At 39.1% G+C, this 227,875-nt stretch overlaps 24 protein-coding genes, 4 long non-coding RNA genes and 1 pseudogene across 48 annotated transcripts; 7 read left to right on the top strand and 22 right to left on the bottom strand.

Annotated features, from left to right (window-relative positions):
* Positions 1–5,172: 5,172 nt before the first annotated feature.
* Positions 5,173–10,348, top strand: LOC127362493 (extracellular calcium-sensing receptor-like). Of its 2 annotated transcripts, none has more exons than XM_051398270.1 (8): positions 5,173–5,478; positions 5,626–5,944; positions 6,510–6,797; positions 7,454–8,005; positions 8,117–8,254; positions 9,022–9,145; positions 9,256–9,728; positions 9,810–10,348. In XM_051398270.1, exons 1-8 carry the CDS (start codon positions 5,255–5,257, stop codon positions 10,230–10,232), a joined length of 2,541 nt encoding a protein of 846 aa, XP_051254230.1. In that variant the 5' UTR covers positions 5,173–5,254; the 3' UTR covers positions 10,233–10,348. The 2 variants fall into 2 exon arrangements, with proteins under 2 accessions (XP_051254230.1, XP_051254229.1); XM_051398269.1 differs by having other exon boundaries at positions 8,117–8,338.
* Positions 10,098–22,381, bottom strand: LOC127362499 (extracellular calcium-sensing receptor-like). 6 transcript variants are annotated; one of them, XM_051398280.1, is made up of 7 exons: positions 20,935–22,381; positions 20,537–20,822; positions 20,225–20,419; positions 19,595–19,729; positions 19,269–19,490; positions 18,168–18,291; positions 16,453–17,939 (listed from the first exon to the last, which is right to left on the bottom strand). In XM_051398280.1, exons 1-7 carry the CDS (start codon positions 21,141–21,143, stop codon positions 16,999–17,001), a joined length of 2,112 nt encoding a protein of 703 aa, XP_051254240.1. In that variant the 5' UTR covers positions 21,144–22,381; the 3' UTR covers positions 16,453–16,998. The 6 variants fall into 6 exon arrangements, with proteins under 6 accessions (XP_051254243.1, XP_051254242.1, XP_051254240.1 ...); XM_051398283.1 differs by lacking the exon at positions 16,453–17,939 and adding an exon at positions 10,098–10,187 and having other exon boundaries at positions 19,595–20,419; XM_051398282.1 differs by lacking the exon at positions 16,453–17,939 and adding an exon at positions 15,713–15,810 and having other exon boundaries at positions 19,595–20,419.
* On the top strand, positions 10,807–15,961 carry LOC127362494 (extracellular calcium-sensing receptor-like). Its single transcript, XM_051398271.1, has 8 exons — positions 10,807–11,123; positions 11,268–11,586; positions 12,118–12,405; positions 13,135–13,686; positions 13,797–14,018; positions 14,644–14,767; positions 14,878–15,350; positions 15,433–15,961. Exons 1-8 carry the CDS (start codon positions 10,900–10,902, stop codon positions 15,853–15,855), a joined length of 2,625 nt encoding a protein of 874 aa, XP_051254231.1. The 5' UTR covers positions 10,807–10,899; the 3' UTR covers positions 15,856–15,961.
* A 349-nt stretch (positions 22,382–22,730) lies between the features above and the next one.
* LOC127362515 (extracellular calcium-sensing receptor-like) lies at positions 22,731–27,366 on the bottom strand. The gene is made up of 6 exons (XM_051398301.1): positions 26,115–27,366; positions 25,717–25,987; positions 24,777–25,586; positions 24,361–24,591; positions 24,125–24,248; positions 22,731–23,982 (listed from the first exon to the last, which is right to left on the bottom strand). Exons 1-6 carry the CDS (start codon positions 26,318–26,320, stop codon positions 23,069–23,071), a joined length of 2,556 nt encoding a protein of 851 aa, XP_051254261.1. The 5' UTR covers positions 26,321–27,366; the 3' UTR covers positions 22,731–23,068.
* On the top strand, positions 23,244–110,749 carry LOC127362522 (uncharacterized). The gene is made up of 3 exons (XR_007884472.1): positions 23,244–23,255; positions 86,729–86,764; positions 110,671–110,749. It is a non-coding gene; the product is annotated as an uncharacterized LOC127362522 (long non-coding RNA).
* LOC127362496 (extracellular calcium-sensing receptor-like) lies at positions 27,454–33,563 on the bottom strand. 2 transcript variants are annotated; one of them, XM_051398272.1, is made up of 8 exons: positions 33,298–33,563; positions 31,986–32,274; positions 31,799–31,885; positions 31,408–31,599; positions 29,781–30,314; positions 29,455–29,679; positions 28,807–28,930; positions 27,454–28,679 (listed from the first exon to the last, which is right to left on the bottom strand). In XM_051398272.1, the coding sequence occupies exons 1-8, from the start codon at positions 33,555–33,557 to the stop codon at positions 27,778–27,780; spliced, it is 2,613 nt and encodes an 870-aa protein (XP_051254232.1). In that variant the 5' UTR covers positions 33,558–33,563; the 3' UTR covers positions 27,454–27,777. The 2 variants fall into 2 exon arrangements, with proteins under 2 accessions (XP_051254232.1, XP_051254233.1); XM_051398273.1 differs by having other exon boundaries at positions 28,581–28,679; positions 29,384–29,679.
* Positions 37,446–43,612, bottom strand: LOC127362497 (extracellular calcium-sensing receptor-like). The gene is made up of 8 exons (XM_051398274.1): positions 43,320–43,612; positions 42,031–42,319; positions 41,844–41,930; positions 41,453–41,644; positions 39,825–40,358; positions 39,499–39,723; positions 38,907–39,030; positions 37,446–38,779 (listed from the first exon to the last, which is right to left on the bottom strand). Exons 1-8 carry the CDS (start codon positions 43,577–43,579, stop codon positions 37,878–37,880), a joined length of 2,613 nt encoding a protein of 870 aa, XP_051254234.1. The 5' UTR covers positions 43,580–43,612; the 3' UTR covers positions 37,446–37,877.
* LOC127362516 (extracellular calcium-sensing receptor-like) lies at positions 45,094–48,556 on the bottom strand. Its single transcript, XM_051398302.1, has 6 exons — positions 48,319–48,556; positions 47,905–48,175; positions 46,967–47,770; positions 46,551–46,781; positions 46,281–46,404; positions 45,094–46,144 (listed from the first exon to the last, which is right to left on the bottom strand). The coding sequence occupies exons 1-6, from the start codon at positions 48,522–48,524 to the stop codon at positions 45,231–45,233; spliced, it is 2,550 nt and encodes an 849-aa protein (XP_051254262.1). The 5' UTR covers positions 48,525–48,556; the 3' UTR covers positions 45,094–45,230.
* LOC127362509 (extracellular calcium-sensing receptor-like) lies at positions 52,668–58,796 on the bottom strand. Its single transcript, XM_051398294.1, has 8 exons — positions 58,501–58,796; positions 57,624–57,912; positions 57,456–57,542; positions 57,018–57,209; positions 56,003–56,536; positions 55,693–55,917; positions 54,587–54,710; positions 52,668–54,459 (listed from the first exon to the last, which is right to left on the bottom strand). The coding sequence occupies exons 1-8, from the start codon at positions 58,746–58,748 to the stop codon at positions 53,567–53,569; spliced, it is 2,592 nt and encodes an 863-aa protein (XP_051254254.1). The 5' UTR covers positions 58,749–58,796; the 3' UTR covers positions 52,668–53,566.
* Positions 60,027–65,431, top strand: LOC127362492 (extracellular calcium-sensing receptor-like). Of its 2 annotated transcripts, XM_051398266.1 has the most exons (8): positions 60,027–60,331; positions 60,466–60,790; positions 61,398–61,685; positions 62,520–63,071; positions 63,163–63,384; positions 64,141–64,264; positions 64,375–64,847; positions 64,937–65,431. In XM_051398266.1, the coding sequence occupies exons 1-8, from the start codon at positions 60,108–60,110 to the stop codon at positions 65,357–65,359; spliced, it is 2,631 nt and encodes an 876-aa protein (XP_051254226.1). In that variant the 5' UTR covers positions 60,027–60,107; the 3' UTR covers positions 65,360–65,431. The 2 variants fall into 2 exon arrangements, with proteins under 2 accessions (XP_051254226.1, XP_051254227.1); XM_051398267.1 differs by lacking the exons at positions 64,141–64,264; positions 64,937–65,431 and having other exon boundaries at positions 64,375–64,467.
* LOC127362513 (extracellular calcium-sensing receptor-like) lies at positions 67,151–72,515 on the bottom strand. Of its 2 annotated transcripts, XM_051398297.1 has the most exons (6): positions 72,169–72,443; positions 71,744–72,029; positions 70,820–71,644; positions 68,928–69,149; positions 68,691–68,814; positions 67,151–68,479 (listed from the first exon to the last, which is right to left on the bottom strand). In XM_051398297.1, exons 1-6 carry the CDS (start codon positions 72,375–72,377, stop codon positions 67,566–67,568), a joined length of 2,580 nt encoding a protein of 859 aa, XP_051254257.1. In that variant the 5' UTR covers positions 72,378–72,443; the 3' UTR covers positions 67,151–67,565. The 2 variants fall into 2 exon arrangements, with proteins under 2 accessions (XP_051254257.1, XP_051254258.1); XM_051398298.1 differs by lacking the exon at positions 67,151–68,479 and having other exon boundaries at positions 68,692–68,780; positions 72,169–72,515.
* On the bottom strand, positions 74,916–79,087 carry LOC127362519 (uncharacterized). The gene is made up of 5 exons (XM_051398304.1): positions 78,886–79,087; positions 78,108–78,351; positions 77,647–77,931; positions 77,183–77,240; positions 74,916–77,064 (listed from the first exon to the last, which is right to left on the bottom strand). The coding sequence occupies exons 1-5, from the start codon at positions 79,077–79,079 to the stop codon at positions 76,400–76,402; spliced, it is 1,446 nt and encodes a 481-aa protein (XP_051254264.1). The 5' UTR covers positions 79,080–79,087; the 3' UTR covers positions 74,916–76,399.
* On the bottom strand, positions 80,185–83,954 carry LOC127362514 (extracellular calcium-sensing receptor-like). Its single transcript, XM_051398299.1, has 6 exons — positions 83,735–83,954; positions 83,336–83,624; positions 82,317–83,129; positions 81,978–82,205; positions 81,654–81,777; positions 80,185–81,561 (listed from the first exon to the last, which is right to left on the bottom strand). Exons 1-6 carry the CDS (start codon positions 83,932–83,934, stop codon positions 80,648–80,650), a joined length of 2,568 nt encoding a protein of 855 aa, XP_051254259.1. The 5' UTR covers positions 83,935–83,954; the 3' UTR covers positions 80,185–80,647.
* On the bottom strand, positions 85,221–89,691 carry LOC127362517 (extracellular calcium-sensing receptor-like). The gene is made up of 5 exons (XM_051398303.1): positions 89,203–89,691; positions 88,179–88,991; positions 87,865–88,092; positions 87,595–87,721; positions 85,221–87,455 (listed from the first exon to the last, which is right to left on the bottom strand). The coding sequence occupies exons 1-5, from the start codon at positions 89,455–89,457 to the stop codon at positions 86,536–86,538; spliced, it is 2,343 nt and encodes a 780-aa protein (XP_051254263.1). The 5' UTR covers positions 89,458–89,691; the 3' UTR covers positions 85,221–86,535.
* Positions 90,046–109,121, bottom strand: LOC127362506 (extracellular calcium-sensing receptor-like). Of its 3 annotated transcripts, none has more exons than XM_051398290.1 (6): positions 108,514–109,121; positions 95,566–95,863; positions 94,601–95,395; positions 94,256–94,483; positions 93,962–94,085; positions 90,046–91,095 (listed from the first exon to the last, which is right to left on the bottom strand). In XM_051398290.1, the coding sequence occupies exons 1-6, from the start codon at positions 108,744–108,746 to the stop codon at positions 90,182–90,184; spliced, it is 2,592 nt and encodes an 863-aa protein (XP_051254250.1). In that variant the 5' UTR covers positions 108,747–109,121; the 3' UTR covers positions 90,046–90,181. The 3 variants fall into 3 exon arrangements, with proteins under 3 accessions (XP_051254250.1, XP_051254249.1, XP_051254251.1); XM_051398289.1 differs by lacking the exon at positions 108,514–109,121 and adding an exon at positions 96,037–96,380; XM_051398291.1 differs by lacking the exon at positions 108,514–109,121 and adding an exon at positions 96,037–96,390 and having other exon boundaries at positions 91,019–91,095; positions 93,962–94,072.
* Positions 97,656–102,496, bottom strand: LOC127362508 (extracellular calcium-sensing receptor-like). The gene is made up of 6 exons (XM_051398293.1): positions 102,146–102,496; positions 101,628–101,925; positions 100,656–101,450; positions 100,283–100,510; positions 100,021–100,144; positions 97,656–99,343 (listed from the first exon to the last, which is right to left on the bottom strand). The coding sequence occupies exons 1-6, from the start codon at positions 102,376–102,378 to the stop codon at positions 98,430–98,432; spliced, it is 2,592 nt and encodes an 863-aa protein (XP_051254253.1). The 5' UTR covers positions 102,379–102,496; the 3' UTR covers positions 97,656–98,429.
* LOC127362489 (extracellular calcium-sensing receptor-like) lies at positions 104,379–183,695 on the bottom strand. Of its 5 annotated transcripts, none has more exons than XM_051398261.1 (7): positions 183,419–183,695; positions 161,211–161,246; positions 120,255–120,552; positions 119,299–120,093; positions 118,900–119,127; positions 106,460–106,583; positions 104,379–105,481 (listed from the first exon to the last, which is right to left on the bottom strand). In XM_051398261.1, the coding sequence occupies exons 1-7, from the start codon at positions 183,661–183,663 to the stop codon at positions 104,568–104,570; spliced, it is 2,640 nt and encodes an 879-aa protein (XP_051254221.1). In that variant the 5' UTR covers positions 183,664–183,695; the 3' UTR covers positions 104,379–104,567. The 5 variants fall into 5 exon arrangements, with proteins under 5 accessions (XP_051254221.1, XP_051254222.1, XP_051254223.1 ...); XM_051398262.1 differs by lacking the exons at positions 104,379–105,481; positions 106,460–106,583 and adding exons at positions 115,742–116,967; positions 118,631–118,754; XM_051398263.1 differs by lacking the exons at positions 104,379–105,481; positions 106,460–106,583; positions 161,211–161,246; positions 183,419–183,695 and adding exons at positions 115,742–116,967; positions 118,631–118,754; positions 121,729–121,992.
* LOC127362511 (extracellular calcium-sensing receptor-like) lies at positions 110,260–114,511 on the bottom strand. The gene is made up of 6 exons (XM_051398296.1): positions 114,238–114,511; positions 113,724–114,021; positions 112,779–113,573; positions 112,435–112,662; positions 112,136–112,259; positions 110,260–111,361 (listed from the first exon to the last, which is right to left on the bottom strand). The coding sequence occupies exons 1-6, from the start codon at positions 114,468–114,470 to the stop codon at positions 110,448–110,450; spliced, it is 2,592 nt and encodes an 863-aa protein (XP_051254256.1). The 5' UTR covers positions 114,471–114,511; the 3' UTR covers positions 110,260–110,447.
* Positions 110,934–223,457, top strand: LOC127362521 (uncharacterized). Of its 5 annotated transcripts, none has more exons than XR_007884471.1 (4): positions 110,934–111,033; positions 116,640–116,699; positions 173,501–173,579; positions 223,430–223,457. It is a non-coding gene; the product is annotated as an uncharacterized LOC127362521 (long non-coding RNA). The 5 variants fall into 5 exon arrangements; XR_007884467.1 differs by lacking the exon at positions 223,430–223,457 and adding an exon at positions 200,803–200,898; XR_007884470.1 differs by lacking the exon at positions 223,430–223,457 and adding an exon at positions 190,411–190,495.
* Positions 123,864–126,248, top strand: LOC127362523 (uncharacterized). The gene is made up of 2 exons (XR_007884473.1): positions 123,864–124,842; positions 125,476–126,248. It is a non-coding gene; the product is annotated as an uncharacterized LOC127362523 (long non-coding RNA).
* Positions 127,382–132,541, bottom strand: LOC127362510 (extracellular calcium-sensing receptor-like). The gene is made up of 6 exons (XM_051398295.1): positions 132,214–132,541; positions 131,702–131,999; positions 130,750–131,544; positions 130,433–130,660; positions 130,137–130,260; positions 127,382–129,376 (listed from the first exon to the last, which is right to left on the bottom strand). Exons 1-6 carry the CDS (start codon positions 132,444–132,446, stop codon positions 128,463–128,465), a joined length of 2,592 nt encoding a protein of 863 aa, XP_051254255.1. The 5' UTR covers positions 132,447–132,541; the 3' UTR covers positions 127,382–128,462.
* Positions 128,994–142,885, top strand: LOC127362524 (uncharacterized). The gene is made up of 2 exons (XR_007884474.1): positions 128,994–129,048; positions 142,817–142,885. It is a non-coding gene; the product is annotated as an uncharacterized LOC127362524 (long non-coding RNA).
* LOC127362505 (extracellular calcium-sensing receptor-like) lies at positions 134,059–138,815 on the bottom strand. Its single transcript, XM_051398287.1, has 6 exons — positions 138,534–138,815; positions 138,092–138,389; positions 136,923–137,717; positions 136,517–136,744; positions 136,205–136,328; positions 134,059–135,292 (listed from the first exon to the last, which is right to left on the bottom strand). The coding sequence occupies exons 1-6, from the start codon at positions 138,764–138,766 to the stop codon at positions 134,379–134,381; spliced, it is 2,592 nt and encodes an 863-aa protein (XP_051254247.1). The 5' UTR covers positions 138,767–138,815; the 3' UTR covers positions 134,059–134,378.
* On the bottom strand, positions 140,146–147,441 carry LOC127362518 (extracellular calcium-sensing receptor-like; annotated as a pseudogene).
* On the bottom strand, positions 164,828–169,971 carry LOC127362490 (extracellular calcium-sensing receptor-like). Its single transcript, XM_051398264.1, has 6 exons — positions 169,674–169,971; positions 169,164–169,461; positions 168,280–169,074; positions 167,879–168,106; positions 167,476–167,599; positions 164,828–166,838 (listed from the first exon to the last, which is right to left on the bottom strand). Exons 1-6 carry the CDS (start codon positions 169,952–169,954, stop codon positions 165,925–165,927), a joined length of 2,640 nt encoding a protein of 879 aa, XP_051254224.1. The 5' UTR covers positions 169,955–169,971; the 3' UTR covers positions 164,828–165,924.
* On the bottom strand, positions 172,592–176,972 carry LOC127362491 (extracellular calcium-sensing receptor-like). Its single transcript, XM_051398265.1, has 6 exons — positions 176,660–176,972; positions 176,161–176,458; positions 175,199–175,993; positions 174,801–175,028; positions 174,398–174,521; positions 172,592–173,768 (listed from the first exon to the last, which is right to left on the bottom strand). Exons 1-6 carry the CDS (start codon positions 176,938–176,940, stop codon positions 172,855–172,857), a joined length of 2,640 nt encoding a protein of 879 aa, XP_051254225.1. The 5' UTR covers positions 176,941–176,972; the 3' UTR covers positions 172,592–172,854.
* Positions 189,443–196,969, bottom strand: LOC127362507 (extracellular calcium-sensing receptor-like). Its single transcript, XM_051398292.1, has 6 exons — positions 196,601–196,969; positions 196,149–196,446; positions 195,201–195,995; positions 194,853–195,080; positions 194,618–194,741; positions 189,443–190,599 (listed from the first exon to the last, which is right to left on the bottom strand). The coding sequence occupies exons 1-6, from the start codon at positions 196,831–196,833 to the stop codon at positions 189,686–189,688; spliced, it is 2,592 nt and encodes an 863-aa protein (XP_051254252.1). The 5' UTR covers positions 196,834–196,969; the 3' UTR covers positions 189,443–189,685.
* On the bottom strand, positions 199,354–216,477 carry LOC127362488 (extracellular calcium-sensing receptor-like). 2 transcript variants are annotated; one of them, XM_051398257.1, is made up of 6 exons: positions 216,215–216,477; positions 215,689–215,986; positions 214,543–215,337; positions 213,759–213,986; positions 201,922–202,045; positions 199,354–200,991 (listed from the first exon to the last, which is right to left on the bottom strand). In XM_051398257.1, exons 1-6 carry the CDS (start codon positions 216,469–216,471, stop codon positions 200,078–200,080), a joined length of 2,616 nt encoding a protein of 871 aa, XP_051254217.1. In that variant the 5' UTR covers positions 216,472–216,477; the 3' UTR covers positions 199,354–200,077. The 2 variants fall into 2 exon arrangements, with proteins under 2 accessions (XP_051254217.1, XP_051254216.1); XM_051398256.1 differs by lacking the exons at positions 213,759–213,986; positions 214,543–215,337; positions 215,689–215,986; positions 216,215–216,477 and adding exons at positions 202,166–202,393; positions 202,539–203,330; positions 203,493–203,790; positions 204,038–204,341.
* On the bottom strand, positions 222,397–226,874 carry LOC127362500 (extracellular calcium-sensing receptor-like). Its single transcript, XM_051398284.1, has 6 exons — positions 226,591–226,874; positions 226,063–226,360; positions 224,962–225,756; positions 224,143–224,361; positions 223,855–223,978; positions 222,397–223,618 (listed from the first exon to the last, which is right to left on the bottom strand). Exons 1-6 carry the CDS (start codon positions 226,845–226,847, stop codon positions 222,705–222,707), a joined length of 2,607 nt encoding a protein of 868 aa, XP_051254244.1. The 5' UTR covers positions 226,848–226,874; the 3' UTR covers positions 222,397–222,704.
* Between the last annotated feature and the right edge of the window lie 1,001 nt (positions 226,875–227,875).

The raw sequence follows: 227,875 nt of genomic DNA, 5'->3' as shown, positions 1-227,875 counted from the left end.
ATGAGGTTGTGTTTGAAGGTGGGACGTCAGGGACATTTAGGACATATTATTTAGTCCTGTAATATAGGCCAGCATACATCAGAGAGAGAGAGAGAGAGAGATTCGGGGATCCAGCGCCAATTCTCCGCACCCTCCTCTGTGTGAAAGACTCAGATGTGGCGAGGGGGGAAATGTCGCTCCGTCCCTGATCCTCTGGAGGAAGTATCAGGGACGCATTATTTTTGAACCGCCTACAGTGTAAACGGATAAGCTGACCGCGCGGAGCGAGGGCGTGTCGGTCAGACAGTCTGATAACTGCACAGGTCTCTCACTCAACTTAATAATGAGAGATGTCCCACAAAGCAACGTTACAGGACCAAACAACAGTAACGTAGCAACTGTAACTGTCTTTGGAAACTTATATGAGGAAGAAAAATACCACAGCTGTACGTGGAGAAGCGTCTGTCCTCCTGTCTGTCCTCCCACCTGTCCTACCGACTCTTCCGTCACATTTCTGCCCGAAAAACAGCGTCTGTCACCGGTGAAAAACCTGCGGAGTGTTAAAACATTCTCTGTCTTGCGAGTGAGGGAGTCAGTTTACTGCTGTAGATTATTATGTAATAATTGTGTAATTTAGACTGAAAAACTTAACTTTGTCACTTTCCAGGATGTTTGGTGGGTCAGGATCTCAATCACTACACATTATAACAGCATCCATATGATTATAAAGTGTCCCAGGTTTAGACTGACAGGGGGAGACAACTGGGAAACACCTTCAACACGGGCTCTGCAGTGATTGGCTCTGGTGCGCACGTGGCTATGGTGGCTATCGTTGGCAATGCTAGCGGGATTCGGAAATAATTTATGAAATAATTTATTAACGGTTGTTACGCCCCTGTCTAGGGGGAAGGAGCGCCACATAAATGTGTGATGAAAAATGAACCAATAATCCTACCCCGATCCCCAAACGAACAACTAACACAATGTTAACAATCAAGTGATGTGATTTATTTACAACCAGGTGAAACAAAGTGCAACAAAGACTAAACAACAAACTTCAGGGTGAACCAAGGCCAAAACAACAAACAAAACAGGGCTAACTTCCTTGAACAAAAATCCTTACTAATCCCTATGCAATAGAAATAAAATACAGTTACTAAACCTAACTCCCTATCCTAATGAAAAACAGGAGAAAAGTAGTACAAAGAAAATGGCAGCTCACCCTTACGATACTCACTAAACACAATCATACAAAAACACTATCTACTAAGATCGTAACAATTCACTCTATCGCAAAAACACACACTCTACAACCGAGGACAGAAGGATGCTGCTGCTGAAGGTTATGTCGGAGAGCTTCGGTGTGGTGCGGCGTTTTGAATCCCCGGCAGATGTTGCGGCTCCCTGGGAGAACCAACCAGCAGGAGACACTCCACCAGCCGAGCATGGACCAGTCAGCGCTGACCTACGGGTTGCCGTCAAAGATCTACAATCGACAGGCTGCACACTCCTGCAGAGGAACAGGGACAAAAAACACCAACACACACCACAGACGGAACCAATACCATAACATAATACTAATAATACGGCCAGGGCCGTAACACCCCCCTTCCTAAAAAATCAAACATTTCCCCTAAAATGTTTGACCCTTAAGGTTAGGAAGAGACACGGGAGAGTGCATCCGCCAACACGCGTTTCGGAGACCGAAATGCATAACGGTATAGGCTACTGAAGGAACGAAAATGAAGATTTCAAATGCACGGGGAGTTAAAGGGACATCATGACCGAAATATGGCTTCAACATTTAATGTGGCACACACAGGACTTTCTCCTCCGAACAACGTAGTCAGTTTCACTTAATATATTTTCCATAACATACGGACCACAGAACTTTGCCTGGAGGGCAGAAACAGAGATTGTGAGCAGAACTTTTTCACCAACTTGGAAACGGATTTCTTGTCGAATTTCTTTTTCATTTTTTTCTGGGAGGCAGCAAGAGCGCTGCGCTCGGTCTCACAGGCTGAGTGCAGACGTTCTCTGAAAGAGCTCACATAATCTAACACATTTTGAACGGGACTAGTAGTGGCAGACAGGTATCTCTCTCTCAGCAACCGCAGAGGACCACGCACGGTGTGACCAAACACCAGCTCTGCAGGACTGAAACCTGTAGATTCCTGCACACTTTCTCTAACCTGACAAGTGTGGCATGAATGGCAGTATTTTGTCACATCGGCTTTCAAACCTGGCCAAAAGAAGTACCGCAGGATGCGATGGTAAGTCTTTTTTTTTCTGAATGGCCAGCAATGTTATCATGGGCTAGATTCAATACCTGAGGGCAAAATTTCTGTGGGACTACCACTTGTTGAAATGAATTCCAACCTAGATCGTCTTGTTTTTTGGTCTTCACGTTCAGAAGACGTAGGATTAGGTCTATGTGGATTTTTTGGTAAGATTTTATGGTTATTTCCAGTGTTTGCAATCGCAGTTTGTTCACAGCGCCCTGCCGTAAAAACAACACGGTGCGTTAAAACGAACTCATCGGCGAGCACAGCAGCTTTGGACACAGAATCTGATTTTTGTTAATTTAAGTAAATGACGATTTTCTCTGGGAGACATGTTTTAAACTCTTCTAGCAAAAATAGTTCACGGAGTTGAACAAAATTTGTCACTTTACTCGCAGTGCACCATTTATCAAGGAGAACAGTTTTCTCCCTGGCAAACTCCACATATGTTTGGTTGGGCGATTTTCCACATGTGCGAAATTTTTGGCGATATGCCTCAGGAACCAACTCATAAGCACGCAACACAGTAGCTTTCACAATTTCATAATCCAGACTTTCGTTAATAGATAAACTTGCACACACCTCCTGGGCCTTGCCCACCAGTTTGTATTGCAACAGCAAACTCCACACATCTCTGGGCCATCTCAATGTCGCAGCATTGCGCTCAAAAGCATTGAAATATGAATCTACTTCCCTTTCCCTAAATTGTGGTACTAAGGCAATATGCCTGCTTACATCAAATTGCTCAGAGGCAGCGGTGGGAAGACGCATACTTACAGGAGTGGACGTAGTCGGAGACTGACGATCCAGCTCCAGAGCCCTTATGCGGAGGTGCATAACCTCTTTGGACTTGGTTTCGAGTTCCACCTCTTTCATGCGGAGGGCCAGCTTCAGATCCTCCGTATCTACTCCAGCCTGTAGTAGAGCTACCAGATCCATGCTATAGGCCTGGGTGACAACCGGAGCCTCCGCCCCCGCACTCACCTGGCCGCCGAAGGTTTGTGTGGCTGTGGCAGCCTCCGCTCCCACTTCCTCCTCTAAAACCTCCGGTGCATGAACCCTCTCTGGCTTTGTCTGCGTAACTATGCCACTCTCCACCAGCTGTTCTGATAACCTGTGTTTAATCTCTGCCTTGCGTGCGTTCAAAGGAACAGAGATGCCAAAAAATTTAGCAATTAATCCTAATTGTGCTTTTGTGCATCGATCTAATTTTTCTAAAGTGGGATTTTGTGCAAACTCATCTATTTGAAAATCCATTTTCCCTCCACACACAAGAAGAATCACCAATCAAACATCAGATAGAAAAAAAAATTGGGGAGTTTTTTTTTTTTTTAGTTTTTTTTTCTTTCTCACTAACAAGCACAAGACAACAAAATAATTAATGAAGGACGGACGAGCCCCCAATTTATGTTACGCCCCTGTCTAGGGGGAAGGAGCGCCACATAAATGTGTGATGAAAAATGAACCAATAATCCTACCCCGATCCCCAAACGAACAACTAACACAGTGTTAACAATCAAGTGATGTGATTTATTTACAACCAGGTGAAACAAAGTGCAACAAAGACTAAACAAACTTCAGGGTGAACCAAGGCCAAAACAACAAACAAAACGGGGCTAACTTCCTTAAACAAAAATCCTTACTAATCCCTATGCGATAGAAATAAAATACAGTTACTAAACCTAACTCCCTATCCTAATGAAAAACATGAGAAAAGTAGTACAAAGAAAATGGCAGCTCACCCTTACGATACTCACTAAATACAATCATACAAAAACACTATCTACTAAGATCGTAACAATTCACTCTATCGCAAAAACACACACTCTACAACCGAGGACAGAAGGATGCTGCTGCTGAAGGTTCTGTCGGAGAGCTTTGGTGTGGTGCGGCGTTTTGAATCCCTGGCAGATGTTGCGGCTCCCTGGGAGAACCAACCAGCAGGAGACACTCCACCAGCCGAGCATGGACCAGTCAGCACTGACCTACGGGTTGCCGTCAAAGATCTACAATCGACAGGCTGCACACTCCTGCAGAGGAACAGGGACAAAAAACACCAACACACACCACAGACGGAACCAATACCATAACATAATACTAATAATACGGCCAGGGCCGTAACAACGGTATATTTGTAGTCCAAACAAACCGACGTTGCACACCCTTAAACCACACAGCAGCCATGTTGAAACTCTCAGGTCAGTCTGATCCTGATCTGCAGAGATATTTGAGCCCACACACACACACACACACACACACAAACAGACAGAGATTTCTTGCTTTATAGATAGATAGATGGATAGATAACACATGTGAACTCCCACAACCCTGTGGAAATTGTCTAATGAGAAAAAGGAAATGCAAAAAAAGGTCACTGCACAGTGTTTCAATCATAGGTTTGATGGAACAATTATGCTTTTGTTGTAATATATACAGCTGTCTAGGCATAGGTAACTGCAACCTGAAAGATCTGTTTTAGGCTTTTGATTACTGCCAAAATACAGGTGACCATGGGTGCTGCTTTTGCTACATGGCTAATGTAGACAAGGTGTAAGACTAAAGCCATGTGACTTGGATTGAAAAAATATTACAGTATAAACAAAACATGTAATACATATACAATCAATGTCATAATCTCAAAACAGCCCCCTGTGACTTAGTGTGTGTCTTAATTTTCTCATCTCATTTCAATATTACAACGATATACTGTATGTAAGTTGAATACTGACAGACAAATAAATGATAAGTCAGTAAGAAAACAATATATTTAAATATATTCAGATATTCAGCCTGGATCACAAGGTGATGTCATGACTACTGCATCTGGGCAGGCCCTCAGTTCTATGTGTGCCCACTAGAGTATATAAATTAGCTATTTCCTGAAATATCATAATCATTTGTATGTGGCCAGAAAGGGCAGCTGCTCTCGTATATTCAGCTGTTAAAACATTTACCATCATTGAGCAGGGGATTTACTAAAACCTGGGCCAGCCATGGCAATGCCGGCTGCAAAGCTTCTTGTGTTTCTGTCTCTCATTTGGGGGAAATCTGGCTCAGCTGCTGCTCTGAATAACTGTGTTTTCTTGGGGGAAGAGGAGAAAAACAGTCTGTATGAAGATGGAGATGTAGTTATAGGGGGTTTATTCCCTCTACACTACAGCCCTGTGTCTTCTCTTCCAACATACAAAACTAAACCAACACCTAATATGTATAAATAGTAAGTGATTCGAATAGAAAAATACGACTGTAATTGGCTGAGTCGGTACAAAGTAAATTTAATTTGATTGGATTTGTGTTTAGGGTATTTTAATATGTACTATATATATTTTTGGTGTATAATGAACTGCTTTTTATTCCTTTACAGTTTCAATTCTCGTGCCTTGCGCTGGATGCAGACCATGACTTTTGCAATCGGAGAGATCAACCAGCGCAGTGACCTCCTGCCACAGCTCAAGCTGGGTTTCCACATTCGTGACAGCTGTGATGACATACCGGTATCTCTGAGAGCATCTTTGCTGCTGGTGAACGGCCAGCCAGAGAGAGACTCCAGAGGTCCAGAAAGTGATTCAAATTTAGGTTGTGCTGCTGTACAAAGGACTGTCTCCCCAGTAATCATAGGAGGTGCTGCCTCTGGGGTGTCTATGGCTCTGCAAAGAAGCCTGGGTTCCTTCCATATGCCCCTGGTGAGACTAGTTGACTAAGAGCTAAATAATCTTAACTGTAGTAATGTTTTGCCATGTAAAACCAGCTTCATATCAATGAGGTGCCAAACAGTTGAAAATCATTGGTGTCCTGAGGAAACAACGTTTCTCCAAAAAGTCAAAGGCTTTCTGATCATTAATTTTTCAGATTGTAAAAATAGTTTATTTGGCTTTAGAAGAAGGAATGTTCTTAATCCATCAAGAAACACTTTATCCTTTGATCTATTTGAAAAATTCAAAATCACCAAATTTTCTGCAACATGGTTTTCACTAGACAGAGATTAAATATTTGTTGTTGTTAGTTGGGCTTTAAACTATAGAGTGATTGGTTTGTAAATGTACCAGTGCTTATAGTATAAAAAGAATGAAATCATCTTCCATTTTTGCAACTGAGTATTTAAGTCACAAGACTCCATACTCCCTTTTTGTTTCAAGTGCAAAACTCTGCTCCCCTGAATGCTTGCAAAGACGACAGTATGGTCTGGTGAAATATTATAATTATAATACTAATGATAATTAGGTTAACTATTGTTTGCTATTATACCAGGTGAGCTATTTCGCATCCTGCAGCTGTCTGAGTAACCAAAGGGAGTTCCCCACATTCATGCGCACCATGCCTAGTGATGCCTTCCAGGTCAGAGCCCTGGCCCAGCTGGTTAGCTATTTTGGCTGGACCTGGGTGGGAGTCATTGGTCTGGAATCTGATTATGCTCGCTTTGCCATCCAACTCTTCCTGGAGGAGTCAGTGCAGTATGGTGTGTGTGCTGCCTACATTCATTTCTACCCTGTAGTCCTGAGTCAACAGGCTCTAGATGAGCTTCTGGATGTAATTCAGGTACCTAATGGTCAATATGACATTTTCATACATACTGCAGGTAGACAACAAACTGCAATAAATAAAGGAGGTTGTTTAAACCCCACAGTCATTTGAGGTCAGTATTTGAAGTGTTCCATTGTGATACTGAACAGAAAGGCAAAGGACGTAGTTTCCATTAACACATTTGAATTAAATTGGTCTTTTGGTCTCTTTCATAAGTCTAAAAAAATAATCAGAAATGGGAAATTATTTGTTTTGCTCATTGCATTGTATTAATTCTGTATTTACATATCTAATCACAGACACCCCAAAATAATTCAAGGTATAAAGAAAATGCATGCAAATACTTACTAGAGGGTTTACATTTTTAGAATAATACAATTTAAAATTGTTTTGTTATTAATACAGAATTTAAGCTCAGAAGGTTTAGTATTGCAACACTATAAATTATGTCCTGAAAAATTACCAATCCCTGTAAATTTGTCTTAATATAGATTTACTTAGTACGCACTATGCAGTATTTCAAAGTTAATAATATATATTATTATAGATGCCTGAATGTGAATAAAATTTCATATAAAGTAGAGGAGGCCCAACACACCATCACTTCATCAAAGTTTTTAAAACTGTTTTAAGTCAATTAAATATTAACTATTCTACATGTTTATGTTTAGATGGCATCCTCAAAGGTTATCATCAACTTCTGCAGTGACTCAGAGATGAAAGGTATTCTGAAAGAGATCCGACACCGGAATATAACCGGTCTGCAGTGGATCGCCAGTGAGGCTTGGGCCACTGCCAAATCACTTTGGGAAAAGTTTGGAGATCTCCTGACAGGAACACTGGGATTTGCCATCCAAAGAGCTGATGTGATTCCAGGTCTTCAACAACACCTCACTAGTCTCAGGCCAAACAATATTTATGAATCAGCTTTCTTGGCAGAATTTTGGGAAGAGACATTTAAATGTCGATTGAATGGGTCAGTGAACAGCCACTCTCATGGAGATAACAACTACATTGACAGATTGCCATGTAAAGGGACAGAGGACTTAAGTGATGTTTACTCTCCTTATTCTGATGTGACACAGCTAAGAGTGTCTTATAATGTCTACAAAGCAGTGTATCTGGTGGCCCATGCATTGCATGATATGGCTAACTGCAGTGTCAGAAAGGGGCCTTTCCTTAATGGCACCTGTGCAGACCCAAAGAATTTTAAACCTTGGCAGGTGAGACTAATTGTAGGTTTAATATAATTTTTTAAGAAAAACCTAAACAGTGAGAAAAAAGTCAAGTCCACCATAGTTTTTAAAAACCACCTGTTTTTCTCCCTCCCTCAGCTAATTTATTACATGAAACGTGCAAATTTTTCTGCACTCGGGGAGAAAGTCAGCTTCGATCAGAACGGTGACCCCATTGCTTATTATGATCTCTTGAACTGGCAAAGGAGGCCTGACGGCTCACTACATTTGGAAAAAGTAGGTTTCTATGATGCCTCATCGCCTGCTGGAAGCAGCCTGGTCATAAATGACTCAGTGATTCAGTGGCCTGTTGGGAAGCAGGTGTGTTTTCTGCAAACAGGCTTGAGATCATTTTCACCTCTCACACTGTTCTATGTACTGTTGATCAACACATCAGCTAAGTTGTTTCCATTCGTGCGAAATATACTTTAATTTGTTTGTGTTGTTAAATAAGCGAAATAAAATGTCATCTTCAAATATAACCTACTCAATCTGAAATCAACTACATATGAATGTTGCCAACATAAACCCCATTAACTACCCAAAACTGGGAACAGATTACAGCTCTAAAAATGCAGGACTTATGTTTACAAGAAAAAGAAAAAAAAAAAAAAAAAAAAAAAAATATATATATATATATATATACACACACATCTTAACAATGATGGCATAACTTACACAGGCATGTGCATCAGTTATCTGTTGATCCTCTAGTGTCAAAATAATTAATTCTTTATCTAATCATTATTACAAAACTGTTACACTAGTACTCTCTTAAAATTGTATTTGTATTTTAATTAATCATCACAATAATTGGTAGTCAACAGAATCCTGTTGTAGTTGTAACACAGGATTCACTGATCATGCTGAGTTTGGTTTGCAAACTTTTAGTCTAATTCTGAAGCATAGTCTGTAGAAACCAGAGATAGAAAAAAAACACAGAGTGGTTTGGTGAATATTGATGAAATAAGTGTGTTTCTGAGTGGCTGAACTTTGCCTCTCAGGCTTCCCGGTCTGTATGCAGCGAAAGTTGTCCTCCAGGTTTTCGCATCGCCAGGAGAAAAGGGGAACCCATCTGCTGTTTCGACTGTGTCCCCTGTGCTGAGGGAGAAGTTAGTAATAAGACTGGTGTGTTATGTTATGTCTTTTATCACCCTTTCTTCTGTTAGCCAAATATAAACTGAGCTGCTTGTATGGCCTCTCTAAACTAAACAATTATCTTCTCTGTCCATCTCCAGATTCTTTAGAATGCTCCCGCTGCTCGAAGGACACATGGCCCAATAAAGCCAGAGATCTCTGCATCCCAAAGACTATTGAGTTCCTGTCTTACCATGAGTTAATGGGTATTGTGCTGTGTGTTGTATCCATCCTTGGAGCTTGTATTTCCCTCTCCATTCTCGCCATATTCTTTACATGCAAAGACACTCCACTGGTTCGGGCCAACAACATGGAATTGAGCTTCCTTCTCTTGGTTTTTCTTGCTGTCTGTTTTCTTGTCGGCCTGTTGTTCATTGGTGAGCCTTCAGACTGGCTTTGCCGCATCAGGTACCCAGCATTTGGCATCAGTTTTTCCCTTTGCATTTCATGCCTCCTGGCCAAGACAGCTGTGGTCCTGATGGCCTTTAGGTCCACACTGCCAGGGAGTAATGCCATGAAGTGGTTTGGACCCAACCAGCAGAGAGCTAGTGCACTTTTAGGAACAGCTGTCCAGGTAGAATCACTTTCCATAAGGCAACTTTTAAATATTTAATGAATATGTTTAAATGAACAACCTGTTTTTCCTTCTACTCAGGTAATAATCTGTCTTGTCTGGCTGCTCACCAGTCCACCTCATGCCAACAACAACACAGATTACCACAGTGCTACCATCATCATTGAGTGTGCTACTGGTTCAGCGGTTGGCTTCTGGTGTGTTCTTGGATACATCGGCATCCTGGCTTGCATGTGCTTCCTAATGGCATTTTTGGCTCGGAAGTTGCCAGATAATTTCAACGAGGCAAAGTTCATCACATTCAGCATGCTGATATTCTTTGCAGTGTGGATTACTTTTATCCCAGTTTATGTGAGCTCAGCTGGGAAATACACAGTGGCTGTCCATATTTTTGCTATTTTAGCATCAGCTTTTGGTCTCCTTTTTTGCATTTTTGCTCCAAAGTGCTATATCATAATTCTGAAACCAGAAAAAAACAGCAAGAAAAACATGATCAGAAGATGAAAATGACAGTACATTACATGTGTTGATAAAGAATTTACATGAAAGATGAAAGCCATTGTAATTGAATATCTTGTTGAGTTGTCATATTAAAGATTCATGCTGAAAGTCAAACATTATTGAAATACTGTTGCCCCATTGCTAGCCAACACATTTATCACTTCACATGCTGCAACTATTAATAGTATTTTACAACGAAATACTTAAAACTGTACACAGTCGATTCCAAACAATATATTTAACACACAAGGACTACCTACTGGGGTCCCTGGGGACCCGAAGAATGAACTATTGTAAGAAACAACCATTATAGCAGTATTTAGTTATGTCAACAGAGCACATAAGGAAATCTGCCTGTCTTCATCAATACCATTAGGAACACATTGACAAAGTTGTGAAAAACTGATAATAATAATAAAAAAGCACCTGTGAGATGTGACAAAAAGTATAATTCCAGGGATCACAAGGTGATATTTTCAATGATGTCATGACTACTGGATCTGGGCAGGCCCTCAGTTCTATGTGTGCTAACTAGAGTATATAAATCAGCTGTTTCCTGAAATATCATAATCCTTTGTGTGTGGCCAGAAAGGAAATCTACTCTCGTATATTCAACTATTAAAATATTTAACATTTCTGAGCTGGGGCTTTACTAAAACCTGGGCCAGCCATGGCAATACCGTCTACAAAGCTTCTTGTGTTTCTGTCTCTCATTTGGAGCAAACCTGGCTCAGCTGCTGCTCTGAATAACTGTGTTTTCTTGGTTGAAGAGGAGAAAAACAGTCTGTATGAAGATGGAGATGTAGTTATAGGGGGTTTATTCCCTCTACACTACAGCCTTGTGTCTTCTCTTCCAACATACAAAACTAAACCAACACCTTATATCTATAAATAGTAAGTGATTCAAATAGTAAAATATGATTGTAATTGGCTGAGGTGGTACAGAGTAAATTTCATTTTATTGGATTTGTGTTTAGGGTATTTTAATATATGTATATATTTGTGGTATATAATGAACTGCTTTTCACTTCTGCATAGTTTCAGCTCTCGTGCCTTGCGCTGGATGCAGACCATGACTTTTGCAATCGGAGAGATCAACCAGCGCAGTGACCTCCTGCCACAGCTCAAGCTGGGTTTCCACATTCGTGACAGCTGTGATGACATACCGGTATCTCTGAGAGCATCTTTGCTGTTGGTGAACGGCCAGCCAGAGAGAGACTCCAGAGGTCCAGAAAGTGATTCAAATTTAGGTTGTGCTGCTGTACAAAGGACTGTCTCCCCAGTAATCATAGGAGGTGCTGCCTCTGGGGTGTCTATGGCTCTGCAAAGAAGCCTGGGTTCTTTCCATATCCCCCTGGTGAGACTAGATGACTAAGAGTTAAATAATCTTAAATGTGATAATGTTTTGCCATGTTAAATCAGCTTCATATCAATGAGGTGCCATACAGTTGAAAATCATTGGTGTCCTGTGAAAACGACATTTCTCCAAAAAGTCAGAAGCTTTGTGATCGTTCATTTTTTCGATTGTTAAATTTGTTAATGTCTTTTAAGTTTATTTGGCTTCAGAAGAAGGATTGTTCTAAATCCATCAAGAAACACTTTATCCTTTGATCTATTTGAAAAATTCTAAATCACCAAATCACCAGATGAAATATTTGTTGTTGTTGGTTGGGCTTTAAACTATAGAGTGATTTGTTTGTAAATGTACCAGTATTGTGCTTATAGTGTAAAAAGAATGAACTCATCTTCCATTTTTGCAACTGAGTATTTAAGTCACAAGACTCCATACTCCCTTTTTGTTTCAAGTGCAGGGAAAATGTTGCTACACTGAATTCTTGCAAAGACAACAGTATTGCAGAAGGTTAACTATTGTTTGCTATTATACCAGGTGAGCTATTTCGCATCCTGCAGCTGTCTGAGTAACCAAAGGGAGTTCCCCACATTCATGCGCACCATGCCCAGTGATGCCTTCCAGATAAAAGCCCTGGCCCAGCTGGTTAGCTATTTTGGCTGGACCTGGGTGGGAGTCATTGGGGTGGAATCTGATTATGCTCGCTTTGCCATCCAACTCTTCCTGGAGGAGTCAGTGCAGTATGGTGTGTGTGCTGCCTACATTCATGTCTACCCTGTACTTCTGAGTCAACAGGCTCTAGATGAGCTTCTGGATGTAATTCAGGTACCTAATGGTCAATATGACATTTTCATACATACTGCAGGTAGACAACAAACACCTGCAATAAATAAAATAGGTTGTTTAAACTCCACAGTCATTTAAGGTCAGTATTTGAAGTGTTGCATTGTGATACTGAACAGAAGGGAATAAGACATTATTTTTATTTGTACATTTATGTTAGCCTCGCAGTTAATACATTTTCATTAAAGTGGTCTTTGTGTCTTCCATAAGTCTAACAAAAGAATGAGAAATGGTACCAACAATTCTGAATATTTACAGCACAATCATTAAAATAGTTAATTGTTTTGTTTATTGCATTGTATTAATTCTGTACATACATCTCAAATCACAGACATCCCAGAATACTTCAATTTATAAAGAAAATGCATGCAAATATTTTACATTAAAAAAGGGCAAAATTTTTACAATACGATTAAAATTTGTTATGTCTTTAATACAGAATTTATGCTCACAAAGCTTAGTATTGCACCACTACAAATTCTGTCCTGAAAAATTAACATACCCCGTACATGTGTCTTGTTAATATACATTTCATTAGTATGCACTATGCTGTATTTCAAGGTATTATTATATATATTATTATAGGTGCCTGAATGAGAATCAAATTTCATATAAAGTAGAGGAGGCCCAACACACTATCCCTTCATTAAAGTTTTTAAAACCTTTTTTACCTCAATTAAATATTAACTATTCTACATTTTTACTGTTTAGATGGCATCCTCAAAGGTTATCATTAACTTCTGTCTTGAGTCAGAGATGAATGTTATTCTGAGAGAGATCCAACGTCGGAATATAACCGGTCTTCAGTGGATCGCCAGTGAGGCTTGGGCCACTGCCAAATCACTCTGGGAAAAGTTTGGAGATCTCCTGACAGGAACACTGGGATTTGCCATCCAAAGAGCTGATGTGATTCCAGGCCTTCAACAACACCTCACTAATCTCAGACCATCCAATATTCATGAATCAGCTTTCTTGGCAGAATTTTGGGAAGAGACGTTTAACTGTCGACTGAATGGGTCAGTGAACAGCCTGTCTCACGGAGATAACAACTACATCGACAGATTGCCATGCAAAGGGACAGAGGACTTAAGTGATATTTACTCTCCTTATTCTGATGTGACACAGCTAAGAGTGTCTTATAATGTCTACAAAGCAGTGTATCTGGTGGCCCATGCATTGCATGATATGGCTAACTGCAGTGTCAGAAAGGGGCCTTTCCTTAATGGCACCTGTGCAGACCTAAAGAATTTTAAATCTTGGCAGGTGAGACTAATTGTAGGTTTAATATATTTTTTAAGAAAAACCTAAACAGTGAGAAAAAAGTCAAGTCCACCATAGTTTTTAAAAACCACCTGTTTTTCTCCCTCCCTCAGCTAATGTATTACATGAAACGTGCTAATTTTTCTGCACTCGGGGAGAAAGTCAGCTTCGATCAAAACGGTGACCCCATTGCTTATTATGATCTCTTGAACTGGCAAAGGAGGCCTGACGGCTCACTACATTTGGAAAAAGTAGGTTTCTATGATGCCTCATCGCCTGCTGGACGCAGCCTGGTCATAAATGACTCAGTGATTCAGTGGCCTGTTGGGAAGCAGGTGTGTTTTCTGCAAACAGGCTTGAGATCATGTTCACCTCTCACACTGTTCTATGTACTGTTGATCAACACATCAGCTAAGTTTTTTCCATTCGTGTGAAACATACTTTATTGTTATAAAAGCAAAATAAAATGTCATATTCAAATATCTTACATCAACTACATATGAATGTTGCCAACATAAACCCCATTAACTACCCAAAACTGGGAACAGATTACAGCTCTAAAAATGCAGGACTTATGTTTACAAGAAAATATATATATATATACACACATGTTAACAATGATGGCATAACTTACACAGGCATATGCATCAGTTATCTGTTGATCCTCTGAGGTCAAAATAATTAATTCTTAATCTAATCATGATTACAAAACTGTTACACTATTACTCCCTCAAAATTTTATTTTTATTTTATTTAATCATCACAATAATTGGTAGTCAACAGAATTCTGTTTTAGTTGTAACACAGGTTTCACTGATCATGCTGAGTTTGGTTTGCATACTTTTAGTCTAATTCTGAAGCATAGTCTGTAGAAACCAGAGATAGAAAAAAAACCCAGAGTGGTTTGGTGAATATTGATGAAATCAGTGTGTTTCTGAGTGGCTGAACTGTGCCTCTCAGGCTTCCCGGTCTGTATGCAGCGAAAGTTGTCCTCCAGGTTTTCGCATCGCCAGGAGAAAAGGGGAACCCATCTGCTGTTTCGACTGTGTCCCCTGTGCTGAGGGAGAAGTTAGTAATAAGACTGGTGTGTTATGTTATGTCTTTTATCACCCTTTCTTCTGTTAGCCAAATATAAACTGAGCTGCTTGTACAGCCTCTCTAAACTAAACAATTATCTTCTCTGTCCATCTCCAGATTCTTTAGAATGCTCCCGCTGCTCGAAGGACACATGGCCCAATAAAGCCAGAGATCTCTGCACCCCAAAGACTATTGAGTTCCTGTCTTACCATGAGTTAATGGGTATTGTGCTGTGTGTTGTATCCATCCTTGGAGCTTGTATTTCCCTCTCCATTCTCGCCATATTCTTTACATGCAAAGACACTCCACTGGTTCGGGCCAACAACATGGAATTGAGCTTCCTTCTCTTGGTTTTTCTTGCTGTCTGTTTTCTTGTCGGCCTGTTGTTCATTGGTGAGCCTTCAGACTGGCTTTGCCGCATCAGGTACCCAGCATTTGGCATCAGTTTTTCCCTTTGCATTTCATGCCTCCTGGCCAAGACAGCTGTGGTCCTGATGGCCTTTAGGTCCACACTGCCAGGAAGTAATGTCATGAAGTGGTTTGGACCCAACCAGCAGAGAGCTAGTGCACTTTTAGGAACAGCTGTCCAGGTAGGAACACTTTCCATAAGTCAACTTAAATTTTTTTTAATGAATATGTTTAAATGAGCAAGCTGTTTTTCCCTCTCCTCAGGTAATAATCTGTCTTGTCTGGCTGCTCACCAGTCCACCTCATGCCAACAACAACACAGATTACCACAGTGCTACCATCATCATTGAGTGTGCTACTGGTTCAGCGGTTGGCTTCTGGTGTGTTCTTGGATACATCGGCATCCTGGCTTGCACATGCTTCCTAATGGCATTTTTGGCTCGGAAGTTGCCAGATAATTTCAACGAGGCAAAGTTCATCACATTCAGCATGCTGATATTCTTTGCAGTATGGATTACTTTTATCCCAGTTTATGTGAGCTCAGCTGGGAAATACACAGTGGCTGTCCATATTTTTGCTATTTTAGCATCAGCTTTTGGTCTCCTTTTTTGCATTTTTGCTCCAAAGTGCTATATCATAATTCTGAAACCAGAAAAAAACAGTAAAAAAAACATGATGCAAAAATGAAAATGACAGTACATTACATGTCTTGATAAAGAATGTACATGGAAGCCATTTAATTAAATATCTTGTTGAGTTGTCATATTAAAGATTCATGCTGAAAATGCAACAAGTCAAACATTATTGAAATACTTTTGCCCCAATGCTAGCTTACACATTTCTCACTTGAAAATGCTGCAACTATTAATAGTATGTTACAACAAAATAGTTGAAACTGTACACAGTCAATTCCTAATAATATAGTTAACATACAAGGACTACCCACTGGGGTCCCTGGGGACCTGAAGAATAAACTATTGTAAGAAACAAAAGTTGTGAAAAATTTATTATAATAATCTGCTGCTATTGTATATAGCTTTCTTCAGTATATCATATCGCCAACTGTAGAATATTAAGTGAAGTGAAACAGATATTATCCATGAAGGAGAAAGTTAAGCACGCTGCAACCCACTCATAAGGAATAAGGCCTGTCTAATCTCGAAAAAAACTCTGCTGATGTAGCCCATCCATGGTTAAAACGCTGTATGTATTATTCTAAGTTTAAAGTGGATTAAATACAGTAAATAATAAAAACAAAATAGTAAAGATCCAGAGACAGAGACATATATTTTTATTTTTTATTTTTTATTTTTTTATGATAAATGTTATTTACAGGGTCTTTTGGTTGATTGGGAAATTGTTGATATAGAATTATTTTTTTTCCCAAAATGTATTCAAGTGAAGAGAGAACAGTTTTATTAATTAGCTATGTTGGGAAATAAAACACAAACATTATAAGATCACCAAATGGAATAATGTTGTATCTGTACTACTAAATAGTACTAAATGGTAAATTATTAATGATTTGTATAGAGGTTAAATGCATTATATATTTTACAACTTAGTTTTTCACAGCACGAAAATCATGTTATGAGGCATGTTAATTAAAATATATCAAGAAATAATTTTCATCCATGGGTTTCTCCTACACAACATGTGTATCTTTAATGTAATATCATGAATAGAAGATTTATAAATCAAATAACTGACTTGTAGATGTAACTCTATATTATATAAATGCTACAACATCTTGCTTTATTACTGTTTCTACAGTAAATTATATAGAAAATTAAAGTCACAGCAGCATTATCTTTTAAAATAAAGGAAATATCATGATTTGTTTACAGTTTTTCCCATTACATGTTTCTTAGTATTTTTCTCTGGCTTGATCAATATTATATAACACTTAGGTGCAAAAATGCTAAGTAATAGGCCAAATGCTGAAGACAATATTGCAAATATTTCCACAGCTACAGTGAACTTCCCAGGAGAGCTGACATATGCTGGAATGAAAGTAATCCAGACAGCACAGAATATCAGCATGCTGAATGTGATAAACTTGGCTTCATTAAAGTTATCAGGCAACTTTCTTGCTAGAAAGGCCAGGACCAAACATATTATAGCAAGGAGCCCTATGTACCCCAGTACTGCATAGAAAGCAGCCTCAGAGCCTGTGTTACATTCCAACACTATCTTCATATTGCTGTATTTGAAAACCATGTCTGGGAACGGTGGGTTTAATTTAAGCCACAACACACATATTATTATCTGAATCAATGTGCAGGAGCATACTATGATCCTTTGCTGTGCAGGACCAAACTTTCCTGCAACTTTGCTTCCAGGAAGTGTGGCTTTAAAAGCTGTAACAACAACAATAGTTTTTCCCAGGACACAGGAAATACAAAGTGCAAATGTCACACCAAAAGCTGTGTGGCGCAGCATGCATGTCCAGACAGTGGGTTTGCCGATGAACGTGAGGGGACAGAGAAAACACAAAAAAAGAGAAAATAACAGGAAACAGCTCAGCTCAGAGTTGCTGGCCTTTATTACAGGAGTTTCTCTGTAGTGGATGAAAATCATCATTGTGGCTAACGACAGGGAAGCCCCTAGCAGGGATACAACTGTGAGAGCTATTCCCATCGGCTCATGATATGTCAGGAACTCGGTGGTTCTAGGAATGCACTCGTCTTTCCTTTCATTGGACCAGTATTCCTGTGGACAGGGTGTGCAGTCGGCTGCACCTGTTGAGAGAATCAGTTCAGTGCCTGCCCCTTGAGGCAAATTTGTGATAAAACTGACTGGACTTGAGTTGACATGTATGTTACATTTGCAGAAAGTTCAACGATATGTAAGCAAAAAAATGCAATGCATTTAAAGCGAGAAAACGGAACAGTAACAATAACAATAACAATAATATTTTGAAATATATTATGCAAAGACTAAATACGTACTATGATATATGATGTATATTTGCTTACAAGTTTGTTTATAATGGATACCTGTTGAGTTGGCTATAGTTCCATCAGTACATGGGATACAGTCAAAACAGCAGGTGGGTCTTCCCTTTATTTGAGCTTTTCTGGTTCCTATTGGACAAACATTGGAGCACACCGATGTCGGAACCTGAGAAAACAATGTAATATTAGTATTGCTATATTCAGTTGATATGTTTCAGCAAAAGACAAAAACATGTTAAAAATTAGGGATGCACAATAATATCAGAAAGACACTGGTAACGGCCGATAAGAGAGGGCTTAAATTATGCCATTAACTAGGCTATATGCGAGCCATAGATGACGTGTGTGAGTGTAAGAAGTGGGGGTATTTTAAAGTTTCCGAAAGGAATGATAAAGTTTCTATTTGCAATCATTGCTCAGTGTTGGTCATTCCTTTAGGTACTACATATTTAATCAAGCATCTTAAGGTCTGTCATCCTGATCATTACACTGAATCTGTGACGAACAAAGAAAAACAGCCACCAGCAAAAAACATATGTCAGCAGAGTGTATTGCTCTGGACAGTCAGCTGTTTTCCTTTGTTGAAGATGTCAAGACTGGTGGACTTTATTGAGCTACACAACATGTTGCATGTATTTTTCAGATTTGACCTTTCCTGAGTAGCAAGCTATTGTCCTTTTTTGAATTAATTTGTTCAGTTGATATATCATTGAGCTTAAGCAGCAGTCTGTAAAGCATATAGCCTACTAATTTAGACCCACTTATTAAACTGTGTGAAAAAGATTACAATATGTCTATATTCTTTCAGTTGGCTTTAATTGCAGAAGAGCTGTAAAATACACTAACAGGATCCCTGTACACAGACATGTATCTACTTCTATTGCAATCTGTGAAATCAAATCAAATATGCCCTGGTTGTTGTCATGATTGTCTCAGGGAGAGCATCATCCAAGCCAACCCTACTCATGATAAGATTAGGGATAATATTATGTCAATTCTACTCCAGGAAAGACTTGATGTTCTCTTTAATCAGGTTGAAAAAATATGTGCCAAAATGAGCTGGAAAATATCGGCATATTGAATATTGTGCATCCCTATTCAAATACTATAAGTTTATTGTATCTAAAAAGTCTTCATGATTACCATTTTCCCTGTCCTCCATACAATGTCTTCCTCCTTGATGCTGAGCTTATGATCACCGTTAGCAGCAGAGGCAAAATGACCCAGTGTGACATGCTGTACCTGCCCATCTATCAGCTGCCAGTTTATAATATCATAAGAAGCCGGAGGATCACCATTGACATCAAAAAACACATCATCCCCAAACTGATTCCTAAAATTCACCCTTTGTAGATGATCAGTGACCTGCAAAATGAATGATTATTTGTTAGATAGGAATTTATATTGCCATGATAACTTTACAGATACATTCATTGTTTCATTGGGGATTTTCTTTTACTATTTCTCACCTGTTTGGGCTGAATTTCAGATATATTCAAACATGGCCTCACTGTTTTTTCTCCAACTGGTTGGCAGTATACCAGCTGATGCAGGGCATGTGCTATAGCATAAACTGCTTTATACACATTATAGGACACTCTGAGCTGTGTGACATTGAAGAACACATCCTGGGAATTCATTAATGTCTCATTGCCTGTGCATATTTCATTTATTGCCTCAGTACCTGTGTCTTCCCCAGGTGAAACCGGTCTACAGCCCACTATAATTTCCCAGAAATCCCTCACAAAGGCTGCATTTGGATCTGCATATGGGCTAATACTTGTAAGAAATTGTTTTAGATTTGGAATTGCCATCTTCTGCACCACAAAGCCTAAGGCTCCACCAAAAGCTTGGTAGATTTCAGGGGTGGAAGGTTGACTTGCTGTTATCCAGGCCTCACTGGCAATCCACTGAATTCCTGTAATATTCTGTTTCACAACCTCTTTCATCAAAGGGTAAAAGTCACCCTCTGGAACAAAAGCAAGAATGACTTTGGCAGTTGAATACTTAATCATTTCCACAACATCCAGAATTTTATCCATAGTGTACGTACGTAAAACTGTCCCGACAAATTCAATACAAACCCCAAGCTTTCTAACCTCTTCAGTAAAAGCCAGGATCCCATTCCGACCGTAGTCATTGTCTGACTGTATGGCCCCAATCCACTGCCAGCCAAAATGTTTGACTAATGCTGCCAAAGCTTTTGCCTGGAAATAGTCGCTGGGGATTGTTCGAAAAAATGTGGGATATTTAGCTCTGTCACTCAGGCAGGCACATGTTGAGAAGTAACTTACCTATAAAAAGAACACCAAACAAAGTCTAAAAAAAACCATGCCTCAAAACAAGCACTATAAGCTTTACATATCACAGAACAATAAAAGAGCAATAAAATGTCTCATTTGATTTCTTACTATTGGCACTTGAAATGGTCCAAGAGTTCCAGCCACAGCTAAAGACTGAGATGATCCTGCCTCTGCTATGAGGGCAGATATAGCTGGAGGACAAGGGGAAGTCAACTCTATCTCCTCTGGTCTACTAGCCAGTGTTAGTGCAGCACGTAAAGTATTTGTTGGAGATGAACAAGAGTTAAGGATCCTATAGCCAAGAGATATGTTTGGCAGGAGAGCAAGATCATTGTTGATTTCTTTAATTGCAAATAACATCACTTGGGCCCACCGAAAAGCTCGCAGGTCAAATCTAAAAAGGTTTTAATGATTGAAATAGGTTGAAAGATTACAAAGCTGCTATTATACATGTACATACAATGACAAGTTGTATAAAAGCATGAAGTATGGAAAAGATATATTACCGTGCACATTTCACTCCAGGTGGGTTGCTCTCGAATGTAGAAGTGACACTTACATCTTTGTTAAAAACTGGGAAAATCCCCCCAATCATTATGTCTCCCTGCTTGAACAAACTTGGCATGTTAAACCTACCAAACAGTTCACAGCCAGAAACTGTGTTCAGGTACAGAATAAACAGTGATAAGGTAGTAGCTCTCTGCAGCTCAGGCATGATTGCTTGGAATTTTTTTTGAAGAGATGAGAGAGATCTCTTATAACAACTGCGTCAGATGCAGGTAGATGTGGGTGGGTGGGAGTTGGTTATGGATTAGGTAATGTGCTTCCCTGTTTGAACAAACTCTTTGCTGTAAACCATTTTCAAACCTGAGATTCTGTGGCTTTTGTCCTTCTGTCAGTTAGTATATTTAAACTACACGCCTCAAGAGTTTTCTGCAGCTAATAAAAAGGTGCTTCATGACTGAAACACAACAATGCTCAAACATCCACACCGAATCCAAAAAAGAAACTGATGTCTCCATAAGGCTACTTTTTGCAGAAAAGACACACAAACCTGAAAGCTCTGCATAGACTGTATAGTCGTAACATTATGAGGGTTTAAAGGTCCAGTAAGAGTAACCCAGAACATAAAAAAACAAACACTGGCTCTAGATGGGGCCTTTCAGAAGTTTTGTGGCCACTATGGTTTGTCCTACACACTGAGCTACTTCGATGGTTGCAGTCTGCAACTGCACCTCTAGAGGTCCTCCTACTGGTACTTTAAAATGACAATGTACTTGTATTTAGGGACAATTCAACACCACCTGAAAATGAGTTGAGACATGCCCCAACCATAGCCAAATCTAAACTTGTATGTATTGTGTTCTATGTTTTGACCCATAGGTCATAAGCAATCTCAGGACTGGGAAAGGATATTGTGTGAATAGTGAATTTTAGGTTAACTGGTTGAGATTGAGATGTCTTTGTGGTAACAGATGAGGTGACAGGTGGTCTTTAGTATCCCCCAGAGGAATCTTTAGTCAGTTCAGTATGGGAACAGGCAGGGTTGAGTGTTAATTCCAGCAAAACAATGGCCATATGTGCCCCTCCCATGATCATAAAGTATGATTAGCTATCTACTTGGTCAGAGGTCAGTGTTTGACAAATATTTTCTGAATGTGCATTGTTTTCTTTTGTGTCTTTTGTGTCTACTTTTGCATGCAGTATCGAAGCTTTATATTACATTTGTATGGTGTCACTCTCTTGTGTTGTGATTGTTATATCTTCTAAATAAAAAACAACAACACAGGAATTTAAGACACTGTAATTAAAGTGGATATGAGAAATGGTAAATTAATACTGTTCAGTAAATAAAAGTCAATAATGTCTGCACATGAAGAGTTGAACACAGAACTACCGTAACATATTCCTTGAGCTGCCTGTATGTGTGCACAGCAGTGATGGCAAAACAGAGCTTTCCAGATCACTGAATCAATTTGAAGGAACTGTACTGAAACAGGTGCATTGCTTTACAGTCCTAGATACAGTCACTGTGACACCTGCAACTTGAATCTACTTTTATTTTTATTTAATATAATAAAAAATGTCATGACGTCAATGCGTATATGTTGACAAAAAAACAAAAAACTTGGTTTTGTTGACTGTGGTCTTATAACCATTTAAGTCTTCAAATGTTTGACATTAAGGGCAATTTTAGATTATACAGCAAACCATGAGTTTTCACATTTTCTTAAGTTATCTTCATTTTTTTCAACATTTTGGTTAAATGTCATCGATAATACATAAACTCTAAATCTAATAATGAAATAAAATGAAATAATTTATTCAACAAATCACAACAAGTTCAAGGGTCATTAGTTACAACAGCTGTAGCGTTTCTGCATTATCTGTCAAACTGTGTCAAGTCAAGTTTTATTTATATAGCCCAAATCACAATTTGCCTCAGGGGGCTTTCCAATTTATACAACATTCAACACCCTCTGTCCTTAGACACTTGATCTGGGTAAGAAAAAAAAAAAAAACTATTACCAGGGAAAAAATGCAACTTTGCAATAAAGTTGGTTTATTTGTTGTCACATGTGACAACAAAACAAAACGAGTGGTCTTAATTTGTTTTGGAGGACAGTTCTGAATTAGAGATCACAAAGTTCTTACTGGTATTTTCCCCATCAAATGTTTTTTTGAGTTCTGCTCTGGCCTGAAGATAATAATATAGCATTTTGGGAAAAAAATACAGACCAGCAAACCAAAACTGGAGGCCAGAATAGCAAATATCTCCACAGCCACAGTGAACTTCCCAGGAGAGCTGACATATGCTGGGATAAAAGTGATCCAGACTGCACAGAATATCAGCATGCTGAACGTGATCAGTTTGGCTTCATTAAAGCTGTCTGGCAGCTTCCTAGCAAGAAAAGCGAGTATAAAACATAATACAGCAAGAAGTCCAATATAACTCAACACAGCCCAAAATCCAATAGCTGAACCCAGGGCACACTCTAAGATTATCTTTTCTTTATAGTATGACATGTTCATCTTTGGGAATGGAGGGTTGATTGTCAGCCAAAGTATACAAATCAAAACTTGAATGAGGGTGAAAGTCAAAACACTGAGCCTCTGCTGAGTAGGACCAAACCATTTCATGACATTACTGCCGGGGAGTGTGGCTCTGAAGGCCATTAAAACCACTATAGTTTTTCCGAGAACACAAGAGATACAGAGGACAAAGGTGATCCCAAATGCTGTGTGACGCAGCATGCAGGACCACTCAGAGGGGCGGCCGATGAAGGTCAAAGAACACAGGAAACACAGTTTTAATGAGAATAGCAGCAAGAAGCTCAACTCAGAGTTGTTGGCTTTTACAATGGGAGTCTCTCTATGAGTCAAAAAAATGATTGATGTCAAAAGAGATAAAAACACACCAACACAACCAAATCCAGTTAAAAGTGCCCCCATGATCTCTTTGTAGGAAAGGTATTCAACAGGTTTTGGAAGACACTGATCTTTCTTTTCATTTGGCCAGAATTCAGGTGGACAGATCCAACAGTCTGGAGAATCTGTAAAAAAAAAAAAGTAAAGTAATACAGAAATACAACTTAATGCAAAAAAAACTTTTTGATTCATATATCATATATCAATTTATTATTTATTTTTACTACAATGCACATGCATACATTTAATTTTGAAATCTTTACTCACTTGTCTGATTACTTATTGTCCCCTCAGGGCACTTAATGCAGTCAAAACAGCACACAGGCTTTAACTTGTTAATGGCCTTACGAGTCCCCGGTGAACAAGGTTCTCTGCAGACAGACCTTGGCACCTGATTACAAAATGTAAAAAATTCAAAAAGTTTAGGAAGTTCCTATGGAGTAAAGTCATTCAGCTCCTCTAGTCTCGTCATGGTTACACATGCAATCTTCCATTTACTTTACCTTATTACTGTTTCCTCCCCAAACTATGTTGGTGTTGTCTTTTAGTTTGAATTTTTTCCCCTCTGGAAAAGAGGTATCATATTGACCGATATTTACAATCTGAACAGAGCCATCTTCTTTCATCTGCCAGTTAACTAAGTCATACTGGGCCACTGAGTCTCCATTTTCATCAAAGAAAACCTTGGCGCCATTCTGTGTTGTGAAGTTCACATACTTTATATGTTCCAACACCTACAGAGAGACCATAACCACATTTCAGCATACATACAACTTCAGCAAAAGAGAAACCATTAAAACATTTAGTATTCAAACCCTAAATAAATATGTAACATTTTATTTTTTGCATTAACCGCAAACAATAGAAACACTGACTACTAAATAAGTATATAATGGCGAATAAATTTACCAGAACTTACTAACTTAGGCTGAACTTCATTCTTGTTCACACAGGGCTTTCCAGTGGTGGGATTTGAGCCATTTTTACATTGCAATAGTGCATGAAGGGCATATGCCACCAAGTACACAGCTTTGTACACATTATTCTCAGCCCTGAAATGTGTCACATCTGTGTAGTCACTAGAGACTGTCGTGAGATCCTCTGTGCCAGTGCACATAGCAGAGGTATTTGATGGAGAGAAGCTGCAGTCAAAGAACTTCTCCCAGATAGCTTTAACTATTTCACTCTGTGGTTCATCGGAAGGTTTCAAACTGAGTAAGAATTCACCAAGACCTGGTATGGATGCCTGAGGAAGAGCAAATCCCATTGCCCCCTGTAAAATGCCCTTTCTCTCAACAGAAGCCAGGTCTGATTGTGTGATCCAAGACTCACTGCCAACCCACTGCTTTCCAGTTATATTATAATTCTCCATATCTGACAGGAATGATTTAATGTAAGACAAAGACGTAAACAACAGGACCACCTTTGACGAGGATTCCCTTATTGTCTCTACAATAGCATCAAATTTTGAGAGCATTTGAGATGTCTCAGAAAAAGATAATTTGTATTCAATACAGATGCCCTCTTTCATTGCTTCCTTAGTGAATTCAGCTGTTCCTTCCTCTGAGTACAGTTCTTCAGAGTAAATAATCCCCACCCAGCGCCAGTCAAAGAATTTCATAAGCTGCACCAGACCGAGGATTTGGAAGTAGTCACTTGGCACAGTTCTGAAGAACGTGGGATATAGTCTTTTGTCACTCAAACAAGCACAGGTTGAAAAATGGCTAACCTTGAAAGAAAAAAAAAAAAAACAGGTAAATATGATATGTGTATATATTTCATAAAGATGGAAATAAATACACAGCTAGGACAATGAAAATTGGACAGTTTGCAGTTATTTCCCTATCATTTATTCTTACCTGTGGAATGGATAGTGGGCTTAGTATGATGTTTATATCTTTACTCAGACCAGAAGATGAATGGCCTAAAAGAGCCTGGACCTGACCACTGCAGCCCTTTGAATCCTCTCCATTTATAGCTTCTACGGCTGCTCGTATGACATTTTCTTCCCCACAGCCATTGTACAGCCTATAGCCCAGACTCGCTCCGGGAAGGAGCTTAGTATCTCTGTTGATCTCATCCACAGTAAAAATCACTGTCCGGGCAAACTTCAATTCCCTGTCATTCCACCTGCATACAAAGTGTTGACACATTACTGACAAACTTACACATTATCATTTTGCAATGCATATAAAACATGCAATTTTACTTTAACATTGCATAAATTTTTTTACATATTTTAAGCACAGTCACTTACATTTTGCAGTATGAATATGGAAATGCCTGGTAACCATTATCTATCAGTATCCGTGTACGACTCAAAGAGAATACTCCTCCTATAATAAGATCACCTTCTTTTGAAAATTCCCTAAACCCTGTTTGCCCGATCACTTTGCACGTTTGGTTTTCTGACTTTGACATTGCCAGCAGAGTGAATAAGATAATAGTGATCCAACCCATCATGAGCCACCCTCTCCTTCACTGAGGTAATTCTGACCTGGGAGCTGACCTTTATAGCTTTTCTAGCGTAAGAGAAACATCAATCAGCCAATGTGAGCTGGAAATCTCAAATTCACACATCACTGCACTTTAAAGAAAAAAAGATGACGGTGAAAGGTGATGATTGACTTCAAGGTAGGTTGTGGGGTGACTCTTTTTTTAATTTGATATAACCAGTTTGGTTAATACATGTCTTCATGCTTGAAGAATAATGAATTAATTCATGGACTACTTCAGGAATGTACAAGAATGAACAATACAGCATTCATGATTTAAAGGACCAGTGTAGAAAAAATGAGAGGTCACAAAAAACGTGAAGGTCTTATCTAGAGTCAGTGTTTAGTTTTTCCGTTCCGGGCTACTGTAGAAACATGGTGGTTCAACATGGCAGTTTCCATAGAAGAGGACCTCTGTAGATAAAAATGACTCATTATGAGACAACAAAAACACATTTTCAGGTTATAAATGCATTAAAAAACATATCTATGAAAATTATATTCCATTTCTGCTAATCAATCCTCCTTAATGTTACACACTGGACCTTTAATGAAAGAACAATATGTTAATTGATGCAACAACATAGGTATTTTAATCATCATGATTTATAAGTTATGGAGAGAATGCACACCACCAGAAACTCAACTTCAATAAGGCCGAGCTTTTCCTTTCTTCCAGATAAGGCATATCAGGTCAGGACTTCTCCATTCCTACTGAAAACTCTGTGGTGTTCCTAGCCTCAACTGCAGATAACCTGGATGTGACACTAGCTGACCAACACTCCTTTCCCACCAACACTGCTATGACAGCCCACTCCTGCAAGTTAATTCTGCTCAACATCAGGACCATGTGTCCATTACTCACCCAGGAGTCAGTGCAGGTTTTCAACCAGTTCTTGCAATTTTTGGGTTGTATCCACATGGTTGAATGCACTTATACTATGTAACAGCTGAAACTTCTATTTCAGGAAATCCAACCTTTACTCATTGTCTTCTTTTTATTATTTCTATTATTCATATTTTCTTCTCTAATGCATGTATCCCCGTGTCATGCTCCATGCCCCCCTTGTGCATTTCATCCCCATATCATGATCAAAAATGTTGTTTATTTATTTATTTATTTATTGGAATACATTTTTATCTACAAGATACTTATAATAACTGAACATACTTGTCTAGCTGGTTCCCAAAGTAAAATCATTGTTTCTTCAAAATATAGATTAAGCTTCTTCTAATTAAACTTATTTAATGCTTTCTTCACTGTACTTCACTTGCAAAGCTGCAATATCAGTTGCATACAATTGCCGCTGCCCAGTCAATACGAATTGTGAAATAAGTCATAAATTGTTAAGACTACCTTTAAATGACATTGAACAGTAAATGTAAATCTCACATCTCGAAGAAAATGTCAACTTATCACTTATGCTACTTATTGTCTTTTCCCATTAGGTGCTGTTTTTTATTCTTTTCTGGCTTTACCAAAATAATGTAACACTTTGGAGTAAACAAGCAGAACAACAAGCCAAAACTGGAAGCCAGAATGGCAAATGACTCCACGGCATCTGCATATTTTCCAGGGGAGCTGATATAAGCAGGGATGAATGCTAGCCACACAGCACAGAAGATTAACATGGTAAAAGTGATGAACTTGGCCTCGTTGAAGTTACCAGGCAACTTACGGGCCAAAAAAGCTAATACAAAGCACAGACAGGCCTGTAGACCAATATATCCCAGAACACACCAGAATGCGAGGCTGGAGCCAACGCTACACTCCAGTATGATCTTTGAGCGTTCATATTGTGTATTTCGGGATGGAAAAGGAGGAGCATCAATGAGCCAGGCAGCACAGATAGCCACCTGAACCAGAGTGCAACTGAAAATAATGAACCTCTGCTGCTTGGGCCCCAGCCACTTCATGATGTTGTTCCCTGGCCTGGTGGCAGTGAAAGCCGCCAACACCACCAGAGTCTTCCCCAGAATGCACGAGAGACACAGTGAAAATGTAATGCTAAAGGCAGTGTGGCGCAGCATGCAGGACCAAGGTGTTGGCTCTCCAATGAACACCAGGGAACACAGGAAACACAGAGTCAGTGGAAAAAGGATGAAGAAGCTGAGTTCAGAGTTATTCACACGGACAATGGCTGTGTGTCTATGATAGAAAAAGACTGCAAAGACAGCCACAGTGAGGCAGGCACCCACCACAGAGGTCACTGTCAGGGCTATACCCAAGGAATCATAAGCCAAGAACTCCACCTCCTTGGGGATGCAGGCTGTTCTGTCTTTGTTTGACCAGAAGTCGTCGGGACAAAATCTGCAGTCTATTGAGTCTAAAGGGAAAAGGGTTAAAAAAAGAGTGGCTCATTTCAAATATTCAGTATTCAAATATTACCTGATTACCCGACCTAATAAAATACATTTAATTGTGTGATATTTATTGCTTGGCTTCAAGCTCACTTGTCTGGTTGTTAATTTTGCCACTGTCACATGGTACACAGTCAAAACAGCAAACAGGCTCTCCACGACGGACAGCCTTCCGTGACCCTGGAGGACAGCTGGCACTGCATACAGACACTGGAACCTAGGGAGCAGATAATGGCTTTCAGCTCTGCAGTGAGTGTGACGAAATTATTAGTCAATTTAGTGCTTTTTTGCATTTTGTACCATTGGTTGAACAGCAATTTGCAGAGCTATTTCACAATATGTAGTTCAATTCAACATGTATGAATATAAATATAAAATGGAAACAATTGATTACCTATGTTGTTTAAAAAAGTAGCCTTAGATTCAGTGTCAGTATTGAAATGAAAAAATAAATGACTAAAGCTCTAATTTTGAAAGAATTCCACCACAATAAATGCGAAAGAAAATTATTACATTAACTATAGGTCATACTGTATGGTGGGCTTTGAAGAAAAATAGAGCGTGTTTTTTTATGTTTACAAATGCAATGTTTCATTTTATTGAAGCTCTTGACTCGCAACTGTTTACTGTACTAATATCAGATCCTTCTTGCCCTGCCCACCTGACTTACCTCCCTCTCAACCTACAGAACTTCAACAGTTGGCATCTGATGAAGGTAAAAACACAGTGTGAGCAGCTTGCCTCACTCTGATGCCCTGCCCAAATGATCCCGTCTTCCTGGATCACCAGCTCCTCTCCAGCAGGCTTGGTTCCATCAAACAACCCCACGTTGACAAACTCAGTGTTTCCGCCTGTGCCTCTCTGCCAGTTGATGATATCATAATAGGGTATGGAGTCGCCCTTCAGGTCAAAGTTCACCTCCTCCCCGGCAATTTCAAATTTCACTTCCTGGAGGTAGTATTGGAGCTTGAAAACCAATAGATAATACAGATAATATGAATTACTTTAAAATAATTTTAACAAGATTTTCAATGTAATACTGTATCAGTAAGAATGCTGGATTATACCTGCCAGGGGTGAATGTTGTTGCTTTGAGCACATGAGTTGTTTTGGAAAGGCCCACTGCCTGGTTGACAGAGAAGAAGGTTGTGGAGGGAATGAGCAATTGCATATACAGCCTTATAGACATTGTATGCTACTCTAGGGCTGGATGTATTCATGTAGGCCGAATGCTGCTCCAACAGGGACTCCTGCCCTGTGCAGGGAGGCAACTTGGAGTCGGAGGACACAGAAGAACTGCAACCATACAGAGCCTGCCAGAGCTCCTTAACCAAAAGATTATTTGGATACATCTGAGGGTTTACTGTCTGGAGGTAGTCACTGAGTCTGGATATATGACCTTTCCTGATGCCAAACCCAATGGTGCCCCCCATGTAGGGGTAAAACTTGCTCCATGTGAAGACAGATGCTGTAACCCAGGCCTCACTGGCCACCCATTGGATTCCAGTGATGTTCTGTATCATGTAATCTCTCAAGAAAGGCGTCATCTCTCCCACGGATAAAAATGCCACCACCACTTTTGCTGAAGAGCTACGGATCACCTTTACAGGGAGCCAGATGATGGAGGAGGAAAGAGTTTCAAAAGGAAGAGGGAAGGAAAAAAAGAAAGCACAAATAAGTGACATTGAGCGCTACTGCCAGTTACTAGTTGTGTCTGTCCAGTGTGTCAACACATGATTGACCAGTAGCACACAGAGCTGTGCCTCTTCACCGTCAAACCCTGCTGCAGGCTGAGACAGCGCTGCTGGCTGCTCTCCCACAGCCACTCTGTCAGTGTCTGTGACAACTTAAAATTGAATATACCCATAAGTTTAAAAAATATTATTAATATTAAAATCATGGTGTGTAATGGTGTTAAAATCTGTGAAGTTAAAAAAAACAGAACATTAAGCTGTTGAAAATCTGTCACGTTTAAAAAGATTGGTTAAAAGGCTAAAAGACAGTTTGTTACTTTTTTCTTTAGCAGTAATAGTTTTACATGTCATCTAGAGGGGTCTTGATCTGATAGTCTGAGATTGATTGCTTCCGTCTCCACCCACGTGAAATTGCGTTACTTTCCCCATTACAGTAAAGTTCTCACTGCAGAAACAACACTCCATCACTCTCATAATTATTTCTCCCCATTTTTCAGGTATGTTATGAATATATAATATGTGTCTGTAAGAACTTGCTAACATGTTAAGACGTTTTGTAATATTTGAGTAAGTTAGAGTCAAGTTTTGTTAGTGTTAGTAGTAAAGGTGTGTGTCTCTGTGTGTATTTCCATGTTGACCAACAAGACCTGTGTCTGTTTGCATAAATCACCAAATGTCCAGAGTAATGATCTAACAGCCCAGTTTACAGTTTAAGCCCTGCCCATTCCAAGTACATTACAGATAATTTAATTGGTTGAACAGATACAGATACAGATAATTGTGTACGTGCTTATTTGTCAAACATGCAGAATAACAAGTGGAAAGCCTAACAAGGATAGGTCTGGTGGCCTATAGCACTCATTTGTTTCAGTGCTGTTGCTCTACTTCAACATCTAGTGGCAGTGAATGTCATTGATGTGTAATTAGCACCAACTATAAAAGGGTACTGAAGTAAAATAAAAACTGATATAAAACTGAATTTAATGTGCTGTGTATCTACCTGGATGATTTCCAGTGTCTTCTGGCGATTATAGAGCAGAGGTAAAATTTCTTGGTACGCTACACATACTTTGGTGCCTTGTAATTCTCTCAGTAGACCTTGCACAGCAAAGCGCCCATATTCACGGTCCCCTCGCACCAGTCCCACCCAAGTCCAGTTGAAGCGTACCAGCAGCTGAGCAATGGCTTTCACCTGGGTTCAACAGAAATTTTACAAAAAGAAAGACAATTCACTGACATCATTAAAATATGATGTATTTACTGCACTGTAGATTTCAGTTGAATTTTAGAGGGACAACGTGTTGACCAGAAATATGAATATATCAAATAAAAAGTTTTTGCTACAGCACTGAAAAATTATTAAGCCCTTTTAAATCTGAGGCCAAACTCACCTGATAGTCATCATTAGGGATCACTCTGAAGAAATTAGGATATTTGATTTTATCAGAGAGACATGCACACGTAGAAAAGTAACTGATCTGTGTAAAGAAGAAAAAGCACAGTAGAGTTACAGTACAATAAAAACAGTACAGTGCAGATTCATTTGGGGTGATAATAGAAGAGAAGAGTCATCATTACCATTGGGATTCTAAATGGCTGCAGAATTCTTGACAACACAATGGACTGAGAAGCACCAGATTCCCCAATTACAGCGAGGAGCGAAGAGGCACCGCTACACATAGGAGAGTCATCCTCACTCAGCCCATTCAGCAACGCAAGAGCAGCCCTCTGGCCGGTCAGTGGATATGAACATGAATCAAAGATTTTGTAACCAAGGGTGTAATTGGGCAATAGCTCTGTACTCTGGTTTATCTCCTCTACTGCCAGCCTCATAGTCTGAGCATAGCGGAAAGCCCTGGGATCAAAACTGTAGCCAAGAAGACACAAATACACACAAATTGAACAGCAAGTATGGAGAAAAGGTCAAATTAAATTCAGTTTGGGGCTGCAGTGGTTCAGTCTGTTGGGACTTGACCTGCGAACTAGTGGGTGGCTGGTTCAAGTCCAGAAAAGGCCACAGAGTGTTGACTGGTACATGGAAAGGTTCATCTTCTGAGCACTACCCCTGACCCAGGCATCAAATCCCTAACTGCTGGGGGGTTGCATTTCTGCACACACACACACTGAGCTTTGTTCATTCTCATGCTTTTTTTTAATCAGTTACCAAGAGCGTTGTAGCGTGATTACCTTCCTTTGAGTGGATCTAACATTATAATCTGCTGTGTGGATATTCTACCTAGTTATGTAACTATCAACATGCCCTTTATATACAAGTGGTTTTATTTATTCATACTGTATTTTTATTTTATTTTTGTTTTTTTTGTTTTTTTTATGCCACTAATGGTCCATGTAGTATGTATAACAAGACATGTCTCACAATGTAAAATGTTGTACTGTCAAACACCAAAGAGAAAATAAATAAAAACTTGAATTATAAAAAAATATATATGTTACCAAGATATGTCTTTGGTAATGCTTTATTTTACAGGTCTGTAATTACCTTCCAAGATGTTATGTTGAAAGACCCATGTAATAGATACATACACTTCCAAGTGTTTATTCCAATTTGTTGCTTGTGTAACCCTATTCCTATCCAAACATGAAACTTCTTGGAAATAGCCTTCAAATACATGAGGAATTACAAACCCATAAAATAAACCATTACCGTTTTGACATCAATGTTTTACTCAAACTGCATTTCAGTTCAAGACATCACTGTGTATAAGATTGTTTTCTTACATATAGGCTTAATATGTTAAAAGTATGTATTCCAAAATCAGACCTGGTACATATAAAATATGCTGTGTAAATTTGTTCTACAAAATTAGATGTGTTTAGCTGGAAGCAATTAAATCCTCTAGGATTTCCAACACACATGTAGGAAACTCACCCATTACACCTCACTGGCGGTGGTCTGTAGGTGCAGTTGAGGTCTGGCATCTCCTGGTTATAGTGAATGGGGAAGATCCCCCCAATAACATAGTCACCCTTGGCCACAAAGGCTGGCTGAAAGCTGTTTTGAAGTGTGCACACTTTGGCTGCAGATGGAGTTGGGGAGGTAAAGCTAGAAATTGGATTATGCGTTATAGTGAGGACAGAGACAGAGTAAAGCAAGGGAAATAAGACAAGTAGAGTCATATTGTTAAACATCCCCAAGAAGAGACAGAGAGAGAGAGAGGGCAAGGAATTAGGCATGTTATATACAGTATGTGACCTTCTCATTCTTGCGTCATCAAGACATTGAGATATTGGAGCTCAGCAGCCCCGCCTAACTGGGCAAATGTGGACTGAATGATGAATAGTAAATAATGTAATGTTATTTTACGAGCCAGCCGTAAATCGCTAAACATATATGTGTGAGACAAATGTGTGTGTGAATAAAAGTCACCAGCATGTCATACACCTCATCAGACTACATCCAGAACAAGGTCAAACTTAAAAAAGTAAAAAATCAATAACACTGTGAATAAAATTGATTATGGAAGTATAGTGAGCCATCTTACTTCCTTCTCATCTCTGTTAAATGTTGCCTAAAAAAATAATCAAATAAAGGATGTGAATTTTTTGAGGCAAACCAGCCTATGCTACAGTGTTTCAGTGGGTGCCCTCATTACATCTTAAGCCGACAGAAGTCAAAGCAACATGCACCCAGTGGTTGAACCGGAGGACAACAAGAACGTACGGGAGGACTTCGTCAGGAAACATCCAGGCTATGTGGAGTGTGTGAGGTGATGATGATCCTTTAAGAAAGTAAAACTAAAGGCCAAATAAATGTATTGACCTCTGGTCTCAGTGATTTTTCTCACTAATATAAAGGCTATAACCGGTATTTATACACTCATCTAATTACAGCCTGTCATGTCTAATTAAGTTCTCATAGGCAAAGTGTGTGTGAATAGTAAATTATAGGTTAGTTGGTTGATTAGAGTGACAGGTGTGGTAACAGATGAGGTGACAGGTGGTCTGGTATCACACAGGAGAACGTTTAGTTTGTTCAGTATGGACGGCCGTTGTTTTCAGTAATGATCTTACTTGTGTGTGTGTAAAAAACAGCACCACAGTTATATATGCCGGCGATACCACCACACTGTAAAAAAGGATTTTTGAGGGTTGTAAATATAAACCATGCAAATTGTCTAAAATTTACCAGATTATTCTAGTTATCAAAGAAACTATAAAATAATGGGTAAATTATACCTGCACGACCCATTTTTTAACAGTAACAAGTGTTACATGGAAAAATAGGGTAACATTTACCCAAAGCAACCGGTTCTACGCTGCGATGTGCGCATGCATCAGACCTGGATGAGCGGGATTAGAATTTTTGAAGGATGCGTGCTGCTTCCCGCTGCCGTCTGAACTGAAGGTAAACTCACTTTAATCTTTTATATGTTGCTGTGTACAATATCGCGAATGCATAGGACAGTTTAGGAATTGTCGAGTTGTTTCACAAGAGTTGTAGTCGGAGTGTTTCTGTGTTACGTGCCATGCATGCTTGAACCGAAAGTTTGAATCGGCGACAGCGCCGGTTGTTCACTGTCTAACGTGGGGATAAAACGCGGGAAATAACATAACCGTATAGGGACTTCAACAATCTTTAACAGTCGGTAAGTAGGGTTTGCGGTGAAATTTGTTCGCGTTCTGTATTTTACAATATTAGCAATCATACCGTTATGTGTGTTTGCTGTGCAGAGCCTCCACAGTGTGTTGATGGAGAGCAGTGTAGGCCTACTTTCCGCGCATCTTGTTAACATTCATTTCTCTTTAGTCATCCGCTAAATATATTTTCTAAATATATATTTTCACTCTCAAGTGGCTGTCGATGTTCTAAAAGACAGCATTAAAATGTCATTTGCAGTGAAGTTCTCCTCTTCCTCTCCTCTCCTCTCCTCTCCTCTCTGATCTCCTCTTCTCGCCTCTCCTCTTCCTCTTCTCCTTTCCACATTGCATCATGGAAAATGTAGATGTACCAATTGTGGAATGTTGAGCCTTTTAATGACACCTACTTTTATTGAATTGCTGATTAATACAAAATAAACTGCTTGAGTTGAAATAAATTCCTTTGACAAGATGATAAGAGTCAAATGTATTGGAACATCACCTCATATCATATATTTCAATTAAAATGTATATGTTTTTTGTTTTTTTCTTTTTAACATGGAGGACTGTGAGGACTACACAATCCAAACCATTAAGGTCATTGTGATCCATGATGTCATGGCTGAGGAAGATCCAGCAGAAGTGGCCATTGTCATTGAGGGAGACCAAGTGCTGACTGGGTGTGGAAATCGAACCAAGGCATGTGTGCTGCTCATGGGATTGATCTATGCCCTCAACCTTGAGTATCCCAAGATACTGAAAAATACCTTGGAAGTATTCCAGAAACTTTTTCTGGAGCTTGACGGAACAACACTTCTTAAGAAGGTCCACAGCCTCAAAAGCAAGCTCATGGAATGAACTGTTTATGTGAAAGTTCTGGCATACCTGACGTTTCTGATCTCCTCCTCTCCTCTCCTCTTCTCTCCTCTCCTCTTCCTCTTCCCCTCTTCTCCTCCCTGACCACAGCCTCAAAAGCAAGCTCATGGAATTAACTGTTTATATGAAAGATCTGGCATATCTGACGTTTCCCCTCTTGTTCTAATGAGGTTTTTCATTCATATAATTTCAGGAACTTGCTTCATATACATAGCATTCTGCAGAGCATAGCACTTAGTTTTTGTAGATGGACACAGTTGGATGGGGTTGTGTAATTTTTAATTTATTTTATTTTATTTTATTTTAGCAATCCTAAATACTTCAAACAAGTAAACATGATTTGTCTAGTTGTTCAGGAACAACATGGATTATATATTATTACATGTTATTATAAAACAGGTGTTTGAAATGTTTTGTGATCCTGTTGTGCAGAACGTTGCATATTATTTTAAACCTTTTGAACACTTTTGAACACTTTTGAAGGTGCTTCATCTCTCCCTTGCTCTACTCTTGTTCCCTGTAGCGATAATTTATCCTCAGGTGGAAATATTTTGTGATACAGTTGTTCCTTTGCACATTTGAAGCAGTTGTTCTCATGGTCCACGTGTTTTTTATGTGGTTGAATAAAAAACATTGACATCATCACTGTCTGACAGTAAGTTTTTGGGTAAATCTTACCTTCCTTGAATAAGTAACAGTTAATTACTCATATTAATAAATTATGAATAGTAATTATTAAGTAAATACCTATTAAGAATCAAGGGTTAATATTACCCATTTTTAATGAGTAATTAGTTGTGGAATGTACTGAGAAATATGAGGTAAACTTTACTTAATTTATTTGAGTATTTCATAGCTTTTGATTTAAGGTAATCTTTACTCAAAATATGGAGTCAAATATATCCAAACAAAGTGAGTGCAAATTGTTACCTCAGTTTTATTGGGTAAATTCTATAGGTTGTTTTTTACAGTGCAGGGTGCGAATTACAGTGGAGCCAAAAAAAAAACGTGGTTAAAAAAAATGTCTTGGTTTTGTTTGCTTTGAAGTTATAGCCATTTAACTCTTCAAAACAATGTAAAGTGGTATGATGAGATTACACAGCAAACCACATGTGCCATAACCCTCTCCTTCAATGTTTTCTTGCTGTTACCAAGTTATATTACTTCTGATAACGCACTGTAAACATTTGTTTTCACAATTGTGGATGTCCAAGGTAACCAAGGGGTGCTACTGTAAAGCCTTACACATATGCAGAGAATCAATATTCAGTCTATTTAGATTTCAAGTTTGGTACCCTGTAGTAATGATCCTTTCTTATGTTGCTCCTCTTGCACATCTTCTTTACTGGCACACTGATGACTGACTGGCTACTACAAATTTTATTAACTGCCTTGCTAATGGACACTTTGATATAATTTGTTGACAGAAGGGAGGATAAGCATAAGCTGATTTAATTGCATGATTCTTGCAATTTTTGGGTTGTATCGACATGGTTGAATGCACTTATACTATGTAACAGCTGAAACTTCTATTTCAGGAAATCCAACCTTTACTCATTGTCGTCTTTTTAATATTTCTTTTATTCATATTTTCTTCTCTAATGCATGTTTCCCCGTGTCATGCTCCATGCCCCCCTTGTGCATTTCATCCCCATATCATGATCAAAAATGTTGTTTATTTATTTATTTATTTATTGGAATACATTTTTATCTACAAGATACTTATAATAACTGAACATACTTGTCTAGCTGGTTCTCAAAGTAAAATCATTGTTTCTTCAAAATATAGATTAAGCTTCTTCTAATTAAACTTATTTAATGCTTTCTTCACTGTACTTCACTTGCAAAGCTGCAATATCAGTTGCATACAATTGCCGCTGCCCAGTCAATACGAATTGTGAAATAAGTCATAAATTGTTAAGACTACCTTTAAATGACATTGAACAGTAAATGTAAATCTCACATCTCGAAGAAAATGTCAACTTATCACTTATGCTACTTATTGTCTTTTCCCATTAGGTGCTGTTTTGTATTCTTTTCTGGCTTTACCAAAATAATGTAACACTTTGGAGTAAACAAGCAGAACAGCAAGCCAAAACTGGAAGCCAGAATGGCAAATGACTCCACTGCATCTGCATATTTTCCAGGGGAGCTGATATAAGCAGGGATGAATGCTAGCCACACAGCACAGAAGATTAACATGGTAAAAGTGATGAACTTGGCCTCGTTGAAGTTACCAGGCAACTTACGGGCCAAAAAAGCTAATACAAAGCACAGACAGGCCTGTAGACCAATATATCCCAGAACACACCAGAATGCGAGGCTGGAGCCAACGCTACACTCCAGTATGATCTTTGAGCGTTCATATTTTGTATTTCGGGATGGAAAAGGAGGAGCATCAATGAGCCAGGCAGCACAGATAACCACCTGAACCAGAGTGCAACTGAAAATAATGAACCTCTGCTGCTTGGGCCCCAGCCACTTCATGATGTTGTCCCCTGGCCTGGTGGCAGTGAAAGCCGCCAACACCACCAGAGTCTTCCCCAGAATGCACGAGAGACACAGTGAAAATGTAATGCTAAAGGCAGTGTGGCGCAGCATGCAGGACCAAGGTGTTGGCTCTCCAATGAACACCAGGGAACACAGGAAACACAGAGTCAGTGCAAAAAGGATGAAGAAGCTGAGTTCAGAGTTATTCACACGGACAATGGCTGTGTGTCTATGATAGAAAAAGACTGCAAAGACAGCCACAGTGAGACAGGCACCCACCACAGAGGTCACTGTCAGGGCTATACCCAAGGAATCATAAGCCAAGAACTCCACCTCCTTGGGGATGCAGGCTGTTCTGTCTTTGTTTGACCAGAAGTCGTCGGGACAAAATCTGCAGTCTATTGAGTCTAAAGGGAAAAGGGTTAAAAAAAGAGTGGCTCATTTCAAATATTTAGTATTCAAATATTACCTGATTACCCGACCTAATAAAATACATTTAATTGTGTGAAATTTATTGCTTGGCTTCAAGCTCACTTGTCTGGTTGTTAATTTTGCCACTGTCACATGGTACACAGTCAAAACAGCAAACAGGCTCTCCAAGACGGACAGCCTTCCGTGACCCTGGAGGACAGCTGGCACTGCATACAGACACTGGAACCTAGGGAGCAGATAATGGCTTTCAGCTCTGCAGTGAGTGTGACGAAATTATTAGTCAATTTAGTGCTTTTTTGCATTTTGTACCATTGGTTGAACATAACAAGCAATATGCAGAGCTATTTAACAATATGTAGTTCAATTCAACATGTATGAATATAAATATAAAATGGAAACAATTGACTACCTATGTTGTTTAAAAAAGTAGCCTTAGATTCAGTGTCAGTATTGAAATGAAAAAATAAATGACTAAAGCTCTAATTTTGAAAGAATTCCACCACAATAAATGCAACAGAAAATTATTACATTAACTATAGGTCATACTGTATGGTGGGCTTTGAATTTCTATTGTAAGAATGCAAATTAACTCATGTTAGATCCAGCTTGTCCTGACCACCTGACTCCACCTCAACCTACAGAACTTCAACAGTTGGCATCTGATGAAGGTAAAAACACAGTGTGAGCAGCTTGCCTCACTCTGATGCCCTGTCCAAATGATCCTGTCTTCCTGGATCACCAGCTCCTCTCCAGCAGGCTTGGTTCCATCAAACAACCCCACGTTGACAAACTCAATGTTTCCGCCTGTGCCTCTCTGCCAGTTGATGATATCATAATAGGGTATGGAGTCGCCCTTCAGGTCAAAGTTCACCTCCTCCCCGGCAATTTCAAATTTCATTTCCTGGAGATAGTATTGGAGCTTGAAAACCAGTAGATAATACAGATAATATGAATTACTTTAAAATAATTTTAACAAGATTTTCAATGTAATACTGTATCAGTAAGAATGCTGGATTATACCTGCCAGGGGTGTATGTTGTTGCTTTGAGCACATGAGTTGTTTTGGAAAGGCCCACTGCCTGGTTGACAGAGAAGAAGGTTGTGGAGGGAATGAGCAATTGCATATACAGCCTTATAGACGTTATATGCTACTCTAGGGCTGGATGTATTCATGTAGGCCGAATGCTGCTCCAACAGGGACTCCTGCCCTGTGCAGGGAGGCAACTTGGAGTCTGAGGACACAGAAGAACTGCAACCATACAGAGCCTGCCACAGCTCCTTAACCAAAAGATTATTTGGATACATCTGAGGGTTTACTGTCTGGAGGTAGTCACTGAGTCTGGATATATGACCTTTCCTGATGCCAAACCCAATGGTGCCCCCCATGTAGGGGTAATACTTGCTCCATGTGAAGACAGATGCTGTAACCCAGGCCTCACTGGCCACCCATTGGATTCCAGTGATGTTCTGTATCATGTAATCTCTCAAGAAAGGCGTCATCTCTCCCACGGATAAAAATGCCACCACCACTTTTGCTGAAGAGCTACGCATCACCTTTACAGGGAGCCAGATGATGGAGGAGGAAAGAGTTTCAAAAGGAAGAGGGAAGGAAAAAAAGAAAGCACAAATAAGTGACATTGAGCGCTACTGCCAGTTACTAGTTGTGCCTGTCCAGTGTGTCAACACATGATTGACCAGTAGCACACAGAGCTGTGCCTCTTCACCGTCAAACCCTGCTGCAGGCTGAGACAGCGCTGCTGGCTGCTCTCCCACAGCCACTCTGTCAGTGTCTGTGACAACTTAAAATTGAATATACCCATAAGTTTAAAAAATATTATTAATATTAAAATCATGGTGTGTAATGGTGTTAAAATCTGTGAAGTTAAAAAAAAACAGAACATAAAGCTGTTGAAAATCTGTCACGTTTAAAAAGATTGGTTAAAAGGCTAAAAGACAGTTTGTTACTTTATTCTTTAGCAGTAATAGTTTTACATGTCATCTAGAGGGGTCTTGATCTGATAGTCTGAGATTAATTGCTTCCGTCTCCACCCACGTGAAATTGCGTTACTTTCCCCATTACAGTAAAGTTCTCACTGCAGAAACAACACTCCATCACTCTCATAATTATTTCTCCCCATTTTTCAGGTATGTTATGAATATATAATATGTGTCTGTAAGAACTTGCTAACATGTTAAGACGTTTTGTAATATTTGAGTAAGTTAGAGTCAAGTTTTGTTAGTGTTAGTAGTAAAGGTGTGTGTCTCTGTGTGTATTTCCATGTTGACCAACAAGACCTGTGTCTGTTTGCATAAATCACCAAATGTCCAGAGTAATGATCTAACAGCCCAATTTACAGTTTAAGCCCTGCCCATTCCAAGTACATTACAGATAATTTAATTGGTTGAACAGATACAGATACAGATAATTGTGTACGTGCTTATTTGTCAGACATGCAGAATAACAAGTGGAAAGCCTAACAAGGATAGGTCTGGTGGCCTATAGCACTCATTTGTTTCAGTGCTGTTGCTCTACTTCAACATCTAGTGGCAGTGAATGTCATTGATGTGTAATTAGCACCAACTATAAAAGGGTACTGAAGTAAAATAAAAACTGATATAAAACTGAATTTAATGTGCTGTGTATCTACCTGGATGATTTCCAGTGTCTTCTGGCGATTATAGAGCAGAGGTAAAATTTCTTGGTACGCTACACATACTTTGGTGCCTTGTAATTCTCTCAGTAGACCTTGCACAGCAAAGCGCCCATATTCACGGTCCCCTCGCACCAGTCCCACCCAAGTCCAGTTGAAGCGTACCAGCAGCTGAGCAATGGCTTTCACCTGGGTTCAACAGAAATTTTACAAAAAGAAAGACAATTCACTGACATCATTAAAATATGATGTATTTACTGCACTGTAGATTTCAGTTGAATTTTAGAGGGACAACGTGTTGACCAGAAATATGAATATATCAAATAAAAAGTTTTTGCTACAGCACTGAAAAATTATTAAGCCCTTTTAAATCTGAGGCCAAACTCACCTGATAGTCATCATTAGGGATCACTCTGAAGAAAGTAGGATATTTGATTTTATCAGAGAGACATGCACACGTAGAAAAGTAACTGATCTGTGTAAAGAGGAAAAAGCACAGTAGAGTTACAGTACAATAAAAACAGTGCAGTGCAGATTCATTTGGGGTGATAATAGAAGAGAAGAGTCATCATTACCATTGGGATTCTAAATGGCTGCAGAATTCTTGACAACACAATGGACTGAGAAGAACCAGATTCCCCAATTACAGCGAGGAGCGAAGAGGCACTGCTACACATAGGAGAGTCATCCTCACTCAGCCCATTCAGCAACGCCAGAGCAGCCCTCTGGCCGGTCAGTGGATATGAACATGAATCAAAGATTTTGTAACCAAGGGTGTAATTGGGCAATAGCTCTGTACTCTGGTTTATCTCCTCTACTGCCAGCCTCATAGTCTGAGCATAGCGGAAAGCCCTGGGATCAAAACTGTAGCCAAGAAGACACAAATACACACAAATTGAACAGCAAGTATGGAGAAAAGGTCAAATTAAATTCAGTTTGGGGCTGCAGTGGTTCAGTCTGTTGGGACTTGACCTGCGAACTAGTGGGTGGCTGGTTCAAGTCCAGAAAAGGCCACAGAGTGTTGACTGGTAAATGGAAAGGTTCATCTTCTGAGCACTACCCCTGACCCAGGCATCAAATCCCTAACTGCTGGGGGGTTGCATTTCTGCACACACACACACTGAGCTTTGTTCATTCTCATGCTTTTTTTTAATCAGTTACCAAGAGCGTTGTAGCGTGATTACCTTCCTTTGAGTGGATCTAACATTATAATCTGCTGTGTGGATATTTTTTTATGTGTGTGTTTTATTTATTCATACTGTATTTTTATTTTCATTTTTGTTTTTTTGTTTTTTTGTTTTTTTTATGCCACTAATGGTCCATGTAGTATGTATAACAAGACATGTCTCACAATGTAAAATGTTGTACTGTCAAACACCAAAGAGAAAATAAATAAAAACTTGAATTATAAAAAAATATATATGTTACCAAGATATGTCTTTGGTAATGCTTTATTTTACAGGTCTGTAATTACCTTCCAAGATGTTATGTTGAAAGACCCATGTAATAGATACATACACTTCCAAGTGTTTATTCCAATTTGTTGCTTGTGTAACCCTATTCCTATCCAAACATGAAACTTCTTGGAAATAGCCTTCAAATACATGAGGAATTACAAACCCATAAAATAAACCATTACCGTTTTGACATCAATGTTTTACTCAAACTGCATTTCAGTTCAAGACATCACTGTGTATAAGATTGTTTTCTTACATATAGGCTAAATATGTTAAAAGTATGTATTCTAAAATCAGACCTGGTACATATAAAATATGCTGTGTAAATTTGTTCTACAAAATTAGATGTGTTTAGCTGGAAACAATTAAATCCTCTAGGATTTCCAACACACATGTAGGAAACTCACCCATTACACCTCACTGGCGGTGGTCTGTAGGTGCAGTTGAGGTCTGGCATCTCCTGGTTATAGTGAATGGGGAAGATCCCCCCAATAACATAGTCACCCTTGGCCACAAAGGCTGGCTGAAAGCTGTTTTGAAGTGTGCACACTTTGGCTGCAGATGGAGTTGGGGAGGTAAAGCTAGAAATTGGATTATGCGTTATAGTGAGGACAGAGACAGAGTAAAGCAAGGGAAATAAGACAAGTAGAGTCATATTGTTAAACATCCCCAAAAAGAGACAGAGAGAGAGAGAGAGGGCAAGGAATTAGGCATGTTATATACAGTATGTGACCTTCTCATTCTTGCGTCATCAAGACATTGAGATATTGGAGCTCAGCAGCCCCGCCTAACTGGGCAAATGTGGACTGAATGATGAATAGTAAATAATGTAATGTTATTTTACGAGCCAGCCGTAAATCGCTAATCATATATGTGTGAGACAAATGTGTGTGTGAATAAAAGTCACCAGCATGTCATACACCTCATCAGACTACATCCAGAACAAGGTCAAACTTAAAAAAGTAAAAAATCAATAACACTGTGAATAAAATTGATTATGGAAGTATAGTGAGCCATCTTACTTCCTTCTCATCTCTGTTAAATGTTGCCTAAAAAAATAATCAAATAAATGATGTGAATTTTTTGAGGCAAACCAGCCTATGCTACAGTGTTTCAGTGGGTGCCCTCATTACATCTTGAGCCGACAGAAGTCAAAGCAACGTGCACCCAGTGGTTGAACCGGAGGACAACAAGAACGTACGGGAGGACTTCCACAGGAAACATCCAGGCTACGTGGAGTGTGTGAGGTGATGATGATCCTTTAAAAAAGTAAAACTAAAGGCCAAATAAATGTATTGACCTCTGGTCTCAGTGATTTTTCTCACTAATATAAAGGCTATAACCGGTATTTATACACTCATCTAATTACAGCCTGTCATGTCTAATTAAGTTATCATAGGCTAAGTGTGTGTGAATAGTAAATTATAGGTTAGTTGGTTGATTAGAGTGACAGGTGTGGTAACAGATGAGGTGACAGGTGGTCTGGTATCACACAGGAGAACGTTTAGTTTGTTCAGTATGGACGGCTGTTGTTTTCAATAATGATCTTACTTGTGTGTGTGTAAAAAACAGCACCACAGTTATATATGCCGGCGATACCACCAGGGTGCGAACTACAGGGGAGCCAAAAAAAAAACGTGGTTAAAAAAAATGTCTTGGTTTTGTTTGCTTTGAAATTATAGCCATTTAACTCTTCAAAACAATGTAAAGTGGTATGATGAGATTACACAGCAAACCACATGTGCCATAACCCTCTCCTTCAATGTTTTCTTGCTGTTACCAAGTTATATTACTTCTGATAACGCACTGTAAACATTTGTTTTCACAATTGTGGATGTCCAAGGTAACCAAGGGGTGCTACTGTAAAGCCTTACACATATGCAGAGAATCAATATTCAGTCTATTTAGATTTCAAGTTTGGTACCCTGTAGTAATGATCCTTTCTTATGTTGCTCCTCTTGCACATCTTCTTTACTGGCACACTGATGACTGACTGGCTACTACAAATTTTATTAACTGCCTTGCTAATGGACACTTTGATATCATTTGTTGACAGAAGGGAGGATCTTCTCTATCTTGTTCACGTTAACAATATATATTAGTCTGTCCTACACTAAAGTTACCTCACTGAAATATTGCAAGTTAAAATAACTGACCATAAAGTCCATTGACCAACATGCATAAATGTAGTATATTTAATTTATTCAACACGTCACAACATTACAACATTGTCTTGTTTTTTCTACATTCTATCAAACTATGCAGTAAAGTTTATTTGATGTCACACTTTCGTTTGAAGAAGACTTTTGAATTACCGATTATAGAGTTCTTGGTGGTATTTTTCCCATCAAATATTTTTTTGAGTTTTGCTCTGGCCGGAAGATAATAATATAGCATTTTGGAACAAAAATGCAGACCAGCAAACCAAAACTGGAGGCCAGAATAGCAAATATCTCCACAGCCACAGTGAACTTCCCAGGAGAGCTGACATATGCTGGGATAAAGGTGATCCAGACTGCACAGAATATCAGCATGCTGAACGTGATCAGTTTGGCTTCATTAAAGCTGTCTGGCAGCTTCCTAGCAAGAAAAGCGAGAATAAAACATAATATAGCAAGAAGTCCAATATAACTCAACACAGCCCAAAATCCAATAGCTGAACCCAGGGCACACTCTAAGATTATCTTTTCTTTATAGTACGACATGTTCATCTTTGGGAATGGAGGGTTGATTGTCAGCCAAAGTATACAAATCAAAACTTGAATGAGGGTGAAAGTCAAAACACTGAGTCTCTGCTGAGTAGGACCAAACCATTTCATGACATTACTGCCTGGAAGTGTGGCTCTGAAGGCCATTAAAACCACTATAGTTTTTCCGAGAACACAAGAGATACAGAGGACAAAGGTGATCCCAAATGCTGTGTGACGCAGCATGCAGGACCACTCAGAGGGGCGACCGATGAAGGTCAGAGAACACAGGAAACACAGTTTTAATGAGAATAGCAGCAAGAAGCTCAACTCAGAGTTGTTGGCTTTTACAATGGGAGTCTCTCTATGAGTCAAAAAAATGATAGATGCCAAAAGAGATAAAAATACACCAACACAACCAAATCCAGTTAAAAGTGCCCCCATGATCTCTTTGTAGGAAAGGTATTCAGTAGGTTTTGGAAGACACTGATCTTTCTTTTCATTTGGCCAAAATTCAGGTGGACAGATCCAACAGTCTGGAGAATCTGTAACAGAAGTAAAGTAATATAGAAATACAATCAGTACGCTAAAATAATTTACTTTTTTTTTATCATTTTATCAACCTTTCATGTATCCTTTGTACAGTGCATGAAATAATTTCATTTTGAAATCTTTACTCACTTGTCTGATTACTTATTGTCCCCTCAGGGCAAGTAATGCAGTCGAAACAGCACACAGGCTTAAACTTGTTTACGGCCTTACGAGTCCCAGGTGAACACGGTTCTCTGCACACAGACCTTGGCACCTGATTAGGCAAAACACACCATGTAAAAACAAAATAATTCAACAAAATGTTCTGCATGTCACTGACATTGCAATGTTTACAAAGTTCCTATAAATTAAAGATCATTGTCATTCTTGGTTACACATGCAATTTTACATTTACTTTACCTCTTTACTGTTTCCTCCCCAAACTATATTGGTGTTGTCTTTTAGTTTGAATTTTTTCCCCTCTGGAAAAGAGGTATCATATTGACCGATATTTACAATCTGAACAGAGCCATCTTCTTTCATCTGCCAGTTAACTAAGTCATACTGGGCCACTGAGTCTCCATTTTCATCAAAGAAAACCTTGGCACCATTCTGTGTTGTGAAGTTCACATACTTTATATGTTCCAACACCTACAGAGAGACCATAACCACATTTCAGCATACATACAACTTCAGCAACAGAGAAACCATTAAAACATTTAGTATTCAAACCCTAAATAAATATGTAACATTTTATTTTTTGCATTAACCACAAACAATAGAAACACTGACTACTAAATAAGTATATAATGGCGAATAAATTTACCAGAACTTACTAGCTTAGGCTGAACTTCGTTCTTGTTCACACAGGGCTTTCCAGTGGTGGGATTCGAGCCATTTTTACATTGCAATAGTGCATGAAGGGCATATGCCACCAAGTACACAGCTTTGTACACATTATTCTCAGCCCTGAAATGTGTCACATCTGTGTAGTCACTAGAGACTGTCGTGAGATCCTCTGTGCCAGTGCACATAGCAGAGGTATTTGATGGAGAGAAGCTGCAGTCAAAGAACTTCTCCCAGATAGCTTTAACTATTTCACTCTGTGGTTCATCGGAAGGTTTCAAACTGAGTAAGAATTCACCAAGACCTGGTATGGATGCCTGAGGAAGAGCAAATCCCATTGCCCCCTGTAAAATGCCCTTTCTCTCAACAGAAGCCAGGTCTGATTGTGTGATCCAAGACTCACTGCCAACCCACTGCTTTCCAGTTATATTATAATTCTCCATATCTGACAGGAATGATTTAATGTAAGACAAAGACGTAAACAACAGGACCACCTTTGACGAGGATTCCCTTAGTGTCTCTACAATAGCATCAAATTTTTTTCCAGATGTGATAGAGAAAGGTAATCTGTATTCAACACATATGCCTTCTTTCTTTGCTTCCTTAGTGAATTCTGCCGTACCTTCCTCTGAGTACAAACCTGCAGTGTAAATAATCCCTACCCAGCGCCAGTCAAAGTATTTCATAAGCTTCACCAGACCGAGGATTTGGAAGTAGTCACTTGGCACAGTTCTGAAGAACGTGGGATATAGTCTTTTGTCACTCAAACAAGCACAGGTTGAAAGATGGCTGACCTTGAAAGAAAAGAAAAAACACAAAATATAATAAATAAATATATATATATTTATTAAACAATGTAAATATAAATTAACAGCTAGACGATGAAAATTATAAAGTTTGCACTTATTTCTCAATCATTTCTTGTCACCTGTGGAACATATAGTGGACTCAGGATGATGTTTATGTCTTCACTAACTCCAGAAGATGAATGGCCTAAAAGAGCCTGGATCTGATCACTGCAGCCCTTTGAATCCTCTCCATTTACAGCTTCTACAGCTGCTCGTATGAGGTTTTCACTACCACAGCCATTGTACAGCCTATAGCCCAGACTCACTCCAGGGAGGAGCTTAGGATCTCTGTTGATCTCCTCTACAGTAAAAATCACTGTCCGGGCAAACTTCAATTCTCTGTCATTCAACCTGCATACACAGTGTTAAGTGTTGACACATTACTGACAAACAAGTTAGATTAGGACAGACATATATATATATATATATATATATATATATATATATATACATATACATACATACATTTACATATTCTAAGCACAGCCACTTACCTTTTGCAGTATGCAGATGGAAAGGCCTGGTAGCCATTATCTATCAGTCTGCGTGAACTACTTATAGAGAAAACTCCCCCTATAATAAGATCACCTTCTTTTGAAAATTCCACAAACCCTGTCTGCCCAATAATTTTGCATGTTTGGTTTTCTGAGTTAGTTCTTGCCAGCAGAGTAAATAAGAAAATAGTGATCCAACCCATCATGAGCCACCCTCCCTGACACTGTAGCAACTCTGACAAGGTTACCGAAATTTATAGCTTTTTACTATGAGGGAAACATCCCCAGCCAATAAGAGATCACTGCACTTTAAAGAAACTGATCATGCTTAATGGTCTAACTTACGTTTTAGTACTTTTAAGATAGTGAAGTATTAAAAACATTGTGGGGAGATTCTGTACTGTATAGTATTTTGCACAGTACAAATGTTTGGATATTATATAAAATGTTACATTACAATTACATTACAATATGTTTCATTACTTCAATGTACTGAATCAATTTATATTTTCTACCCATCTGAGACCTGGCCATAAAATCCTACAAAAGATAATATTTTTTTATAGTAAGTATTCATTATGAATAACAAAATACTTAACTCATATCTGAGGTAAAGTGATATATTTAGTTTAATTTCAATTTCACTCCTGAAAAAAAAAAATTGACTGGACATTTATATATAGCTCATTCAAAAGTGCTCAATATTTGCCTCTCGTTCACACATTCACACACACTCACAGACTAATCTGATGTGTAGCAGATGGCTACAATGCACTGCCCTAATCTGCGGGGGGGGAATGGAGTTCAGTTAGGGTCCAGTGTCTTCTTCAAGCACAATGGGGACAAGAGGAGCCAGGGACTGATCCACTAACTCTTCAACCAATGGATGACTTGAGTCACAGCAGCCCCTAGTTCATATTTAGTATGTGAATGTGTCAAACTGGTATCCGTTGTTTTACATCTCTTGCATTTGTTTTATTTAAATCACAAGACCTACCTACTCCTACCTGGAGGGCCCCTTTGCATGTAAACCATTTGCCATTGCCACACAGTCACAGCTGACACCCTTGTGCCCCCACTACAATCCTCCCTCCAGTTTCCTCCATCTATTAGTCTAATAATAAGTAGACATACAGATCAGCTGCATTCACTGGCTCCCACAGATTACCTGTTTAATAATTTTTTTAAATGTAAAATGCTATTTATACAATGGCTTGGCTGAATACTTGATGGTTCATATTTACTGAGAGATGTGCATCTGTATTGCCCTCTATGCCCAGCTAATCAAATTTTTAAATGCAATATTTACTCAATAGTCAGTAAATCCATTGCTTTCCATCTTGCATGTGTCCCATGTTTGTGTGTTGGTAGGTAGTTCTTATCATGCTGATGTATGTTCAAGTGTTTTTATTTTTATATGTTTTCACTTTTCTGTCAAGACTATGGACACAGCTGTTACTCTGATTTAATTATAATGAGATGGCTCGTTGCTAATTGAGCAATTGGGAAGACCAAAAATTTGCATCACAGAATTTATGTACGATTCTGGTGATTTCACTGTAGTTTTGTTTATATTTTATTTTTAATTTGCATGACTGGACCTTTTTATAGGTTAATAGTGGCTTCTTCTACTGTCTAGAGTGCATAAAAATACAAAAACATTTTAAAGTCATCATGTATATCTCATGCCCTTAAACAAGGAGAAGAGTAACAGGAGAAGGATGAAGAAACAACACACAGATCTTGCCTTCGATCATCTGATTGCAATTACATTTCACCAATCCATACAAAACCCATAAATTTGTTCACATATGCACACACTCACGCTCAGGACCCCAGTTAACAAGAATCTTTTTAACATGTTCTAAATGACTGAAATTATATTTTTAACTATACTAAAACGTGACATTTAAATAACATTTTAACTAAGTTGTCAAATTACATTAAAATGATGAAATGTATTCTTAAATTGTTAACTTATTTATTTTCACTGCCATGACATGAACTAGGCTCTTACAGTGACTTGAACCGTACAGCAAAAATACAGTTGAAACCTTTGCATATACCACAATGTGCAAATGCTTGTTATTTTCTTTTTTTCAATTTCTGATATAAAATGTAAATGGATGAATATAAAAAAATATCATATTTTATGCTCCAACTGAGTTAGCAAGAAACTTTAAACAATGTCTCTTTAATTCATTTGAAACTACAGTGACATAAAGACAAGTATTATCAACCTATGTTCATGAGTTTACATTTCTTCATGGACAATAATTACTCTAAACAAGGGGAATAGGGTTAGAGTTAGGGGTTAGCACTGGGGTTAACACTAGCTGTAGATAGTGGCTTTAACATTTTTACATTGAAGTAGCAGCTGCCATAGGTTCTCCTATGCAAAAGGGAGGGGTGCGGGGAGGGTATTTTGTTGGTGGCAATCTTCACTGCTAGTCCTTTAAAGGACCAGTGTGTAGGATTTAGTAGCATCTAGACTTGAGATTGCGGATTGCAAGCAACTGAACCCGGTAATACTTTATAATGAGTACACACTATTAAGCATTAGTTAAGCATGAATAAATACTGAATTCATCATTTATAACGCATGAATACACATTAGTATGTAGTTTATAAACACAGTTAAAAATGTTTTATTCATCATTGATAAGCACATTAGTTATGGATTAGTAAATACTGAATTCATCATTTATAAAGCATGTTTCTGCTGTAAATAGTCATTACTATGTGGTTTATAATCACAGTTATAAATGTTTTACTCTTCATTGTACTGTACATTTCTGCATGCACTTGCACATCCACTATTCAGACATGTATTAATGATTAGTGACTGTGTTAGCAGATGTTCTATAAAACTCACAACAAATTAATTTTCTAATGATGGCCTATAAACAGTGATTAATGCAGGAATTCACAGTTACAAAGCACTTACTACTCGTTAATTAAGTATTTTGCACGAGCTTATCTAAAGTGAGCACTATCTATGGTTTATTAAGGATTTACAAATGAGATATAAAGGCTGACAATGCCTCGAGACTCACAAAATGTTCAGTTATCTTAACAGACGAAGGAGAGACACAACACAAAGGGATATAGAACATATTGTATTGATATTTACTGCAACTTCCCAACATATTGTATGGAGACGAACAAGGGTGGTTTATGAAGACATGCTATTGTTGTGATCTTATCTGTTTGGGACGTGTACGTTGAGCTCCCGCTCTCAGCACGTCATCAACGTGATGACGTGCTGAGAGCGGGATGTTACGTCATATTTACGTTAACTCTCAGAAGTTTCTGACAGTGCAGCCAAGGGGAGCATGGAGAAGCACATTGGAGTCGTCGGCCGTCAGCGGCTCTAGTGGTGAGTATGTGTCTTTGTTTGGTAGCACACATTATGGTTGAAAGACAACGTTAGCTTGTCACTTGACACTGACGTTACTCACGTTACCAACGTTACCGACCCGCCCGCGGTGGCTAAGCCGACCTGCCGCTGCTAGGCACTCACCTCGCCCGGCTAGACGAGACTAGGCTAGGTCGGCTTAGCCACCGCGGGCGGGTCGGTAACGTTAGTAACGTTAGTAACGTTAGTCGGGGAGCGAGGGCAAACACCTGCAGCTGCTGACAAGCTAACGTTAGCTTTCAACCATAATGTGTGCTACCAAACAAAGACACATACTCTCCTCTAGAGCCGCTGACGGCCGACGACTCCAATGTGCTTCTCCATGCTCCCCTTGGCTGCACTGTCAGAAACTTCTGAGAGTTAACGTAAATATGACGTAACATCCCGCTCTCAGCACGTCATCACGTTGATGACGTGCTGAGAGCGGGAGCTCAACGTACACGTCCCAAACAGATAAGATCACAACAATAGCATGTCTTCATAAACCACCCTTGTTCGTCTTCATACAATATGTTGGGAAGTTGCAGTAAATATCAATACAATATGTTCTATATCCCTTTGTGTTGTGTCTCTCCTTCGTCTGTTAAGATAACTGAACATTTTGTGAGTCTTGAGGCATTGTCAGCCTTTATATCTCATTTGTAAATCCTTAATAAGCCATAGATAGTGCTCACTTTAGATAAGCTCGTGCAAAATACTTAATTAACGAGTAGTAAGTGCTTTGTAACTGTGAATTCCTGCATTAATCACTGTTTATAGGCCATCATTAGAAAATTAATTTGTTGTGAGTTTTTATAGAACATCTGCTAACACAGTCACTAATCATTAATACATGTCTGAATAGTGGATGTGCAAGTGCATGCAGAAATGTACAGTACAATGAAGAGTAAAACATTTATAACTGTGATTATAAACCACACAGTAATGACTATTTACAGCAGAAACATGCTTTATAAATGATGAATTCAGTATTTACTAATCCATAACTAATGTGCTTATCAATGATGAATAAAACATTTTTAACTGTGTTTATAAACTACATACTAATGTGTATTCATGTGTTATAAATGATGAATTCAGTATTTATTCATGCTTAACTAATGCTTAATAGTGTGTACTCATTATAAAGTGTTACCCTGAACCCTTTGACTAAATCAAGCAGGAAAGAGAGACTATGGTGCCTGCCAAACTCGTGTAAAATGCTAAAGGCTCGATTTAGAGCCAGTGTTTGGTTTGTCCATTCTGAGCTACCATAGAAACATGGTGTTTCAACATGGTGGACTTTATAGAGGAGGACCCACTCCCTCTGTAAATAAAAACAAAAACGATTCTTATTTTCAGATGATTATACACTAATGAAAACATACCCCCTAATATTATATTACATTTTTGCCAATAGACCCTAAATGTTACACACTGGACCTTTAAGTAATAACTGAAAATCACCACTTACTTACCTCAAGAGCCTGCTTAGCATACAGTATTTTGCAAATGTCACAGTCATTGGGCATGGTTTAATCAATAATAGCTTAATTATTATAGATTTGTCTTCTCTAGTTTGTACACTTCTAAACCCATTAACCTGGGATCAGTTCAAAATGAAAATTCACCGGTGTAGCAGTGTAGAGGATTAGCAGAAATCCTTTTCCCAACAAAATGAGCCTCAGAAACTCCTCAGCCTCAGAAAAGAACAGTTGCAATGCTGCAATACCACTTGCCTACAACTCGTCATTGCAAATATGAAATAAACCATAAATTGTGAGGACTATGTTTAAATAACTTTAAATATAATATTTCTAAAATATTTTAAGTTATGTGATGTTACTTGTTTTATTTTCCCATCAGGTGCTGTTTTGTATTCTTCTCTGGTTTCAGTAAAATAATGTAACACTTTGGAGCAAAGAGGCAGAACAACAAGCCAAAGCTGGACGCCAAAATGGCAAATGACTCCACTGCGTCTGCATAATTTCCAGGTGAGCTGATATAAGCAGGGATGAATGCTAGCCACACAGCAGAGAAGATCAGCATGCTAAAAGTGATGAACTTGGCCTCATTGAAGTTTCCTGGTAACTTACGGGCCAGAAAAGCCAGGACGAAGGACAGACAGGCCTGTAGACCAATATATCCTAGAACACACCAGAATGCGAGGCTGGAGCCAACGCTACACTCCAGTATGATCTTTGAGCGTTCATATTGTGTATTTCGGGATGGAAAAGGAGGAGCATCAATGAGCCAGGCAGCACAGATAACCACCTGAACCAGAGTGCAACTGAAAATAATGAACCTCTGCTGCTTGGGCCCCAGCCACTTCATGATGTTGTCCCCTGGCCTGGTGGCAGTAAAAGCAGCCAACACCACCAGAGTCTTCCCCAGAATGCACGAGATGCAAAGTGAAAATGTAATGCTAAAGGCAGTGTGGCGCAGCATGCAGGACCAAGGTGTTGGCTCTCCAATGAACATCAGGGAACACAGGAAACACAGAGTCAGTGCAAAAAGGATGAAGAAGCTGAGTTCAGAGTTATTCACACGAACAATGGCTGTGTTTCTATGATGGAAAAAGACTGCAAAGACAGCCATAGTGAGGCAGGCACCCACCACAGAGATCACTGTCAGGGCTATACCCAAGGAATCATAAGCCAAGAACTCCACCTCCTTGGGGATGCAGGCTGTTCTGTCTTTGTTTGACCAGAAGTCCTCCGGACAAAATGTGCACTCTATTGAGTCTAAAGGGAAAAGGGTTAAAAAAAGAGTAACTCATTTGAAATATTCAGTATTTAAATATTACATGATTGTAATAGAATATATTAGATATGAATTGTTGTGACTATTATGATTTGGTTTTAAGCTCACTTGTCTGATTGCTAATTTTGCCACTGTCACATGGTACACAGTCAAAGCAGCAAACAGGCTCCCCACGACGGACAGCCTTCCGGGACCCTGGAAGACAGCTGGCACTGCATACAGACACTGGCACCTAGGGAGCAGATAATGGCTTTCAGCTCTGTAGTGTGAAATGAGAGTGCTGAAATCACTAGTCACTTACTTAATTAGTCCATTGCTTAAAAGACCTTTTTAATCATTGCTTATTTATGTTCTGAATTATTAAGAACCACCAATATTTGCTGGTTCCAGCTCCTCAAATGTGAAGATGTTGTGCTGGTCTTTTCACATTACTGTGAATTGAATGTGTTTGCCAGAATCAGTTCCTCAGTCTCTCTCCAGCCACACTCTACATTGCTCTCTATTCTAATCTCCAGCCCCTGCTTTTCCCAGGCCATTCACTTTCCTACAACCCATTAGACTGACACACCCAACTACACACCTGTTCTTACTTCCCACATCTGCTGTGCAGTTAGCTGGTCTACTCCACCTAATCGTTCACTTGTTTCATTCTCATCAGCCCTGCACACACTTAACTGGACCATTCCCACTCACTTGCCAGATTGTTTGTGAGTTGCCATGTGCTTCTTTTTCTTGCTTTTAGCCTGTTTTGTGTTTATACACATTCCTAAGACCTGAGGGGTGTACTACGACTTGAGTTCAACATATTCACATGGGACCCATATAACTAGGGGATCACATAAGAAATAACTTCACTATTTGGTCAGAAAATGCAATCGGGAAGGGCTATAATTTGCACTGAGGAGTTACTGTCAATAAGCTCTTTAGGAATGTGTACTTCTATTCAGTATGTATAAATATAAATAATAAATGGAAACATCTGACTACTTCTCAGTTCAGTTTCAGGATTTAATCTGATTAAAGAAAAATAGACCGTGTTTTTTTATGTTTACAAATGCAATGTTTCATTTTAATGAAGCTCTTGACTCGCAACTGTTTACTGTACTAATATCAGATCCTTCTTGCCCTGCCCACCTGACTTACCTCCACCTCAACCTACAGAACTTCAACAGTTGGCATCTGATGAAGGTAAAAACACAGTGTGAGCAGCTTGCCTCACTCTGATGCCCTGCCCAAATGATCCTGTCTTCCTGGATCACCAGTTCCTCTCCAGCAGGCTTGGTTCCATCAAACAACCCCACGTTGACAAACTCAATGTTTCCGCCTGTGCCTCTCTGCCAGTTGATGATATCATAATAGGGTATGGAGTCGCCCTTCAGGTCAAAGTTCACCTCCTCCCCGGCAATGTTAAATGTCACTTCTTGGAGGTAGTATTGGAGCTTGAAAACCAGTAGATGATATGAAATACTCTTTTAAACAAGATTTTCAATGTAATACTGTATCAGTAAGAATGCTGGATTATACCTGCCAGGGGTGTATGTTGTTGCTTTGAGCACATGAGTTGTTTTGAAAAGGCCCACTGCCTGGTTGACAGAGAAGAAGGTTGTGGAGGGAATGAGCAATTGCATATACAGCCTTATAGACATTGTATGCCACTCTAGGGCTGGATGTATTCATGTAGGCCGAATGCTGCTCCAACAGGGACTCCTGCCCTGTGCAGAGAGGTAATTGGGTGCTAGAGGACAAAGAAGGCTTGCAACCATACAGAGCCTCCCACAGTTCCTTAACCAAAAGATTATTTGGATACATCTGAGGGTTTACTGTCTGGAGGTAGTCACTGAGTCTGGATATATGACCTTTCCTGATGCCAAACCCAATGGTGCCCCCCATGTAGGGGTAATACTCGCTCCCTGTAAAGACAGATGCTGTGACCCAGGCCTCACTGGCCACCCATTGGATTCCAGTGATGTTCTGTATCATGTAATCTCTCAAGAAAGGTGTCATCTCCCCCTCGGCTGAAAATACCACCACCACTTTTGCCAAAGAACTACGCATCACCTTTAGAAAGAGGCAGATAATGGAGGAAAGATTTTCACAAGGAATAGAGAGAGTATTAATAATGGCTTAATGCCATTTTAGACTGAAAATATACCGTATATACTAAATATGTAAAGGTCCAGTGTGCAACATTTAAGAGGATATATTGGCAGAAATGCTATGTAATAATTTTAGATATGTTTTTATGAGTGTATAATCACCTGAAAATTATAATTTACCCGTGTTCCTGTAATGTCGAATAAAGAGCATACTATTTCTCTATTTTTATTTTGGTCTGAATTGATACAAATTATGGCCTATTAAATTATATTACCCTAAAAGTGTGACCAGTTTTTGGTTTTTATGACAAAATAACTTAAAAATTCCACACAAAACTCTTTGATGACACTTATTTGTTGTCAGCACCTACAATAAAATGGTGTTAAGGTCAAATAAAAACTCTAATGCTATAAAACTCAATGTAACATGTCTTTGCATTTACCTCAATTATCTCCAGAGCCCTCTGGCGATTGTAGAGCAGAGGGATCATTTCTTGGTATGCTACACATACTTTGGTATCCTGTAATTCTCTTAGTAGACCTTGCACAGCAAAGCGCCCATATTCATGGTCCCCTCGCACCAGTCCCACCCATGTCCAGTTAAAGCGTACCAGCAGCTGAGCAATGGCTGTCACCTGGGTTCAACAAAAAATAATGCCAACTCACTTTGACTGAAAACAGACATTTAAAAAAAAAAAAAAGGTTAACTGACATTTAAATATTGTGTTGATGAAATTCTCTGCTATTGATTTTACATTGCACCGCAAGTGCATGTGAACTGGATACAGACAACACAGAAATGTATGATTTTAAAGGATGTCTTTTTATTGCTGAGAGCTGAAATTGTATTAAAGCCTTTTGATCCGAGGACAAACTCTAACCTGATAGTCATCATTAGGGATCACCCTGAAGAATGTAGGATATTTTCTTCTGTCAGAGAAACATGCACATGAAGAAAAGTAACTGATCTGTGTACAGAAGAAAAACAGATTATAAGGTAACAAGTTGATGTGTTTTAGGGGATTACAGAGGAAAAGTGTTATCATTACCATTGGGATTCTGAAAGGCTGCAGGATTCTTGACACTACAATTGACTGAGCAGAACCAGATTCCCCAATCACAGCGAGAAGCGGAGAGGCACCGCTGCACAGGGGAGTGTCATCCTCGTTCAGCCCGTTCAACACAGCCATAGCAGCCCTCTGTCCCGTCAGTGGATATGCGCATGAATCAAAGATTTTGTATCCAAGGGTGTAATTGGGCAATAGCTCTGTACTCTGGTTTATCTCCTCCACTGCCAGCCTCATAGTCTGAACCCAGCGGAAAGCCCTGGGATCAAAGCTGTAGTCCCACAGACACAGATGCACACACCACACACAGCAACACACATGAACACAGCAAGTATGTAGAAAAGGTCAAATTAAAGGCATAGATGATATTTTAATATGCAGTTGGTCTGAATTGCATATTTGCATCTATTTTTAATGCATTTTTTCCTAAAAAATAACCAGGATATATCTTTGGTAATCCCTTTCTTTACAGGTCTAAATAACTGCTAAATAATTTGATGTTATCTTGAAAAACCCAGAATTTGGAAAGTAGATATATTACCAACATTACCTAACTCTTACACATACAAGTATTCAATTCAGTTTATATATTTGTGTAACAAAAAGTATTTGAAAATTATTTGGGAATCTTGTAACATAAAGCATCTTGTTTTGACTTTCTCAAATCTAAATAGATAACTTAAACTCTAAGTGAAAGTCAGTTCAAGCCATCACTACATATACAATTGTGTTCCTACATGTACAAATACATCCTGCATAAGCCAATAATTTAAAGAAGAGTTTCACAACATGTTTGTTGTACAACATCTGACACCAGTTGCTTCAACTATGATTTCCAGTCCACATGTATTAAACTCACCCATTGCAGTTCACTGGCGGGGGTCTGTAGGTGCAGTTGAGGTCTGGCATCTCTTGGTTATAGTGAAGGGGGAAGATCCCCCCAATAACATAGTCACCCCTGGCCACAAAGGCTGGCTGAAAGCTGTTTTGAAGTGTGCACACTTTGGCTGGAGATGGGGTTGGAGAGGTAAAGCTGGTAACTGGGTTATAAGTTATAGTGAGGACAAAGACACAGTAAAGCAAGGGAAATAAGGTGAGTAGAGTCATATTGTTGGACACACCAAAGAGAAAGAAAGAGAGAGAGAGAGAGAGAGCAAGGACTTAGGCAGGTTATATACAGTATGTGACCTTCTTATTCTAGCATCTTATTAATGACAGACTGACACTGGATTGGACATCAGCAGCCCCACCTTATTTACTTAAGTTGTTGAATGTAGCTTGAATGAAAAAATAAGCGATGTAACAGGATAATGATACTGATATAGAAAGCCCTATGAAAAATATATTGACATATTTTTGTAACTGCCAGTTTATTAGGTACACCTAGTTAAAACTAATGCAGTCTAATGTGATATATTCTACCGTCATGGTTTGATTGATTGATTGATTGATTGATTGATTGATTGATTTAAATATTGGCTGGGCATCATATGTTGCACCTTCTCTTTCCGGTATGCCTCGAGCGTGATGAAAAGAGAACACTTTAATCTCATTCCTAGTGGTGGTTTTGTGTGCAACAATGTAACCCCTTGGGTGTGTTTGCTTATCACCGCAGTGGGCATGTCTCAGTATATTACATCCCACCCTTTATATTAGTAATGATAAATTAAATCAAATCTAAAACACACATTTACACATACACACACAGAATCACACACATACATAAATACATACAAATACTAACATATGGTTGAATAAAACAACATTTTGGTCTAACTGTAACAATTTAAGGAAGCTGGACATCATCAAAGACCCCTATCCGCCTCGCAGACAGTACTGCTATTTCCGGTCCCGCCCCACCAGGCTCAGTGGCAGCTTCATCCCGCAGGCCATAAGAATGTTGAACTCTCCAGCATGAAGTTTACTAGCAGCGCACTGATGGCTGATGAGTAATTGACGTTACTTTACCTATATACCTACTACTTTTACTTACTGTATATACATATATACATATATACTGTATATTTATTATGTATGTATATTATTATTATTATTATTATGTCTTGGATTCTCATTTCAAATTCAAATTCTTTAATTTCTCCTACGGGGGATTAATAAAGGTATATCTTATCTTATCTTATTTTTACAATGTTTTAATAATTTGAGCTGACAATGACCTATAATAATCTATAATATCTATAATATAGATATTTTTCTTTTTCACTTAAAGTACTGTATATTCACACTCCCCCAAACACATAAGGTGTTACTTTTAATGATGTCACATCTATTGTATTTGGGCGGTCCCTTCAGCTTTATGTGTCTTAACTACAGTATATAAAAGGCTGTGTCCTAAACTACCATTATTCTTTGTATGTGGCCAGAAAGGACAACTACTGTCATATATTTAGCCGTTAAAATATTTAACATTACTGATCTGGGGCTTTACTAAAACCTGGGCCAGCAATGGCAATGCCGGCTGCAAAGCTTCTTGTGTTTCTGTCTCTCATTTGGGGCAAACCTGGTTCAACTGCTGCTCTGAATAACTGTGTTTTCTTAGGGGAAAAGGAGAAAAACAGTCTGTATGAAGATGGAGATGTAGTTATAGGTGGTTTATTCCCTCTACACTACAGCCCTGTGTCTTCTCTTCCAACATACAAAACTAAACCAACAGCTAATATGTATAAATAGTAAGCGACTGCTATAATACTGCAATAATGTTTGATTGTAGTACAATGTTTTCCTTTTATTGAATTTGTGTTCATGGTAATTTAATATGTATATATTTGTGGTGTATGATGAACTGCTTTTCACTTCTGCATAGTTTCAGCTCTCGTGCCTTGCGCTGGATGCAGACCATGACTTTTGCAATCGGAGAGATCAACCAGCGCAGTGACCTCCTGCCACAGCTCAAGCTGGGTTTCCACATTCGTGACAGCTGTAATGACATACCGGTATCTCTGAGAGCATCTTTGCTGTTGGTGAACGGCCAGCCAGAGAGAGACTCCAGAGGTCCAGAAAGTAAAAATTATTTAAATTTAAGTTGTGCTGCTGTACAAAGTACTGTCTCCCCAGTAATCATAGGAGATGCTGCCTCTGGGGTGTCTATGGCTCTGCTGAGAAGCTTGGGTTCTTTCCATATCCCCCTGGTGAGATTGGTTTATTGTCTGACCACTTTTGTTGTGATAATCTTAATATGTGTTTGGCACGTTAAATTAATAAAATAATGTATTTTACAATTTGTTCATATTATTGAAACAGAGTTACAAATTGTTTCTTGAAAAGGACACCCCCATTTCAGCTTTCTGATAATGCATTTTTCAGATTATCCAATTTTTTTATTTTAAGACTCAACCCCAATTTATCCTTTAATTCATTTGAAAAATGTACTGGTACATGGTTTTCACTGGATAGAGATTCAAGACTAAATATTAAATTGATGCTGTTGATTGGACTCAAGTATACAGGGATTTGTTTGAAAATGTACCAGGTTTATACTTATGGGGTAAAAATGACAAAATTATATTTTCAGAACTTTGAACATAAAATATTATAGTACACATAGAAAAATCAGTATTAAATCAACTTCCATTTTTACAATTTGGTTAGCTTTTTATGTCATGTACATGGAAAATTCTGCTCCATTGAATGTTTGTAAAGACGACAGTATTGTCTGGTGAAATTTGATGCTCGTTCACAGCCTTTTCAATGAACCAAATTGTGCAGAAGGTTAACTATTGTTTGCTATTATACCAGGTGAGCTATTTCGCATCCTGCAGCTGTCTGAGTAACCAAAGGGAGTTCCCCACATTCATGCGCACCATGCCCAGTGACGCCTTCCAGATAAAAGCCCTGGCCCACCTGGTTAGTTATTTTGGCTGGACCTGGGTGGGAGTCATTGGGGTGGAATCTGATTATGCTCGCTTTGCCATCCAGCTCTTCCTGGAGGAGTCAGTGAAGTATGGCGTGTGTGCTGCCTACACTCACTTCTACCCTGTAGTCCTGAGTAAGCAGGCTCTAGATGAGCTTCTGGATGTAATTCAGGTACCTAATGGTCAATATGACATTTTCCATACACACTGCAGGTAGACAAAAAAAAAAAAGAAAACATGAACACCTGCAATAAATACTACCTTTGTAGTACCAATACCACATTTTGATCCGATTGGTCTGCTTACCCATAAGTAACAAACAAGAAAAAGAAAATGTGACCTAAATTTCTTAATATGAAATGAATTAAATCTGAAAAATTATAGTTCAGTGATTGACATATTAGGAGCATTGAATGAGTAATAATTCAATACAACTCAACAGACAACAAAAATAAACCAATTTGCATTAACATTATGTAAATTAAACATGCAAATGGTTTAAACTGAAATATGGTTTTAGTCACTAAAAATATATTCTTATCTCAGAAACACTGTCCTTTGCTGCTTTAGCTTTGATTGATGTTCAGTTGCAGTTTTTGTATCAGAATACAATTAAAGATTATCATATCATCAATAAGACGTTTAAGTTCACAAAGTAGTACTATTGCAACACTATGTCCATAAAAATTACATTGTTAAATTAAAGTTAATTTAACACCTCTCTGACACAATTTCTTAACTTAATTTTAAGCATTTTAAACTGATACATTGACAATGCATTATCATTTAACACATATAGGTTATTTGCTTTTTTTATTTATTTTTGCACAATCATATATATGTGGCTTGCTCATATACAGTATAGTCATTTGTGCATTATCATAGGTACTTGAACGTGAATCATATTTCATATAGAGGAGGCCCAACAGCCCATCACTTTATTAAAGTTTTAAAACTGTTCAAAATTTCATCAAATATTAACTTTATCTACATTTCTGCTGTTTAGATGGCATCCTCAAAAGTCATCATTAATTTTTCTAGTGAGTCAGAGATGCAGGGCATTTTGAGAGAGGTCCGGCGTCGGAATATAATTGGTCTTCAGTGGATCGCCAGTGAGGCTTGGGCCACTGCCAAATCACTCTGGGAAAAGTTTGGAGATCTCCTGACAGGAACACTGGGATTTGCCATCCGAAGAGCTGATGTGATTCCAGGCCTGCAACAACACCTCACTAGTCTCAGACCAACCAATATTTATGAATCAGCTTTCTTGGCAGAATTTTGGGAAGAGACGTTTAACTGTCGATTGAATGGGTCAGTGAACAGCCACTCTCATGGAGATAACAACTACATCGACAGATTGCCATGTAAAGGGACGGAGGATTTAAGTGATGTTTACTCTCCTTATTCTGATGTGACACAGCTAAGAGTGTCTTATAATGTCTACAAGGCAGTATATCTGGTGGCCCATGCATTGCAAGATATGAATAACTGCATAGTTGGCCAGGGGCCTTTCCTTAAAGGCACCTGCGCAGACCCAAAGCATTTTAAACCTTGGCAGGTGAGACTAAAAGATTAAAATATTATTTGTAAGTAAAAACAACATTCACCGCAGTTAGTGTTTCGATAACTTGTTCTCCTTCTTCCCTTAGCTTGTTCACTACATGAAGCACACAAATTTTTCTGCACTGGGGGAGAAAGTCAACTTTGATCAAAACGGTGACCCCATTGCTTATTATGATCTCTTGAACTGGCAAAGGAGGCCTGACGGCTCACTACATTTGGAAAAAGTAGGTTTCTATGATGCCTCATCGCCTGCTGGACGCAGCCTGGTCATAAATGACTCAGTGATTCAGTGGCCTGTTGGGAAGCAGGTGTGTTCTCTTCAAACAGGCTTACGACCATGTTCACCTCTTAGACTGTTATATGTATTGTTGATCAACACATCAGCTAATTTGTTCTTATTAGTTTGCAATATACTTTATTGTTAAACAAGCGGAACAAAAGACCATCCTTTAAGTGTAACCTACTCAAACTGAAATCAATTACGTATGAATGTGGCAACCATAAACCCCATTAACACTTACAATTAAGTGCAGTTACCAAATTTGTATAATATCTGTGGTCATGATAGAGTTTTTACATTACATTACAAATTTTCTTTACAAATGTAATTAATGAATGTATTAATTCAATTCTTATTTAATTTGTAATACAGCTCCTAAGTTCATAAGAATCTCCAAAATATAGTTCAGATTACATCTTAAAAAGGCCATAATTATGTTTACAAGAATACATATGTTTTTACTATTATGTATTTGGGGATTGTTGAATGTTACAGTGGTACATCTGACACAGACATGGGCATGAGTTCTCTTTTGATCATCTGGTGATTCAAATCAATTATTAATAATTAATTATTAATTATTACAAGATAACATATCACAATAATGAGAAGTTCACAGAACTGCAACTTTTAGTTGCTTTTGCTGAATTTGGTTTGCATACTTTCACCTTTTAGTCTGTATGTAGAATAGAGGCTGCAGTGACCAGAAAAAGAAAAGCACAGAAAAGCTGGTGAATATTGATGAAATCAGTGTGTTTCTGAGTGGCTGAACTGTGCCTCTCAGGCTTCCCGGTCTGTATGCAGTGACAGTTGTCCTCCAGGTTTTCGCATCGCCAGGAGAAAAGGGGAACCCATCTGCTGTTTCGACTGTATCCCCTGTGCTGAGGGAGAAGTTAGTAATAAGACTGGTGTGTTATGTTATGTCTTTTATCACACTTTCTCCTGTTAGCCAAATATAAACTGAGCTGCTTGTATGGCCTCTCTAAACTATGAAAATATCTTCTCTGTCCATCTCCAGATTCTTTAGAATGCTCCCGCTGCTCGAAGGACACATGGCCCAATAAAGTCAGAGATCTCTGCACCCCAAAGACTATTGAGTTCCTGTCTTACCATGAGTTAATTGGTATTGTGCTGTGTGTTGTATCCATCCTTGGAGCTTGTATTTCCCTCTCCATTCTCGCCATATTCTTTACATGCAAAGACACTCCACTGGTTCGAGCCAACAACATGGAATTGAGCTTCCTTCTCTTGGTTTTTCTTGCTGTCTGTTTTCTTGTTGGCCTGTTGTTCATTGGTGAGCCTTCAGACTGGCTTTGCCGCATCAGGTACCCAGCATTTGGGATCAGTTTTGCCCTTTGCATTTCATGCCTCCTGGCCAAGACAGCTGTGGTCCTGATGGCCTTTAGGTCCACACTGCCAGGAAGTAATGTTATGAAGTGGTTTGGACCCAACCAGCAGAGAGCTAGTGTTCTTTTAGGAACAGCTGTCCAGGTAGGAACACTTTCCATAAGTCAACTTTAAAAATAAGTTTTTCAACTGTGTCAATTAAAAATGAACAAGCTGTTTTTCCCTCTCTTCAGGTAATAATCTGTCTTGTCTGGCTGCTCACCAGTCCACCTCATGCCAACAACAACACAGATTACCACAGTGCTATCATCATCATTGAGTGTGCTACTGGTTCAGTGGTTGGCTTCTGGTGTGTTCTTGGATACATCGGCATCCTGGCTTGCACGTGCCTTCTTATGGCATTTTTGGCTCGGAAGTTGCCAGATAATTTTAACGAGGCAAAGTTCATCACATTCAGCATGCTGATATTCTTTGCAGTATGGATTACTTTTATTCCAGTTTATGTGAGCACAGCTGGGAAATACACAGTGGCTGTCCATATTTTTGCTATTTTAGCATCAGCTTTTGGTCTCCTTTTTTGCATTTTTGCTCCAAAGTGCTATATCATAATTCTGAAACCAGAAAAAAACAGCAAGAAAAACATGATGCAAAGATGAAAATGAATTATATCTGTTGATAAATTCACTAAACTATTAATTGAAATACAATAAAGCAGATCTTTTTGAGTTTCCTTTATACAATTTTTTCTAGTGATGCAACTATTGATTGTTGGTCTATGTTACAAATAAAAAGGTAGTATATTTATATAAATATAATTTGAGGGATTCTAAGAATCGCTACCTGAGCGTGATTGAGGGGTTTGCGTGTCCCTGTGACCCTGAGAGCTATGTTAACAGAGACCACAGCTCCTGGTAAGGTCCCCCTAGGCAAAGTCCCAGGGGAGTGGCTAGAATAGGAGTGATTTACAGACCCCATATGAATCGGCCCCTTCAAGAATCACTACCTCACCATGGTGGAGGGGTTGGCGTGTCTCTGGGACCCTGGGAGCTGTGTTCCTACTAAATCCTGGTAGGATCTCCCAAGACAAATTGGTCACTGGGAAGACAAAAAAATGCATAGACCATGATTATATGAATAAAAAACAACAACAAAAAACAAGTTGCTGCGACACCTTGCCTAGAACAGAGAAACTGGGGCCTCTTTCTGGAACCAGTCCGGGGACGTAGCCCCACCAGCCCATGGGGCTTAGTCGTGCATAGCCCAAAAGAACTACATGCCGCAGCCCTGTGGGCCCACCACACCTCTGCAAAGCCCTAGGTCTGGAAACAAACTCCCAGAGAGGGGCTTGTCTCTCTCCTTTTCTGGAGTTTCCAAGTTCAGAGAGGTGCATGGAATGGAACGGAGCTTTCAGTGGATCACCACTGTTTGTGAGTTGGATCAGATGACAGGACCTCAGGACCTGGTAAACCCAAATGTGTAATGAGGGAGAACTAGAAATTTCTGACTGAGGCCCCCGTCTGTGAGTTCTTCAATGGATTGTTCACATAGGAAGCTTGAGCAGCATGCGGCATCTACGTCGTGTACCAGCTGCATCTGACCTACCTGCAGTGTTCACACCAAGAGTGTGCTGTGGTGCTGCTGCTGCTAGCCCTATGTTTCCACATACATGGAAAATAAAAACTTTCAGGTCACTTAATTTAAATTCCCATAAATATATGTAGTTTAAATGTAAATGTTAAGAGTGATAACCAGAAAGCATGTGTGGTTTGTTTACCGAGGAGTATACTAGTGTACACCAGTACGCACATTCTCACCACCTGTGGATTCTTATACCTGCATGGAAAGTGGCGTAAGTGGCCAAATTTATAAACCATACGTACACTTTTCATGGACATTGTTGGGCTATCTTGGCTGACATGCCTCTTCCGTGTTGCATGGAGGTCGAGGACAGTGCCGATGGTATGACAGCAATGGTGGTTCCCATTTTTAAGAAATGGGACCGCAGGGTGCTCCAGTTACTGAAGTATCACAGTGCTCACCCTCTCTGGCGAAGTTCCAGGGTGCTGAAAAGGAGGCTCCAACCAAGTGTTGCAGTTGAGTATGAAGTAGTCGAGATGAGAGTCAGCAAGTGGTTGAATGTTTGCAATCTGAAATCTCACCACTAGATGCCACAAAATCACACACTTGTCCTAAAAAAATATATTAAGGATGAGAAGAGGGGGAGAAGAGAAAATACCATCAAAAATGTTCAACAGTGAACAGAAGTCAGTTTCTAAACTATGTTCGGAAATATAACACATTATGTAGAAATGTAAGGCACACCAAGAGTTGGAAGTAGACTTGGGAGTTGGAAAAATATGTTGTAAGCTCTATATGCATTTTTCTTTTTTCAAAATAAAACACAAACAAACACTTTTTTAAACTTTTTTTTATTGGTGAATGTATTCTGTACAAAACAATTGTTTGTTGTTGCATGTAGCATGTTTGTGCTACTGAATAGTACTACATTATTATATTTAAGTCTGTTAAATGCATACATTTAATTCAAAAAGTGTGTCCCCAAGCAATTATGATTTATGAACAAAACATGTTCTCATCAAAACACACACACACACACACATATAAATGGTCAAATTATAATAATAAATAATATCAAATAATAATTTCCAGCCATGGATTTTGCACACCAAAACAGTTCTTGTAATCTTTAATGTAATATTATGTATAGAACATTTATTAATTCAATATTAGCCATGCAGGCTCTGTATAATATAAAAAGCTACAAAATCTTGCAATACTCGCACACTACTACTTCAAAAGTATATTATAGAATAGATAACATCATATTTAAAAATGAAGAAATCATATTTTTTTATTGAAATTATTTCCCATTACATGTTTTTTGGTATTTTTTTCTGGCTTGATCAATATTATATAACATTTAGGTGCAAAAATGCTAAGTAATAAGCCAAATGCTGAAGACAATATTGCAAATATTTCCACAGCTACAGTGAACTTTCCAGGAGAGCTGACATATGCTGGAATGAAAGTAATCCAGACAGCACAGAATATCAGCATGCTGAATGTGATAAACTTGGCTTCATTAAAGTTATCAGGCAACTTTCTTGCTAGAAATGCCAGGACCAAACATATTATAGCAAGGAGCCCTATGTACCCCAGTACTGCATAGAAAGCAGCCTCAGAGCCTGTGTTACATTCCAACACTATCTTCATATTGCTGTATTTGAAAACCATGTTTGGGAACGGTGGGTTTAACTTAAGCCACAACACACATATCATTATCTGAACCAAAGTGCAGGAGCATACTATGATCCTCTGCTGTGCAGGACCAAACTTTCCTGCAAGTTTGTTGCCAGGAAATGTGGCTTTAAAAGCTGTAACAACAACGATAGTTTTTCCCAGGACACAGGAAATACAAAGTGCAAATGTCACACCAAAAGCTGTGTGGCGCAGCATGCATGTCCAGACAGTGGGTTTGCCGATGAACGTGAGGGGACAGAGAAAACACAAAAAAAGAGAAAATAACAGGAAACAGCTCAGCTCAGAGTTGCTGGCCTTTATCACAGGAGTTTCTCTGTAGTGGATAAAAATCATCATTGTGGCAAGCGACAGGGAAGCCCCTAGCAGGGATACAACTGTGAGAGCTATTCCCATCGGCTCGTGATATGCCAGGAACTCGGTTGTTCTAGGAATGCACTCGTCTTTCCTTTCATTGGACCAGTATTCCTGTGGACAGGGTGTGCAGTCGGCTGCACCTTTTGAACATGGATGGGGAGAATCAGTTGATCAATCTCTGGATGTTTAATTTGCAGGACATTTAATAATACTTAAGTAAAACAATACAAAGCAAGAAAGTCAAATATGTAACACACAATATTTTAAACATTAAATATATATTGCAAAGACTAAATATATCATGTATGATCATGTATGCTTGTTTACTATGGCATTACATGCTTTTGATACCTGTTGAGTTGGCTATAGTTCCATCAGCACATGGGATACAGTCAAAACAGCAGGTGGGTCTTCCCTTTATTTGAGCTTTCCTGGTTCCTACTGGACAAACATTAGAGCACACCGATATCGGAACCTGAGAAAACAATGTAACAAAGCGCAGCTAAATTCAGTTGATCTAATGTTCCAGCAGAAGACATCGCTCAAAATCTATGAGATGATTGTGTGAAAAAACATCTTTATAATTACCATTTTCCCTGTCCTCCACACAATGTCTTCCTCCTTGATGCTAAGCTTATGATCACCGTTAGCAGCAGAGGAAAATTGACCCAGTGTGACATGCTGTACCTGCCCATCTATCAGCTGCCAGTTTATAATATCATAAGAAGCAGGAGGATCACCATTGACATCAAAAAACACATCATCCCCAAACTGATTCCGAAAATTCACACTTTGTAGATGATCAGTGACCTGAAAAATGGAACAGATTATTTGTTAGATATTTCGGTAACACTTTATAATGAGTACACACTATTAAGCATTAGTTAAGCATGAATAAGTACTGAATTCATCATTTATAACGCATGAATACACATTAGTATGTAGTTTATAAACACAGTTAAAAATGTTTTGTTCATCATTGATAAGCACATTAGTTATGGATTAGTAAATACTGAATTCATCATTTATAAAGCATGATTCTGCTGTAAATAGTCATTACTATGTGGTTTATAATCACAGGTATAAATGTTTTACTCTCCATTGTACTGTACATTTCTGCATGCACTTGCACATCCAATATTCAGACATGTATTAATGATTAGTGACTGTGTTAGCAGATGTTCTATAAAACCCACAACAAATTCATTTTCTAATGATGGCCTATAAACAGTGATTAATGCAGGAATTCACAGTTACAAAGCACTTACTACTCGTTAATTAAGTATTTTACGCGAGCTTATCTAAAGTGAGCACTATCTATGGCTTATTAAGCATTTACAAATGAGATATAAAGGCTGACAATGCCTCGAGACTCACAAAATGTTCAGTTATCTTAACAGACGAAGGACAGACACAACACAAAGGGACATAGAACATATTGTATTGATATTTACTGCAACTTCCCAACATATTGTATGAAGACGAACAAGGGTGGTTTATGAAGACATGCTATTGTTGTGATCTTCTCTGTTTGGGACGTGTACGTTGAGCTCCCGCTCTCAGCACGTCATCAACGTGATGACGTGCTGAGAGCGGGATGTTACGTCATATTTACGTTAACTCTCAGAAGTTTCTGACAGTGCAGCCAAGGGGAGCATGGAGAAGCACATTGGAGTCTGTGGCCGTCAGCGGCTCTAGTGGAGAGTATGTGTCTTTGTTTGGTAGCACACATTATGGTTGAAAGATAACGTTAGCTTGTCACTTGACACTAACGTTACTAACGTTACTACCGTTACCGACCCGCCCGCGGTGGCTAAGCCGACCCGCCGCTGCTAGGCACTCACCTCTCCCGGCTAGACGAGACTAGGCTAGGTCGGCTTAGCCACCGCGGGCGGGTCGGTAACGTTGGTAACGTTACTAACATAATGTTAGTAACGTGAGTAACGTGAGTCAGGGAGCGCGGGCAAACACCTGCAGCTGCTGACAAGCTAACGTTATCTTTCAACCATAATGTGTGCTGAATTTGTTGTGGGTTTTATAGAACATCTGCTAACACAGTCACTAATCATTAATACATGTCTGAATAGTGGATGTGCAAGTGCATGCAGAAATGTACAGTACAATGGAGAGTAAAACATTTAACTGTGATTATAAACCACATAGTAATGACTATTTACAGCAGAATCATGCTTTATAAATGATGAATTCAGTATTTACTAATCCATAACTAATGTGCTTATCAATGATGAACAAAACATTTTTAACTGTGTTTATAAACTACATACTAATGTGTATTCATGCGTTATAAATGATGAATTCAGTATTTATTCATGCTTAACTAATGCTTAATAGTGTGTACTCATTATAAAGTGTTACCGATATTTCTAAGAGTTCATATTAACATTATAACTTCTATGCAGATACATTCATTGTTTACAGACAGTTGGAGGTGTTGGGGATTTTATGTTAATATTTCTCACCTGTTTGGGCTGCATTTCAGATATATCCAAACATGGCCTCAAAGTGTTTTCTCCAACTGGTTGGCAGAATACCAGCTGATGCAGGGCATGTGCTATAGCATAAACTGCTTTATACACATTATAGGACACTCTGAGCTGTGTGATATTGAAGAAGACATCCTGGGAATTCATTAATGTCTCATTGCCTGTGCATATTTCATTCATTGCCTCAGTACTTGTGTCTTCCCCAGGTGAAACTGGTTTGCAACCCACCATGATCTCCCAGAAATCCCTCACAAAGGCTGCATTTGGCTCTGCATATGGGCTAATACTTGTAAGAAATGCTTTTAGATTTGGAATTGCCATCTTCTGCACCACAAAGCCTAAGGCTCCACCAAAAGCTTGGTAGATTTCAGGGGTGGAAGGTCGAGTTGCTGTTATCCAGGCCTCGCTGGCAATCCACTGAATTCCTGTAATATTCTGTTTCACAATCTCTTTCATCAAAGGGTAAAAGTCACCCTCTGGAACAAAAGCAAGAATGACTTTGGCAGTTGAATACTTAATCATTTCCACAACATCCAGAATTTTATCCGTAGTGTACGTACGCAAAACTGTCCCGACAAATTCAATACAAACCCCAAGCTTTCTAACCTCTTCAGTAAAAGCCAGGATCCCATTCCGCCCGTAGTCATTGTCTGACTGTATGGCCCCAATCCACTGCCAGCCAAAATGTTTGACTAATGCTGCCAAAGCTTTTGCCTGGAAATAGTCGCTGGGGATTGTTCGAAAAAATGTAGGATATTTAGCTCTGTCACTCAGGCAGGCACATGTTGAGAAGTAACTAACCTATAAAACAAACATCAACACAAAGGTAAAAAACACTTTAAAACAAGCACTACAAAAGCATCACTTATCACAGAAAACTATAATGCAATTAATTCTTACTATTGGCACTTGAAATGGTCCAAGAGTTCCAGCCACAGCTAAAGACTGAGATGATCCTGACTCTGCTATGAGAGCAGATATAGCTGGAGGACAAGGGGAAGTCAACTCTATCTCCTCTGGTCTACTAGCCAGTGTTAGTGCAGCACGTAAAGTATTTGTTGGAGATGCACAAGAGTTAAGGATCCTATAGCCAAGGGATATGTTTGGCAGGAGAGCAGGATCTTTGTTGATTTCTTCAATTGCAAATATCATCACTTGGGTCCACCGAAAAGCTCGCAGGTCAAATCTAAAATGGCAATTGTTTGTAATTGAAATATGATTTAAGATTACAAAGCTGCTGCTATACATGTACATACAATGGCAAATGTGTAAGAGAAGAGCAGAAGAACATGTATGAAGTATGGAAAAGTCAGATTAAAACTTACCCTGCACACTTCACTCCAGGTGGCTCACTCTCGAACGTAAAAGTGCCACTTATCTCCTTGTTTAAAACTGGGAAAATCCCCCCGATCATTATGTCTCCCTGCTTGAACAAACTTGGCATGTTAAACCTACCAAACAGTTCACAGCCAGAAACTGTGTTCAGATACAGAACAAATAGTGATAAGGTAACAGCTCTCTCCAGTTTAGTCATGATTGCTTGGCATTTTCAAAGGAAATAAGGACACAGCTCTTATAACAACAGCCTCAGATGCAGGTACTGTAGATGTGCTGTCTTCATAAAAGGTTGATTTATTTCCCACAGGGCAGAGCAATCCGAGATTGGTAGGAGTAGTGCAACAGGGAAGGGTGATTGCTATATTCAGGACATACAATACCTAGGGGAGACTGGGGTAAGATGAGCCATTTTTCATATTTAGGATCACTACATTAAGGCAATCATAGTTTTGTCGCTAACTAATATATCTGCATATATTTCAGGATGTTGTGCATCCCTTCAAACAAACAGAATGAGTGTAAACATAACTGTTTCGATGATATAGCATGTCCAAAAAAAGTGGCTCAACTTACCCCGTGTATGGGGTAAGTTGAGCATAGGAGCGGGGTAAGTTGAGCCGTATCCCGTTTTTGGATACACTTATTAAGTGTATTTTGGCTGTAGCCACCGGCTCAACTTACCCCTGGCCAAATGGCACCAGAGCTACCATTTTGACTTTATTAGTCCCCACAGCTAAAATGGTGCACTTTTATGCAAAGTTTATGACCTCATGTTGTAGCTAATAGATACCATAATTGATGTATAAAACAAATTCAAAATTATCTATTTTGGTCTAAACACAATTCTCTTGAAACTTATGATAGACTAAATTCCCTTTCAAGAGTGAAAAATGTTTTTTTTAGAAATAAATATCTAACCACTTTACCCATGTGGTTCTTACATTCACAGACTCCGTGAAATGATGCCTTCCTCCTAAATATTTGGTCACATGATCAATGTTTTTTACCATTTCCTAGCAACAAGGGGTGGCTCAACTTGCCCTTTGGCTCAACTCACCCCAGTCTCCCCTACACTAATGTGCACTCACACTCACAATATAGAGTCAGGTCCACACAAAATGTAAATTTGGTTTGCTTACTGACATACCACACATTAGTTAAATGGCAGCAATCCACTGTGCATAGTTACGTTTCTAAAATACTTTGGTAATGTGCTTTGGTCTTCATAATGAAGAAAAGAAGTACCTTAGGAGAGACATTTCTGAAGGCTATTAAATTAATGCAGGGCTGAGAAAGCTTTCAGAAGGAGGTAAATACTGCAGCATTAGTAAAAACAGAGCATAGGGATATTTTTTGTGTGTTTCAAGGATAAAACTTCATACGCTACTTTAAAAAAGAAAGTTGGAAAAGAGGCTATAATAAGCACAAGTGAACAGGAATGGTTTAGTGACATAAACAACAGGACCACCTTAAACGAGTATTCCTGTGTGAGCTTAATTTGATGTTTGTGTGTTTTCTAACTCCAGAGAATGAATGGCCCTAAAAAAGCCTGGATGTGACCTCTGCAGCTCTTTGAATCCTCTCCATGTACAGCTTCTACAGCTGCTCACATCATGTTTTCATTTCCACAGCCATTGTACAGCCTATAGCCCACACTCCCTTCTGGTCATTCAACCTGCATACACAGTGTAACGTGTTGCCACATCACTGATAAATAATTACAGGTGAAGTTTTTGCAACATAACACTAATAAAACATTATATTTCCTATAACATTGCATACATATTTTAGGCACAGTCACACTCCTATAACAGGGTCACCTTCTTTTGAAAATTCCAGGAACCCTGTCTGCCCGATCCCTTTGCATGTTTGGTTCTCTGACTTTGTCCTTGCCAGAAGAATAAATAAGGTAATAGTGATCCAACCCATCATTAGCCAAGCATTCGCTGAATTAATTCTGACCTTGCTTTTTCAACCATAAGTGAAACGTCACCAGTGAGCAGTCAATAATTATTTTGTTTGACACTCGTCACTACACTTGTGAGAAATGTATACTGCTTTTTGGCATGTAGAACAAAGAAGGCCTGATTTAAGAGAATCAACTCAAGTATTTTTAAGGTAGTGAAGTACTAAATGCATTTTGAGGAAATGCTGTACTAGTCATTAGACTTAGTCACTCAGAAAAGGCTGGCTCAAGATCTCTACACTCTTAACCTTAAACATTTCATTTCTGGAGTCGAAGTTGTATAAGATCACTTTTTTAATTTAAACATACATTAAATAACAAATATAAGTATTTGTCACTAGTATAACTACTATCTCTATTAGTAATGTAATTGTTTCTAATGTATTTAACTATATTATTTTGAGATTGTATTAAATACATTGTTTAAAAAAAATTGTCCAACTTGTTTGGAAGAGGAATATAAACACTTAACAATATCTGCTATATCCTTGTAAACAACTGGACACATTCAGACATGCATTACTGGATGCAAGCCTCCAAAACCTAAACTTGACTGGAGGAGGACAGATGAACTGTATCAAACTATACTACTATTTGTTCACTGTGGCCCAATATGAGAAGTAACTGAAAATGCAGAATGCACATCATTTCCAAAAAAATTAAAGTAATGCTGAGGCTCAAAATAAGTGTGGACAGGCTACCATATGTCTTCACTAGTGAGTACATTTTGCTTTTTTGTCAGATGATTCTGAATGAAAAGCATTTCAATTTATCTATTGGTCTTTATTCACATTATTGTAAAATCAGTCAGCAGGGCTCTCCTCAAGACTTTTTATGACTCTGTGGTTGTTTCAGCCATCTTCTATGCTGTGGTCTGCTGGAGAGGGGGCAGTACGGACAGGGACAGGAAGAGACTCAATAAACTGATCAGGAGAGCGAGCTCTGTCCTGGACTGTCCTCTGGACTCCATTGAGAAAGTGACATCCATCATGGACAACACCTCTCACCCCCTACATGACACTGTGGGGTCCCTGAGTAGCTCCTTCAGCAGGAGACTGTTACACCCACAGTGTAAGAAGGAGAGGTTCCGAAGGTCTTTCATCCCTGCCGCTGTCAGACCCAACACAACACAACACCTGATCAATGTTGTAGTTTCTGTTTTTCAAATTACCACCATACCATAGCTTTACCACTTAACCATAGTTTTTTTTTTTTATATCTGTATTTATTTATTTCACGTAATTGCTGCTGTGACAATGGAATTTCCCCGTTGTGGGATTAATAAAGTAATACAAACAAACAAATTGTTATTAAAACATTTTCTCATTTGATTTATTTAATTTGCCTATTGCCACTGAAATTAATCAGTATGTATGGAGTCTGGAATGTGTCAAAATTATGATTTTATTGTGTGCATTACAATTTATGTTTTGTGATTGCATTTAATCTAAATATGGTTCCCTTTTATCTTACAACATGCAGCTTCATTAACGTTTAGGGACAACTGGTTATATATATTTCTGTTTTTTTTTATTAAACCAGTTGCTAAACAGAAACTTTAAATGTTTAACATTTAAACTTTTAAACATTTGCAACAAATAAAACTTATCAAGTCAAATTTCCTGCAACCCTATATATGAAATGCTTAACAAAGCAACACTGTGAGCTGCTGTTCATTGTTCATTCTTCTTCATTGTTAAGAGGCCATCCTTTGTAGAACAAAGCATAATCTTAGCACACTATAGAGGGTAGCTCAGTATTGATTAATTTATTTGATTCTTTCTTTCTATGTGTATATATTTATTTAAAATTATTAGTGGGATATGACCATTTTATAAGACATTAATACAAATAAAAACAAGTGTCCATACAAGTGTTCCTTGCTGTCAGAAATTGTGTAAAATGGTGGTAGGGCTAATAAAGATTTAGCCTTATTACATTCAACTGTCATTGACTTCAATAACTAGAATGTTTATTATGGTAGTGTCAGGTAAGTGTAATTATGCCCAAAGTTAAATATTCACAAAGAGCACCATCTCCTCAGCCATGGGGGGGGGGGATGCAACTGTTTGAATGAGACCACAAAGTTAAAATGCTTTTGTTGGATAAACTGGGTTGGTAAAGCTGCATGTTTAGAGGGTGGGAATGAAGGAAAAACAGAACATTATAGGTTCAATGATCTTTGTATCTACATTTTTCACAATTTTCGCATCATATTGAACATTTCATACAGTATGGCAGGTTTAGGAAGTCTAAATTAACCTGCTGATCTTAATAATAAGTACATACTTTGTTGGTACCCTTGAATTGTGTAGACAGGTTATGAGTTGCAAATTTAAAAGGACATTCAAAAAATTCAGTTTCATCAGGATGGATTGTAACAAACTGGGAAGTGAGATAAACACACAGAATAAAGTAGCCAGTAGCTCTATCTTCCCTAGCACAGCCCAGTACCTTAGTGTTGATCCTACAGTATCATTAGCAAGTATGACGTCAAACCAGTGTTTTACATTGTTATTTGGAAAAGGAGGATTGAAAGTCAACCAGATAAACAACACAGTAACAGGCAGAGCCCTAAATTGCTGCTGTGTTGTACAAAACAATTTCATGACAGTATGAGCAGCCCTGCAGGCAATTAACACATGTACAGTACTTTCCAGAGTGTAAGAGAGGCAGATGACAAAAGAGATCCCGACAGCTATCCGGGACAACTCAGTGGGCTCATGGATGGATGAAAAACATCGTAGTGTCATGGTAAAAAGCATTACCATTGTGGAATTACTGCCATGAGCAGGATGGACTCTGTTTGGGGATATTTTTATTCTTGTCATGTAGATTCCAAGCAGTAACGCAGCTGCCAGAAAAAATCTTGCAACCCATCTGCTGGTGTCCATAGGCTGCACACTCTTCATCCTGCCTGTGTAATCCATAAATTGAATGCCATCATAAAATAATGTTTTAGATTATTATGTAACTTTTTCAGGATATTAAAGCATGTTTTTCTTTAAGTATACAATCTTTGTTTTTACTATTACCTGTTTGTGTTAGAAAGGCTTCTTTTGGACAGTGTGGTAGATAAAACTTAGATGGCATCTGTCAACAAAATAAATTAGTTACTACAGACACATTACAAATTCATGCAAATACATTTGGGTGACAGTATAATATATATGTGATATACATCTTCTATACCATTTTTACTGTGGTAACTGCTTCATGGTGATATTGTATTTACAGAATAAAGTATTTGCATATTTGCACTGCATATACATTTACAAAAAAGGAAAGATATCTACAGCTATGTCTATGGATAATTTCTCATTTAAGCTTCTAATAAATTACTATATCACAGTATATTCCTGTATCACAATATAGGCTACAATTTTACATACTTTGATATCAGGGACGAGCCCTGCTGACACTGTGAAACACACTACTGTTAAGAGACTGAGGCAGAATTGAGACACTGCACATATATAGTGTAGGTATACATACAAACCTGCACATAGTAGATCCTGACAAAAGCCCTGTTTGATTCTTCTGAAGACATCGGCCTAACTTTGCTCTCAGACAGGTTAAAGATGAATTCTGGAAATGCAGGTGCAAAGTTTCTGCACAAAAAGCCTTGCAGGATTTTCATCTCAAGGTGGAATGCCTTGCAGATACAGATACAATCCACTGTTTTCCAGTGGTCCACTAGAACATGGGTAATGATGTGGGAGCTCTGATCCATAGACCTCAGAACAGCTGAAGGACGGATACTTCTATGATTATCAGTTTTTATCTACATGAAGGAAAATGACACATAATGTAATTAATACATTTCATAATAAATTAGCATGAGCAGAAAAACACTTTCCAAACAAGAATCGCAATCAGTGTCAAGTACACTGCTCTAAATAGAAATTTAATTTAATTTGATGAATACGATTGCTCTTAACCTCTACATCTGGTGCTCACCTCTATTATGAGTAGGAGACGTCCGGTCCTAGATAGGAAATACACCAAATACTGCCAGAATTGACACTTGCAGACAGGAATGCTTTGCTTCTCTCTATTCACAGTCTCCTTCACTCTTTGCAAGAGATTCACAGAGCCATTATAGAGGATGCAATTTAAAGTCAAACCAGCAAATAGGGTATAGTCTTTTATGATCCTGTCCTGTGTGAACTTCCTCTCTAAGGCAACTTTCATTCCAGGAGCTCTAAACAGACAAATAGAAAAAAGAACAACTTGCAAACATCAGTTCTTGATCACATTAAGTAGCAAAGTATCACATATCCATAACCCTTAACTTCTGTCATACATTGCATTAATCATCCAACTGCTTGTCATTTGTTGCCAAACAAAAACTAAACTGGCATTTAAAAGGCCACAACATTGTGAACTATGGGTAAAGCAACATCTTCAGATCCAACAGTGCAACCTGGAAACCATAAAACCCAACTGGGAGACTGTTACTTTGTAATTTCACAGTAAATTGACTTCAAATTGTAAATGACTCATAAAAGCTCCTCTAGAGATTGTCTAATTGTCTTTTGAGGGGTCTCTCAATGTGGTGTTTAGGCCCCCATAATTCAAGCTGGTTCCCCACTGAGGAAATCATTAAATTACAGGCTAATTGCTGATGAATCTGTGGGAAAACACACAGGTCCTTGACAAAAAAGCAAGTAATGAGCAAGAAGTAGAGGAAAGGGAGAAAACATTAAACATTGTAATGTATCAACAATTTACTCACCTCTCACATGTCACTGTCACTTTTGTTTTGTCATGTATAACACCGTTTTTATATGATGCATTTGAGCTGATGCCCTTTTTTTCTTCATCGTGCCCATACTGACTGATCTCAGCACACTGGTCTAGTCTGACCCATGTGCCAGATGACACCATCCAAGTGAACAGTGTTAAGAAGACAAATGTGACTGTTGTCATCTCAGAGTCTCGCCTTTGGCACCATCAGGTTTCTTGCATCGATGTGTTTTATAGCTTCCTCTCTGCTACTCAGGTGTAGGAGGCAACTCAGTTGGCTATCCTCAGAGGTACATGGAAATATTTGTTTTTTGCATAAGACCTGAAGGATGTCAGGCATGAAGAATAAATGTGACAAGAATACACATGGGCCCTGTTTCCAAGGTAATAACAGTCAATCTTCTAGGTTCCGAGTGTTTGCTGAGGCTGATTTGGATAAAGCCATTATGTTGTTGCTGTTGATTCTGTGAACCAGCACTAAATTGCGAGTGCATGTGTATGACTGTTAAGTGCACATAAACACTGAATACATTTTAATCACTTAATTGTCATGTAAGCTTAACATGTGTGTCATAATTTATGAGACTGTGGTAACTCAAGTTAATTGGTTAACTATCAGGTAATGATTACATGTATGAAAAGGACAATATTAATGAATCGTTCTGTCTGTCACTACCACATGGCCGAGTAGACAGCTAGCCATTTGGAGCTAGGTCAGGGGTGTTGTCTTGCTAATACACACAAACACTGGGAGCAGATTAATTACATTTCCAGTTTCTGCTCATATGAGCTGGATGATAAAATTATTAGAATATAATTTTACATTTAGGAACAATTTCATGGGCTACCTGAGTAAAATCAGATTATTGAAAAACCACTATGACTAGTTAAATCTTTGCTTATAATCACAAGCATAACATATCACTTTAATTTTAATTGTAATACAATCCACAAACATGCATGAATTAAGTGCTTGAATAGTTGGACATGTTAAGACATTTGTAGTTGGGCCATATGCAACAAAACGTTTTGGGCTACACTTTGGTGTGGCAAAAACTCCTGCACCCTTGAGGACATAGGCACATGAAACATCATACAGACCTGATGTCTGTTTATATATAAATATATTATATCATATCAGAATTATAGCTTGTGTTTTTTCAGATTTGTGGAGAAAAATAAATTAACATTAAAATAAATTTACCATAGTCTTGAAGAAAATGTCTTTCCCTTTTACCTAATAATAATAAGTCAATAAAAAGATGCAGAACGCATAGCATGTTTGGTTTCAGTGAATTTTTATTAAAGCTTAGATTGAAAACCAACAAAATGGTGAGGTCAAATTTTCCATTTCAGAATTTATTTTGAGAATAATATTCAGAATAATATTTTGTTTATTTTCCTGAAAAGTTATATCATTTATTATTTAAATTTAACTTTTTTGATAAGGAGGGAACTGGTTCAGGATTTATTATAATGATATACATGTAGTTACATACATTACCTTACACGTGCACTAGTGTGAAACAGAAATAAGAAATATATGTTGGTGAGTGGGGATGCTCAAATAGTTATGCAATTAAAATCAGTAATGTATTAATTATGTATTATTACTTTCAAAAATTATGTAAAACATTTCAGGAAGATGGTATATTCCTTTACTATGTTAGAACTTTAATAGGCACTGAATAATTCATTAACAACACAATTCGGAGAAAAAGAAAAAAAAAAGGAATTCCAACAATGTAAAATTAACAATGAATATCTTTTGTTTTGCCCATCATATGCTTTTTGGTATTTTGTTCTGGCCTCAGTAAAATAATAAAGCATTTGGGGATGAAAATGCAGAAAAGAAGTCCATAACTGGAGGCCAGAATGGCAAATATCTCTACAGCTACAGTGAACTTCCCAGGAGAGCTGACGTATGCTGGTATAAATGTGATCCAGACTGCACAGAATATCAGCATGCTGAAGGTGATAAATTTGGCTTCATTAAAATTATCAGGTAACCTTCGAGCCAGAAAAGCGAGAACAAAACACAAGACAGCAAGGAGTCCTATGTATCCCAACACGGCCCAGAACCCTACAGGTGATCCCAGGGCGCACTCAAGAATAATCTTCTCCATGTAATGGTTCATATTTTTGAAGGGAAAGGGTGGGTTGATTGTCAGCCAAAGTATGCAAATCAAAACCTGTATGAGAGTGAAAGCCAGGACACTGAGCCTCTGCTGTACAGGCCCAAACCATTTCATCATATTAGTGCCTGGAAGTGTTGCTTTAAAGGCCATTAAGACTACTATTGTTTTCCCCAGAACACAAGAGATACAGAGGACAAAGGTGATGCCGAATGCGGTGTGTCGCAGCATGCAGGACCACTCAGAGGGCCGGCCGATGAAGGTCAGAGAACACAGGAAACACAGAGTCAACGAGAAGAGCAGCAGGAAGCTCAGCTCAGAGTTGTTGGCCCTGACAATAGGAGTTTCCCGGAAATGAAAGAACACTAATGCTATCATAGTTGTCAAAATTACCCCCATCAAACAAAAAAATGTTAAAATGATCCCCATGATCTCTTCATAAGACAGAAATTCAATCTCCTTTAAGATGCATGTGTCTCCTCTGGTATTCGGCCAATAATCAATGGGACATTTGAGGCACTCCAAAGAGTCTGTTTTTGAAAGAGACAAACACATTAATCAGGTCCAATGCAAGTTAAGAGGGTAAAGCACATTCTAGATACATTTAAAATCTGATTAAAACCTGTAATGTTGCTGATTTCTCCTTCTGCACATGGGATACAGTCATAACAGCAAACAGGTTTTCTTTTTTGCAGGACTTTGCGTTTTCCTGAGGGACATCTCTCACTGCACACTGACACAGGCACCTGGTGCATGAATATGTGGATGAGCTGTATGTGATCTACAATGTGTTCACTTCTTAGTATTGATGTTCACATGAATTTCATGAAGAAACAAATAAAGATGTTAACCAGAACGTTATTGTCTGGGATTATGACATGTTATGCAGTATGGAATTGTGACTAACAACCCAGAAATGTGAGAACAAAGTAATATGAATATATACCGAATGACTTCCTCCTCCCCACATTATCTTCATGCCATTCATTATAAATGGACGCTCACCAGGCAAAGTGGCATCAAAAAAACCAACTGTGGCAACAAGCATGGTCTCTGAGGTTAAATGTTGTAAATTTACAAGTTCATATCTTGCAGGTGAATCTCCATTCTGGTCAAAAGTCACTCTTTCACCCTGACTTGTTGTGAAGTTGATATTCTGCAAATAATGTAGTACCTGTAGAGAAGAGGATGGACATTTCCTTTGTTATCTCATGTTATTTGGTATGGTATATGAACAAATTATTATGATTATAAAAACAATAACCATTTTCTTTTCGTTTCTCACCTGCCATGGTTGAATGTATTTAGTGTCAGCACAGCTCCCATTGTAGAAGGGACTCTTCCCCTCTTCACATGTGACCAGGTTGTGGAGAGCATGGGCCACTGCATAAACCGACTTGTAAACATTATTAGTGAATCTCAGATCAGAAACATCTGTAAAATATGATTCAATGTTCTGCAAGCTCTCAGAGCCGCTGCATGGCTTTCTTTGTGTGTTTGCGGTTTCATTCAGAGCACAGTCAAACATGTCTTCCCAGAAATCTCTGACAAACTGACTGTCAGGAAACTGTGAGGGATGGAGCTGCCTCAAGTGCTTCTCCAATCCGGGGATCTTAGTTTGGCTGACAGCGAAGCCCAGGGAGCCCACAAGGAGGCTACGTCCCTCACTGTCAGTCAGTGAGTGATCTGTGATCCAGGCATCACTGCCAACCCACTGCAGTCCTGTAATGTTCTGTTTGTAGAACTCAGTAGCCAGCACTTTAACTTCTCTGTGGGACATGAAGGCCACAATGACTTTAGAGGTGGAGTGCTTCACAATTTCAACTAATTCTGTTAACTCATGACGAGGACCTGATTGTTCAAATGACTGGTAATACTCAATGCACACTCCCTCTTCTTGTGCAGCTTGTATAAATGTGGTGATCCCGTTGATACCATAGCTGTTTTTGTTACTTATTGCCCCCACCCAGGACCAGCCGAAATGCTTGATTAGCTTTGCCAGGGCTCTGCTCTGGTGGAGGTCACTAGGAATAGTTCGGAAGAAGGATGGAAACTCCTCTCTGTTGCTGAGACAAGCACAAGTTGCAAAGTGGCTGAGCTGTGCAAAAGAAATTTAAAGAGAATTCTGTTCATTACACGTTAATCATCTTGAAAACATCACATATATTACAACATCACATATAACTTATAATAAGTGAATCAAGAGGAATCTTGACTCAAAAGACATGATTTACAAAACTGCTTTTACATGGCCTCTTTAATATTTATTTTTTTATGTACACACAAGTAAAGTAACATATTTACCACTGGTATCTGGAACCTTCCTATAATCCGAGAAAATCCCACTGTGGGAGCAGAGCCAGAGTGGCCTAGTACAGCCTGTGCAGTGTCAGTGGTTGTACAGTTCCTCTCATCTATGATTTCCCTCTGCCCACTGGCTAAGACTATAGCAGACTTAATAATGTTTGTCATTCCACAGGAATTGTATATCTTGTAGCCCAATGTGTGGTTGGGGAGAATAGCAGGATTTAGATTTATTTCCTCAATTGCAAAGATCATGGTCTGGGCAAATTTGAATTCTCTTACATTGATGCTGGGAAAAAGATGACATTTTTTAAATTACTGGTCATTTGATTTGCAATATAATTAGTTTTTTTAAACAGGAAAGCACATAACAGGACAAAATCAAAAACACATACTTACAGCAGGCACTTTGGAGGTTCAGGTAAGGTTTGAAAGGTGGGCTTGCTGCCTCTGTACCCAGTACGAAAGGTGAAAATGCCACCTAAGTTGAAATCTCTAGACTTGGTCATTTCCGGTGGTTGTGCCCTGCCCTGCAGCCAACACACAGACTCTCCCCTCTTGATCAGAAGAGCCAGGAGGACCAGCTTGAGCAGTGGCATTGTTTCGCTCTGCAAGCTGGTCTTTTTAACTCTACCCCATGTGGCGGTCTTTATACCCTGCCCAGGCCTTTTCAGCCTAGTTCATATCCTTTCTCATGTCTGCGGATCTGCTGCTTTAGGCAAATGAGGCATGTGCCCCCAGGGGAAAGAGAAAAGGGGTGTCCACTATGCACAAAATGTTGTTTATTTGCCTTATTATTTCATTAGTGTGTTGAAATCAGATATGGAGCAGCTTCTGTGGATGGATTCTTTTGGGTCATAATTTTTCAGTAAATCGCAGCCATATGGTGTTAGAAAACTTTAAAGATTTGTCATATTTTACACATTAAAGATGATCTCTCTGAGCAGTATGTAATTAAATTCTGTACTGCTAATTAAAGTTTTATTTTAATAAAAAATCCTATCAGTCAAAACATATGAGTGATGAGTGAGTGCAGACCTCATACCACAAATGTTTTTTAAATACAGATCTTTTAAAATGTCTTTTTCTTTGACACAGCGGTCATGTTTCTGTGCTGTTTGTGTGTTTGTTACTTAGAAGGATGTCTCAATTTGAGCAGAATCTTATAGGCAATGAATCCCAAGTCATATATGTGCTGTTTTTCCATGATTGACTATCAGTGTTTGAATTTTGATGCCCACCCAGATCCAGATGCAGATTAAACATTTTTCTTCTCTGAATTTAGTGGATTGTGAAGTCTTTTGCAGGTATTACATTTTTATTTGTATAGCGCCAATTGTTGTTGAGGTATGCTCTCTTTAAGTTTTTGATCACATTTCCACTACATACTGTAAATAATGAAATAAAACAAATGTATAAATGTCAGACCACATAAGCATTAGTTTGTGGCCAAACAGTGTTGTATGCTCCTTGCTCCAACAAGAGAAGTGGAGAGCCAAAATGATCTAAAATCAATTAATGATTAATACGATTGTACTGCTTCGGTCAGCCAACCTGTTCACAAAAAACAACAACCTGTAACTGTAAAATGATGTGTAACACTAAGCTGTGTAATTGTTTTGCTTATTATCTAAAGTAATGTTATGTAGGAAAAGGGGAAAACTCCAATTTGAATTTAAAACAATCAGAATATACAGGTCATATGCTGTGGTGCATTTGTTGGGCCTATAACTTCTCTAAAGTTTGAGAGTAATAACTCATAATGTTGCATAATGTTAGAAACCTAAGCCCTTGTGGACAGTGGCTGCTGTTGGATAGGAGATTTAGGGCCCTCATGGTGTCCCAGGGCTCTCTAACTAAAGTGTGAGTAATCTGAAACTTCATCGATAGCTACATATAATTTTATTACAAAGTTTGAAATTTAAAAAATAAAAACAACATTAAATTTAGATCATTGAATGGCAGAGTACAGCAAACATGATGTAAGAGAGAGAAAAAAGAGAGATACAAAAAAACAATAACAAGTTAGGAAGTGACAGAGAGATCAAAACAAACCCCTAATTGATTTGAATGTAACATTTACATGTTGTGACAAAGGTGTTAATTAATATTGAAGCAATATGCCACCTGTTGTTCTTCTTGTTGTGTTAAAGGATGAAGAAATCACCAATGTTTAATCCCTTGTGTTTGTGTTTTGGGGCCCTGGTGCAGCTTCCCACCCTAGAGGCAAGCCACTGGGTAATGAAGTGATGCTCACAACAGATGGGGACTTATTTTTCTTCAGCTGTTTTTCTTCTGTGTTGTTTTTGTCTATGCACTTGTGTAACCTTTACTTCTGTTGCATTGCATCATTGTATTGAACTTTGAGTATCAGTTTCAGTGCATTGTTTTGTAATAAACGTCAGGGGGATTCTGGGGCTTTGTTGCAGGCCTCATTGAACCTATCATAAAGTTTCTGAATTACACAGTTGTTACATAATACTTCAGAAACATTTGTTCTAAACTGTGGTCATATGCTTTGACACATTTGTAGCCAGTCTTGGCTACAATTAAGTGGCATTGGATTATGGTCAATTTTGCACTCAAACCAATAGCTATCCCCATTCTAACCACATTTCAATACCTTAGGGCAACATGTTCTGTACAGTGCCCACCTTTTCATCTGTCTATACAGTACCAGCCACTCAGAATGCAGCCCCCATATATCCATTAACTTCATTCAGATAATCACGGGCCTGTCATGGACCAGTCGGCAGTTGTAGGCCGCTACCTCTGTACCTGACCTGGAATGGAATAACCAAAAAAATCCTATTGAGACTGCAGTCATTTTTTTCTTCTTTCTTTTAGTGTATCACACCTTGCCAAGTTAGTGCAACTATTACTAAATGCAATGACAATATGATTATATAGTGTTGCTGTTGGTGCCAGTAGTTTACCAATGTTGGAGGCTTATTTCATGAGGTGGGGAAATATTTTTTACATTGCTTATTTATTATATCAGAAGTGGTGTATATGGACAATGTTCTGTGTGCTTAGTTGTGGAGGGGTGTGGATAATGTGTAAAAACAACAAGAACAAGAACAGGCTTGAATATAATTATAAGATTCTTTCACTGAAACAAATTAGAATGCATTAAGGAATGCTATCACTACAGCAAAAGAGACAAAATAGTGTGATTGTCAAAGTGATTTAAACAATGGTTAATGATGTATTTCATAACTAGATGTCTTCCCCATTATGTGTTTCTTAGTATTCTGCTCTGGCCTAAACAAAATTATATAACATTTTGGTAGAAAAATGCAGAAAAGTAGCCCATAACTGGATGCCAGAATAGCAAATATCTCCACAGCTACAGTGAACTTCCCAGGAGAGCTGATGTACGCTGGGATGAAGGTGATCCATACTGCACAGAATATCAGCATGCTAAAGGTGATAAATTTGGCTTCATTAAAATTATCAGGCAGTTTCCGAGCCAGAAAAGCAATAATAAAAGATAATATGGCCAGAATTCCTATGTATCCAAGTATACTCCAAAAGCCTACAGTTGAGCCCAGATTACACTCATAGATAATTCTGTCCTTATAGTGCAAAAAATTCATGGAAGGAAAAGGAGGGTTGATTGTGAGCCAAAGAATGCAAATTACAACCTGTATAAGAGTGAAACCCAGAACACTGAGTCTCTGCTGTGCAGGCCCAAACCATTTCATCATATTACTGCCTGGGAGTGTGGCTCTGAAGGCCATTAACACCACTATTGTTTTCCCCAGTACACAGGAGATACAGAGGACAAAGGTGATGCCAAATGCGGTGTGTCGCAGCATGCAGGACCACTCAGAGGGCCGGCCGATGAAGGTCAGAGAACACAGGAAACACAGAGTCAATGAGAAGAGCAGGAGGAAGCTCAGCTCAGAGTTGTTGGCTCGTACTAGTGGGGTTTCTTTGTGGCAGTAGAAGATTAATGTTGTGATCATAGTTAGAAAAACTCCCAGCAGAGAAAATAAGACTAACAATGTTCCCAAGATTTCATCATATGCCAAGAATTCTATTGCTTTGGGGACACAGGCATCTTTCTGTTCATTGGACCAGTATGCAGATGGGCACTTCATACAGTGTATTGAATCTGAAAAAATGAAAAAGAATTAGTTAAATGTTTTGGTTTCAACAGCATATTACATTTCTGATTTTCTGCTTTGTTTTACCTCATGTCATTATGCGTAATATATTGTATTGAATAAAATGCTGGTAAATAGTTTATTTGCCTGTTAAATTACTGATCTCGCCTGCTGGACAGGGTATGCAATCATAACAGCAGACTGGCTTTCCTTTCTGGAGGACCTTACGAGTTCCTGGGATACAGCTGTCACTGCACACTGACACAGATACTCCCTACACATAACCAGAGTTCAGATCAACACAATTTATATGCAATCCATACAATATGTACAGATAGCACAAACATCCATATCAAGGTTCTTATAACATTAAATCAGTCAACAGTTAAGAAGTCCAAACCTCGGTCTGTGCTTTACCTCTGTCAGCCATCTTCCCCAGACAACTGGGATGTTATTCATGATAAACTGATGACTCTCTGGAAGAGAAGCATCATAAATGCCAACTGTTGCTCCTTCCATGGTTCCTTTGTTTGTTATTTGTAAATTAACAAGTTCATATCTTGCTGGTGAGTCGCCATTACTGTCAAAATAAACTTTTTCCCCTTCCTTGGTGGTAAAATTCACAGTGTTAAGATAGCGCAAGACCTAAAGGAATTATACCAGGATTAAATTACATTAAATTATAATTGTTATTGCAGTTATCACTGTGTCACACTTAACTGGCTCCTCACCTGCCATGGTTGAATGTGTTTGGTATCAGCACAGCTCCCATTTGAAAAGAGCCCTTTACCCTCCTCACATTTAATCAGGTTGTCAAGAGCATGAGCCACTGCGTAAACCGACTTGTAAACGTTATTAGTGAATCTCAGCTCAGCCACATCAGTAAACTGTGATTTATCATTCTGCAAGCTCTCAGAGGCGCTGCATGGCTTTCTTTGTGTGTTTGCAGTGTCATTCAGAGAGCAGTCAAACATGTCTTCCCAGAAATCTCTTACAAACCGACTGTCAGGAAATTGTGAGGGATGGAGCTGCCTCAGGTGCTCCTCCAGCCCTGGCATTTTGGCTTTGCTGACAGTGAAGCCCAGGGAGCCCACCAGGATGATGTGTCCCTCACTGTCAGTCAGAGAGTGATCTGTGATCCAGGCATCACTGCCAACCCACTGCAGTCCTGTAATGTTCTGTTTGTACAGCTCATTTGCCAGCAATTTGATTTCTCTGTGAGACATAAAAGCCATAATCACTTTGGAAGTGCCACGTTTAATAATCTCTATTATTCTCTGCAGGCTATGAGGTGGATCCGATGATGAAAATGCTTCAAAATACTCAATGCAGACTCCATATTCTTGTGCTGCTTGGATAAACGCAGCTATGCCATTGAGGCCATATTCGTTATCCACAGCTAAAGCCCCAATCCAGGTCCAACCGAAGTGCTTGACCAGCTTTGCCAGTGCTCTGCTCTGGTAGTAGTCACTGGGAATAGTTCTGAAAAAAGTGGGATACTCTTTCCTGTCGCTCAGACAGGCACATGTGGCAAAATGGCTGATCTGCAGTGTAAGATGCAAACATTTTAGTGGCAGTGAAAGAACACATAATAACATTCTTGCATAATCACTATTTACATTTATACTACAGTTATACATTTGTTGCAACTGTTACTGCTCATTTGTATTGTTTTTAACTGTGACTGTCAAGTATAAATATGTCAGCACACTTTACACAATGTTTAAATTAAATGACCTTTCTTCTCTAACTTACCACAGGTATCTGAAACCTTCCAACAACTTGTGCAAATGCGATAGTTGGTCTTGATCCTGAATGTCCCAAGATAGCTTGCACTGTCCCAGTTTTAGTGCAGTTGTTGTCACTGACGTGTCCCTTTAGTCCACTTACCATTGCCAATGCAGCTCTCAGTATGTCCATTGTTCCACAGTTATCATAGATCTTGTAGCCAAGTTTAACATTAGGGAGCATATCAGGATTTTTGTTGATCTCATTTATAGCAAATATCATTGCTTGAGCAAATTTAAATTCTCTATAATTGAAGCTGTGGTGGTGAAAGACAGAATGAAATAATATTATATTTATGTTACTGTCTCAAATGCAGTACAAACACATAAGCCATTTAAAATATATAGACCTATCACTACATACTTGTTGCATTTTCGTACTTCTGGAATTGTCTGAAATGTATTAGCTACATAATCCTGCCCTGTGCGAAAAGAAAAGATGCCTCCAATAAGAAGGTCACCATCTTGGGCCAGTTCAGCTGGTTGTGGTGAGCCTTGCAGACGACATACAGAGTCTCCCTTCCCCATTAGCAGAACCAACAGGAGCAGCCTCAACAATGACATAGCTCTGCTCTACAGGCCAGGCCAAACAGCTCTACATTTCATGGCGAGGCTTTATACACGTTCAACAACAAGGGGGGAGATGTCATGGTTAAACTCAAGTCTCAAGAGACCAGACAAAACCAAACAAGTTCAATAGCAGATGTTTTCGTCTTTGAAACTGTGGATTTTATTCTTTCTTCTTTCTGTCTATATATATATATATATATGTATATATATATATATATATATATATATATATATATATATATATATATATATATATAGATAGATAGATAGATAGATAGCAACAAATGAAATATTATATGGTTGAAAAATACTACCATAATACAAGGCAAATTATTGTGTAAAAATTAAAACAGCATGTCTTTGCCACCCTGAAGTTTTCAGGATGATTTTGGTACCCCCTTCCCCATCATATTCTTTTTTGTGTTCTTCTCTGGTTTCAGTAAGATAATATAACATTTTGGAATAAAAATACAAATGAGCAGACCAAAACTTGAAGCCAGAATAGCAAATATCTCCACAGCAACACTGAACTTCCCAGGAGAGCTGACATATGCTGGGATAAAAGTGATCCACACTGCACAGAATATCAGCATGCTGAAGGTGATAAATTTGGCCTCATTGAAATTATCAGGCAGTTTCCGAGCCAGAAAAGCAAGAATAAAACATAACATAGCCAGAAGTCCTATGTAGCCAAGTACAGCCCAAAAGCCTACAGGTGAGCCCAGAGCACACTCTAAGATGATTTTGTCCTTAAACTCCTTAAAATTCTTAAAGGGAAAAGGAGGAGAAATTGATAACCAGAGAATACATATGATAACTTGTATGAGAGTGAAACCCAGAACGCTGAGTTTCTGCTGCACAGGCCCAAACCATTTCATCATATTACTACCTGGAAGTGTGGCCCTGAAGGCCATTAACACCACTATTGTTTTCCCCAGAACACAAGAGATACAGAGGACAAAGGTGATGCCGAATGCGGTGTGTCGCAGCATGCAGGACCACTCAGAGGGCCGACCGATGAAGGTCAGAGAACACAGGAAACACAGAGTCAATGAGAAGAGCAGCAGGAAGCTTAGCTCAGAGTTGTTGGCTCTGACAATAGGAGTCTGTCTGTATCTGAAGAAAATGAATGCCACAGCAGCTGTCATGCATGTTCCAAATAAAGAGGCTGCAGTAAGCAGTGCTCCCATAATCTCTTCATATGATAGAAACTCTGCCTCCTTCTTCACACAGGCATCTCTTCTCTCATTTGACCAGAACTCAGGTTCGCATCTCACACAGGTGATAGAATCTGAAAAATAATATTAAAGCAGGTGTTAGACTTGTACATTATATTTGTCTTTTTTTGTCTGTTGCATCTAACTACATGATTACCTGATATCAAATGCATAACCGCATGACATGGTTAGATATTATGGAAACGTATTGCATTCACTTGAAAAAAAAAAAAAATAAAAAAAACTCATTTTTTTCTGAGTAATTTATTTTTTTGTTTGTTTTTTTTTTATTATATTTTCCTGTTTTTAGTAATTTTTTTCCTGAATTATCGAGATACTTTGAACTCCCGCGAGAACCTCCAACCTGCAAGTGACTCCCATGGACCTATGTTGACTCCTGCCCGCACATATATGCTCTATCTTCAACTATCTACTGTACCGGGTCAATTTTGCTATGTATATATTGCTATGTCTAGCAGATCTGAATGGACTTTCCTTCTGACAACCGCAAGTCCTCAGGTGCCTGCGTAGAGTCGACAAACTAATGATAATACCATTTATATGACTTAAAGACAGGACTAGCTCCCAGTGTCTTAAACCCAGATCAAAGTATAACTTGATTGAACTAAACAAGACGGTTATGTTTGTTTCAGTTAAATTGAGCTCTCAATAAAGAAAAAAAAAAGTCAGAAAAACATAAAAAAATAAATTACTCAGAAAAACAAACCAAAAAATAAATTTTCAAGTGAATGCAATACGCTTCCGTAAGATATATATAAAGATATTTATTATTTTGTTAAATGACAGTCTGTAGGATTTAGTGGCATCTAGTAGTGAAGTCTGAGATTGCAACCACCTGACTGAGTGTTTGTTTTGTCCATTCTAAGGTACAGTAGAATCATGGGGGGTTAAACACTTGTAAATGTTACACACTGAATGAATTTGTTTTATTTCTTAACACTCATCCTACCAACATATATACTAGGACTACCAACTGGGGGCCCTGAGGATCACAAGGTTAACCTACTGTAATAAACAACCATCATAGCAAAAAAGCAGTAGCATTAGTTATGTGAGAAATGTCATATGGGGAAAATAATTTTATTTTAACTAAAATAAAAAGAGCACATGAAGAAATCTGTCTACAACATTTGTGTCGGTCTCCTTCAAAATTACTGCCCCTACACCCTGATAGTGTGTGATACTTTACATTAAGACCCAAACTCAAATATGACCTCAATTATCAGTTACATCTATTAAAACTGCATAAGTGGAAGTGGGTGCTTTTCACACTCTCAGTTTCAGGAGTCACATGTTGCAGATATGACCAAAAGTATGTGCACTCTCATACACCACTGGGAGGAGGTAAGAAAATAGTGTAGGTCTTCCTTTAATTTGAGTGAGCTGATAGATAGCTATAAAATGGCAATTAAAGATAGATATCATTGATTTAAACAGGTACTTCACTTTTTTTTGGAACTGGAAACTACATTTTAGGACTGTAATGTGATGAAACACAAAAATGCTGGTATTTATATTGAAATTTCTTACCAGATTTATAAAAAATGGAATTTAATTGGTTGACAGTGGCTCAACACTCCATCTAATGTTTTAAATGATCCTGAACATTGCAAGGCCAATGCTGACATAAAGTCAACCATCATCTAATCAGAGACCCCGTCTTTAATTCCTATAGTACTTTTGACTGAATGATATACCTTTGACTGGCCATAACTCCTATAGTTGTCACCACTGACAGTGGCAGACCGATGTGAAATCGTTTTTCTCCTTTGTTGCCAGAGCTACCAGGTTTTAGCCTGGTCGCGATATCTGGGCAGTTCACAATGTCCCCCGATAGCTAACTAGATTATCTAACTACACATTACCAGCTACTGTGTAGGTATTTACTGAGCTAATCACTGTGAACACACCCTGCTTTTTAGTGGTCTGCAGTCTCAACACAGTCAATTGTTGATGGTCTTGTTGGCATTTTGAATTTGGATTTAATTTGGAACCATATTGGATTTGGATTTTTGGTTCCCAACTCACAATTTGTTTCAAGTCTGTTCACTGAGAAGTCTTACTTACATATCATAAGAGGATACCAAACCAGCTCATATGGTGACAACATAAACAAAGGGGGAAGAGATGAGGGCTAAGGGTTAAGCTAAAACTAACTTCTTATCAACAATCTCTACCTATCAGTTTCTTTGCCAATGTATGGTCTCTGGAGAACAGAATGGTATAGCTGCTGATGTGGATTATCGCTTAAAAGTATTATGGACTACAATATCATGACTTTTATAGGCCAACAGATGTTCCCAATAGTGCCATTGAGCTAATGGGGCGCTACATCATCCAGGTGAATAGAACAGCAGGTGACTGCGGTAGGCTAAGACCAGAGGTCACTGTTCTGTCCACCTAGAATATCACATGGTAAAGTTGTGGTTAATTGCTGTTACTGCAGCATACTGCAAATACTAAGCTTGCAGTAAAAGCCTGGTGGTTAATGTCTGAAGTGCATTTCTCCACATCAACAAGTGATCCTGCTCCTCTGCTCTACTCACATGGACAGCTGATCTTTAAGACAGGGGTATAATAGGGGTTTGTCAAATTTTTATATAGACAATGACATTGGAATAATTTTAAATGAACCTGAGTTATATACATGTTTATACATTTGGCCTTTGACCTCAGTATGCAATTCCAGTATTGTGCATGCATTCATAAGCTGATTTCAGACGTATGAATCAGAATTTGTTTAGGATCATTTGGTTCTTAATAGACTACATAACTACTTGATAATCTCTGCAGAAATTTCCCCATGGGTTTTGAACTGATTATAAAACGCCATTTCTTAAAACTGGCATTTGAACTTTTTTACTTCTTTTTAAAACTGCTTTCACATTTTTGTTTCGTCTTGCATTAAATATACTACACCTGTGATGTTGCTTATTTCTCCCTCTGCACATCTTAAACAGTCATAGCAGCAGACAGGCTTTCCTTTCTGGAGAACTTTGCGAGTTCCTGGAGGACATTTCTCACTGCAAACTGACAAAGGCACCTGCATGAACAAAATTACTATGAGGAAAATGTAAGGGCATTCAGTTTGACAAGATCTTGTCTTTACAAAGATCTATTATTATCTTTGATGTATTAACACAAACCATTTTGATTCAGTAACAATAACTAATAACAACAACCCATAGACTTTCATTGACATTAATAGCTTACCTGTTGTGAGTTCTGTGCCCAAATTAAAGACTTATTTTGGAGATTAAGCTGTTTGTCTACAGGTAAAGATGCATCATGAAGACCAACTGTAACAAAGTCCACAATGCCATTTTCTGTTGGCTGCCAGTTTATAATTTCATACTTTGCTGCTGGGTCTCCATACTCATTAAAGTAAACCTCATCTCCTTCCTTCGTTTTGAATTGAATCTTTTTTATGTGCTCTAGAATCTAAGAAGATATATATCAATGTGGATCATTATCGACAAGTTTGTATCTCCATTGTCTCAACATCTGAACAATTTGTTTTTCAAAATTAAAAAAAAAAGTATTTGGTGTTCAACTCACCGTAAATGGATCTAGCTGCACTGTGTTGTTACATGTTTCATTACAGTTGAGAATATTATGAAGTGCGTGAGCCACAGCATACACTCCTTTATAGACATTGTTAAATATAGGCATGAGCGACATATCAGTGTAGCTGTTTTGCACTCCACTCACATCTTCATGTCCAGTACATTTTCTCTGATTCCCTGTTGATGACTTTGACTGCTTGAACTTACAGCTAAATAATGTCTCCCAAAACTCTGTAAACAATTCCTTACTTGTTGAATTGAGTGGCTTCACATTCAACATGAACTCTCTCATTCCACTGACATGTGCTTTGGGGATGGACAGGCCTATGGCACCATCCAGAATGTGATGCCTATCCATTTCTGCAGTTTGGGAATCAAAGATCCAGCCCTCACTGCCTACCCACTGATATCCAGTCAGGTTGTGTTGTGACAGCTCGTGTATTAGCACATCCATATCCATGTGTGACAGGAAAGCAACAATCACCTTTGAAGTGGAAGCCTTGATAATGTCAACCATCTTTTGTATTTTATCTGGTGGATCTGTTCTAAAGAAAGATATGGAGTACTCCAGACAGATGCCCAGCTGCTGAGCAGTTTCCGTGAATGTGGCCATGCCATTATTGCCATAATCATCATTTGTTCTAATAGCTCCAACCCAAGTCCAACCAAAGTGCTTTACCAAATGGGCCAGGGCTCTGCTCTGGTATAAGTCACTGGGTATTGTTCTGAGGAAGGATGGGTACTTGGTTTTATCACTGAGACAAGCACAAGTTGCAAAGTGGCTGACCTAAAAGAAAAAATAAATAATTTCCAAAAAATATAATAATGCAAAATATAAAACATTAACACAGCACATTAAAATTTTTTAAATCCCCCTCTGGTATGACCCACTGGAAGAATTACAGAAGAATTGAATCATTCATTTTTCATTCATTCATTTTCACAAATCTTACCCACCAGTGGGATATGAAAGGGTCCGATGACAGTAGCTATAGCCATGCAAGGAGAGGAAGAGGTCTCTCCCATAATGGCTTGCACTTGTGCAGGTCTGGTACATGGAGCCTCAGAGGGTCCAGATACCACTTCATTACCATTAGCCAAGGCCAGTGCGACCCTCACACCTGTGGCAATAGAGCCACAGGCATCATACATCTTATAACCCAGAGTGATGCCAGGCAGTAGGTCTGTGCTGTTATTAATCTCCTCTATGGCAAAGAGCATAGCCTGGGCAAACTGGAAACCTCTGAAATTCAAACTTGATGCAGAGAGTTATAAATAGTTGTAATTTTAAACAATTTGTCCTTGAAACAGAAACATAGTGAATGAAAGCATTTGATGGAATTCATAGACACAACAACCTGTTTTGTATATATCTTAACTTCCTCTTAAATATTTGTAATTCATTTAGATTTCTACAGTATAATTTACCTGGTGCACTGTAGTAGCAATGGTTTGTGCATATAGGTATCTTCTCTGTCTTTCCAGCTGCTGTGGAAAGAGAAGATCCCCCCCAGCATAATGTCTCCATCCTTAAAGAGCTGAGGGTTCTCAGGATCCCCTCTCCGCCTGCACACCGGCTCCTCAGCCTGAGAGAAAGATACCACCAACAAAATCTGTAAGAGTGCCCAACCCTGCTCTGGCCACCTCTGTGTGGATGTCATATCAAAAAAGATCTAAACCACTGGGTGGCATCCCATGTACCTTAATGTAAATTAAACTTTTGCACTGCTCTTTATACATTTTGCAGAAGCATGAAAAAAAATGCAACAGTGATGTTTCATCTCTGTGGGCCAACAAGGCAGGGCAAGAGGATGGAGGTGTCAAAACAAAAAAAAAAGTTTGGGGTGGCCAAAAAGAAAACAAGTTCTGCACTATAACTTTTTTTAGATCTAAATATTATATCTTATCTTAACTGCATATGCTTTCCGATGGTATTCATTTGTGCTGCACAAAATGTTTCTGTTTCCCATGTTAATACTGAACATCACAGATGCTGAATGTATACTTTAATTCATAATACTAGAAAAATGGAGATGATAAAGTTGAGAATATTAGACTGATTTGGCTCTATTTGGCCCCAAAATCTTGTTAAAAAGCTGTTTTTATTTGATTTGATTTGATTTTTTTCTTGTGCAGTTTAGCAAGCTGTGCACTTGATATTGCTATCATGTTATCAATTACATGTTAGAATATGTACACATATAACAGACGGAGCAAAAACAGTATTCATTTGGAGTCTCTCTTTTCCCCCCTTTCCTGTCAGTCTTCAGCTGTGATGCATAGCAGCAGTATGACACGCTTAATATTGCCATTTCTTTCAACTCATGAAGTTATAGAAGTTAACTATCCATTCGTAGTGTTGGAAAATCAGCTAAAATATTTTTTTGGGTGGGACAACAAGCGTGTCCCAGTTGTGTCAGATTGTGCATCACTTTCTTTTTTCCTTGTTTACATGATTGACTGTATTTCTGTACTTCTGTATTTTCTTATATTTTCTGTATTGGCCTTTGTTTCCATTTTAAGTTGTAGCATTGAGCTCTCAGGGCCACAGTGGTATAGAGCATGTTGCAGCTGAGAGTGGTGAAACTGAACCAGAACATGTAAATTGGGGGCTGTAAAACCACAACTGGACAACAGAAACTAGCTGGGTTGGTGACAGACTTAAATAAACAATATCTCTTTATGTTAATTTCTAAAATACAGTACAAAATACAAACGGACCGTTTATACTGTGCATTTTCATACTTCTGAAATTTCCCTCTTGAAGTGTCTGAAGTGGGCTAATTACATATTCCTGGCCCATGTAAAATGCTAAGATCCCTCCAATAACAAGGTTGCCACCTTGGGCCAGTTCGGCTGATTGTGCTGACACTTGGTTTCACACGACCTACCTGAGCAGCGCATGACGGCTGCTGCGCTGAATGCAATTGGTGTTTACACTGACAGCGTGTGAGCTGCATGGCTGCTGCAGAGCTGCTGTTGCCAGCCTTATCTTTCTATACAGAGTTTGCCTTTTATATATAATAAAAGCCTTTTAAACATATGAATGGATTCTGTCCACAGAAATGCCAGAAAGCTTTTAATCTGAAACAGATACAGGAGGTGTTGAGTTTAGAAAATACATTTATATTTTTTCCATGTCTGTGACATATTTAACAGACACAGACATTGAAATAACAGTGAAAGGCGTATGGAGCTGCTGTAAGGTTGATATGACTATGAACAGACCATTTTCACTGTTTATTTCTGCTGGGAACCGTGTGGCTTGCAGAAAACATTGGCAAAACCTCGACTCTCTTGTGAAGCATTGTGACTTGTGAGCATTGCACTCAGCACACAGTTTCCCTTCACCATAAGCAGAACCAAGACGAGAAGAGTCAACATATGGCACACCTGTGCTCTGCTCTATAATCCAGTACAAGGGGAAGTTGTCATGGTTGAACTCCAGCATCAGCAAATCAAATGATGTTTATTGTGGGTAAAACCTACAGATTGTATTCTTTGATCACAATTTTATAAATTGTATTAAATGTTGTGACATTAATAAGAAATTATCTATTGGGCTTGTGCATGTATTTGTACTTAATTATATATATATACAGTGTATTGGTTTATATGGTTGTATATAACATTGTATTAAAAGATGTCATCGCAATATCACAAAAGACATGATATACAGTGGAAAAATACTACGGTAGTACAATGTTCAATCTTCAATAAAATGAAGACTGATGTCTACTTCACAGTCAGGTTAAAACAATTAGTCTGTAAAATGTATGATGGCACAAGAATGCTTTAGCCATCATATCATTTTAGGTTTTTCAGAATGATTTTGGTGTGCCCTTTGCCATCATATTCTTTTTTGTGTTCTTCTCTGGTTTTAGTAAGATAATGTAACATTTTGGAATAAAAATACAAACGAGCAGTCCAAAACTTGAAGCCAGAATAGCAAATATCTCTACAGCAACACTGAACTTCCCAGGAGAGCTGACATACGCTGGGATAAAAGTGATCCACACTGCACAGAATATCAACATGCTGAAGGTGATAAATTTGGCTTCATTGAAATTATCAGGCAGTTTCCGAGCCAGAAAAGCAAGAATAAAACATAACATGGCCAGAAGTCCTATGTAGCCAAGTACAGCCCAAAAGCCTACAGCTGACCCCAGAGCACACTCTAAGATGATTTTGTCCTTAGACTCCTTAAAATTCTTAAATGGAAAAGGAGGAGAAATTGTTAACCAGAGGATACATATGATAACTTGTATAAGAGTGAAACCCAGGACACTGAGTTTCTGCTGTGCAGGCCCAAACCATTTCATCATATTATTATCTGGAAGTGTGGCCCTGAAGGCCATTAACACCACTATTGTTTTCCCCAGAACACAAGAGATACAGAGGACAAAGGTGATGCCGAATGCGGTGTGTCGCAGCATGCAGGACCATTCAGAGGGCCGGCCGATGAAGGTCAGAGAGCACAGGAAACACAGAGTCAATGAGAAGAGCAGCAGGAAGCTCAGCTCAGAGTTGTTGGCTCTGACAATAGGAGTCTGTCTGTATCTGAAGAAAATGAATGCCACAACAACAGTCATGCATGTTCCAAATAGAGATGCTGCAGTAAGCAGTGCTCCCATAATCTCTTCATATGATAGAAACTCTGCCACCTTCTTTACACAGGCATCTCTTCTCTCATTTGACCAGAACTCAGGGTCACATCTCACACAGGTGATAGAATCTGAAATACAATGTTGAAGCAGGTGTTAGACTTGTCAACTACATTTATCTTTTTTTGTCTAAATGTTGTATTGTTTCTTTGCCTATAACACATTCACAACATGATTAACACATGTTATGTACCATGTTATGTGTATGTTAACACAATTTTATTCACTCTCTTAACTTAATTTAATGACCATTTTAAATCTTTCTTGCCATATTTAATTTAAAGAAAGTACTTCATGATTAGTTATTTCTGGCCATGTGACTCATAGTGGTTGTACCAAATAATAAACTGTTGGTGAAAATATATGCTGAATGGGTTGAAAACAACACAAACTGCCTACATCTTCCCAGAAAGATTTCCTTGTTGTTTTAAATACACTTGACTTACGTATTTCATATTGAGATTTTAAACTTGATATACAATTCCAAGGATGTGTGCATACATTTAAGCAGCTGACTTGAGATGTCAATATCAGCATATGCTTAGAATATTTGAATGCATTGATTTTTTATTTATGTTGGTTTTGGGGTTGCTTAAAAAACAACATAAATACTATAAAGCAACACCCCGATGCTTATAGAATCAGATTACAAAGCCATGGCATTTTTTTTTTTAAAAAGGGAACAAAATAAATTTAATTATAACAACTTTTAGAATTTTGTTTTGTACTGCATTAAATATTACTACACCTGTAATGTTGCTGATTTCTCCCTCTGCACATCTTAAACAGTCGTAGCAGCAGATAGGCTTTCCTTTCTGGAGAACTTTGCGAGTTCCTGGAGGACATTTCTCACTGCAAACTGACACTGGCACCTGCATGAACAAAATATACAGACAATGTCTTTGCAAGCATCTGTTAATTATGATTTATCGAAACATGATGCAGTATGAACTAATAACATATATAACAAAAACAATTCAAATAGACTATCCTTAACAATTATATCTTACCTTTTGTGAGTTTTGTGCCCAAACTAAAGACTTATTTTCCAGATTAAGTTGTTTGTCTGCAGGTAAAGATGCATCATGAAAACCAACAGTGACAAAGTCCACAATACCATTTTCTGTTGGCTGCCAGTTTATAATTTCATACTTTGCTGATGGGTCTCCAAACTCATTAAAGTAAACCTCATCCCCATCCTTCGTTTTGAACTGAACCTTTTTTATGTGCTGTAAAATCTAAGAAGATATACATTAATGTAGATCATTATCTGACAAACATGTTGTAGATCTGATCATGTACTTTTAAAAATGTAATACATTTTCTTCGTTGCTGTGACTTAATGTAAACAACTGTAATATAAGTTGTTGGTGTTCAACTCACCGTGAAGGGATCTAGCTGCACTGTGTTGTTACATGTTTCATTACAGTTGAGAATATTATGAAGTGCGTGAGCCACAGCATACACTCCTTTATAGACATTGTTAAAGATAGGCATGAGCGACATATCAGTAAAGCTGTTTTGCACTCCAGTCAGATCTTCATCTCCAGTACATTCTCTCTGATTCCCTGTTGATGACTTTGACTGCTTGAACTTGCAGTTAAATAATGTCTCCCAAAACTCTGTGAATAATTCATTACTTGATGAATTGAGCGGCTTCACATCCAACATGAACTCTCTCATGCCACTGACATGTGCTTTAGGGATGGACAGGCCTATGGCGCCATCCATAATGTGATGCCTATCCATGGCTGCAGTTTGGGAATCAAAAATCCAGCTCTCACTGCCTACCCACTGATACCCAGTCATGTTGTGTTGAGACAACTCATGTATTACCATGTCCATATCCAAGTGGGAGAGGAAAGCGACAATCACCTTCGAAGTGGAGGCTTTGATAATGTCAATTACCTTTTGTATTTTGTCTGGTGGATCTGTTCTAAAGACAGATACAGAGTATTCTAGACAAATGCCCAGCTGCTGGGCAGTTTCTATGAATATGGCCATGCCGTTATTGCCATAATCATCATTTGTTCTTATAGCTCCAACCCAAGTCCAACCGAAGTGCTGGACCAACTGAGCCAGGGCTCTGCTCTGGTATAAGTCACTGGGTATTGTTCTGAGGAAGGATGGGTACTTGGTTTTATCACTGAGACAAGCACAAGTAGCAAAGTGGCTGATCTAAAAGAAAAAAGAAATGATATCCCAAGATAAAGATGTAAAATTTAAAACATTTAAACAACACACTACTAATTTTTCAAATGCCATTTTGCTATTATAACAAGGTGGAAAAATTACAGAACAACAATTATATTTTTCACAAATATTATTTTTTTCATTTTCACCAATCTTACCTACCATTGGAATATGAAAGGGTCCAATAACAGTAGATATAGCCATGGAAGGAGAAGAAGAGGTTTCTCCCATAATTGCCTGCACATGGGCAGGTCCATTACATGGTGCCTCGGAGGGTGCAAATACCACTTCATTACCAGAAGCCAAGGCCAGTGTGACCCTCACACCTCTGGCAATGGAGCCACAGACATCATAGATCTTGTAGCCCAGAGAGATGCCAGGCAGTAGGTCTGTGTTGTTATTAATCTCCTCTATGGCAAAGAGCATAGCCTGGGCAAACTGGAACTCTCTGAAATGCAAACTTTATGTGGATATTTTTAAATAGTTAGAGATGCAACCAATTTTAACCTTGAAATAGGAAAAATTACATTGTAAATAAAATCATTTTATGGTATTAATACACACAACTGAGTATTTCTTATTTTAATATTCTGTTTGATAACCTTTTTTGGACCTGTTTTTATCTCTACTCATTTCTCTTTAGATATTTTAATAGAAATAGATGTTACTGTATAATTTACCTGGTGCATTCCAGTGGAGGTGGTTTGTGCATGTAGTTATCCTGTCTGTTTATCCACGTGCTATGGAAAGAGAAGAGCCCCCCCAAGATAATGTCCCCATCCTTGGATAGCTGGGGGTTCTCAGGATCCCCTCTCCACCTACACACCGGCTCCTCAGCCTGAGAGAACGACGCCACCAACAATAGTTGTAAGAGTACCCAACCCTGCTCTGGCCACCTCTGTGTGGACGTCATACTGTCTGAGAGAACTAACCACCAACCAAACCCCTAACTCTACCCTGATGTAAATCAACAGCTTGCACCAGGATATATACATTTTGGAAAAGCATACACAATGATAAAACAGTGATGTTTGATCTCTGTGGACCTACAAGGTGGGGCGAGGGGAGGCAGGTACTGTACCCTATTTGAAAAAATAGGAAGAAAAGCCAACCCCCAGCTTTTATTGATACAGGTGACTCATTTCTAATAAGACTACAAGAAATAGCACATTTTGATCAATATCGGAAATGCCATCTTTGAATCATTTCCCATGAGTACAGAATCACAACAACATTATTACAAAAACTCATGACAGACAGTTCTTCATTGAAATTTAAATTAAATGAAATATGAAATAGTAGTGGAAGTGGAACAACAATTATTGAATATAAATATTAATAAATCAAGGGGGATGGATCATTTAGATGGAACTCTTTTGAAATTGGTGGCAAGCTGTTTAGCCGGATGTGTTGCCACATCTTTAACACCAGTGTAGAAAATAGTGGGTTCCTATCTTAAGCTTAATCCTCTTCATCATTCTTATTGCCAAGGACAATCAACTGGAACAGCATTGATATGCAATAAGATGACAGATGAATGCCTAGATTACACTGATCAGCCATAAGATTATGACCACTGACTGGTGAAGTGAATGACACTGATTATCTTGTTATCACAACACCTGTGGGTGGGATATATTAGGCAGCAACTGTACATTTTGTCCTCAAAGGTGATGAAATGGACAGTGTGAGGATTTGGGCAACTTTGACAAGAGCCAAATTGTGATGGCTAGACAACTAGGTGAGAGGATCTCCAATACTGTAGCTTTTGTGTGGTGTTCCCGGTCTGCAGTGGTCAGTACCTATCAAAAGTGGTCCAAGGAAGGAAAAGCTGTGAACCAGCAACATGGTCATGGGCAGCTAAGGCTCACTGACTGTGTGGTCCAATCCAACAGACAACCTACTGTGACTCAAATTGCTGAAAAAGTTAATGCTGGATCTGATAGAAAGGTGTCAGAACACAAAGTGCATCACAGTTTGCTGCATATGGGGCTGCATAACATTATGACCACCAGGAGGCCCATAATGGTCATAATGTTATGGCTGATCGGTGTATATGGACAATAATAACTCAGTGGGAGCAGTTATATTAGTTCAGCTTTTGATATATTGAACCATAAATTGTTGTTAAAAATAAACTGAAATGTGACACATTTGCACTTCATTATAAACAGACATTATATGAGTCTGGACAGACATGGATGTAAACTGCAACTTAACTGATTGGTGGACGAAGACAACTGTGGGGCAGTAATCCTACTTTACTTTTTGACAGGGGTTTGATGCTAGTGCTTGCAGTTTCACACTGAGTTTGTCTCTCCATGCCACAACTGGTCAAAAGTGTTAAGTTATGTTTTCATGTATGTGCTTCCTGTTTTATTTTGTTACTTATCTCTCCTCTTCTTTCAGATCTTTACTTCCTGCCCTTGTGTGTTTCCCGCCAATTTTGATTGTTTGCCCCGCCACAATTGCTGTCACCTGTGTCTCATTAGGTTTCCCTCACTAGAGTATACACTAGGGATGCTCGCTATTGACTTTTCTGCCGATTTCCGATACCGATATATGCAGGCTTTTTACACCAAAACTGTTAGGTAACAACATAACATATCTCCTATTGTGGAATTAACACATTATGCCTAATTTTATTGTGATGCCTCGGAAATGCTGAAGCCTACAGAACAAACATCGGTTATAAAAACCCGATACCGATAATTCCGGATATTAAATTTTTTAGAGAATATCGGCCAATAATATTGGAGGGCCGATATTATTGGACATCCCTAGTATACACTGATCTACCATAACATAATGACCACTGAAAGGTTAAATGAATACACACTGATTATCTTTTCAATGACTTCCGCGTAGGACGCGCCATTGTTAAATGTTATAAAAAGCTATTAGGCTTCTGCATTTGTTCATCTCAATTAGTTGCTTTTATTGTACATTACACTGCCATCTCAATATGCAACGTCACAAATTAAACAATATACTGTGGAAAAATACAACAATAGTAGAAAGCAAGTATTCAATAAAATTAAAATACATGTCTGCTTGACAGTCTGGTTAACAATCCCTTTGCCACCAAGTTATTTTAGGTTTTCAGAATGATTTAGGTGCCCCTTTCCCCATCATATTCCTTTTTGTATTATTCTCTGGTTTTACTAAGATAACATAACATTTTGGAATAAAAATACAAATGAGCAGTCCAAAACTTGAAGCCAGAATAGCAAATATTTCTACAGCAACACTGAACTTCCCAGGAGAGCTGACATACGCTGGGATAAAAGTGAGCCACACTGCACAGAATATCAGCATGCTAAAGGTGATGAATTTGGCTTCATTAAAATTATCAGGCAGTTTCCGAGCCAGAAAGGCGAGTATAAAACATAATATGGCCAGAACTCCGATGTACCCAAGTACAGCCCAAAAGCCTACAGCTGAGCCCAGAGCACACTCTAAGATGATTTTGTCCTTGGACTGCGTAAAATTCTTAAATGGAAAAGGAGGAGAAATTGATAACCAGAGGATACATATGACAACTTGTATAAGAGTGAAACCCAGGACACTGAGTCTCTGCTGTGCAGGCCCAAACCATTTCATCATATTACTACCTGGAAGTGTGGCTCTAAAGGCCATCAACACTACTATTGTTTTCCCCAAAACACAAGAGATACAGAGGACAAAGGTGATGCCAAATGCGGTGTGTCGCAGCATGCAGGACCACTCAGAGGGCCGGCTGATGAAGGTCAGAGAGCACAGGAAACACAGAGTCAATGAGAATAGCAGCAGGAAGCTCAGCTCAGAGTTATTGGCTCTGACAATAGGAGTCTGTCTGTATCTGAAGAAAATGAATGCCACAACAACAGTCATGCATGTTCCAAATAGAGAGGCTGCAGTGAGCAGTGCTCCCATAATCTCTTCATATGATAGAAACTCTTCCTCTTTCTTTACACAGGCATCTCTTCTCTCATTTGACCAGAACTCAGGGTCACATCGCAAGCAGGTGATAGAATCTAAAAATAACAGAAAAATTATATTTTGTCTTTTTTTGTCTCTATAATGCATGTTTTCTCTGCCTACAAGAGAGATCATATCAAGAACAGTTATAGAAAACGTTATCAACTGTGGTGGCCCGCCAAAATTCCATAATGAACAGAAAATATTTTTATACTTCTTTCTAACATTGTGTTTTGCGCTATTGCTTCAATTCAATTGAAAGTGGACAATCCCCCCTCACTCTGCCCCTCCTGTACGGTCTAGTGACAAAGTGTAAGCTCTGTAGAGAAACAAACAGTGAGAGGTTCTCTGGTGCAGATACGGTGGATATTTTACCACCCTGGATCAGTTAAAGCAAGAGTGAACAGCAGTGAACACACCAGTTGTTGCCGATGTGATTCTGTACTACGTTTCAAGTGTGTAGATATGCTATGCCTTCAAGTTGATTTACGAATCAAACAAGCAAGCTGTAGTTGTTTTGTTTTACTCGAAGGCTACATTCTGCTGGTTTTACTTTTTTGTAATGTTTTTAGTAAAGGAGCATATGTTGAAGTACATGGAATTTATGACCGTGGGATTGAATTGTGTATCGAGAATCATGTAATTTCATTGGTATTGGTATCAACTACTAAATTTATGGAATTGTAACATCCCTACCATTGACTTTTTAGAATTTAACCTTGATTTGGATTTCTAGGATATAATGTTTATATAGCTGATTTCAGACTTATATATTAGTATTTATTTAGGATAATTAATGTAGGCCTGTTCTTTTTTTGTTTTGATGATATTTATTTTGGTGCCTAAAACACTACATAAATACTATATTATAATCCATGCGTTTTTGAAATCAGATACAAAACTAGGCCGTTTCATAAAGGTTAAATGAAGTTCACTTTCCACTAGATGTTGCACTAGAGCACCAGCATCTCCAACTACTATGTCAACATCACTTGACACCTTTAGAGTTGTTATTGTCTTGATTTTCATATCACCTGTGACGTTGCTTATTTCTCCCTCTGCACATCTTAAACAGTCATAGCAGCAGATAGGCGTTCCTTTCTGGAGAACTTTGCGAGTTCCTGGAGGACATTTCTCATTGCAAAGTGACACTGGCACCTGCATTAACAAAATCATACGGGCATTCATTTTGTCAGTGATCTTTGCAAAAACTTATAAAATATATAAGCTTTCATTAACAAATACAGTGATCACATGTACGCTTACCTGTTGTGAGTTCTGTGCCCAAATTACAGACTTATTCTGCAGATTAAGCTGTTTGTCTGCAGGTAAAGATGCATCATGAAAACCAACTGTGACAAAGTCCACAATGCCATTTTCTGTTGGCTGCCAGTTTATAATTTCATACTTTGCTGCTGGGTCTCCATACTCATTAAAGTAAACCTCATCTCCTTCCTTCGTTTTGAATTTAATCTTTCTGATGTGCTGTAAAATCTAATTAGATATGCATCAATGTAGATCATTATGTGACAAAGACGTTGTCTGGCTCAACAATTTGACAGATAAAAAGTATGTTTTAAGTATAAACCATTTTCTTTGTTAATGGGACTATTTACATCTTTGGTGTTCAACTCACCGTGAATGGATCTAGTCGCACTTTGTTGTTACATGTTTCATTACAGCTGAGCATGTTATGAAGTGCATGAGCCACAGCATACACTCCTTTATAAATATTGTAAAAGACAGGCATGAGCGACATATCCGTGAAGCTGTTTTGCACTCCAATCAGATCTTCATATCCAGTACATTTACTCTGATTCCCTGTTGATGACTTTGACTGCTTAAACTTGCAGCTAAATAATGTCTCCCAAAACTCTGTAAACAATTCATTACCAGTTGAAATCAGTGGCTTCATGTCCAACATGAACTCTGACATGCCACTGACTTGTGCTTTAGGGATGGACAGGCCTATGGCACCATCTAGATTGTGACGTCTATCCATTGCTGCAGTTTGGGAATCAGAGATCCAGCCCTCACTGCCTACCCACTGGTACCCAGTCAAGTTGTGTTTGGACAACTCATGTATTAGTACATCCATATCCATGTGGTTGAGGAAAGCGACAATCACCTTAGAAGTGGAAGCTTTGATTATATCAATTATCTTTTGTATTTTATCTGGTGGATCCGTCCTGAAGACAGATACAGAGTACTCTAAACAGATGCCCAGATGCTTTGCGGTTTCTGTGAATGTGGCCATACCATTATTGCCATAATCATCATTTGTTCTAATAGCTCCAACCCAAGTCCAACCAAAGTGCCTGACCAACTGGGCCAGGGCTCTGCTCTGGTAGTAGTCACTGGGTATTGTTCTGAGGAAGGATGGGTACTTGGTTTTATCACTGAGACAAGCACAAGTAGCAAAGTGGCTGATCTAAAAGAGAAAATAAATGAGATCCCAAGATAAAGATGTAAAACATAAAACACTCACACAGCACACTACAACACTTTTAAATATAAAACATATTAAATAATAATATATTTTGTTCACTAATATGATTTTTTATTTTTACCAGTCTTACCCACCAGTGGGATATGAAAGGGTCCAATGATAGTAGCTATAGCCATGGAAGGAGAAGAAGAACTCTCTCCCATAATGGCCTGCACTTTGGAAAGTTTGGTACATGTTGCCTCAGTGGGTGCAGATGCAATTTCATTACCGTTAGCCAAAGCCATTGCGACCCTCACACCTCTGGCAATGGAGCCACAGACATCATAGATCTCATAGCCCAGAGAAATATCAGGCAGTAGGTCTGTGCTGTTATTAATCTCTTCTATGGCAAAGAGCATAGCCTGGGCAAACTGGAAACCTCTGAAATTCAAACTTGATACAGACAGTTATAGATTTTGTTTTTAATTGCAACCAATTTGCTCTTAAAATAGAAACATAAATATAGATAAAAGAAAGCATATTATTAAGACACACAACAAATAGTTCTTATTTTAATACTCAGTTTAGTAAACTCTTTTAACTGTTTTGTATGTTTCCACTTCCTCTTGGATATTACAAGATTTCTTTGCCATAATTTACCTGGTGCATTGCAGTGGCAGTGGTCTGTGCGTGTAGGTATCCTCATTCTCTTTCCAGCTGCTATGGAAAGCAAAAATTCCCCCCAACATAATGTCGCCATCTTTAAATACCGGGGCGTTCTCAGGTCGTCCTCTCTGCCTACACACCGACTTCTCATCCTGAGAGAAAGACACCACCAAGAAAAGCTGTAAGAGAGCCCATCCCTGCTCTGGCCACCTCTGTATGGTCGTCATATTGTCTCAGAGAACTAAACCACTATCCCCAACTCTACCGCCATGTAAATTGAAAGCTTGCACTGATATTTATATATTTGGGCAGCAAAAAAACAATAAGATCTCTGTGGATCTACAAGTTGGGCTGGAATGAGGGCGGTGGCCAAACAGAACAAGAGATTTGGGCCTTAGTCTCTTTTTAATGTTTTAACTGTACAGATAATATTCATTGTACTGTACAAAATGTTTCCCTTTTTTAAATTAATATTTTGTCAATACGGAGACACTTAAATAGAATAGGAGGAGAAATTGTTAACCAGAGGATGACAACTTGTATAAGAGTGAAACCCAGAACACTGAGTGTCTGCTGCACCGGCCCAAACCATTTCATCATATTATTACCTGGAAGTGTAGCTGAACTGAAGGCCATTAACACTACTGTTGATTTCCCCAGAACACAAGAGATAAAGAGGACAAAGGTGATGCCAAATGTGGTGTGTGCAGGACCACTCAGAGGGCTGGCAGATGAAGGTCAAAGAGCACAGGAAACACAGAGTCAAGGAGAAGAGCAGCAGGAAGCTCAGCTCAGAGTTGTTGGCCCTGACAATAGGTGTTTTCCTGTATCTGAAGAAAATGAATGCCACAAAAGCAGTCATGCATGTTCCAAATAGAGAGGCTGCAGTGAGCAGTGCTCCCATAATCTCTTCATATAATAGAAACTCTTCCTCTTTCTTTACATAGGCATTTCTTCTCTCATTTGACCAAAAGTCAGGATGGCACCGCACACAGGTGATAGAATCTGCAAAAATAATATTGAAGCTAGTGTTAGATTTGCTCAGTATAGTTGTCAGTTTGGTCTCTATGTTGCATCTTTTCTTTGCCTACAAGACAGACACAACATGATTAACAGATCATTTATGGATAATATTAACATGATGGTGTCATCACAGTGTTTCCAATGAATTACCTAGACTGAGGCAGTCTGTCACAGTCAAGGTGGGTCCTGACTCACTGTGGCCCTGAGCAAAGTTCTGCTAAGGGCCCTCCTACCTCATCCATATGCCATGTAAACTATTTGTCTCATATATACTCATTCATACCCAGTTTTAAACTACATTCAAACCTTGTGAAATGTACTTTACTTTGCCCAACTAGAATACATCTTTAGCTACTTCTTACAAAGTGAAGCCAACAAATCAGTTCAGCTCCCAGTCATTTTTCATACTCATCCAGCTACCTTTAAATATTCCACCTCAACCAATAGGAACAGCCTCAAGAATGGCATTGCTCTGATCTTCAGGTTGGGCCAATCAGCTCTGCAGGTCAAGGCAGGGCTTTATATATGTTCATCAACAAGGGAGAAGTTATGATTGTTAAACTCCAGCCATAAGAGGCCAGAGGAATCCAAAAAACTTAAACCACATTTATTTATTATTATTATTATTATTATTTGTCTTAGAAACTAGATTTTATTCTTTGATCACAATCTTGTATTATGTATTAATTGTTATTAAAAAGTTATTAGGGTTGTGCATTTTTTCTACTCAATTATTTGCTTTTATTGTAAATTACATGGTATTAAATAGTGTCATCCCAATATGCTATGTCACAAAATAAACAAAATACTACAGTATTAAAATGCAAGTATTCAGTAAAATGAAGATAGATGTCCACTTGACAGTCTGGTTAACGATCCCTTTGCCACCAAGTTATTTTAAGTTTTCAGAATGTTTTAGGTGCCCCCTTCCCCATCATATTCCTTTTTGTATTATTCTCTGGTTTCACTAAGATAACATAACATTTTGGAATAAAAATACAAATGAGCAGTCCAAAACTTGAAGCCAGAATGGCAAATATCTCTACAGCAACACTGAACTTCCCAGGAGAGCTGACATACGCTGGGATAAAAGTGATCCACACTGCACAGAATATCAGCATGCTGAAGGTGATAAATTTGGCTTCATTGAAATTATCAGGCAGTTTCCGAGCCAGAAAAGCAAGAATAAAACATAACATGGCCAGAAGTCCTATGTACCCAAGTACAGCCCAAAAGCCTACAGCTGAGCCCAGAGCACACTCTAAGATGATTTTGTCCTTGGACTGCATAAAATTATTAAATGGAAAAGGAGGAGAAATTGATAACCAGAGGATACATATGACAACTTGTATAAGAGTGAAACCCAGGACACTGAGTCTCTGCTGTGCAGGCCCAAACCATTTCATCCAATTACTGCCTGGAAGTGTGGCCCTGAAGGCCATTAACACCACTATTGTTTTCCCCAGAACACAAGAGATACAGAGGACAAAGGTGATGCCAAATGCGGTGTGTCGCAGCATGCAGGACCACTCAGAGGGCCGGCCGATGAAGGTCAGAGAACACAGGAAACACAGAGTCAATGAGAAGAGTAGCAGGAAGCTCAGCTCAGAGTTATTGGCTCTGACAATAGGAGTCTGTCTATATCTGAAGAAAATGAATGCCACAACAGCTGTCATGCATGTTCCAAAAAGGGAGGCTGCCGTGAGCAGTGCTCCCATAATCTCCTCATATGATAGAAACTCTTCCTCTTTCTTTACACAGGCATCTCTTCTCTCATTTGACCAGAACTCAAGGTCACATCGCAAGCAGCTGATAGAATCTAAAAACAAAAGAAAAAGCAGGTCTTAGACATGCTCATTATATTTGTCTTTTTTGTCTCTATGTTGCATCTTTTCTTTGTTTACAAGACAGATCATATCTGTAACAGGTATAGACAACCTTAGAGACTATGGTCCCCCACCACGTTTCCGTAATGAACCAGAAGTATTTTTACACTTGTCTCTAAAATTGTGTTATGTGCTATTGCTTCAGCAAAGCATCTTTCACTCCCAGTACAAGTATCCACGATCAATTAACTGGTGGAGAATCTCCCCTCGCTCTGCCCCTCTTGTTTGGTCTAGTGATGTCATGCTAGTTCTGCAGAGAAAAAAACAGAGAAAAGTTCTCTGGCGAAGATACAATATTTTACAAGAAGAGATCAAGTAAAGCAAGAGTGTACAGCAGTGAACACACCAGTTGGTGCCGATGTCATTCTGTACCATGTTGATTTCAGTTTAGATATGCTGTGTGTTTAAGCTGATTTAAGTTGGTGTTTATATAGCTGATTTCAGACTTATGTATAAGTATTTATTTAGGACTTTTGATGTAGGCCTGTTTATTTTGATTTGATTATATGTGTTTTGGTTTGCTTAAAATATTACATAATTACTGTACTATAATCCCGCTTTTTTAAAATTAGATACAAAACTATGCCATTTCGTAAAGGTTAAATGAAGTTTACTTTCCACTAGATGTTGCACTAGAGCACCAGCATCTCTGACTACTATGTCAACATCACAATTTAGAATTGCTTTTGTCCTGATTTTCATATCACCTGTAATGTTGCTTATTTCTCCCTCTGCACATCTTAAACAGTCATAGCAGCAGATAGGTTTTCCTTTCTGGAGAACCTTGCGAGTTCCTGGAGGACATTTCTCATTGCAAACTGATGAAGGCACCTGCATGAACAAAAATGTATGACTGTTCACTTTGTCAGTGACATTTGCAAGTATCTATTTTTAATTGTGATGCAATAAAACCAACCATTACACTAACAAAAGAAAAAAAATTATACAAGTATAACAGTTCAAATGAAATTCTATTAACAAATACGGTGATCACATAGTATCTAACCTGTTGTGAGTTCTGTGCCCAAATTAAAGACTTATTTTGCAGATTCAGCTGTTTGTCTGCAGGTAAAGATGCATCATAAAGACCAACTGTGACAAAGTCCACAATGCCATTTTCTGTTGGCTGCCAGTTTATAATTTCATACTTTGCTGCTGGGTCTCCATTTTCATTAAAGTAAACCTCATCTCCTTCCTTTGTTTTGAATTTAATCTTTCTGATGTGCTGTAAAATCTAAGAAGATATGCATCAATCAACAACAACATCAACAATGTGACAGATTTTAAAAAATGTCTGTAAATGGGACTTAATGTAAAAACTGTGATTAAAGTCTTAGGTGTTCAACTCACCATAAATGGATCTAGCTGCCCCTTGGTGTTACATGTTTTATTACAGCTGAGCATACTATGAAGTGCATGAGCCACAGCATACACTCCTTTATAAATATTGTAAAAAATTGGCATGAGCGACATATCAGTGAAGCTGTTTTGCACTCCAGTCAGATCTTCATGTCCAGTACATTCACTCTGATTTTCTGCTGATGACTTTGACTGCTTGAACTTGCAGCTAAATAATGTCTCCCAAAACTCTGTGAACATTTCATTACTAGTTGAATTCAGTGGTTTCATGTCCAACATGAACTCTGACATGCCACTGACTTGTGCTTTTGGGATGGACAGGCCTATGGCGCCATCCAGAATGTGATGCCTATCCACTGCTGCTGTTTGGGAATCAGAGATCCAACTCTCACTGCCTACCCACTGGTACCCAGTCAAGTTGTGGTGAGACAACTCATGTATTACCATGTCCATATCCAAGTGGGAGAGGAATGCAATAAGCACCTTGGAAGTGGAAACCTTGATAATGTCAATTATCTTTTGTATTTTATCTGGTGGATCCGTCCTGAAGACAGATACAGAGTACTCTAAACAGATGCCCAGCTGCTTTGCGGTTTCTGTGAATGTGGCCATACCATTATTGCCATAATCATCATTTGTTCTAATAGCTCCAACCCAAGTCCAACCAAAGTGCTTGACCAACTGGGCCAGGGCTCTGCTCTGGTAGTAGTCACTGGGTATTGTTCTGAGGAAGGATGGGTACTTGGTTTTATCACTGAGACAAGCACAAGTAGCAAAGTGGCTGATCTAAAAGAAATAAGAAATTATTTACAAAGCTAAAGCTGTAGAACACAAAACATTCACTAAGCAAACTACAATACTTTCAATTATAAAACATAGAAAATAATAATATATTTTGTTCACTAATATGATTTCAGTTTTAACAATCTTACCCACCATCGGGATATGAAAGGGTCCAATGACAGTCGCTATAGCCATGGAGGGAGAAGAAGAACTCTCTCCCATAATGGACTGTACTTGGGCAGGTCTGGTACATGGAGCCTCAGAGGGTGCAGATACAACTTCATTACCATTAGCCAAGGCCAGTGCGACCCTCACACCTCTGGCAATAGAGCCACAGACATCATAGATCTTGTAGCCCAGAGTGATGCCAGGCAGTAGGTCTGTGCTGTTATTAATCTCCTCTATGGCAAAGAGCATAGCCTGGGCATACTGGAAACCTCTGAAATTCAAACTTTATGCAGAAAGTTTTAGATTTTGTTTTTAATTGCAACCAATTTGCTCTTAAAATAGAAACATAAATATAGATAAAAGAAAGCATTTGATGTTATTAATACACACAACAAATAGTTCTTGTTGTAGTACTCAGTTTAGTAAACTTTTTGTAACATTTTTGTATCTGTTTCCACTGCCTCTAGGATATTGCAAATATTACAATGCCATAATTTACCTGGTGCACTGCAGTGGCAGTGGTCTGTGCATGTAGGTATCCTGTCTGGGTTTCCAGCTGCTGTGAAAAGCAAAAATTCCCCCCAACATTATGTCCCCATCTTTAAATAGCGGGGCGTTCTCAGGTTGTCCTCTCTGCCTGCACACCAGTTCTTCAGCCTTAGTGAAAGACACCACCAAGAAAAGCTGTAAGAGTGCCCAACCCTTCTCTGGCCACCTCTGTATGGTCGTCATATTGTCTCAGAGAACTAAGCCACTATCCCCAACTCTACCTCCATGCAAATTGAAAGCTTGCACTGATATTTATATATTAGGGCAGTGATAAAAAAACAAAACAATAAGATCAACTGAGTGATATTGTATCTTTGTGGATTTACAAGGTGGGGTGGAATGAAAGCGGGGGCCAAACAGACCAAGAGATTTAAATGTTTTAACTGTACAGATAATATTCATTATACAATACAAATGGTTTCTATTTTTTAAATTCATATTTTATCAATACAGACACACAAATGACTTTTGATTTCATGATAAGGAAGAATGAACGTGCTATAATTTTTAGAAAATTCTAGCACCTACCTTATTAAATATTAACGTTTTTTTATGCAATAAGTGATTTTGTTTTATTTTTGAGGCCATGTAGGGGCAGTGCAACAAGTTTCAAACATATTATTTGTTTATATAGTTAATATAGCTATTATGTTAGCAATTACATGTGTTAGCTAATTTACATATCAAGCAGACACAGAGCAAAACTCTCATTTATTTGGAGTCTTGTTTGTGTCCACCTGATTAAATTCCAGTATTCAGTCCAGTATTCCAGTATTCACTCTCCTTTTAGCTTTGTTTGGGTCCCAACGAACTCTTTAGCTGTTACATGCAACACACAACATATACTATGTACATACACCAAGTAGTTGCTAACTTTGTCTGTCAGTTGTTGCTGTTCAGGTAGTATACAGCGGCTTTGCTCAATACTACAGTGGCCCAGAGAGTCCAATGCAATCCAAATCAAGAAATGGCAAAACGACAAAACATAAGCAAATTAAGAAAATCTTTCAGTTTGACATCTGCATAGCATTTAGAACCAAATATAGAAAAATTGCAAATAGCACAGATAACAATAGAAACTGTTTTGTGACTCATGACTTTTTTTAAGTGGGCTACCTGTAAATGGTGTTGGAATTTTTTTTTTTTTCTTCTAGATTATTCCCATGTGTTTTCAAATTGGTGAAAATGTTTTCTTAATTTGTTTGTGTTTTTGTTTTCTATTTGCATTTGTTTCCTTAAGTTGTGGTGAGTTCAGTTCTCAAGGCCACTGTAAAATCCAGCCTGTTGCGGCCGAGAGTGGTTAAAGTGAATCAAAACAGTAAAGTTGTTGGCTGGAACAGCAACATACAAATGTATGCTTTGCTGTTGAACGATATAATGAAATAACTGTGACAAGTGGCAAGTTTCCATTGTTGAACTCAAGCTACAGGAAACCAAACAGGTTAAGCCAAACATGTTGTCTATAAAATTGTGGAATTTATTCGTCGCTCACACACATCTCAACTGTATATTAAATGTTGTGACATCAATAAGGAATAAGTTATTAGACTTGCACATGTTTATACTTCAATATATTGGTGATCAAATTGTATCAAATAATGTCATCTCAGTATGCTAAATCACAAATGAAACAATACACACTGGAAAAATACTACAGTAGTACAATGAGAGTCTTCAATAAAATAAGATGGAAGTCTTCTTAACAGGCTGGCTAAAAATCATTCTGTAAAATTTATAAAAGTACTACACCATATTATTTTTAGTTTTCAGGATCATTTTGGTGCCCCCTTCCCCATCATATTCCTTTTCGTATTCTTCTCTGGTTTCAATAAGATAACATAGCATTTTGGAATAAAAATACAAATGAGCAGTCCATAACTTGAAGCCAGAATAGCAAATATCTCCACAGCAACACTGAACTTCCCAGGAGAGCTGACATACGCTGGGATAAAAGTGATCCACACTGCACAGAATATCAGCATGCTGAATGTGATAAATTTGGCTTCATTGAAATTATCTGGCAGTTTCCGAGCGAGAAAAGCAAGAATAAAACATAATATGGCCAGAAGTCCTATGTACCCAAGTACAGCCCAAAAGCCTACAGCTGAGCCCAGAGCACACTCTAAGATGATTTTGTTCTTGGACTGCTTAAAATTCTTAAATGGAAAAGGAGGAGAAATTGTTAACCAGAGGATACATATGATAACTTGTATAAGAGTGAAACCCAGAACACTTAGTTTCTGCTGTGCAGGCCCAAACCATTTCATCCAATTACTACCTGGAAGTGTGGCCCTGAAGGCCATTAAGACTACTATTGTTTTCCCCAGAACACAAGAGATACAGAGGACAAAGGTGATGCCGAATGCGGTGTGTCGCAGCATGCAGGACCACTCAGAGGGCCGGCCGATGAAGGTCAGAGAACACAGGAAACACAGAGTCAAGGAGAAGAGCAGCAGGAAGCTCAGCTCAGAGTTGTTGGCTCTGACAATAGGAGTCTGTCTGTATCTGAAGAAAATGAACGCCACAACAGCAGTCATACATGTTCCAAATAGAGAGGCTGCGGTAAGCAGTGCTCCCATAATCTCTTCATATGATAGAAACTCTTCCTCCTTCTTTACACAGGCATCTCTTCTCTCATTTGACCAGAAGTCGGAAGGGCACCACACACAGGTAATAGAATCTGAAAAAATAATATTGAAGCTGATGTTAGATTTGCTCAGTATAGTTGTTGTTTTGATCTCTATGTTGTATCCTATCTTTGCCTATATGACAGACACGACATGATTAACAGATTATTTATGGATAACATTAACATGATGGTGTCATCACAGTGTTTCCAATTCATTACCTAGACAGTGGCAGTCTCTCGCAGTCAAAGTTGGTCCTGACCTCCCTGTGGCCCTGAGCAAAATTCTGCTAAGGTCCCTCTTACCTGACTTGTAAGCCATGTAACCTATTGTTTACATGTAAACCACGGCAATTAGTTTGGCTGTTTCCTTTTCTACTTTTTCAAATATAAAGTATTATTTATACTGTGGCTTGACTGAATACTTGTTACGTATTTACTGAGAGATGTGGACCCATTACCCATTATGCCTAGTTATCAACATTTTAAATTAATTATTTAATCAATAGTCAATGTCATTCCATTGTTTTCCATCTTACATTAGTTCAGAGCTCTAACTAAACATTGATTGAAAGGCTAGTTAGTTATTGTCTTTTTTTCAAATTATGTGTACCTGTGAGTGCCATCATGCCCATAGTGTCTGGACTGGTCCACACACAGGTTGCTGCTGCTGGAAAGTGCAAGTTTTGTTTCTGTTTCAGCATATGAGCGTGTGACTCAGATCTTTTCTGAGCTGCTGTTTATAAACACTGCTGTCTGTTGGCGTTTATCAAACTGAGTAAATAGCTGTATTTCACAGTAGCAGTAACTCACTCCCAACCCAAAAGAAGCAATTCATTGCAAAGAACCTTGGTGCAAGAGGTCACAGTCTGACAAAGCCAATAGAATCACATCATCCACAAAAAGGTGCAACCTCTGCCAAGAATATGGAGGTGAGGCTTCCCCTGAGTTCAGGAGCTCCTCAAATTGCTCTTTCCATTACTCAACAATAGCCCAGCAGTTCTCCTCCTCAGCAGAACACAGCCAGGGCCAAGCTGTGCTTTTTAAACAGTTTGGCAGAACTTCCTTGAGGACAACTTAAAGTCCTTCTCTATGTCCTCCCAGAACTCCTCCCACACCCAGGCTTTTGCTTTTATAACTGTGGCAACTGCAACCCTTCTGGCTTCCTGGTACCTTTCTGCAGATTCAGGAGACCCCTGGATCAACCAATCCCAAAAGGCCCCCTTCTCCTGCTCAATGTTTTTTTTCACTTCTTAGGTAGCCGCCACAGCAAGCATCAATGACACATAGCTCCGACCAGCTGCCTCTACAATAGAGGTGTTAAAAATGGCCCACTCAGAATACATGTCCCCAACCTCCCCCAGGATGCACAAGAAACTCATCTGGAGGTGCAGTTAAATACCTCATGGACAGGGGCCTCGACAAGCTGCAACCCCTGCCATCTGATCCAATTCAGCACCAGGCGGTGATCAGATTACATATGTCATATGTGACGACACAGCTCCCAGGATAACAGAGAAACACAAAACCCACCACCACATTAAGGTGGTGATATTTGATGTATTTATTCATAATTTTGTTTTTTGTTTGCTGAAAAGACTATATAATTGTGGTATCCAGTCCATGTTCCAGACTATAAAACTATGCCATTTCTTAAAATTGGTATGTGAACAAAACTTTTATTGATTTTTGTTTTGTGTTGCATTAATTACTACACCTGTGATGTTGCTGATTCCTCCCTCTGCACACCTTAAACAGTCATAGCAGCAGACAGGCTTTCCTTTCTGGAGAACCTTTCGAGTTCCTGGAGGACATTTCTCACTGCAAACTGACACTGGCACCTGCAATAACAAAGAGGTGCCAAAAGTGTTCTACTATTAATATTGCACTGACGATGCATTGAGAAAGAAAAATATGATATAGTCAGAATGATAACAATTGAAATAGACAGTATTTGACAGTTACAGTGATCAGGTGGTATCTTACCTGTTGTGAGTTCTGTGCCCAAATTAAAGACTTATTTTGCAGATTGAGCTGTTTGTCTGCAGGTAAAGACGCATCATGAATACCAACTGTAACAAAGTCCACAATGCCATTTTCTGTTGGCTGCCAGTTTATAATTTCATACTTTGCTGCTGGGTCTCCATACTCATTAAAGTAAACCTCATCTCCTTCCTTTGTTTCGAACTGAATCTTTCTTATGTGCTGTAAAATCTAAAAAGATATGCATCAGTGTAGATCATTAACTGACAAACATTTTATGGGCATATTGCCTCGACAGTATGATAGAAATACTGACTGCAACAAATTACTTTTCAAAATTCAAACCATTTTCTCTGTTAATGTGATTTTGTGTAAAATGTATTTAGTTTCAACTAAACTCACCATGAATGGATCTAGCTGCACATTGTTGTTACATGTTTTATTACAGTTGAGAATATTATGAAGTGCGTGGGCCACAGCATACACTCCTTTGTAGATGTTGTTAAAGATAGGCATGAGTGACATATAAGTGAAACTATTTTGCACTCCAGTCAGATCTTCATCTCCAGTACATTCACTTTGATTCCCTGTTGATGACTTTGACTGCTTGAACTTGCAGTTAAATAATGTCTCCCAAAACTCTGTAAAAATTCCATTACTTGATGAATTGAGCGGCTTCACATTCAACATGAACTCTCTCATGCCACTAACATGTGCTTTAGGGATTGCCATGCCAACGGCACCATCCAGAATGTGATGCCTATCCATTGTTGCAATTTGGGAATCAGAGATCCAGCTCTCACTGCCTACCCACTGGTACCCAGTCAGCTTGTGTGGAGACAACTCATGTAATAGCACATCCATATCCTTGTGGGAGAGGAAAGCGACAATCACCTTGGAAGTGGAGGCCTTGATAATGTCAATTACCTTCTGTATTTTTTCTGGTGGATCTGTTCTAAAGACAGATACAGAGTACTCCAGACAGATGCCCAGCTGCTGGGCAGTTTCTATAAATGTGGCCATGCCGTTGTTGCCGTAATCATCATTTGTTCTAATAGCTCCAACCCAAGTCCAACCAAAGTGCTTGACCAACTGGGCCAGGGCTCTGCTCTGGTAGTAGTCACTGGGTATTGTTCTGAGGAAGGTTGGGTACTTGGTTTTATCACTGAGACAAGCACAAGTAGCAAAGTGGCTGATCTAAAAGAAAAAAGAAATGATGTCCCAAGATAAAGAAATAAAACATTTACATAGAACAATACAATTCTCATATAACCTCTTTTGCTATGATCAGCTGGAAGAATTACAGAATCTTAATTATGTTTCACTAATATAATTAAATTTTTGCTAATCTTACCCACCATTGGGATATGAAAGGGTCCGATGACAGTAGCTATAGCCATGCAAGGAGAGGAAGATGTCTCTCCCATAATGGCCTGCACTTGGGCAGGTCTGGTACATGGTGTATTGGGGGATGCCGATACAACTTCATTACCATTAGCCAAGGCCAGTGCGACCCTCACACCTCTGGCAATGGAGGAACAGGCATTGTAGATCTTATAGCCCAGAGAGATGCCAGGCAGTAGGTCTGTACTGTTATTAATCTCCTCTATGGCAAAGAGCATAGCCTGGGCAAACTGGAAACCTCTGAAATTCAAACTTGATGCAGAAAGCATGGTTGGAAATTGGCACCTTCAAATGCAGGTTGTTTTGTGTATTTGCAGGTGAATTTGCTGAACCGACCAGCCATAGGGACATGTAAATAAAATTAGCGGACTAGAGCAATTTTTTAACATTCCACAACGCAGATTGAATCACGAGTGTGCTTTTTTCCACTGGACACTTTAACGAGGAGACACAGACATTTTTTTTGCAGGGGTCATAATCGGACAGGACACGTGCACAAGTGCATCATATGGATTTGTAGAAAGAATAGTAATGAGACATTCCTGTAGGCTTGTTGCTCTGTGACCCACTTGAGCAGATTGTACAAAAAGAAGAAGCCGTAAGACAGAAGAAACTAGGGATAAGATAGGGAACAACCTGTTTCAATTTTTGCTCGACCGACTAAGAAATCACAGCCATTATGCATAAAAAAAAGGTTGATGTGCTCAACTTTTGAATGAATTGTTATGATTATTGACATGTCAGTACATACAGTAAAAAAAAGTAGAGTAGCCACCAGTGTAGGTTTAAATAAAGGAACTATAGTGTACTATTATATGCAAATGTAATGTACTACTACTAGTATCATATCATTAGGAATATTATGCTAACATTATTCTATGATTTTAACATTATACTTTTTATTTATTTCAAAAAAATATATATCAGAGCCAGGATGCCAGTGTCATTGTGTCAATATGTGCTCCATCTAGCCAAATTCCCCCTTAGAGCAACACATTCCCTTTATTTGATTTGACAGCTATTTTACAAAACTTATTGTTATAAATATTGTTCAGTAATGATCTTTAATGATTGAAGTTTGGTAACATAAAGTCTGAGTCAAAAAGTAAAGATAGCCTATGCCTTGATTATTGTGGATTGTTTTATTATTTTTCACACACAATTTCTGGTTGAAACAATAAAGTGTCCGGTAAAAAAATTGAGTGGCTGGTAGTTTATGGAACTCAGTAACAGGTGGACAAAACGTTTCAAACCCCATAAAATAATTGAAAATGCAAACAATTTGTACTTGAAATAGAAACAATAACATAGTAAATAAAAACATTTGATGGTATCAATAGACGCAACAAATTATATTTCTTATTTTGATTCTGATTACTGTACTCACTTAGAGTTTTGACATTTTTAGATTTCTACAATATAATTTACCTGGTGCACTGCAGTGGCAGTGGTTTGTGCATATAGGTATCCTGTCTGTCTCTCCAGCTGCTGTGGAAAGAGAAGATCCCACCTAGCATAATGTCTCCATCCTTAGATAGCTGGGGGTTCTCAGGATCCCCTCTGTGCCTGCACACCGGCTCCTCAGCCTGAGAGAAAGATGCCAGCAAAAAAATCTGTAAGAGTGCCCAACCCTGCTCTGGCCACCTCTCTATGGACATCATAATGTCTAAGAAAACTAAACCACTGGGTGGCATCACATGTATCTTAATGTAAATCAAAAGCTTGCACTGGTATTTATACATGTTGGAGCAGCATACAAATAATGATAGATGTTTTATCTCTGGACCTTCAAGGTGGGGCAAAAGGAGGGAGGTAACCAAACAGAGCTCTGGGCCTTAGCATTTTCCTAACTGTATATGGTATCCGAATATTAGTAGTATTATATTATATTAATAGTGTAATATTTAACATTATGGACACAATTTATACACTCACTATAATAATGAAGAATGAAAGTGATGTAGCTGAATGTACAGCCGATGGCATAGTCAAAACCTCCTGATTCAGTTGATTTGAACAATTTTGGGCTAGCCTTTTGAAATCATACAATCAGACGTCATTCAATGATGTTTCAGCAATAAAGCCACTGCATGAACTTGTTTGATCATTGCGATAGCAACACGTTATGATATTAAGCTCTTATTTAGCATTCTTGCGAACAAGGACAAATTGCTCGGCATAGTTTGCAAGTTACTTCGTTAGCAGCTGACAAAGTCTGTCTTGTGTTGGCTGATTGGGTAATTTAGAAACAAAAAAACATATATATATATATATATATATATATATATATATACCAGTCAACCACAACCAAATACCTCCAGAGAGTAAGGCAGGTCCTGATAAGTCAGCTGAATGGCAGGAACAAGATCCAAGCCATCAACATGTATGCACTGCCAGTCATCAGATACCCTGCTGGGATCATAAGCTGGCCAAAGGAGGAGATAGAAGCCACAGATATCAAGACAAGAAAGCTCCTCACCATGCACGGAAGGTTTCACCCCAAATCCAGCACCCTGAGACTGTACGCTAAGCGGAAAGAGGGAGGCTGAGGACTAGTGAGCATCAAGGCCACTATCCAGGATTCAGCGTACATGGAGAGACACAACCAAGTGGCTGGAATAGTGTACAGGAACATCTGTACCCAGTATGGAATAGAAGTACCCAAATCCCAATGGGCTGCACCACAGAAGGTGGCTGAGAACAACAGGGCCAAGGTGCTATGGGACTTCAGATTACAGACTGACAAACAGGTCCTGGCCAACCAACCGGACATAGTGGTGGTACAAGTGGACAAGGAGCAGAAGAAAGCGGTGGTGATAGATGTGGCCATACCAGCAGACGCCAACATCAGAAAGAGAGAACACGAGAAGGTTGAAATGTACCAAGGGTTAAAAGAACAGCTGGAGCAGATGTGGAAGGTCAAGGCGAGCGTGATCCCCGTGGTAGTAGGAGCACTTGGGGCAGTGACCCCCAAACTGGGGCAGTGGCTCCAACAGATCCCAGGAACAACATCAGAAACCTCAGTCCAGAAGAGCGCAGTCCTAGGAACAGCTAAGATACTGCGCAGAACCCTCAAACTCCCAGGCCTCTGGTAGAGGACCCGAGCTTGCGGATGACACACAGATACCACCCCAAGAGGGTGAGAGGGAAGTTTTTTTTTTTTTTTTTTTATATATAATGTAACATTACAAATATTAAAATTATTCTAAATATTATTGTAATTTATTTTTAAGCATTCAGTGATATGTTTGTGTGTCACTTTTGGCCCATGCCCAGGATGATGCTTCTCATGCCTGTTTAGGGAGTGTGAGCATGTGTAAGATGATGCTGACTGCAGTTCACTTAATGGCCACCGGTGTTTTCTGAAAGTTAAGCTATCACTGTGCCCACACCCATGTATGACGGAGACTCTGGTTGGTGTATTTGGCCTGGGCATCTGAGGTTGTTATGAGCAGAAAACTTCAAACCAAGTCATAAACAGAGTTCAGAGCTTCAGGCTGTGTGTGTAGCTGTGTGTGTGTGTGTGTGTGTGTGTGTGTGTGTGTGTGTGTGTGCATGCGTGCTGCAACACAGACACTCCTCCCTCAACAGGTATAAATTACAGATAAAAAATATTCTGCTGCATTATTCAACATATTGTAGGGAACCATCGAAGGAAACATATTTTGCATTTCTTAATGCTAGGCTGTCAATTGAATTGAAACTGCTTTGTGGATTTAAATGAAGGTTTACTGTAGGCTGTACACTCGGCAGCTTTATTTTGTAAGGGAAGATAATTGCAAATATAATTGAAAAAACTGCATTCAGTCTGTAATAACATATTAGTATCTGTACGGTTGGCTCTGTGGTGGAACTTATACTGTCTCTTGATCTTTTCAATCAGGTGGAGTTTTGCATATTTTCTGCTCTCATACTGTACTTGTACTTGTAAGTGAAGGGTTACATAATCATGACGGCCTTCATATTTTAGGGTGTTTAATTGTAATACTTTTTCAATGTTGAAGGTTTGTGTTTTAGTCCATTGACTTTGATTTAGTTCTTTTTTTGATAGCTGAAGTGCAACAGGAAAGGGAAGAGAGAAAGGTGGCAGCACACAGCAAAGAGAAACCCATGGCTGCTGCAGCCTTGGTACATGGGGTGCCAGGTCTACCAGCTCCACCTAATTCATTAACTTTCAAAAGATAGATAGATAGATAGATAGATAGATAGATAGATAGATAGATAGATAGATAGATAGATAGATAGATAGATAGATAGATATTATTGTTCTCCATATTGTGGATGTTTCAGTCTTAGTGCACCTATCTAATGAAAACCATGAGACACTGAACATAAACATATACACGATGGGTTGCTTCTTAAATTCATTAAGTGTGACAACGTAGAGAAATATTGATTGCAGAATTATTGTCCTGCTCGAGACTGGTTCTCTTGCAGTGACTTTCTTCATTATGCTCCATTCTTAGTTTTTCACAACATGTCATAGCCCAGCTGAATGAAAAGTGCCTCCACATCATGAGGCTTCAAACCTCATATTTGACAGTAAGTTTTCCTCAGGAAGTGTTATATTTTTCAAAAAACACTACTTTTGATTTTGACTTATGATTTCAAAACCATGTCCACACTCCCATAGGCCAGTCTGCAGAGCTCTTGATGTGGCTGACTGATGCACTGTATCAGCAGCTCAAGTCTGTGGCTCTTTCAGTGTGTTTTGTCTCTTTTTCCTTTACTAGTCTCACAATGAATATGTCAGAATGCTTAATGTGATATCCAAACACTTTGATTTAACTTGTTACCATTTTACATATAAATGCATCTGTATTACTTCTTACTTCTATTATAACTCTTTTCATGATGCTGTCAAAGGGGCAGTTCTCCTTAAAATCAAAAGTACATATTTTTCCTCTTACCTGTACTGCCAATAGCTACAAAACTCAGCAACTCACAGCAAAACAAACTAGATGGATAAATAGTACTACAGGTAAGAAAAGAAAAAAGGTTATTTTTGTTGTTTTTTCGGGGTGAACTTCTCCTTTACTTAAATGTGTGAATTTGTGAAACATTTGTGAATGTAAGATTTCCAGAACATGCGTTAGAAAATAATGTGTATCTTTTAAACTTTTTTAAACATTATTTTATTTGACCATGGGCATTTTTTGTATTTTTACCCAACAGAACACAGGCACTGTGGCCAGCAGTTCCATAGAGCTGTGTGTGATGTGGAGTATGTCATGCAGAGAGATGGTGTAAAACCTGACCCAGAGAACGCGATTGTCCTAAAGGGTTATTTAGAAATGTGGAGCATTGTGCTTGCTTTCTTTGGACTCTTGACTGATGCTTCTCATCAGAACTCAAATGCACATATATAGGTCTGCAGAAGTTTTTCCTCTATCTAGATGGACAAAGGATGTCACCAAAGGGACAATTCCTAAAAAACAGGCTGCTGGTGTGAGTGCGTTTAAAAAATAATTCATGCATATATCCTGAAGTCTGTGTCCCAGACTTGTGTTTTTCACTACATAAAATTAAAAGCTTTGAAACAGCTAGGAAAAGTTGTAAGGGTATCCCAAAGTACTATTTATTAATTTATTGTAAGCAATTTCTGTCCTATGCATTTGTGTGGATGGATTAGTCACACCTTTAACCCAGTAATATGCATACAGTGTTGTCACAATGGACATTTGCAGACAATACCACACACAAATAATGTTATTCCTGCTTGTTGAAGAAAATATTTCTCCACTGATAGTAAGATTATTGCTTGACTTTTGGGGATTTACGATGTACTTTGATATATTTTTATTGATATATTGATTGTATTTTCTTCAATCTTGAAAGCATGGAAAAATCTTTGTGTCATCCTGCAGAATTATTTAGGCTCAGTTTCCTTTGGAGTCTAACATTTTTAAAATTGTAATACATTTCTAATAAAGATTTTGTGCATTATGCCTCTCTGTCATATTTCATATATAAACTATTGAAAAAAAGTTCTGTGTAAATTTTACCTGTTTACAGTTCTAGTGTTAAATAAACTGCTACCGTCATTACTATGTAGCCTATAAAAACAATATGTACTAGAACAGCGTGCCAATGGGTGGTGTATATGGCGCATGGCGCAGCGTTCACACCCAGAGTGTGACTGCTGTGGAGCTGCTGCTGCCAGCCCTGTGTTTCCTCATACCCTTTTCTTTTTATAATCTCCATGAAAAATTCAATTCTTCATATGATTTAATTTACATTTCCATACATATGGAATATAAATGTAAATGTGAAGAGTGACAACCAGAAAGCAAGTGTGGTTTGTGCGGCTTATGGTAAAAATACAAAAAAATAGTCGACTCCTCGAATCAGCTGCAGCTGAGACGTCTCACATGGGCAGTGCGACCACTCTAATCTGTTAATATGGGTGCCAAAAAAAAAACAAGACTGCAGAAGCAGGCTGTGTGAACCAGGTTTAAGTGTCAAACCCTGCTTGATAGCACATCAGACCATAGTAGCTTCACTCACTCCTTCCTAATTATAGGTGTGTACAAATGTACATACTTCACAAATTAGGTCAGATAGGTTGAGCTTTCAGTTTGCTGTATCAACAATGACAGTTACTAGTTAGCGAGACTTGACAGTCAGAGCTCAGGTCAAGCACTGAAGCACTGATTTGTTGAATTAATCTTTTGAATTAATATTTGGAATGGTATGTCTATCACTACTGCCTTTCTTCTGACATAACCTAAAATAAATATGTAAAAAAAAAAAAGAAATGTTCCATGTGCCCTGGGCACATGCCTTACAATACTATTCAAATGCACAAAAGAGAATGGACAACTGATTTAGGACATTTACGCTATTCTGCTTATTATTTCTGGTGCTGCCCTAACAGTATTGTATATTCCTATGTTATATGTATGTTATTCCATTACACAATGTGTTTCAGATCAGAGATGCCACACACATGCCTAGTTAGAAACACAGCCTCTGATAGACTCAACCAAAGGCTAATGGAATTGATGGTAGAAGGCAAACAACAACAATAACTCTTTTAAATTCAGAAACATTGATAAATAATCAAAGAAGACATTCAGTGTTGGAATCATCATTATGTATTTATTTTACAAATTCCCCAAAAACGCTGCTCTGCTCTTTAGGCTGGAACAATCAACTCAACAGTTCAACAAGGGGGAAGTTATCATGGTTGAACTCAAACGTCAAGAGATAAAAGGAAGCAAAATTAAACTGGTGATTTTATTCTTTGATTACAATTTTACAAAACAACAAACTAAACTGTAACATCAAGGAATTAGGTATTAGGGATGTGTAGAGCTGGTGGCTTGATCCTCCCGTCCACATGTCAAACTGTCAAAACTTGCCATTATTGTGTGAGCACCATTTAATATATGTATTGCATTTTACATTATATTAAATGCTATAATCTCAATATGATACATCACAGAAAATAATCTACAGTGAAGACATAATGCACTAGGATAGGGCTGCACGATTATGGCCAAAATAATAATCACAATTATTTTTTTGGAGTTGTGCTGTATCGCCTGCAGCTCTTCATCAAACATCTCTCTGTGGCTGCTCCTTCTTGTTCCATTACTCCCTGACATATTTAAAACTGATATGAAAACTTCAGAGTATGACCGTTGACAAAAACTTTAAACTTCCAGTGACTAGCTTACTGCAAAATAAAAGTCAATTTGTGTTTTAAATGGTTTTAATGTTAAGCTGGAGCAGTAGGAAATGTTCGGTTTTCATGAACAGTAACTTTATACAGTATTTTTTCCATTAATTAAAGTACCCAGGCTGCAGTAGCAGGGTGTGTGTGTGTGTGTGTGTGTGTGTGTGTGTGTGTTCGACAGAAGAGCTCACCAAAAGTAAACCATAACTTGATTAAACGTGGTGGATGGCTGTTAGTTTAGGAAGCATTTGATTTGATATGCAGTGGAGTTTTCAATGAACCAACCATGTATTCTAAATGGCAATATCATAGACCATCAAGTTCGTATGAGTGTGGGAAGCCAAACTTGTGATCGCAATCACTATTCGATTAAGTGTGCAGCCCTATACTAGGTCAATGAAATGACGATCTGGTGAACAAATTCTTTTGTAAAAATTAAAGTGGCATTAGAATTCTTTCGTCCACTTATCATTTGACGTTTTCAGGAAGGTTTTGGTGCCCCCTTCCCCATCATATTCTTTTTTGTATTCTTCTCTGGTTTCAGTAAGATAATGTAACATTTTGGAATAAAAATACAAATGAGCAGTCCAAAACTTGAAGCCAGAATAGCAAATATCTCCACAGCAACACTGAACTTCCCAGGAGAGCTGACATACGCTGGAATAAAAGTGATCCACACTGCACAGAATATCAACATGCTGAAGGTGATAAATTTGGCCTCATTGAAATTATCAGGCAGCTTCCGAGCCAGAAAAGCAAGAATAAAACATAATATGGCCAGAAGTCCTATGTACCCAAGTACAGCCCAAAAGCCTACAGGTGAGCCCAGATGACACTCTAAAATGATTTTGTCCTTAAACTCCTTAAAATTCTTAAAAGGAAAAGGAGGAGAAATTGATAACCAGAGGATACATATGATAACTTGTATAAAAGTGAAACCCAGAACACTGAGTTTCTGCTGTGCAGGCCCAAACCATTTCATCAAATTACTCCCTGGAAGTGTGGCTCTGAAGGCCATTAACACCACTATTGTTTTCCCCAGAACACAAGAGATACAGAGGACAAAGGTGATGCCGAATGCGGTGTGTCGCAGCATGCAGGACCACTCAGAGGGCCGGCCGATGAAGGTCAGAGAACACAGGAAACACAGAGTCAATGAGAAGAGCAGCAGGAAGCTCAGCTCAGAGTTGTTGGCTCTGACAATAGGAGTCTGTCTGTGTCTGAAGAAAATGAACGCCACAAAAGCAGTCAGACATGTTCCAAATAGAGAGGCTGCAGTAAGCAGTGCTCCCATAATCTCTTCATATGATAGAAACTCTGCCTCCTTCTTTACACAGGCATCTCTTCTCTCATTTGACCAGAATTCAGAGTCGCATCGTAAACATGTGATAGAATCTGAAATACAATATTGACACAGGTGTTAGAATTGCTTATTACATTTACCTTTTGCTGTCTCTATGTCGAATAGTTTTTTGTGCCATCAAAACAGTCAATACATGATTACAAGATAATAAATTAATACCCTTATTACGTGGTATCATCCTGAATGATTTGTGTCTTGGAAGTGCAAGATACAGTATAAAGAGGTATTAACTTAATTTTTGTTGATTTGATTTATTTCTGAATCATGCTGTGTATGTTTAAATGTCAATTTTAAGCGCTGTAGCACAAACACAATTGCATTCAATCTAAATGAATGTATTGCAAGACATCAGCAGATAAGACCAAATACTTGTATACAAAGATATGAGGAGGACATGAGAATGTAATGTAGGTGTTTTTGTAATTTGTGATGAGCTGAAAGTTTATTGAACATTTTACAGTTATTTTTGTAATAGTATCATTGCACTATTTTGTTATTTTAAGAAAATACTTTGAAATTAATAATTTCTGTTACTGCTGCTAAAAAAAGACATAATCCCTCACCCTATGGATGTGACCAAGGGTGTATTGTACTGATTTCAGACATGTATTTGTTTAGATATGTTATGTCTTCATTTTTGATCATTATATTGTTTTGTTAGTTTTTTTGCTCAAAGGACAACATATACTTTATATTCCATGCAAGAATTATTCTAGTACTTTTGAAATCAGATTACAAAACTATGCAATTTCTTAAAATTGTCATTTTGCCTTGCATGAAATATCACTACACCTGTGATGTTGCTGATTTCTCCCTCTGCACATCTTAAACAGTCATAGCAGCAGATAGGCTTTCCTTTCTGGAGAACCTTTCGAGTTCCTGGGAGACATTTCTCACTGCACACTGACACTGGCACCTGCATGAACAAATCTACTATGAGAAATATGTATGGGCATTCACACTGACAAGGTGTTATCTTTGCAAGCATCAAATAATAGTTTTAAATACATTAAGATGAACAACTATTATACGATAATAATAATAATTCAAATAGTCTGTCATTAACAGTTACAGCGATCACATCTTACCTGTTGTGAGTTCTGTGCCCAAATTAAAGACTTATTTTGCAGAGTCAGCTGTTTGTCTGCAGGTAAAGATGCATCATAAAGACCAACTGTAACAAAGTCCACAATGCCATTTTCTGTTGGCTGCCAGTTTATAATTTCATACTTTGCTGCTGGATCTCCATACTCATTAAAGTAAACCTCATCTCCTTCCTTTGTTTTGAAATGAATCTTTCTGATGTGCTGTAAAATCTATGATGATATTCAAAATTTAAACCATTTTCATTGTTAGTATGACTTGACATAAAAACTATAACGTAAGTCTATAATGTATAACTCACCATGGATGGATCTAGCTGCACTGTGTTGTTACATGTTTTATTACAGCTGAGAATATTATGAAGAGCGTGGGCCACAGCATACACTCCTTTATAGACATTGTAAAATATAGGCATGAGCGACATATCAGTGAAGCTGTTTTGCACTTCACTCAGATCTTCATCTCCAGTACATTCTCTCTGATTCCCTGTTGATGACTTTGACTGCTTGAACTTGCAGCTAAATAATGTCTCCCAAAACTCTATAAACAATTCATTACTTGATGAACTGAGTGGCTTCACATCCAAAATGAACTCTCTCATGCCACTGACATGTACTTTTGGGATTGCCAGGCCTATGGCACCATCCATAATGTGATGCCTATCCATGGCTGCAATTTGGGAATCAGAGATCCAGCCCTCACTGCCTACCCACTGGTACCCAGTCAGGTTGTGTTTGGACAACTCATGTATTAGTACATCCATATCCATGTGGTTGAGGAAAGCGACAATCACCTTAGAAGTGGAAGCTTTGATTATATCAATTATCTTTTGTATTTTATCTGGTGGATCTGTCCTAAAGAAAGATACAGAATATTCCTGACAAATGCCCAGCTGCTTTGCGGTTTCTGTGAAAGTGGCCATTCCATTATTGCCGTAATCATCATTTGTTCTTATAGATCCAACCCAAGTCCAACCAAAGTGCTTGACTAACTGAGCCAGGGCTCTGCTCTGGTAGTAGTCACTGGGTATTGTTCTGAGGAAGGATGGGTACTTGGTTTTATCACTGAGACAAGCGCAAGTAGCAAAGTGGCTGATCTAAAAGAGGAATAAATGATATCCCAAGATAAAGATAAAACATTTACACAGCACACCACAATTGTTTTAAAAACTAATGTTGCCATGACCAACTGGATTTTTATTTTTTTTTATATTTTTTTCAGAAATATATTTAATTTCTTGCAATTTTACCCACCAGTGGGATATGAAAGGGTCCGATGACAGTAGATATAGCCATGCAAGGAGAGGAAGAGGTCTCTCCCACAATAGCCTGCACTTGGACAGGTCTGGTACATGGAGCCTCGGAGAGTGCAGATACTATTTCATTACCATTAGCCAAGGTCAATGTAACCGTCACACCTCTGGCAATGGAGCCACAGTCATCATAGATCTTGTAGCCCAGAGAGATGCCAGGCAGTAGGTCTGTGCTGTTATTAATCTCCTCTATGGCAAAGAGCATAGCCTGGGCATACTGGAACCCTCTGAAATTCAAACTTCATGCGAACAGTTATAAATAGTTGAAACTGCAGTTTCTCCTTGAAATAGAAACAATAGCAGAGTAAATTAAAGTATTTGGTGATATACATAACAAGGAATATTTCTTTTTTTCGTACTCCGTATGATAACCTTTTTTATAACTGTTTTGCATCTGTTACCAATTCCACTTAAATATTTCAAATCAAAATAAATTACTATAGTATAATTTACCTGGTGCACTGCAATGGCAGCGGTTTGTGCATGTAGGTGTCCTTTCTTTCTTTCCAGCTGCTGTGGAAAGCAAATATTCCCCCCACAATAACGTCCCCATCCTTCAATAGCTGAGGTTTCTCTGGATCCCCTAGCCGCCTGCATACAATCTCCTCAGCCTGAGAGAAAGACACAACCAACAACAGCTGTAAGAGTGCCCAACCCTTCTCTGGACAACTCTGTGTGGACGTCATACTGAGACTGTGTTGCAGCACATGTGCCTTAATGTAAATCAAAAGCTTTCACCAATATATATTTTACAGCTTTGTTTTATCTCTGTGGACCTACAAGGTGGGGCGAGTGGAGGGAGGTGCTGAAACAGAAAAGGGTTTTGGGCCTTCGTCTGTTTTAAGTATCCTAACTGTGTATGCCATAATGTAAGAATATTCAATTGGGCTGTACAAAAGCAATTTATACTTTGATATATAATTTCAATTTAAAAGCAAATTGAAACTCACTCATTTCACCCTCTCTTTCCAAGTACGAGGAAGAAACTATGCTAGGCCTCAAAATGCACATAATATAAAAATGGCCATACCTAGAGCCAGTTTTGGTTTATCCATTCGGCTACTGTAGAAGCACAGTGGTGTTCCATGACGTCTGTAGATATTCTTGTGTCATGAAAACATAACGATTTCTTTATTCAGGTGATTATACACTAATGAAAACATACCTATGCATATTATATTACGTTTTTGACAATAGATCCTCATAAATGTTACTCACTGGATGTTTAAGTGGGTTTTTTTGTGGCTCAGTGCAACAGGGTATGCCTATGGTTTATGCAAAACTTGCAAGCTTATTTAAACATTAGGCAGACACAGAGCAATGTTAGCATTCATTAAAAGTTGTGTTTGTCCATGGTGGTGATAAGTCCAACATTCACTCTCCTTTTACCTCTGCTTTGGTCTCTGCTCCAATTCCAGATTTGACTGTGATTCTTCATACACACAAACCATGTACTCAGCTTCATAAATGAAAGGGTTTTTAAACTACTAACTATATAAATGACTAATACAAATGACAGAATACATGGTGCCATGACTAAATGCAGTGAATAGAGTGATGAACAATTAATGAATGAAAGAGGAGCATGGTATTACAGATCATGCAGTAAAGAAGAGACCTAATAAAATGTTTTGGTTTTTTTTAGGGGGCTTTTATTGCCTTTAATTGAAAGTGACTGCTTAAGAGTGACAGGAAAGGGGGAGATAGAGGGGATAACACGCAGCAAAGGGCTACAAGTCAGATTCGAACCCTTAGCCGCTGCAGCAAAGACTTAACCTTGGTACATGGGACAATTTAATATGGTTCCTATATTAATCAGAGATTCTACTTCTGAGCTATTGGTCCTCAATCACGCTTAATTAATCTATGGCATTGACTCTCAATCACAGCAAAAGTAAAAATTTCACCTGGTGGTTCAAATTGCCAGGGGAGAAGTTGCTCAGGAGGGGGAGGGAGACATAGTATTGATTCTTTACATTCATAGCATACAGCAACCATCAAATACAAAGCAAAAAATGACTAAAAAGGATAGCTACCATGACTTTTGCCCTGTCGGCTGATGAAGTTTGCTTTTTCAGCTGACTATTAACATCACATGGTTGCATTGTTTGAATTGTTGTTCACAAAATAGAATTATCAGGGGGAAGAAAAATATATATAATAATATATAGGTTACTTATACATAGGCAGAAGAGAGCAAAGGAAAGGTTAGCTGGCTGAGTAGCCAGCCAATGATAGTAACTTTAGTTAGTGCATGAGAAGTCATGCTCCACAGTAAGTAGGACTTCAAAACGAGAGCACTTTCAGGATTGCATTTTTATTGGTCATGCCACATGTGTTGATTATGTTACCTTTACAATCAAGTACATGTAACATTACTAACATTCTGTTGCCAGGGCGGACTTGACAGGAGTGGGCATAGAGGCAGGATGGGGTAGGAAAAAAATACAACAGGCAGAGAGCGGAGCACGAAGGCCACAGTGGCAAGTGGACCATATGAGGAGGGCATCAAGGCCATAGACATATATACCTAAATACCGCACAGGCCAGAGAGATGGTACATCAACGTCACCACCATATTGGACCAAATGCCTTTCCCAAAATATTATTTTAACTTTTCAGGATAATTTTGGTGCCCCCTTCCCCATCATATTCCTTTTTGTGTTCTTCTCTGGTTGGAGTAAAATGATGTAACATTTTGGAATAAAAATACAAATGAGCAGTCCAAAACTTGAAGCCAGAATAGCAAATATCTCCACAGCAACACTGAACTTCCCAGGAGAGCTGACATACGCTGGGATAAAAGTGATCCACACTGCACAGAATATCAACATGCTAAAGGTGATTAATTTGGCTTCATTGAAATTATCAGGCAGTTTCCGTGCCAGAAAAGCAAGACTAAAACATAACATAGCCAGAACTCCGATGTACCCAAGTACAGCCCAAAAGCCTACAGCTGAGCCCAGAGCACACTCTAAGATGATTTTGTCCTTAAACTCTTTAAAATTCTTAAAGGGAAAAGGAGGAGAAATTGATAACCAGAGGATACATATGACAACTTGTATAAGAGTGAAACCCAGGACGCTGAGTTTCTGTTGTGCAGGCCCAAACCATTTCATCGTATTACTACCTGGACGTGCAGCCCTAAAGGCCATTAACACCACTATTGTTTTCCCCAGAACACAAGAGATACAGAGGACAAATGTGATGCCGAATGCGGTGTGTCGCAGCATGCAGGACCACTCAGAGGGCCGGCCGATGAAGGTCAGAGAGCACAGGAAACACAGAGTCAATGAGAAGAGCAGCAGGAAGCTCAGCTCAGAGTTGTTGGCTCTGACAATAGGAGTCTGTCTGTATCTGAAGAAAATGAAGGCCACAACTGCTGTCATACATGTTCCAAATAGAGAGGCTGCCGTAAGCAGTGCTCCCATAATCTCTTCATATGATAGAAACTCTGCCTCCTTCTTTACACAGGCATCTCTTCTCTCATTTGACCAGAACTCAGGATGGCACCGCACACAGGTTATAGAATCTGAAAAAATAATAATATTGAAGCTAGTGTTAGATTTGCTCAGTATGTTGTCATTTTGGTCTCTAAGTCGCATCCTTTCTTTTCCTATATAACAACTAAATGGATAACACTGTGAAAGCTACATGGTGTCATCATGAAGGATTTGGACAAGATACAATACAGTTTAAAGAGGTATTATTAATAATTTTTTTTTTTGAAACTTTTGAATAACTAAGCTAAACTATTTCATGGTATCATGCTGCTGCATCTTTCAGATATCAATTTTCAAGGCTGTAGCAAAATTGCTATTTATTGCATTTATATTAAGTGCTATTAACTAAGTTCAGATATCAATAGGAGCAGTTGAGAATAAAACTGTACATCTTTTTGTAATTTGAATGAGCTGACCCAGCCTTCATTTATTTATGGTTCCAATTACCTTAAGCACCTCATAATCAACTTCATGATTAATCATTTCTGACCTTGTGGCTCATTGCACAGTTGTACCAAATAATACACTGCTGCTGACCACATCTGCCACAACCCCTCCTTTCTCCTCCCATGGATGTGACCCAAGAAGTCTGTGAATGAATGGCCTGGAAAAACACAGGCTGCCCCAATATTCCCAGGGATTTTCTCATTTTCTATGATAAATGCAGCTGAAGTCATGTTAAACACACTTTGCAAACATTTTTCACCATTTTTTAAGATTGTCCATAAGTTTATGTAGCTGATTTCATACTCATCTGTCAATATATGTTAAGGATATTTGATGTTTGAATTACATTTTTGATATAATGTAGCCCTAACATCATGCCTTTGGAATTAGATTACAAAACTATGCCATTATTTAAAATTTCTATGTGAAAGTGACAACTTGTAGACATGTGTCTTGTAATAATTGTAATAATATTACTCTTAATATTACTACACCTGTAATGTTGCTGATTTCTCCCTCTGCACATCTTAAACAATCATAGCAGCAGATAGGCTTTCCTTTCTGGAGAACCTTTTGAGTTCCTGGTGGACATTTCTCACTGCAAACTGACACTGGCACCTGCATGAACAAAATTAATGGCTGTTCACTCTGTCAATGTGTTATCTTTGCCAGTATCTATTATTAATTTTGGTGCAACAAAACCAAAACTTATTTATTATTATACACAAAGTAATGACTAACTAATTGACTAATAACAATTTAAATATACTTTCATTAACAATTACAGTGATCACATGATAGCTTACCTGTTGTGAGTTCTGTGTCCATATTAAAGACTTATTTTGCAGATTCAGCTGTTTGTCTGCAGGTAAAGATGTATCATAAAGACCAACTGTGACAAAGTCCACAATGCCATTTTCTGTTGGCTGCCAGTTTATTATTTCATACTTTGCTGCTGGGTCTCCATTTTCATTAAAGTAAACCTCATCTCCTTCCTTTGTTTTGAAATGAATCTTTCTTATGTGCTGTAAAATCTAAGGAGAACATCAATGTGGATCATTATCTGGCATTTTGTCCAACAGTTTGTTGGTCTGCTGTCTTATAACTATGATATACAGACTGTAACAATTTGTTTTTCAAAATTTAAACAATTTTTATTGTTAAATGATTTGATATAAAAAATATAATTGAAGTCTTTGGTGTGCAACTCACCATGAATGGATCTAGCTGCACCTTGTTGTTACATGTTTTATTACAGCTGAGCATACTATGAAGTGCGTAGGCCACAGCATACACACCTTTATAGACATTGTTAAAGAGAGGCATGAGCGACATATCAGTGAAGATGTTTTGCACTCCACTCAGATCTTCATCTCCAGTACATTCTCTTTGATTTTCTGCTGATGACTTTGACTGCTTGAACTTACAGCTAAATAATGTCTCCCAAAACTCTGTAAACAATTCATTACTAGATGAATTGAGCGGCTTCACATTCAACATGAACTCTTTCATGCCACTGACATGTGCTTTTGGAATGGACAGACCTATGGCACCATCCAGAATGTGATGCCTATCCATGGCTGCAGTTTGGAAATCAAAGATCCAGCCCTCAACGCCTACCCACTGATACCCAGTCAGGTTGTGTTGAGACAATTCATGTATGAGCACATCCAAATCCCTGTGGGAGAGGAAAGCGACAATAACCTTAGAAGTGGAAGTTTTGATAATGTTAATTATGTGTTGTACTTTTTCTGGTGGATCTGTCCTGAAGAAAGATACAGAGTATTCCAGACAAATGCCCAGCTTCTGGGCAGTTTCTGTGAATATGGCCATGCCATTATTGCCGTAATCATCATTTGTTCTAATAGCTCCAACCCAAGTCCAACCAAAGTGCTTGACTAACTGGGCCAAGGCTCTGCTCTGGTAGTAGTCACTGGGTATTGTTCTGAGGAAGGATGGGTACTTGGTTTTATCACTGAGACAAGCACAAGTAGCATAGTGGCTGATCTAAAAGAAAAAAGAAATGATATCCCAAGATAAAGATGTAAAATACAATGACAATACTTGTAACACTTCATTTGGATAGTCCACCTGCACATAGTTTATATACATATGTATTTTTAACATTTCAACAGTTTTGCATTGTAGATGTTTAACACATTATCTTTACAGTATGGGTGGCAATTAATGAACGAACGCAACCTAAAAGTACAGTGGTGTAGCATCAGAAAATGGTTGTTAAATCTCAGCTACCAAGCTGTTGAAATGTTACAAATACTTATAATATAAAATACCCATGGGTGGACTTTGGAGTTTAGAAATTAGACTTTTTTTTTTTTTTTCACAAATAATAATAACATTTATTTTCCAATTTTACCCACCAGTGGGATATGAAAGGGTCCGATGACAGTAGCTATAGCCATGCAAGGAGAGGAAGAGCTCTCTCCCATAATGGCTTGCACTTGGACAGGTTTAGTACATTGTTCTTTGGAGGGTGCAAATACCACTTCATTACCATTAGCCAAGGCCAGTGCAACCCTCACACTTCTGGCAATGGAGCCACAGACGTCATAGATCTTATAGCCCAGAGAGATTCCAGGCAGTAGGTCTGTGCTGTTATTAATCTCTTCTATTGCAAATAGCATAGCCTGGGCAAACTGGAAATCTCTGAAATTCAAACTTTATGCAGACAGTTACAAATAGTTAGTTTGCAAACTTAGTTTGTGTAGAAACAATAACACAATAAAAGAAAGCATTTGATGGCATTAAATAAGCAATATTATTATATTTGAAACCGAAATAGATTGCTATGTTACAATTTACCTGGTGCATTGTAGTGGCAGTGGTTTGTGCATGTAGGTGTCCTGTCTGTCTTTCCAGCTGCTGTGCAAAGAGAATATTCCCCCAAACATAATGTCCCCATCCTTGGATAGCTGGGGTTTCTCAAGATCCCCTCTCCGCCTGCACACCGGCTCCTCAGCCTGAGAGAAAGACACAACCAACAACACCTGTAAGAGTGCCCAACCAATCCCTGGACACCTCTGTGTGAATGTCATGCTGTCTAAGAGTGTGAAACCATGATACACATGGCATTACATGAAAATTGAAAGCTTGCACCGACCTTTATACATGTTGGAGCAGCATAAAAAATAATAATTGAACAGTTTTATCTCTGTGGACGTATCAGGTGGTGAAAATAATTTTGTGCCACAGCGTATTTTAAACATCTTACAGTGTGTAGGATTTATTGCCATCTAGCGGTGTAGTTGCTGATTGCAACTCAGTCACTTCATCCACCCTTTTCAAGTGCAAATGCAAGAGAGAAACTACAGTGTTTACGGTGTACATGTAAATGACTCTTTCTAAGATAACAAAAACTTGATTCTAATGTTCAGGTGACTATATGCTAATGAAAACATACCTATACATATTATATTCCAGTTCTGGCAAAATATCCTCCTAAATGTTTAACACTGGACCTGTATCTGCATATCAGATAGGATAGATATCTTTCTTGGGCCAAATTAATTGCATTTTTGCTGGCTTCAACATGCTCCATAACTCATGGAACGGTGCACGTCAGCTGTGGCGAAAATATACTTGTCATATGAGTCATGGAGTGGCAAAATGGCTTGATAGTGCCCCCTAAACAGCAGCCGTTGTGGCACGTTTCATAATTTTTCATACATATTGGTACACATTTATCACATCCTAACTTACAAAAAAGCCTTTTGGGGCCATACTCCACACCCAACAGTAAGTCATTAATTTAGTGGTCTTTTTTTTTTTTTTACATGAACGTGTTGTAATTTAACAATCTCCTTCTAGGGAATTGATCTAATCAACTTAAATTTGTGTTTGTGGAATCTAAAGACCTTCAGAATGAAAAGTTTTGCAGGAGTTTTCGTTGAACAGATTTCTCATGGCGTGGCGTCCAATGTCAACATTTTGCCATAAAACAGTTAGTTGTCGTAACTTCAGCATACTTTGTCCAATTTGGCCCAAATTTCACGTATGATAACAGTCTTGCCCTGAACACATCTACATGCCAACATTCAGTTAAAGCGCCCCCTACTGGCAACAGGAAGTGTCTGTGTGTCCAATGTTTTATACTCTCGTGTACTACTCCAAGCAGGTTGACCAGGTCCAGCAGCAATTCAGTCAGAAGACCCTTAAGACATAAATGATATGTTAGAAATCTTGTGAGTTTTTCTTGAACCCTGTTGTTGTCACACTGCCCTTTGTTAACTGAAAGGATGCCTCAAGTAACAATGTCACCATCTTAGGCCAATTCAGCTGGTTGTGCTGAGCCTTGCACACAGAGTTTCCCCTCCTTAGTAGCAGAACCAAGAATTGCAGCTTCAGTAATGGCATAGCAATGAACCTCATAGACCGGAGGAAACAAGCTTGTCAAGTTAAAATAAATTGAACAAGGTTTTTTGTCTGTGAAACGCATTGCATTTATTGTCGATTGTCAATTACAATTTTATAAACTCATTCTCTGTATATATGTATATATAGCACTTTCCAAAAAAGCAATTCTGAAGTGCTTCACAGTTAACAAAATCAGATAATCAGCAATAAAAGCAATAGAAAAACAATGCATAATGGTACTCATAGATGCATAGTATAAGCGAGTAAGAATGCATTTTAAAACGAAAGCAGATACTAATTTAAAAGTAGTGTAAACAACAAAACAAAACCTCAACAAAGGGGGTTTTTAAAATATAGACTCAGCTTACTTGACAATGAGGGGGAGGCAATTACATAGTGTTGGAGCAAACAGTAAAAGCATAGTCCCCCTTTGTTGTGAGCTTAGACAATGGGACATTTAAGATTGGCCTATAGATCTGAGTAAGTGTTGTGTTATAAAATCAGAAATAATAGAAGTGGAAGGCTTTGAATGTGATGAGGAGGATCTTGAACTGAATTCTGAAGCATACAGGAGGCCAGTGTAAGTGTGCCAGAATGTGCTCTCTTCGTTTAGTATTAGTCAAAAAGCCTGCCGCATTCTGAACCAGAAAATTTGGAGTTACAGTAATTCAGGCAGGAGGAAAAAAGCATGAATGAATTGCTTTATGATATTATTAGGCAAGACTGAGCTGATTTTGCAATATTTCTGAGCTGCACAAAACAGGACTGAACTAATTTCTTAATGTGGCCATCAAAATTCAGCTTCATGGTTCAACACCATGATTTCAAGATGGTTTTATATTCTTTGCCTGAGATGAGGACGAATAGTCTTTGGAACATGGTCTGGTCCAATGACCAAGATTTCTGTTTTGTCTGTATTCAGCTGTAAAATATTCAGTGACGTCCAATCTTTGCAGCACGGCAGTGTATAGTATCAAGACTATTAAAGTTGTCAGAATTAAATGATAAATGAATCTAGGAGTAATTGGCATAACAATAATATAACTAAGAGGGAGCATATACAAGCTGAACAAGATGGGTACCAGGATTGACCCCTGTAAAACCCCGAACAACAAATGTGCCAACGATGAAGCAGATTCAAAAGGAAATTTAAAGATTGGTCTGTAAAGGAGTGTTGGAACAAGACCAGGTTTTTTTAAAAGTGGATGGATACAGGCTTGTTTAAAATTGTCTGTGAACAAACCAGAGGACAGAGACTCATACAATGGAAAGAAGACAAGGGGCAGTGACTTGTAATACCTCTTTGAAAAATGTGGGTGGTAAAATGTCAAGGCCACTGGAAGACAAGTGAAAGTGTGACACAATATCGAGCAGATTTTTCAGGGAGATTGGGGTAAATTCACAGAGCAATTTGGAGGAGGCATCTGGAGGGGGGCATATGGAGGCCTTCATAACCTGAACCTTTTCAACAAAATAAGCTAAAAACTTTAAACAGTAAAAGGAGTATGGTTTACAAGTCAATCAATGGCGTTGAACAGAACTCATGAGTTGTGCTTTTTTGTGCTTTTGAGGTTTGTACCTTATTCTCCTTTTCTGACTGATAAATTATAAGCAGATAATTATCTGTCTTTGCGTGTGTCATCATGGCTTTGACTGGTGCCTTGGCCTTGTCCTAATGGAAGCAACATGATAAAAAACTGATAAAGATCAAACTGATCAACCAGGTCGTTCACATCATAAAAGAGAAAACAAAGTAGAACTCATCAGCAGAGCTCTTATTAAAGGTCCAAGAGTTTAGTGTATGTTTGGGGAAGGACTAGCTACTTAAAGGGTAATATCAACCATGACAACTGTGTGGTCAAAGCTGAACTCTTTTGGGTTAAGAATTAATAAATAAACCCATAATAAAAACTAAATCTAGAGCGTGTTCTATATTGCGGTAAATGTTGCAATCTCAATATGCTATTTCACAAATCAAATAATATACAGTGAAAAAATATTACAGTAGCACTATGTAAGTCTTCAATAAAATGAAGATACAATAGATGTCTACTTAAAAGTCTGGTCAACAAATTAACATGTCAAATTATGAAAGCGGTTGAATGCTTTTGCCAACATATTATTGGCAAAATCCATATTGTAGTTTTCACAATGATTTAGGTGTCCCCTTCCCCATCATATTCCTTTTTGTATTCTTCTCTGGTTTCACTAAAATAATATAACATTTTGGAATAAAAATACAAATGAGCAGTCCAAAACTTGAAGCCAAAATAGCAAATATCTCCACAGCAACACTGAACTTCCCAGGAGAGCTGACATACGCTGGGATAAAAGTGATCCATACTGCACAGAATATCAGCATGCTGAAGGTGATAAATTTGGCTTCATTGAAATTATCAGGCAGTTTCCGAGCCAGAAAAGCAAGAATAAAACATAACATGGCCAGAACTCCGATGTACCCAAGTACAGCCCAAAAGCCTACAGCTGAGCCCAGAGCACACTCTAAGATGATTTTGTCATTGAACTTCTTAAAATTCTTAAATGGAATAGGAGGAGAAATTGATAACCAGAGGATACATATGATAACTTGTATAAGAGTGAAACCCAGAACACTGAGTTTCTGCTGTGCAGGCCCAAACCATTTCATCCAATTACTACCTGGAAGTGTGGCTCTGAAGGCCATTAACACCACTATTGTTTTCCCCAGAACACAAGAAATACAGAGGACAAAGGTGATGCCGAATGCGGTGTGTCGCAGCATGCAGGACCACTCAGAGGGCCGACCAATGAAGGTCAGAGAACACAGGAAACACAGACTCAAGGAGAAGAGCAGCAGGAAGCTCAGCTCAGAGTTGTTGGCTCTGACAATAGGAGTCTGTCTGTATCTGAAGAAAATGAATGCCACAACACCTGTCATGCATGTTCCAAACAGGGCAGCTGCAGTGAGCAGTGCTCCCATGATCTCTTCATATGATAGAAACTCTGCCTCTTTCTTTACACAGGCATCTCTTCTCTTATTTGACCAGAACTCAAGCTCGCATCTCATACAGGTGATAGAATCTGGAAGATAATATTGAAGCAGATGTTAGATTTGCTACGTACATTTCTCTCGATTTTGCATCTATGTAGCATCTTTTCATACTTGGAAGACATTATACCTACATTATCATTACCAGATAATAAATGGTTAACTGTACAATAATAAACTTTTTACATGACATCACTTTCCAAAACAAAGTTGTAAGTGCAAGATTGGTAGAAAAAAAATAACAATCACATAAAACAACACCTTTTGAGGTAGTGTTTGGCTCATATCAAAGCAATTCACAAATATAAGTTTGAGCTGAGAATTAGACTTTGATGGTATTCAGTAAAAATCTGTCAATTTCCAACTGATTTGTAACCAGTGAAGACAAGTGTATTACTGATTAGGGATGACTTACAATAATCTCTCTGAAATTAAATAAAAGCATGGATGACCTTCTCGAGATAAGGCCAAGAGAGAAAATACCTGATTTTATGGTTTCTCCTCAATTGATAAAAATATCATAACTGACTTTTGTAATTTGTTTTTCAAATTTAAGTTCACTGTCAAATATTATACCCATAGGGATAGACTTTGGATGACCAGAAAGAATAATCTCAGATTTGTTTTCATTTTGCTGGAGAAAGTTTTGGGACATCCAGCAATTTGTTTCTGACAGACAAGATAGTAACTGACAAAAACGCCTGCTTCGCTGGTTGTTAATGGGACTTAAATTTGAGTGTCATCCACATAACAAGGATACTGAATTTTGTATAGCACATTTCCTTGTGGCAGGATCTATACACAGAACAACATGAAACCAAGGATGGAGCCTTGGGAGACACCTCAGATCAGAGGGACCACAGAAGAGGAGGCATCAACGACCACTTGCAGTATCCCTAATGCCAATCTACTATTGGAACGTTTTTAGTCCACCAATAGATAGTTAATATTTTTTATTAGTTGAGATTAAACAACCGTTTTCTGATATTACACCAGTGTCATTAAAGTTTGGTTAGGTTTAGGCACAAAATGATCTTGGTCAGGAAAGAACAAAGCCAAACAGGTCAAATGTTACAATTCTCTATTAACTAGGTAGACAATCTAAATAAACTTATTTTTAAATTAAAAAAAAATTAAAAAAATTAAAAAATTAATTTAGAGAGTCCAGACTAGAGTTTAGATGGTGTTTTATGACGGCTACATGGTATCACAGTATCAGGATTTAGATCTCACAGGTGCAAGTACAAGATACAGTCCAGTTTCAATATGTATTATTGATTCATTTTTTCATTTCTTTTGCTCATTTTTCAGATATCAAAAACACCTTTATTTCCCCTCAATGCATTTAGTAGTAAGTAGGATGGGGTAGGAAAATATTGTCTGTTTTGTAATTTCAGTGTGCTGACCATTTAATGACATTGTTTTAGATATATATATATATATATATATATATATATATATATATATATAGTTTTTAAATAGTAATATTAATTTAATTAAGGAATTCATAATTAAAAATGCCTGACCTTATTACTTTTACTGGCTCTAGCTAATAATACCCTGCTGATGATAATGCATGCTAGAATCCCACCTTTGTCCTACCATGGATGTGAATAGGAATTGGCTCAAAACAATTCAGACTGCTCCAATCTTCCCAGAGATTTTCTCATATTAACATGACAATGAAACTGGAGTAATTTGAAATACCTTTGTGCATACATATCCAAGACTGTGCACAGGAATTTATGGAACCAATTTCATACATATCAGTATTTGTTGAGGACTTTTGGTGTAATAATATTTTGTTTTGGTTTGCTTAAAACCTTTTCAATAATGGCGTGTGAACATGACAACTTGTAGATTTCCGTTCTGTCCTGCACTAAATGTCACTACACCTGTAATGTTGCTGATTTCTCCCTCTGCACATTTCAAACAATCATAGCAGCAGATAGGCTTTCCTTTCTGTAGAACTTTGCGAGTTCCTGGGGGACATTTATCACTGCAAACTGACACTGGCACCTGCATGGACAAAATGACAATGAGAAAGAAATTATGGGCATTCACTTTGACAAGGTGTTTTTGCAAGTATATATTAATAATGTTGATCCATCAAACAAACAAAACATTCATGCAGTAACAATAGCTAATAACATACAGTTAAATTCAGATATACTTTCAATAACAATTACAGTGATCACATAGTATTTTACCTGTTGTGAGTTCTGTGCCCATATTAAAGACTTATTTTGCAGATTCAGCTGTTTGTCTGCAGGTAAAGATGTATCATAAAGACCAACTGTGACAAAGTCCACAATGCCATTTTCTGTTGGCTGCCAGTTTATAATTTCATACTTTGCGGCTGGGTCTCCATTTTCATTAAAGTAAACCTCATCTCCTTCCTTTGTTTTGAACTCAATCTTTTTTATGTGTTGTAAAATCTAAGATAAGAAATGCATCAATGTAGATCATCATCTTACAAACAAGTTGTAGTTCTATTGTCTCAACAGCATGATAGACAGACTACAATACATTTTCAAAATATATGCTTGGTTAATGTGACTTGTACAAAAACTATAATTTGCACTCACCGTAAAGGGATCTAGCTGCACCTTCTGGTTACATGTTTTATTACAGCTGAGCATACTATGAAGTCCATGGGCCACAGCATACACTCCTTTGTAAACATTGTAAAAGAGAGGCATGAGCGACATATCAGTGAAGATGTTTTGCACTCCACTCAGATCTTCATCTCCAGTACATTTACTCTGATTTTCTGCTGATGACTTTGACTGCTTGAACTTACAGCTGAATAATGTCTCCCAAAACTCTGTAAACAATTCATTACTTGATGAATTGAGTGGCTTCACATCTAAAATGAACTCTCTCATGCCACTGACATGTGCTTTGGGGATGGACAGGCCTATGGCACCATCCAGAATGTGATGCTTATCCATGGCTGCAGTTTGGAAATCAAAGATCCAGGCCTCTGTACCTACCCACTGATACCCAGTCAAGTTCTGGTTAGACATCTCCTGTATTATCACATACAACTCCGTGGGGGAGAGGAAAGTGACAATCACCTTTGAAGTGGAAGCCTTGATAATATTAACTATCTTTTTTGTTTTGTCTGGTGGATCCGACCTAAAGACAGATACAGAGTATTCCAGACAAATGCCCAGCTGCTGGGCAATTTCTGTGAAAGTGGCCATACCATTATTGCCATAATCATCATTTGTTCTTATAGCTCCAACCCAAGTCCAACCAAAGTGCTTGACCAACTGGGCCAGGGCTCTGCTCTGGTAGTAGTCACTGGGTATTGTTCTGAGGAAGGATGGGTACTTGGTTTTATCACTGAGACAAGCACAAGTAGCAAGGTGGCTGACCTAAAAAAAAAAAATAAACCTTCAGATAAGCATATCAAATATTAACATTTTCCCAGCACACAACAATTCTTGTAAAACCTGTATCAATATGACAAACAGGAAGACCTACAGAATAATTATTATTTTTTACAAAAATAATTTCATTTTTACCAATCTCACCCACCAGCGGGATATGAAAGGGTCCGATGACAGTAGCTATAGCCATGCAAGGAGAAGAAAAGGTTCCCCCCATAATGGCCTGCACTTGGGCAGGTCTGGTACATGGTGCTTCGGAGGGTGCAAATACCATCTCATTACCATTTGCCAAGGCCAGTGCGACAGTTACACCTCTGGCAATAAAGAGACAGTCATCATAGATCTGATAGCCCAGAGTGATGCCAGGCAGTAGGTCTGTGCTGTTATTAATCTCCTCTATGGCAAAGAGCATAGCCTGGGCATACTGAAACCCTCTGAAATTCAAACTTGAAACAGACAGTTATAAATAGTTAGAATTGTAAAAGAATTTGTCTTTGAAATATAAAGAATAGCATGTCAAATAAACACATTTTGATATAAACTTTAAATATTTCTTGTTTCAATACTTTGTTGAATATCCTTTTTAATAATTAGTTTTGTATCTCTACTCACTTCCTCTTTAGATGTTTGAAATGTAAATACATTTTTACAGAATAATTTACCTGGTGCATTCTAATGGCAGTGGTTTGTGCAGGTAGGTATCCTGTCTGGCTTTCCACCTGTTGTGGAGAGAGAAGATTCCCCCCACAATAATGTCCCCATCCTTAGATAGCTGGGGGTCCTCAAGATGCCCTATCCGCCTGCACACCGACTTCTCAGCCTGAGAGAAAGACACCACCACCAATAGTTGTAAAAGTGCCCAACCAATCCCTGGCCACCTCTGCGTGGACGTCATACTGTCTGAGAGAGCTACATTGAGTGGAATCACATGTACCTCAATGTAAATGAAAAGCTTGCACTGATATTTATTCATTTTGAAGCAGCATAAAAAATAATAATTAAACAGTGATGTTTTATCTCTGTGGACATACCACGTGTGTTGAGAGGAGGGAGATGGTGAATTTTAGGCCATTGCCTATTTTAAATATCTTATCTGATACAAAACATGTAAAAAAAAAAAATCCCTTTTATAAATTAACATTGGTCATTATGGTGGCACAATTTATGCATGTAAATCATCATCTTATGGCTATCGTGTGTAATTATTAATTAACTATTGTTTAGGTATACTGTATGTTGTAGTAGACCTGTCCACCTGTTTTGTTGTTGCAACACAGACCTCTTTTATGACTTCACGTAAAGGGAACAGGATAAACAAATGCAATTTAAACGTGTGCCAAATCTCAATAAAAGTAATTACCCAGGTTCTAAGAAATAAAGAATTTAGCAGTTTATAAAAGAACAGAATCCAACGTGGTGTACTTCATGACTTCATCTTTTTTTTTGCCTGTGTATTTTGCGTTTTTTAACTGTTTTCTTACTTTCTTACCACTTTGTTCACGTCGCCTAAATACTTTTTTGCCGTTTTTGAGCACTTTTTATTTTTTGTTTGCACAGGTCTCCATGGCGATGGCGAGTCGCATTGTTTACACCCACGACCAGATGATCACCCTGAGGTACCCTAGCATCCTGACTGGAGAGAGACCCTCCATACCGGAGGAGCTGAGGAGACAGCAAGCTGCAGAGCAGGGGTTAAATGGAGGATGAAGAAGAACCCTACAAACGTGGCTACACGAGCGGATACCGGACTCCAACGTCACCATTCCCGGCTTCAAGCTGACAGGGACACCACCGCCAGCGGCATGAAGAAAGGAGGGGGACTTGCCGTGCTCATAAACAACAGGTGGTGTAACGCTGGGCACGTCTGCGTGAAAGAGCGTGTCTGCAGCCCGGACATCGAGCTCGTCGCCACCGGACTTCGTCCGTGTTGTCTGCCACGGGAACTTTCCAGTGTTGTCGCCATCACTTTACATTTATGATGTCTTATTTATTCTCCTGTACAGCACTTTGGTCAACTTTGGTTGTTTTTAAAGTGCTTAACAAATAAAGTTGGATTGGATTGGATTGGATTCCGCCAGAAGGGGGAGATGGCTAAGAAGCTATGTAGCCAAGCTGTATGAAGAGATTAAAACCACTTGGCCTGGACTCCAGTAATCTTTTGAGGTTGTGAAAGACCTGGCAGGACAAGATTGAGGATGAAATAAACAAAGATCGGGATCATTTTCATGATGTGTTAGTATGAACGCAGAACTTTTTTAAAATGCAAACGCAAAAACCGTTGTTGTGTAAACAAGGCCTAAATCTAGGGTGTGGCCACAATTATGGGTTGGCCCAACAATATGCTCGGTAAAGTCAAAAGAGTGCAAAAGTTGCATAAAAAAACTTGTTACTTGCTTTAATTTTCATCATAAATCAGTAGTTTAAATATTGAATACATTTCTACCAATGATAACAGTTTCTGTATTATAAACATCGTAATGTGTATGACTATAATGTACACTGATCAGCCATAACATTATGACCACTGACAGGTGAAGTGAATAACCCAGATTATCTCGTTTTCCTGGCACCTGTCAGTGGGTGGAATATATTAGGCAGCAAGTGAATATTTAGTCCTCAAAGTTGATGTGTTAGACGCTGGAAATTGGGCATTGGAGGATTTAAGCGACTTTGACAAGGGCCAAATTGTGATGGTTAGACGACTGGGTCAGAGCATCTCCTAAACTGCAGCTCTTGTGGGGTGTTCCCGGTCTGCAGTGGTCAGTACCTATCAAAAGTGATCCAAGGAAGGAAAAGCAGTGAACCAGCGACAGGGTCATGGGCAGCCAAGGCTCACTGATAGACGTGGAGGGGATCTCAGACGGCCGTATAGCCCTGCAGCCGCGTGTGGTTACAAGGGTAACTCATTGTTTTAATCACACTCTTGACCTTGTTCTATCATATGGCATTGATATTGAACATTTAATAGTCTTCCCACATAATCCTTTCCTATCTGACCATTATTTAATAACTTGTGAATTGATACTATTAGGTTAGAAGCCATTAGGCAAAACTTCCTACAGCAGATGTCTATCTGACAGTGCTGTAGCTAAATTTAAGGAGGAGATTCCAACAGTGTTTAATTCAATGCCATGTCTGAATTTAACAGAGTCCTGTAATAACTTCAGCCCCTCCGAAATTGATAATCTTGTTGATAGTGCAGCAGGCTCACTACGAAGAACATTAGATTCTATCGCTCCTATAAAAAAGAAATTATTAAAACATAGGAAACTAGCACCGTGGTACAATCACCAAACCCGTCAATTAAAGCAAAAAGCTAGGAAATCTGAAAGGAAAGGGCGCTGTTCCAAATTATCAGACTATCACTCAATTTGGCAAGATAATCTTAAAACCTATAGAAAGGCCCTCCGTAATGCCAGAGGAGCCTATTATTCAGCACTAATAGAAGAAAATAAGAATAACCCTAGGTTCCTCTTCAGCACTGTAGCCAGGCTGACAGAGAGTCACAGCTCTATTGAGCCACATATCCCCATAAACTTAAGTAGCAACGACTTTATGAGCTTCTTTTATAATAAAATTATTACTATTAGAGAGAAAATAAATCACCAACTGCCATCAGCAGTTATCAGTGGCTCTCCAAGTTCAGGAACTTTAACTAATGTAAACTCAGATATATATTTAGACTGTTTTTCTGCTATCGATCTTCATCAGTTAACTTCAATAATTTCTACATCGAAGCCATCAACCTGTCTGTTGGACCCAATCTCAACTAGGCTGCTTAAAGAAGTCGTACCCTTAATTGGCACTTCTTTACTGGATATGATTAATCTTTCTTTATTATCAGGATATGTACCACAGTCCTTTAAAGTAGCTGTAATTAAACCCCTTCTTAAAAAGCCCACTCTTGACCCAGGGGTTTTAGCCAACTATAGACCGATCTCTTACCTCCCAAAGAGTTGTGTGACTTTTTACATAACAATAGTTTATTTGAGGATTTGCAGTCAGGATTTGGAGTTCATCACAGCACAGAGACAGCTCTGGTTAAAGTTAATAATGACTTTTTGATTGCTTCAGACAATGGACTTGTCTCTGTACTTTATTACATTATTACATTACTGTAGCAAGCCGTGCTACAGACGGGGTTCCCCAGCACACAAAAACTCCCGGACCAGACTGTCGGTTCACGTAACTCTTTATTTGATGCACAAAATGCAGCTGTATCGCTGCTCGGCGGCTTCCGCTCAGAGTCCTGTCTTTCGGCGCGTGTGTGTCTCCCGGATCCAGCACACTACTGCCAAGATAAAAGGTAGAGTCATCAGACAATCATTGGCAGGTAAGGTAATCAACTCACCTGGTGCCACTCTCCCAGGCCTTCCCCACACCTCTCCCTCCTGCAGCTGAGCGCAAACCACGCCCACCTCCACAATTACATTATTAGATCTTAGTGCTGCTTTTGACACCATTTACCATAATATTCTTTTACAGAGACTTGATTATCAAATTGTCATTAAAGGAACCGCACTAGCTGGTTTAAGTCATATTTATCAGATCGTTCGCAGTTTGTACATGTTAACGATGAATCTTCAATAAATACTACAGTTAGTCATGGAGTTCCACAAGGTTCTGTACTTGGACCAATACCATTTACTTTATATATGCTCCCTTTAGGCAACATTATTAGGAATCACTCCATTAACTTTCACTGTTATGCAGATGATACGCAGTTATATCTATCAATCAAGCCCGATGAAATTAATGATCTGAATTATAAACATGTCTTAAGGACATAAAATCCTGGATGAGCTGCAATTTTCTGATGTTAAACTCAGAAAAAAACGAAATTCTTGTCCTTGGCCCCAAAAATCTTAGAGACTCACTGTCTAAAGATATAGTTACTCTAGATGGCATTACCTTGGCCTTTAGCACCACTGTCAGGAATCTTGGAGTTATCTTTGTATTCAGGATTTGTCATTTAATTCCCACATGAAGCAGACCTCTAGGACTGCCTTCTTTCATTTAAGTAATATTACAAAAATTACACAGACAGATCCAGAAAAACTAATCCATGCATTTGTTACTTGTAGGCGGGATGACTGCAACTCTTTGTTATCAGGTTGCCCCAATAAGTCCATTAAAACGCTCCAATTAATTCAAAACGCTGCAGCACGAGTACTGACAGGAACTAAAAAAAGAGATCGCATCTCTCCTGTACTCGCTTCTCTGCACTGGCTCCCTGTAAAATTTAGAATAGAATTTAAAATCCTCCTCCTCACCTATAAAGCTCTTCATGGTCAGGCCCCTTCATATCTTAAAGAATATTACCCCTCTAGAACACTACGTTCTCTGAATGTTGGGCTACTTGTGGTTCCTATAGTCTGTAAAAGTAGAACAGGAGCCAGAGCCTTCAGTTACCAAGCTCATCTTCTGTGGAATCAGCTTCCAGTTGTGGTTTGGGAGGCAGACACCCTCACCACTTTCAAGAGTAGGCTTAAGACATTCCTCTTTGATAAAGCTTATAGTTAGGGGTGGATCAGGTGAGTCCTGAACCATCCCTTAGTTTTGCTGCTATAGGCCTAGGCACTGAGCTCCTCTCTTCCTCTCTCTTTCTGCGCTCATTCATGTCCCATTAATGCATGTTACTAACTTCACTTCTTCCTCAGAGTTCTTGTGCTTTCTCGTCTCGCAGGTTCTTATCGATCCTGGTGGAGCCTCCTGCCATGGTCCTGCTCGATTGCCATTGCCAATACTGTTGATGCGGTGCACCTGTCTGTCTGTTTGTCTCTCTCTCTCTCTCTCTCTCTCTCTCTCTCTCTCTCTCTCTCTGTCTCCATGTCCAGTTTGATCATTTTCCATCCTGACTACAGGTGTTCTCAGCCAATAACCTCCTGTCCACTCATCATCATCATCAGTGTCCGGTATTCCATCATTGTTGGCAGAGCTTGCCCTCTGTTGAGGTTGCTTTTGTCTCTTCTCTTCTCTCTTCTTTGTACTGGGTTCTCAACAGGCAAGTCATTTAGTAGCAGCAGCAAGTTTCTGTGTATGGTTCTGTTCCTCGCATTTGGCTCACCCTCAGGATGAATGACATATACAGGATTGTCTGAGATTTGCTCCTTCACCACATAGATCCTCTTCTCCCAGTATGAGCGTAGTTTACCGGGTCCACCTCGCTCACCAATGTTTTGAACCAGTACTCGATCTCCTGGTTTGAGGACCACGTCCCTCGCCTTTTGATCATAGTAGGACTTGTTCTTTGCACTTGATGACAGGCTGGTTTTGTTTGCAATCTTGTACGCTTCCGTCATCCTTTTGGACCATTTCTCCACATATCCTTTGTGTGTCACTGATTCGGTGTTTCCCAATAATCCAATGAGATCCACGGGGAGACGGGGTGTTGCCCATACAGCAGGTAACAAGGTGAGTATCCGGTGGACTCGTGGCTAGTACAGTTATATGCGTGTATCATTTGTGGCAAATGTTCTTTCCATCTCTCCTTTTCCCTGTCTGTCAGTGTCCGTAACATTTGCAGCAGTGTGCGGTTGAACCGCTCAGCGGTGTTACATTGTGGGTCGTATGGGCATGTTCGTGAGTGTCCGACCCCTGACAGCCGTCCAAGGGTGCGGAAAAGGTCGTTCTCAAACTCGCGTCCTTGACGATTTGGATAACCAAGACGGGGTATGTAGTCGTTGTATATCCGTTCAGCTGCAGGTTGTCCTAATTTATTTTTGGTTGGGTAAGCCTGAGCAAATCTGGTAAAATGGTCGATTACTACCAGAATGTACTTGTAGCCTCCTTTGCTTTTCTCCAGATGTAAGTAGTCTATGCAAACCAGATCGAGAGGGGAAGTAGAGGTCAGGCCACCCATTGGTGCGTGTACATGTGTGGTGGGTTTCTTTTGTTTTATGCAACTGCATTTTCTTGTGACATAATCCTCTATACATCTCCGTGTGGCCAATAGAAACGTTCTCTGGCGAGGTGGAGCACACGTTCTGTGCCAACGTGTCCCATGTTGTCATGGAGATGTTTTAGGGCAACTGACCGGTACTTGATGGGAAGGACTAACTGTTTTCTTTCTGGTGTTTGGCGGTACAGGACTCCATCCTCCAAATGTAGTTGACTCCACTCATGAAGGAGCTTGCGAGTGAGCCCACTCACTGACCTTCTGGTCTCATCAGTAAGAATATTATTTGTCTCTTTCAGTCTTATTATTTCCCCTATTCAAGGGTCATCTCATTGGGCTTTTGCCAGCTCTTCGTGGCTTATTTCGGGCAAGAGTGAATGAGGCTGTGGCATTACATCAGTCATGCAACGGTTTTGCTATTTTAGCAAAGTCCTGTATGTAGGCACGGTAATAACTCAGGAAGCCGAGAACCCGTCGGAGGTCACCAACTATTTGGGGCATTTTGGTTTTTAAAGCCATCACTGCCTCGAGGTCTTTGGGGTCAATTCGAACTCCCTCGGCCGACTCCAAGCGTCCAACATAGCGAACCTCCTTCTGGAACATCTCGCACTTTTCTGCCCATAGCTTCACTCCATGGTGCTGCAGTGCTTGGAGGACCTTGCGAATCACCTCCACGTGGTCACTGAAGGATCTAGAGTAGCACAGTAGGTCATCCAGGTACAGAATGCAGTACTCGTCTCTCAGAGAGCCTAACATCTCCTCCATGCTCCTCTGAAAAGCTGCAGGTGCATTAGAAAGTCCAAATGGGATCCTTATCCATTCATAAAGCTCCCAGGGGGTGATGAAGGCAGTGAGATGGCGTGATCCTTCTGCCACAAACCCCTGGTGGTAAGCTTTACCTTGGTCAAGTATGCTGAACATTGAACATCTATCAAATCCTGTATTCGCGGCAGTGGATGTCTGTCGGGTACGGAGTGCCATCCTTCTGCCGCACACATACAACTGGGGCAGAATAGGCAGATTTCACTTAGATTAGATTTCACTATCCAACCTGTTACAAGAAGATCTTGAATGTAATCTTTTACTTCTTTAAACAGTGGTTTGGGAATGGATGTGTACGCTCTCTGCACAGGAACATCGTCTTTGAGGTTGATCACCATTTGCAGATGTGGGATACAGCCGAGGTCATTTCAACCCCTTGCAAAGGTGTTTGACTCCTCATGGAGCATCTTTCTAGCAGCCTCTTGCTGTTCTTCCTCCAGATGGTCGAGGTTTACAGGTGGGTGCCACAGAGCTGGATCTGAGTTGCTGATCTGAGTGGTGGTGACCTGACTGACAGTCACTGCAGGTAGTGATTTGTCCAGGATAACTGCCTCCACAACATTTTCAGCATGCTGCAGGATCCCTAGAGCTGTTTTACGTGGTATTGTGATGTCATGATTGGTGTTTTTACCAATTGGAATGGTGACATAGGGCTTTGTTGGGTTCTGGATTTCAAACAAACCTGGCCCTGCATCCCACTGTCCAGACGATAGGCTGTCTTCATCTGTTTCGAACAACACTAATCGGGTAGAGGCATCCATGTTTGACGGAACCCGACACTTCACCCACAGCACTTGACCAGCTGGGAGCATGATATCCTTGGCACCTGTTCTTACGCGTCCCTGCTGCATGACGGCTTTGCTGTCTGAATAGAGTTGACGAGAGCTTCAGCTGTTTCGTTGGAAACAGATATAGCATTGCTAAGAAGGCTAGCAAGTACTGGCACTAGCCTCATTGGTTGGCCACAAATTAGCACTTCCAAAACATTAAAGCCAATCAATGGTCTATCCATGGGGTAGCTGCTGATGAGGAATGGGACACTAATGGACAGATTGGGGTCCAAATTCCCTGGCAAGTTCACTGTAATAGCTACCCACCCATCATATGGAATGAGACCGCCATTGGCTGCACTAACCTTCAGTTCCTCCTCCCCTAAGATCTCAGAAACTGGGTGAATACTGAGGTCAGGTAAGTACTCATCTTTCCAGGCACGGCTGACTATACTGACTTGTGACCCAGAGTCGAGCAAAGAAGTGACTGCTAAGCCATTTAGATAGCTCTGAACTAGGGCCTTTTTCCCAATCAGGCTAGCAACAGCTCTAGCTTTAGCTACACGTGGTGACTGGGGAGGGAGCTGAGCTACTTGGTTACAGTGACTTTGTGTGCTTGTCATTACTGGGGTTGAGGGTGAGGAGGGGCGTGTTTTGTCAGTTTTGACCTCACTTTCTGGTTGGGACTTATTTCAGACTCGGTCACTAGATGTCCCTCTCCACTGGCCGATTGGAGTTTCCCTGTCTCTTTGGTCGCTTTAGACAGCCTGCTGCACGGTGTCCTTCCTCCCCACATGTGAAACAGTGTTTACAGTATTGTCTGTCTTGTTCCACGCAGCTTGGACAACCATAGGGTTTTCCACATTTAGATTGTGCCCTATTTTGACTGTACTGGCGCCCATTATGAGTTAGCTGTTGTTGGTTTTGTTTTTGCATGGTCTCAACCAGTCTGGTGAGCTCTTCTACTTTGGTCGTGAGGGCTCTCAGGGGATCTGGTTTTGTTTGATTTGACTTGGACTCTGCACTCTCTGACTTTGCGCTTGGTCTCTTTACCACATCAGGCTCGAGCTGTGCGCTGTGCACATTTGTTAAAGTCTGTCGACGGGAAGAGCCAAGTCTTTCCATTCTCTCATTTTCTTCACTAGTGATTTTCATCACATGAGGAAGAATCATCTCATTAGTGATCCCACTGTTTGACACCAAAGGTTTCAGTTCTCTGCGTATGTCAGTGTGTTTGTGTCCAAAGCCTTGGAACACTGTATGTAGGAAAACATCTTGCACTGTAGCGGCAGAGTATTTAATGTCAGTGTCAGCCAGTTTTGATGTGAGTAGGATGCATTGTTTTAAACCTATCACATGATAGAGTAATTGTTGTGGTGTCTCGTTCTCATCCTGTTTCGTACACATCAACTTTTGGAATAGCTCTGTGCTGTTTTTTTCTGTTAGGTGGGTTTGGAGAAACCCCTTGAGTTCAGTCACTGTCATGTCGTCCTTGTTTATCAACATCTCTTTGAATATGCCTGGTCTGGTGATTTTGAGCACACCACGAACAATCTCTGAGTCTGAGAATCCTTCTCTGATTCCATCATCAATTTGCCTACAGACATTATTGTAGCTGATGTCTGAGGATTGATAAACGACCTGACCGCCTTGCACTTTGAACTCTCTCCAAGGAAGGTAACTGAGTTCCCTTAAGGACACCATCCCCTCGCGAGCTGATTGAGAAGCAGGTTCACCGGTGGGTTTCTGCCTGGCTGACTGAGCAGGACTGAGGACGGGGGCATATGTGTCTGTGGCGGCAAAGCATGTGCTGGTATACACTGCATGAGTTTCTTGCTAAGCTCTTCGTAGCTAGCGAGCGCTTTAAGCAAATCAGCGTTCACTGTGTCAGGTGCATTTAACATTGTAGCCTTAACTGAGCCTGAATCTGGTACAGCAATGTCACTAGGTGATGCAGTACTGACTGAAATAGGTGTGTGGCAACTCTGATTGTGATTGTCTGTGGTGATTTCAGGAGGTGGTTGGATAATGACAGAACCATCAGGAAAATCAACATGGTCATCAAGCTTATCACCACTCTGCCCAATATGTAACTCAGAATGACCCTTTACATTTAGCAGTGACATGTCATCATCACAACATCTCACTACCTCATCAATAGCATCTTTTAACATCAGCAACTGTACCATTCCCTCATACTCTGTTTCAAGTAACTGCTCACTGTACATGAACGAAAATTATTTGTCAGAAAGTGAAACCAAAGATGTTTTTTTTTTTCAGTAACTGTGGATTTTATTCTTCGATAGCTTTTGGGCTTGTGCATTGATTTGTGAATATATATAAATATATTGGTCAATATAATTGCTTCACATAGTCATGAGCTGCTGTCATCTTAATATACTCAAATGACATACAATGGAAAAAATACTACAGTAGTACAGTGAAAATTCAGTAAAATAAAGATAGATGTCTACTTGACAGTCTTTTTAATGAATTATTATGTAGAAATGATGGTGGCACTAGAATGCCTACAATTTATTATGCTTCAGAATGCTTTTGGTGCCTCCTTCCCCATCATATTCTTTTTTGTGTTCTTCTCTGGTTTCAGTAAGATAATATAACATTTTGGAATAAAAATACAAATGAGCAGACCAAAACTTGAAGCCAGAATAGCAAATATCTCCACAGCAACACTGAACTTCCCAGGAGAGCTGACATACGCTGGGATAAAAGTGATCCACACTGCACAGAATATCAACATGCTAAAGGTGATAAATTTGGCTTCATTGAAATTATCAGGCAGTTTTCGAGCCAGAAAGGCAAGAATAAAACATAACATGGCCAGAAGTCCTATGTACCCAAGTACAGCCCAAAAGCCTACAGCTGAGCCCAGAGCACACTCTAAGATGATTTTGTCATTGAACTTCTTAAAATTCTTAAAGGGAAAAGGAGGAGAAATTGATAACCAGAGGATACATATGACAACTTGTATAAGAGTAAAACCCAAGACACTGAGTTTCTGTTGCACAGGCCCAAACCATTTCATCCAATTACTACCTGGAAGTGTTGCTCTGAAGGCCATTAACACCACTATTGTTTTCCCCAGAACACAAGAGATACAGAGGACAAAGGTGATGCCGAATGCGGTGTGTCGCAACATGCAAGACCACTCAGAGGGCCGGCCGAGGAAGGTCAGAGAACACAGGAAACACAGAGTCAATGAGAAGAGCAGCAGGAAGCTCAGCTCAGAGTTGTTGGCTCTGACAATAGGAGTCTGTCTGTATCTGAAGAAAATTAATGCCACAACAGCTGTCATGCATGTTCCAAATAAAGATGCTGCAGTAAGCAGTGCTCCCATAATCTCTTCATATGATAAAAACTCTGCCTCCTTCTTTACACAGGCATCTCTTCTCTCATTTGACCAGAACTCAGGATGGCACCGCACACATGTGATAGCATCTGAAAAATAATATTAAAGCAGGTGTTAGACTTAGTCAGTGCATTTATATTTTTTCTCTCTGTGTTGTACCATTTCAATGCATTGCATAAGAATTACTTTGATTTCATAAGTATAAGGTAAAGTACACTATAAAGATGTATTATTCATACATTTTTGGTCATTTGATTTGTTTCATTTCTTTATAATTAAGCATTATATATATTGTTTATTTAAAGGTACTATGCTGTTCCATTGTTCAAATATCAAACATAATCTCATTTACTCAACCTTGAACCGTTGCAGTTTCAGAAAGTAATAGTAAATAGTATGATTAAAATATTAATTTAAAGGTCCAGTGTTAACATATAGAAGGATATATTGGCAGAAATGGAATATAATATTCATAGGTATGTTTCATTACCTAAGAATGAGTCATTTTTAATCAAAATGATACATTCATTTTCTCTTTTGGTCTTGTATTTTATATAACTGCACCTGTAATGTTACTGATTTCTCCCTCTGCACATCTTAAGCAGTCATAACAGCAGACAGGTTTTCCTTTCTGGAGAACCTTGCGAGTTCCTGGAGGGCATTTTTCATTGCAAACTGCCACTGGCACCTGCATTAACAAAGAGACGATGAGAAAAAAGTATGGGTATTCACCTTAACATCACTTTTGTCTTGGTATGCCTCTATTATTAATGGTGATGAATCAAAACCTAAAAGTATGACTATCCAGTCAGCATAACTATAAATGTACAGCATTGCAACTATGAGGAAAATGTAGAGGCATTCACTTGTTGTTGTCTTTGCAGACCAAATATAATAATGCACCAACATTAGCTAGTAACGTACAATTATAAGAATTAATAACTGAAGTGATCAAATGGTAGCTGACCTGTTGTGAGTTCTGTGCCCAAATTAAAGACTTATTTTGCAGAGTCAGCTGTTTGCCTGCAGGTAAAGAGGCCTCATAAAGGCCAACTGTGACCATGTCCACAGTATCATTTTCTGTTGGCTGCCAGTTTATAATTTCATACTTTGCTGCTGGGTCTCCATACTCATTAAAGTAAACCTCATCTCCTTCCTTTGTTTTGAAATTAATCTTTCTTATGTGCTGTAAAATCTAAGAAGATATGCATTAATGTAGATCATTATCTGAAAATATTTTGTTGGTCTGTTGCCTCTATAGTATGTTAGACAGACTGCAACAATATATTTTTAGAAATGTAAATCATTTTCTTTGTTAATATAACTTGATGTAAATACTATGATTCAAGTCTTTGGTGTTCAACTCACCGTAAAGGGATCTAGCTGCACCTTGGTGTTACATGTTTTATTACAGCTGAGAATATTATGAAGTGCGTGGGCCACAGCATACACTCCTTTATAGACATTGTAAAAGGCAGGCATGAGCGACATATCAGTGTAGCTGTTTTGCACTCCAAACAGATCTTCATCTCCAGTACATTCTCTCTGATTCCCTGTTGATGACTTTGACTGTGTGAACTTACAGCTAAATAATCTCTCCCAAAACTCTGTAAACAATTCATTACTTAATGAATTAAGTGGCTTCACATTCAACATGAACTCTTCCATGCCACTGACAAGTGCTGCGGGGATAGACAGGCCTATGGCACCATCCAGAATGTGATGCCTATCCACTGCTGCGCTTTCAGAATCAAGGATCCAGCCCTCAGTACCTACCCACTGGTACCCAGTCAGGTTGTGTTGAGCCAACTCGTTTATTATCAAATGCAACTCTGAGGGCGAGAGGAAGGTGACAATGACCTTTGAAGTAGAAGCCTTGATAATTTCAATTGTCTTTTGTATTTTATCTGGTGGATCTGTTCTAAAGACAGATACAGAATATTCCAGACAAATGCCCAGCTGCTGGGCAATTTCTGTGAAAGTGGCCATTCCATTATTGCCATAATCATCATTTGTTCTAATAGCTCCAACCCAAGTCCAACCAAAGTGCTTGACCAACTTGGCCAGGGCTCTGCTCTGGTAGTAGTCACTGGGTATTGTTCTGAGGAAGGATGGGTACTTGGTTTTATCACTGAGACAAGCACAAGTAGCATAGTGGCTGATCTAAAAGAAAAAAGAAATGATATCCCAAGATAAAGTTGTAAAATATAAAATATAAAACATTTACACAACACACTGCAGTGTTTTTTAAACCCCATGGCCAGCTGGAAGAATTACACATTAATGATTGTTTTTCACAAATTAAATTTGATGTTTACCAGTCTTACCCACCATTGGGATATGAAACGGTCCGATGACAGTAGCTATAGCCATGCAAGGAGAGGAAAACGTCTCACCCATAATGGCCTGCACTTGGGCAGGTCTGGTACATGGAGCCTCTGAGGGTGCAGATACCCCTTCATTACCATTTGCCAAAGCCAATGCGACCCTCACACCTCTGGCAATGGAGGCACAGGCATCGTAGATTTTATAGCCCAGAGAGATGCCAGGCAGTAGGTCTGTGCTGTTATTAATCTCCTCTATGGCAAAGAGCATAGCCTGGGCATACTGGAACCCTCTGAATTCCAAACTTGATGGAGACAGTTAAAAATTGTTGTAACTTCAAACAATTAATTCTTGAAATTAAAACAATAGCATAGTAAATGAAAGTATTTGATTGTATCAATACACACAACATGCAATATTTCTTAATTCAGTATTCATTCAATAACCTGTTTTGTATCTGTACTTACTTCCTTTTCGATCTTTGTATAATGAACACATTTTTCCTATCTAATTACCTGGTGCACTGCAGTGGCAGTGGTTTGTGCATGTACGTATCCTGTCTGTTTTTCCATGTATTGTGGAAAGAGAAGATTCCCCCCAATATAATGTCCCCATCTTTAGACATCTGGGGGATCTCAGGATCCCCTATCCGCCTGCACACCGGATCCTCAGCCTGAGAGAAAGACGCCACCAACAACAGCTGTAAGAGTGCCCATGCCTTCTCTGACCACCTCTGTGTCGACGACATACTGTGAATGAGAGCTAAACCACTGGGTGGCATCACATGTACTTTCATACATACCAAAAGCTTACACTTATATTAAGACATTTTGGTGCCGCATAAAAATATTGACCAGTGATGTTTTGTCTCTGTGGATATACCAGGTGGTTTGAGAGGAGGGAGGTGCCCTGACAGAAAAAAAAAAAAAACATTTGGGGCCTTAACTGACATTATCTTAAACAATATTTATATATATAACTGTGGGTCTAGAAATGATGAAACACCCTAGCAAATTACAAAAACACCAATTTAACAAGACACACATTTAGAAACATGTTTTTGGGAGACAAAACACAACCAAATACAGAAACGCTGCAACACAGACAATATTGGACTTTTTTTTGTTTTGTTTTGTGTATTTGCAGCTTGTTTCTTTCTGTATTTTTTTTTCTCACTTTGCAGGATTTTCTTTAAATGCTATCCATTTGTCAAATTGGTAAAGCGGTTGTCTTTTCCTATAAGTTGCAGTGCGTTGAGCCCTTAGGGCCACTGAATACTACCTGTTGCAGCTGAGAGTGGTGACAGTGAATCAAAATAGTAAAACTGTGGGTTGTAACACCAAAACAGGGCAACAGAGACAGGCTGGGCTGGTGAAAGACAAAATAAATTAATAATATTTATGTTAATGTCTCAACACAGCACAAAATACACATTAAGCATGTAAACTATATAAGCGTTTGGACATTTTTGTACTTCTGGAATTGGAATTGAATAAAAAAAGCCTTATAGTTTGCAGTTTGCAGTTTATCTTCCTCCCTATTTAGCATAACCAAGAGGAGCAGCCTCATTGATGACATAGCTCTGCTCTGCTTTTCAGACTCGGCCAATTAGCTCTACAACTCATCGCAGGGCTTTTTACACATTCAACAACAAGGGGTAAAGTATTCATGGTTGAACTCAAATCAGAGGAAACCAAACAAGTTAAGCCACAGATGTCGGTAACACTTTATAATAAGTTCACACTATTAAGCATTAGTTAAGCATGAATAAATAATAAAATCATTATTTATAACGCATGAATACACATTAGTATGTAGTTTATAAACACAGTTAAAAATGTTTTATTCATCATTGATAAGCACATTAGTTATGGATTAGTAAATACTGAATTCATCATTTATAAAGCATGTTTCTGCTGTAAATAGTCATTACTATGTGGTTTATAATCACAGTTATAAATGTTTTACTCTTCATTGTACTGTACATTTCTGCATGCACTTGCACATCCACTATTCAGACATGTATTCATGATTAGTGACTGTGTTAGCAGATGTTATATAAAAACTCGCAACAAATTAATTTTCTAATGATGGCCTATAAACAGTTATTAATGCAGGAATTCATGAATTGAGGCAGTTACAAAGCACTTACTACTCGTTAATTAAGTATTTTGCACTGCGGGCGGGTCGGTAATGTTAGTAACGTTAGTCGGGGAGCGAGGGCAAACACCTGCAGCTGCTGACAAGCTAACGTTAGCTTTCAACCATAATGTGTGCTACCAAACAAAGACACATACTAACCACTAGTGCCGCTGACGGCCGCCGAGCAAACTCCAATGTGCTTCTCCATGCTCCCCTTGGCTGCACCAGAGCCCGTCTACGGAGAGCCTGGCCACTCTCTATTAAGTCCCATTGTACCGAATTTTGGTTGCAGTTCCACCAGAGTTCGGCTGGGGGCGATCACCCATGAGTGCAAAATGAATGGGAGTCTATTGAGCTAGACGGGTAAATTTGTCTCTTTCACCTGACTGTGGCTGAGAAATCTCAGATTTGATTGTAGTTTTTGCAAGTTCAACATGGGTTATAGGTCGAAAGTTGAATGAACAAGTACTTATGTCCTTTCGATTTCTTACAGGTTGAGTTGTTGTTGCCCATAACACGCTAGCATTCTGCTAATGAACGCTGATTGGTCAGTGAAGGACTAATTACGACCAGAGATCCCACTTGATGGCATTGTGGCATCCGAAGCGGGAATATGAATATTTCGGCTTGGTGTTTAAAACAGCAAAACAAAAACTCTTTCTAGCACGTGTATTGACGGGAGAGCCTAACCTGTGTCAGCTGTGTTGTCGATGCCTCGAGAGAAAAGGAAGTGCAGAGCGTGGAAGCACAAAGTGACTCAAGGCTTGCAGTAAAGCAGTATCTCTGGCCGTACGATGTGTATGACGTCATTGACATTTTAAAAGACTTTTTAAAGCAAATAAGTGACTCTAAAAAATCTAACACCCAGCAATGTGTAATTTCTTTGCATCCCCTTTCGAATGCAACATTCAAATTACTAGACAAAAAATTATGTCCTGAGAAAAGTGGATTTTGAGGGGTATAGCTCCATAGACCGCCATTCATTCTGCACTCATCCTGTGAGCGCCCTCATATGGAGCCAGAGTGGAACTGCAACAGTTCAGAAGCCGGAAGTGTACCGAGAGTGGAACTTCTCCCCTTATTAGACATTATCTGGCTGCACTGTCAGAAACTTCTGAGAGTTAACGTAAATATGACGTAACATCCCGCCTCCCACTCTCAGCACGTTGATGACGTGCTGAGAGTGGGATTGCAAGCTCAGCATACACGTCCCAAACAGATAGGATCACAACAATAGCATGTCTTCATAAACCACCCTTGTTCGTCTTCATACAATATGTTGGGAAGTTGCAGTAAATATCAATACAATATGTTCTATATCCCTTTGTGTTGTGTCTCTCCTTCGTCTGTTAAGATAACTGAACATTTTGTGAGTCTTGAGGCATTGCCAGCCTTTATATCTCATTTGTAAATGCTTAATAGGCCATAGATAGTGCTCACTTTAGATGAGCTCAGGCAAAATACTTAATTAACGAGTAGTAAGTGCTTTTTAACTGCCTCAATTCATTAATTCCTGCATTAATAACTGTTTATAGGCCATCATTAGCAAATTAATTTGTTGTGAGTTTTTATAGAATATCTGCTAACACAGTCACTAATCATTAATACATGTCTGAATAGTGGATATGCAAGTGCATGCAGAAATGTACAGTACAATGAAGAGTAAAACATTTATAACTGTGATTATAAACCACATAGTAATGACTATTTACAGCAGAAACATGCTTTATAAATGATGAATTCAGTATTTACTAATCCATAACTAATGTGCTTATCAATGATGAATAAAACCTTTTTAACTGTTTGTAAACTACATACTAATGTGTATTCATGTGTTATAAATGATGAAGTCAGTATTTATTCATGCTTAACTAATGCTTAATAGTGTGTACTCATTATAAAGTGTTACCCATATGTCTTTTGTCTTGTGAAACTATGGATTTTATTCTTTGATTACAATTTTATTATAGTTAAGAGTAAGATAGATGTCTTATTGACAGATAACAATTTTTATTTAAACATTATGATGACACTAGAATGCCTTTGACAACAAGTTTTCAAAATGATTTTGGTGCCCCCTTCCCCATCATATTATTTTTTGTATTCTTATCTGGTTTTAGTAAGATAATGTAACATTTTGGAATAAAAATACAAATGAGCAGTCCAAAACTTGAAGCTAGAATAGCAGCAGTGGTAATGTTAGCTCCATCAGGAGCATCAGGGGCGGCAGCAGTCCAGCTGTGTGTAAACGTTGAGAGCACAGGTGTCTCTGGGGAAAGGGAGGGGGAATCCTGATGATCATTTAATAGTGGAAAGTCCCACCACACTCAAGATATCAAATTTATTGCAGTCGTAAAGGCTGAGGCTTACTGAGACAAGGAGGGCTACCCTTCCACGCTTTATGCCATGGCTCAGAGCAATGTGTTGTAGGGGAAGTTTTGGGGCATGCTCCATGCCTCTCCCAAGGCTGAATGTCCATCCTAGAAATCAGAGTAGAGGTAGAAGAGTTTCCATGATAGTGATGTGGAACTGAGGTGGGCTGAATGAAGTCTGATTACTGAAAACAGTCACCTGTGACGACAGTCAACTGTCACTCAAAGCGGCCATGGCCTTCGTCATGGATAACTCTAAGCCTTACTGTAATTTAAATGACTGAGTTACATAAAAAGACTGAACAATTTGTGCATCAAAATGCGTACAGGGTTTTAGATATGGTTTGCTGAATACTACAGTGGCTCTGAAAGCTCACCATACTGAAAATTGAGAAAACACGTGAAGTAACAAAACAGGGGGAAATTATTTATCAGAAAGTGAAACCAAAGATGTTTTTTCAGTAACTGTGGATTTTATTCTTCATTAGCCTTTGGGCTTGTGCATATATATAAATATATTGGTCAATATAATTGTCTCACATAGTATTAGATGCTGTCATCTCAATATGCTCAAATGACATACAATGGAAAAAATACTATAGTAGTACAGTGAAAATTCAGTGAAAGAAAGATAGATGTCTACTTGACAGTCTTTTTAATGAATTATTATGTAGAAATGATGGTGGCACTAGAATGCCAACAATTTAGTATGCTTTCAGAATGCTTTTGGTGTCTCCTTCCCCATCATATTCTTTTTTGTGTTCTTCTCTGGTTTCAGTAAGATAATATAACATTTTGGAATAAAAATACAAATGAGCAGTCCAAAACTTGAAGCCAGAATAGCAAATATCTCCACAGCAACACTGAACTTCCCAGGAGAGCTGACATATGCTGGGATAAAAGTGATCCACACTGCACAGAATATCAACATGCTAAAGGTGATAAATTTGGCTTCGTTAAAATTATCAGGCAGTTTCCGAGCCAGAAAGGCAAGAATAAAACATAACATGGCCAGAAGTCCTATGTACCCAAGTACAGCCCAAAAGCCCACAGCTGAGCCCAGAGCACACTCTAAGATGATTCTGTCCTTGAACTTCTTAAAATTCTTAAAGGGAAAAGGAGGAGAAATTGATAACCAGAGGATACATATGATAACTTGTATAAGAGTGAAACCCAGAACACTGAGTTTCTGCTGCACAGGCCCAAACCATTTCATCCAATTACTCCCTGGAAGTGTGGCTCTGAAGGCCATTAACACCACTATTGTTTTCCCCAGAACACAAGAGATACAGAGGACAAAGGTGATGCCGAATGCGGTGTGTCGCAGCATGCAGGACCACTCAGAGGGCCGGCCGATGAAGGTCAGAGAACACAGGAAGCACAGATTCAATGAGAAGAGCAGCAGGAAGCTCAGCTCAGAGTTGTTGGCTCTGACAATAGGAGTCTGTCTGTATCTGAAGAAAATGAATGCCACAACAGCAGTCATAAATGTTCCAAATAGGGCAGCTGCAGTGAGCAGTGCTCCCATAATCTCTTCATATGATAGAAACTCTTCCTCCTTCTTTACACAGGCATCTCTTCTCTCATTTGACCAGAACTCAGGATGGCACCGCACACACGTGATAGCATCTGAAAAATAATATTGAAGCAGGTTTTAGACTTATTCAGTGCATTTATATTTTTTTATTCCTCTCTAGGTTGCATCTTTTCATTGCATAAAAGACATACACAATGTAGTAACCAGACAATAAATAAATAACATATTACAACTACATGGCATCATCATGAATTACTTGGATTTCATAAGTATGAGGGACAGTACACTATAAAGAGGTATTATTCATACATTTTGTTCATTTGATTTGTTTTTTTCTTCTTCATAATTAAGCATTATATATATTGTTTATTTAAAGGTACTATGCTGTTCCGTTGTTCAAATATCAAACATAATCTCATTTACTCAACCTTGAACCTTTACAGTTTCAGAAAGTAGTGGTAAATAGTATCATTAAACTATTAATTGAAATGTCCAGTTTTAACATATAGAAGAATCTATTGGCAAAAACTGAATATAATATTCAAAGGTATGTTTCATTACCTAAGAATGAGTCATTTTTAATCAAAATGATACATTCATTCATGTAGCTGATTTAAAGGTTCTGTGTCAGTATTTGTCTAGGATCTTTGATGTTTGTTTTATTAATTCATGTAAACATAATACAACACATAACACAAGACTTTGGTCTTGTATTTTATATAACTGCACCTGTAATGTTGCTGATTTCTCCCTCTGCACATCTTAAGCAGTCATAACAGCAGACAGGTTTTCCTTTCTGGAGAACCTTGCGAGTTCCTAGAGGGCATTTCTCATTGCAAACTGCCACTGGCACCTGCATTAACAAAGAGACTATGAGAAAAAAGTATGGGTATTCACCTTAACATCACTTTTGTCTTGGTATGCCTCTATTATTAATGGTGATGCATCAAAACCAAAAAGTATGACTATCCAGTCAGCATAACTATAAATGTACAGCATTGCAACTATGAGGAAAATGTAGAGGCATTCACTTGTTGTTGTCTTTGCAGACCAAATATAATAATGCACCAACATTAGCTAGTAACATACAATTATAAGAATTAAAAACTGAAGTGATCAAATGGTAGCTGACCTGTTGTGAGTTCTGTGCCCAAATTAAAGACTTATTTTGCAAAGTCAGCTGTTTGCCTGCAGGTAAAGAGGCATCATAAAGGCCAACTGTAACAAAGTCCACAATGCCATTTTCTGTTGGCTGCCAGTTTATAATTTCATACTTTGCCGGTGGGTCCCCATTCTCATTAAAGTAAACATCATCTCCTTCCTTTGTTTTGAAATTAATCGTTCTTATGTGCTGTAAAATCTGAGAAGATATGCATTAATGTAGACCATGATCTGAAAATATTCTATTAGTCTGTTGCCTCTACAGTATGTTAGACAGACTGCAACAATATATTCCTAGAAATGTCAATCATTTAATTTGTTGGTATAACTTGATGTAAATACTATGATTCAAGTCTTTGGTGTTCAGCTCACCGTAAAGGGATCTAGCTGCACCTTGGTGTTACATGTTTTATTACAGCTGAGAATGCCATGAAGTGCGTGGGCCACAGCATACACTCCTTTATAGACATTGTAAAATATAGGCATGAGCGACATATCAGTGTAGCTGTTTTGCACTCCAGTCAGATCTTCATCTCCAGTACATTCTCTCTGATTCCCTGTTGATGACTTTGACTGTGTGAACTTACAGCTAAATAATGTCTCCCAAAACTCTGTAAACATTTCATTACTTGATGAATTGAGTGGCTTCACATTCAGCATGAACTCTTCCATGCCACTGACAAGTGCTGCGGGGATAGACAGGCCTATGGCACCATCCAGAATGTGATGCCTATCCACTGCTGCGCTTTCAGAATCAAGGATCCAGCCCTCAGTACCTACCCACTGGTACCCAGTCAGGTTGTGTTGAGCCAACTTGTTTATTATCACATGCAACTCTTTTGGGAAGAGGAAGGTGACAATGACCTTTGAAGTAGAAGCCTTGATCATTTCAATTGTCTTTTGTATTTTATCTGGTGGATCTGTTCTAAAGACAGATACAGAATATTCCAGACAAATGCCCAGCTGCTGGGCAATTTCTGTGAAAGTGTCCATTCCATTATTGCCGTAATCATCATTTGTTCTTATAGCTCCAACCCAAGTCCAACCAAAGTGTTTTACCAAATGGGCCAGGGCTCTGCTCTGGTAGTAGTCACTGGGTATTGTTCTGAGGAAGGATGGGTACTTGGTTTTATCACTGAGACAAGCACAAGTTGCAAAGTGGCTGATCTAAAAGAAAAGAGAAATGATATCCCAAGATAAAGAGGTAAAATATAAATACTAAAACATCAAATTTCATTTTTACCAGTCTTACCCACCAGTGGGATATGAAAGGGTCCGATGACAGTAGCTATAGCCATGCAAATAGAGGAAAATGTCTCTCCCATAACAGCCTGCACTTGGGCACGTCTGGTACATGGTGCCTCTGAGGGTGCAGATACCCCTTCATTACCATTTGCCAAGGCCAATGCGACCCTCACACCTCTGGCAATGGAGACACAGGCATCATAGATCTTATAGCCCAGAGAGATGCCAGGCAGTAGGTCTGTGCTGTTATTAATCTCCTCTATGGCAAAGAGCATGGCCTGGGCATACTGGAAACCTCTGAAATTCAAACTTGATGGAGACAGCAAAATGTTTTTTGAACTTTTAACAATTAATCCTTGAAATTAAAACAATAGCAGAATCATTAAAATTATTTGATGGTATCAATACACATAACATGCAATGTTTCTTAATTCAGTATTCATTCAATAACCTGTTTTGTATCTGTACTTACTTCCTCTTTGATCTTTGTATAATGAACACATTTTTCCTATCTAATTTACCTGGTGCACTGCAGCGGCAGTGGTTTGTGCATGTAGGTATCCTGTCTGTTTTTCCATGTATTGTGGAAAGAGAAGATTCCCCCCAATATAATGTCCCCATCTTTAAACATCTGGGGGATCTCAGGATCCCCTATCCTCCTGCACACCGGATCCTCAGCCTGAGAGAAAGACGCCACCAACAACAGCTGTAAGAGTGCCCATGCCTTCTCTGACCACCTCTGTGTCGACGACATACTGTGTATGAGAGCTAAACCACTGGGTGGCATCACATGTACTTTCATACATATCAAAAGCTTACATTTATATTAAGACATTTTGGTGCCGCATAAAAATATTGACCAGTGATGTTTTGTCTCTGTGGATATACCAGGTGGTTTGAGAGGAGGGAGGTGCCCTGACAGAAAAAAAAAAAAAACATTTGGGGCCTTAACCGACATTATCTTAAATAATATTTATAACTGTAGATCTAGAAATGATGAAAAACCCTAGGAAATTACAAAAACACCAATTTAACAAGACACACATTTAGAAAAATGTTTTTGGCAGACGAAACACAACCAAATACAGAAACGCTGCAACAAAGACAAAATTTGATTGTTTTTAGTTTTATTTTGTGTATTTGCAGCTTGTTTCTTTCTGTGTTTTGTTTCTCACTATGCAGGATTTTTCTAAATGCTATCCACTTATCAAATTGGTAAAGTGGTTGTCTTTTCCTATAAGTTGCAGTGCGTTGAGCCCTCAGGGCCACTGAATACTACCTGTTGCAGCTGAGAGTGGTGACAGTGAATCAAAATAGTAAAACTGTGGGTTGTAACACCAAAACAGGGCAACAGAGACAGGCTGGGCTGGTGAAAGACAAAATAAATTAATAATCTCTATGTTAATGTCTCAACACAGCACAAAATACACATTAAGCATGTAAACTATATAAGCTTTTGGACATTTTTGTAGTTATGGAATTGCTTGAATAAAAAAAGCCTTATAGTTTGCAGACAGCATGAAGTGCGTGGGCCACAGCATACACTCCTTTATAGACATTGTAAAATATAGGCATGAGCGACATATCAGTGTAGCTGTTTTGCACTCCAGTCAAATCTTCATGTCCAGTACATTCTCTCTGATTCCCTGTTGATGACTTTGACTGTGTGAAGTTACAGCTAAATAATGTCTCCCAAAACTCTGTAAACAATTCATTACTTATTGAATTAAGTGGCTTCACATTCAACATGAACTCTTCCATGCCACTGACAAGTGCTGCAGGGATAGACAGGTCTATGGCAACATCCAGGATGTGATGCCTATCAACTGCTGTGCTTTCGGAATCAAAGATCCAGGCCTCAGTACCTACCCACTGGTACCCAGTCAGGTTGTGTTGAGCCAACTTGTTTATTATCACATGCAACTCTGTGGGGGAGAGGAAGGTGACAATGACCTTTGAAGTAGAAGCCTTGATAATATCAATTATCTAAATACTACCTGTTGCAGCTGAGAGTGGTGACAGTGAATCAAAATAGTAAAACTGTGGGTTGTAACACCAAAACAGAGCAACAGAGACAGGCTGGGCTCGTGAACGATAAAATAAATGAATAATCTTTATGTTAATGTCTCAACACTGCACAAAATACACATTAAGCATTTAAACTATATAAGCTTTCGGACATTTTTGTACTTCTGGAATTGCCGGAATAAAAAAAGCCTCATAGTTTGCAGTTTGCAGTTTATCTTCCTCCCCATTTAGCATAACCAAGAGGAGCAGCCTCAATGATGACATAGCTCTGCTCTGCTTTTCAGACTCGGTCAATTAGCTCTACAACTCATCGCAGGGCTTTTTACACATTCAACAACAAGAGGTAAAGTATTCATGGTTGAACTCAAATCAGAGGAAACCAAACAAGTTAAGCCACAGATGTCTTTTGTCTTGTGAAACTATGGATTTTAATCTTTGATTACAATTTTATTATTGTTATTAACACTGTATTAAATGTTGTGCAGTTGTTAGACTTGCGCATTTTTAAACTAATGCTGATATTTCAATGATATTCTACGTCATATTGCAAAGTCTTTCGACAATATGAAGAAAGATGTCTTATTGACAGGTAACACATTTTTATTTAAACATTATGATGACACTAGAATGCCTTTGACAACAAGTTTTCAAAATGATTTTGGTGCCCCCTTCCCCATCATATTTTTTTTTTTATTCTTATCTGGTTTTAGTAAGATAATGTAACATTTTGGAATAAAAATACAAATGAGCAGTCCAAAACTTGAAGCTAGAATAGCAGTGGTAATGTTAGCTCCATCAGGAGCATCAGGGGCGGCAGCAGTCCAGCTGTGTGTAAACTTTGAGAGCACAGGTGTCTCTGGGGAAAGGGAGGGGGAATCCTGATGATCATTTAATAGTGGAAAGTCCACCACACTCAAGATATTAAATTCATTGCAGTCGTAAAGGCTGAGGCTTACTGAGACAAGGAGGGCTACCCTTCCACGCTTTATGCCATGGCTCAGAGCAATGTGTTGTAGGGGAAGTTTTGGGGCATGCTCCATGCCTCTCCCAAGGCTGAATGTCCATCCTAGAAATCAGAGTAGAGGTAGAAGGGTTTCCATGATAGTGATGTGGAACTGAGGCGGGCTGAATGAAGCCTGATTACTGAAAACAGTCACCTGTGACGACAGTCAACTGTCACTCAAAGCGGCCATGGCCTTCGTCATGGATAACTCTAAGCCTTAATGTAATTTAAATGACTGAGTTACATAAAAAGTCTGAACAATTTGTGCATCAAAATGCGTACAGGGTTTTAGATATGGTTTGCTGAATACTACAGTGGCTCTGAAAGCTCACCATACTGAAAATTGAGAAAACATGTGAAGTAACAAAACTAAGGAAGATTATTTGTCATAAAGTGAAACCAAAGATATTTTTTTCAGTAACTGTGGATTTTATTCTTCATTAGCTTTTGGGCTTGTGCATATATATAAATATATTGGTCAATATAATTGTCTCACATAGTATTAGATGCTGTCATCTCAATATGCTCAAATGACATACAATGGAAAAAATACTACAGTAGTACGTTTGAAAATTCAGTGAAAGAAAGATAGATGTCTACTTGACAGTCTTTTTAATGAATTATTATGTAGAAATGATGGTGGCACTAGAATGCCAACAATTTATTATGCTTCAGAATGCTTTTGGTGTCTCCTTCCCCATCATATTCTTTTTTGTGTTCTTCTCTGGTTTCAGTAAGATAATATAACATTTTGGAATAAAAATACAAATGAGCAGTCCAAAACTTGAAGCCAGAATAGCAAATATCTCTACAGCAACACTGAACTTCCCAGGAGAGCTGACATACGCTGGGATAAAAGTGATCCACACTGCACAGAATATCAACATGCTAAAGGTGATAAATTTGGCTTCATTAAAATTATCAGGCAGTTTCCGAGCCAGAAAGGCAAGAATAAAACATAACATGGCCAGAAGTCCTATGTAGCCAAGTACAGCCCAAAAGCCTACAGCTGAGCCCAAAGCACACTCTAAGATGATTTTGTCCTTGAACTTCTTAAAATTCTTAAAGGGAAAAGGAGGAGAAATTGATAACCAGAGGATACATATGACAACTTGTATAAGAGTGAAACCGAGAACACTGAGTTTCTGCTGCACAGGCCCAAACCATTTCATCCAATTACTACCTGGAAGTGTGGCTCTGAAGGCCATTAACACCACTATTGTTTTCCCCAGAACACAAGAGATACAGAGGACAAAGGTGATGCCGAATGCGGTGTGTCGCAGCATGCAGGACCACTCAGAGGGCCGACCGATGAAGGTCAGAGAGCACAGGAAACACAGAGTCAATGAGAAGAGCAGCAGGAAGCTCAGCTCAGAGTTATTGGCTCTGACAATAGGTGTCTGTCTGTATCTGAAGAAAATTAAGGCCACAACAGCTGTCATAAATGTTCCAAACAGGGCAGCTGCAGTAAGCAGTGCTCCCATAATCTCTTCATATGATAGAAACTCTTCCTCCTTCTTTACACAGGCATCTCTTCTCTCATTTGACCAGAACTCAGGATGGCACCGCACACACGTGATAGCATCTGAAAAATAATATTGAAGCAGGTGTTACACTTATTCAGTGCATTTATATTTTTTCTCTCTAGGTTGCATCTTTTCATTGCATACAAGACATACACAATGTAGTAACTAGACAATAAATAAATAACATGTTACAACTACATGGCATCATCATGAATTACTTGGATTTCATAAGTATGAGGGACAGTACACTATAAAGAGGTATTATTCATACATTTTGTTCATTTGATTTGTTTTTTTCTTCATAATTAAGCATTATATATATTGTTTATTTAAAGGTATTATGCTGTTCCATTGTTCAAATATCAAACATGATCTCATTTACTCAACCTTGAACCTTTACAGTTTCAGAAAGTAGTGGTAAATAGTATCATTAAACTATTAGTTGAAATGTCCAGTGTTGACATATAGAAGAATCGATTGGCAGAAACTGAATATAATATTCAAAGGTATGTTTCATTATCTAAGAATGAGTCATTTTTAATCAAAATGATACATTCATTCATGTAGCTGATTAAAAGGTTCTGTGTCAGTATTTGTCTAGGATCTTTGATGTTTGTTTTATTAATTCATGTGAACATAATACAACACATAACACAAGACTTCTGTCTTGTATTTTATATAACTGCACCTGTAATGTTGCTGATTTCTCCCTCTGCACATCTTAAGCAGTCATAACAGCAGACAGGTTTTCCTTTCTGGAGAACCTTGCGAGTTCCTGGAGGGCATTTCTCATTGCAAACTGCCACTGGCACCTGCATTAACAAAGAGACGATGAGAAAAAAGTATGGGTATTCACTTTAACCTAACTTTTGTCTTGGTTTGCCTCTATTATTAATGGTGATGCATCAAAACCAAAAAGTATGACTATCCAGTCAGCATAACTATAAATGTACAGCATTGCAACTATGAGGAAAATGTAGAGGCATTCACTTGTTGTTGTCTTTGCAGACCAAATATAATAATGCACTAACATCAGCTAGTAACACAAAATTATAAAGAAATATAGTTAAAGTGATCACATGGTAGCTGACCTCTGGTGAGTTCTGTGCCCAAATTAAAGACTTATTTTGCAGAGTCAGCTGTTTGTCTGCAGGTAAAGATGCATCATAAAGACCAACTGTGACAAAGTCCACAATGCCATTTTCTGTTGGCTGCCAGTTTATAATTTCATACTTTGCCGGTGGGTCTCCATTTTCATTAAAGTAAACCTCATCTCCTTCCTTCGTTTTGAAATTAATCTTTCTTATGTGCTGTAAAATCTAAGAAGATATGCATTAATGTAGACCATTATCTGAAAATATTTTGGTCTGTTGCCTCTATAGTATGTTAGACAGACTGCAACAATATATTTTTAGAAATGTAAATCCTTTTCTTTATTGATATAACTTGATGTAAATACTATGATTCAAGTCTTTGGCGTTAAGCTCACCGTAAAGGGATCTAGCTGCACCTTGGTGTTACATGTTTTATTGCAGCTGAGAATAACATGAAGTGCGTGGGCCGCAGCATACACTCCTTTATAGACATTATAAAATATAGGCATGAGCGACATATCAGTGTAGCTGTTTTGCACTCCCGTCAAATCTTCATGTCCAGTACATTCTCTCTGATTCCCTGTTGATGACTTTGACTGTGTGAACTTACAGCTAAATAATGTCTCCCAAAACTCTGTAAACATTTCATTACTTGATGAATTGAGTGGCTTCACATTCAACATGAACTCTTCCATGCCACTGACAAGTGCTGCGGGGATAGACAGGCCTATGGCACCATCCAGAATGTGATGCCTATCCACTGCTGCACTTTCAGAATCAAAGATCCAGGCCTCAGTACCTACCCACTGGTACCCAGTCAGGTTGTGTTGAGCCAACTCGTTTATTATCACATACAACTCTGTGGGCGAGAGGAAGGTGACAATGACCTTTGAAGTAGAAGCCTTGATCATTTCAATTGTCTTTTGTATTTTATCTGGTGGATCTGTCCTAAAGACAGATACAGAATATTCCAGACAAATGCCCAGCTGCTGGGCAATTTCTGTGAAAGTGGCCATTCCATTATTGCCGTAATCATCATTTGTTCTTATAGCTCCAACCCAAGTCCAACCAAAGTGCTTGACCAACTGGGCCAGGGCTCTGCTCTGGTAGTAGTCACTGGGTATTGTTCTGAGGAAGGATGGGTACTTGGTTTTATCACTGAGGCAAGCACAAGTAGCAAGGTGGCTGATCTAAAAGAAATAAGAAATGATATCCCAAGATGAAGTTGTAAAATATAAAATATAAAACATTCACAGAACACACTACAGTGTTTTTAAACCCCATGACCAGCTGGAAGAATTACACACTAATGATTGCTTTTCACAAATTAAATTTCATTTTTACCAGTCTTACCCACCATTGGGATATGAAACGGTCCGATGACAGTAGCTATAGCCATGCAGGGAGAGGAAAAGGTCTCTCCCATAATAGCCTGCACTTGGGCAGGTCTGGTACATGGAGCCTCTGAGGGTGCAGATACCACTTCATTACCATTTGCCAAGGCCAATGCGACCCTCACACCTCTGGCAATGGAGACACAGGCATCGTAGATTTTATAGCCCAGAGAAATACCAGGCAGAAGGTCTGTGCTGTTATTAATCTCCTCTATGGCAAAGAGCATAGCCTGGGCATACTGGAAACCTCTGAAATTGAAACTTGATGGAGACAGTTATAAATAGTTTGAGACTTAAATAATCGCATAGTCAATGAAGGTATTTGATGGTATCAATACACGCAACACACAATATTTCTTAATTTAATATTCATTCCATAACCAGTTTTTGACCTGTTTTGTATCTGTACTTACTTCCTCTTCGATCTTTGTATAATGAACACATTTTTCCTATCTAATTTACCTGGTGCACTGCAGTGGCAGTGGTTTGTGCATGTAGGTATCCTGTCTGTTTTTCCATGCATTGTGGAAAGAGAAGATTCCCCCCAATATAATGTCCCCATCTTTAAACATCTGGGGGATCTCAGGATCCCCTATCCGCCTGCACACCGGATCCTCAGCCTGAGAGAAAGACGCCATCAACAACAGCTGTAAGAGTGCCCATGCCTTCTCTGACCACCTCTGTGTCGACGACATACTGTGAATGAGAGCTAAACCACTGGGTGGCATCACATGTACTTTCATACATATCAAAAGCTTACACTTATATCAAGACATTTTGGTGCCGCATAAAAATATTGACCAGTGATGTTTTGTGGATATACCAGGTGGTTTGAGAGGAGGGAGGTGCCCTGACAGAAAAAAAAAAAAACATTTGGGGCCTTAACATTCAGTATCTTAAATAATATTTATATTTATAACTGTAGATCTAGGAATGATGAAACACCCTAGCAAATTACAAAAACACCAATTTAACAAGACACACATTTAGAAAAATGTTTTTGGGAGACAAAACACAACCAAATACAGAAACGCTGCAACACGGTCAAAATTGGACTGTTTTTAGTTTTGTTTTGTGTATTTGCAGCTTGTGTCTTTCCTTTTTTTTTTTTTCTCACTTGTCAAATAGGTAAAGCTGTTTTCTTAATTTGCTTGTTTTTTTGTCAATTTGCATATCTTTTCCTATAAGTTGCAGTGCGTTGAGCCCTCGGGTCCACTGAATACTACCTGTTGCAGCTGAGAGTGGTGAGAGTGAATCAAAATAGTGAAACTGTGGGCTGTAACACCAAAACAGAGCAACAGAGACAGGCTGGGCTGGTGAAAGATAAAATAATAATATTTATGTTAATGTCTCAACACTGCACAAAATACACATTCATTTAAACTATATAAACTTTCGGACATTTTTGGACTTCCGGAATTGCCTGAATAAAAAAAGGAGCAGCCTCAATGATGACATAGCTCTGCTCTGCTTTTCAGACTCGGCCAATTAGCTCTACAACTCATCTCAGGGCTTTTTACACATTCAACAACAAGAGGTAAAGTATTCATGGTTGAACTCAAATCAGAGGAAACCAAACAAGTTAAGCCACAGATGTCTTTTGTCTTGTGAAACTATGGATTTTATTCTTTGATTACAATTTTATTATTGTTATTATCACTGTATTAAATGTTGTGCAGTAGTTAGACTAGCGCATTTTTAAACTAATGCTGATATTTCAGTGATATGCCACGTCTTATTGCAAAGTCTTTCGACAATATGAAGATAGATGTCTTACTGACAGGTAATGTGACAAGTTGTATATAACAATTTATTCATACATACAATTTATTTTGAGTTAAAACACAGTTCATCTGAAAAGCTCATTTCAGTTTGATATTATCACAGTTATTATAGTATCTATTTTAAAAGATGTAATTTCATTTATGGTAGTTGTGAATGTATATGAAGACTATGCAACGAGTGAGTAACACCAAGAAGAGGAATGCAGATAGGTAATACAAATCTTTATCTGTGTGGGTTAATGGTTCGTCGATCTGTTGGTAATGCCTCGGGGCTCCAGTAGGGGGATCGCGCTCCTCTTCCTCATTCAATACAGACGAGTGAAGGAAAGAGCTGCGTGTGTGTTTTCCTCATCCTTCTCCCGTTACTATTCCCCTTTTTAAGGGTACAACAGTAACACATTTTTATTTAAACATTATGATGACACTAGAATGCCTTTGACAACAAGTTTTCAAAATGATTTTGGTGCCCCCTTCCCCATCATATTCTTTTTTGTATTCTTATCTGGTTTTAATAAGATAATGTAACATTTTGGAATAAAAATACAAATGAGCAGTCCAAAACTTGAAGCTAGAATAGCAGCAGTGGTAATGTTAGCTCCATCAGGAGCATCAGGGGCGGCAGCAGTCCAGCTGTGTGTAAACTTTGAGAGCACAGGTGTCTCTGGGGAAAGGGAGGGGGAATCCTGATGATCATTTAATAGTGGAAAGTCCACCACACTCAAGATATTAAATTCATTGCAGTCGTAAAGGCTGAGGCTTACTGAGACAAGGAGGGCTACCCTTCCACGCTTTATGCCATGGCTCAGAGCAATGTGTTGTGGGGGAAGTTTTGGGGCATGCTCCATGCCTCTCCCAAGAGTAGAGGTAGAAGGGTTTCCATGATAGTGACGTGGAACTGAGGCGGGCTGAATGAAGTCTGATTACTGAAAACAACTGTCGCTCAAAACGGCCATGGCGATTATTATGGATAACTCTGAGCCCAACTGTAATTTAAATGACTGAGTTAGATAAAAAGTCCCCCCCCCCATACAGAAAAAATACAAAGGCACTCAAACTGGAAGAGAAATAATGGACAGGGCAGCATAAGTTGAATTGCATCCATCCAAAAAGTATTTCCCCAATAGGGGATTAATAAAGTATATATTCTTCTTCTTCTTCTGCTCAACAATTTGTGCATCAAGATGTGTACAGGGTTTTAGATTTGATTTGCTGAATACTACAATGGCCCTGATAGCTCACCACACTGAAACTTAAGAAAGCACATGTGAAGTAATAAAACACAGGAAAATGATTTGTCAGACAAGTGAAACAAAGATGGGTTTTTTTTTTCAGTACCTTTGGATTTTATTCTTTTTAGCTTTTGGGCTTGTGCATATATATAAATATATTGGTCAACATAATTGCCTCACATAGTATTAGATGCTGTCATCTCAATATGCTCAAATGACACACAATGGAAAAAATACTACAGTAGTACAGTGAAAATTCAGTGAAATAAAGAAAAATGTCTACTTGACAGTCTTTTTATTGAATTATTATGTAGAAATAATGGTAGCACTAGAATGCCTACAATTTATTATGCTTTCAGAATGCTTTTGGTGTCTCCTTCCCCATCATATTCTTTTTTGTATTCTTCTCTGGTTTCAGTAAGATAATATAACATTTTGGAATAAAAATACAAATGAGCAGTCCAAAACTTGAAGCCAGAATAGCAAATATCTCTACAGCAACACTGAACTTCCCAGGAGAGCTGACATATGCTGGGATAAAAGTGATCCACACTGCACAGAATATCAGCATGCTAAAGGTGATAAATTTGGCTTCATTAAAATTATCAGGCAGTTTCCGAGCCAGAAAGGCAAGAATAAAACATAACATAGCCAGAAGTCCTATGTACCCAAGTACAGCCCAAAAGCCAACAGCTGAGCCCAGAGCACACTCTAAGATAATTCTGTCCTTGAACTTCTCAAAATTCTTAAAGGGAAAAGGAGGAGAAATTGTTAACCAGAGGATACATATGACAACTTGTATAAGAGTGAAACCGAGAACACTGAGTTTCTGTTGCACAGGCCCAAACCATTTCATCCAATTACTCCCTGGAAGTGTGGCTCTGAAGGCCATTAACACCACTATTGTTTTCCCCAGAACACAAGAGATACAGAGGACAAAGGTGATGCCGAATGCGGTGTGTCGCAGCATGCAGGACCACTCAGAGGGCCGGCCGATGAAGGTCAGAGAGCACAGGAAACACAGAGTCAATGAGAAGAGCAGCAGGAAGCTCAGCTCAGAGTTGTTGGCCCTGACAATAGGAGTCTGTCTGTATCTGAAGAAAATGAATGCCACAACAGCTGTCATAAATGTTCCAAACAGGGCAGCTGCAGTAAGCAGTGCTCCCATGATCTCTTCATATGATAGAAACTCTTCCTCCTTCTTTACACAGGCATCTCTTCTCTCATTTGACCAGAACTCAGGATGGCACCGCACACATGTGATAGCATCTGAAAAATAATATTGAAGCAGGTTTTAGACTTATTCAGTGCATTTATATTTTTTCTCTCTAGGTTGCATCTTTTCATTGCACAAAAGACATACACAATGTAGTAACCAGACAATAAATAAATAAGATGTTACAACTACATGGCATCATCATAAATTATTTGGATTTCATAAGTATAAGGTACAGTACACTATAAAGAGGTATTATTCATACATTTTGTTCATTTATTTGTTATATTTCTTCATAATTAAGCATTATATATATTGTTTATTTAAAGGTACTATGCTGTTCCGTTGTTCAAATATCAAACATTATCTCATTTACTCAACCTTGAACCTTTGCAGTTTCAGAAAGTAGTATTAAATAGTGTGATTAAAATATTAATTTAAAGGTCCAGTGTTAACATATAGAAGGATCTAGTGGCAGAAATGGAATATAATATTCAAAGGTATGTTTCATTACCTAAGAATGAGTCATTTGTAATCAAAATGATACATTCATTCATGTAGCTGATTTAAAGGTTCTGTGTCAGTATTTGTTAGGATCTTTGATGTTTATTTTATTAATTCATGTAAACATAATACAACACATAACACAAGACTTTTGTCTTGTATTTTATAAAACTGCACCTGTAATGTTGCTGATTTCTCCCTCTGCACATCTTAAGCAGTCATAACAGCAAACAGGTTTTCCTTTCTGGAGAACCTTGCGAGTTCCTGGAGGGCATTTCTCATTGCAAACTGCCACTGGCACCTGCATTAACAAAGAGACGATGAGAAAAAAGTATGGGTATTCACCTTAACATCACTTTTGTCTTGGTATGCCTCTATTATTAATGGTGATGCATCAAAACCAAAAAGTATGACTATCCAGTCAGCATAACTATAAATGTACAGCATTGCAACTATGAGGAAAATGTAGAGGCATTCACTTGTTGTTGTCTTTGCAGACCAAATATAATAATGCACCAACATTAGCTAGTAACACAGTATTATAAAGAAATATAATTAAAGTGATCACATGGTAGCTGACCTGTTGTGAGTTCTGTGCCCAAATTAAAGACTTATTTTGCAGATTCAGCTGTTTGTCTGCAGGTAAAGATGCATCATAAAGACCAACTGTGACAAAGTCCACAATGCCATTTTCTGTTGGCTGCCAGTTTATAATTTCATACTTTGCTGCTGGGTCTCCATACTCATTAAAGTAAACCTCATCTCCTTCTTTCGTTTTGAAATTAATCTTTCTTATGTGCTGTAAAATCTGAAAAGATATGCATTAATGTAGACCATTATCTGAAAATATTGTATTAGTCTGTTGCCTCTCCAGTATGTTAGACAGACTGCAACCATATATTTTTATAAATGTAAAACTTATTCTTTGTTGATATAACTTGAAGTAAATACTATGATTCAAGTCTTTGGCGTTAAGCTCACCGTAAAGGGATCTAGCTGCACCTTGGTGTTACATGTTTTATTGCAGCTGAGAATAACATGAAGTGCGTGGGCCGCAGCATACACTCCTTTATAGACATTGTAAAATATAGGCATGAGCGACATATCAGTGAAGCTGTTTTGCACTCCCGTCAGATCTTCATGTCCAGTACATTCTCTCTGATTCCCTGTTGATGACTTTGACTGTGTGAACTTACAGCTAAATAATGTCTCCCAAAACTCTGTAAACAATTCATTACTTGATGAATTGAGCGGCTTCACATTCAACATGAACTCTTCCATGCCACTGACAAGTGCTGCGGGGATAGACAGGCCTATGGCACCATCCAGAATGTGATGCCTATCCACTGCTGCGGTTTCAGAATCAAAGATCCAGGCCTCAGTACCTACCCACTGGTACCCAGTCAGGTTGTGTTGAGCCAACTCATTTATTATCACATACAACTCTGTGGTGGAGAGGAAGGTGACAATGACCTTTGAAGTAGAAGCCTTGATAATTTCAATTGTCTTTTGTATTTTATCTGGTGTGTCTGTCCTAAAGAGAGATACAGAATATTCCAGACAAATGCCCAGCTGCTGGGCAATTTCTGTGAAAGTGGCCATTCCATTATTGCCGTAATCATCATTTGTTCTTATAGCTCCAACCCAAGTCCAACCAAAGTGCTTTACCAAATGGGCCAGGGCTCTGCTCTGGTAGTAGTCACTGGGTATTGTTCTGAGGAAGGATGGGTACTTGGTTTTATCACTGAGACAAGCACAAGTAGCAAGGTGGCTGATCTAAAAGAAATAAGAAATGATATCCCAAGATAAAGTTGTAAAATATAAAATATAAAACATTTACACAACACACAACAGTGTTTTTAAACCTCATGACCAGCTGGAAGAATTACACACTAATGATTGTTTTTCACAAATTAAATTTCATTTCACCAGTCTTACCCACCAGCGGGATATGAAATGGGCCGATGACAGAAGCTATAGCCATGCAAATAGAGGAAAAGGTATCTCCCATAATAGCCTGCACTTGCGCAGGTCTGGTACATGGAGCCTCTGAGGGTGCAGATACCCCTTCATTACCATTAGCCAAGGCCAATGCGACCCTCACACCTCTGGCAATGGAGGCACAGGCATCGTAGATTTTATAGCCCAGAGAGATGCCAGGCAGTAGGTCTGTGCTGTTATTAATCTCCTCTATGGCAAAGAGCATGGCCTGGGCATACTGGAAACCTCTGAATTTCAAACTTGATGGAGACAGTAAAAAATTGTTGTAACTTCAAACAATTAATTCTTGAAATTAAAACAATAGCATAGTAAATGAAAGTATTTGATGGTATCAATACACACAACATGCAATATTTCTTAATTCAGTATTCCTTCAATAACCTGTTTTGTATCTGTACTTACTTCCTCTTCGATCTTTGTATAATGAACACATTTTTCCTATCTAATTTACCTGGTGCACTGCAGTGGCAGTGGTTTGTGCATGTAGGTATCCTGTCTGTTTTTCCATGCATTGTGGAAAGAGAAGATTCCCCCCAATATAATGTCCCCATCTTTAAACATCTGGGGGATCTCAGGATCCCCTATCCGCCTGCACACCGGATCCTCAGCCTGAGAGAAAGACGCCATCAACAACAGCTGTAAGAGTGCCCATGCCTTCTCTGACCACCTCTGTGTCGACGACATACTGTGAATGAGAGCTAAACCACTGGGTGGCATCACATGTACTTTCATACATATCAAAAGCTTACACTTATATTAAGACATTTTGGTGCCGCTTAAAAATATTGACCAGTGATGTTTTGTGGATATACCAGGTGGTTTGAGAGGAGGGAGGTGCCCTGACAGAAAAAAAAAAAAAAAACATTTGGGACCTTAACATTCAGTATCTTAAATAACATTTATATTTATAACTGTAGATCTAGAAATGATGAAACACCCTAGCAAATTACAAAAACACCAATTTAACAAGACACACATTTAGAAAAATGTTTTTGGGAGACAAAACACAACCAAATACAGAAATGCTGCAACACAGACAAAATTGGACTGTTTTTTGTTTTGTTTTGTGTATTTGCAGCTTGTTTCTTTCTATGTTTTTGTTTTGTTTTTTTTTTTCTCACTTTGCAACTTCATTTGCTTGTTTTTTTGTCAATTTGCATATCTTTTCCTATACGTTTCAGTGTGTTGAGGCCTCGGGGCCACTGAATACCTGTTGCAGCTGAGAGTGGTGACAGTGAATCAAAATAGTAAAACTGTGGGCTGTAACACCAAAACAGAGCAAAAGAGACAGGCTGGGCTGGTAAATATAAAATAAAATAATAGTCTTTATTTTAATGTCTCAACACAGCACAAAATACACATTAAGCATTTAAACTATATAAGCTTTTGGACATTTTTGTACTTCTGGAATTGCCTGAATAAAAAAAGTAAAAACTTATAGTTTGCAGTTTGCAGTTTATCTTCCTCCCCATTTAGCATAACCAAGAGGAGCAGCCTCAATGATGACATAGCTCTGCTCTGCTTTTCAGACTCGGCCAATTCAATTCAATTCAATTCAATTTTATTTGTATAGCGCCAATTCATAACAGAAGTTATCTCAGGACACTTTTCAAATAGAGCAGGTCTAGACCGAACTCTTTAACATTAATTACAGAGACCCAACAGTACCACCATGAGCAAGCACTTGGCGACAAGGGCAAGGAAAAACTGCCTGTTAAAAGGCAGAAACCTAGGACAGATCCTCCGGCTCTAGGTGGGTGGTCGTCTGTCTCGACCAGTTGGGGTGAGAGAGAGAGAGAGAGAGAGAGAGAGAGAGAGAGAGAGAGAGAGAGAAGAGCGACAGACAGACAGACAGGTGCACAGCAACAACAGTATTGGCAATGGCAGTCAAGCAGGACCATGGCAGGAGGCTCCACCAGGATCCATGAGAACCTGCGAGACGGAAAGCACAAGAACTCCGGGGAAGAAGTGGAGTTAGTAACATGCATTAAAGGGACATGAATGAGTGCAGAAAGAGAGAGGAAGAGAGTAGCTCAGTGCACCATGGGAAATCCCCGATAGTCTAGGCCTATAGCAGCATAACTAAGGGATGGTTCAGGACTCACCTGATCCAGCCCTAACTATAAGCTTTATCAAAGAGGAATGTCTTAAGCCTACTCTTGAAAGTGGTGAGGGTGTCTGCCTCCCGAACCACAACTGGAAGCCGGTTCCACAGGAGAGGGGCTTGGTAACTGAAGGCTCTGGCTCCTGTTCTACTTTTAGAGACTATAGGAACCACAAGTAGCCCAGCATTCAGAGAACGTAGTGTTCTAGTGGGGTAATAGGGTAATATGAGCTCTTTAAGATATGAAGGGGCCTGACCATGAAGAGCTTTATAGGTGAGGAGGAGTATTTTAAATTCAATTCTACATTTTATAGGGAGCCAATGCAGAGTAGCTAGTACAGGAGAGATGTGATCTCTTTTTCTAGTTCCTGTCAGTACTCGTGCTGCAGCGTTCTGAATTAATTGGAGCGTTTTAATGGACTTATTGGGGCAACCTGATAATAAAGAGTTGCAGTAATCCAGCCTTGAAGTAACAAATGCATGGATTAGTTTTTCTGCATCTGTCTGTGATAGTATGTGTCTAATTTTTCTAATATTACGTAAATGAAAGAAGGCAGTCCTAGAGGTCTGCTTTATGTGGGAGTTAAATGACAAATCCTGATCAAAGATAACTCCAAGATTCCTGACAGTGGTGCTAGAGGCCAAGTTAATGCCATCTAGAGTGACTATATCTTTAGACAATGAGTCTCTAAGGTTTTTGGGGCCAAGAACAAGAATTTCGGTTTTTCTGAGTTTAACATCAGAAAATTGCAGGTCATCCAGGATTTTATGTCCTTAAGACATGTTTGTAATTTAGATAATTGATTAATTTCATTGGGTTTGATTGATAGATATAACTGCGTATCATCTGCATAACAGTGAAAGTTAATGGAGTGATTCCTAATAATGTTGCCTAAAGGGAGCATATATAAAGTAAATAGTATTGGTCCAAGTACAGAACCTTGTGGAACTCCATGACTAACTTTAGTATTTATGGAGGATTCATCGTTAACATGTACAAACTGAGTACGATCTGATAAGTATGACTTAAACCAGGTTAGGGCAGTTCCTTTAATGCCAATTTGATGCTCAAGTCTCTGTAAAGAATATCATGGTCAATGGTGTCAAATGCAGCACTAAGATCTAATAATACAAGTACAGAGACAAGTCCATTGTCAGAAGCAGTCAGAAGGTCATTATTAACTTTAACCAGAGCTGTCTCTGTGCTATGATGAACTCTAAATCCTGACTGAAAATCCTCAAATAAACTATTGTTATGTAGAAAGTCACACAACTCTTTGGCGACTACTTTCTCCAGAATCTTAGAGAGGAAGGGGAGGTTAGAAATCGGTCTATAGTTGGCTAAAACCCCTGGGTCAGAGTAGACTTTTTAAGAAGGGGTTTAATTACAGCTACTTTAAAGGACTGTGGTACATATCCTGATAATAAAGAAAGATTAATCATATCCAGTAAAGAAGTGCCAATTAAGGGAACAACTTCTTTAAGCAGCCTAGTTGGGATCGGGTCTAACAGACAGGTTGATGGCTTCGATGAAGAAATGATTGAAGTTAACTGATGAAGATCGATAGCAGAAAAACAGTCTAAATATACATCTAAGTTTACATTGACAGAAGTCTCTGAACTTGGAGAGCCACTGATAACTGTTGATGGCAGTTGGTGATTAATTTTTTCTCTAATAGTAATAATTTTATTATAGAAGAAGCTCATGAAGTCATTGCTACTTAAGTTTATGGGGATATGTGGCTCGATAGAGCTGTGACTCTCTGTCAGCCTGGCTACAGTGCTGAAGAGGAACCTAGGGTTGTTCTTATTTTCTTCTATTAGTGCTGAGTAATAGGCTCCTCTGGCATTACGGAGGGCCTTTCTATAAATCTTAAGATCATCTTGCCAATTTGAGCGATATTCTGATAATTTGGAAGAGCGCCATTTCCTTTCAGATTTCCTAGCTATTTGCTTTAACTGGCGGGTTTGGTGGTTATACCAAGGTGCTAGTCTCCTATGTTTTAATAATTTCCTTTTTATAGGAGCGATAGAGTCTAATGTTGATCGTAGTGAGCCTGTAGCACTATCGACAAGATTATCAATTTCAGAGGGACTAAAGTTGTTATAGGACTCTGTTAAATTCAGACATGGCATTGAATTAAACACTGAAGGAATCTCCTCCTTAAATTTAGCTACAGCACTGTCAGATAAACATCTGCTGTAGGAAGTTTTGCCTAATGGCTTATAATCTAATAGTATGAATTCAAAAGTTACTAAATAATGGTCAGATAGGAAAGGATTATGTGGGAAGACTATTAAATGTTCAATATCAATGCCATATGATAGAACAAGGTCAAGAGTGTGATTAAAACAATGAGTTGGTTTATTTACACTCTGACAGAAGCCAATTGAGTCTATTAATGATATAAATGCATTACTAAGGCTGTCATTGTCAACATCCACATGAATATTAAAATCACCTACAATAATTACTTTATCTGATTTAAGGACTAAGCTTGATAGAAACTCTGAAAATTCAGATATAAAATCAGAGTACGGTCCAGGAGCGCGGTACACTATAACAAATAGAACTGGCTGCAGTGTTTTCCAGTTTGGGTGAGAAAGACTAAGAACAAGGCTTTCAAATGAATTATAATTTAGTTTAGGTTTAGGGTCCATTAAAACGCTCGAATCATATATAGCTGCTACTCCACCTCCTCGGCCTGTGCCTCGAGGAATGTGAGTATTAATATGACTGGGGGGTGGATTCATTTAGGCTAACATACTCCTCGTGGGACAACCAGGTCTCAGTAAGACAAAGTAAATCAATACCATAATCTGATATTAATTCATTCACTAGAACAGCTTTAGAGGACAGAGACCTGATATTTAACAGCCCACATTTCATTCTCTTATTTTGTGCTACTGAGGAGTTGGTTTTAATTTTTATTAGATTTTTATGTTGAACTCCTCTTGTTTTTATTTCTTTAAATAGTTTAGGTGGTCGGGGACAGACACAGTCTCTATGGGGGTTTGGGTGGGTGACTGTTCTAAAGAAAGCGCAGAGGAGTGTGTAAGACAGCAGCTCTGCTTCCTGGTCCTAACTCTGGACTGTCAGGTTTTAGAAATAAACTTCGCCATATTTCTAGATAAGAGAGCCGCTCCATCCAAAGTGGGATGGATGCCGTCTCTCCTAATCAGACCAGGTTTTCCCCAAAAGGCTTCCAGTTATCAATGAAGCCCACATCGTTTGCTGGACACCACCTCGACAGCCAGCGGTGGAATGACGACATGCGGCTATACATGTCATCACTGGTCACATTGGGGAGGGGTCCAGAGAAAACTACGGTGTCCGACATTGTCTTAGCATAGTTACACACCGACTCCACATTAATCTTAGTGACCTCCGATTGGCGTAAACGGGTGTCGTTACCGCCGACGTGGATAACAATCTTACTGTATTTACGTTTATCTTTAGCCAGCAGTTTTAAATTTGATTCAATGTCGCCCGCTCTGGCCCCAGGGATGCATTTAACTATGGCCGCTGGCTTCGCTAACTTCGCTAACTTCACGTTTCTGACTATGGAGCTGCCAATAACCAGAGTTGGTTCCTCAGCGGGTGTATCGCTGAGTGGGGAAAATGTATTAGAAACGTGAAGCGGTTGGTGGTGACCTGTGGGCTTCGCCGTTCTAGTCTTCCTTCGCTCAGTCACCCAGCCTCCCTGTCTTCCCGGCTGCTCGGGAACTACCGGGGGATCTACAGAGCTAACAGAAGCTACCTTCGGTCGGACCGCACCGGCTACTGGGGGCTGGCTAACTATAGCGGCTAAAGATATCTCAGTGGTGCGGTGCCGTTCCTCTAACTCACTAAGCCTCGCCTCCAGCGCAGTAAATAAACTACATTTAATACAGGTACCATTATCTTTAAAGGAGGCAGAGGAATAACTGAACATCTGACACACTGAGCAGGACAGAGGAGAGGGAGAGGGAGAAGCCATAGCTAACTGCTAATGCTAATGAAACTAGAGTGTATGAAAAACTTTGAAAGTAGTGAAAAGTCCCTAAAAGAGGGAGAAACTCCAAGTGTTTAAGTAGAACTAGTCTACGTTTAAATGTTAAGCGGGTAAATAACCGCTGTAACGAGTAAAACTAATTTATATTTAGCGTTCACTGACAGAGCTACAGCACCAAACAGTGTACACAGAGCAGGAAGTAAACCGGAAGTGAGTCAGTACGCTTACCGTAGCACGTCCAATCCAATCACTGCTCCCTCAAGAAAGGGTTGAGGGCTGCTGTAAGATTACAGCTGAGCCAATTAGCTCTACAACTCATCGCAGGGCTTTTTACACATTCAACAACAAGAGGTAAAGTATTCATGGTTGAACTCAAATCAGAGGAAACCAAACAAGTTAAGCCACAGATGTCTTTTGTCTTGTGAAACTATGGATTTTATTCTTTGATTACAATTTTATTATTGTTATTATCACTGTATTAAATGTTGTGCAGTTGTTAGACTTGTGCATTTTCAAACTAATGCTGATATTTCAATGATATGCTACATCACAATGCAAAGTCTTTCGACAAGATGAAGATAGATGTCTTATTGACAGGTAACACATTTTTATTTAAACATGATGATGACACTAGAATGCCTTTGACAACAAGTTTTCAAAATGATTTTGGTGCCCCCTTCCCCATCATATTCTTTTTTGTGTTCTTCTCTGGTTTGAGTAAGATAATATAACATTTTGGAATAAAAATACAAACAAGCAGTCCAAAACTTGAAGCCAGAATAGCAAATATCTCCACAGCAACACTAAACTTGCCAGGAGAGCTGACATACGCTGGGATAAAAGTGATCCACACTGCACAGAATATCAACATGCTAAAGGTGATAAATTTGGCTTCATTGAAATTATCAGGCAGTTTCCGAGCCAGAAAGGCAAGAATAAAACATAACATGGCCAGAAGTCCTATGTACCCAATTACAGCCCAAAAGCTTACGGATGAGCCCAGAGCGCACTCTAAGATGATTTTGTCCTTGAACTTTTGAAAATTCTTAAAAGGAAAAGGAGGGGAAATTGATAACCAGAGGATACATATGATAACTTGTATAAGAGTGAAACCCAGAACAGTGAGTTTCTGCTGTGCAGGCCCAAACCATTTCATCATATTACTACCTGGGAGTGTGGCTCTGAACGCCATTAACACCACTATTGTTTTCCCCAGAACACAAGAGATACAGAGGACAAAGGTGATGCCGAATGCGGTGTGTCGCAGCATGCAGGACCACTCAGAGGGCCGGCCGATGAAGGTCAGAGAACACAGGAAACACAGAGTCAATGAGAAGAGTAGCAGGAAGCTTAGCTCAGAGTTGTTGGCTCTGACAATAGGAGTCTGTCTGTATCTGAAGAAAATGAATGCCACAACAGCTGTCATAAATGTTCCAAACAGGGCAGCTGCAGTAAGCAGTGCTCCCATGATCTCTGCATATGATAGAAACTCTGCCTCCTTCTTTACACAGGCATCTCTTCTCTCATTTGACCAGAACTCAGGGTCACATCTCACACAGGTGATAGAATCTGAAAAATAATATTGACGCAGGTGTTAGACTTCATCAGTGCACTTGTCTTTTTTTGTCTCTATGTTGCATTGTTTCTCTGCCTACAAGACAGACACTTAATTATTTTCATATGAAAAATGAATATAAACATATAGCAGATACAAATTATCATAATGAAGGGTCTGGGTCGTTTAAGTACAAGATACACTATTAAAAAAAAAAAAAACATTAAATATTGTTCTTTGAAAGGTACCATTCTGTTGTGCTTTCAAATGTAATTTTCAATGCTGTAGCAAAACTCTAATGTTATTCACTTTCAGTAAATTTAGTGTGTTGACATTAACTGCATGTTTAGTCATCCCCTTGCTGAAGCTGGGACTGAGATTGCCACAGGTGCTTTCTTATAAACCTAATAGATGCCAAGGCGGTGTCTGCAGCTTCTGCCTGCTCCTTCATAACAGAGAGATGTATAAGGAAGCTGTTTGGAGCTTACACACAAGGCTGGGACCCTCTACACCCTTGTGACAAAGGTAGAGGTACATAATGGCCACAGTACTAACAGAGTCTTAAACGGGTCTGTGCTGCCATAGCTCTGTGCAGCCTAGCAAGCAGGCCATCTATAATTCTGCAGTTTCTGCTTGGAAAAGTGGCCTTGCCAAGAATGGAGCTGGAGGAAGAAACCAATGGAGAGAGGGCTGGATCCACCAGAGGGAGTGACCCACAAGCACCCTGCTACCTACCATGCATGTTTGAAAATCATCTACAGGATGTAGGCCACTTTCATTCGGCTGTGGGCAAAAAAAATGTGACCAGGTAGGAGGGGAACCTGCACTGCAGACTTCCACATCATCCTCAAACGAAGAGGGGGGGCACTGTAAGTTCTTCAGAGCCCAGGTTGCCCTGCCAGTAAGCTATTTACATTGGTGGGAACTGCCTCCAATCGTGGCCCAAATGATTTCATTTTGTTATCAGTGGGGCACACAGTTCATACATCCACATCAACACCTAATATTCTGCGACAGGATGTCTTCATTTACAAGACGAGAGCTCCAAATGTAGGATTGCCAGTGCGCCATTTTTAATTTCAGGCTAAAATATATTTGTAACCCTTAACTGATGTGATTTTAGACACGACCTGTCAACTGCAGCAATCTCAATCAAGTGATCCGTCATTTGTGCAAAAACAGAAAACAAATTGAATGGAAAGTCAGCTAAAATCACTATAATTTTAGATTATTGCAACAGTTTTATCAAATTAAGACATATTTCAATCTAATTCAAAAAGACTTAATTGAATCATGATTTGTAATCTAATGTGAGAAATTATTGCTGTAATGCGAATCTTTCCTTTTGGACATTTTTTGGGGGGGCGTGGGGTAGACATAGAGGGGCAGTGGTGAGGAATTACTCAGATCCATAACTTTTTAAAAATATTTTTTTGTTGTATAATTAGATCATTATTTGTAATGCATTAATAAAAAAATCAGGATTTTATATTTGTAGTTGGTTGAGACAGAGCTCATGTTGTTTTTTTTTTTATAGGAACTGCAACTCATGATTATTTTCATTATAGATTCATCTGCTGATTATTTTCTCCATTATTAGGGAACAAGCCAGCGACCGCTGGAGATCCCTATTGTATTTGCTAGAATTCTGACCTATTATTATTTTTTGCGCCTTTGACTGCGTTTTTGCCCCCCTGAACATATACGAAAACTTAATTTGATTTGGCAAAGTTGTCAGGTCTGTTGAAAAATTTGATATTCTATGCGTCGCTTTCGGGTCTGCCACTAGGTGGCGCTACTATTGAGAAAAGTATATTGACTTTTTGGTTACTTAAGAACTCCCACATCGTTTGTCGCACATTCAAAAACCTTATATCCACGCGTTCGGTGAATGGAGCTGAATCGTCCCATATAGGCCACGCCCACTTCCGCCTATGATTTTTTTTTTGTGATAAAGAGCAAAATGTCCTTAAACTACTTTTCCGTGTTCCTCCTACACGCTTTGTCCAATTTGCACAATTTTTTTTACGTAGCACCTGGGGACCGTCTTGGCAAAAAAAGTAATTTGAAGAATTTTGATATTTAAAAAAAAAACACGTTATAAAATTAGCACTTCCAGTAAATTTTTTGTCAAAAAAGGAAGTGGACCATTTCTCCACATTGGTATGTCCGATTGACACCAAACTTGGGTCCATAGTTCCCCGTGTCTTTCTTAGGCATTGTGCACAATTTCAGGCCATCGCCACAAGGTGGCGCTCTTTAAAATGAGGAAGTTTATACCTCAACATTGGCACATGTGATTAAAACGAAACTTGGTACGATGCTTGTCCAAGGCTCCCTGAGGCTCCCTAATAAATGTGTCAACAATCCACCACTAGGTGGCGCTCTGGTGGCATGGTAAATCACTGTGCGGAGACCGTAATAGTTATAAATATGAAATTAAGAGGGCACGTGTAGACTGGTGCCTGTAGCTCACATACCAAAAATCGTGTTTGTTGTGTTTGTAGCACCCCCTACAGGATTCTAAAAAAGCAGCCCCGGCGCCACGTTTCACCGATATGTATGAAACTTGGTAGGCACGTGTAACGTGCTGAGACGTACAAAAATGCCTCTTGGACCCATACCTCAAACCCCACGGGAAGTCGGCCATTTTGATTTTCATTTTCACTTTCAGCAAACTTTTCGCATTGTATTTGAACGAATTCCTCCTAAGGAATTCATCGGATCTGCTTCACAATTGGTCTGTACTGTCAAAGTATGTTGCTGATCAAAAGTTGTGCTATTTGTGCATGTATGTTGAAGGGTGTGTCCATGGCTTTCCGTCAAAGTTGGCAATTTCAAATTCCGTGCTCATTTTCTGTGAATTTTTCGTCTTGTATTTGAACGAACTCCTCCTAGGGAATTTATCGGATCTACTTCAAAATTGGTCAGTACAGTCAAGAAGTGGTGCTGATTGAAAGTTGTGCTATTTGTGCATGTACATTAGAGGGCGTGTCCATGGCGTGGCATCAAAGTTGGCCATTTAGAATTTCTTGGTCATTTTCTGTGATTTTTTGTGTTGTATTTGAACAAACTCCTCCTAGGGAATTTATCGGATCTACCTCAAAATGGGTCAGTGCAGTCAAAAAACATTGCTGATTAAACCTTGTGCTATTTGTGACTGTATGTTAAAGGGCGTGTCCGTGGCGTGCCCTCAAAGTTGGCCAGGTTGAATTGAATGTCAAACTGTGATGCCATTTCCGGCATTTAAGGGCTTCTGTTTTAACTTACTCCTCCTATAGATTTTATCAGATTGACTTCAAATTCGATCACTGCAATCTAGACACATTGGTGATCAAAAGTTGTGCTATTTGTGACTGTACGTTTAACTGCCTGCCCGTGACGACGTGTCAAATTCCACCGATTGGCCATCAAACAGATAGTACTCATATCTTCAGTGTACAGTCACACCCTAAACACGTCCTCACAACTTCAGTGTACATGGTCCAATCTCAATGAAACTTCACGTGTTGTATAAAAGTCCCGCACTGAACATGTTTACATGACAATATTCAGACATAGTGGTAGTGGCAAAGAGCAAAGAGCTGCGTGGCGATTTTGAGCTGATTTACGTGAAATTTTCATGTTGTGATCCACACGTGTTACGATGGCACGTGACGCTGCCGCAGCACGCCCCGTGTTGTGTGGAGTGCGAGGTCCCGCCCAACGCTGCTTGCAGCTTTAATTTAATTTGATTTTTAAAAATTCTCATATTGAATGATGCTGTCACAATTACCTAGACCCAAAGTGACACATTGATATGCTTCTTCTGTCCAGCCAACAGTAATACTAACCTCAGAAATATTAAGAAAAAAAACTGAAAATGAATTAAAAGGAAAAGCAGCAAATCCTCACATTGTGAGACTGCAGTTTCATGGGAGGTTGAAAAAAATTTTGGCTAGTAATTTCTTTCATACTTTTGAAATCATATTTGGCATGTGAACATGGCGACTCTTACAGTTATTTTTTGTCTTGAATTAAAGATTACTACACCTGTGATGTTGCTGATTTCTCCCTCGGGACATCTTAAACAGTCATAGCAACAGATAGGCTTTCCTTTCTGGAGAACTTTGCGAGTTCCTGGGAGACATTTCTCACTGCAAACTGACACTGGCACCTGCATGAACAGAATAGAAAAAAGAAAAAATGAATGGGTATTCAATTTTGATTTTGATATAACAATTCAAATAAATAAACTATACTACACAGTGGTCACATGGTAGTTTACCTGTTGTGAGTTCTGTGCCCAAATTAAAGACTTATTTTGCAGATTCAGCTGTTTGTCTGCAGGTAAAGATGCATCATAAAGACCAACTGTGACAAAGTCCACAATGCCATCTTCTGTTGGCTGCCAGTTTATAATTTCATACTTTGCCGGTGGGTCTCCATACTCATTAAAGTAAACCTCATCTCCTTCTTTTGTGTTGAACTTAATATTTCTTATGTTCTGTAAAATCTTAGAAGATATGCATCAATGTAGATCATGTCCTAACAGTATGACTACAACATATTTTTCAAAATTTAAACCAAGACTTAATCTAAAATCTATAGATTAAGAATTTGGTGTTCAACTCACCATGAATGGATCTAGCTGCACCTTCTTGTTACATGTTTTATTACAGCTGAGAATATTATGAAGTGCGTGTGCTACAGCATACACTCCTTTATAGACGTTGTAAAATATAGGCATGAGTGAAAGATCAGTGAAGCTGTTTTGCACTCCAGTCAGATCTTCATCTCCAGTACATTCACTCTCATTCCCTGTTGATGATTTTGACTGCTTGAATTTACAGTTAAATAATCTCTCCCAAAACTCTGTGAACATTTCATTGCTTGGTGAATTTAGCGGCTTCACATCCAACATGAACTCTCTCATGCCACTGACATGTGCTTTTGGGATGGACAGGCCTATGGCACCATCCAGAATATGATTCCAATCCATAGCTGCAGTTTGGGAATCAAAAATCCAGGCCTCAGTACCTACCCACTGGTACCTAGTCAAGTTGTATTGAGCCAACTTGTTTATTATCACATACAAATCAGTGGGAGAAACGAAAGTAACAATCACCTTGGAAGTGGAAGCCTTGATAATGTTAATTATCTGTTGTATTTTGCTGGGTGGATCTGTCCTAAAGACAGATACAGAATATTCCAGACAGATGCCCAGCTGCTGGGCGGTTTCTGTGAAAGTGGCCATTCCATTATTGCCATAATCATCATTTGTTCTAATAGCTCCAACCCAAGTCCAACCAAAGTGCCTGACTAACTGGGCCAGGGCTCTGCTCTGGTAGTAGTCACTGGGTATTGTTCTGAGGAAGGATGGGTACTTGGTTTTATCACTGAGACAAGCACAAGTAGCAAAGTGGCTGATCTAAAAGAAATAAGAAATGATATCCCAAGATAAAGACATTCACACAGTACACTACTATTTTGTTTAAGCCCTTATGTTATGAGCAGATGGAGGAATTACAGAATAATAATTATATTTAACAAATAAAATCTAATTTTCACCAATCTTACCCACCAGTGGGATATGAAAGGGTCCGATGACAGTAGCTATAGCCATGCAAGGAGAGGAAGAGGTCTCTCCCATAATGGCCTGCACTTGAGCAGGTCTGGTACATGAAGCCTCAGAGGGCATAGAAACCATTTCATTACCAGTAGCCAAGGCCAGTGCAACCCTCACACCTCTGGGAATGGAGACACAGGCATCATAGATCTTATAGCCCAGAGAGATGCCAGGCAGTAGGTCTGTGCTGTTATTAATCTCCTCTATGGCAAAGAGCATAGCCTGGGTATACTGGAAACCTCTGAAATTCAAACTTAATACGGACAGTTGTAGATAGTTAATAATAGTTAGTAAATGCAACCAATTCAAATTTCATTTTCTTATTTTAATACTTCGTTTGATAACCTTTCTTGCACTTTTATATCTTTACCCACTTCTTCTTACATATCTTTAATCTAAATAGATACCTGGTGCATTGCAGTGGCAATGGTTTGTGCATGTAGGTATCCTGTCTGTTTTTCCAGCTGCTGTGGAAAGAAAAGATTCCCCCCAACATAATGTCGCCATCCTTAAATAGCTGGGGGTTCTCCGGATCGCCTCTCCGCCTGCACACCGAATCCTCAGCCTGAGAGAAAGACACCACCAACAACAGCTGTAAGAGGGCCCAACCCTGCTCTGGCCACCTCTGAGTAGAAGTCATACTGTTTAAGAGAGCTAAACTATTACACACGGCATCACATGTACCTTAATGTAAATCAAATGCTTGCACCGGTATTTATGCAGTTTGGGGCAGCCAAAAAAATAATACTCAGTGACAGGCTTTTTCTGTCGAACCACAAGGTGGGGCAAGAGGAAGGAGTTGCTGTATTAGGAAAATAATTTTGAGCCTTAATCGATTTTAAATATTTTAACTGGAATATTCTGGGCTGTAAAAAAAAAAAGGTTTCCTTTTTGTTAATTAACTAACATTATTGAGGCTCACATTATTGTTTATTCATAATTGTAAATCAGGTTAACATTTACAAGTAACAAAAGTAATGTGGATTAAGGATTAGGTTTATAAAGGTTATATGGGTCAACTACAAAAGGGTTAGGGTTCCACTAAGGCTGGTTTGGGGTGGAGTTGGGGTGGGGGATACCAAGTGTTTGTTTACACTATGGTCTCTATCTGCCATGTGTGCATTTGTGTGACCATAAAGTATATTTTTTCATGGATCTGCATTATCGTTATATTATCAGGTTGGAAAATTAGAAATTCCGGATTTAGGTGGAAAAATCACATGCCTGACCGTGATACGCAGATCCTATTTACTTGCCTGGTGTGGCTACACTAAAAAAAAAAACCAACACCACAGGTTTGAATTAAACACAGGGTCTGTAATTATAGAAGTTCTTCTGTATGTATAAAACCTCTTAAAGCCCAATGGGTCACCAACTTGAGCTAATTCTAAGCTGCTTAGATCGCCTACAAAAATATAAATGCTAAAACCTTTGTCAATATGGACATGCTACACATTGTTAGATCAGCTATATGCTATACAATTCAACTGTTCAGTTAATTTTATGGAAACCAAGGCGTAATTAATTCAGAATATGTGTCCATTCCTTGAATTGTTTATATTCCATGCTGTCTGCAGTATGCATATGGTTGGCCTGGATGAGCTGTCTGTTGGAGCAAAGTGAAATTAATGATTCATATTTTATATGCATTCAATAAACGTAAGTAATCATACTGGTTCAAGTAAACAATTTTATAGCATTTATCATATTTGCTGAGCAAGAGTTTTGGGCCAAAGGACTTAAACGCCTGTCTCATATAGGAAATTGGTGATTGAAGCAACTAAAAGGCGGGCTATTAATTGCAGTTTTATGGTATTTTTTTACATACCTGCTGCATTTGTTTCTACAGTGGTGTTTGAGTGGGCTGTTATGTTTTGTTGTATGTTTAGTCAATATTAGCATTCATCTGAAGTTGTTTTTGTGTTCACTGGAGTATAATGTCCTTTTAGCTCTGTTTTGGTCTCTACCAACTGTTTAGCTACTAAAGTGTTGACCAGATAGTTGCTCACATTATCGGTCCCAAAGTCCTTAACGCACGGCAATTTAAGAAAAAATAGGCCAATACACAAAACACAAGCAGTGATGAACGCAGAGTTTGAATTGCATGTGGCCAGATCAGCCATCACCTGGCTTCCTGTCCTCTAAGGCCAAAATTATCTTTGCCCTTGCATAGACTACAATGGCCTCAACCAAAATTAAATACCCACTCCCATGATCAGATATTCACCAAACTGGATATCCATAATGTAGGCCTCTACCAATGCTCATTTTCCAACTAGAAGCTGTGTCCCTGTGCTTTCCCATTGCCTGTTCCCCATGGAATGTAAAAACAACATCGGGAACTGACTTATTGGCAGTGAAATTAGCACTGCATATCTGCTAACAGATCCTCCTAAATTTTACACACTGGACCATTATAAATTCAAAATTAAATTTATATTGGCCTAAATCCGTGGTAGCCCACTGGGAAAATGCCTGGTACAATTAGGGCTGTCACAATAACCGCAATAATGAAATATCTCCAAACACATAAGATGGGCAGCCACCACCACAGCCGGAAGTAAGCTCTGTGGTGAACAAATGTTTATGATACATCCACATTTTGTTCAGCAAGATAATCTTCACAAATGCACCACTTTTATGATTTCTGAAGTGTGAATGTTTGTAAAAACCTAAAAGAATAAAAAGCTAACATTAAAGGGTTGTAAATGAATTACACCATGATCTCATGTCTTCAGCGTCACATCACAACTTCCACTTTGTAATTATATTGTGTAATTAAAATCAACAAGTTGGAATGTTAAAGCAAAACAGAATAAGCTAGAGATTTTTTTGTCTGTGAAAATGTGAATTTTATTCTTCAATTTATAATTTAACAAACTGTATTTAATGTTGTGAAATCAAAGTTTGTTGGTATGATTGCATATTACAGTATATTCATTTCTGTCATCTCAATATTCTATGTAATGAATGAGACATTGAGGGTAGATGTCAACTTGACAGTCTTGTTAACAAATTATGTAAAAATTATGAATATACTAGACTGCCTTTGCCACTATGTTTTCAGAATGATTTAGGTGCCCCCTTCCCCATCTTCATATTTTTTTTAATGAAGATTTAATATAATGTATTAATGGTTTTAAAATCAGCAAAGAAACAGTTCTGAGGGTTGTACATTTATTTTTACTTTGATTATATGGTTTGGTGGATATGGTTAGAAGAAGAAGCCAATGCACACAAGGTCAATTTCTGAAATTTGTCTTTTTGTATTACCTTACACACATATAGTCTTTTTGTATATCCTTTACACATATACAGTCCCCTACACATATACATTACATCAGGAACATCACCTGCAGTATAGTGCCACTGAAGCAGAGAGAGAGATAGAGGGGAATGTAGATTTGAATCAGTCCCCAATAATAATAATAAATAATAATGATTGAACCAGTAACCTTTTGGTTAAGGGCAAATATATTTTCCTTCTAGGCAATCCTGCCTCTCCCTTATTTAAGACATTGTATTGAATGCTGTCATCTCAAAATGCGCCCGGTTAGCTAAGTCGGTAGAGCCTGCGAACCATATACGGAGTTGCTGCAGCGGCCCGGGTTCGAATCTGACCTGCGGCCCTTTGCTGCGTTTCATCCTCTCTCTCCACCCACCTTTCCTGTCTCTCTACAGCTGTCTCTATAAATAAAGCCAACAAAAGGCCAAAAAAATAACTTAAAAAAAAATGCTATGTCATGAATTAAATGATATGCAGTGGAAGTACTGCAATAGTACAATGCAAATCTTCAGTAAACTGAAACTGATGTCTGCTTCACAGTTGATGTGAAAATTATCAAGACACTGAAATGACTCTGCCACTGTATACTTTGAAGTTTTCAGGAAGATTTTTGTGCCCCTTTCCCCATCATATTCTTTTTTGTATTCTTCTCTGGTTTCAGTAAGATAATATAACATTTTGGAATAAAAATACAAATGAGCAGTCCAAAACTTGAAGCCAGAATAGCAAATATCTCCACAGCAACACTGAACTTCCCAGGAGAGCTGACATACGCTGGGATAAAAGTGATCCACACTGCACAGAATATCAACATGCTAAAGGTGATGAATTTAGCTTCATTGAAATTATCAGGCAGTTTCCGAGCCAGAAAAGCAAGAATAAAACATAACATAGCCAGAAGTCCGATGTACCCAAGTACAGCCCAAAAGCCTACAGGTGAGCCCAGAGCACACTCTAAGATGATTTTGTCCTTAAACTCCTTAAAATTCTTAAATGGAAAAGGAGGAGAAATTGATAACCAGAGAATACATATGATAACTTGTATAAGAGTGAAACCCAGAACACTGAGTTTCTGTTGCACAGGCCCAAACCATTTCATCCAATTACTGCCTGGAAGTGTGGCCCTGAAGGCCATTAACACCACTATTGTTTTCCCCAGAACACAAGAGATACAGAGGACAAAGGTGATGCCGAATGCGGTGTGTCGCAGCATGCAGGACCACTCAGAGGGCCGACCGATGAAGGTCAGAGAACACAGGAAACACAGACTCAAGGAGAAGAGCAGCAGGAAGCTCAGCTCAGAGTTGTTGGCTCTGACAATAGGAGTCTGTCTGTATCTGAAGAAAATGAATGCCACAACAGCAGTCAGACATGTTCCAAATAGAGAGGCTGCCGTGAGCAGTGCTCCCATGATCTCTTCATATGATAGAAACTCTGCCTCCTTCTTCACACAGGCATCTCTTCTCTCATTTGACCAGAACTCAGGGTCACATCTCATACAGGTGATAGAATCTGAAATACAATATTGAAGCAGGTGTTAGACTTCTTTATTTCATTTGTTTTGTCTGTGTGCAATGTCGCATCTTTTCAATGCCTACAAAACAAACACTACATGATTACCAGATAATAAATTGATAACCTTATTAAAGCGACATGTCATCATCATAAATTATTTGGATCTCAGTAAAAGATACAGCACATTTTAAATAGATTATCATTCATTAAGTTTTGGCTTTGACTCAATTAAATTCTCTCTATAAATTCTTAATGCATTTATTGCAGTTTCAGAGAGAGCAATGTAAAAACCTCAGTCAAAACCTATACATCTTTTTGTAATTTAAGTGTGCTGAACTTTAAAATCAATTTTTATAACTTTTTTAACATTATCATTGCAATATTCATTTAATTTCATAATTGTCTTCGTAATCAAACATGTTGATTCCTGTTTGATTGAGTGTTATACATTTTTCACATTGGGGATTTAATATGTATATGCATTTCTGCAAGACTGCATGAATGTATACAGCAGATTTAGACTTGTAATGTGTCAGTATTTCTTGCAGATTACAACTCCCTCGCTTCAACCTCCCCTTTTAAGGGTGAAATGCACTAAAAACGCAAAAGCCCCTATCGAGTGGTGTTTGGTTTGTTCCTTCTCGTCTACTGTAGAAACATCGTGGTTCAACATAGCAGACCCCACGTAAGGCGACACACAGCATCTGTAGATAAAAACGACTTATTCTAAGATTACAAAAACATAATGATTTCTATTTTCAGGTGATGATATACTCTATCATATATATTTTATATATATACTATACATATTATATATATTATAATCAGTTTCTTCCAATAGATCCTCCTAAATGTTACACACTGGACCTTTGAAATTCTTTATTAAAATTAAAAAAACATGGCAGTTTATGTGTGTTTTGTCTACACCTGTAATGTTGCTGATTTCTCCCTCTGCACATCTTAAACAGTCATAGCAGCAGATAGGCTTTCCTTTCTGGAGAACCTTGCGAGTTCCTGGAGGACATTTCTCACTGCACACTGACACTGGCACCTGTGTGAATAAAACAAATATAAGAAAGGTGTAAATCAATCAATTCAGTGACAAAAACTAAATAACTCATAGAATTATAACAATTGCATTAGCAATTACAATGATCACATCCAAGTTTACCTGTTGTGAGTTCTGTGCCCAAATTAAAGACTTATTTTGCAGATTCAGCTGTTCGTCTGCAGGTAAAGATGCATCATGAAGACCAACTGTAACAAAGTCCACAATGCCATTTTCTGTAGGCTGCCAGTTTATTATTTCATACTTTGCTGCTGGGTCTCCATACTCATTAAAGTAAACCTCATCTCCCTCCTTTGTTTTGAAATGAATGTTTCTTATGTGCTGTAAAATCTAACAAGATATGCATCAATGTAGATCATCATCTGGAAAACAACTTTTTAGAATGTTGTCTCAACAGCTTGATAGACAGAGTATGACAATTTATTTTTCAAAATGTGTTAATGTGACTGAGTATAAAAACTTAGCTTTTACTCACCGTAAAGGGATCTAGCTGCACTGTGTTACATGTTTTATTACAGCCGAGAATATTATGAAGTGCGTAGGCCACAGCATACACTCCTTTATAGACATTGTAAAATATAGGCATGAGCGACATATCAGTGAAGCTGTTTTGCACTCCAGTCAGATCTTCATCTCCAGTACATTTACTCTGATTCCCTGTTGATGACTTTGACTGTGTGAACTTACAGCTAAATAATGTCTCCCAAAACTCTGTAAACAATTCATTACTTGATGAACTGAGTGGCTTCACATTTAACATGAACTCTTTCATGCCACTGACTTGTGCTTTTGGGATGAACAGGCCTATGGCACCATCCAGAATGTGATGCATATCCATGGCTGCAGTTTGGGAATCAAAGATCCAACTCTCACTGCCTACCCATTGGTACCCAGTCAGGTTGTGTTGAGACAATTCATGTAATAGCACATCCATATCCATGTGGGAGAGGAAAGCAACAATCACCTTAGAAGTGGAAGCCTTGATAATGTCTACTAACTTTTGTATTTTGACTGGTGGATCTGTTCGAAAGAAAGCTACAGAGTACTCCAGACAGATGCCCAGCTGCTGGGCAGTTTCTGTGAAAGTGGCCATTCCATTATTGCCATAATCATCATTTGTTCTAATAGCTCCAACCCAAGTCCAACCAAAGTGCTTGACCAAATGGGCCAGGGCTCTGCTCTGGTAGTAGTCACTGGGTATTGTTCTGAGGAAGGATGGGTACTTGGTTTTATCACTGAGACAAGCACAAGTAGCAAAGTGGCTGATCTAAAAGAAAAAAGAAATGATATGCCAAGATAAAAATATCAAATATAAAACATTTAAACACGATACAACATTATTTCTGAAACCCATTTGGCTATGACCAGTTGGAAGAATTACAGAACAATCATTATTTTTTGCTCATTTTATTTTACCAATCTCACCCACCAGTGGGATATGAAAGGGTCCGATGACAGTAGCTATAGCCATGCAAGGAGAGGAAGAGGTCTCTCCCATAATGGCTTGCACTTGTGCAGGTCTGGTACATGGAGCCTCTGAGGGTGCAGATGCAATTTCATTATCATTAGCCAAAGCCAGCGCAACCCTCACACCTCTGGCAATAGAGCCACAGACGTCATAGATCTTATAGCCCAGAGTGATGCCAGGCAGTAGGTCTGTGCTGTTATTAATCTCCTCTATGGCAAAGAGCATAGCCTGGGCAAACTGGAACTCTCTGAAATTCAAACTTGATGCAGAGAGTTATAAATAAAATAAATAAAATAGTTGGATTGCCAACAATTTTGTCTTTAAGTAGAAATAACAGCATAGTAAATGAAAGCATTTGACTGAATTAATAAGCACAACAAACACAAGGAGTATTTCATCCTCAGTTTGATAACTACTTTTGTAACTGTTTTGTATCTGTACTCTCATCCTCTTAGAAATTATAAGTCTAAAAGAAATAGAATTATAATATAATATGAATAATTTACCTGGTGCATTGCAGTGGCAGCGGTTTGTGAGTGTAGGTGTCCTGTCTGTCTTTCCAGCTGCTGTGGAAAGAGAAGACTCCCCCCAACATAATGTCCCCATTCTTAAATAGCTGGGGGTTCTCCGGATCCCCTCTCCGCCTGCACACTGACTCCTCAGCCTGAGAGAAAGACACTACCAACAACAGATGTAAAAGTGCCCAACCCTGTTCTGGCCACCTCTGTGTGGACGTCATACTGACAAAGAGAGCAAAGCCACAGAGTGGCATCACATGAACCAAAAGCTTGCAGTGGTATTTATACATTTTGGAAGAGCATAAAAACAACAATAGTTTTATCTCTGTGGACGCATAAGTTGGGGCGAGGAAAGGGGAGGTGTCAAAGCAGAAAAAGAGTTTGGGGCCAATGTTATGCCCCTAGAAAATATGTTTCAGCAATTCAGTGTGGTTTGTGCATTTTTGTAACCATAGCAACCTAGGACCAGTGCATGCTGGGAAACAAAGTGAACAATGCCATGCGGTGATCAGCTACGGTCATGTGTGAGCTCTCCCATTCGTCAGCTTCTGAGTTGATCGCTTTTCGTTTTCCCTCTTTGCTAAGGTCCAACAACGTCTGTAACTATTTTTCATCGTGTAACGTTAAGTTACCACTTATTTTCACATTTCTAAGAATATTGTGATGGTAAAGACGCTAATTAGTTTTATGCTAGGCTAAGTTAGCTGCATGTTTTTACTAGCTCCATTGTGTTTCATCATATAAGCTACACATCTACGTTAGATAAGTGGTGCTATTTATCTTGATACTGTGTGTTTAGCCTCTTTAATGATATAAGTATCTCATTGTACTGTGTTACAGTTTCACAAGATTTCCAGTAAACTTCATGGAAGTGAATCATCTGTGTCCTGGAGTTTTACGGAGTGTTTAAACTGAATGGAAACGTAGCCCATGACAGTGAAAAGATAGCAATACAGCTAACAAGGGACACAAGGATTGCCATCCTACGGAGCAACTCTTTAGAGATAAGCGGCTAACTCTACAGCTTCCAGACAGCTTCACACTAGCTTCCTTCTCCTGATATCGAAAACGCAGTGAGTCATAATGTCACAACATAGCAACAGTAATAAAGGAAATGGCGATAACCAGTCTGAGACTATGCGCTCAAGGAGCAGTCGCTTATCTGGTACATCGTCCAGCTCGAAGATTAGCATGGCCGTCGCCATGGCAAAGGCAAAAGCTGAAGCGGCGCAAGCTAGAGCGGCACATTTGCAAAAGGAAATTGAACTTAAAGTGGAGCAGACACGTATTTAAGCCAATCTCGATGCATTAAATGATGAAAAAGAAAAAGATGCTGCCATAGCAGAGGCAAATACACTTGTGGCTGGTTTACAAGATATTGGCGTTGAAGTACGCAGTGAGGTTAACAGCCTAGTCCCCAAATCTATCAAAGACCAGCGCGTCGCCGCCTTTGTGTCAAACAAGCCAGCCTATGCAGCAAGGGTTTATCTGCCAACAGAGAGCGACAACGCTTTACCAACGTTTCATCCTCCACACCCTCAACCAATCAGTGTTATCCCTTCAACACTCCACCCACTCAATACCAGTCAAACCCAAGCTGCTACTCCTGCTGTCATTATACCACACTACGCTCCTAAGGCCCCTCAAACCAGTGGGACACCGCCACAACAAAGCTTCAGTCTGCCTCTCTACTCCCCTCCAACTCCTCAGCTTGGCAGAACACGTCCACAACAGAACTCCAAACAGGATTTCTCATCTCCTGCGCACCTGCCTGTTCACAGAACGCCTTATGGAGCTAGCAGTGACCATTCTACAACCAGACCTCATCAAATACTTTGCTCGCAACCGCCTGGTGACTTCAGGTCTCACAACATATGATGACCAGCCAATAAACTATTGGGCCTGGAAAACATCTTTCCAGAATGTTATCGCTGATTAGATCTGTCTCCTGCGGAAGAATTCAACCTCCTTATCAAGTATCTGGGAAAAGAATCAGCAGAACAAGTAAGAAGTATAAAAACAGTCAACATTAGGAATCGAGCTACTGGATTGTACATGGCATGGGAGCGCCCAGACAAACTATACGGCTCACCAGAGGCCGTCGAACAGGCTCTGTTCAACAAACTATTAAACTTTCCAAAGCTCACAACAAAGGATCCACAGAGACTCAGGGATCTAGCCGACCTGTTGTCAGAGTTACAAGCCACCAAGGAAGATGGCTACCTCGCAGGTTTGTCGTACTTAGATACCTTCAGAGGAATTAGGCCTATCATTGAGAAACTCCCATACAACATGCAAGAAAAGTGGCTTTACTTTGGGACAAGATACAAACAAGAACATCTTGCTTCCCACCCTTCTCCGTGTTGATAAACCTCATCTCCTCAGAGGCAAGGGCTTGCACTGACCCAAGCTTTAACCTCTTCACGCAAGCTCCAGCAGAGAGAAAGAGTAAGTGGGAGAGGCCTGCAAAGACATCCGTATATGTTCACAAGACGCAGGTCTCACGAACTGCTAAGTCTGAGCCTAGAGGAAGTAGAGAACGAATTGCCCCAAATAAACATTGCCCCTGCACAAAAAGCCTCACCCTTTGAGGAAATGTAGAGGTTTCCATGTGAAGAGCATAGATGATCACAAACAGATTTTGAAAGAACATTACATCTGCTTTCGCTGTTGCTCCTCCACAGAACATTTTGCAAAGAACTGCACCGCTGAGATAAAATGTACAGAGTGTGAGAGTACCGCTCATGCGACAGCACTTCACTCCTACCCACCTACCTGGAAATCTAAGTCGTCCCCTTCCACTTCAGAGGATGGCGGGGAGGAGGACAAAACGGACAACCAGGAGGTCAAGTCGACGTGCACACAAGTATGTGGGGAAGGCCTGAGTGCCAGAGCATGTGCTAAGATCTGCCTCGTCAGCGTGTTCCCGAACGGACGCAGAGAGGAGTCCAAGAGAATGTACACCATACTGGACGAGCAGAGTAATCGCTTCCTGGCACGATCAGAGTTCTTAAAGGTTTTCAAGATCTTCGGAGGCTCCTACTCATACACACTCAAGACCTGTGCAGGATGTACAGAGACAGTGGTTACACTGTTGAGCCAGTGGACAAGAAAGTAAGCATTCCTCTGCTTACACTCGTCGAGTGCAACCAAATCCCTAACGTCCGTACTGAGATTCCTATGCCGGATGCAGCCTACCATCATGCCCACCTGAAGCACATCGCCGACATGATTCCACCTCTGGATCCGGACTCCAAGATACTCCTCCTACTGGGCAGAGACTTCTTGCGGATGCACAAGGTCTGAGAGCAGATAAGAGCTCCAGGAGATGCACCGTTTGCTCAAAGGCTTGATCTAGGATGGGTCGTCGTTGGTGATGTGTGTCTTGGAGGCGCTCACAGGCCACTCGAGGTGAGAAGTTTCAAAACAGCCATTCTAGAGAATGGTTGTACAAGTCATCTCCAGCCATGCAACAACCAGATCAGAGTGAAAGAGGTATTTGGTCAAGCACCTAAACATCAGCACCATCCAGCACCAACCTCCACGTACGGCTCAATGACGCTCATTGGAGACTGTTTGGGGTCAACTGTCTTCGCTCGTACTCCCGACGACCACAGACTCGCTCCATCCATGGAAGATTTAGAGTTTCTGAAGATGGAAGCTGAGTGCTACCAGGACAGCTCCAATAGTTGGGTTGCACCTTTACCTTTTCAGTCGCTGAGACAGCGGCTGTCCAACAACAGGAAACAGGCTTTCGACCATCTTGTCTCACTCCGAGGCTCGTTGGAAAAACAACCACAGATGAAAGCTGACTTCCTAGAGTTTATGGAGAATTTGCTCAAGAAGGCACATGCAGAAGTTGCCCCGCCAATGCTGCCTGCACGGAGTGCTGGTACCTGCCCTTGTTTGGCGTGTATCACCCTAGTAAGCCAGATAAGATCCGTCTGGTCTTCAACAGCAGTGCGTCACGTGAAGGAGTGTCGCTCAATACACCCACAGCGCTTTGAACGTTTCTCCAAGTTCAGCACTCTCCTCACAGCCATAGGGCACCTCATCCACGTAGCTCGTTCCTTCGCCCACTCCACCCAGAATGAATATCAGGGGTGGCACATTTGTCTTCCTACAGAGGAAGAGTTGCTGAGAGCCAAAGTGTGCATTGTGATGAGTGTCCAGAATGATTGCTACACAGAGCAACTTAAGTGTATAAACTCAGGATCCAACATTCCATCTTCCAGCAGACTGTGGAAATTGCACCCCACATTGGACCAAGATCAACTTCTTAGGGTAGGAGGCCGGATTGGACAGTCAGGTCTGAGCAAGAACGAGACTCACCCCATCATCATTCCTGGTCGGCATCATCTCGCAACCCTGCTTGGGTCTCACTATCACGAAGCAGTGAAACACCAAGGAAGACATCTGACCGAAGGTGCTATTCGAGCAGCAGGGTTATGGCTGGTGGGAGCTAAACACTGTATCGGCAGTCTGCTTCACAGATGTATCACTTGTAGAAAACTGAGGGGAAAGACCGAACATCAGCAGATGGCAGCCCTGCCAGCAGAACGACTAAAAGTAGCACCTCCTTTCACCTACGTAGGTGTTGACGTCTTTGGACCATGGGACATCGTCTCACGCCGCACAAGAGGAGGAGTCTCCAACTCTAAACGATGGGCTGTGATGTTCTCATGTATGTGTTCAAGGGCAGTTCACATCAAGGTGATTGAGGCAATGAGTTCCAGCAGCTTTATCAACGCCTTGAGGAGGTTCTTTGCAGTCAGGGGCCCCGCAAAGCAGATCCGCTCTGACTGCAGAACTAACTTCATCAGCAGGAGTTGGACAAGACAAATCCAGGCTTTAACAGTGTGGAAAAGTACCTGGACTCACAGAGCTGCACCTGGGTGTTTAACCTGCCCCATGCATCTCATATCGGTGGCGCATGGGAGCGAATGATCGGCATTGCCCGCTGTATTTTGGATTGCATGCTGCTTGAGCAGAGGAAGTCTCACCTGACACATGAGGTTCTGCCCACACTCATGGCTGAGGTACCTGCAATCATGAATGCTAGGCCGCTCATCCCAGTGTCATCGGATCCGGATTCACCTCTCATCCTCACCCCAGCAATGCTCCTGACTCTCAAGACAGGCTCTGCACCTCCTCCTCTGTCAGGCAGCTTTGAGGAAGCGGATCTCTCCAGAGAGGAGTGGAAGCACTTTCAGCGTTTAGCAGACATGTTTTGGAACAGGTGGAAACATGAATACCTCAAAACATTGCAGCTTCGGCACAAGTGGCAAGGAAAACGACCGAGCCTTCAAGAAGGAGACATAGCTCTACTGAAAGACAATCAGGCGAAGAGAAATCATTGGCCTATGGGCATCATCACAAAAACCTTTACAGTAGAAGACGGATTGGTCCGGAAAGTCAAAGTGGAAGTTGTCAGGGACGGAAGCAGAAAGACTTTCTCTCGACCCATTACAGAAGTAGTTCTGCTTCTCTCTCCAAAGACTGATTCTGTTTGTTAATGTGGGCTCTTTAAAGACCCCAAGCGGGGAGTGTTATGCCCCTAGAAAATATGTTTCACCAGTTCAGTGTGGTTTGTGTATTTTTGTAACCATAGCAACCTAGGACCGTGCATGTTGGGAAACAAAGTAAACAATGCCATGCGGTGATCAGCTACGGTCATGTGTGAGCTCTCCCAGTCGTCAGCTTCTGAGTTGATTGCTTTTCTTTCTCCCTCTTTGCTAAGGCAACGTCTGTAACTAGTTTTCATCGTGTAACATTAAGTTACCACTTATTTTTCGCGTTTCTAAGAATATTGAGATGGTTAAGACGCTTATTAGTTTTATGCTTGGCTAAGTTAGCTTTATGTTTTACTGCTGCTTGTTTTTACTAGCTCCATTGTGTTTCATCATATAAGCTACACAGCTACGTTAGCTAAGCGGTGCTATTTACCTTGATACTGTGTGTTTAGCCTCTTTAATGATATAAATATCTCATTGTACTGTGTTACAGTTTCACAAGATTCCCAGTAAACTTCATGGAAGTGAATCATCTGTGTCCTGGAGTTTTTTGGGAGTGTTTAAACTGAATGTAGCCCACGACATGTCTATTTTAAATATTTTATCTCACATGGTAGAGCATGTAACATGTATAAAGGCCTTACCACTGCTATACACAAATAAATACTCTGCTGCATGTCATCTCCTCACTCGTTCCCCTACTCTTCCCTTCTCTAGCTCCAGAAATATCACCAAAAACACATTGAACTGTAAAAAAGTTTTCCATCTTCTTCATCACTAATTTATCATTAGACAGAATTGTTACCTAAACTTATAATTGAATTTTAAACATTGAAAAATTATTATTATATAATTATTATTATTAGGCTCACTAAAATGATAAATACAACATACAGTTTGGGTCAGAAATGAACCCACCTGCAGTGACTGAAATAAAGCAATAATAGTTTCCATGAGAGATTCAAAACAACAAAGTGTTGAAAATAGCATGAATATAGTTCATTTGTATGCTACTGGATACTTGAATTTCCCCCGGGATAAATACAGTATCTATCTATCTATCTATCTATCTATCCTTGTTTTGTGTTTTTTTTCTCCCAGCCTGTTTTGGGGGCCTGCCTCCATTTCATTTTAATTTAAATGTCGAAACAACATGGTAAATCAAAAAAGGGAAGAATTACACACGTTCCACTCAAAGGTCCAGAAAGGTTTGCACATTGCAGATCTGCATTTATGTCGTATGTTTTGGCCTGTGGCTTTCTGTAGTTCTTAACACCAAATATTAGAAGCCAGCAAGAAATAAAAATGTAGACTAAGTTATAGGAGTGTGGTGGAAAATTTATTCAGGGATGAGGGTCCGTGAACATGAAGCAAACTGTATTTAGTTCATCCTCATGCATTCACACTCACTGTCTCACTCATGTTAGGAGAATTGTTATTCATGGTGCCATGAGTTAATTACATTCCAAAGACGACTGTCTGTGAGAGAGTTGGGTTTCAGATGTGTTATGACTACTGTTCATCAGACATAACCCATCACCAACAGTCATCCTTGGGATAATAATATTCATTGTGCTTTTATCACCTAAGATTGAACCTTTTTTAATCAAGAGACACCGCGGGTCGCCTTCCATGGAGCCCACCATGTTGAACCGACAAGTTTCTACAGTAGCCCATAAGGGACAAACTAAACACGGGCTCTACAGTGGGCTGTTGTAACAAGTTTCATGGCCACCATAGTTTATCCTCCTGTTATCCTGTGCTTGAAAGACTAGGGTGGATCGTAAGTTGTGATCAATTTATGAGCAATCTAGAAGATTGATCCACTAGGGTGGATCGTAAGTTGTGATCAATTTATGAGCAATCTAGAAGATTGTTCTCCATGTGCCAGCTTATCCGGCAGCTTGCTCCAACCTGAAGCTGAATCTCTTGGTGCCAGCTACTTTTCCTGACCTCCAGGCTTGTCAACCTCTAGAGCGATCCAGCATTTGTCGCTAGTACACTGGCCATCTTCCTAAGATCACTGGCTCCATTTTAGAGTTCCCAGGCTACTTGCCCTTGCATTTTATGTATTCATCAGTAAAAACCACAAAACAGATTATATTAAAGTTGGATATAATTAAGATTATATTGGGAATTTGATTAAAAATATGAATGCCCAATTTTCCAAGACTACGGTTACGGATACAAACCCGTATTACACGTACACCTTTCCGATGATATTTTCCATATTTCTTGACCCAGAGGTTTGTAAGTTTGACGTTTCACGAATGTTCATTCAGTTCTTTGTGAAATATGTAAAACTGGTGGCATTACGTCCACAACATGTGGCAAAGGCAACAAATGGGGAGTTGTCATGGTCGAACTCAGGTCTCATGGGAGACGAAACCAAACAACTTAAGTCAATCCATGGATTTTATTCTTTGATTACAATTTTAAAAACTGTATTCATGGAAATAAGTTGTAAGTAGTAGGCATACGCATTTATTTGTACTTAATTATACATTGGTTGATATGATTCTATATTGCATTGTATTAAATGCTGTCATCTCAATATGCTATGTCACAAAAAAATGCAATATACAGTGGAAAAATATTACAGTAGTACAATGCATGCACGTCTTTTGTCAAGTAAAGATAGATGTCTATTTAGAAAGTCTGCTTAACAAATTATTATCTAAAAGATAAATTGGCACTAGAATGCCTTTGCAGTTTTTCAGGAAGATTTTGGTGCCCCCTTCCCCATCATATTCTTTTTTGTGTTCTTCTCTGGTTTGAGTAAGATAATATAACATTTTGGAATGAAAATACAAATGAGCAGTCCAAAACTTGAAGCCAGAATAGCAAATATCTCCACAGCAACACTGAACTTCCCAGGAGAGCTGACATATGCTGGGATAAAAGTGATCCACACTGCACAGAATATCAGCATGCTAAAGGTGATGAATTTGGCTTCATTGAAATTATCAGGCAGTTTCCGAGCCAGAAAAGCAAGAATAAAACATAATATGGCCATAAGTCCTATGTATCCAAGTACAGCCCAAAAGCCTACAGCTGAGCCCAGAGCACACTCTAAGATAATTTTGTCTTTGAACTTCTTAAAATTCTTAAATGGAAAAGGAGGAGAAATTGTTAACCAGAGGATACATATGACAACTTGTATAAGAGTGAAACCCAGGACACTGAGTTTCTGCTGTGCAGGCCCAAACCATTTCATCCAATTACTCCCTGGAAGTGTGGCTCTGAAGGCCATTAACACCACTATTGTTTTCCCCAGAACACAAGAGATACAGAGGACAAAGGTGATGCCGAATGCGGTGTGTCGCAGCATGCAGGACCACTCAGAGGGCCGGCCGATGAAGGTCAGAGAGCACAGGAAACACAGAGTCAATGAGAAGAGCAGCAGGAAGCTCAGCTCAGAGTTATTGGCTCTGACAATAGGAGTCTGTCTGTATCTGAAGAAAATGAATGCCACAGCAGCAGTCATGCATGTTCCAAATAGAGAGGCTGCAGTAAGCAGTGCTCCCATAATCTCTTCATATGATAAGAACTCCGCCTCCTTCTTTACACAGGCATCTCTTCTCTCATTTGACCAGGAGTCAGCGTTGCATCGCAAACATGTGATTGAATCTGAAGAATGTAAGCAGATTTTAGACTTTCTCATTATGTATATATATATTTTTTTGTGGATCTACATTGCATATTTTCATTGCTTCAAGAGAGACACTATATGATAACCATTTAATAAATGGATAATGTTATGGCAGCTACATCGACGTAATGTAGCTGTTGATGTAATGATATTCGTTTTTGGTTTGGCATGTGAACCTGACAACTCTAATTTCTTTGTTTTGTCTTGCATTTAATATCACTACACCTGTGAAGTTGCTTATTTCTCCTTCTGCACATCTTAAACAGTCGTAGCAGCAGATAGGCTTTCCTTTCTGGAGAACTTTGCGAGTTCCAGGCGGGCATTTCTCACTGCACACTGACACTGGCACCTGCATGAACACAACTACTATGAGAAAAATGTATGGGCATTCACTTTGATTAAATGTTGTCTTTGCAAGGATCTGTTATTAATTTTGATAAATCAAAACTAAAACATTATGATACAGTGACAATAACTAATAACATACATTCATGACAATTCAAACAGACTTCCAAACAATTACAGTGATCACATGATATCTTACCTGTTGTGAGTTCTGTGCCCAAATTAAAGACTTATTTTGCAGATTCAGCTGTTTGTCTGCAGGTAAAGATGCATCATAAAGACCAACTGTAACAAAGTCCACAATGCCATTTTCTGTTGGCTGCCAGTTTATTATTTCATACTTTGCTGCTGGGTCTCCATACTCATTAAAGTAAACCTCATCTCCTTCCTTCGTTTGGAACTCAATCTTTTTTATGTGCTGTAGAATCTAAAAAGATATACATAAATTTAGATCATTATCCAACAAACATTTTCTAGGCCTATTGTCTCAACAGCTTGATTGACAGACTGCAGCAATTTATTTGTTTACATATAATTATCTTTTTTAGTTATATTTTACTGAAGTGCTTAAGTATTGAGTTGCTAACTACACTCATCAGCCATAACATTATTACCACCTTGGCTTTCCTGGTGGTTATGCAGCCTCATACGCAACAAACTTTCTATCAAAACTAGCGTGAACTACAGTTGCTGGTCCATTGATTTGGACCACATGTGATTTGGACCACATCAGTGGGCCTTGGTTGTCTTCACCTGTCAGTGGTCATAATGTTATGGCTGGTCAGTGTATAATACTCATACTGTACATATATTTTTGCAAGAATGAGTAACAGAAAACAAAACAAAGCAGTGTAAGTATACGTTACTAAATTGATAGAAAAGTATGCATAGGTACCTAGGTATATTTTCTAACTGCCTGAATTTTCTTTGGTAGTCTGACTTCATATAAAACTGATCATTTAAGTATTTGGTGTTCTACTCACCATAAATGGATCTAGCTGCACCTTCCTGTTACATGTTTTATTAAGGCAGAGAATATTATGAAGTGTGTGGGCCACAGCATACACTCCTTTATAGACATTGTAAAAGATAGGCATGAGCGACATATCAGTGAAGCTGTTTTGCACTCCACTCACATCTTCATGTCCAGTACATTCTCTCTGATTCCCTCTTGATGACTTTGACTGTGTGAACCTACAGCTAAATAATGTCTCCCAAAACTCTGTAAACATTTCATTACTAGATGAATTGAGCGGCTTCACATTCAACATGAACTCTTTCATGCCACTGACATGAGCTTTGGGGATGGACAAGCCTATGGCACCATCCAGAATGTGATGCCTATCCACTGCTGCGGTTTCAGAATCAAAGATCCAGGCCTCACTGCCTACCCACTGGTACCCAGTCAGGTTGTGTTGAGCCAACTCGTTTATTATCACATACAACTCAGTGGGGGAGAGGAAAGTGACAATCACTTTTGAAGTGGAAGCCTTGATAATGTTAATAATCTGTTGTATTTTGACTGGTGGATCTGTTCTAAAGACAGATACAGAGTACTCCAGACAGATGCCCAGCTGCTGGGCGGTTTCTATAAATGTGGCCATGCCGTTGTTACCGTAATCATCATTTGTTCTAATAGCTCCAACCCAAGTCCAACCAAAGTGCTTGACCAACTGGGCCAAGGCTCTGCTCTGGTAGTAGTCACTGGGTATTGTCCTGAGGAAGGATGGGTACTTGGTTTTATCACTGAGACAAGCACAAGTAGCAAAGTGGCTGATCTAAAAGAAAAAAGAAATGATATCCTAAGATAAAGATGTAAAATATAAAACTAGTGTACATAGCACAATAAAATCATTCTAAAACCCTCTTTGCTATGATCACCTGGAAGAATTACAGAAAAATAATTTAATAATTCAATTCAATTTTCAATTCAATTTTATTTGTATAGCGCCAATTCATAACAGAAGTTATCTCAGGACACTTTTCAAATAGAGCAGGTCTAGACCGAACTCTTTAAAACATTTACAAAACACACTGCAGTGTTTTTAAACCCCATGGCCAGCTGGAAGAATTACACATTAATGATTGTTTTTCACAAATTAAATTTGATGTTTACCAATCTTACCCACCAGTGGGATATGAAAGGGTCCGATGACAGTAGCTATAGCCATGCAAGGAGAGGAAAAGGTCTCTCCCATAATGGCCTGCACTTGGGCAGGTCTGGTACATGGAGCCTCTGAGGGCACAGATACCCCTTCATTACCATTTGCCAAGGCCAATGCGACCCTCACACCTCTGGCAATGGAGGCACAGGCATCATAGATCTTATAGCCCAGAGTGATGCTAGGCAGTAGGTCTGTGCTGTTATTAATCTCCTCTATGGCAAAGAGCATAACCTGGGCATACTGGAAACCTCTGAAATTTAAACTTGATGGAAAGGTATACATAGTTGAAAGTACAACCATTTTGTCCTTAAAATAGACACAACCGCATAGGAAATGAAAGCATTTGTTGGTATTAATACACACAGCTAGGCATATTGCTTAATTTAATACTCAGTTTGACAACCTTTTCTGTACCTGTTTTGTATCTGCACTCACTTCTTCTTAGATCTTACATATTTGAAATATAAAATATTTTTACAATATAATTTACCTGGTGCATTGCAGCGGCAGTGGTTTGTGCATGTAGGTATCCTGTGTGTTTTTCCACTCTAGGTGGAAAGAGAAGATTCCCCCCAACATAATGTCCCCATCCTTAGATAGCTGGGGATTCTCAGGATCCCCTCTCCGCCAGCACACCGACTCCTCAGCCTGAGAGAAAGATGCTACCAACAACAGCTGTAAGAGTACCCAGCCTTCCTCTGGCCAACTCATACTGTCTAAGAGAGCTAAACCACACAATTGCATCATGTGTAGCTTAACATAACAAAAAAAGCCTGGACTGATACTTATACATTTTGGAGCAACATAAAAAAAAAAATTAAATAAATGAACAGTCATGTTTTTTTCTCTGTGGACATATCAGGTGGGTTGAGAGGAGGGACGTGCCCAAACAGGAAAAGTGTTTTGAGCCATATCTCTTAACTGTGTAACTGTGTTATCAAATTCAAAACATTCATACATGTAGCTAAATTTAAGGAGGAGATTCCAACAGTGTTTAATTCAATGACATGTCTGAATTTAACAGAGTCCTATAATAACTTTAGTCCCTCCGAAATTGATAATCTTGTCGATAGTGCTGCAGGCTCACTACGATCAATATTAGACTCTATCGCTCCTATAGAAAGGAAATTATTAAAACATAGGAAACTAGCACTGTGGAACAACCACCAAACCTGTCAATTAAAGCAAAAAGCTAGGAAATCTGAAAGGAAATAGCGCTCTTCGAAGTTATTAGAATATCGCTCAATTTTGCAAGATAATCTTAAAATTTATACAAAGGCCCTCCGTAATGCCAGAGGAGCCTATTATTCAGCACTAATAGAAAAAAATGAGAACAACCCTAGGTTCCTCTTCAGCACTGTAGCCAGGCTGACAGAGAGCCACAACTCTACTGAGCCACATATCCCCATAAACTTAAGTAGCAATGATTTCATGAGCTTCTTTTATAATAAAATTATTACTGTTAGAGAGAAAATTAATCACCAACTGCCATCAGCAGCTATCGGTGGCTCTCCAAGTTCAGGAACTTTAACTAATGTAAACTCAGATATATATTTAGACTGTTTTTTTTTCTATCGATCTTCATCAGTTAACTTCAATAATTTCTACATTGAAGCCATCAACCTGTCTTTTAGATCACATCCCAACTAGGCTGCTTAAAGAAGTCATACCCTTAATTGGCACTTCTTTACTAGATATGATTAATCTTTCTTTATTATCAGGATAATGTACCACAGTCCTTTAAAGTAGCTGTAGTTAAACCCCTTCTTAAAAAGCCCACTCTTGACCCAGGGGTTTTAGCCAATTATAGACCGATTTCTAACCTCCCCTTCCTCTCTAAGATTCTGGAGAAAGTAGTCGCCAAAGAGTTGTGTGACTTTCTACATAACAATAGTTTATTTGAGGATTTTCAGTCAGGATTTAGAGTTCATCACAGCACAGAGACAGCTCTGGTTAAAGCTAATAATTACCTTTCGATTGCTTCCGACAATGGACTTGTCTCTGTACTTGTTTTATTAGATCTTAGTGCTGCATTTGACACCATTGACCATAATATTCTTTAACAGAGACTTTTTAATTGTTCGTAGTTTGTACATGTTAACGATGAATCTTCATTAAATACTACAGTTAGTCATGGAGTTCCACAAGGTTCTGTACTTGGACCAATACTATTTACTTTATATATGCTCCCTTTAGGCAAGATTATTAGGAATCACTCCATTAACTTTCACTGTTATCAGATGATACGCAGTTATATCTATCGATCAAGCCCGATGAAATGAATCAATTATCTAAATTACAAACATGTCTTAAGGACATCAAATCCTGGATGAGCTGCAATTTTCTGATGTTAAACTCAGAAAAAAATGAAATTCTTGTCCTTGGCCCCAAAAATCTTAGAGACTCACTGTCTAAAGATATAGTTACTCTAGATGGCATTACCTTAGCCTCTAGCACCACTGTCAGGAATCTTGGAGTTATCCTTGATCAGGATTTGTCATTTAATTCCCACATGAAGCAGACCTCTAGGACTGCCTTCTTTCATTTACGTAATATTACAAAAATTAGACACATCCTATCACAGACAGATGCAGAAAAGCTAATTCATGCATTTGTTACTTCTAGGCTGGATTACTGCAACTCTTTATTATCAGGCTTCCCCAATAAGTCCATTAAGACGCTCAAATTTATTCAGAATGCTGCAGCACGAGTACTGACAGGAACTAGGAAAAGAGATCACATCTCTCCTGTACTAGCTTCTCTGCATTGGCTCCCTATAAAATTTAGAATAGAATTTAAAATCCTCCTCCTCACCTATAAAGCTCTTCATGGTCAGGCCCCTTCATATCTTAAAGAGCTTATAGTACCCTATTACCCCACTAGAACACTGTGGTCTCTGATTGCAGGGCTACTTGTGGTTCCTATAGTCTCAAAAAGTAGAACAGGAGCCAGAGCCTTCAGTTACCAAGCTCCTCCCCTATGGAACCAGCTTCCAGTTGTGGTTCGGGAGGCAGACACCCTCTTCACATGTAAGAGTAGGCTTAAGACGTTCCTCTTTGATAAAGCTTATAGTTAGGGTTGGCTCAGGGGAGTCCTGAACCATCCCTTAGTTATGCTGCTATAGGCCTAGACTACCGGGGGATTCCCCATGGTGCACTGAGCTCCTCCCTTCCTCTCTCTTTCTGCACTCATTCATGTTCCATTAATGCATGTTACTAACTTCACTTCTTCCCCGGAGTTCTTGTGTTTTCTCGTCTCGCAGGTTCTTATCGATCCTAGTGGAGCCTCCTGCCATGGTCCTGCTAGATTGCCATTGCCAATACTGTTGTTGCTGTGCACCTGTCTGTCTGTCTGTCTGTCTCTCTCTCTCTCTCTCTCTCTCTCTCTCTCATCCCAACTGGTCGAGACAGACGACCACCCACCTAGAGCCGAAGGATCTCTCCTAGGTTTCTGCCTTTTAACAGGCAGTTTTTCCTTGCCCTTGTCGCCAAGTGCTTGCTCGTGGTGGTACTGTTGGGTCTCTGTAAATAATGTTATAAAGAGTTCGGTCTAGACCTGCTCTATTTGAAAAATGTCCTGAGATAACTTCTGTTATGAATTGGCGCTATTCAAATAAAATTGAATTGAATTGAATTGAATTGAATACATCCACTTCTGCTGAAGAAAAGGCTTGCCTAATGCTGAATGAAGTTGCTGTAAAGTTTAGAAAACTAAACTAACTGTTTATTTCTTAAGCACCTGCAGTAAAGTCAAAACTGCCCACTCCCACGAGATAATGCTCTACAGCTAATGGCAGGGCTTTACACACGGAAGCATATGTAATTTAAGGGCAGTGGTGTAGTGCTGGGTATATGAAGGTATACAGAGTATACCAACTTATTTTTCAGACAGTCAGATTGTGTTGGCTCTGCCCTCCTGCTCCCTTTGCTCCCCCCTTCCCTGTGTGTTGAGGTGCGGCCTCCATTCTCCTCCCTGCTGCCTGCTGTCTCCCTGTCTCATTTCATCATGCCCCGTCTTCAGAACCCCGGTCTTCCTCCCATTCATCGCGATTGTTTCGCCTATGTGGTGGTAACTCGTGGCTCCTCTCGTATTGAGTTGGCACTTCAGCTCTCTTGTGTTTTCCTGTGGTGTCCCCTTGTCTAACGTTTTTCCGTGCCAGGGTCCTTGTGTTTGGCTTCCTGTGTGCTCCTGTGCCTCTGTTCTCCGGTCTCTTCCCATCTCACCCACCCGTTCCTGCTTGGCCGCCCTCATCCCCCGTGCTGTGTGTGTGCGTGGAATAAAACCCCCTTTAAACCTTCCTACTGTCTGGGTGTCTGCCCTGTCCTCCTAACACGCCCTGTCACATTGGATATGCCCACTTCTAAATCACCTCTTATGCACATTATTCAGTTGTGTTCTGCAAGCTGATTTTTTCTTGCAATGATAATGAGGTAATCAGCATTATTCATGTCACCTATCAGTGGTCATAATGTTATGGCTGATTGGTGTACTGTGCTCTTATTTACCTCAGTCACACAATATCATTCAATAGTGCACTCTTATTGGATCTTTGCTGGTTCCTGCTCCCTCCTCCTCCACCCTTTAGCTTTCTTGGTCAGGGCCATGTTCACTTGTTGAGTATTTAAGAAATCCTTTTAATAGGTGGGTTGCTGTCAAATAATATAAGCCTTATAAGTTATAATGTTAAAAATAATTTCTGAGCAAACTAGAAGAAAATTATCAAACTATAATGCCAGGGATGGGAATAAATGGCCAGCCCTCACAAGAGGTCGACTTACCAAACACATTCCTAAACTTCCTATTGGCTAGTCTTTGTCTGCCACTAGGCACATGAAGATATGAAGATGAACTGTATGATTCCTCCTAGACCATTCTGTCCATCCAAAGTTTCTGGAAGAGGGCCCCTAGTCAAGATTACAGACAGTTTCCTAATATGGCAGCTCTCCTCTAAGCCTGAATGAGCTAAGAACTTCCTCAACACCAATGACTCCCTGCCTGCTAGCCTCCTGTCTGCATCTCAGCCTGCTAGAATCCAGCCATGAAACTTTCAGTCTGCATCTTGGCCTGTTAGCTGTCGTTCAGATGGTGAGGTGTATAGCGGTCCTAAGTAATAAAGAGATGAATGCAGTTAGGGAAATACACCTTCCCTTGTTGCCTTAAATTCTGTCCTGCATATCTACATGTTCTGTTTATCAGCGTCTGTTGACTTATTATAAAGGCTTGGTTCACAAAACATAAGCAAAAATAACACAATATAGTACTGAAAACAAAAAAAACACAATACTCAATTAGACCAGCAAAAATGGTACAAATGAGAAGTCAGGGAAATATAAATCCTCTGCAATTGAAGGAAGACTATTCTACATGTGTCGTGGCAGCGTCCCCACTTTCCTCACCCATAAGGCTCTTTGTCTCTGCGGAGCAGTTGGAGTCTTGTGATGGACTCTTGATGACGTCTGGCAACGGGAATCACCAGTTCCTGTGCTGCAGTTCCCTCCTGAACCTGAGCAGCAGTCATTGGTTCATGTGCTGCAGCTGCCCTCACTCCTGTGCTTCAACAGTCTCCTATGGCTGACCCTGAACAATCTCCTGTTTCCTTGGCTCCACTGACTCACCTTCGTGCTATCCAGCTACCAGTCTCCGGTCCTGATCTCCATGTGCCAGAAGCTTATGCAAACACCTTTCCCCAACCTGAAGCTGAATCTTCTGGTGCCAGCTGCTTTTCCTGACCTCCTGGCTTGTCGACCCCTAGAGCGACCCAGCCTTTGTTGCCAGAACCCTGGCCATCTTCCTGAGATCACTGGCTCCATTCTAAAACTCTGGCTCTACTTGCCACTGAATCTTATGTATACATCAGTAAGAAACACAAAACAAATTATATTAAAGTTGGACGTAATTGAGATTATATTGGGAATTTGATTATGCTAGCATAGTGTTAGTTATTCTGCTGTAAACTAACTGCACCTTCATTTACAGATGCTTTATTGCAGTGTAACCTGTAAAGTATATTTACTTGAGAATGTGCCCTGAACAAGATGTTTCACGTGTGAATGCTGTTTTTGTCTGTATAGAGCGATCTTTAATGTATTTTTTCCCTAACTATCTAACTCTAACACCATTGTAACATTATGTTGCCAATATAATCTTTATTTTGTCAACCTTTAACGTCATTAATTCTTGGGTTTATGTAACTACAATTATTAGACTATCTAATAAGTCCATAATGATTGTGTGTGGTCCAGTGGGATCTACTAGCTAGCAACTGGCTAACTGACGACTGATCTTATGATTGACTGAACAGCCTAACCAGTTGAATTCACAGTTGATTGGTCTGATTGCTGATTGCTGATAGCTGATTGGTCAAAAGTTGAAGGTCCAGTCTATCGTTTTGTAAAAAGCTTAGTGTTAGAGACTGCAAGGAAAGCAAACAAGTTTTTTTGTCACAGTTACAGATTTGCAGGCCTGTAACTGAATGCACAAACTTTCAAAACAACAAGTTTCCAAAGCTACGGTTAGAGATACAAACCCATATTTTCAAGTACACATTTTTGAATGATATATTATTTGTGAAATATGTAAAACTGGTGGCATTACGGCCACAACATGTGGCAACAGCAATAAGTGGGAAGATATCATGGTTGAACTCAAGTCTCAGGAGGGAAGAAACCCAACTTAAGTCAGTCGATGTATTTTATTCTTTGACTACAATTTTAGGAACTGTATTTATAGAAGTAAGATTTAGGTAGTAGACTAGGCTTATCTTTATACTTAATTATACATTGGTTGATTCAATATTGCATTGTATTAAATGCTGTCATCTCAATATGCTATGTCACAAATTATGCAATATACAGTGGAAAAATGTTACAGTAGTACAATGCATGCATGTCTTCAATAAAGTGAAAATATATGTCTATTTGAAAGTCGTGTTAAGATAAATTGGCACTAGAATGCCTTGGCAACCATATTATTTAAAATTTTCAGGAAGATTTTGGTGCCCCCTTCCCCATCATATTCTTTTTTGTGTTCTTCTCTGGTTTGAGTAAGATGATAAAACATTTTGGAATAAAAATACAAATGAGCAGTCCATAACTTGAAGCCAGAATAGCAAATATCTCCACAGCAACACTAAACTTGCCAGGAGAGCTGACATACGCTGGGATAAAAGTGATCCACACTGCACAGAATATCAGCATGCTAAAGGTGATAAATTTGGCTTCATTGAAATTATCAGGCAATTTCCGAGCCAGAAAAGCAAGAATAAAACATAACATGGCCAGAAGTCCTATGTAGCCAAGTACAGCCCAAAAGCCCACAGCTGAGCCCAGAGCACACTCTAAGATGATTTTGTCCTTGGACTGCTTAAAATTCTTAAATGGAAAAGGAGGATAAATTGTTAACCAGAGGATGCATATGATAACTTGCATAAGAGTGAAACCCAGAACACTGAGTTTCTGCTGCACAGGCCCAAACCATTTCATCCAATTACTACCTGGAAGTGTGGCTCTGAAGGCCATTAACACCACTATTGTTTTCCCCAAAACACAAGAGATACAGAGGACAAAGGTGATGCCAAATGCGGTGTGTCGCAGCATGCAGGACCACTCAGAGGGCCGGCCGATGAAGGTCAGAGAACACAGGAAACACAAAATCAAGGAGAAGAGCAGGAGGAAGCTCAGCTCAGAGTTGTTGGCTCTGACAATAGGAGTCTGTCTGTATCTGAAGAAAATGAACGCCACAACAGCAGTCATACATGTTCCAAATAGAGAGGCTGCAGTAAGCAGTGCTCCCATGATCTCTTCATATGATAGAAACTCTGCCTCCTTATTTACACAGGCATCTCTTCTCTCATTTGACCAGAAGTTGGGGTTGCATCTTACACAGGTGATAGAATCTGAAAAATTTAAGCAGGTTTTAGACTTTCTCAAGATATATATATTTTTTTTTTTTGTATATCTAAGTTGCATGTTTTCATTGCTTCAAGACAGACATGATAACCAGATAATAAATGGATAATGTTTTGACAGCTACATAGATGTAATGTTTTTGTTTTTTGGTTTGTTTAAGATACTGGCATGTGAACCTGACAACTCTTAACATTTTTTTTTATTGCCTTTAATATCACTATACCTGTGATGTTGCTTATTTCTCCCTCTGCACATCTTAAACAGTCATAGCAGCAGATAGGCTTTCCTTTCTGGAGAACCTTTCGAGTTCCTGGAGGACATTTCTCACTGCACACTGACACTGGCACCTGCATGAACAAAACTACTATGAGAAAAATGTATGGGTATTCACTTTGATTACATGTTGTCTTGTAATAGGAAAGGATCTATTTAGTAACAATAATTAATAACATACATTCATGACAATTAAAACAGACTTCCAAACAATTACAGTAATCACATGGAATCTTACCTGAGAGTCCCAAATTAAAGACTTATTTTGCAAATTCAGCTGTTTGTCTGCAGGTAAAGATGCATCATAAAGACCAACTGTGACAAAGTCCACAATGCTATTTTCTGTTGGCTGCCAGTATATGATTTCATACTTTGCTGATGGGTCTCCATACTCATTAAAGTAAACCTCATCTCCTTCCTTCGTTTGGAACTCAGTCCGTCTTAAGTGCTGTAAAATCTAAGAAAATATGCATCAATTTAGATCATCATCATAAACATTTTCTAGACCTGTTGTCTCAACAGCATGATTGACAGCAATTTATTTTTCAAAATATAATTCTCTTTGTTCGTAGTTTAGATATTTTATTGAGGTGTGTAAGTAATGAGTTGCCAACTACACCTATCAGCCATAACAATATGGCCACCTTGGCTTCCCTGGTGGTAATAATGTTATGCAGCTCCATACGCAACAAACTTCAGTGTACTGTGTTTTCCGACACCTTTCTATCAATTTAGCATGAACTTTTTCAGCCATTTGAGCTACAGTATTTTGTCTGTTGGATTAGACCACACAGGGCCAGAATTTGTTCCCAACAGGCAGCATTGAGCCTTGGCTGTCTTCACCTCTCAGTGGTTATAATGTTATGGCTGATCGTTGTATAGAACTCTACATACATTTATGCAAGAATTAGTAAGAGAAAACAAAATAAAACAGTGTAAGGTTGCATTAATAAATAGATAAAAAAATTGTGCATAGGTACCTTGGTATATTTTCTAACTGCCTGAATTTCCCTTGTTAATGTGACTAATACTTATAAGTCTTTGGTGTTCAACTCACCGTAAATGGGTCTGGCTGCACCTTCCTGTTACATGTTTTATTACAGTTGAGCATACTATGAAGTGCGTGGGCCACAGCATACACTCCTTTATAGACATTGTAAAAGATAGGCATGAGCGACATATCAGTGAAGCTGTTTTGCACTCCAGTCAGATCTTCATCTCCAGTACATTTACTCTGATTCCCTGTTGATGACTTTGACTGCTTGAACTTACAGCTAAATAATGTCTCCCAAAACTCTGTAAACAATTCATTACTTGATGATTTGAGCGGCTTCATATTCAACATGAATTCTGTCATTCCACTGACATGTGCTTTGGGGATGGACAAGCCTATGGCACCATCCAGAATGTGATGTGTATCCATTGCAGCAATTTCAGAATCAAAGATCCAGGCCTCACTGCCTACCCACTGATATCCAGTCAGGTTGTGTTGAGCCAACTTGTTTATTATCACATACAACTCAGTGGGGGTTAGGAAAGTGACTATTACTTTTGAAGTGGAAGCCTTGATAATATCAATTATCTGTTGTATTTTAACTGGTGGATCTGTTCTAAAGACAGATACAGAGTACTCCAAACAGATGCCCAGCTCCTGGGCGGTTTCTGTAAAAGTGGCCATGCCGTTATTGCCATAATCATCATTTGTTCTAATAGCTCCAACCCAAGTCCAACCAAAGTGCTTGACCAACTGAGCCAGGGCTCTGCTCTGGTAGTAGTCACTGGGTATTGTTCTGAGGAAGGATGGGTACTTGGTTTTATCACTGAGACAAGCACAAGTAGCAGAGTGGCTGATCTAAAAGAAAAAAGAAATGATATCCTAAGATAAAGATGTAAAATATAAAACTAGCGTACATAGCAGAATAAAATCATTCTAAAACCCTCTTTGCTATGATCACCTGGAAGAATTACAGAAAAATATATATTTTTTTTTTTTCCAAAAGGAAAAAAGATATGATATCCTAAGATATCCCAAGATAGAGATGTAAGATATAAAACTGTTACATAGGACACTGATATCATTCTAAAACCCTCTTTGCTATGATTACCTGAAAGAATTACACAAAAATAATAAGTTTTCATTATTATCAATCTTACCCACCAGTGGGATATGAAAGGGTCCAATGACAGTAGCTATAGCCATGCAAGGAGAGGAAAAGGTCTCTCCCATAATGGCCTGCACTTGGGCAGGTCTGGTACATGGTGCCTCTGAGGGCACAGATACCACTTCATTACCATTTGCCAAGGCCAGTGCGACCCTCACACCTCTGGCAATGGAGGCACAGGCATCATAGATCTTATAGCCCAGAGTGATGCCAGGCAGTAGGTCTGTGCTGTTATTAATCTCCTCTATGGCAAAGAACATAGCCTGGACATACTGGAAACCTCTGAAATGTAAACTTGATGGAAAAGTATATATAGTTGAAAGTACAATGAATTTATCCTTGAAATAAACACAACAGCACAGGAAATGAAAGCATTTGTTGGCATTAATAAACACAACAAGGAATATTTCTTATTTTAATACTTACTTTGACAACCTTTTCTGTACCTGTTTTTTTGTCTGCACTCACTTCCTCTTAGATCTTACATATTTGAAATATGAATAGATTTTTACAATATAATTTACCTGGTGCATTGCAGTGGCAGTGGTTTGTGCATGTAGGTATCCTGTGTGTTTTTCCACTCCCGGTGGAAAGAGAAGATTCCCCCCAACATAATGTCCCCATCCTTAGATAGCTGGGGATTCTCAGGATCCCCTCTCCGCCAGCACACCGACTCCTCAGCCTGAGAGAAAGATGCTACCAACAACAGCTGTAAGAGTACCCAGCCTTCCTCTGGCCAACTCATACTGTCTAAGAGAGCTAAACCACACAACAGCATCATGTGTAGCTTAACGTAACGGGAAAAAAAGCCTGGACTGATACTTATACATTTCAGAGCAGCATAAAAAATAAAAATAAAACAACAGTCATGTTTTTTCTCTGTGGACATATCAGGTGGAGAGGAGGGAGGTGCCGAAACAGTAAAAGTGTTTTGGGCCTTATCTTTTAACTGTATGTGTTATCACATTTGAAACATTTATACATCCACTTCTGCTGAAGAAAAGGCTTGCCTAATGCTGAATGAAGCTGCTGTAAAGTGGAGAAAACTATACTAGCTATTTATTTCTTATCCGCCCGTAGCAAAGTCAAAACTGCCCACTCCCATGAGATAGTCCTCTATAGTTTATGGACTATAGGACTTGAGGACTCAACATGGGTTAGAGATACAAACCTGTATTTTCACAAACACCTTGTGAATGATATATTCCATATTTCTTGACCCAGAGGTTTAGTCAAAACTGCCCACTCCCACGAGATAGTCCTTTATGGCTTATGGCAAGGCTTTATGCACCGAAGCATATGTGATTTAAGGGCAGTGGTGTAGTGCAGGGTATATGAGGGTATACAGAGTATATGATGCCCACTAAAGTGTTACCACATTTGTGGTAGTTTCTGTAATTTTATAATTAATGGTTTGAATATTAGTTCAGGGGTAATTAACCTGTTTCCACCATCCTTGCACTAAAATATTTAATATAGATGTCAGGAGTAATTGGGGGTCACCAGCAGGGGGCAGTGTGGCGCTTATTGTGTTCCGGGGGGGCTTTACGTCAGTTTGGTCCGCTTTGCAGTTTTCCTCTTTCTGCTGAGCGAGATGAAAAACGGACGCAGAGTTTGCCCTGTCTCACTTATTTCTCCTGTTTCCAGGAAGAGCATATAAGCTGTTGATGTGGTGCCAGCCGGTACCTGTAACAGTTTATTGGGGGCTCTACCGGGATCACTCCCACCTTGTGGCCGGAAGCTGATCCAGTGATACTGCAACCTTGGACCAAAAGTGACCTGATGCAACCAGCGAGCTGCAGCCAGTGG

The sequence above is a fragment of the Dicentrarchus labrax genome, unplaced genomic scaffold (genome assembly GCF_905237075.1).
Source record: "Dicentrarchus labrax unplaced genomic scaffold, dlabrax2021, whole genome shotgun sequence".
NCBI lineage: Eukaryota > Metazoa > Chordata > Actinopteri > Moronidae > Dicentrarchus > Dicentrarchus labrax.
The sequence above is the reverse complement of the archived record's forward strand: the minus strand, read 5'-3'. Positions and strand labels throughout refer to the sequence as shown.

Excerpts from the sequence above, each read along its gene's own strand:
- LOC127362519 (XM_051398304.1), bottom strand. The coding sequence starts at position 79,079 with ATGACAACAGTCACATTTGTCTTCTTAACACTGTTCACTTGGATGGTG. Across the intron at positions 77,932-78,107 it reads GTCTCCTACTCATAATAGAG|ATAAAAACTGATAATCATAG; the intron begins GTGAGCACCAGA and ends TCCTTCATGTAG. Across the intron at positions 77,065-77,182 it reads AGCCTTTCTAACACAAACAG|GCAGGATGAAGAGTGTGCAG; the intron begins GTAATAGTAAAA and ends TGGATTACACAG.
- LOC127362491 (XM_051398265.1), bottom strand. The coding sequence starts at position 176,940 with ATGAAAGTACATGTGATGCCACCCAGTGGTTTAGCTCTCATTCACAGT. Across the intron at positions 176,459-176,659 it reads CTGCCACTGCAGTGCACCAG|TTTCAATTTCAGAGGTTTCC; the intron begins GTAAATTAGATA and ends GTCTCCATCAAG. Across the intron at positions 173,769-174,397 it reads AGAAATCAGCAACATTACAG|ATGCTATCACGTGTGTGCGG; the intron begins GTGCAGTTATAT and ends ATTATTTTTCAG.
- LOC127362516 (XM_051398302.1), bottom strand. The coding sequence starts at position 48,524 with ATGATGGGTTGGATCACTATTTTCTTATTTACTCTGCTGGCAAGAACT. Across the intron at positions 48,176-48,318 it reads CCATCTGCATACTGCAAAAG|GTTGAATGACAGAGAATTGA; the intron begins GTAAGTGGCTGT and ends CTGTGTATGCAG. Across the intron at positions 46,405-46,550 it reads GGGGAGGAAACAGTAAAGAG|GTGCCAAGGTCTGTGTGCAG; the intron begins GTAAAGTAAATG and ends TTGCCTAATCAG.
- LOC127362500 (XM_051398284.1), bottom strand. The coding sequence starts at position 226,847 with ATGATGCTGTTGTGTGGTTTAGCTCTCTTAGACAGTATGAGTTGGCCA. Across the intron at positions 223,979-224,142 it reads CTTTAATTTGGGACTCTCAG|GTGCCAGTGTCAGTGTGCAG; the intron begins GTAAGATTCCAT and ends TTGTTCATGCAG. Across the intron at positions 223,619-223,854 it reads AGAAATAAGCAACATCACAG|ATTCTATCACCTGTGTAAGA; the intron begins GTATAGTGATAT and ends TAAATTTTTCAG.
- LOC127362494 (XM_051398271.1), top strand. The coding sequence starts at position 10,900 with ATGGCAATACCGTCTACAAAGCTTCTTGTGTTTCTGTCTCTCATTTGG. Across the intron at positions 12,406-13,134 it reads AGCTTCTGGATGTAATTCAG|ATGGCATCCTCAAAGGTTAT; the intron begins GTACCTAATGGT and ends TTTACTGTTTAG. Across the intron at positions 13,687-13,796 it reads AGAATTTTAAATCTTGGCAG|CTAATGTATTACATGAAACG; the intron begins GTGAGACTAATT and ends TCCCTCCCTCAG.
- LOC127362496 (XM_051398272.1), bottom strand. The coding sequence starts at position 33,557 with ATGTTTAACAATATGACTCTACTTGTCTTATTTCCCTTGCTTTACTCT. Across the intron at positions 31,886-31,985 it reads AGCCATTTAGAATCCCAATG|ATCAGTTACTTTTCTACGTG; the intron begins GTAATGATGACT and ends TTCTTTACACAG. Across the intron at positions 29,680-29,780 it reads ACAACATTCACCCCTGGCAG|CTCCAATACTACCTCCAGGA; the intron begins GTATAATCCAGC and ends TTGGTTTTCAAG.
- LOC127362490 (XM_051398264.1), bottom strand. The coding sequence starts at position 169,954 with ATGAAAGTACATGTGATGCCACCCAGTGGTTTAGCTCTCATACACAGT. Across the intron at positions 169,075-169,163 it reads GACCCTTTCATATCCCACTG|ATCAGCCACTTTGCAACTTG; the intron begins GTGGGTAAGACT and ends CTTTTCTTTTAG. Across the intron at positions 167,600-167,878 it reads GGGCACAGAACTCACAACAG|GTGCCAGTGGCAGTTTGCAA; the intron begins GTCAGCTACCAT and ends TTGTTAATGCAG.
- LOC127362505 (XM_051398287.1), bottom strand. The coding sequence starts at position 138,766 with ATGACATTCACACAGAGGTGTCCAGGGATTGGTTGGGCACTCTTACAG. Across the intron at positions 136,745-136,922 it reads TGCAGCTAGATCCATTCATG|ATTTTACAGCACATAAGAAA; the intron begins GTGAGTTGCACA and ends TGTTCTCCTTAG. Across the intron at positions 135,293-136,204 it reads AGAAATCAGCAACATTACAG|ATTCTATAACCTGTGTGCGG; the intron begins GTGTAGTAATAT and ends TTATTTTTTCAG.
- LOC127362510 (XM_051398295.1), bottom strand. The coding sequence starts at position 132,446 with ATGACGTCCACACAGAGTTGTCCAGAGAAGGGTTGGGCACTCTTACAG. Across the intron at positions 130,661-130,749 it reads TGCAGCTAGATCCATCCATG|ATTTTACAGCACATCAGAAA; the intron begins GTGAGTTATACA and ends ATATCATCATAG. Across the intron at positions 129,377-130,136 it reads AGAAATCAGCAACATCACAG|ATTCTATCACATGTTTACGA; the intron begins GTGTAGTGATAT and ends ATTGTATTTCAG.
- LOC127362488 (XM_051398256.1), bottom strand. The coding sequence starts at position 204,339 with ATGTATAAATACCACTGCAAGCTTTTGGTTCATGTGATGCCACTCTGT. Across the intron at positions 203,791-204,037 it reads CTGCCACTGCAATGCACCAG|TTTGAATTTCAGAGAGTTCC; the intron begins GTAAATTATTCA and ends CTCTGCATCAAG. Across the intron at positions 200,992-201,921 it reads AGAAATCAGCAACATTACAG|ATTCTATCACCTGTATGAGA; the intron begins GTGTAGACAAAA and ends ATTGTATTTCAG.
- LOC127362507 (XM_051398292.1), bottom strand. The coding sequence starts at position 196,833 with ATGACTTCTACTCAGAGGTGGCCAGAGCAGGGTTGGGCCCTCTTACAG. Across the intron at positions 195,996-196,148 it reads GACCCTTTCATATCCCACTG|ATCAGCCACTTTGCTACTTG; the intron begins GTGGGTAAGATT and ends TATTTCTTTTAG. Across the intron at positions 195,081-195,200 it reads TGCAGCTAGATCCATTCATG|ATTTTACAGAACATAAGAAA; the intron begins GTGAGTTGAACA and ends ATATCTTCTAAG.
- LOC127362511 (XM_051398296.1), bottom strand. The coding sequence starts at position 114,470 with ATGACGACCATACAGAGGTGGCCAGAGAAGGGTTGGGCACTCTTACAG. Across the intron at positions 112,663-112,778 it reads GGCAGCTAGATCCATTTATG|ATTTTACAGCACATCAGAAA; the intron begins GTGAGTTGAACA and ends ATATCTTCTTAG. Across the intron at positions 111,362-112,135 it reads AGAAATAAGCAACATTACAG|ATTCTATCAGCTGCTTGCGA; the intron begins GTGATATGAAAA and ends TTTTGTTTTTAG.
- LOC127362493 (XM_051398269.1), top strand. The coding sequence starts at position 5,255 with ATGGCAATGCCGGCTGCAAAGCTTCTTGTGTTTCTGTCTCTCATTTGG. Across the intron at positions 6,798-7,453 it reads AGCTTCTGGATGTAATTCAG|ATGGCATCCTCAAAGGTTAT; the intron begins GTACCTAATGGT and ends GTTTATGTTTAG. Across the intron at positions 8,006-8,116 it reads AGAATTTTAAACCTTGGCAG|CTAATTTATTACATGAAACG; the intron begins GTGAGACTAATT and ends TCCCTCCCTCAG.
- LOC127362514 (XM_051398299.1), bottom strand. The coding sequence starts at position 83,934 with ATGCCACTGCTCAAGCTGGTCCTCCTGGCTCTTCTGATCAAGAGGGGA. Across the intron at positions 81,778-81,977 it reads GGGGAGGAGGAAGTCATTCG|GTGCCTGTGTCAGTGTGCAG; the intron begins GTATATATTCAT and ends TTCATGCACCAG. Across the intron at positions 81,562-81,653 it reads AGAAATCAGCAACATTACAG|ACTCTTTGGAGTGCCTCAAA; the intron begins GTTTTAATCAGA and ends TTTCAAAAACAG.
- LOC127362509 (XM_051398294.1), bottom strand. The coding sequence starts at position 58,748 with ATGACTCTACTCACCTTATTTCCCTTGCTTTACTGTGTCTTTGTCCTC. Across the intron at positions 57,543-57,623 it reads AGCCTTTCAGAATCCCAATG|ATCAGTTACTTTTCTTCATG; the intron begins GTAATGATAACA and ends TTCTGTACACAG. Across the intron at positions 56,537-57,017 it reads GGGCTCTGGAGATAATTGAG|GTGATGCGTAGTTCTTTGGC; the intron begins GTAAATGCAAAG and ends CTCTTTCTAAAG.
- LOC127362499 (XM_051398278.1), bottom strand. The coding sequence starts at position 21,143 with ATGCCTGAGCTGCAGAGAGCTACTACCTTATCACTGTTTATTCTGTAC. Across the intron at positions 20,823-20,934 it reads CCTGGAGTGAAATGTGCACG|ATTTGACCTGCGAGCTTTTC; the intron begins GTAATATATCTT and ends AAACCTTTTTAG. Across the intron at positions 19,491-19,594 it reads CTGAAATTCAGCCCAAACAG|GTCACTGATCATCTACAAAG; the intron begins GTGAGAAATAGT and ends TTCATTTTGCAG.
- LOC127362492 (XM_051398266.1), top strand. The coding sequence starts at position 60,108 with ATGGCAATGCCGGCTGCAAAGCTTCTTGTGTTTCTGTCTCTCATTTGG. Across the intron at positions 64,265-64,374 it reads AGAAGTTAGTAATAAGACTG|ATTCTTTAGAATGCTCCCGC; the intron begins GTGTGTTATGTT and ends GTCCATCTCCAG. Across the intron at positions 64,848-64,936 it reads TTTTAGGAACAGCTGTCCAG|GTAATAATCTGTCTTGTCTG; the intron begins GTAGGAACACTT and ends CCCTCTCTTCAG.
- LOC127362513 (XM_051398297.1), bottom strand. The coding sequence starts at position 72,377 with ATGACTAAACTGGAGAGAGCTGTTACCTTATCACTATTTGTTCTGTAT. Across the intron at positions 72,030-72,168 it reads CCTGGAGTGAAGTGTGCAGG|ATTTGACCTGCGAGCTTTTC; the intron begins GTAAGTTTTAAT and ends TTGCCATTTTAG. Across the intron at positions 69,150-70,819 it reads CTGAAATGCAGCCCAAACAG|GTCACTGATCATCTACAAAG; the intron begins GTGAGAAATATT and ends TCCATTTTTCAG.
- LOC127362508 (XM_051398293.1), bottom strand. The coding sequence starts at position 102,378 with ATGACGTCCACACAGAGGTGGCCAGAGCAGGGTTGGGTACTCTTACAA. Across the intron at positions 101,451-101,627 it reads GACCCTTTCATATTCCAATG|ATCAGCCACTTTGCTACTTG; the intron begins GTAGGTAAGATT and ends TTTTTCTTTTAG. Across the intron at positions 100,511-100,655 it reads TGCAGCTAGATCCCTTCACG|ATTTTACAGCACATAAAAAA; the intron begins GTGAGTTGAACA and ends ATATCTTCTTAG.
- LOC127362506 (XM_051398290.1), bottom strand. The coding sequence starts at position 108,746 with ATGACGACCATACAGAGGTGGCCAGAGCAGGGATGGGCTCTCTTACAG. Across the intron at positions 95,396-95,565 it reads GACCCTTTCATATCCCACTG|GTCAGCCACTTTGCAACTTG; the intron begins GTGGGTAAGATT and ends TTTTTCTTTTAG. Across the intron at positions 91,096-93,961 it reads AGAAATAAGCAACATCACAG|ATTCTATCACCTGTGTGAGA; the intron begins GTGTAGTATATT and ends ATTATTTTTCAG.
- LOC127362517 (XM_051398303.1), bottom strand. The coding sequence starts at position 89,457 with ATGATATTTGCTATAAATGAGATCAACAAAAATCCTGATATGCTCCCT. Across the intron at positions 88,992-89,202 it reads GAAGGTTTCAGATACCTGTG|ATCAGCCATTTTGCCACATG; the intron begins GTAAGTTAGAGA and ends CTTACACTGCAG. Across the intron at positions 87,456-87,594 it reads CGAGATCAGTAATTTAACAG|ATTCAATACACTGTATGAAG; the intron begins GCAAATAAACTA and ends TCATTTTTTCAG.
- LOC127362497 (XM_051398274.1), bottom strand. The coding sequence starts at position 43,579 with ATGTTTAACAATATGACTCTACTTGTCTTATTTCCCTTGCTTTACTCT. Across the intron at positions 41,931-42,030 it reads AGCCATTTAGAATCCCAATG|ATCAGTTACTTTTCTACGTG; the intron begins GTAATGATGACT and ends CTCTTTACACAG. Across the intron at positions 38,780-38,906 it reads CAAAATTAACAACCAGACAA|ACTCAATAGACTGCAGATTT; the intron begins GTGAGCTTGAAG and ends TTTTCCCTTTAG.
- LOC127362515 (XM_051398301.1), bottom strand. The coding sequence starts at position 26,320 with ATGATGGGTTGGATCACTATTATCTTATTCACTCTGCTGGCAATGTCA. Across the intron at positions 24,592-24,776 it reads ATGAAGTTCAGCCTAAGTTA|GTGTTGGAACATATAAAGTA; the intron begins GTAAGTTCTGGT and ends GTCTCTCTGTAG. Across the intron at positions 24,249-24,360 it reads GGGGAGGAAACAGTAATAAG|GTGCCAAGGTCTGTCTGCAG; the intron begins GTAAAGTAAATG and ends TTTTGTAATCAG.
- LOC127362489 (XM_051398261.1), bottom strand. The coding sequence starts at position 183,663 with ATGAAAGTACATGTGATGCCACCCAGTGGTTTAGCTCTCATTCACAGT. Across the intron at positions 161,247-183,418 it reads TGGAAAAACAGACAGGATAC|GTACATGCACAAACCACTGC; the intron begins CTACATGCACAA and ends CAGACAGGATAC. Across the intron at positions 119,128-119,298 it reads TGCAGCTAGATCCATTCATG|ATTTTACAGCACATAAGAAA; the intron begins GTGAGTTTAGTT and ends ATATCTTTTTAG.